Here is a 288,358-nt window from a genome sequence, read left to right as displayed (position 1 = left end):
CAGCAATTAGCATTAAGGCAGATGCGTAGTAACAATGAATCATCTAAGGCATATATAGTGGTAACGTGCTGATAGGAAGTCCTCCGGCATCCACCAATTAGCAGTAAGGCTGATGCGTAGTAACAAGGAATCATCTAAGGCATATATAGTGGTAAATTGCTGATAGGAAGTCCTCCGGCATTCAGCAAATAGCATTAAGGCGAAGTAACAAGGAATCATCTAAGCCATAAATAGTGGTAACTTGCTGATAGGAAGTCCTCCGGCATCCAGCAATTAGCAATATGGCTGATGCATAGTAACAAGGAATCATCTAAGGCATATATAGTGGTAACTTGCTGATAGGAAGTCCTCCGGCATCCAGCAATTAGCAATAAGGCTGATGCGTAGTAACAATGAAGCATCTAAGGCATATATAGTGGTAACTTGCTGATAGGAAGTCCTCCGGCATCCAGCAATTAGCAATAAGGCTGATGCGCAGTAACAAGGAATCATCTAAGGCATATATAGTGGTAACTTGCTGAAAGGAAGTCCTCCGGCATCCAGCAATTAGCAATAAGGCTGATGTGTAGTAACAAGGAATCATCTAAGGCATATATAGTGGTAACTTGCTGATAGGAAGTCCTCCGGCATCCAGCAATTAGCAATAAGGCTGATGCGTAGTAACAAGGAATCACCTAAGGCATATATAGTGGAAACTTGCTGATAGGAAGTCCTCCGGCATCCAGCAATTAACAATAAGGCTGATGCGTAGTAACAAGGAATCATCTAAGGCATATATAGTGGTAACTTGCTGATAGGAAGTCCTCCGGCATCCAGCAATTAGCAATAAGGCTGATGCGTAGTAACAAGGAATCATCTAAGGCATATATAGTGGTAACTTGCTGATAGGAAGTCCTCCGGCATCCAGCAATTAGAAATAAGGCTGATGCGTAGTAACAAGGAATCATCTAAGGCATATATAGTGGTAACTTGCTGATAGGAAGTCCTCCGGCATCCAGCAAATAGCAATAAGGCTGATGCGTAGTTAGAAGGAATCATCTAAGCCATATATAGTGGTAACTTGCTGATAGGAAGTCCTCCGGCATCCAGCAATTAGCAATAAGGCTGATGCGTAGTAAGAAGGAATCGTCTAAGGCATATATAGTGGTAACTTGCTGATAGGAAGTCCTCCAGCATCCGGCAATTAGCAATAAGGTGTAGTAACAAGGAATCATCTAAGGCATATATAGTGGTAACTTGCTGATAGGAAGTCCTCCGGCATCCAGCAATTAGCAATAAGGCGTAGTAAGAAGGAATCATCTAAGGCATATATAGTGGTAACTTGCTCATAGGACGTCCTCCGGCATTCAGCAATTAGCAATAAGGCTGATGCATAGTAACAAGGATTCATCTAAGCCATATATAGTGGTAACTTGCTGATAGGAAGTCCTCCGGCATCCAGCAATTAGCATTAAGGCTGATGCGTAGTAACAATGAATCATCTAAGGCATATATAGTGGTAACTTGCTGATAGGAAGTCCTCCGGCATCCAGCAATTAGCATTAAGGCAGATGCGTAGTAACAATGAATCATCTAAGGCATATATAGTGGTAACGTGCTGATAGGAAGTCCTCCGGCATCCACCAATTAGCAGTAAGGCTGATGCGTAGTAACAAGGAATCATCTAAGGCATATATAGTGGTAAATTGCTGATAGGAAGTCCTCCGGCATTCAGCAAATAGCATTAAGGCGTAGTAACAAGGAATCATCTAAGCCATAAATAGTGGTAACTTGCTGATAGGAAGTCCTCCGGCATCCAGCAATTAGCAATATGGCTGATGCATAGTAACAAGGAATCATCTAAGGCATATATAGTGGTAACTTGCTGATAGGAAGTCCTCCGGCATCCAGCAATTAGCAATAAGGCTGATGCGTAGTAACAATGAATCATCTAAGGCATATATAGTGGTAACTTGCTGATAGGAAGTCCTCCGGCATCCAGCAATTAGCATTAAGGCTGATGCATAGTAACAATGAATCATCTAAGGCATATATAGTGGTAACTTGCAGATAGGAAGTCCTCCAGCATCCAGCAATTAGCAATAAGGCATAGTAACAAGGAATCATCTAAGGCATATATAGTGGTAACTTGCTGATAGGAAGTCCCCCGGAATCCAGCAATTAGCAATAAGGCTGATGCGTAGTAACAAGGAATCATCTAAGGCATATATAGTGGTAACTTGCTGATAGGAAGTCCTCCGGCATCCAGCAATTAGCAATAAGGCTGATGCGTAGTAAGAAGGAATCATCTAAGGCATATATAGTGGGAACTTGCTGATAGGAAGTCCTCCAGCATCCAGCAATTAGCAATAAGGCGTAGTAACAAGGAATCATCTAAGGCATATATAGTGGTAACTTGCTGATAGGAAGTCCTCCGGCATCCAGCAATTAGCAATAAGGCTGATGCGTAGTATCAAGGAATCATCTAAGGCATATATAGTGGTAACTTGCGGATAAGAAGTCCTCCGGCATCCAGCAATTAGCAATAAGGCTGATGCGTAGTAAGAAGGAATCATCTAAGGCATATATAGTGGTAACTTGCTGATAGGAAGTCCTCCGGCATCCAGCAATTAGAAATAAGACTGATGCATAGTAACAAGGAATCATCTAAGGCATATATAGTGGTAACTTGATGATAGGAAGTCCTCCGGCATCCAGAAATTAGCAATAAGGCTGATGCGTAGTAACAAGGAATCATCTAAGGCATATATAGTGGTAACTTGCTGATAGGAAGTCCTCCAGCATTCAGCAATTAGCAATAAGGCTGATGCGTAGTAACAAGGAATCATCTAAGGCATATATAGTGGTAACTTGCTGATAGGAAGTCCTCCGGCATCCAGCAATTAGCAACAAGGCTGATGCATAGTAACAAGGAATCATCTAAGGCATATATAGTGGTAACTTGCTGATAGGAAGTCCTCCGGCATCCTGCAATTAGAAATAAGACTGATGCATAGTAACAAGGAATCATCTAAGGCATATATAGTGGTAACTTGCTGATAGGAAGTCCTCCGGCATCCAGCAATTAGCAATAAGGCTGATGCGTAGTAACAAGGAATCACCTAAGGCATATATAGTGGAAACTTGCTGATAGGAAGTCCTCCGGCATCCAGCAATTAGCAATAAGGCTGATGCGTAGTAACAAGGAATCATCTAAGGCATATATAGTGGTAACTTGCTGATAGGAAGTCCTCCGGCATCCAGCAATTAGCAATAAGGCTGATGCGTAGTAACAAGGAATCATCTAAGGCATATATAGTGGTAACTTGCTGATAGGAAGTCCTCCGGCATCCAGCAATTAGAAATAAGGCTGATGCGTAGTAACAAGGAATCATCTAAGGCATATATAGTGGTAACTTGCTGATAGGAAGTCCTCCGGCATCCAGCAATTAGCAATAAGGCTGATGCGTAGTTAGAAGGAATCATCTAAGCCATATATAGTGGTAACTTGCTGATAGGAAGTCCTCCGGCATCCAGCAATTAGCAATAAGGCTGATGCGTAGTAAGAAGGAATCATCTAAGGCATATATAGTGGTAACTTGCTGATAGGAAGTCCTCCAGCATCCGGCAATTAGCAATAAGGTGTAGTAACAAGGAATCATCTAAGGCATATATAGTGGTAACTTGCTGATAGGAAGTCCTCCGGCATCCAGCAATTAGCAATAAGGCGTAGTAAGAAGGAATCATCAAGGCATATATAGTGGTAACTTGCTGATAGGACGTCCTCCGGCATTCAGCAATTAGCAATAAGGCTGATGCATAGTAACAAGGATTCATCTAAGCCATATATAGTGGTAACTTGCTGATAGGAAGTCCTCCGGCATCCAGCAATTAGCATTAAGGCTGATGCGTAGTAACAATGAATCATCTAAGGCATATATAGTGGTAACTTGCTGATAGGAAGTCCTCCGGCATCCAGCAATTAGCATTAAGGCAGATGCGTAGTAACAATGAATCATCTAAGGCATATATAGTGGTAACGTGCTGATAGGAAGTCCTCCGGCATCCACCAATTAGCAGTAAGGCTGATGCGTAGTAACAAGGAATCATCTAAGGCATATATAGTGGTAAATTGCTGATAGGAAGTCCTCCGGCATTCAGCAAATAGCATTAAGGCGAAGTAACAAGGAATCATCTAAGCCATAAATAGTGGTAACTTGCTGATAGGAAGTCCTCCGGCATCCAGCAATTAGCAATATGGCTGATGCATAGTAACAAGGAATCATCTAAGGCATATATAGTGGTAACTTGCTGATAGGAAGTCCTCCGGCATCCAGCAATTAGCAATAAGGCTGATGCGTAGTAACAATGAAGCATCTAAGGCATATATAGTGGTAACTTGCTGATAGGAAGTCCTCCGGCATCCAGCAATTAGCAATAAGGCTGATGCGCAGTAACAAGGAATCATCTAAGGCATATATAGTGGTAACTTGCTGAAAGGAAGTCCTCCGGCATCCAGCAATTAGCAATAAGGCTGATGTGTAGTAACAAGGAATCATCTAAGGCATATATAGTGGTAACTTGCTGATAGGAAGTCCTCCGGCATCCAGCAATTAGCAATAAGGCTGATGCGTAGTAACAAGGAATCACCTAAGGCATATATAGTGGAAACTTGCTGATAGGAAGTCCTCCGGCATCCAGCAATTAACAATAAGGCTGATGCGTAGTAACAAGGAATCATCTAAGGCATATATAGTGGTAACTTGCTGATAGGAAGTCCTCCGGCATCCAGCAATTAGCAATAAGGCTGATGCGTAGTAACAAGGAATCATCTAAGGCATATATAGTGGTAACTTGCTGATAGGAAGTCCTCCGGCATCCAGCAATTAGAAATAAGGCTGATGCGTAGTAACAAGGATTCATCTAAGGCATATATAGTGGTAACTTGCTGATAGGAAGTCCTCCGGCATCCAGCAAATAGCAATAAGGCTGATGCGTAGTTAGAAGGAATCATCTAAGCCATATATAGTGGTAACTTGCTGATAGGAAGTCCTCCGGCATCCAGCAATTAGCAATAAGGCTGATGCGTAGTAAGAAGGAATCGTCTAAGGCATATATAGTGGTAACTTGCTGATAGGAAGTCCTCCAGCATCCGGCAATTAGCAATAAGGTGTAGTAACAAGGAATCATCTAAGGCATATATAGTGGTAACTTGCTGATAGGAAGTCCTCCGGCATCCAGCAATTAGCAATAAGGCGTAGTAAGAAGGAATCATCTAAGGCATATATAGTGGTAACTTGCTGATAGGACGTCCTCCGGCATTCAGCAATTAGCAATAAGGCTGATGCATAGTAACAAGGATTCATCTAAGCCATATATAGTGGTAACTTGCTGATAGGAAGTCCTCCGGCATCCAGCAATTAGCATTAAGGCTGATGCGTAGTAACAATGAATCATCTATGGCATATATAGTGGTAACTTGCTGATAGGAAGTCCTCCGGCATCCAGCAATTAGCATTAAGGCAGATGCGTAGTAACAATGAATCATCTAAGGCATATATAGTGGTAACGTGCTGATAGGAAGTCCTCCGGCATCCACCAATTAGCAGTAAGGCTGATGCGTAGTAACAAGGAATCATCTAAGGCATATATAGTGGTAAATTGCTGATAGGAAGTCCTCCGGCATTCAGCAAATAGCATTAAGGCGTAGTAACAAGGAATCATCTAAGCCATAAATAGTGGTAACTTGCTGATAGGAAGTCCTCCGGCATCCAGCAATTAGCAATATGGCTGATGCATAGTAACAAGGAATCATCTAAGGCATATATAGTGGTAACTTGCTGATAGGAAGTCCTCCGGCATCCAGCAATTAGCAATAAGGCTGATGCGTAGTAACAATGAATCATCTAAGGCATATATAGTGGTAACTTGCTGATAGGAAGTCCTCCGGCATCCAGCAATTAGCATTAAGGCTGATGCATAGTAACAATGAATCATCTAAGGCATATATAGTGGTAACTTGCAGATAGGAAGTCCTCCAGCATCCAGCAATTAGCAATAAGGCATAGTAACAAGGAATCATCTAAGGCATATATAGTGGTAACTTGCTGATAGGAAGTCCCCCGGAATCCAGCAATTAGCAATAAGGCTGATGCGTAGTAACAAGGAATCATCTAAGGCATATATAGTGGTAACTTGCTGATAGGAAGTCCTCCGGCATCCAGCAATTAGCAATAAGGCTGATGCGTAGTAAGAAGGAATCATCTAAGGCATATATAGTGGGAACTTGCTGATAGGAAGTCCTCCAGCATCCAGCAATTAGCAATAAGGCGTAGTAACAAGGAATCATCTAAGGCATATATAGTGGTAACTTGCTGATAGGAAGTCCTCCGGCATCCAGCAATTAGCAATAAGGCTGATGCGTAGTATCAAGGAATCATCTAAGGCATATATAGTGGTAACTTGCGGATAAGAAGTCCTCCGGCATCCAGCAATTAGCAATAAGGCTGATGCGTAGTAAGAAGGAATCATCTAAGGCATATATAGTGGTAACTTGCTGATAGGAAGTCCTCCGGCATCCAGCAATTAGAAATAAGACTGATGCATAGTAACAAGGAATCATCTAAGGCATATATAGTGGTAACTTGATGATAGGAAGTCCTCCGGCATCCAGAAATTAGCAATAAGGCTGATGCGTAGTAACAAGGAATCATCTAAGGCATATATAGTGGTAACTTGCTGATAGGAAGTCCTCCAGCATTCAGCAATTAGCAATAAGGCTGATGCGTAGTAACAAGGAATCATCTAAGGCATATATAGTGGTAACTTGCTGATAGGAAGTCCTCCGGCATCCAGCAATTAGCAACAAGGCTGATGCATAGTAACAAGGAATCATCTAAGGCATATATAGTGGTAACTTGCTGATAGGAAGTCCTCCGGCATCCTGCAATTAGAAATAAGACTGATGCATAGTAACAAGGAATCATCTAAGGCATATATAGTGGTAACTTGCTGATAGGAAGTCCTCCGGCATCCAGCAATTAGCAATAAGGCTGATGCGTAGTAACAAGGAATCATCTAAGGCATATATAGTGGTAACTTGCTGATAGGAAGTCCTCCGGCATCCAGCAATTAGCAGTAAGGCTGATGCGTAGTAACAAGGAATCATCTAAGGCATATATAGTAATAACGTGCTGATAGGAAGTCCTCCAGCATCCAGCAATTAGCAATAAGGATGATGCGTAGTAACAAGGAATCATCTAAGGCATATATAGTGGTAACTTGCTGATAGGAAGTCCTCCGGCATCCAGCAATTAGCAGGAAGGCTGATGCATAGTAACAAGGAATCATCTAAGGCATATATAGTGGTAACTTGCTGATAGGAAGTCCTCCGGCATCCAGCAATTAGCAATAAGGCTGATGCGTAGTAACAAGGAATCATCTAAGGCATATATAGTGGTAACTTGCTGATAGGAAGTCCTCCGGCAACCAGCAATTAGCAGGAAGGCTGATGCATAGTAACAAGGAATCATCTAAGGCATATATAGTGGTAACTTGCTGATAGGAAGTCCTCCGGCATCCAGCAATTAGCAATAAGGCTGATGTGTAGTAACAAGGAATCATCTAAGGCATATATAGTGGTAACTTGCTGATAGGAAGTCCTCCAGCATCCAGCAATTAGCATTAAGGCTGATGCTTAGTAACAAGGAATCATCTAAGGCATATATAGTGGTAACTTGCTGATAGGAAGTCCTCCAGCATCCAGCAATTAGCAATAAGGCTGATGCGTAGTAACAAGGAATCATCTAAGGTATATATAGTGGTCACTTGCTGATAGGAAGTCCTCCGGCATCCAGCAATTAGCAATAAGGCTGATGCGTAGTAACAAGGAATCATCTAAGGCAAATATAGTGGTAACTTGCTGATAGGAAGTCCTCCGGCATCCAGCAATTAGCAATAAGGCTGATGCGTAGTAACAAGGAATCATCTAAGGCATATATAGTGGTAACTTGCTGATAGGAAGACCTCCGGCATCCAGCAATTAGCAATAAGCCTGATGTCTAGTAACAAGGAATCATCTAAGCCATATATAGTGGTAACTTGCTGATAGGAAGTCTTCCAGCATCCAGCAATTAGCAATAAGGCTGATGCATAGTAACAAGGAATCATCTAAGGCATATATAGTGGTAACTTGCTGATAGGAAGTCCTCCGGCACCCAGCAATTAGCAATAAGGCTGATGCGTAGTAACAAGGAATCATCTAAGGCATATATAGTGGTAACTTTCTGATAGGAAGTCCTCCAGCATCCAGCAATTAGCAATAAGGCTGATGCGTAGTAACAAGGAATCATCTATGGCATATATAGTGGTAACTTGCTGATAGGAAGTCCTCCAGCAATTAGCAATAACGCTGATGTGTAGTAACAAGGAATCATCTAAGGCATATATAGTGGTAACTTGCTGATAGGAAGTCCTCAGGCATCCAGCTATTAGCAATAAGGCTGATGCGTAGTAACAAGGAATCATCTAAGCCATATATAGTGGTAACTTGCTGATAGGAAGTCCTCTGGGATCCAGCAATTAGCAATAAGGCTGATGCGTAGTAACAATGAATCATCTAAGGCATATATAGTGGTAACTTGCTGATAGGAAGTCCTCCGGCATCCAGCAATTAGCAATAAGTCTGATTTGTAGTAACAAGGAATCATCTAAGCCATATATAGTGGTAACTTGCTGATAGGAAGTCCTCCGGCATCCAGCAATTAGCAATAAGGCTGATGCGTAGTAACAAGGAATCATCTAAGGCATATATAGTGGTAACTTGCTGATAGGAAGTCCTCCGGCATCCAGCAATTAGCAATAAGGCTGATGCGTAGTAACAAGGAATCATCTAAGGCATATATAGTGGTAACTTGCTGATAGGAAGCCCTCCGGCATCCAGCAATTAGCAATAAGGCTGATGCGTAGTAACAAGGAATCATCTAAGGCATATATAGTGGTAACTTGCTGATAGGAAGTCCTCCGGCATCCAGCAATTAGCAATAAGGCTGATGCGTAGTAACAAGGAATCACCTAAGGCATATATAGTGGAAACTTGCTGATAGGAAGTCCTCCGGCATCCAGCAATTAGCAATAAGGCTGATGCGTAGTAACAAGGAATCATCTAAGGCATATATAGTGGTAACTTGCTGATAGGAAGTCCTCCGGCATCCAGCAATTAGCAATAAGGCTGATGCGTAGTAACAAGGAATCATCTAAGGCATATATAGTGGTAACTTGCTGATAGGAAGTCCTCCGGCATCCAGCAATTAGAAATAAGGCTGATGCGTAGTAACAAGGAATCATCTAAGGCATATATAGTGGTAACTTGCTGATAGGAAGTCCTCCGGCATCCAGCAATTAGCAATAAGGCTGATGCGTAGTTAGAAGGAATCATCTAAGCCATATATAGTGGTAACTTGCTGATAGGAAGTCCTCCGGCATCCAGCAATTAGCAATAAGGCTGATGCGTAGTAAGAAGGAATCATCTAAGGCATATATAGTGGTAACTTGCTGATAGGAAGTCCTCCAGCATCCGGCAATTAGCAATAAGGTGTAGTAACAAGGAATCATCTAAGGCATATATAGTGGTAACTTGCTGATAGGAAGTCCTCCGGCATCCAGCAATTAGCAATAAGGCGTAGTAAGAAGGAATCATCTAAGGCATATATAGTGGTAACTTGCTGATAGGACGTCCTCCGGCATTCAGCAATTAGCAATAAGGCTGATGCATAGTAACAAGGATTCATCTAAGCCATATATAGTGGTAACTTGCTGATAGGAAGTCCTCCGGCATCCAGCAATTAGCATTAAGGCTGATGCGTAGTAACAATGAATCATCTAAGGCATATATAGTGGTAACTTGCTGATAGGAAGTCCTCCGGCATCCAGCAATTAGCATTAAGGCAGATGCGTAGTAACAATGAATCATCTAAGGCATATATAGTGGTAACGTGCTGATAGGAAGTCCTCCGGCATCCACCAATTAGCAGTAAGGCTGATGCGTAGTAACAAGGAATCATCTAAGGCATATATAGTGGTAAATTGCTGATAGGAAGTCCTCCGGCATTCAGCAAATAGCATTAAGGCGTAGTAACAAGGAATCATCTAAGCCATAAATAGTGGTCACTTGCTGATAGGAAGTCCTCCGGCATCCAGCAATTAGCAATATGGCTGATGCATAGTAACAAGGAATCATCTAAGGCATATATAGTGGTAACTTGCTGATAGGAAGTCCTCCGGCATCCAGCAATTAGCAATAAGGCTGATGCGTAGTAACAATGAATCATCTAAGGCATATATAGTGGTAACTTGCTGATAGGAAGTCCTCCGGCATCCAGCAATTAGCAATAAGGCTGATGCGCAGTAACAAGGAATCATCTAAGGCATATATAGTGGTAACTTGCTGAAAGGAAGTCCTCCGGCATCCAGCAATTAGCAATAAGGCTGATGCGTAGTAACAATGAATCATCTAAGGCATATATAGTGGTAACTTGCTGATAGGAAGTCCTCCGGCATCCAGCAATTAGCATTAAGGCTGATGCATAGTAACAATGAATCATCTAAGGCATATATAGTGGTAACTTGCAGATAGGAAGTCCTCCAGCATCCAGCAATTAGCAATAAGGCATAGTAACAAGGAATCATCTAAGGCATATATAGTGGTAACTTGCTGATAGGAAGTCCCCCGGAATCCAGCAATTAGCAATAAGGCTGATGCGTAGTAACAAGGAATCATCTAAGGCATATATAGTGGTAACTTGCTGATAGGAAGTCCTCCGGCATCCAGCAATTAGCAATAAGGCTGATGCGTAGTTAGAAGGAATCATCTAAGGCATATATAGTGGGAACTTGCTGATAGGAAGTCCTCCAGCATCCAGCAATTAGCAATAAGGCGTAGTAACAAGGAATCATCTAAGGCATATATAGTGGTAACTTGCTGATAGGAAGTCCTCCGGCATCCAGCAATTAGCAATAAGGCTGATGCGTAGTATCAAGGAATCATCTAAGGCATATATAGTGGTAACTTGCGGATAAGAAGTCCTCCGGCATCCAGCAATTAGCAATAAGGCTGATGCGTAGTAAGAAGGAATCATCTAAGGCATATATAGTGGTAACTTGCTGATAGGAAGTCCTCCGGCATCCAGCAATTAGAAATAAGACTGATGCATAGTAACAAGGAATCATCTAAGGCATATATAGTGGTAACTTGATGATAGGAAGTCCTCCGGCATCCAGAAATTAGCAATAAGGCTGATGCGTAGTAACAAGGAATCATCTAAGGCATATATAGTGGTAACTTGCTGATAGGAAGTCCTCCAGCATTCAGCAATTAGCAATAAGGCTGATGCGTAGTAACAAGGAATCATCTAAGGCATATATAGTGGTAACTTGCTGATTGGAAGTCCTCCGGCTTCCAGCAATTAGCAATAAGGCTGATGCGTAGTAACAAGGAATCATCTAAGGCATATATAGTGGTAACTTGCTGATAGGAAGTCCTCCGGCATCCAGCAATTAGCAACAAGGCTGATGCATAGTAACAAGGAATCATCTAAGGCATATATAGTGGTAACTTGCTGATAGGAAGTCCTCCGGCATCCTGCAATTAGAAATAAGACTGATGCATAGTAACAAGGAATCATCTAAGGCATATATAGTGGTAACATGCTGATAGGAAGTCCTCCGGCATCCAGCAATTAGCAATAAGGCTGATGCGTAGTAACAAGGAATCATCTAAGGCATATATAGTGGTAACTTGCTGATAGGAAGTCCTCCGGCATCCAGCAATTAGCAGTAAGGCTGATGCGTAGTAACAAGGAATCATCTAAGGCATATATAGTAATAACGTGCTGATAGGAAGTCCTCCAGCATCCAGCAATTAGCAATAAGGATGATGCGTAGTAACAAGGAATCATCTAAGGCATATATAGTGGTAACTTGCTGATAGGAAGTCCTCCGGCATCCAGCAATTAGCAGGAAGGCTGATGCATAGTAACAAGGAATCATCTAAGGCATATATAGTGGTAACTTGCTGATAGGAAGTCCTCCGGCATCCAGCAATTAGCAATAAGGCTGATGCGTAGTAACAAGGAATCATCTAAGGCATATATAGTGGTAACTTGCTGATAGGAAGTCCTCCGGCAACCAGCAATTAGCAGGAAGGCTGATGCATAGTAACAAGGAATCATCTAAGGCATATATAGTGGTAACTTGCTGATAGGAAGTCCTCCGGCATCCAGCAATTAGCAATAAGGCTGATGTGTAGTAACAAGGAATCATCTAAGGCATATATAGTGGTAACTTGCTGATAGGAAGTCCTCCAGCATCCAGCAATTAGCATTAAGGCTGATGCTTAGTAACAAGGAATCATCTAAGGCATATATAGTGGTAACTTGCTGATAGGAAGTCCTCCAGCATCCAGCAATTAGCAATAAGGCTGATGCGTAGTAACAAGGAATCATCTAAGGTATATATAGTGGTCACTTGCTGATAGGAAGTCCTCCGGCATCCAGCAATTAGCAATAAGGCTGATGCGTAGTAACAAGGAATCATCTAAGGCAAATATAGTGGTAACTTGCTGATAGGAAGTCCTCCGGCATCCAGCAATTAGCAATAAGGCTGATGCGTAGTAACAAGGAATCATCTAAGGCATATATAGTGGTAACTTGCTGATAGGAAGACCTCCGGCATCCAGCAATTAGCAATAAGCCTGATGTCTAGTAACAAGGAATCATCTAAGCCATATATAGTGGTAACTTGCTGATAGGAAGTCTTCCAGCATCCAGCAATTAGCAATAAGGCTGATGCATAGTAACAAGGAATCATCTAAGGCATATATAGTGGTAACTTGCTGATAGGAAGTCCTCCGGCACCCAGCAATTAGCAATAAGGCTGATGCGTAGTAACAAGGAATCATCTAAGGCATATATAGTGGTAACTTTCTGATAGGAAGTCCTCCAGCATCCAGCAATTAGCAATAAGGCTGATGCGTAGTAACAAGGAATCATCTATGGCATATATAGTGGTAACTTGCTGATAGGAAGTCCTCCAGCAATTAGCAATAACGCTGATGTGTAGTAACAAGGAATCATCTAAGGCATATATAGTGGTAACTTGCTGATAGGAAGTCCTCAGGCATCCAGCTATTAGCAATAAGGCTGATGCGTAGTAACAAGGAATCATCTAAGCCATATATAGTGGTAACTTGCTGATAGGAAGTCCTCTGGGATCCAGCAATTAGCAATAAGGCTGATGCGTAGTAACAATGAATCATCTAAGGCATATATAGTGGTAACTTGCTGATAGGAAGTCCTCCGGCATCCAGCAATTAGCAATAAGTCTGATTTGTAGTAACAAGGAATCATCTAAGCCATATATAGTGGTAACTTGCTGATAGGAAGTCCTCCGGCATCCAGCAATTAGCAATAAGGCTGATGCGTAGTAACAAGGAATCATCTAAGGCATATATAGTGGTAACTTGCTGATAGGAAGTCCTCCGGCATCCAGCAATTAGCAATAAGGCTGATGCGTAGTAACAAGGAATCATCTAAGGCATATATAGTGGTAACTTGCTGATAGGAAGCCCTCCGGCATCCAGCAATTAGCAATAAGGCTGATGCGTAGTAACAAGGAATCATCTAAGGCATATATAGTGGTAACTTGCTGATAGGAAGTCCTCCGGCATCCAGCAATTAGCAATAAGGCTGATGCGTAGTAACAAGGAATCACCTAAGGCATATATAGTGGAAACTTGCTGATAGGAAGTCCTCCGGCATCCAGCAATTAGCAATAAGGCTGATGCGTAGTAACAAGGAATCATCTAAGGCATATATAGTGGTAACTTGCTGATAGGAAGTCCTCCGGCATCCAGCAATTAGCAATAAGGCTGATGCGTAGTAACAAGGAATCATCTAAGGCATATATAGTGGTAACTTGCTGATAGGAAGTCCTCCGGCATCCAGCAATTAGAAATAAGGCTGATGCGTAGTAACAAGGAATCATCTAAGGCATATATAGTGGTAACTTGCTGATAGGAAGTCCTCCGGCATCCAGCAATTAGCAATAAGGCTGATGCGTAGTTAGAAGGAATCATCTAAGCCATATATAGTGGTAACTTGCTGATAGGAAGTCCTCCGGCATCCAGCAATTAGCAATAAGGCTGATGCGTAGTAAGAAGGAATCATCTAAGGCATATATAGTGGTAACTTGCTGATAGGAAGTCCTCCAGCATCCGGCAATTAGCAATAAGGTGTAGTAACAAGGAATCATCTAAGGCATATATAGTGGTAACTTGCTGATAGGAAGTCCTCCGGCATCCAGCAATTAGCAATAAGGCGTAGTAAGAAGGAATCATCTAAGGCATATATAGTGGTAACTTGCTGATAGGACGTCCTCCGGCATTCAGCAATTAGCAATAAGGCTGATGCATAGTAACAAGGATTCATCTAAGCCATATATAGTGGTAACTTGCTGATAGGAAGTCCTCCGGCATCCAGCAATTAGCATTAAGGCTGATGCGTAGTAACAATGAATCATCTAAGGCATATATAGTGGTAACTTGCTGATAGGAAGTCCTCCGGCATCCAGCAATTAGCATTAAGGCAGATGCGTAGTAACAATGAATCATCTAAGGCATATATAGTGGTAACGTGCTGATAGGAAGTCCTCCGGCATCCACCAATTAGCAGTAAGGCTGATGCGTAGTAACAAGGAATCATCTAAGGCATATATAGTGGTAAATTGCTGATAGGAAGTCCTCCGGCATTCAGCAAATAGCATTAAGGCGTAGTAACAAGGAATCATCTAAGCCATAAATAGTGGTAACTTGCTGATAGGAAGTCCTCCGGCATCCAGCAATTAGCAATATGGCTGATGCATAGTAACAAGGAATCATCTAAGGCATATATAGTGGTAACTTGCTGATAGGAAGTCCTCCGGCATCCAGCAATTAGCAATAAGGCTGATGCGTAGTAACAATGAATCATCTAAGGCATATATAGTGGTAACTTGCTGATAGGAAGTCCTCCGGCATCCAGCAATTAGCAATAAGGCTGATGCGCAGTAACAAGGAATCATCTAAGGCATATATAGTGGTAACTTGCTGAAAGGAAGTCCTCCGGCATCCAGCAATTAGCAATAAGGCTGATGCGTAGTAACAATGAATCATCTAAGGCATATATAGTGGTAACTTGCTGATAGGAAGTCCTCCGGCATCCAGCAATTAGCATTAAGGCTGATGCATAGTAACAATGAATCATCTAAGGCATATATAGTGGTAACTTGCAGATAGGAAGTCCTCCAGCATCCAGCAATTAGCAATAAGGCATAGTAACAAGGAATCATCTAAGGCATATATAGTGGTAACTTGCTGATAGGAAGTCCCCCGGAATCCAGCAATTAGCAATAAGGCTGATGCGTAGTAACAAGGAATCATCTAAGGCATATATAGTGGTAACTTGCTGATAGGAAGTCCTCCGGCATCCAGCAATTAGCAATAAGGCTGATGCGTAGTTAGAAGGAATCATCTAAGGCATATATAGTGGGAACTTGCTGATAGGAAGTCCTCCAGCATCCAGCAATTAGCAATAAGGCGTAGTAACAAGGAATCATCTAAGGCATATATAGTGGTAACTTGCTGATAGGAAGTCCTCCGGCATCCAGCAATTAGCAATAAGGCTGATGCGTAGTATCAAGGAATCATCTAAGGCATATATAGTGGTAACTTGCGGATAAGAAGTCCTCCGGCATCCAGCAATTAGCAATAAGGCTGATGCGTAGTAAGAAGGAATCATCTAAGGCATATATAGTGGTAACTTGCTGATAGGAAGTCCTCCGGCATCCAGCAATTAGAAATAAGACTGATGCATAGTAACAAGGAATCATCTAAGGCATATATAGTGGTAACTTGATGATAGGAAGTCCTCCGGCATCCAGAAATTAGCAATAAGGCTGATGCGTAGTAACAAGGAATCATCTAAGGCATATATAGTGGTAACTTGCTGATAGGAAGTCCTCCAGCATTCAGCAATTAGCAATAAGGCTGATGCGTAGTAACAAGGAATCATCTAAGGCATATATAGTGGTAACTTGCTGATAGGAAGTCCTCCGGCTTCCAGCAATTAGCAATAAGGCTGATGCGTAGTAACAAGGAATCATCTAAGGCATATATAGTGGTAACTTGCTGATAGGAAGTCCTCCGGCATCCAGCAATTAGCAACAAGGCTGATGCATAGTAACAAGGAATCATCTAAGGCATATATAGTGGTAACTTGCTGATAGGAAGTCCTCCGGCATCCAGCAATTAGCAATAAGGCTGATGCGTAGTAACAAGGAATCATCTAAGGCATATATAGTGGTAACTTGCTGATAGGAAGTCCTCCGGCATCCAGCAATTAGCAGTAAGGCTGATGCGTAGTAACAAGGAATCATCTAAGGCATATATAGTAATAACGTGCTGATAGGAAGTCCTCCAGCATCCAGCAATTAGCAATAAGGATGATGCGTAGTAACAAGGAATCATCTAAGGCATATATAGTGGTAACTTGCTGATAGGAAGTCCTCCGGCATCCAGCAATTAGCAGGAAGGCTGATGCATAGTAACAAGGAATCATCTAAGGCATATATAGTGGTAACTTGCTGATAGGAAGTCCTCCGGCATCCAGCAATTAGCAATAAGGCTGATGCGTAGTAACAAGGAATCATCTAAGGCATATATAGTGGTAACTTGCTGATAGGAAGTCCTCCGGCAACCAGCAATTAGCAGGAAGGCTGATGCATAGTAACAAGGAATCATCTAAGGCATATATAGTGGTAACTTGCTGATAGGAAGTCCTCCGGCATCCAGCAATTAGCAATAAGGCTGATGTGTAGTAACAAGGAATCATCTAAGGCATATATAGTGGTAACTTGCTGATAGGAAGTCCTCCAGCATCCAGCAATTAGCATTAAGGCTGATGCTTAGTAACAAGGAATCATCTAAGGCATATATAGTGGTAACTTGCTGATAGGAAGTCCTCCAGCATCCAGCAATTAGCAATAAGGCGGATGCGTAGTAACAAGGAATCATCTAAGGTATATATAGTGGTCACTTGCTGATAGGAAGTCCTCCGGCATCCAGCAATTAGCAATAAGGCTGATGCGTAGTAACAAGGAATCATCTAAGGCAAATATAGTGGTAACTTGCTGATAGGAAGTCCTCCGGCATCCAGCAATTAGCAATAAGGCTGATGCGTAGTAACAAGGAATCATCTAAGGCATATATAGTGGTAACTTGCTGATAGGAAGACCTCCGGCATCCAGCAATTAGCAATAAGCCTGATGTCTAGTAACAAGGAATCATCTAAGCCATATATAGTGGTAACTTGCTGATAGGAAGTCTTCCAGCATCCAGCAATTAGCAATATGGCTGATGCATAGTAACAAGGAATCATCTAAGGCATATATAGTGGTAACTTGCTGATAGGAAGTCCTCCGGCACCCAGCAATTAGCAATAAGGCTGATGCGTAGTAACAAGGAATCATCTAAGGCATATATAGTGGTAACTTTCTGATAGGAAGTCCTCCAGCATCCAGCAATTAGCAATAAGGCTGATGCGTAGTAACAAGGAATCATCTAAGGCATATATAGTGGTAACTTGCTGATAGGAAGTCCTCCAGCAATTAGCAATAACGCTGATGTGTAGTAACAAGGAATCATCTAAGGCATATATAGTGGTAACTTGCTGATAGGAAGTCCTCAGGCATCCAGCTATTAGCAATAAGGCTGATGTGTAGTAACAAGGAATCATCTAAGCCATATATAGTGGTAACTTGCTGATAGGAAGTCCTCTGGGATCCAGCAATTAGCAATAAGGCTGATGCGTAGTAACAATGAATCATCTAAGGCATATATAGTGGTAACTTTCTGATAGGAAGTCCTCCAGCATCCAGCAATTAGCAATAAGGCTGATGCGTAGTAACAAGGAATCATCTAAGGCATATATAGTGGTAACTTGCTGATAGGAAGTCCTCCAGCAATTAGCAATAACGCTGATGTGTAGTAACAAGGAATCATCTAAGGCATATATAGTGGTAACTTGCTGATAGGAAGTCCTCAGGCATCCAGCTATTAGCAATAAGGCTGATGCGTAGTAACAAGGAATCATCTAAGCCATATATAGTGGTAACTTGCTGATAGGAAGTCCTCTGGGATCCAGCAATTAGCAATAAGGCTGATGCGTAGTAACAAGGAATCATCTAAGGCATATATAGTGGTAACTTGCTGATAGGAAGTCCTCCGGCATCCAGCAATTAGCAATAAGGCTGATGCGTAGTAACAAGGAATCATCTAAGGCATATATAGTGGTAACTTGCTGATAGGAAGCCCTCCGGCATCCAGCAATTAGCAATAAGGCTGATGCGTAGTAACAAGGAATCATCTAAGGCATATATAGTGGTAACTTGCTGATAGGAAGTCCTCCGGCATCCAGCAATTAGCAATAAGGCTGATATGTAGTAACAAGGAATCATCTAAGGCATATATAGTGGTAACTTGCTGATAGGAAGCCCTCCGGCATCCAGCAATTAGCAATAAGGCGTAGTAACAAGGAATCATCTAAGGCATATATAGTGATAACTTGCTGATAGGAAGTCCTCTGGCATCCAGCAATTAGCAATAAGGCTGATGCGTAGTAACAAGGAATCATCTAAGGCATATATAGTGGTAACTTGCTGATAGGAAGTCCTCCGGCATCCAGCAATTAGCAATAAGGCTGATGCGTAGTAACAAGGAATCATCTAAGGCATATATAGTGGTAACTTGCTGATAGGAAGTCCTCCGGCATCCAGCAATTAGCAATAAGGCTGATGCGTAGTAACAAGGAATCACCTAAGGCATATATAGTGGAAACTTGCTGATAGGAAGTCCTCCGGCATCCAGCAATTAGTAATAAGGCTGATGCGTAGTAACAAGGAATCATCTAAGGCATATATAGTGGTAACTTGCTGATAGGAAGTCCTCCGGCATCCAGCAATTAGCAATAAGGCTGATGCGTAGTAACAAGGAATCATCTAAGGCATATATAGTGGTAACTTGCTGATAGGAAGTCCTCCGGCATCCAGCAATTAGAAATAAGGCTGATGCGTAGTAACAAGGAATCATCTAAGGCATATATAGTGGTAACTTGCTGATAGGAAGTCCTCCGGCATCCAGCAATTAGCAATAAGGCTGATGCGTAGTAAGAAGGAATCATCTAAGCCATATATAGTGGTAACTTGTTGATAGGAAATCCTCCGGCATCCAGCAATTAGCAATAAGGCTGATGCGTAGTAAGAAGGAATCATCTAAGGCATATATAGTGGTAACTTGCTGATAGGAAGTCCTCCAGCATCCGGCAATTAGCAATAAGGTGCAGTAACAAGGAATCATCTAAGGCATATATAGTGGTAACTTGCTGATAGGAAGTCCTCCAGCATCCAGCAATTAGCAATAAGGCGTAGTAAGAAGGAATCATCTAAGGCATATATAGTGGTAACTTGCTGATAGGAAGTCCTCCGGCATCCAGCAATTAGCAATAAGGCTGATGCGTAGTAACAAGGAATCATCTAAGGCATATATAGTGGTAACTTGCTGATAGGAAGCCCTCCGGCATCCAGCAATTAGCAATAAGGCTGATGCGTAGTAACAAGGAATCATCTAAGGCACATATAGTGGTAACTTGCTGATAGGAAGTCCTCCGGCATCCAGCAATTAGCAATAAGGCTGATATGTAGTAACAAGGAATCATCTAAGGCATATATAGTGGTAACTTGCTGATAGGAAGCCCTCCGGCATCCAGCAATTAGCAATAAGGCGTAGTAACAAGGAATCATCTAAGGCATATATAGTGGTAAATTGCTGATAGCAAGTCCTCTGGCATCCAGCAATTAGCAATAAGGCTGATGCGTAGTAACAAGGAATCATCTAAGGCATATATAGTGGTAACTTGCTGATAGGAAGTCCTCCGGCATCCAGCAATTAGCAATAAGGCTGATGTGTAGTAACAAGGAATCATCTAAGGCATATATAGTGGTAACTTGCTGATAGGAAGTCCTCCGGCATCCAGCAATTAGCAATAAGGCTGATGCGTAGTAACAAGGAATCACCTAAGGCATATATAGTGGAAACTTGCTGATAGGAAGTCCTCCGGCATCCAGCAATTAGCAATAAGGCTGATGCGTAGTAACAAGGAATCATCTAAGCCATATATAAAATGGTAACTTGCTGATAGGAAGTCCTCCGGCATCCAGCAATTAGCAATAAGGCTGACGCGTAGTAACAAGGAATCATCTAAGGCATATATAGTGGTAACTTGCTGATAGGAAGCCCTCCGGCATCCAGCAATTAGCAATAAGGCTGATGCGTAGTAACAAGGAATCATCTAAGGCATATATAGTGGTAACTTGCTGATAGGAAGTCCTCCGGCATCCAGCAATTAGCAATAAGGCTGATGCGTAGTAACAAGGAATCATCTAAGCCATATATAAAATGGTAACTTGCTGATAGGAAGTCCTCCGGCATCCAGCAATTAGCAATAAGGCTGATGCGTAGTAACAAGGAATCATCTAAGGCATATATAGTGGTAACTTGCTGATAGGAAGCCCTCCGGCATCCAGCAATTAGCAATAAGGCTGATGCGTAGTAACAAGGAATCATCTAAGGCATATATAGTGGTAACTTGCTGATAGGAAGTCCTCCGGCATCCAGCAATTAGCAATAAGGCTGATATGTAGTAACAAGGAATCATCTAAGGCATATATAGTGGTAACTTGCTGATAGGAAGCCCTCCGGCATCCAGCAATTAGCAATAAGGCGTAGTAACAAGGAATCATCTAAGGCATATATAGTGGTAACTTGCTGATAGGAAGCCCTCCGGCATCCAGCAATTAGCAATAAGGCTGATGCGTAGTAACAAGGAATCATCTAAGGCATATATAGTGGTAACTTGCTGATAGGAAGTCCTCCGGCATCCAGCAATTAGCAATAAGGCTGAAATGTAGTAACAAGGAATCATCTAAGGCATATATAGTGGTAACTTGCTGATAGGAAGCCCTCCGGCATCCAGCAATTAGCAATAAGGCGTAGTAACAAGGAATCATCTAAGGCATATATAGTGGTAACTTGCTGATAGGAAGTCCTCTGGCATCCAGCAATTAGCAATAAGGCTGATGTGTAGTAACAAGGAATCATCTAAGGCATATATAGTGGTAACTTGCTGATAGGAAGTCCTCCGGCATCCAGCAATTAGCAATAAGGCTGATGCGTAGTAACAAGGAATCACCTAAGGCATATATAGTGGAAACTTGCTGATAGGAAGTCCTCCGGCATCCAGCAATTAGCAATAAGGCTGATGCGTAGTAACAAGGAATCATCTAAGGCATATATAGTGGTAACTTGCTGATAGGAAGTCCTCCGGCATCCAGCAATTAGCAATAAGGCTGATGCGTAGTAACAAGGAATCATCTAAGGCATATATAGTGGTAACTTGCTGATAGGAAGTCCTCCGGCATCCAGCAATTAGAAATAAGGCTGATGCGTAGTAACAAGGAATCATCTAAGGCATATATAGTGGTAACTTGCTGATAGGAAGTCCTCCGGCATCCAGCAATTAGCAATAAGGCTGATGCGTAGTAAGAAGGAATCATCTAAGCCATATATAGTGGTAACTTGTTGATAGGAAGTCCTCCGGCATCCAGCAATTAGCAATAAGGCTGATGCGTAGTAAGAAGGAATCATCTAAGGCATATATAGTGGTAACTTGCTGATAGGAAGTCCTCCAGCATCCGGCAATTAGCAATAAGGTGCAGTAACAAGGAATCATCTAAGGCATATATAGTGGTAACTTGCTGATAGGAAGTCCTACAGCATCCAGCAATTAGCAATAAGGCGTAGTAAGAAGGAATCATCTAAGGCATATATAGTGGTAACTTGCTGATAGGAAGTCCTCCGGCATCCAGCAATTAGCAATAAGGCTGATGCGTAGTAACAAGGAATCATCTAAGGCATATATAGTGGTAACTTGCTGATAGGAAGCCCTCCGGCATCCAGCAATTAGCAATAAGGCTGATGCGTAGTAACAAGGAATCATCTAAGGCATATATAGTGGTAACTTGCTGATAGGAAGTCCTCCGGCATCCAGCAATTAGCAATAAGGCTGATATGTAGTAACAAGGAATCATCTAAGGCATATATAGTGGTAACTTGCTGATAGGAAGCCCTCCGGCATCCAGCAATTAGCAATAAGGCGTAGTAACAAGGAATCATCTAAGGCATATATAGTGGTAACTTGCTGATAGGAAGTCCTCTGGCATCCAGCAATTAGCAATAAGGCTGATGCGTAGTAACAAGGAATCATCTAAGGCATATATAGTGGTAACTTGCTGATAGGAAGTCCTCCGGCATCCAGCAATTAGCAATAAGGCTGATGTGTAGTAACAAGGAATCATCTAAGGCATATATAGTGGTAACTTGCTGATAGGAAGTCCTCCGGCATCCAGCAATTAGCAATAAGGCTGATGCGTAGTAACAAGGAATCACCTAAGGCATATATAGTGGAAACTTGCTGATAGGAAGTCCTCCGGCATCCAGCAATTAGCAATAAGGCTGATGCGTAGTAACAAGGAATCATCTAAGGCATATATAAAATGGTAACTTGCTGATAGGAAGTCCTCCGGCATCCAGCAATTAGCAATAAGGCTGATGCATAGTAACAAGGAATCATCTAAGGCATATATAGTGGTAACTTGCTGATAGGAAGTCCTCCGGCATCCAGCAATTAGAAATAAGGCTGATGCGTAGTAACAAGGAATCATCTAAGGCATATATAGTGGTAACTTGCTGATAGGAAGTCCTCCGGCATCCAGCAATTAGCAATAAGGCTGATGCGTAGTAAGAAGGAATCATCTAAGCCATATATAGTGGTAACTTGTTGATAGGATGTCCTCTGGCATCCAGCAATTAGCAATAAGGCTGATGCGTAGTAAGAAGGAATCATCTAAGGCATATATAGTGGTAACTTGCTGATAGGAAGTCCTCCAGCATCCGGCAATTAGCAATAAGGTGCAGTAACAAGGAATCATCTAAGGCATATATAGTGGTAACTTGCTGATAGGAAGTCCTCCAGCATCCAGCAATTAGCAATAAGGCGTAGTAAGAAGGAATCATCTAAGGCATATATAGTGGTAACTTGCTGATAGGAAGTCCTCCGGCATCCAGCAATTAGCAATAAGGCTGATGCGTAGTAACAAGGAATCATCTAAGGCATATATAGTGGTAACTTGCTGATAGGAAGCCCTCCGGCATCCAGCAATTAGCAATAAGGCTGATGCGTAGTAACAAGGAATCATCTAAGGCATATATAGTGGTAACTTGCTGATAGGAAGTCCTCCGGCATCCAGCAATTAGCAATAAGGCTGATATGTAGTAACAAGGAATCATCTAAGGCATATATAGTGGTAACTTGCTGATAGGAAGCCCTCCGGCATCCAGCAATTAGCAATAAGGCGTAGTAACAAGGAATCATCTAAGGCATATATAGTGGTAACTTGCTGATAGGAAGTCCTCTGGCATCCAGCAATTAGCAATAAGGCTGATGCGTAGTAACAAGGAATCATCTAAGGCATATATAGTGGTAACTTGCTGATAGGAAGTCCTCCGGCATCCAGCAATTAGCAATAAGGCTGATGCGTAGTAACAAGGAATCACCTAAGGCATATATAGTGGAAACTTGCTGATAGGAAGTCCTCCGGCATCCAGCAATTAGCAATAAGGCTGATGCGTAGTAACAAGGAATCATCTAAGCCATATATAAAATGGTAACTTGCTGATAGGAAGTCCTCCGGCATCCAGCAATTAGCAATAAGGCTGATGCGTAGTAACAAGGAATCATCTAAGGCATATATAGTGGTAACTTGCTGATAGGAAGTCCTCCGGCATCCAGCAATTAGCAATAAGGCTGATGCATAGTAACAAGGAATCATCTAAGGCATATATAGTGGTAACTTGCTGATAGGAAGCCCTCCGGCATCCAGCAATTAGCAATAAGGCTGATGCGTAGTAACAAGGAATCATCTAAGGCATATATAGTGGTAACTTGCTGATAGGAAGTCCTCCGGCATCCAGCAATTAGCAATAAGGCTGATATGTAGTAACAAGGAATCATCTAAGGCATATATAGTGGTAACTTGCTGATAGGAAGCCCTCCGGCATCCAGCAATTAGCAATAAGGCGTAGTAACAAGGAATCATCTAAGGCATATATAGTGGTAACTTGCTGATAGGAAGCCCTCCGGCATCCAGCAATTAGCAATAAGGCTGATGCGTAGTAACAAGGAATCATCTAAGGCATATATAGTGGTAACTTGCTGATAGGAAGTCCTCCGGCATCCAGCAATTAGCAATAAGGCTGATATGTAGTAACAAGGAATCATCTAAGGCATATATAGTGGTAACTTGCTGATAGGAAGCCCTCCGGCATCCAGCAATTAGCAATAAGGCGTAGTAACAAGGAATCATCTAAGGCATATATAGTGGTAACTTGCTGATAGGAAGTCCTCTGGCATCCAGCAATTAGCAATAAGGCTGATGTGTAGTAACAAGGAATCATCTAAGGCATATATAGTGGTAACTTGCTGATAGGAAGTCCTCCGGCATCCAGCAATTAGCAATAAGGCTGATGCGTAGTAACAAGGAATCACCTAAGGCATATATAGTGGAAACTTGCTGATAGGAAGTCCTCCGGCATCCAGCAATTAGCAATAAGGCTGATGCGTAGTAACAAGGAATCATCTAAGGCATATATAGTGGTAACTTGCTGATAGGAAGTCCTCCGGCATCCAGCAATTAGCAATAAGGCTGATGCGTAGTAACAAGGAATCATCTAAGGCATATATAGTGGTAACTTGCTGATAGGAAGTCCTCCGGCATCCAGCAATTAGAAATAAGGCTGATGCGTAGTAACAAGGAATCATCTAAGGCATATATAGTGGTAACTTGCTGATAGGAAGTCCTCCGGCATCCAGCAATTAGCAATAAGGCTGATGCGTAGTAAGAAGGAATCATCTAAGCCATATATAGTGGTAACTTGTTGATAGGAAGTCCTCCGGCATCCAGCAATTAGCAATAAGGCTGATGCGTAGTAAGAAGGAATCATCTAAGGCATATATAGTGGTAACTTGCTGATAGGAAGTCCTCCAGCATCCGGCAATTAGCAATAAGGTGCAGTAACAAGGAATCATCTAAGGCATATATAGTGGTAACTTGCTGATAGGAAGTCCTCCAGCATCCAGCAATTAGCAATAAGGCGTAGTAAGAAGGAATCATCTAAGGCATATATAGTGGTAACTTGCTGATAGGAAGTCCTCCGGCATCCAGCAATTAGCAATAAGGCTGATGCGTAGTAACAAGGAATCATCTAAGGCATATATAGTGGTAACTTGCTGATAGGAAGCCCTCCGGCATCCAGCAATTAGCAATAAGGCTGATGCGTAGTAACAAGGAATCATCTAAGGCATATATAGTGGTAACTTGCTGATAGGAAGTCCTCCGGCATCCAGCAATTAGCAATAAGGCTGATATGTAGTAACAAGGAATCATCTAAGGCATATATAGTGGTAACTTGCTGATAGGAAGCTCTCCGGCATCCAGCAATTAGCAATAAGGCGTAGTAACAAGGAATCATCTAAGGCATATATAGTGGTAACTTGCTGATAGGAAGTCCTCTGGCATCCAGCAATTAGCAATAAGGCTGATGCGTAGTAACAAGGAATCATCTAAGGCATATATAGTGGTAACTTGCTGATAGGAAGTCCTCCGGCATCCAGCAATTAGCAATAAGGCTGATGTGTAGTAACAAGGAATCATCTAAGGCATATATAGTGGTAACTTGCTGATAGGAAGTCCTCCGGCATCCAGCAATTAGCAATAAGGCTGATGCGTAGTAACAAGGAATCACCTAAGGCATATATAGTGGAAACTTGCTGATAGGAAGTCCTCCGGCATCCAGCAATTAGCAATAAGGCTGATGCGTAGTAACAAGGAATCATCTAAGGCATATATAAAATGGTAACTTGCTGATAGGAAGTCCTCCGGCATCCAGCAATTAGCAATAAGGCTGATGCATAGTAACAAGGAATCATCTAAGGCATATATAGTGGTAACTTGCTGATAGGAAGTCCTCCGGCATCCAGCAATTAGAAATAAGGCTGATGCGTAGTAACAAGGAATCATCTAAGGCATATATAGTGGTAACTTGCTGATAGGAAGTCCTCCGGCATCCAGCAATTAGCAATAAGGCTGATGCGTAGTAAGAAGGAATCATCTAAGCCATATATAGTGGTAACTTGTTGATAGGAAGTCCTCCGGCATCCAGCAATTAGCAATAAGGCTGATGCGTAGTAAGAAGGAATCATCTAAGGGAAATATAGTGGTAACTTGCTGATAGGAAGTCCTCCAGCATCCGGCAATTAGCAATAAGGTGCAGTAACAAGGAATCATCTAAGGCATATATAGTGGTAACTTGCTGATAGGAAGTCCTCCAGCATCCAGTAATTAGCAATAAGGCGTAGTAAGAAGGAATCATCTAAGGCATATATAGTGGTAACTTGCTGATAGGACGTCCTCCGGCATTCAGCAATTAGCAATAAGGCTGATGCATAGTAACAAGGAATCATCTAAGCCATATATAGTGGTAACTTGCTGATAGGAAGTCCTCCGGCATCCAGCAATTAGCATTAAGGCTGATGCGTAGTAACAATGAATCATCTAAGACATATATAGTGGTAACTTGCTGATAGGAAGTCCTCCAGCATCCAGCAATTAGCAATAAGGCTGATGCGTAGTAATCATCTAAGGCATATATAGTGGTAACTTGCTGATAGGAAGTCCTCCGGCATCCAGCAATTAGCAATAAGGCTGATGCGTAGTAACAAGGAATCATCTAAGGCATATATAGTGGTAACTTGCTGATAGGAAGTCTCCGGCATCCAGCAATTAGCAATAAGGCTGATGCGTAGTAACAAGGAATCATCTAAGGCATATAGTGGTAACTTGCTGATAGGAAGTCCTCCGGCATCCAGCAATTAGCAATAAGGCTGATGCGTAGTAAGAAGGAATCATCTAAGGCATATATAGTGGTAACTTGCTGATAGGAAGTCCTCCAGCATCCGGCAATTAGCAATAAGGTGTAGTAACAAGGAATCATCTAAGGCATATATAGTGGTAACTTGCTGATAGGAAGTCCTCAGGCATCCAGCAATTAGCAATAAGGCGTAGTAAGAAGGAATCATCTAAGGCATATATAGTGGTAACTTGCTGATAGGACGTCCTCCGGCTTTCAGCAATTAGCAATAAGGCTGATGCATAGTAACAAGGAATCATCTAAGCCATATATAGTGGTAACTTGCTGATAGGAAGTCCTCCGGCATCCAGCAATTAGCAATAAGGCTGATGCGTAGTAAGAAGGAATCATCTAAGGCATATATAGTGGTAACTTGCTGATAGGAAGTCCTCCAGCATCCAGCAATTAGCAATAAGGCTGATGCGTAGTAACAAGGAATCATCTAAGGCATATATAGTGGTAACTTCCTGATAGGAAGTCCTCCGGCATCTAGCAATTAGCAATAAGGCTGATGCGTAGTAACAAGGAATCATCTAAGGCATATATAGTGGTAACTTGCTGATAGGAAGTCCTCCGGCATCCAGCAATTAGCAATAAGGCGTAGTAACAAGGAATCATCTAAGGCATATATAGTGGTAACTTGCTGATAGGAAGTCCTCCGGCATCCAGCAATTAGCAATAAGGCTGATGCGTAGTAACAAGGAATCATCTAAGGCATATATAGTGGTAACTTGCTGATAGGAAGTCCTCCGGCATCCAGCAATTAGCAATAAGGCTGATGCGTAGTAACAAGGAATCATCTAAGGCATATATAGTGGTAACTTGCTGATAGGAAGTCCTCCGGCATCCAGCAATTAGCAATAAGGCTGATGTGTAGTAACAAGGAATCATCTAAGGCATATATAGTGGTAACTTGCTGATAGGAAGTCCTCCGGCATCCAGCAATTAGCAATAAGGCTGATGCGTAGTAACAAGGAATCACCTAAGGCATATATAGTGGAAACTTGCTGATAGGAAGTCCTCCGGCATCCAACAATTAGCAATAAGGCTGATGCGTAGTAACAAGGAATCATCTAAGGCATATATAGTGGTAACTTGCTGATAGGAAGTCCTCCGGCATCCAGCAATTAGCAATAAGGCTGATGCGTAGTAACAAGGAATCATCTAAGGCATATATAGTGGTAACTTGCTGATAGGAAGTCCTCCGGCAACCAGCAATTAGAAATAAGGCTGATGCGTAGTAACAAGGAATCATCTAAGGCATATATAGTGGTAACTTGCTGATAGGAAGTCCTCCGGCATCCAGCAATTAGCAATAAGGCTGATGCGTAGTATGAAGGAATCATCTAAGCCATATATAGTGGTAACTTGCTGATAGGAAGTCCTCCGGCATCCAGCAATTAGCAATAAGGCTGATGCGTAGTAAGAAGGAATCATCTAAGGCATATATAGTGGTAACTTGCTGATAGGAAGTCCTCCAGCATCCGGCAATTAGCAATAAGGTGTAGTAACAAGGAATCATCTAAGGCATATATAGTGGTAACTTGCTGATAGGAAGTCCTCCGGCATCCAGCAATTAGCAATAAGGCATAGTAAGAAGGAATCATCTAAGGCATATATAGTGGTAACTTGCTGATAGGACGTCCACCGGCATTCAGCAATTAGCAATAAGGCTGATGCATAGTAACAAGGAATCATCTAAGCCATATATAGTGGTAACTTGCTGATAGGAAGTCCTCCGGCATCCAGCAATTAGCATTAAGGCTGATGCGTAGTAACAATGAATCATCTAAGGCATATATAGTGGTAACTTGCTGATAGGAAGTCCTCCGGCATCCAGCAATTAGCATTAAGGCTGATGCGTAGTAACAATGAATCATCTAAGGCATATATAGTGGTAACGTGCTGATAGGAAGTCCTCCGGCATCCACCAATTAGCAGTAAGGCTGATGCGTAGTAACAAGGAATCATCTAAGGCATATATAGTGGTAACTTGCTGATAGGAAGTCCTCCGGCATTCAGCAAATAGCATTAAGGCGTAGCAACAAGGAATCATCTAAGCCATAAATAGTGGTAACTTGCTGATAGGAAGTCCTCCGGCATCCAGCAATTAGCAATATGGCTGATGCATAGTAACAGGGAATCATCTAAGGCATATATAGTGGTAACTTGCTGATAGGAAGTCCTCCGGCATCCAGCAATTAGCAATAAGGGTGATGCGTAGTAACAATGAATCATCTAAGGCATATATAGTGGTAACTTGCTGATAGGAAGTCCTCCGGCATCCAGCAATTAGCAATAAGGCTGATGCGCAGTAACAAGGAATCATCTAAGGCATATATAGTGGTAACTTGCTGAAAGGAAGTCCTCCGGCATCCAGCAATTAGCAATAAGGCTGATGCGTAGTAACAAGGAATCATCTAAGGAATATATAGTGGTAACTTGCTGATAGGAAGTCCTCCGGCATCCAGCAATTAGCATTAAGGCTGATGCATAGTAACAATGAATCATCTAAGGCATATATAGTGGTAACTTGCAGATAGGAAGTCCTCCAGCATCCAGCAATTAGCAATAAGGCGTAGTAACAAGGAATCATCTAAGGCATATATAGTGGTAACTTGCTGATAGGAAGTCCTCTGGCATCCAGCAATTAGCAATAAGGCTGATGCGTAGTATCAAGGAATCATCTAAGGCATATATAGTGGTAACTTGTGGATAGGAAGTCCTCCGGCATCCAGCAATTAGCAATAAGGCTGATGCGTAGTAAGAAGGAATCATCTAAGGCATATATAGTGGTAACTTGCTGATAGGAAGTCCTCCGGCATCCAGCAATTAGAAATAAGACTGATGCATAGTAACAAGGAATCATCTAAGGCATATATAGTGGTAACTTGATGATAGGAAGTCCTCCGGCATCCAGAAATTAGCAATAAGGCTGATGCGTAGTAACAAGGAATCATCTAAGGCATATATAGTGGTAACTTGCTGATAGGAAGTCCACCAGCATTCAGCAATTAGCAATAAGGCTGATGCGTAGTAACAAGGAATCATCTAAGGCATATATAGTGGTAACTTGCTGATAGGAAGTCCTCCGGCTTCCAGCAATTAGCAATAAGGCTGATGCGTAGTAACAAGGAATCATCTAAGGCATATATAGTGGTAACTTGCTGATAGGAAGTCCTCCGGCATCCAGCAATTAGCAATAAGGCTGATGCATAGTAACAAGGAATCATCTAAGGCATATATAGTGGTAACTTGCTGATAGGAAGTCCTCCGGCATCCAGCAATTAGAAATAAGACTGATGCATAGTAACAAGGAATCATCTAAGGCATATATAGTGGTAACTTGCTGATAGGAAGTCCTCCGGCATCCAGCAATTAGCAATAAGGCTGATGCGTAGTAACAAGGAATCATCTAAGGCATATATAGTGGTAACTTGCTGATAGGAAGTCCTCCGGCATCCAGCAATTAGCAGTAAGGCTGATGCGTAGTAACAAGGAATCATCTAAGGCATATATAGTAATAACGTGCTGATAGGAAGTCCTCCAGCATCCAGCAATTAGCAATAAGGATGATGTGTAGTAACAGGGAATCATCTAAGGCATATATAGTGGTAACTTGCTGATAGGAAGTCCTCCAGCATACAGCAATTAGCATTAAGGCTCATGCTTAGTAACAAGGAATCATCTAAGGCATATATAGTGGTAACTTGCTGATAGGAAGTCCTCCAGCATCCAGCAATTAGCAATAAGGCTGATGCGTAGTAACAAGGAATCATCTAAGGCATATATAGTGGTCACTTGCTGATAGGAAGTCCTCCGGCATCCAGCAATTAGCAATAAGGCTGATGCGTAGTAACAAGGAATCATCTAAGGCATATATAGTGGTAACTTGCTGATAGGAAGGCCTCCGGCATCCAGCAATTAGCAATAAGGCTGATGCGTAGTAACAAGGAATCATCTAAGGCATATATAGTGGTAACTTGCTGATAGGAAGACCTCCGGCATCCAGCAATTAGCAATAAGCCTGATGTCTAGTAACAAGGAATCATCTAAGCCATATATAGTGGTAACTTGCTGATAGGAAGTCTTCCAGCATCCAGCAATTAGCAATAAGGCTGATGCATAGTAACAAGGAATCATCTAAGGCATATATAGTGGTAACTTGCTGATAGGAAGTCCTCCGGCACCCAGCAATTAGCAATAAGGCTGATGCGTAGTAACAAGGAATCATCTAAGGCATATATAGTGGTAACTTTCTGATAGGAAGTCCTCCAGCATCCAGCAATTAGCAATAAAGCTGATGCGTAGTAACAAGGAATCATCTAAGGCATATATAGTGGTAACTTGCTGATAGGAAGTCCTCCAGCAATTAGCAATAACGCTGATGTGTAGTAACAAGGAATCATCTAAGGCATATATAGTGGTAACTTGCTGATAGGAAGTCCTCAGGCATCCAGCTATTAGCAATAAGGCTGATGCGTAGTAACAAGGAATCATCTAAGCCATATATAGTGGTAACTTGCTGATAGGAAGTCCTCTGGGATCCAGCAATTAGCAATAAGGCTGATGCGTAGTAACAATGAATCATCTAAGGCATATATAGTGGTAACTTGCTGATAGGAAGTCCTCCGGCATCCAGCAATTAGCAATAAGGCTGATGCGTAGTAACAAGGAATCATCTAAGCCATATATAGTGGTAACTTGCTGATAGGAAGTCCTCCGGCATCCAGCAATTAGCAATAAGGCTGATGCGTAGTAACAAGGAATCATCTAAGGCATATATAGTGGTAACTTGCTGATAGGAAGTCCTCCGGCATCCAGCAATTAGCAATAAGGCTGATGCGTAGTAACAAGGAATCATCTAAGGCATATATAGTGGTAACTTGCTGATAGGAAGCCCTCCGGCATCCAGCAATTAGCAATAAGGCTGATGCGTAGTAACAAGGAATCATCTAAGGCATATATAGTGGTAACTTGCTGATAGGAAGTCCTCCGGCATCCAGCAATTAGCAATAAGGCTGATATGTAGTAACAAGGAATCATCTAAGGCATATATAGTGGTAACTTGCTGATAGGAAGCCCTCCGGCATCCAGCAATTAGCAATAAGGCGTAGTAACAAGGAATCATCTAAGGCATATATAGTGGTAACTTGCTGATAGGAAGTCCTCTGGCATCCAGCAATAAGCAATAAGGCTGATGCGTAGTAACAAGGAATCATCTAAGGCATATATAGTGGTAACTTGCTGATAGGAAGTCCTCCGGCATCCAGCAATTAGCAATAAGGCTGATGTGTAGTAACAAGGAATCATCTAAGGCATATATAGTGGTAACTTGCTGATAGGAAGTCCTCCGGCATCCAGCAATTAGCTATAAGCCTGATGTCTAGTAACAAGGAATCATCTAAGCCATATATAGTGGTAACTTGCTGATAGGAAGTCTTCCAGCATCCAGCAATTAGCAATAAGGCTGATGCATAGTAACAAGGAATCATCTAAGGCATATATAGTGGTAACTTGCTGATAGGAAGTCCTCCGGCACCCAGCAATTAGCAATAAGGCTGATGCGTAGTAACAAGGAATCATCTAAGGCATATATAGTGGTAACTTTCTGATAGGAAGTCCTCCAGCATCCAGCAATTAGCAATAAGGCTGATGCGTAGTAACAAGGAATCATCTAAGGCATATATAGTGGTAACTTGCTGATAGGAAGTCCTCCAGCAATTAGCAATAACGCTGATGTGTAGTAACAAGGAATCATCTAAGGCATATATAGTGGTAACTTGCTGATAGGAAGTCCTCAGGCATCCAGCTATTAGCAATAAGGCTGATGCGTAGTAACAAGGAATCATCTAAGCCATATATAGTGGTAACTTGCTGATAGGAAGTCCTCTGGGATCCAGCAATTAGCAATAAGGCTGATGCGTAGTAACAATGAATCATCTAAGGCATATATAGTGGTAACTTGCTGATAGGAAGTCCTCCGGCATCCAGCAATTAGCAATAAGGCTGATGCGTAGTAACAAGGAATCATCTAAGCCATATATAGTGGTAACTTGCTGATAGGAAGTCCTCCGGCATCCAGCAATTAGCAATAAGGCTGATGCGTAGTAACAAGGAATCATCTAAGGCATATATAGTGGTAACTTGCTGATAGGAAGTCCTCCGGCATCCAGCAATTAGCAATAAGGCTGATGCGTAGTAACAAGGAATCATCTAAGGCATATATAGTGGTAACTTGCTGATAGGAAGCCCTCCGGCATCCAGCAATTAGCAATAAGGCTGATGCGTAGTAACAAGGAATCATCTAAGGCATATATAGTGGTAACTTGCTGATAGGAAGTCCTCCGGCATCCAGCAATTAGCAATAAGGCTGATATGTAGTAACAAGGAATCATCTAAGGCATATATAGTGGTAACTTGCTGATAGGAAGCCCTCCGGCATCCAGCAATTAGCAATAAGGCGTAGTAACAAGGAATCATCTAAGGCATATATAGTGGTAACTTGCTGATAGGAAGTCCTCTGGCATCCAGCAATTAGTAATAAGGCTGATGCGTAGTAACAAGGAATCATCTAAGGCATATATAGTGGTAACTTGCTGATAGGAAGTCCTCCGGTATCCAGCAATTAGCAATAAGGCATAGTAACAAGGAATCATCTAAGGCATATATAGTGGTAACTTGCTGATAGGAAGTCCTCCGGCATCCAGCAATTAGCAATAAGGCTGATGCGTAGCAAGAAGGAATCATATAAGGCATATATAGTGGTAACTTGCTGATAGGAAGTCCTCCAGCATCCGGCAATTAGCAATAAGGTGCAGTAACAAGGAATCATCTAAGGCATATATAGTGGTAACTTGCTGATAGGAAGTCCTCCAGCATCCAGCAATTAGCAATAAGGCGTAGTAAGAAGGAATCATCTAAGGCATATATAGTGGTAACTTGCTGATAGGACGTCCTCCGGCATCCAGCAATTAGCAATAAGGCATAGTAACAAGGAATCATCTAAGGCATATATAGTGGTAACTTGCTGATAGGAAGTCCTCCGGCATCCAGCAATTTGCAATAAGGCTGATGCGTAGTAACAAGGAATCATCTAAGGCATATATAGTGGTAACTTGCTGATAGGACGTCCTCCGGCATCCAGCAATTAGCAATAAGGCATAGTAACAAGGAATCATCTAAGGCATATATAGTGGTAACTTGCTGATAGGAAGTCCTCCGGCATCCAGCAATTAGCAATAAGGCTGATGCGTAGTAACAAGGAATCATCTAAGGCATATATAGTGGTAACTTGCTGATAGGAAGTCCTCCGGCATCCAGCAATTAGCAGTAAGGCTGATGCGTAGTAACAAGGAATCATCTAAGGCATATATAGTAATAACGTGGTGACAGGAAGTCCTCCAGCATCCAGCAATTAGCAATAAGGATGATGCGTAGTAACAAGGAATCATCTAAGGCATATATAGTGGTAACTTGCTGATAGGAAGTCCTCCGGCATCCAGCAATTAGCAGGAAGGCTGATGCATAGTAACAAGGAATCATCTAAGGCATATATAGTGGTAACTTGCTGATAGGAAGTCCTCCGGCATCCAGCAATTAGCAATAAGGCTGATGCGTAGTAACAAGGAATCATCTAAGGCATATATAGTGGTAACTTGCTGATAGGAAGTCCTCCGGCAACCAGCAATTAGCAGGAAGGCTGATGCATAGTAACAAGGAATCATCTAAGGCATATATAGTGGTAACTTGCTGATAGGAAGTCCTCCGGCATCCAGCAATTAGCAATAAGGCTGATGTGTAGTAACAAGGAATCATCTAAGGCATATATAGTGGTAACTTGCGGATAGGAAGTCCTCCAGCATCCAGCAATTAGCATTAAGGCTGATGCTTAGTAACAAGGAATCATCTAAGATATATATACTGGTAACTTGCTGATAGGAAGTCCTCCAGCATCCAGCAATTAGCAATAAGGCTGATGCGTAGTAACAAGGAATCATCTAAGGCATATATAGTGGTCACTTGCTGATAGGAAGTCCTCCGGCATCCAGCAATTAGCAATAAGGCTGATGCGTAGTAACAAGGAATCATCTAAGGCATATATAGTGGTAACTTGCTGATAGGAAGTCCTCCGACATCCAGCAATTAGCAATAAGGCTGATGCGTAGTAACAAGGAATCATCTAAGGCATATATAGTGGTAACTTGCTGATAGGAAGACCTCCGGCATCCAGCAATTAGCAATAAGCCTGATGTCTAGTAACAAGGAATCATCTAAGCCATATATAGTGGTAACTTGCTGATAGGAAGTCTTCCAGCATCCAGCAATTAGCAATAAGGCTGATGCATAGTAACAAGGAATCATCTAAGGCATATATAGTGGTAACTTGCTGATAGGAAGTCCTCCGGCACCCAGCAATTAGCAATAAGGCTGATGCGTAGTAACAAGGAATCATCTAAGGCATATATAGTGGTAACTTTCTGATAGGAAGTCCTCCAGCATCCAGCAATTAGCAATAAGGCTGATGCGTAGTAACAAGGAATCATCTAAGGCATATATAGTGGTAACTTGCTGATAGGAAGTTCTCCAGCAATTAGCAATAACGCTGATGTGTAGTAACAAGGAATCATCTAAGGCATATATAGTGGTAACTTGCTGATAGGAAGTCCTCAGGCATCCAGCTATTAGCAATAAGGCTGATGCGTAGTAACAAGGAATCATCTAAGCCATATATAGTGGTAACTTGCTGATAGGAAGTCCTCTGGGATCCAGCAATTAGCAATAAGGCTGATGCGTAGTAACAATGAATCATCTAAGACATATATAGTGGTAACTTGCTGATAGGAAGTCCTCCGGCATCCAGCAATTAGCAATAAGGCTGATGCGTAGTAACAAGGAATCATCTAAGCCATATATAGTGGTAACTTGCTGATAGGAAGTCCTCCGGCATCCAGCAATTAGCAATAAGGCTGATGCGTAGTAACAAGGAATCATCTAAGGCATATATAGTGGTAACTTGCTGATAGGAAGTCCTCCGGCATCCAGCAATTAGCAATAAGGCTCATGCGTAGTAACAAGGAATCATCTAAGGCATATATAGTGGTAACTTGCTGATAGGAAGCCCTCCGGCATCCAGCAATTAGCAATAAGGCTGATGCGTAGTAACAAGGAATCATCTAAGGCATATATAGTGGTAACTTGCTGATAGGAAGTCCTCCGGCATCCAGCAATTAGCAATAAGGCTGATATGTAGTAACAAGGAATCATCTAAGGCATATATAGTGGTAACTTGCTGATAGGAAGCCCTCCGGCATCCAGCAATTAGCAATAAGGCATAGTAACAAGGAATCATCTAAGGCATATATAGTGGTAACTTGCTGATAGGAAGTCCTCTGGCATCCAGCAATTAGCAATAAGGCTGATGTGTAGTAACAAGGAATCATCTAAGGCATATATAGTGGTAACTTGCTGATAGGAAGTCCTCCGGCATCCAGCAATTAGCAATAAGGCTGATGCGTAGGAAGATGGAATCATCCATGGCATGTATAGTGGTAACTTGCTGATAGGAAGTCCTCCAGCATCCAGCAATTAGCAATAAGGCTGATGCGTAGTAACAAGGAATCATCTAAGGCATATATAGTGGTAACTTGCAGATAGGAAGTCCTCCGGCATCCAGCAATTAGCAATAAGGCTGATGCGTAGTAACAAGGAATCATCTAAGGCATATATAGTGGTCACTTGCTGATAGGAAGTCCTCCGGCATCCAGCAATTAGCAATAAGGCTGATGCGTAGTAACAAGGAATCATCTAAGGCATATATAGTGGTAACTTGCTGATAGGAAGGCCTCCGGCATCCAGCAATTAGCAATAAGGCTGATGCGTAGTAACAAGGAATCATCTAAGGCATATATAGTGGTAACTTGCTGATAGGAAGACCTCCGGCATCCAGCAATTAGCAATAAGCCTGATGTCTAGTAACAAGGAATCATCTAAGCAATATATAGTGGTAACTTGCTGATAGGAAGTCTTCCAGCATCCAGCAATTAGCAATAAGGCTGATGCATAGTAACAAGGAATCATCTAAGGCATATATAGTGGTAACTTGCTGATAGGAAGTCCTCCGGCACCCAGCAATTAGCAATAAGGCTGATGCGTAGTAACAAGGAATCATCTAAGGCATATATAGTGGTAACTTTCTGATAGGAAGTCCTCCAGCATCCAGCAATTAGCAATAAGGCTGATGCGTAGTAACAAGGAATCATCTAAGGCATATATAGTGGTAACTTGCTGATAGGAAGTCCTCCAGCAATTAGCAATAACGCTGATGTGTAGTAACAAGGAATCATCTAAGGCATATATAGTGGTAACTTGCTGATAGGAAGTCCTCAGGCATCCAGCTATTAGCAATAAGGCTGATGCGTAGTAACAAGGAATCATCTAAGCCATATATAGTGGTAACTTGCTGATAGGAAGTCCTCTGGGATCCAGCAATTAGCAATAAGGCTGATGCGTAGTAACAATGAATCATCTAAGGCATATATAGTGGTAACTTGCTGATAGGAAGTCCTCCGGCATCCAGCAATTAGCAATAAGGCTGATGCGTAGTAACAAGGAATCATCTAAGCCATATATAGTGGTAACTTGCTGATAGGAAGTCCTCCGGCATCCAGCAATTAGCAATAAGGCTGATGCGTAGTAACAAGGAATCATCTAAGGCATATATAGTGGTAACTTGCTGATAGGAAGTCCTCCGGCATCCAGCAATTAGCAATAAGGCTGATGCGTAGTAACAAGGAATCATCTAAGGCATATATAGTGGTAACTTGCTGATAGGAAGCCCTCCGGCATCCAGCAATTAGCAATAAGGCTGATGCGTAGTAACAAGGAATCATCTAAGGCATATATAGTGGTAACTTGCTGATAGGAAGCCCTCCGGCATCCAGCAATTAGCAATAAGGCGTAGTAACAAGGAATCATCTAAGGCATATATAGTGGTAACTTGCTGATAGGAAGTCCTCCGGCATCCAGCAATTAGCAATAAGGCTGATGTGTAGTAACAAGGAATCATCTAAGGCATATATAGTGGTAACTTGCTGATAGGAAGTCCTCCGGCATCCAGCAATTAGCAATAAGCCTGATGTCTAGTAACAAGGAATCATCTAAGCCATATATAGTGGTAACTTGCTGATAGGAAGTCTTCCAGCATCCAGCAATTAGCAATAAGGCTGATGCATAGTAACAAGGAATCATCTAAGGCATATATAGTGGTAACTTGCTGATAGGAAGTCCTCCGGCACCCAGCAATTAGCAATAAGGCTGATGCGTAGTAACAAGGAATCATCTAAGGCATATATAGTGGTAACTTTCTGATAGGAAGTCCTCCAGCATCCAGCAATTAGCAATAAGGCTGATGCGTAGTAACAAGGAATCATCTAAGGCATATATAGTGGTAACTTGCTGATAGGAAGTCCTCCAGCAATTAGCAATAACGCTGATGTGTAGTAACAAGGAATCATCTAAGGCATATATAGTGGTAACTTGCTGATAGGAAGTCCTCAGGCATCCAGCTATTAGCAATAAGGCTGATGCGTAGTAACAAGGAATCATCTAAGCCATATATAGTGGTAACTTGCTGATAGGAAGTCCTCTGGGATCCAGCAATTAGCAATAAGGCTGATGCGTAGTAACAATGAATCATCTAAGGCATATATAGTGGTAACTTGCTGATAGGAAGTCCTCCGGCATCCAGCAATTAGCAATAAGGCTGATGCGTAGTAACAAGGAATCATCTAAGCCATATATAGTGGTAACTTGCTGATTGGAAGTCCTCCGGCATCCAGCAATTAGCAATAAGGCTGATGCGTAGTAACAAGGAATCATCTAAGGCATATATAGTGGTAACTTGCTGATAGGAAGTCCTCCGGCATCCAGCAATTAGCAATAAGGCTGATGCGTAGTAACAAGGAATCATCTAAGGCATATATAGTGGTAACTTGCTGATAGGAAGCCCTCCGGCATCCAGCAATTAGCAATAAGGCTGATGCGTAGTAACAAGGAATCATCTAAGGCATATATAGTGGTAACTTGCTGATAGGAAGTCCTCCGGCATCCAGCAATTAGCAATAAGGCTGATATGTAGTAACAAGGAATCATCTAAGGCATATATAGTGGTAACTTGCTGATAGGAAGCCCTCCGGCATCCAGCAATTAGCAATAAGGCGTAGTAACAAGGAATCATCTAAGGCATATATAGTGGTAACTTGCTGATAGGAAGTCCTCTGGCATCCAGCAATTAGCAATAAGGCTGATGCGTAGTAACAAGGAATCATCTAAGGCATATATAGTGGTAACTTGCTGATAGGAAGTCCTCCGGCATCCAGCAATTAGCAATAAGGCTGATGTGTAGTAACAAGGAATCATCTAAGGCATATATAGTGGTAACTTGCTGATAGGAAGTCCTCCGGCATCCAGCAATTAGCAATAAGGCTGATGCGTAGTAACAAGGAATCACCTAAGGCATATATAGTGGAAACTTGCTGATAGGAAGTCCTCCGGCATCCAGCAATTAGCAATAAGGCTGATGCGTAGTAACAAGGAATCATCTAAGGCATATATAGTGGTAACTTGCTGATAGGAAGTCCTCCGGCATCCAGCAATTAGCAATAAGGCTGATGCGTAGTAACAAGGAATCATCTAAGGCATATATAGTGGTAACTTGCTGATAGGAAGTCCTCCGGCATCCAGCAATTAGAAATAAGGCTGATGCGTAGTAACAAGGAATCATCTAAGGCATATATAGTGGTAACTTGCTGATAGGAAGTCCTCCGGCATCCAGCAATTAGCAATAAGGCTGATGCTTAGTAAGAAGGATTCATCTAAGCCATATATAGTGGTAACTTGCTGATAGGAAGTCCTCCGGCATCCAGCAATTAGCAATAAGGCTGATGCGTAGCAAGAAGGAATTATCTAAGGCATATATAGTGGTAACTTGCTGATAGGAAGTCCTCCAGCATCCGGCAATTAGCAATAAGGTGCAGTAACAAGGAATCATCTAAGGCATATATAGTGGTAACTTGCTGATAGGAAGTCCTCCAGCATCCAGCAATTAGCAATAAGGCGTAGTAAGAAGGAATCATCTAAGGCATATATAGTGGTAACTTGCTGATAGGACGTCCTCCGGCATTCAGCAATTAGCAATAAGGCTGATGCATAGTAACAAGGAATCATCTAAGCCATATATAGTGGTAACTTGCTGATAGGAAGTCCTCCGGCATCCAGCAATTAGCATTAAGGCTGATGCGTAGTAACAATGAATCATCTAAGGCATATATAGTGGTAACTTGCTGATAGGAAGTCCTCCGGCATCTAGCAATTAGCAATAAGGCTGATGCGTAGTAACAAGGAATCATCTAAGGCATATATAGTGGTAACGTGCTGATAGGAAGTCCTCCGGCATCCACCAATTAGCAGTAAGGCTGATGCGTAGTAACAAGGAATCATCTAAGGCATATATAGTGGTAACTTGCTGATAGGAAGTCCTCCGGCATTCAGCAAATAGCATTAAGGCGTAGTAACAAGGAATCATCTAAGCCATAAATAGTGGTAACTTGCTGATAGGAAGTCCTCCGGCATCCAGCAATTAGCAATATGGCTGATGCATAGTAACAAGGAATCATCTAAGGCATATATAGTGGTAACTTGCTGATAGGAAGTCCTCCGGCATCCAGCAATTAGCAATAAGGCTGATGCGTAGTAACAATGAATCATCTAAGGCATATATAGTGGTAACTTGCTGATAGGAAGTCCTCCGGCATCCAGCAAATAGCAATAAGGCTGATGCGCAGTAACAAGGAATCATCTAAGGCATATATAGTGGTAACTTGCTGAAAGGAAGTCCTCCGGCATCCAGCAATTAGCAATAAGGCTGATGCGTAGTAACAATGAATCATCTAAGGCATATATAGTGGTAACTTGCTGATAGGAAGTGCTCCGGCATCCAGCAATTAGCATTAAGGCTGATGCATAGTAACAATGAATCATCTAAGGCATATATAGTGGTAACTTGCAGATAGGAAGTCCTCCAGCATCCAGCAATTAGCAATAAGGCATAGTAACAAGGAATCATCTAAGGCATATATAGTGGTAACTTGCTGATAGGAAGTCCCCCGGAATCCAGCAATTAGCAATAAGGCTGATGCGTAGTAACAAGGAATCATCTAAGGCATATATAGTGGTAACTTGCTGATAGGAAGTCCTCCGGCATCCAGCAATTAGCAATAAGGCTGATGCGTAGTAACAAGGAATCATCTAAGGCATATATAGTGGGAACTTGCTGATAGGAAGTCCTCCAGCATCCAGCAATTAGGAATAAGGCGTAGTAACAAGGAATCATCTAAGGCATATATAGTGGTAACTTGCTGATAGGAAGTCCTCCGGCATCCAGCAATTAGCAATAAGGCTGATGCGTAGTATCAAGGAATCATCTAAGGCATATATAGTGGTAACTTGCGGATAGGAAGTCCTCCGGCATCCAGCAATTAGCAATAAGGCTGATGCGTAGTAAGAAGGAATCATCTAAGGCATATATAGTGGTAACTTGCTGATAGGAAGTCCTCCGGCATCCAGCAATTAGAAATAAGACTGATGCATAGTAACAAGGAATCATCTAAGGCATATATAGTGGTAACTTGCTGATAGGAAGTCCTCCGGCTTCCAGCAATTAGCAATAAGGCTGATGCGTAGTAACAAGGAATCATCTAAGGCATATATAGTGGTAACTTGCTGATAGGAAGTCCTCCGGCATCCAGCAATTAGCAATAAGGCTGATGCATAGTAACAAGGAATCATCTAAGGCATATATAGTGGTAACTTGCTGATAGGAAGTCCTCCGGCATCCAGCAATTAGAAATAAGACTGATGCATAGTAACAAGGAATCATCTAAGGCATATATAGTGGTAACTTGCTGATAGGAAGTCCTCCAGCATCCAGCAATTAGCAATAAGGCTGATGCGTAGTAACAAGGAATCATCTAAGGCATATATAGTGGTAACTTGCTGATAGGAAGTCCTCCGGCATCCAGCAATTAGCAGTAAGGCTGATGCGTAGTAACAAGGAATCATCTAAGGCATATATAGTAATAACGTGGTGATAGGAAGTCCTCCAGCATCCAGCAATTAGCAATAAGGATGATGCATAGTAACAAGGAATCATCTAAGGCATATATAGTGGTAACTTGCTGATAGGAAGTCCTCCGGCATCCAGCAATTAGCAGGAAGGCTGATGCATAGTAACAAGGAATCATCTAAGGCATATATAGTGGTAACTTGCTGATAGGAAGTCCTCCGGCATCCAGCAATTAGCAATAAGGCTGATGCGTAGTAACAAGGAATCATCTAAGGCATATATAGTGGTAACTTGCTGATAGGAAGTCCTCCGGCAACCAGCAATTAGCAGGAAGGCTGATGCATAGTAACAAGGAATCATCTAAGGCATATATAGTGGTAACTTGCTGATAGGAAGTCCTCCGGCATCCAGCAATTAGCAATAAGGCTGATGTGTAGTAACAAGGAATCATCTAAGGCATATATAGTGGTAACTTGCTGATAGGAAGTCCTCCAGCATCCAGCAATTAGCATTAAGGCTGATGCTTAGTAACAAGGAATCATCTAAGGCATATATAGTGGTAACTTGCTGATAGGAAGTCCTCCAGCATCCAGCAATTAGCAATAAGGCTGATGCGTAGTAACAAGGAATCATCTAAGGCATATATAGTGGTCACTTGCTGATAGGAAGTCCTCCGGCATCCAGCAATTAGCAATAAGGCTGATGCGTAGTAACAAGGAATCATCTAAGGCATATATAGTGGTAACTTGCTGATAGGAAGTCCTCCGGCATCCAGCAATTAGCAATAAGGCTGATGCATAGTAACAAGGAATCATCTAAGGCATATATAGTGGTAACTTGCTGATAGGAAGACCTCCGGCATCCAGCAATTAGCAATAAGCCTGATGTCTAGTAACAAGGAATCATCTAAGCCATATATAGTGGTAACTTGCTGATAGGAAGTCTTCCAGCATCCAGCAATTAGCAATAAGGCTGATGCATAGTAACAAGGAATCATCTAAGGCATATATAGTGGAAACTTGCTGATAGGAAGTCCTCTGGCACCCAGCAATTAGCAATAAGGCTGATGCGTAGTAACAAGGAGTCATCTAAGGCATATATAGTGGTAACTTTCTGATAGGAAGTCCTCCAGCATCCAGCAATAAGGCTGATGCGTAGTAACAAGGAATCATCTAAGGCATATATAGTGGTAACTTGCTGATAGGAAGTCCTCCAGCAATTAGCAATAACGCTGATGTGTAGTAACAAGGAATCATCTAAGGCATATATAGTGGTAACTTGCTGATAGGAAGTCCTCAGGCATCCAGCTATTAGCAATAAGGCTGATGCGTAGTAACAAGGAATCATCTAAGCCATATATAGTGGTAACTTGCTGATAGGAAGTCCTCTGGGATCCAGCAATTAGCAATAAGGCTGATGCGTAGTAACAATGAATCATCTAAGGCATATATAGTGGTAACTTGCTGATAGGAAGTCCTCCGGCATCCAGCAATTAGCAATAAGGCTGATGCGTAGTAACAAGGAATCATCTAAGCCATATATAGTGGTAACTTGCTGATAGGAAGTCCTCCGGCATCCAGCAATTAGCAATAAGGCTGATGCGTAGTAACAAGGAATCATCTAAGGCATATATAGTGGTAACTTGCTGATAGGAAGTCCTCCGGCATCCAGCAATTAGCAATAAGGCTCATGCGTAGTAACAAGGAATCATCTAAGGCATATATAGTGGTAACTTGCTGATAGGAAGCCCTCCGGCATCCAGCAATTAGCAATAAGGCTGATGCGTAGTAACAAGGAATCATCTAAGGCATATATAGTGGTAACTTGCTGATAGGAAGTCCTCCGGCATTCAGCAATTAGCAATAAGGCTGATATGTAGTAACAAGGAATCATCTAAGGCATATATAGTGGTAACTTGCTGATAGGAAGCCCTCCCGCATCCAGCAATTAGCAATAAGGCGTAGTAACAAGGAATCATCTAAGGCATATATAGTGGTAACTTGCTGATAGGAAGTCCTCTGGCATCCAGCAATTAGCAATAAGGCTGATGTGTAGTAACAAGGAATCATCTAAGGCATATATAGTGGTAACTTGCTGATAGGAAGTCCTCCGGCATCCAGCAATTACCAATAAGGCTGATGCGTAGGAAGATGGAATCATCCATGGCATGTATAGTGGTAACTTGCTGATAGGAAGTCCTCCAGCATCCAGCAATTAGCAATAAGGCTGATGCGTAGTAACAAGGAATCATCTAAGGCATATATAGTGTTAACTTGCAGATAGGAAGTCCTCCGGCATCCAGCAATTAGCAGTAAGGCTGATGCGTAGTAAGAAGAAATCATCTAAGGCATATATAGTGGTAACTTGCTGATAGGAAGTCCTCCGGCATCAAGCAATTAGCAATAAGGCTGATGCGTAGTAACAATGAATCATCTAAGGCATATATAGTGGTAACTTGCTGATAGGAAGTCCTCCGGCATCCAGCAATTAGCAATAAGGCTGATGCGTAGTAACAAGGAATCATCTAAGGCATATATAGTGATAACTTGCTGATAGGAAGTCCTCCGGCTTCCTGCAATTAGCAATAAGGCTGATGCGTAGTAACAAGGAATCATCTAAGGAATATATAGTGGTAACTTGCTGATAGGAAGTCCTCCGGTATCCAGCAATTAGCAGTAAGGCTGATGCGTAGTAACAAGGAATCATCTAAGGCATATATAGTGGTAACTTGCTGATAGGAAGTCCTCCGGCATCCAGCAATTAGAAATAAGACTGATGCATAGTAACAAGGAATCATCTAAGGCAAATATAGTGGTAACTTGCTGATAGGAAGTCCTCCGGCATCCAGCAATTAGCAATAAGGCTGATGCGTAGTAACAAGGAATCATCTAAGGCATATATAGTGGTAACTTGCTGATAGGAAGTCCTCCGGCATCCAGCAATTAGCAGTCAGGCTGATGCGTAGTAACAAGGAATCATCTAAGGCATATATAGTGGTAACTTGCTGATAGGAAGTCCTCCGGTGTCCAGCAATTAGCAGTAAGGCTGATGCGTAGTAACAAGGAATCATCTAAGGCATATATCGTGGTAACTTGCTGATAGGAAGTCCTCCGGCATCCAGCTATTAGGAATAAGGCTGATGTGTAGTAACAAGGAATCATCTAAGGCATATATAGTGGTAATTTGCTGATAGGAAGTCCTCCGGCATCCAGCAATTAGCAATAAGGCTGATGCGTAGTAACAAGGAATCATCTAAGGCATATATAGTGGTAACTTGCTGATAGGAAGTCCTCCGGCATCCAGCAATTAGAAATAAGACTGATGCATAGTAACAAGGAATCATCTAAGGCAAATATAGTGGTAACTTGCTGATAGGAAGTCCTCCGGCATCCAGCAATTAGCAATAAGGCTGATGCGTAGTAACAAGGAATCATCTAAGGCATACATAGTGGTAACTTGCTGATAGGAAGTCCTCCGGCATCCAGCAATTAGCAATAAGGCTGATATGTAGTAACAAGGAATCATCTAAGGCATATATAGTGGTAACTTGCTGATAGGAAGCCCTCTGGCATCCAGCAATTAGCAATAAGGCTGATGCGTAGTAACAAGGAATCATCTAAGGCATATATAGTGGTAACTTGCTGATAGGAAGTCCTCCGGCATCCAGCAATTAGCAATAAGGCTGATGCGTAGTAATCATCTAAGGCATATATAGTGATAACTTGCAGATAGGAAGCCCTCCGGCATCCAGCAATTAGCAATAAGGCTGAAGCGTAGTAACAAGGAATCATCTAAGGCATATATAGTGGTAACTTGCTGATAGGAAGTCCTCCGGCATCCAGCAAATAGCAATAAGGCTGATGCGTAGTAATCATCTGAGGCATATATAGTGGTAACTTGCTGATTGGAAGTCCTCCAGCATCCAGCAATTAGCAATAAGGCTGATGCATAGTAACAATGAATCATCTAAGGCATATATAGTGATAACTTTCTAATAGGAAGTCCTCCGGCATCCAGCAATTAGCAGTAAGGCTGATGCGTAGTAACAAGGAATCATCTAAGGCATATATAGTGGTATCTTGCTAATAGGAAGTCCTCCGGCATCCAGCAATTAGCATTAAGGCTGATGCGTAGTAACAATGAATCATCTAAGGCATATATAGTGGTAACTTGCTGATAGGAAGTCCTCCAGCATCTAGCAATTAGCAATAAGGCTGATGCGTAGTAACAAGGAATCATCTAAGGCATATATAGTGGTAACTTGCTGATAGGAAGTCCTCCGGCATCCAGCAATTAGCAGTAAGGCTGATGCGTAGTAACAAGGAATCATCTAAGGCATATATAGTGGTAACTTGCTGATAGGAAGTCCTCCGGCATCCAGCAAATAGCATTAAGGCGTAGTTACAAGGAATGATCTAAGCCATAAATAGTGGAAACTTGCTGATAGGAAGTCCTCCGGCATCCAGCAATTAGCAATATGGCTGATGCGTAGTAACAAGGAATCATCTAAGGCATATATAGTGGTAACTTGCTGATAGGAAGTCCTCCAGCATCCAGCAATTTGCATTAAGGCTGATGCTTAGTAACAAGGAATCATCTAAGGCATATATTGTGGTAACTTGCTGATAGGAAGTCCTCCAGCATCCAGCAATTAGCAATAAGGCTGATGCGTAGTAACAAGGAATCATCTAAGGCATATATAGTGGTCACTTGCTGATAGGAAGTCCTCCGGCATCCAGCAATTAGCAATAAGGCTGATGCGTAGTAACAAGGAATCATCTAAGGCATATATAGTGGTAACTTGCTGATAGGAAGTCCTCCGGCATCCAGCAATTAGCAATAAGGCTGATGCGTAGTAACAAGGAATCATCTAAGGCATATATAGTGGTAACTTGCTGATAGGAAGACCTCCGGCATCCAGCAATTAGCAATAAGCCTGATGTCTAGTAACAAGGAATCATCTAAGCCATATATAGTGGTAACGTGCTGATAGGAAGTCTTCCAGCATCCAGCAATTAGCAATAAGGCTGATGCATAGTAACAAGGAATCATCTAAGGCATATATAGTGGTAACTTGCTGATAGGAAGTCCTCCGGCACCCAGCAATTAGCAATAAGGCTGATGCGTAGTAACAAGGAATCATCTAAGGCATATATAGTGGTAACTTTCTGATAGGAAGTCCTCCAGCATCCAGCAATTAGCAATAAGGCTGATGCGTAGTAACAAGGAATCATCTAAGGCATATATAGTGGTAACTTGCTGATAGGAAGTCCTCCAGCAATTAGCAATAACGCTGATGTGTAGTAACAAGGAATCATCTAAGGCATATATAGTGGTAACTTGCTGATAGGAAGTCCTCAGGCATCCAGCTATTAGCAATAAGGCTGATGCGTAGTAACAAGGAATCATCTAAGCCATATATAGTGGTAACTTGCTGATAGGAAGTCCTCTGGGATCCAGCAATTAGCAATAAGGCTGATGCGTAGTAACAATGAATCATCTAAGGCATATATAGTGGTAACTTGCTGATAGGAAGTCCTCCGGCATCCAGCAATTAGCAATAAGGCTGATGCATAGTAACAAGGAATCATCTAAGCCATATATAGTGGTAACTTGCTGATAGGAAGTCCTCCGGCATCCAGCAATTAGCAATAAGGCTGATGCGTAGTAACAAGTAATCATCTAAGGCATATATAGTGGTAACTTGCTGATAGGAAGTCCTCCGGCATCCAGCAATTAGCAATAAGGCTGATGCGTAGTAACAAGGAATCATCTAAGGCATATATAGTGGTAACTTGCTGATAGGAAGCCTACCGGCATCCAGCAATTAGCAATAAGGCTGATGCGTAGTAACAAGGAATCATCTAAGGCATATATAGTGGTAACTTGCTGATAGGAAGTCCTCCGGCATCCAGCAATTAGCAATAAGGCTGATATGTAGTAACAAGGAATCATCTAAGGCATATATAGTGGTAACTTTCTGATAGGAAGTCCTCCAGCATCCAGCAATTAGCAATAAGGCTGATGCGTAGTAACAAGGAATCATCTAAGGCATATATAGTGGTAACTTGCTGATAGGAAGTCCTCCAGCAATTAGCAATAACGCTGATGTGTAGTAACAAGGAATCATCTAAGGCATATATAGTGGTAACTTGCTGATAGGAAGTCCTCAGGCATCCAGCTATTAGCAATAAGGCTGATGCGTAGTAACAAGGAATCATCTAAGCCATATATAGTGGTAACTTGCTGATAGGAAGTCCTCTGGGATCCAGCAATTAGCAATAAGGCTGATGCGTAGTAACAATGAATCATCTAAGGCATATATAGTGGTAACTTGCTGATAGGAAGTCCTCCGGCATCCAGCAATTAGCAATAAGGCTGATGCATAGTAACAAGGAATCATCTAAGCCATATATAGTGGTAACTTGCTGATAGGAAGTCCTCCGGCATCCAGCAATTAGCAATAAGGCTGATGCGTAGTAACAAGTAATCATCTAAGGCATATATAGTGGTAACTTGCTGATAGGAAGTCCTCCGGCATCCAGCAATTAGCAATAAGGCTGATGCGTAGTAACAAGGAATCATCTAAGGCATATATAGTGGTAACTTGCTGATAGGAAGCCTACCGGCATCCAGCAATTAGCAATAAGGCTGATGCGTAGTAACAAGGAATCATCTAAGGCATATATAGTGGTAACTTGCTGATAGGAAGTCCTCCGGCATCCAGCAATTAGCAATAAGGCTGATATGTAGTAACAAGGAATCATCTAAGGCATATATAGTGGTAACTTGCTGATAGGAAGCCCTCCGGCATCCAGCAATTAGCAATAAGGCGTAGTAACAAGGAATCATCTAAGGCATATATAGTGGTAACTTGCTGATAGGAAGTCCTCTGGCATCCAGCAATTAGCAATAAGGCTGATGTGTAGTAACAAGGAATCATCTAAGGCATATATAGTGGTAACTTGCTGATAGGAAGTCCTCCGGCATCCAGCAATTAGCAATAAGGCTGATGCGTAGGAAGATGGAATCATCCATGGCATGTATAGTGGTAACTTGCTGATAGGAAGTCCTCCAGCATCCAGCAATTAGCAATAAGGCTGATGCGTAGTAACAAGGAATCATCTAAGGCATATATAGTGGTAACTTGCAGATAGGAAGTCCTCCGGCATCCAGCAATTAGCAGTAAGGCTGATGCGTAGTAAGAAGGAATCATCTAAGGCATATATAGTGGTAACTTGCTGATAGGAAGTCCTCCGGCATCCAGCAATTAGCAATAAGGCTGATGCGTAGTAACAATGAATCATCTAAGGCATATATAGTGGTAACTTGCTGATAGGAAGTCCTCCGGCATCCAGCAATTAGCAATAAGGCTGATGCGTAGTAACAAGGAATCATCTAAGGCATATATAGTGATAACTTGCTGATAGGAAGTCCTCCGGCTTCCAGCAATTAGCAATAAGGCTGATGCGTAGTAACAAGGAATCATCTAAGGAATATATAGTGGTAACTTGCTGATAGGAAGTCCTCCGGTATCCAGCAATTAGCAGTAAGGCTGATGCGTAGTAACAAGGAGCCATCTAAGGCATATATAGTGGTAACTTGCTGATAGGAAGTCCTCCGGCATCCAGCAATTAGAAATAAGACTGATGCATAGTAACAAGGAATCATCTAAGGCAAATATAGTGGTAACTTGCTGATAGGAAGTCCTCCGGCATCCAGCAATTAGCAATAAGGCTGATGCGTAGTAACAAGGAATCATCTAAGGCATATATAGTGGTAACTTGCTGATAGGAAGTCCTCCGGCATCCAGCAATTAGCAATAAGGCTGATGCTTAGTAACAAGGAATCATCTAAGGCATATATAGAGGTAACTTGCTGATAGGAAGTCCTCCGGCATCCAGCAATTAGCAGTAAGGCTGATGCGTAGTAACAAGGAATCATCTAAGGCATATATAGTGGTAACTTGCTGATAGGAAGTCCTCCGGTATCCAGCAATTAGCAGTAAGGCTGATGCGTAGTAACAAGGAATCATCTAAGGCATATATCGTGGTAACTTGCTGATAGGAAGTCCTCCGGCATCCAGCTATTAGGAATAAGGCTGATGTGTAGTAACAAGGAATCATCTAAGGCATATATAGTGGTAATTTGCTGATAGGAAGTCCTCCAGCATCCAGCAATTAGCAATACGGCTGATGCGTAGTAACAAGGAATCATCTAAGGCATATATAGTGGTAACTTGCTGATAGGAAGTCCTCCGGCATCCAGCAATTAGAAATAAGACTGATGCATAGTAACAAGGAATCATCTAAGGCAAATATAGTGGTAACTTGCTGATAGGAAGTCCTCCGTCATCCAGCAATTAGCAATAAGGCTGATGCGTAGTAACAAGGAATCATCTAAGGCATACATAGTGGTAACTTGCTGATAGGAAGTCCTCCGGCATCCAGCAATTAGCAATAAGGCTGATGCGTAGTAACAAGGAATCATCTAAGGCATATATAGTGGTAACTTGCTGATAGGAAGCCCTCTGGCATCCAGCAATTAGCAATAAGGCTGATGCGTAGTAACAAGGAATCATCTAAGGCATATATAGTGGTAACTTGCTGATAGGAAGTCCTCCGGCATCCAGCAATTAGCAATAAGGCTGATGCGTAGTAATCATCTAAGGCATATATAGTGATAACTTGCAGATAGGAAGCCCTCCGGCATCCAGCAATTAGCAATAAGGCTGATGCGTAGTAACAAGGAATCATCTAAGGCATATATAGTGGTAACTTGCTGATAGGAAGTCCTCCGGCATCCAGCAAATAGCAATAAGGCTGATGCGTAGTAATCATCTGAGGCATATATAGTGGCAACTTGCTGATTGGAAGTCCTCCAGCATCCAGCAATTAGCAATAAGGCTGATGCGTAGTAACAATGAATCATCTAAGGCATATATAGTGATAACTTTCTAATAGGAAGTCCTCCGGCATCCAGCAATTAGCAGTAAGGCTGATGCGTAGTAACAAGGAATCATCTAAGGCATATATAGTGGTATCTTGCTAATAGGAAGTCCTCCGGCATCCAGCAATTAGCATTAAGGCTGATGCGTAGTAACAATGAATCATCTAAGGCATATATAGTGGTAACTTGCTGATAGGAAGTCCTCCAGCATCTAGCAATTAGCAATAAGGCTGATGCGTAGTAACAAGGAATCATCTAAGGCATATATAGTGGTAACTTGCTGATAGGAAGTCCTCCGGCATCCAGCAATTAGCAGTAAGGCTGATGCGTAGTAACAAGGAATCATCTAAGGCATATATAGTGGTAACTTGCTGATAGGAAGTCCTCCGGCATCCAGCAAATAGCATTAAGGCGTAGTAACAAGGAATCATCTAAGCCATAAATAGTGGTAACTTGCTGATAGGAAGTCCTCCGGCATCCAGCAATTAGCAATATGGCTGATGCGTAGTAACAAGGAATCATCTAAGGCATATATAGTGGTAACTTGCTGATAGGAAGTCCTCCGGCATCCAGCAATTAGCAATAAGGCTGATGCGTAGTAACAATGAATCATCTAAGGCATATATAGTGGTAACTTGCTGATAGGAAGTACTCCGGCTTCCAGCAATTAGCAATAAGGCTGATGCATTGTAACAATGAATCATCTAAAGCATATATAGTGGTAACTTGCAGATAGGAAGTCCTCCAGCATCCAGCAATTAGCAATAAGGCGTAGTAACAAGGAATCATCTAAGGCATATATAGTGGTAACTTGCTGATAGGAAGTCCCCCGGAATCCAGCAATTAGCAATAAGGCTGATGCGTAGTAACAAGGAATCATCTAAGGCATATATAGTGGTAACTTGCTGATAGGAAGTCCTCCGGCATCCAGCAATTAGCAATAAGGCTGATGCGTAGTAACAAGGAATCATCTAAGGCATATATAGTGGTAACTTGCTGATAGGAAGTCCTCCGGCATCCAGCAATTAGCAAGAAGGCGTAGTAACAAGGAATCATCTAAGGCATATATAGTGGTAATTTGCTGATAGGAAGTCCTCCGGCATCCAGCAATTAGCAATAAGGCAGATGTGTAGTAACAAGGAATCATCTAAGGCATATATAGTGGTAACTTGCTGATAGGAAGTCCTCCAGCATCCAGCAATTAGCATTAAGGCTGATGCTTAGTAACAAGGAATCATCTAAGGCATATATAGTGGTAACTTGCTGATAGGAAGTCCTCCAGCATCCAGCAATTAGCAATAAGGCTGATGCGTAGTAACAAGGAATCATCTAAGGCATATATAGTGGTAACTTGTTGATAGGAAGTCCTCCGGCATCCAGCAATTAGCAATAAGGCTGATGCGTAGTAACAAGGAATCATCTAAGGCATATATAGTGTTAACTTGCTGATAGGAAGTCCTCCGGCATCCAGCAATTAGCAATAAGGCTGATGCGTAGTAACAAGGAATCATCTAAGGCATATATAGTGGCAACTTGCTGATAGGAAGACCTCCGGCATCCAGCAATTAGCAATAAGCCTGATGTCTAGTAACAAGGAATCATCTAAGCCATATATAGTGGTAACTTGCTGATAGGAAGTCTTCCAGCATCCAGCAATTAGCAATAAGGCTGATGCATAGTAACAAGGAATCATCTAAGGCATATATAGTGGTAACTTGCTGATAGGAAGCCCGCCGGCATCCAGCAATTAGCAATAAGGCGTAGTAACAAGGAATCATCTAAGGCATATATAGTGGTAACTTGCTGATAGGAAGTCCTCTGGCATCCAGCAATTAGCAATAAGGCTGATGTGTAGTAACAAGGAATCATCTAAGGCATATATAGTGGTAACTTGCTGATAGGAAATCCTCCGGCATCCAGCAATTAGCAATAAGGCTGATGCGTAGGAAGATGGAATCATCCATGGCATGTATAGTGGTAACTTGCTGATAGGATGTCCTCCAGCATCCAGCAATTAGCAATAAGGCTGATGCGTAGTAACAAGGAATCATCTAAGGCATATATAGTGGTAACTTGCAGATAGGAAGTCCTCCGGCATCCAGCAATTAGCAGTAAGGCTGATGCGTAGTAAGAAGGAATCATCTAAGGCATATATAGTGGTAACTTGCTGATAGGAAGTCCTCCGGCATCCAGCAATTAGCAATAAGGCTGATGCGTAGTAACAATGAATCATCTAAGGCATATATAGTGGTAACTTGCTGATAGGAAGTCCTCCGGCATCCAGCAATTAGCAATAAGGCTGATGCGTAGTAACAAGGAATCATCTAAGGCATATATAGTGATAACTTGCTGATAGGAAGTCCTCCGGCTTCCAGCAATTAGCAATAAGGCTGATGCGTAGTAACAAGGAATCATCTAAGGAATATATAGTGGTAACTTGCTGATAGGAAGTCCTCCGGTATCCAGCAATTAGCAGTAAGGCTGATGCGTAGTAACAAGGAGTCATCTAAGGCATATATAGTGGTAACTTGCTGATAGGAAGTCCTCCGGCATCCAGCAATTAGAAATAAGACTGATGCATAGTAACAAGGAATCATCTAAGGCAAATATAGTGGTAACTTGCTGATAGGAAGTCCTCCGGCATCCAGCAATTAGCAATAAGGCTGATGCGTAGTAACAAGGAATCATCTAAGGCATATATAGTGGTAACTTGCTGATACGAAGTCCTCCGGCATCCAGCAATTAGCAATAAGGCTGATGCTTAGTAACAAGGAATCATCTAAGGCATATATAGTGGTAACTTGCTGATAGGAAGTCCTCCGGCATCCAGCAATTAGCAGTAAGGCTGATGCGTAGTAACAAGGAATCATCTAAGGCATATATAGTGGTAACTTGCTGATAGGAAGTCCTCCGGTATCCAGCAATTAGCAGTAAGGCTGATGCGTAGTAACAAGGAATCATCTAAGGCATATATCGTGGTAACTTGCTGATAGGAAGTCCTCCGGCATCCAGCTATTAGGAATAAGGCTGATGTGTAGTAACAAGGAATCATCTAAGGCATATATAGTGGTAATTTGCTGATAGGAAGTCCTCCGGCATCCAGCAATTAGCAATACGGCTGATGCGTAGTAACAAGGAATCATCTAAGGCATATATAGTGGTAACTTGCTGATAGGAAGTCCTCCGGCATCCAGCAATTAGAAATAAGACTGATGCATAGTAACAAGGAATCATCTAAGGCAAATATAGTGGTAACTTGCTGATAGGAAGTCCTCCGGCATCCAGCAATTAGCAATAAGGCTGACGCGTAGTAACAAGGAATCATCTAAGGCATACATAGTGGTAACTTGCTGATAGGAAGTCCTCCGGCATCCAGCAATTAGCAATAAGGCTGATGCGTAGTAACAAGGAATCATCTAAGGCATATATAGTGGTAACTTGCTGATAGGAAGCCCTCTGGCATCCAGCAATTAGCAATAAGGCTGATGCGTAGTAACAAGGAATCATCTAAGGCATATATAGTGGTAACTTGCTGATAGGAAGTCCTCCGGCATCCAGCAATTAGCAATAAGGCTGATGCGTAGTAATCATCTAAGGCATATATAGTGATAACTTGCAGATAGGAAGCCCTCCGGCATCCAGCAATTAGCAATAAGGCTGATGCGTAGTAACAAGGAATCATCTAAGGCATATATAGTGGTAACTTGCTGATAGGAAGTCCTCCGGCATCCAGCAAATAGCAATAAGGCTGATGCGTAGTAATCATCTGAGGCATATATAGTGGTAACTTGCTGATTGGAAGTCCTGCAGCATCCAGCAATTAGCAATAAGGCTGATGCGTAGTAACAATGAATCATCTAAGGCATATATAGTGATAACTTTCTAATAGGAAGTCCTCCGGCATCCAGCAATTAGCAGTAAGGCTGATGCGTAGTAACAAGGAATCATCTAAGGCATATATAGTGGTATCTTGCTAATAGGAAGTCCTCCGGCATCCAGCAATTAGCATTAAGGCTGATGCGTAGTAACAATGAATCATCTAAGGCATATATAGTGGTAACTTGCTGACAGGAAGTCCTCCAGCATCTAGCAATTAGCAATAAGGCTGATGCGTAGTAACAAGGAATCATCTAAGGCATATATAGTGGTAATTTGCTGATAGGAAGTCCTCCGGCATCCAGCAATTAGCAGTAAGGCTGATGCGTAGTAACAAGGAATCATCTAAGGCATATATAGTGGTAACTTGCTGATAGGAAGTCCTCCGGCATCCAGCAAATAGCATTAAGGCGTAGTAACAAGGAATCATCTAAGCCATAAATAGTGGTAACTTGCTGATAGGAAGTCCTCCGGCATCCAGCAATTAGCAATATGGCTGATGCGTAGTAACAAGGAATCATCTAAGGCATATATAGTGGTAACTTGCTGATAGGAAGTCCTCCGGCATCCAGCAATTAGCAATAAGGCTGATGCGTAGTAACAATGAATCATCTAAGGCATATATAGTGGTAACTTGCTGATAGGAAGTCCTCCGGCATCCAGCAATAAGCAATAAGGCTGATGCGCAGTAACAAGGAATCATCTAAGGCATATATAGTGGTAACTTGCTGATAGGAAGTCCTCCGGCATCCAGCAATTAGCAATAAGGCTGATGCGTAGTAACAATGAATCATCTAAGGCATATATAGTGGTAACTTGCTGACAGGAAGTACTCCGGCTTCCAGCAATTAGCAATAAGGCTGATGCATTGTAACAATGAATCATCTAAAGCATATATAGTGGTAACTTGCAGATAGGAAGTCCTCCAGCATCCAGCAATTAGCAATAAGGCGTAGTAACAAGGAATCATCTAAGGCATATATAGTGGTAACTTGCTGATAGGAAGTCCTCCGGCATCCAGCAATTAGCAATAAGGCTGATGCGTAGTAACAAGGAATCATCTAAGGCATATATAGTGGTAACTTGCTGATAGGAAGTCCTCCGGCATCCAGCAATTAGCAAGAAGGCGTAGTAACAAGGAATCATCTAAGGCATATATAGTGGTAACTTGCTGATAGGAAGTCCTCCGGCATCCAGCAATTAGCAATAAGGCTGATGTGTAGTAACAAGGAATCATCTAAGCCATATATAGTGGTAACTTGCTGATAGGAAGTCCTCTGGGATCCAGCAATTAGCAATAAGGCTGATGCGTAGTAACAAAGAATCATCTAAGGCATATATAGTGGTAACTTGCTGATAGGAAGTCCTCCGGCATCCAGCAATTAGCAATAAGGCTGATGCGTAGTAACAAGGAATCATCTAAGGCATATATAGTGGTAACTTGCTGATAGGAAGTCCTCCGGCATCCAGCAATTAGCAATAAGGCTGATGCGTAGTAACAAGGAATCATCTAAGGCATATATAGTGGTAACTTGCTGATAGGAAGTCCTCCGGCATCCAGCAATTAGCAATAAGGCTGATGCGTAGTAACAAGGAATCATCTAAGGCATATATAGTGGTAACTTGCTGATAGGAAGCCCTCCGGCATCCAGCAATTAGCAATAAGGCTGATGCGTAGTAACAAGGAATCATCTAAGGCATATATAGTGGTAACTTGCTGATAGGAAGTCCTCCGGCATCCAGCAATTAGCAATAAGGCTGATATGTAGTAACAAGGAATCATCTAAGGCATATATAGTGGTAACTTGCTGATAGGAAGTCCTCTGGCATCCAGCAATTAGCAATAAGGCTGATGCGCAGTAACAAGGAATCATCTAAGGCATATATAGTGGTAACTTGCTGATAGGAAGTCCTCCGGCATCCAGCAATTAGCAATAAGGCTGATGCGTAGTAACAATGAATCATCTAAGGCATATATAGTGGTAACTTGCTGATAGGAAGTCCTGCGGCATCCAGCAATTAGCAATAAGGCTGATGCATTGTAACAATGAATCATCTAAGGCATATATAGTGGTAACTTGCAGATAGGAAGTCCTGCAGCATCCAGCAATTAGCAATAAGGCGTAGTAACAAGGAATCATCTAAGGCATATATAGTGGTAACGTGCTGATAGGAAGTCCCCCGGAATCCAGCAATTAGCAATAAGGCTGATGCGTAGTAACACGGAATCATCTAAGGCATATATAGTGGTAACTTGCTGATAGGAAGTCCTCCGGCATCCAGCAATTAGCAATAAGGCTGATGCGTAGTAACAAGGAATCATCTAAGGCATATATAGTGGTAACTTGCTGATAGGAAGTCCTCCGGCATCCAGCAATTAGCAAGAAGGCGTAGTAACAAGGAATCATCTAAGGCATATATAGTGGTAACTTGCTGATAGGAAGTCCTCCGGCATCCAGCAATTAGCAATAAGGCTGATGTGTAGTAATAAGGAATCATCTAAGGCATATATAGTGGTAACTTGCTGATAGGAAGTCCTCCAGCATCCAGCAATTAGCATTAAGGCTGATGCTTAGTAACAAGGAATCATCTAAGGCATATATAGTGGTAACTTGCTGATAGGAAGTCCTCCAGCATCCAGCAATTAGCAATAAGGCTGATGCGTAGTAACAAGGAATCATCTAAGGCATATATAGTGGTAACTTGCTGATAGGAAGTCCTCCGGCATCCAGCAATTAGCAATAAGGCTGATGCGTAGTAACAAGGAATCATCTAAGGCATATATAGTGGTAACTTGCTGATAGGAAGTCCTCCGGCATCCAGCAATTAGCAATAAGGCTGATGCGTAGTAACAAGGAATCATCTAAGGCATATATAGTGGTAACTTGCTGATAGGAAGACCTCCGGCATCCAGCAATTAGCAATAAGCCTGATGTCTAGTAACAAGGAATCATCTAAGCCATATATAGTGGTAACTTGCTGATAGGAAGTCTTCCAGCATCCAGCAATTAGCAATAAGGCTGATGCATAGTAACAAGGAATCATCTAAGGCATATATAGTGGTAACTTGCTGATAGGAAGTCCTCCGGCACCCAGCAATTAGCAATAAGGCTGATGCATAGTAACAAGGAATCATCTAAGGCATATATAGTGGTAACTTTCTGATAGGAAGTCCTCCAGCATCCAGCAATTAGCAATAAGGCTGATGCGTAGTAACAAGGAATCATCTAAGGCATATATAGTGGTAACTTGCTGATAGGAAGTCCTCCAGCAATTAGCAATAACGCTGATGTGTAGTAACAAGGAATCATCTAAGGCATATATAGTGGTAACTTGCTGATAGGAAGTCCTCAGGCATCCAGCTATTAGCAATAAGGCTGATGCGTAGTAACAAGGAATCATCTAAGCCATATATAGTGGTAACTTGCTGATAGGAAGTCCTCTGGGATCCAGCAATTAGCAATAAGGCTGATGCGTAGTAACAATGAATCATCTAAGGCATATATAGTGGTAACTTGCTGATAGAAAGTCCTCCGGCATCCAGCAATTAGCAATAAGGCTGATGCGTAGTAACAAGGAATCATCTAAGCCATATATAGTGGTAACTTGCTGATAGGAAGTCCTCCTGCATCCAGCAATTAGCAATAAGGCTGATGCGTAGTAACAAGGAATCATCTAAGGCATATATAGTGGTAACTTGCTGATAGGAAGTCCTCCGGCATCCAGCAATTAGCAATAAGGCTGATGCGTAGTAAAAAGGAATCATCTAAGGCATATATAGTGGTAACTTGCTGATAGGAAGCCCTCCGGCATCCAGCAATTAGCAATAAGGCTGATGCGTAGTAACAAGGAATCATCTAAGGCATATATAGTGGTAACTTGCAGATAGGAAGTCCTCCGGCATCCAGCAATTAGCAATAAGGCTGATATGTAGTAACAAGGAATCATCTAAGGCATATATAGTGGTAACTTGCTGATAGGATGCCCTCCGGCATCCAGCAATTAGCAATAAGGCGTAGTAACAAGGAATCATCTAAGGCATATATAGTGGTAACTTGCTGATAGGAAGTCCTCTGGCATCCAGCAATTAGCAATAAGGCTGATGTGTAGTAACAAGGAATCATCTAAGGCATATATAGTGGTAACTTGCTGATAGGAAGTCCTCCGGCATCCAGCAATTAGCAATAAGGCTGATGCGTAGGAAGATGGAATCATCCATGGCATGTATAGTGGTAACTTGCTGATAGGAAGTCCTCCAGCATCTAGCAATTAGCAATAAGGCTGATGCGTAGTAACAAGGAATCATCTAAGGCATATATAGTGGTAACTTGCAGATAGGAAGTCCTCCGGCATCCAGCAATTAGCAGTAAGGCTGATGCGTAGTAAGATGGAATCATCTAAGGCATATATAGTGGTAACTTGCTGATAGGAAGTCCTCCGGCATCCAGCAATTAGCAATAAGGCTGATGCGTAGTAACAATGAATCATCTAAGGCATATATAGTGGTAACTTGCTGATAGGAAGTCCTCCGGCATCCAGCAATTAGCAATAAGGCTGATGCGTAGTAACAAGGAATCATCTAAGGCATATATAGTGATAACTTGCTGATAGGAAGTCCTCCGGCTTCCAGCAATTAGCAATAAGGCTGATGCGTAGTAACAAGGAATCATCTAAGGAATATATAGTGGTAACTTGCTGATAGGAAGTCCTCCGGTATCCAGCAATTAGCAGTAAGGCTGATGCGTAGTAACAAGGAATCATCTAAGGCATATATAGTGGTAACTTGCTGATAGGAAGTCCTCCGGCATCCAGCAATTAGAAATAAGACTGATGCATAGTAACAAGGAATCATCTAAGGCAAATATAGTGGTAACTTGCTGATAGGAAGTCCTCCGGCATCCAGCAATTAGCAATAAGGCTGATGCGTAGTAACAAGGAATCATCTAAGGCATATATAGTGGTAACTTGCTGATAGGAAGTCCTCCGGCATCCAGCAATTAGCAATAAGGCTGATGCGTAGTAACAAGGAATCATCTAAGGCATATATAGTGGTAACTTGCTGATAGGAAGTCCTCTGGCATCCAGCAATTAGCAATAAGGCTGATGTGTAGTAACAAGGAATCATCTAAGGCATATATAGTGGTAACTTGCTGATAGGAAGTCCTCCGGCATCCAGCAATTAGCAATAAGGCTGATGCGTAGGAAGATGGAATCATCCATGGCATGTATAGTGGTAACTTGCTGATAGGAAGTCCTCCAGCATCCAGCAATTAGCAATAAGGCTGATGCGTAGTAACAAGGAATCATCTAAGGCATATATAGTGGTAACTTGCAGATAGGAAGTCCTCCGGCATCCAGCAATTAGCAGTAAGGCTGATGCGTAGTAAGATGGAATCATCTAAGGCATATATAGTGGTAACTTGCTGATAGGAAGTCCTCCGGCATCCAGCAATTAGCAATAAGGCTGATGCGTAGTAACAATGAATCATCTAAGGCATATATAGTGGTAACTTGCTGATAGGAAGTCCTCCGGCATCCAGCAATTAGCAATAAGGCTGATGCGTAGTAACAAGGAATCATCTAAGGCATATATAGTGATAACTTGCTGATAGGAAGTCCTCCGGCTTCCAGCAATTAGCAATAAGGCTGATGCGTAGTAACAAGGAATCATCTAAGGAATATATAGTGGTAACTTGCTGATAGGAAGTCCTCCGGTATCCAGCAATTAGCAGTAAGGCTGATGCGTAGTAACAAGGAATCATCTAAGGCATATATAGTGGTAACTTGCTGATAGGAAGTCCTCCGGCATCCAGCAATTAGAAATAAGACTGATGCATAGTAACAAGGAATCATCTAAGGCAAATATAGTGGTAACTTGCTGATAGGAAGTCCTCCGGCATCCAGCAATTAGCAATAAGGCTGATGCGTAGTAACAAGGAATCATCTAAGGCATATATAGTGGTAACTTGCTGATAGGAAGTCCTCCGGCATCCAGCAATTAGCAATAAGGCTGATGCGTAGTAACAAGGAATCATCTAAGGCATATATAGTGGTAACTTGCTGATAGGAAGTCCTCCGGCATCCAGCAATTAGCAGTAAGGCTGATGCGTAGTAACAAGGAATCATCTAAGTCATATATAGTGGTAACTTGCTGATAGGAAGTCCTCCGGTATCCAGCAATTAGCAGTAAGGCTGATGCGTAGTAACAAGGAATCATCTAAGGCATATATCGTGGTAACTTGCTGATAGGAAGTCCTCCGGCATCCAGCTATTAGGAATAAGGCTGATGTGTAGTAACAAGGAATCATCTAAGGCATATATAGTGGTAATTTGCTGATAGGAAGTCCTCCGGCATCCAGCAATTAGCAATAAGGCTGATGCGTAGTAACAAGGAATCATCTAAGGCATATATAGTGGTAACTTGCTGATAGGAAGTCCTCCGGCATCCAGCAATTAGAAATAAGACTGATGCATAGTAACAAGGAATCATCTAAGGCAAATATAGTGGTAACTTGCTGATAGGAAGTCCTCCGGCATCCAGCAATTAGCAATAAGGCTGATGCGTAGTAACAAGGAATCATCTAAGGCATATATAGTGGTAACTTGCTGATAGGAAGTCCTCCGGCATCCAGCAATTAGCAATAAGGCTGATGCGTAGTAACAAGGAATCATCTAAGGCATATATAGTGGTAACTTGCTGATAGGAAGTCCTCCGGCATCCAGCAATTAGCAATAAGGCTGATGCGTAGTAACAAGGAATCATCTAAGGCATATATAGTGGTAACTTGCTGATAGGAAGTCCTCCAGCATCCAGCAATTAGCAATAAGGCTGATGCGTAGTAACAAGGAATCATCTAAGGCATATATAGTGGTAACTTGCTGATAGGAAGACCTCCGGCATCCAGCAATTAGCAATAAGCCTGATGTCTAGTAACAAGGAATCATCTAAGCCATATATAGTGGTAACTTGCTGATAGGAAGTCTTCCAGCATCCAGCAATTAGCAATAAGGCTGATGCATAGTAACAAGGAATCATCTAAGGCATATATAGTGGTAACTTGCTGATAGGAAGTCCTCCGGCACCCAGCAATTAGCAATAAGGCTGATGCGTAGTAACAAGGAATCATCTAAGGCATATATAGTGGTAACTTTCTGATAGGAAGTCCTCCAGCATCCAGCAATTAGCAATAAGGCTGATGCGTAGTAACAAGGAATCATCTAAGGCATATATAGTGGTAACTTGCTGATAGGAAGTCCTCCAGCAATTAGCAATAACGCTGATGTGTAGTAACAAGGAATCATCTAAGGCATATATAGTGGTAACTTGCTGATAGGAAGTCCTCAGGCATCCAGCTATTAGCAATAAGGCTGATGCGTAGTAACAAGGAATCATCTAAGCCATATATAGTGGTAACTTGCTGATAGGAAGTCCTCTGGGATCCAGCAATTAGCAATAAGGCTGATGCGTAGTAACAATGAATCATCTAAGGCATATATAGTGGTAACTTGCTGATAGGAAGTCCTCCGGCATCCAGCAATTAGCAATAAGGCTGATGCGTAGTAACAAAGAATCATCTAAGCCATATATAGTGGTAACTTGCGGATAGGAAGTCCTCCGGCATCCAGCAATTAGCAATAAGGCTGATGCGTAGTAACAAGGAATCATCTAAGGCATATATAGTGGTAACTTGCTGATAGGAAGTCCTCCGGCATCCAGCAATTAGCAATAAGGCTGATGCGTAGTAACAAGGAATCATCTAAGGCATATATAGTGGTAACTTGCTGATAGGAAGCCCTCCGGCATCCAGCAATTAGCAATAAGGCTGATGCGTAGTAACAAGGAATCATCTAAGGCATATATAGTGGTAACTTGCTGATAGGAAGTCCTCCGGCATCCAGCAATTAGCAATAAGGCTGATATGTAGTAACAAGGAATCATCTAAGGCATATATAGTGGTAACTTGCTGATAGGAAGCCCTCCGGCATCCAGCAATTAGCAATAAGGAGTAGTAACAAGGAATCATCTAAGGCATATATAGTGGTAACTTGCTGATGGGAAGTCCTCTGGCATCCAGCAATTAGCAATAAGGCTGATGCGCAGTAACAAGGAATCATCTAAGGCATATATAGTGGTAACTTGCTGATAGGAAGTCCTCCGGCACCCAGCAATTAGCAATAAGGCTGATGCGTAGTAACAAGGAATCATCTAAGGCATATATAGTGGTAACTTTCTGATAGGAAGTCCTCCAGCATCCAGCAATTAGCAATAAGGCTGATGCGTAGTAACAAGGAATCATCTAAGGCATATATAGTGGTAACTTGCTGATAGGAAGTCCTCCAGCAATTAGCAATAACGCTGATGTGTAGTAACAAGGAATCATCTAAGGCATATATAGTGGTAACTTGCTGATAGGAAGTCCTCAGGCATCCAGCTATTAGCAATAAGGCTGATGCATAGTAACAAGGAATCATCTAAGCCATATATAGTGGTAACTTGCTGATAGGAAGTCCTCTGGGATCCAGCAATTAGCAATAAGGCTGATGCGTAGTAACAATGAATCATCTAAGGCATATATAGTGGTAACTTGCTGATAGGAAGTCCTCCGGCATCCAGCAATTAGCAATAAGGCTGATGCGTAGTAACAAGGAATCATCTAAGGCATATATAGTGGTAACTTGCTGATAGGAAGTCCTCCGGCATCCAGCAATTAGCAATAAGGCTGATGCGTAGTAACAAGGAATCATCTAAGGCATATATAGTGGTAACTTGCTGATAGGAAGTCCTCCGGCATCCAGCAATTAGCAATAAGGCTGATGCGTAGTAACAAGGAATCATCTAAGGCATATATAGTGGTAACTTGCTGATAGGAAGCCCTCCGGCATCCAGCAATTAGCAATAAGGCTGATGCGTAGTAACAAGGAATCATCTAAGGCATATATAGTGGTAACTTGCTGATAGGAAGTCCTCCGGCATCCAGCAATTAGCAATAAGGCTGATATGTAGTAACAAGGAATCATCTAAGGCATATATAGTGGTAACTTGCTGATAGGAAGTCCTCTGGAATCCAGCAATTAGCAATAAGGCTGATGCGCAGTAACAAGGAATCATCTAAGGCATATATAGTGGTAACTTGCTGATAGGAAGTCCTCCGGCATCCAGCAATTAGCAATAAGGCTGATGCGTAGTAACAATGAATCATCTAAGGCATATATAGTGGTAACTTGCTGATAGGAAGTCCTGCGGCATCCAGCAATTAGCAATAAGGCTGATGCATTGTAACAATGAATCATCTAAGGCATATATAGTGGTAACTTGCAGATAGGAAGTCCTGCAGCATCCAGCAATTAGCAATAAGGCGTAGTAATAAGGAATCATCTAAGGCATATATAGTGGTAACGTGCTGATAGGAAGTCCCCCGGAATCCAGCAATTAGCAATAAGGCTGATGCGTAGTAACACGGAATCATCTAAGGCATATATAGTGGTAACTTGCTGATAGGAAGTCCTCCGGCATCCAGCAATTAGCAATAAGGCTGATGCGTAGTAACAAGGAATCATCTAAGGCATATATAGTGGTAACTTGCTGATAGGAAGTCCTCCGGCATCCAGCAATTAGCAAGAAGGCGTAGTAACAAGGAATCATCTAAGGCATATATAGTGGTAACTTGCTGATAGGAAGTCCTCCGGCATCCAGCAATTAGCAATAAGGCTGATGTGTAGTAATAAGGAATCATCTAAGGCATATATAGTGGTAACTTGCTGATAGGAAGTCCTCCAGCATCCAGCAATTAGCATTAAGGCTGATGCTTAGTAACAAGGAATCATCTAAGGCATATATAGTGGTAACTTGCTGATAGGAAGTCCTCCAGCATCCAGCAATTAGCAATAAGGCTGATGCGTAGTAACAAGGAATCATCTAAGGCATATATAGTGGTAACTTGCTGATAGGAAGTCCTCCGGCATCCAGCAATTAGCAATAAGGCTGATGCGTAGTAACAAGGAATCATCTAAGGCATATATAGTGGTAACTTGCTGATAGGAAGTCCTCCGGCATCCAGCAATTAGCAATAAGGCTGATGCGTAGTAACAAGGAATCATCTAAGGCATATATAGTGGTAACTTGCTGATAGGAAGACCTCCGGCATCCAGCAATTAGCAATAAGCCTGATGTCTAGTAACAAGGAATCATCTAAGCCATATATAGTGGTAACTTGCTGATAGGAAGTCTTCCAGCATCCAGCAATTAGCAATAAGGCTGATGCATAGTAACAAGGAATCATCTAAGGCATATATAGTGGTAACTTGCTGATAGGAAGTCCTCCGGCACCCAGCAATTAGCAATAAGGCTGATGCATAGTAACAAGGAATCATCTAAGGCATATATAGTGGTAACTTTCTGATAGGAAGTCCTCCAGCATCCAGCAATTAGCAATAAGGCTGATGCGTAGTAACAAGGAATCATCTAAGGCATATATAGTGGTAACTTGCTGATAGGAAGTCCTCCAGCACTTAGCAATAACGCTGATGTGTAGTAACAAGGAATCATCTAAGGCATATATAGTGGTAACTTGCTGATAGGAAGTCCTCAGGCATCCAGCTATTAGCAATAAGGCTGATGCGTAGTAACAAGGAATCATCTAAGCCATATATAGTGGTAACTTGCTGATAGGAAGTCCTCTGGGATCCAGCAATTAGCAATAAGGCTGATGCGTAGTAACAATGAATCATCTAAGGCATATATAGTGGTAACTTGCTGATAGGAAGTCCTCCGGCATCCAGCAATTAGCAATAAGGCTGATGCGTAGTAACAAGGAATCATCTAAGCCATATATAGTGGTAACTTGCTGATAGGAAGTCCTCCTGCATCCAGCAATTAGCAATAAGGCTGATGCGTAGTAACAAGGAATCATCTAAGGCATATATAGTGGTAACTTGCTGATAGGAAGTCCTCCGGCATCCAGCAATTAGCAATAAGGCTGATGCGTAGTAAAAAGGAATCATCTAAGGCATATATAGTGGTAACTTGCTGATAGGAAGCCCTCCGGCATCCAGCAATTAGCAATAAGGCTGATGCGTAGTAACAAGGAATCATCTAAGGCATATATAGTGGTAACTTGCAGATAGGAAGTCCTCCGGCATCCAGCAATTAGCAATAAGGCTGATATGTAGTAACAAGGAATCATCTAAGGCATATATAGTGGTAACTTGCTGATAGGATGCCCTCCGGCATCCAGCAATTAGCAATAAGGCGTAGTAACAAGGAATCATCTAAGGCATATATAGTGGTAACTTGCTGATAGGAAGTCCTCTGGCATCCAGCAATTAGCAATAAGGCTGATGTGTAGTAACAAGGAATCATCTAAGGCATATATAGTGGTAACTTGCTGATAGGAAGTCCTCCGGCATCCAGCAATTAGCAATAAGGCTGATGCGTAGGAAGATGGAATCATCCATGGCATGTATAGTGGTAACTTGCTGATAGGAAGTCCTCCAGCATCCAGCAATTAGCAATAAGGCTGATGCGTAGTAACAAGGAATCATCTAAGGCATATATAGTGGTAACTTGCAGATAGGAAGTCCTCCGGCATCCAGCAATTAGCAGTAAGGCTGATGCGTAGTAAGAAGGAATCATCTAAGGCATATATAGTGGTAACTTGCTGATAGGAAGTCCTCCGGCATCCAGCAATTAGCAATAAGGCTGATGCGTAGTAACAATGAATCATCTAAGGCATATATAGTGGTAACTTGCTGATAGGAAGTCCTCCGGCATCCAGCAATTAGCAATAAGGCTGATGCGTAGTAACAAGGAATCATCTAAGGCATATATAGTGATAACTTGCTGATAGGAAGTCCTCCGGCTTCCAGCAATTAGCAATAAGGCTGATGCGTAGTAACAAGGAATCATCTAAGGAATATATAGTGGTAACTTGCTGATAGGAAGTCCTCCGGTATCCAGCAATTAGCAGTAAGGCTGATGCGTAGTAACAAGGAATCATCTAAGGCATATATAGTGGTAACTTGCTGATAGGAAGTCCTCCGGCATCCAGCAATTAGAAATAAGACTGATGCATAGTAACAAGGAATCATCTAAGGCAAATATAGTGGTAACTTGCTGATAGGAAGTCCTCCGGCATCCAGCAATTAGCAATAAGGCTGATGCGTAGTAACAAGGAATCATCTAAGGCATATATAGTGGTAACTTGCTGATAGGAAGTCCTCCGGCATCCAGCAATTAGCAATAAGGCTGATGCGTAGTAACAAGGAATCATCTAAGGCATATATAGTGGTAACTTGCTGATAGGAAGTCCTCCGGCATCCAGCAATTAGCAGTAAGGCTGATGCGTAGTAACAAGGAATCATCTAAGTCATATATAGTGGTAACTTGCTGATAGGAAGTCCTCCGGTATCCAGCAATTAGCAGTAAGGCTGATGCGTAGTAACAAGGAATCATCTAAGGCATATATCGTGGTAACTTGCTGATAGGAAGTCCTCCGGCATCCAGCTATTAGGAATAAGGCTGATGTGTAGTAACAAGGAATCATCTAAGGCATATATAGTGGTAATTTGCTGATAGGAAGTCCTCCGGCATCCAGCAATTAGCAATAAGGCTGATGCGTAGTAACAAGGAATCATCTAAGGCATATATAGTGGTAACTTGCTGATAGGAAGTCCTCCGGCATCCAGCAATTAGAAATAAGACTGATGCATAGTAACAAGGAATCATCTAAGGCAAATATAGTGGTAACTTGCTGATAGGAAGTCCTCCGGCATCCAGCAATTAGCAATAAGGCTGATGCGTAGTAACAAGGAATCATCTAAGGCATATATAGTGGTAACTTGCTGATAGGAAGTCCTCCGGCATCCAGCAATTAGCAATAAGGCTGATGCGTAGTAACAAGGAATCATCTAAGGCATATATAGTGGTAACTTGCTGATAGGAAGTCCTCCGGCATCCAGCAATTAGCAATAAGGCTGATGCGTAGTAACAAGGAATCATCTAAGGCATATATAGTGGTAACTTGCTGATAGGAAGTCCTCCAGCATCCAGCAATTAGCAATAAGGCTGATGCGTAGTAACAAGGAATCATCTAAGGCATATATAGTGGTAACTTGCTGATAGGAAGACCTCCGGCATCCAGCAATTAGCAATAAGCCTGATGTCTAGTAACAAGGAATCATCTAAGCCATATATAGTGGTAACTTGCTGATAGGAAGTCTTCCAGCATCCAGCAATTAGCAATAAGGCTGATGCATAGTAACAAGGAATCATCTAAGGCATATATAGTGGTAACTTGCTGATAGGAAGTCCTCCGGCACCCAGCAATTAGCAATAAGGCTGATGCGTAGTAACAAGGAATCATCTAAGGCATATATAGTGGTAACTTTCTGATAGGAAGTCCTCCAGCATCCAGCAATTAGCAATAAGGCTGATGCGTAGTAACAAGGAATCATCTAAGGCATATATAGTGGTAACTTGCTGATAGGAAGTCCTCCAGCAATTAGCAATAACGCTGATGTGTAGTAACAAGGAATCATCTAAGGCATATATAGTGGTAACTTGCTGATAGGAAGTCCTCAGGCATCCAGCTATTAGCAATAAGGCTGATGCGTAGTAACAAGGAATCATCTAAGCCATATATAGTGGTAACTTGCTGATAGGAAGTCCTCTGGGATCCAGCAATTAGCAATAAGGCTGATGCGTAGTAACAATGAATCATCTAAGGCATATATAGTGGTAACTTGCTGATAGGAAGTCCTCCGGCATCCAGCAATTAGCAATAAGGCTGATGCGTAGTAACAAAGAATCATCTAAGCCATATATAGTGGTAACTTGCGGATAGGAAGTCCTCCGGCATCCAGCAATTAGCAATAAGGCTGATGCGTAGTAACAAGGAATCATCTAAGGCATATATAGTGGTAACTTGCTGATAGGAAGTCCTCCGGCATCCAGCAATTAGCAATAAGGCTGATGCGTAGTAACAAGGAATCATCTAAGGCATATATAGTGGTAACTTGCTGATAGGAAGCCCTCCGGCATCCAGCAATTAGCAATAAGGCTGATGCGTAGTAACAAGGAATCATCTAAGGCATATATAGTGGTAACTTGCTGATAGGAAGTCCTCCGGCATCCAGCAATTAGCAATAAGGCTGATATGTAGTAACAAGGAATCATCTAAGGCATATATAGTGGTAACTTGCTGATAGGAAGCCCTCCGGCATCCAGCAATTAGCAATAAGGAGTAGTAACAAGGAATCATCTAAGGCATATATAGTGGTAACTTGCTGATGGGAAGTCCTCTGGCATCCAGCAATTAGCAATAAGGCTGATGCGCAGTAACAAGGAATCATCTAAGGCATATATAGTGGTAACTTGCTGATAGGAAGTCCTTCGGCATCCAGCAATTAGCAATAAGGCTGATGCGTAGTAACAATGAATCATCTAAGGCATATATAGTGGTAACTTGCTGATAGGAAGTCCTCCGGCATCCAGCAATTAGCAATAAGGCTGATGCATTGTAACAATGAATCATCTAAGGCATATATAGTGGTAACTTGCAGATAGGAAGTCCTCCAGCATCCAGCAATTAGCAATAAGGCGTAGTAACAAGGAATCATCTAAGGCATATATAGTGGTAACTTGCTGATAGGAAGTCCCCCGGAATCCAGCAATTAGCAATAAGGCTGATGCGTAGTAACAAGGAATCATCTAAGGCATATATAGTGGTAACTTGCTGATAGGAAGTCCTCCGGCATCCAGCAATTAGCAATAAGGCTGATGCGTAGTAACAAGGAATCATCTAAGGCATATATAGTGGTAACTTGCTGATAGGAAGTCCTCCGGCATCCAGCAATTAGCAAGAAGGCGTAGTAACAAGGAATCATCTAAGGCATATATAGTGGTAACTTGCTGATAGGAAGTCCTCCGGCATCCAGCAATTAGCAATAAGGCTGATGTGTAGTAACAAGGAATCATCTAAGGCATATATAGTGGTAACTTGCTGATAGGAAGTCCTCCAGCATCCAGCAATTAGCATTAAGGCTGATGCTTAGTAACAAGGAATCATCTAAGGCATATATAGTGGTAACTTGCTGATAGGAAGTCCTCCAGCATCCAGCAATTAGCAATAAGGCTGATGCGTAGTAACAAGGAATCATCTAAGGCATATATAGTGGTAACTTGCTGATAGGAAGTCCTCCGGCATCCAGCAATTAGCAATAAGCCTGATGTCTAGTAACAAGGAATCATCTAAGCCATATATAGTGGTAACTTGCTGATAGGAAGTCTTCCAGCATCCAGCAATTAGCAATAAGGCTGATGCATAGTAACAAGGAATCATCTAAGGCATATATAGTGGTAACTTGCTGATAGGAAGTCCTCCAGCAATTAGCAATAACGCTGATGTGTAGTAACAAGGAATCATCTAAGGCATATATAGTGGTAACTTGCTGATAGGAAGTCCTCAGGCATCCAGCTATTAGCAATAAGGCTGATGCGTAGTAACAAGGAATCATCTAAGCCATATATAGTGGTAACTTGCTGATAGGAAGTCCTCTGGGATCCAGCAATTAGCAATAAGGCTGATGCGTAGTAACAATGAATCATCTAAGGCATATATAGTGGTAACTTGCTGAGAGGAAGTCCTCCGGCATCCAGCAATTAGCAATAAGGCTGATGCGTAGTAACAAGGAATCATCTAAGCCATATATAGTGGTAACTTGCTGAAAGGAAGTCCTCCGGCATCCAGCAATTAGCAATAAGGCTGATGCGTAGTAACAAGGAATCATCTAAGGCATATATAGTGGTAACTTGCTGATAGGAAGTCCTCCGGCATCCAGCAATTAGCAATAAGGCTGATGCGTAGTAACAAGGAATCATCTAAGGCATATATAGTGGTAACTTGCTGATAGGAAGCCCTCCGGCATCCAGCAATTAGCAATAAGGCTGATGCGTAGTAACAAGGAATCATCTAAGGCATATATAGTGGTAACTTGCTGATAGGAAGTCCTCCGGCATCCAGCAATTAGCAATAAGGCTGATATGTAGTAACAAGGAATCATCTAAGGCATATATAGTGGTAACTTGCTGATAGGAAGCCCTCCGGCATCCAGCAATTAGCAATAAGGCGTAGTAACAAGGAATCATCTAAGGCATATATAGTGGTAACTTGCTGATAGGAAGTCCTCTGGCATCCAGCAATTAGCAATAAGGCTGATGTGTAGTAACAAGGAATCATCTAAGGCATATATAGTGGTAACTTGCTGATAGGAAGTCCTCCGGCATCCAGCAATTAGCAATAAGGCTGATGCGTAGGAAGATGGAATCATCCATGGCATGTATAGTGGTAACTTGCTGATAGGAAGTCCTCCAGCATCCAGCAATTAGCAATAAGGCTGATGCGTAGTAACAAGGAATCATCTAAGGCATATATAGTGGTAACTTGCAGATAGGAAGTCCTCCGGCATCCAGCAATTAGCAGTAAGGCTGATGCGTAGTAAGAAGGAATCATCTAAGGCATATATAGTGGTAACTTGCTGATAGGAAGTCCTCCGGCATCCAGCAATTAGCAATAAGGCTGATGCGTAGTAACAATGAATCATCTAAGGCATATATAGTGGTAACTTGCTGATAGGAAGTCCTCCGGCATCCAGCAATTAGCAATAAGGCTGATGCATAGTAACAAGGAATCATCTAAGGCATATATAGTGATAACTTGCTGATAGGAAGTCCTCCGGCTTCCAGCAATTAGCAATAAGGCTGATGCGTAGTAACAAGGAATCATCTAAGGAATATATAGTGGTAACTTGCTGATAGGAAGTCCTCCGGTATCCAGCAATTAGCAGTAAGGCTGATGCGTAGTAACAAGGAATCATCTAAGGCATATATAGTGGTAACTTGCTGATAGGAAGTCCTCTGGCATCCAGCAATTAGAAATAAGACTGATGCATAGTAACAAGGAATCATCTAAGGCAAATATAGTGGTAACTTGCTGATAGGAAGTCCTCCGGCATCCAGCAATTAGCAATAAGGCTGATGCGTAGTAACAAGGAATCATCTAAGGCATATATAGTGGTAACTTGCTGATAGGAAGTCCTCCGGCATCCAGCAATTAGCAATAAGGCTGATGCGTAGTAACAAGGAATCATCTAAGGCATATATAGTGGTAACTTGCTGATAGGAAGTCCTCCGGCATCCAGCAATTAGCAGTAAGGCTGATGCGTAGTAACAAGGAATCATCTAAGTCATATATAGTGGTAACTTGCTGATAGGAAGTCCTTCGGTATCCAGCAATTAGCAGTAAGGTTGATGCGTAGTAACAAGGAATCATCTAAGGCATATATCGTGGTAACTTGCTGATAGGAAGTCCTCCGGCATCCAGCTATTAGGAATAAGGCTGATGTGTAGTAACAAGGAATCATCTAAGGCATATATAGTGGTAATTTGCTGATAGGAAGTCCTCCGGCATCCAGCAATTAGCAATACGGCTGATGCGTAGTAACAAGGAATCATCTAAGGCATATATAGTGGTAACTTGCTGATAGGAAGTCCTCCGGCATCCAGCAATTAGAAATAAGACTGATGCATAGTAACAAGGAATCATCTAAGGCAAATATAGTGGTAACTTGCTGATAGGAAGTCCTCCGGCATCCAGCAATTAGCAATAAGGCTGATGCGTAGTAACAATGAATCATCTAAGGCATACATAGTGGTAACTTGCTGATAGGAAGTCCTCCGGCATCCAGCAATTAGCAATAAGGCTGATGCGTAGTAACAAGGAATCATCTAAGGCATATATAGTGGTAACTTGCTGATAGGAAGCCCTCTGTCATCCAGCAATTAGCAATAAGGCTGATGCGTAGTAACAAGGAATCATCTAAGGCATATATAGTGGTAACTTGCAGATAGGAAGTCCTCCGGCATCCAGCAATTAGCAATAAGGCTGATGCGTAGTAATCATCTAAGGCATATATAGTGATAACTTGCAGATAGGAAGCCCTCCGGCATCCAGCAATTAGCAATAAGGCTGATGCGTAGTAACAAGGAATCATCTAAGGCATATATAGTGGTAACTTGCTGATAGGAAGTCCTCCGGCATCCAGCAAATAGCAATAAGGCTGATGCGTAGTAATCATCTAAGGCATATATAGTGGTAACTTGCTGATTGGAAGTCCTCCAGCATCCAGCAATTAGCAATAAGGCTGATGCGTAGAAACAATAAATCATCTAAGGCATATATAGTGATAACTTTCTAATAGGAAGTCCTCCGGCATCCAGCAATTAGCAGTAAGGCTGATGCGTAGTAACAAGGAATCATCTAAGGCATATATAGTGGTATCTTGCTAATAGGAAGTCCTCCGGCATCCAGCAATTAGCATTAAGGCTGATGCGTAGTAACAATGAATCATCTAAGGCATATATAGTGGTAACTTGCTGATAGGAAGTCCTCCAGCATCTAGCAATTAGCAATAAGGCTGATGCGTAGTAACAAGGAATCATCTAAGGCATATATAGTGGTAACTTGCTGATAGGAAGTCCTCCGGCATCCAGCAATTAGCAGTAAGGCTGATGCGTAGTAACAAGGAATCATCTAAGGCATATATAGTGGTAACTTGCTGATAGGAAGTCCTCCGGCATCCAGCAAATAGCATTAAGGCGTAGTAACAAGGAATCATCTAAGCCATAAATAGTGTTAACTTGCTGATAGGAAGTCCTCCGGCATCCAGCAATTAGCAATATGGCTGATGCGTAGTAACAAGGAATCATCTAAGGCATATATAGTGGTAACTTGCTGATAGGAAGTCCTCTGGCATCCAGCAATTAGCAATAAGGCTGATGCTTAGTAACAAGGAATCATCTAAGGCATATATAGTGGTAACTTGCTGATAGGAAGTCCTCCAGCATCCAGCAATTAGCAATAAGGCTGATGCGTAGTAACAAGGAATCATCTAAGGCATATATAGTGGTAACTTGCTGATAGGAAGTCCTCCGGCATCCAGCAATTAGCAATAAGGCTGATGCGTAGTAACAAGGAATCATCTAAGGCATATATAGTGGTAACTTGCTGATAGGATGTCCTCCGGCATCCAGCAATTAGCAATAAGGCTGATGCGTAGTAACAAGGAATCATCTAAGGCATATATAGTGGTAACTTGCTGATAGGAAGACCTCCGGCATCCAGCAATTAGCAATAAGCCTGATGTCTAGTAACAAGGAATCATCTAAGCCATATATAGTGGTAACTTGCTGATAGGAAGTCTTCCAGCATCCAGCAATTAGCAATAAGGCTGATGCATAGTAACAAGGAATCATCTAAGGCATATATAGTGGTAACTTGCTGATAGGAAGTCCTCCAGCAATTAGCAATAACGCTGATGTGTAGTAACAAGGAATCATCTAAGGCATATATAGTGGTAACTTGCTGATAGGAAGTCCTCAGGCATCCAGCTATTAGCAATAAGGCTGATGCGTAGTAACAAGGAATCATCTAAGCCATATATAGTGGTAACTTGCTGATAGGAAGTCCTCTGGGATCCAGCAATTAGCAATAAGGCTGATGCGTAGTAACAATGAATCATCTAAGGCATATATAGTGGTAACTTGCTGAGAGGAAGTCCTCCGGCATCCAGCAATTAGCAATAAGGCTGATGCGTAGTAACAAGGAATCATCTAAGCCATATATAGTGGTAACTTGCTGAAAGGAAGTCCTCCGGCATCCAGCAATTAGCAATAAGGCTGATGCGTAGTAACAAGGAATCATCTAAGGCATATATAGTGGTAACTTGCTGATAGGAAGTCCTCCGGCATCCAGCAATAAGCAATAAGGCTGATGCGTAGTAACAAGGAATCATCTAAGGCATATATAGTGGTAACTTGCTGATAGGAAGCCCTCCGGCATCCAGCAATTAGCAATAAGGCTGATGCGTAGTAACAAGGAATCATCTAAGGCATATATAGTGGTAACTTGCTGATAGGAAGTCCTCCGGCATCCAGCAATTAGCAATAAGGCTGATATGTAGTAACAAGGAATCATCTAAGGCATATATAGTGGTAACTTGCTGATAGGAAGCCCTCCGGCATCCAGCAATTAGCAATAAGGCGTAGTAACAAGGAATCATCTAAGGCATATATAGTGGTAACTTGCTGATAGGAAGTCCTCTGGCATCCAGCAATTAGCAATAAGGCTGATGTGTAGTAACAAGGAATCATCTAAGGCATATATAGTGGTAACTTGCTGATAGGAAGTCCTCCAGCATCCAGCAATTAGCAATAAGGCTGATGCGTAGGAAGATGGAATCATCCATGGCATGTATAGTGGTAACTTGCTGATAGGAAGTCCTCCAGCATCCAGCAATTAGCAATAAGGCTGATGCGTAGTAACAAGGAATCATCTAAGGCATATATAGTGGTAACTTGCAGATAGGAAGTCCTCCGGCATCCAGCAATTAGCAGTAAGGCTGATGCGTAGTAAGAAGGAATCATCTAAGGCATATATAGTGGTAACTTGCTGATAGGAAGTCCTCCGGCATCCAGCAATTAGCAATAAGGCTGATGCGTAGTAACAATGAATCATCTAAGGCATATATAGTGGTAACTTGCTGATAGGAAGTCCTCCGGCATCCAGCAATTAGCAATAAGGCTGATGCATAGTAACAAGGAATCATCTAAGGCATATATAGTGATAACTTGCTGATAGGAAGTCCTCCGGCTTCCAGCAATTAGCAATAAGGCTGATGCGTAGTAACAAGGAATCATCTAAGGAATATATAGTGGTAACTTGCTGATAGGAAGTCCTCCGGTATCCAGCAATTAGCAGTAAGGCTGATGCGTAGTAACAAGGAATCATCTAAGGCATATATAGTGGTAACTTGCTGATAGGAAGTCCTCTGGCATCCAGCAATTAGAAATAAGACTGATGCATAGTAACAAGGAATCATCTAAGGCAAATATAGTGGTAACTTGCTGATAGGAAGTCCTCCGGCATCCAGCAATTAGCAATAAGGCTGATGCGTAGTAACAAGGAATCATCTAAGGCATATATAGTGGTAACTTGCTGATAGGAAGTCCTCCGGCATCCAGCAATTAGCAATAAGGCTGATGCGTAGTAACAAGGAATCATCTAAGGCATATATAGTGGTAACTTGCTGATAGGAAGTCCTCCGGCATCCAGCAATTAGCAGTAAGGCTGATGCGTAGTAACAAGGAATCATCTTAGTCATATATAGTGGTAACTTGCTGATAGGAAGTCCTTCGGTATCCAGCAATTAGCAGTAAGGCTGATGCGTAGTAACAAGGAATCATCTAAGGCATATATCGTGGTAACTTGCTGATAGGAAGTCCTCCGGCATCCAGCTATTAGGAATAAGGCTGATGTGTAGTAACAAGGAATCATCTAAGGCATATATAGTGGTAATTTGCTGATAGGAAGTCCTCCGGCATCCAGCAATTAGCAATACGGCTGATGCGTAGTAACAAGGAATCATCTAAGGCATATATAGTGGTAACTTGCTGATAGGAAGTCCTCCGGCATCCAGCAATTAGAAATAAGACTGATGCATAGTAACAAGGAATCATCTAAGGCAAATATAGTGGTAACTTGCTGATAGGAAGTCCTCCGGCATCCAGCAATTAGCAATAAGGCTGATGCGTAGTAACAATGAATCATCTAAGGCATACATAGTGGTAACTTGCTGATAGGAAGTCCTCCGGCATCCAGCAATTAGCAATAAGGCTGATGCGTAGTAACAAGGAATCATCTAAGGCATATATAGTGGTAACTTGCTGATAGGAAGCCCTCTGTCATCCAGCAATTAGCAATAAGGCTGATGCGTAGTAACAAGGAATCATCTAAGGCATATATAGTGGTAACTTGCAGATAGGAAGTCCTCCGGCATCCAGCAATTAGCAATAAGGCTGATGCGTAGTAATCATCTAAGGCATATATAGTGATAACTTGCAGATAGGAAGCCCTCCGGCATCCAGCAATTAGCAATAAGGCTGATGCGTAGTAACAAGGAATCATCTAAGGCATATATAGTGGTAACTTGCTGATAGGAAGTCCTCCGGCATCCAGCAAATAGCAATAAGGCTGATGCGTAGTAATCATCTAAGGCATATATAGTGGTAACTTGCTGATTGGAAGTCCTCCAGCATCCAGCAATTAGCAATAAGGCTGATGCGTAGAAACAATAAATCATCTAAGGCATATATAGTGATAACTTTCTAATAGGAAGTCCTCCGGCATCCAGCAATTAGCAGTAAGGCTGATTCGTAGTAACAAGGAATCATCTAAGGCATATATAGTGGTATCTTGCTAATAGGAAGTCCTCCGGCATCCAGCAATTAGCATTAAGGCTGATGCGTAGTAACAATGAATCATCTAAGGCATATATAGTGGTAACTTGCTGATAGGAAGTCCTCCAGCATCTAGCAATTAGCAATAAGGCTGATGCGTAGTAACAAGGAATCATCTAAGGCATATATAGTGGTAAATTGCTGATAGGAAGTCCTCCGGCATCCAGCAATTAGCAGTAAGGCTGATGCGTAGTAACAAGGAATCATCTAAGGCATATATAGTGGTAACTTGCTGATAGGAAGTCCTCCGGCATCCAGCAAATAGCATTAAGGCGTAGTAACAAGGAATCATCTAAGCCATAAATAGTGTTAACTTGCTGATAGGAAGTCCTCCGGCATCCAGCAATTAGCAATATGGCTGATGCGTAGTAACAAGGAATCATCTAAGGCATATATAGTGGTAACTTGCTGATAGGAAGTCCTCCGGCATCCAGCAATTAGCAATAAGGCTGATGCATAGTAACAATGAATCATCTAAGGCATATATAGTGGTAACTTGCTGATAGGAAGTCCTCCGGCATCCAGCAATAAGCAATAAGGCTGATGCGCAGTAACAAGGAATCATCTAAGGCATATATAGTGGTAACTTGCTGATAGGAAGTCCTCCGGCATCCAGCAATTAGCAATAAGGCTGATGCGTAGTAACAATGAATCATCTAAGGCATATATAGTGGTAACTTGCTGATAGGAAGTCCTCCGGCATCCACCAATTAGCAATAAGGCTGATGCATTGTAACAATGAATCATCTAAGGCATATATAGTGGTAACTTGCAGATAGGAAGTCCTCCAGCATCCAGCAATTAGCAATAAGGCGTAGTAACAAGGAATCATCTAAGGCATATATAGTGGTAACTTGCTGATAGGAAGTCCCCCGGAATCCAGCAATTAGCAATAAGGCTGATGCGTAGTAACAAGGAATCATCTAAGGCATATATAGTGGTAACTTGCTGATAGGAAGTCCTCCGGCATCCAGCAATTAGCAATAAGGCTGATGCGTAGTAACAAGGAATCATCTAAGGCATATATAGTGGTAACTTGCTGATAGGAAGTCCTCCGGCATCCAGCAATTAGCAAGAAGGCGTAGTAACAAGGAATCATCTAAGGCATATATAGTGGTAACTTGCTGATAGGAAGTCCTCCGGCATCCAGCAATTAGCAATAAGGCTGATGCGTAGTATCAAGGAATCATCTAAGGCATATATAGTGGTAACTTGCTGATAGGAAGTCCTCCAGCATCCAGCAATTAGCAATAAGGCTGATGCGTAGTAAGAAGGAATCATCTAAGGCATATATAGTGGTAACTTGCTGATAGGAAGTCCTCCGGCATCCAGCAATTAGAAATAAGACTGATGCATAGTAACAAGGAATCATCTAAGGCATATATAGTGGTAACTTGCTGATAGGAAGTCCTCCGGCATCCAGAAATTAGCAATAAGGCTGATGCGTAGTAACAAGGAATCATCTAAGGCATATATAGTGGTAACTTGCTGATAGGAAGTCCTCCAGCATTCAGCAATTAGCAATAAGGCTGATGCGTAGTAACAAGGAATCATCTAAGGCATATATAGTGGTAACTTGCTGATAGGAAGTCCTCCGGCTTCCAGCAATTAGCAATAAGGCTGATGCATAGTAACAAGGAATCATCTAAGGCATATATAGTGGTAACTTGCTGATAGGAAGTCCTCCGGCATCCAGCAATTAGCAATAAGGCTGATGCGTAGTAACAAGGAATCATCTAAGGCACATATAGTGGTAACTTGCTGATAGGAAGTTCTCTGGCATCCAGCAATTAGCAATAAGGCTGATGCGTAGTAACAAGGAATCATCTAAGGCATATATAGTGGTAACTTGCTGATAGGAAGTCCTCCGGCATCCAGCAATTAGCAATAAGGCTGATGCGTAGTAACAAGGAATCATCTAAGGCATATATAGTGGTAACTTGCTGATAGGAAGTCCTCTGGCATCCAGCAATTAGCAATAAGGCTGATGTGTAGTAACAAGGAATCATCTAAGGCATATATAGTGGTAACTTGCTGATAGGAAGTCCTCCGGCATCCAGCAATTAGCAATAAGGCTGATGCGTAGGAAGATGGAATCATCCATGGCATGTATAGTGGTAACTTGCTGATAGGAAGTCCTCCAGCATCCAGCAATTAGCAATAAGGCTGATGCGTAGTAACAAGGAATCATCTAAGGAATATATAGTGGTAACTTGCAGATAGGAAGTCCTCCGGCATCCAGCAATTAGCAGTAAGGCTGATGCGTAGTAAGAAGGAATCATCTAAGGCATATATAGTGGTAACTTGCTGATAGGAAGTCCTCCGGCATCCAGCAATTAGCAATAAGGCTGATGCGTAGTAACAATGAATCATCTAAGGCATATATAGTGGTAACTTGCTGATAGGAAGTCCTCCGGCATCCAGCAATTAGCAATAAGGCTGATGCGTAGTAACAAGGAATCATCTAAGGCATATATAGTGATAACTTGCTGATAGGAAGTCCTCCGGCTTCCAGCAATTAGCAATAAGGCTGATGCGTAGTAACAAGGAATCATCTAAGGAATATATAGTGGTAACTTGCTGATAGGAAGTCCTCCGGTATCCAGCAATTAGCAGTAAGGCTGATGCGTAGTAACAAGGAATCATCTAAGGCATATATAGTGGTAACTTGCTGATAGGAAGTCCACCGGCATCCAGCAATTAGAAATAAGACTGATGCATAGTAACAAGGAATCATCTAAGGCAAATATAGTGGTAACTTGCTGATAGGAAGTCCTCCGGCATCCAGCAATTAGCAATAAGGCTGATGCGTAGTAACAAGGAATCATCTAAGGCATATATAGTGGTAACTTGCTTATAGGAAGTCCTCCGGCATCCAGCAATTAGCAATAAGGCTGATGCTTAGTAACAAGGAATCATCTAAGGCATATATAGTGGTAACTTGCTGATAGGAAGTCCTCCGGCATCCAGCAATTAGCAGTAAGGCTGATGCGTAGTAACAAGGAATCATCTAAGGCATATATAGTGGTAACTTGCTGATAGGAAGTCCTCCGGTATCCAGCAATTAGCAGTAAGGCTGATGCGTAGTAACAAGGAATCATCTAAGGCATATATCGTGGTAACTTGCTGATAGGAAGTCCTCCGGCATCCAGCTATTAGGAATATGGCTGATGTGTAGTAACAAGGAATCATCTAAGGCATATATAGTGGTAATTTGCTGATAGGAAGTCCTCCGGCATCCAGCAATTAGCAATAAGGCTGATGCGTAGTAACAAGGAATCATCTAAGGCATATATAGTGGTAACTTGCTGATAGGAAGTCCTCCGGCATCCAGCAATTAGAAATAAGACTGATGCATAGTAACAAGGAATCATCTAAGGCAAATATAGTGGTAACTTGCTGATAGGAAGTCCTCCGGCATCCAGCAATTAGCAATAAGGCTGATGCGTAGTAACAAGGAATCATCTAAGGCATACATAGTGGTAACTTGCTGATAGGAAGTCCTCCGGCATCCAGCAATTAGCAATAAGGCTGATGCGTAGTAACAAGGAATCATCTAAGGCATATATAGTGGTAACTTGCTGATAGGAAGCCCTCTGGCATCCAGCAATTAGCAATAAGGCTGATGCGTAGTAACAAGGAATCATCTAAGGCATATATAGTGGTAACTTGCTGATAGGAAGTCCTCCGGCATCCAGCAATTAGCAATAAGGCTGATGCGTAGTAATCATCTAAGGCATATATAGTGCTAACTTGCAGATAGGAAGCCCTCCGGCATCCAGCAATTAGCAATAAGGCTGATGCGTAGTAACAAGGAATCATCTAAGGCACATATAGTGGTAACTTGCTGATAGGAAGTTCTCTGGCATCCAGCAATTAGCAATAAGGCTAATGCGTAGTAACAAGGAATCATCTAAGGCATATATAGTGGTAACTTGCTGATAGGAAGTCCTCCGGCATCCAGCAATTACCAATAAGGCTGATGCGTAGTAACAAGGAATCATCTAAGGCATATATAGTGATAACTTTCTAATAGGAAGTCCTCCGGCATCCAGCAATTAGCAGTAAGGCTGATGCGTAGTAACAAGGAATCATCTAAGGCATATATAGTGGTATCTTGCTAATAGGAAGTCCTCCGGCATCCAGCAATTAGCATTAAGGCTGATGCGTAGTAACAATGAATCATCTAAGGCATATATAGTGGTAACTTGCTGATAGGAAGTCCTCCAGCATCTAGCAATTAGCAATAAGGCTGATGCGTAGTAACAAGGAATCATCTAAGGCATTTATAGTGGTAACTTGCTGATAGGAAGTCCTCCGGCATCCAGCAATTAGCAGTAAGGCTGATGCGTAGTAACAAGGAATCATCTAAGGCATATATAGTGGTAACTTGCTGATAGGAAGTCCTCCGGCATCCAGCAAATAGCATTAAGGCGTAGTAACAAGGAATCATCTAAGCCATAAATAGTGGTAACTTGCTGATAGGAAGTCCTCCGGCATCCAGCAATTAGCAATATGGCTGATGCGTAGTAACAAGGAATCATCTAAGGCATATATAGTGGTAACTTGCTGATAGGAAGTCCTCCGGCATCCAGCAATTAGCAATAAGGCTGATGCGTAGTAACAATGAATCATCTAAGGCATATATAGTGGTAACTTGCTGATAGGAAGTCCTCCGGCATCCAGCAATAAGCAATAAGGCTGATGCGCAGTAACAAGGAATCATCTAAGGCATATATAGTGGTAACTTGCTGATAGGAAGTCCTCCGGCATCCAGCAATTAGCAATAAGGCTGATGCGTAGTAACAATGAATCATCTAAGGCATAAATAGTGGTAACTTGCTGATAGGAAGTCCTCCGGCATCCAGCAATTAGCAATAAGGCTGATGCATTGTAACAATGAATCATCTAAGGCATATATAGTGGTAACTTGCAGATAGGAAGTCCTCCAGCATCCAGCAATTAGCAATAAGGCGTAGTAACAAGGAATCATCTAAGGCATATATAGTGGTAACTTGCTGATAGGAAGTCCCCCGGAATCCAGCAATTAGCAATAAGGCTGATGCGTAGTAACAAGGAATCATCTAAGGCATATATAGTGGTAACTTGCTGATAGGAAGTCCTCCGGCATCCAGCAATTAGCAATAAGGCTGATGCGTAGTAACAAGGAATCATCTAAGGCATATATAGTGGTAACTTGCTGATAGGAAGTCCTCCGGCATCCAGCATTTAGCAAGAAGGCGTAGTAACAAGGAATCATCTAAGGCATATATAGTGGTAACTTGCTGATAGGAAGTCCTCCGGCATCCAGCAATTAGCAATAAGGCTGATGCGTAGTAACAAGGAATCATCTAAGGCATATATAGTGGTAACTTGCTGATAGGAAGTCCTCCGGCATCCAGCAATTAGCAATAAGGCTGATGCGTAGTAACAAGGAATCATCTAAGGCATATATAGTGGTAACTTGCCGATAGGAAGTCCTCCGGCATCCAGCAATTAGCAATAAGGCTGATGCGTAGTAACAAGGAATCATCTAAGGCATATATAGTGGTAACTTGCTGATAGGAAGTCCTCCGGCATCCAGCAATTAGCAATAAGGCTGATGCGTAGTAACAAGGAATCATCTAAGGCATATATAGTGGTAACTTGCTGATAGGAAGACCTCCGGCATCCAGCAATTAGCAATAAGCCTGATGTCTAGTAACAAGGAGTCATCTAAGCCATATATAGTGGTAACTTGCTGATAGGAAGTCTTCCAGCATCCAGCAATTAGCAATAAGGCTGATGCATAGTAACAAGGAATCATCTAAGGCATATATAGTGGTAACTTGCTGATAGGAAGTCCTCCGGCACCCAGCAATTAGCAATAAGGCTGATGCGTAGTAACAAGGAATCATCTAAGGCATATATAGTGGTAACTTTCTGATAGGAAGTCCTCCAGCATCCAGCAATTAGCAATAAGGCTGATGCGTAGTAACAAGGAATCATCTAAGGCATATATAGTGGTAACTTGCTGATAGGAAGTCCTCCAGCAATTAGCAATAACGCTGATGTGTAGTAACAAGGAATCATCTAAGGCATATATAGTGGTAACTTGCTGATAGGAAGTCCTCAGGCATCCAGCTATTAGCAATAAGGCTGATGCGTAGTAACAAGGAATCATCTAAGCCATATATAGTGGTAACTTGCTGATAGGAAGTCCTCTGGGATCCAGCAATTAGCAATAAGGCTGATGCGTAGTAACAATGAATCATCTAAGGCATATATAGTGGTAACTTGCTGATAGGAAGTCCTCCGGCATCCAGCAATTTGCAATAAGGCTGATGCGTAGTAACAAGGAATCATCTAAGCCATATATAGTGGTAACTTGCTGATAGGAAGTCCTCCGGCATCCAGCAATTAGCAATAAGGCTGATGCGTAGTAACAAGGAATCATCTAAGGCATATATAGTGGTAACTTGCTGATAGGAAGTCCTCCGGCATCCAGCAATTAGAAATAAGACTGATGCATAGTAACAAGGAATCATCTAAGGCAAATATAGTGGTAACTTGCTGATAGGAAGTCCTCCGGCATCCAGCAATTAGCAATAAGGCTGATGCGTAGTAACAAGGAATCATCTAAGGCATACATAGTGGTAACTTGCTGATAGGAAGTCCTCCGGCATCCAGCAATTAGCAATAAGGCTGATGCATAGTAACAAGGAATCATCTAAGGCATATATAGTGGTAACTTGCTGATAGGAAGCCCTCTGGCATCCAGCAATTAGCAATAAGGCTGATGCGTAGTAACAAGGAATCATCTAAGGCATATATAGTGGTAACTTGCTGATAGGAAGTCCTCCGGCATCCAGCAAATAGCATTAAGGCGTAGTAACAAGGAATCATCTAAGCCATAAATAGTGGTAACTTGCTGATAGGAAGTCCTCCGGCATCCAGCAATTAGCAATATGGCTGATGCGTAGTAACAAGGAATCATCTAAGGCATATATAGTGGTAACTTGCTGATAGGAAGTCCTCCGGCATCCAGCAATTAGCAATAAGGCTGATGCGTAGTAACAATGAATCATCTAAGGCATATATAGTGGTAACTTGCTGATAGGAAGACCTCCGGCATCCAGCAATAAGCAATAAGGCTGATGCGCAGTAACAAGGAATCATCTAAGGCATATATAGTGGTAACTTGCTGATAGGAAGTCCTCCGGCATCCAGCAATTAGCAATAAGGCTGATGCGTAGTAACAATGAATCATCTAAGGCATAAATAGTGGTAACTTGCTGATAGGAAGTCCTCCGGCATCCAGCAATTAGCAATAAGGCTGATGCATTGTAACAATGAATCATCTAAGGCATATATAGTGGTAACTTGCAGATAGGAAGTCCTCCAGCATCCAGCAATTAGCAATAAGGCGTAGTAACAAGGAATCATCTAAGGCATATATAGTGGTAACTTGCTGATAGGAAGTCCCCCGGAATCCAGCAATTAGCAATAAGGCTGATGCGTAGTAACAAGGAATCATCTAAGGCATATATAGTGGTAACTTGCTGATAGGAAGTCCTCCGGCATCCAGCAATTAGGAATAAGGCTGATGCGTAGTAACAAGGAATCATCTAAGGCATATATAGTGGTAACTTGCTGATAGGAAGTCCTCCGGCATCCAGCAATTAGCAAGAAGGCGTAGTAACAAGGAATCATCTAAGGCATATATAGTGGTAACTTGCTGATAGGAAGTCCTCCGGCATCCAGCAATTAGCAATAAGGCTGATGCGTAGTAACAAGGAATCATCTAAGGCATATATAGTGGTAACTTGCTGATAGGAAGTCCTCCGGCATCCAGCAATTAGCAATAAGGCTGATGCGTAGTAACAAGGAATCATCTAAGGCATATATAGTGGTAACTTGCCGATAGGAAGTCCTCCGGCATCCAGCAATTAGCAATAAGGCTGATGCGTAGTAACAAGGAATCATCTAAGGCATATATAGTGGTAACTTGCTGATAGGAAGTCCTCCGGCATCCAGCAATTAGCAATAAGGCTGATGCGTAGTAACAAGGAATCATCTAAGGCATATATAGTGGTAACTTGCTGATAGGAAGACCTCCGGCATCCAGCAATTAGCAATAAGCCTGATGTCTAGTAACAAGGAGTCATCTAAGCCATATATAGTGGTAACTTGCTGATAGGAAGTCTTCCAGGATCCAGCAATTAGCAATAAGGCTGATGCATAGTAACAAGGAATCATCTAAGGCATATATAGTGGTAACTTGCTGATAGGAAGTCCTCCGGCACCCAGCAATTAGCAATAAGGCTGATGCGTAGTAACAAGGAATCATCTAAGGCATATATAGTGGTAACTTTCTGATAGGAAGTCCTCCAGCATCCAGCAATTAGCAATAAGGCTGATGCGTAGTAACAAGGAATCATCTAAGGCATATATAGTGGTAACTTGCTGATAGGAAGTCCTCCAGCAATTAGCAATAACGCTGATGTGTAGTAACAAGGAATCATCTAAGGCATATATAGTGGTAACTTGCTGATAGGAAGTCCTCAGGCATCCAGCTATTAGCAATAAGGCTGATGCGTAGTAACAAGGAATCATCTAAGCCCTATATAGTGGTAACTTGCTGATAGGAAGTCCTCTGGGATCCAGCAATTAGCAATAAGGCTGATGCGTAGTAACAATGAATCATCTAAGGCATATATAGTGGTAACTTGCTGATAGGAAGTCCTCCGGCATCCAGCAATTAGCAATAAGGCTGATGCGTAGTAACAAGGAATCATCTAAGCCATATATAGTGGTAACTTGCTGATAGGAAGTCCTCCGGCATCCAGCAATTAGCAATAAGGCTGATGCGTAGTAACAAGGAATCATCTAAGGCATATATAGTGGTAACTTGCTGATAGGAAGTCCTCCGGCATCCAGCAATTAGCAATAAGGCTGATGCGTAGTAACAAGGAATCATCTAAGGCATATATAGTGGTAACTTGCTGATAGGAAGCCCTCCGGCATCCAGCAATTAGCAATAAGGCTGATGCGTAGTAACAAGTAATCATCTAAGGCATATATAGTGGTAACTTGCTGATAGGAAGTCCTTCGGCATCCAGCAATTAGCAATAAGGCTGATATGTAGTAACAAGGAATCATCTAAGGCATATATAGTGGTAACTTGCTGATAGGAAGTCCTCCGGCATCCAGCAATTAGCAATAAGGCTGATGCGTAGGAAGATGGAATCATCCATGGCATGTATAGTGGTAACTTGCTGATAGGAAGTCCTCCAGCATCCAGCAATTAGCAATAAGGCTGATGCGTAGTAACAAGGAATCATCTAAGGCATATATAGTGGTAACTTGCAGATAGGAAGTCCTCCGGCATCCAGCAATTAGCAGTAAGGCTGATGCGTAGTAAGAAGGAATCATCTAAGGCATATATAGTGGTAACTTGCTGATAGGAAGTCCTCCGGCATCCAGCAATTAGCAATAAGGCTGATGCGTAGTAACAATGAATCATCTAAGGCATATATAGTGGTAACTTGCTGATAGGAAGTCCTCCGGCATCCAGCAATTAGCAATAAGGCTGATGCATAGTAACAAGGAATCATCTAAGGCATATATAGTGATAACTTGCTGATAGGAAGTCCTCCGGCTTCCAGCAATTAGCAATAAGGCTGATGCGTAGTAACAAGGTATCATCTAAGGAATATATAGTGGTAACTTGCTGATAGGAAGTCCTCCGGTATCCAGCAATTAGCAGTAAGGCTGATGCGTAGTAACAAGGAATCATCTAAGGCATATATAGTGGTAACTTGCTGATAAGAAGTCCTCTGGCATCCAGCAATTAGAAATAAGACTGATGCATAGTAACAAGGAATCATCTAAGGCAAATATAGTGGTAACTTGCTGATAGGAAGTCCTCCGGCATCCAGCAATTGGCAATAAGGCTGATGCGTAGTAACAAGGAATCATCTAAGGCATATATAGTGGTAACTTGCTGATAGGAAGTCCTCCGGCATCCAGCAATTAGCAATAAGGCTGATGCGTAGTAACAAGGAATCATCTAAGGCATATATAGTGGTAACTTGCTGATAGGAAGTCCTCCGGCATCCAGCAATTAGCAGTAAGGCTGATGCGTAGTAACAAGGAATCATCTAAGTCATATATAGTGGTAACTTGCTGATAGGAAGTCCTTCGGTATCCAGCAATTAGCAGTAAGGCTGATGCGTAGTAACAAGGAATCATCTAAGGCATATATCGTGGTAACTTGCTGATAGGAAGTCCTACGGCATCCAGCTATTAGGAATAAGGCTGATGTGTAGTAACAAGGAATCATCTAAGGCATATATAGTGGTAATTTGCTGATAGGAAGTCCTCCGGCATCCAGCAATTAGCAATAAGGCTGATGCGTAGGAACAAGGAATCATCTAAGGCATATATAGTGGTAACTTGCTGATAGGAAGTCCTCCGGCATCCAGCAATTAGAAATAAGACTGATGCATAGTAACAAGGAATCATCTAAGGCAAATATAGTGGTAACTTGCTGATAGGAAGTCCTCCGGCATCCAGCAATTAGCAATAAGGCTGATGCGTAGTAACAATGAATCATCTAAGGCATACATAGTGGTAACTTGCTGATAGGAAGTCCTCCGGCATCCAGCAATTAGCAATAAGGCTGATGCGTAGTAACAAGGAATCATCTAATGCATATATAGTGGTAACTTGCTGATAGGAAGCCCTCTGGCATCCAGCAATTAGCAATAAGGCTGATGCGTAGTAACAAGGAATCATCTAAGGCATATATAGTGGTAACTTGCTGATAGGAAGTCCTCCGGCATCCAGCAATTAGCAATAAGGCTGATGCGTAGTAATCATCTAAGGCATATATAGTGATAACTTGCAGATAGGAAGCCCTCCGGCATCCAGCAATTAGCAATAAGGCTGATGCGTAGTAACAAGGAATCATCTAAGGCATATATAGTGGTAACTTGCTGATAGGAAGTCCTCCGGCATCCAGCAAATAGCAATAAGGCTGATGCGTAGTAATCATCTAAGGCATATATAGTGGTAACTTGCTGATTGGAAGTCCTCCAGCATCCAGCAATTAGCAATAAGGCTGATGCGTAGAAACAATGAATCATCTAAGGCATATATAGTGATAACTTTCTAATAGGAAGTCCTCCGGCATCCAGCAATTAGCAATAAGGCTGATGCGTAGTAACAAGGAATCATCTAAGGCATATATAGTGGTATCTTGCTAATAGGAAGTCCTCCGGCATCCAGCAATTAGCATTAAGGCTGATGCGTAGTAACAATGAATCATCTAAGGCATATATAGTGGTAACTTGCTGTTAGGAAGTCCTCCAGCATCTAGCAATTAGCAATAAGGCTGATGCGTAGTAACAAGGAATCATCTAAGGCATATATAGTGGTAACTTGCTGATAGGAAGTCCTCCGGCATCCAGCAATTAGCAGTAAGGCTGATGCGTAGTAACAAGGAATCATCTAAGGCATATATAGTGGTAACTTGCTGATAGGAAGTCCTCCGGCATCCAGCAAATAGCATTAAGGCGTAGTAACAAGGAATCAAATAAGCCATAAATAGTGTTAACTTGCTGATAGGAAGTCCTCCGGCATCCAGCAATTAGCAATATGGCTGATGCGTAGTAACAAGGAATCATCTAAGGCATATATAGTGGTAACTTGCTGATAGGAAGTCCTCCGGCATCCAGCAATTAGCAATAAGGCTGATGCGTAGTAACAATGAATCATCTAAGGCATATATAGTGGTAACTTGCTGATAGGAAGTCCTCCGGCATCCAGCAATAAGCAATAAGGCTGATGCGCAGTAACAAGGAATCATCTAAGGCATATATAGTGGTAACTTGCTGATAGGAAGTCCTCCGGCATCCAGCAATTAGCAATAAGGCTGATGCGTAGTAACAATGAATCATCTAAGGCATATATAGTGGTAACTTGCTGATAGGAAGTCCTCCGGCATCCACCAATTAGCAATAAGGCTGATGCATTGTAACAATGAATCATCTAAGGCATATATAGTGGTAACTTGCAGATAGGAAGTCCTCCAGCATCCAGCAATTAGCAATAAGGCGTAGTAACAAGGAATCATCTAAGGCATATATAGTGGTAACTTGCTGATAGGAAGTCCCCCGGAATCCAGCAATTAGCAATAAGGCTGATGCGTAGTAACAAGGAATCATCTAAGGCATATATAGTGGTAACTTGCTGATAGGAAGTCCTCCGGCATCCAGCAATTAGCAATAAGGCTGATGCGTAGTAACAAGGAATCATCTAAGGCATATATAGTGGTAACTTGCTGATAGGAAGTCCTCCGGCATCCAGCAATTAGCAAGAAGGCGTAGTAACAAGGAATCATCTAAGGCATATATAGTGGTAACTTGCTGATAGGAAGTCCTCCGGCATCCAGCAATTAGCAATAAGGCTGATGCGTAGTATCAAGGAATCATCTAAGGCATATATAGTGGTAACTTGCTGATAGGAAGTCCTCCAGCATCCAGCAATTAGCAATAAGGCTGATGCGTAGTAAGAAGGAATCATCTAAGGCATATATAGTGGTAACTTGCTGATAGGAAGTCCTCCGGCATCCAGCAATTAGAAATAAGACTGATGCATAGTAACAAGGAATCATCTAAGGCATATATAGTGGTAACTTGCTGATAGGAAGTCCTCCGGCATCCAGAAATTAGCAATAAGGCTGATGCGTAGTAACAAGGAATCATCTAAGGCATATATAGTGGTAACTTGCTGATAGGAAGTCCTCCAGCATTCAGCAATTAGCAATAAGGCTGATGCGTAGTAACAAGGAATCATCTAAGGCATATATAGTGGTAACTTGCTGATAGGAAGTCCTCCGGCTTCCAGCAATTAGCAATAAGGCTGATGCATAGTAACAAGGAATCATCTAAGGCATATATAGTGGTAACTTGCTGATAGGAAGTCCTCCGGCATCCAGCAATTAGCAATAAGGCTGATGCGTAGTAACAAGGAATCATCTAAGGCACATATAGTGGTAACTTGCTGATAGGAAGTTCTCTGGCATCCAGCAATTAGCAATAAGGCTGATGCGTAGTAACAAGGAATCATCTAAGGCATATATAGTGGTAACTTGCTGATAGGAAGTCCTCCGGCATCCAGCAATTAGCAATAAGGCTGATATGTAGTAACAAGGAATCATCTAAGGCATATATAGTGGTAACTTGCTGATAGGAAGCCCTCCGGCATCCAGCAATTAGCAATAAGGCATAGTAACATGGAATCATCTAAGGCATATATAGTGGTAACTTGCTGATAGGAAGTCCTCTGGCATCCAGCAATTAGCAATAAGGCTGATGTGTAGTAACAAGGAATCATCTAAGGCATATATAGTGGTAACTTGCTGATAGGAAGTCCTCCGGCATCCAGCAATTAGCAATAAGGTTGATGCGTAGGAAGATGGAATCATCCATGGCATGTATAGTGGTAACTTGCTGATAGGAAGTCCTCCAGCATCCAGCAATTAGTAATAAGGCTGATGCGTAGTAACAAGGAATCATCTAAGGCATATATAGTGGTAACTTGCAGATAGGAAGTCCTCCGGCATCCAGCAATTAGCAGTAAGGCTGATGCGTAGTAAGAAGGAATCATCTAAGGCATATATAGTGGTAACTTGCTGATAGGAAGTCCTCCGGCATCCAGCAATTAGCAATAAGGCTGATGCGTAGTAACAATGAATCATCTAAGGCATATATAGTGGTAACTTGCTGATAGGAAGTCCTCCGGCATCCAGCAATTAGCAATAAGGCTGATGCGTAGTAACAAGGAATCATCTAAGGCATATATAGTGATAACTTGCTGATAGGAAGTCCTCCGGCTTCCAGCAATTAGCAATAAGGCTGATGCGTAGTAACAAGGAATCATCTAAGGAATATATAGTGGTAACTTGCTGATAGGAAGTCCTCCGGTATCCAGCAATTAGCAGTAAGGCTGATGCGTAGTAACAAGGAATCATCTAAGGCATATATAGTGGTAACTTGCTGATAGGAAGTCCACCGGCATCCAGCAATTAGAAATAAGACTGATGCATAGTAACAAGGAATCATCTAAGGCAAATATAGTGGTAACTTGCTGATAGGAAGTCCTCCGGCATCCAGCAATTAGCAATAAGGCTGATGCGTAGTAACAAGGAATCATCTAAGGCATATATAGTGGTAACTTGCTGATAGGAAGTCCTCCGGCATCCAGCAATTAGCAATAAGGCTGATGCTTAGTAACAAGGAATCATCTAAGGCATATATAGTGGTAACTTGCTGATAGGAAGTCCTCCGGCATCCAGCAATTAGCAGTAAGGCTGATGCGTAGTAACAAGGAATCATCTAAGGCATATATAGTGGTAACTTGCTGATAGGAAATCCTCCGGTATCCAGCAATTAGCAGTAAGGCTGATGCGTAGTAACAAGGAATCATCTAAGGCATATATCGTGGTAACTTGCTGATAGGAAGTCCTCCGGCATCCAGCTATTAGGAATAAGGCTGATGTGTAGTAACAAGGAATCATCTAAGGCATATATAGTGGTAATTTGCTGATAGGAAGTCCTCCGGCATCCAGCAATTAGCAATAAGGCTGATGCGTAGTAACAAGGAATCATCTAAGGCATATATAGTATTAACTTGCTGATAGGAAGTCCTCCGGCATCCAGCAATTAGAAATAAGACTGATGCATAGTAACAAGGAATCATCTAAGGCAAATATAGTGGTAACTTGCTGATAGGAAGTCCTCCGGCATCCAGCAATTAGCAATAAGGCTGATGCGTAGTAACAAGGAATCATCTAAGGCATACATAGTGGTAACTTGCTGATAGGAAGTCCTCCGGCATCCAGCAATTAGCAATAAGGCTGATGCGTAGTAACAAGGAATCATCTAAGGCATATATAGTGGTATCTTGCTAATAGGAAGTCCTCCGGCATCCAGCAATTAGCATTAAGGCTGATGCGTAGTAACAATGAATCATCTAAGGCATATATAGTGGTAACTTGCTGATAGGAAGTCCTCCAGCATCTAGCAATTACCAATAAGGCTGATGCGTAGTAACAAGGAATCATCTAAGGCATTTATAGTGGTAACTTGCTGATAGGAAGTCCTCCGGCATCCAGCAATTAGCAGTAAGGCTGATGCGTAGTAACAAGGAATCATCTAAGGCATATATAGTGGTAACTTGCTGATAGGAAGTCCTCCGGCATCCAGCAAATAGCATTAAGGCGTAGTAACAAGGAATCATCTAAGCCATAAATAGTGGTAACTTGCTGATAGGAAGTCCTCCGGCATCCAGCAATTAGCAATATGGCTGATGCGTAGTAACAAGGAATCATCTAAGGCATATATAGTGGTAACTTGCTGATAGGAAGTCCTCCGGCATCCAGCAATTAGCAATAAGGCTGATGCGTAGTAACAATGAATCATCTAAGGCATATATAGTGGTAACTTGCTGATAGGAAGTCCTCCGGCATCCAGCAATAAGCAATAAGGCTGATGCGCAGTAACAAGGAATCATCTAAGGCATATATAGTGGTAACTTGCTGATAGGAAGTCCTCCGGCATCCAGCAATTAGCAATAAGGCTGATGCATTGTAACAATGAATCATCTAAGGCATATATAGTGGTAACTTGCAGATAGGAAGTCCTCCAGCATCCAGCAATTAGCAATAAGGCGTAGTAACAAGGAATCATCTAAGGCATATATAGTGGTAACTTGCTGATAGGAAGTCCCCCGGAATCCAGCAATTAGCAATAAGGCTGATGTGTAGTAACAAGGAATCATCTAAGGCATATATAGTGGTAACTTGCTGATAGGAAGTCCTCCGGCATCCAGCAATTAGCAATAAGGCTGATGCGTAGTAACAAGGAATCATCTAAGGCATATATAGTGGTAACTTGCTGATAGGAAGTCCTCCGGCATCCAGCAATTAGCAAGAAGGCGTAGTAACAAGGAATCATCTAAGGCATATATAGTGGTAACTTGCTGATAGGAAGTCCTCCGGCATCCAGCAATTAGCAATAAGGCTGATGCGTAGTAACAAGGAATCATCTAAGGCATATATAGTGGTAACTTGCTGATAGGAAGTCCTCCGGCATCCAGCAATTAGCAATAAGGCTGATGCGTAGTAACAAGGAATCATCTAAGGCATATATAGTGGTAACTTGCCGATAAGAAGTCCTCCGGCATCCAGCAATTAGCAATAAGGCTGATGCGTAGTAACAAGGAATCATCTAAGGCATATATAGTGGTAACTTGCTGATAGGAAGTCCTCCGGCATCCAGCAATTAGCAATAAGGCTGATGCGTAGTAACAAGGAATCATCTAAGGCATATATAGTGGTAACTTGCTGATAGGAAGTCCCCCGGAATCCAGCAATTAGCAATAAGGCTGATGTGTAGTAACAAGGAATCATCTAAGGCATATATAGTGGTAACTTGCTGATAGGAAGTCTTCCAGCATCCAGCAATTAGCAATAAGGCTGATGCATAGTAACAAGGAATCATCTAAGGCATATATAGTGGTAACTTGCTGATCGGAAGTCCTCCGGCACCAAGCAATTAGCAATAAGGCTGATGCGTAGTAACAAGGAATCATCTAAGGCATATATAGTGGTAACTTTCTGATAGGAAGTCCTCCAGCATCCAGCAATTAGCAATAAGGCTGATGCGTAGTAACAAGGAATCATCTAAGGCATATATAGTGGTAACTTGCTGATAGGAAGTCCTCCAGCAATTAGCAATAACGCTGATGTGTAGTAACAAGGAATCATCTAAGGCATATATAGTGGTAACTTGCTGATAGGAAGTCCTCAGGCATCCAGCTATTAGCAATAAGGCTGATGCGTAGTAACAAGGAATCATCTAAGCCATATATAGTGGTAACTTGCTGATAGGAAGTCCTCTGGGATCCAGCAATTAGCAATAAGGCTGATGCGTAGTAACAATGAATCATCTAAGGCATATATAGTGGTAACTTGCTGATAGGAAGTCCTCCGGCATCCAGCAATTAGCAATAAGGCTGATGCGTAGTAACAAGGAATCATCTAAGCCATATATAGTGGTAACTTGCTGATAGGAAGTCCTCCGGCATCCAGCAATTAGCAATAAGGCTGATGCGTAGTAACAAGGAATCATCTAAGGCATATATAGTGGTAACTTGCTGATAGGAAGTCCTCCGGCATCCAGCAATTAGAAATAAGACTGATGCATAGTAACAAGGAATCATCTAAGGCAAATATAGTGGTAACTTGCTGATAGGAAGTCCTCCGGCATCCAGCAATTAGCAATAAGGCTGATGCGTAGTAACAAGGAATCATCTAAGGCATACATAGTGGTAACTTGCTGATAGGAAGTCCTCCGGCATCCAGCAATTAGCAATAAGGCTGATGCATAGTAACAAGGAATCATCTAAGGCATATATAGTGGTAACTTGCTGATAGGAAGCCCTCTGGCATCCAGCAATTAGCAATAAGGCTGATGCGTAGTAACAAGGAATCATCTAAGGCATATATAGTGGTAACTTGCTGATAGGAAGTCCTCCGGCATCCAGCAAATAGCATTAAGGCGTAGTAACAAGGAATCATCTAAGCCATAAATAGTGGTAACTTGCTGATAGGAAGTCCTCCGGCATCCAGCAATTAGCAATATGGCTGATGCGTAGTAACAAGGAATCATCTAAGGCATATATAGTGGTAACTTGCTGATAGGAAGTCCTCCGGCATCCAGCAATTAGCAATAAGGCTGATGCGTAGTAACAATGAATCATCTAAGGCATATATAGTGGTAACTTGCTGATAGGAAGTCCTCCGGCATCCAGCAATAAGCAATAAGGCTGATGCGCAGTAACAAGGAATCATCTAAGGCATATATAGTGGTAACTTGCTGATAGGAAGTCCTCCGGCATCCAGCAATTAGCAATAAGGCTGATGCGTAGTAACAATGAATCATCTAAGGCATAAATAGTGGTAACTTGCTGATAGGAAGTCCTCCGGCATCCAGCAATTAGCAATAAGGCTGATACATTGTAACAATGAATCATCTAAGGCATATATAGTGGTAACTTGCAGATAGGAAGTCCTCCAGCATCCAGCAATTAGAAATAAGGCGTAGTAACAAGGAATCATCTAAGGCATATATAGTGGTAACTTGCTGATAGGAAGTCCCCCGGAATCCAGCAATTAGCAATAAGGCTGATGCGTAGTAACAAGGAATCATCTAAGGCATATATAGTGGTAACTTGCTGATAGGAAGTCCTCCGGCATCCAGCAATTAGGAATAAGGCTGATGCGTAGTAACAAGGAATCATCTAAGGCATATATAGTGGTAACTTGCTGATAGGAAGTCCTCCGGCATCCAGCAATTAGCAAGAAGGCGTAGTAACAAGGAATCATCTAAGGCATATATAGTGGTAACTTGCTGATAGGAAGTCCTCCGGCATCCAGCAATTAGCAATAAGGCTGATGCGTAGTAACAAGGAATCATCTAAGGCATATATAGTGGTAACTTGCTGATAGGAAGTCCTCCGGCATCCAGCAATTAGCAATAAGGCTGATGCGTAGTAACAAGGAATCATCTAAGGCATATATAGTGGTAACTTGCCGATAGGAAGTCCTCCGGCATCCAGCAATTAGCAATAAGGCTGATGCGTAGTAACAAGGAATCATCTAAGGCATATATAGTGGTAACTTGCTGATAGGAAGTCCTCCGGCATCCAGCAATTAGCAATAAGGCTGATGCGTAGTAACAAGGAATCATCTAAGGCATATATAGTGGTAACTTGCTGATAGGAAGACCTCCGGCATCCAGCAATTAGCAATAAGCCTGATGTCTAGTAACAAGGAGTCATCTAAGCCATATATAGTGGTAACTTGCTGATAGGAAGTCTTCCAGCATCCAGCAATTAGCAATAAGGCTGATGCATAGTAACAAGGAATCATCTAAGGCATATATAGTGGTAACTTGCTGATAGGAAGTCCTCCGGCACCCAGCAATTAGCAATAAGGCTGATGCGTAGTAACAAGGAATCATCTAAGGCATATATAGTGGTAACTTTCTGATAGGAAGTCCTCCAGCATCCAGCAATTAGCAATAAGGCTGATGCGTAGTAACAAGGAATCATCTAAGGCATATATAGTGGTAACTTGCTGATAGGAAGTCCTCCAGCAATTAGCAATAACGCTGATGTGTAGTAACAAGGAATCATCTAAGGCATATATAGTGGTAACTTGCTGATAGGAAGTCCTCTGGCATCCAGCTATTAGCAATAAGGCTGATGTGTAGTAACAAGGAATCATCTAAGCCATATATAGTGGTAACTTGCTGATAGGAAGTCCTCTGGGATCCAGCAATTAGCAATAAGGCTGATGCGTAGTAACAATGAATCATCTAAGGCATATATAGTGGTAACTTGCTGATAGGAAGTCCTCCGGCATCCAGCAATTAGCAATAAGGCTGATGCGTAGTAACAAGGAATCATCTAAGCCATATATAGTGGTAACTTGCTGATAGGAAGTCCTCCGGCATCCAGCAATTAGCAATAAGGCTGATGCGTAGTAACAAGGAATCATCTAAGGCATATATAGTGGTAACTTGCTGATAGGAAGTCCTCCGGCATCCAGCAATTAGCAATAAGGCTGATGCGTAGTAACAAGGAATCATCTAAGGCATATATAGTGGTAACTTGCTGATAGGAAGCCCTCCGGCATCCAGCAATTAGCAATAAGGCTGATGCGTTGTAACAAGTAATCATCTAAGGCATATATAGTGGTAACTTGCTGATAGGAAGTCCTCCGGCATCCAGCAATTAGCAATAAGGCTGATATGTAGTAACAAGGAATCATCTAAGGCATATATAGTGGTAACTTGCTGATAGGAAGTCCTCCGGCATCCAGCAATTAGCAATAAGGCTGATGCGTAGGAAGATGGAATCATCCATGGCATGTATAGTGGTAACTTGCTGATAGGAAGTCCTCCAGCATCCAGCAATTAGCAATAAGGCTGATGCGTAGTAACAAGGAATCATCTAAGGCATATATAGTGGTAACTTGCAGATAGGAAGTCCTCCGGCATCCAGCAATTAGCAGTAAGGCTGATCCGTAGTAAGAAGGAATCATCTAAGGCATATATAGTGGTAACTTGCTGATAGGAAGTCCTCCGGCATCCAGCAATTAGCAATAAGGCTGATGCGTAGTAACAATGAATCATCTAAGGCATATATAGTGGTAACTTGCTGATAGGAAGTCCTCCGACATCCAGCAATTAGCAATAAGGCTGATGCATAGTAACAAGGAATCATCTAAGGCATATATAGTGATAACTTGCTGATAGGAAGTCCTTCGGCTTCCAGCAATTAGCAATAAGGCTGATGCGTAGTAACAAGGAATCATCTAAGGAATATATAGTGGTAACTTGCTGATAGGAAGTCCTCCGGTATCCAGCAATTAGCAGTAAGGCTGATGCGTAGTAACAAGGAATCATCTAAGGCATATATAGTGGTAACTTGCTGATAGGAAGTCCTCTGGCATCCAGCAATTAGAAATAAGACTGATGCATAGTAACAAGGAATCATCTAAGGCAAATATAGTGGTAACTTGCTGATAGGAAGTCCTCCGGCATCCAGCAATTAGCAATAAGGCTGATGCGTAGTAACAAGGAATCATCTAAGGCATATATAGTGGTAACTTGCTGATAGGAAGTCCTCCGGCATCCAGCAATTAGCAATAAGGCTGATGCGTAGTAACAAGGAATCATCTAAGGCATATATAGTGGTAACTTGCTGATAGGAAGTCCTCCGGCATCCAGCAATTAGCAGTAAGGCTGATGCGTAGTAACAAGGAATCATCTAAGTCATATATAGTGGTAACTTGCTGATAGGAAGTCCTTCGGTATCCAGCAATTAGCAGTAAGGCTGATGCGTAGTAACAAGGAATCATCTAAGGCATATATCGTGGTAACTTGCTGATAGGAAGTCCTCCGGCATCCAGCTATTAGGAATAAGGCTGATGTGTAGTAACAAGGAATCATCTAAGGCATATATAGTGGTAATTTGCTGATAGGAAGTCCTCCGGCATCCAGCAATTAGCAATAAGGCTGATGCGTAGGAACAAGGAATCATCTAAGGCATATATAGTGGTAACTTGCTGATAGGAAGTCCTCCGGCATCCAGCAATTAGAAATAAGACTGATGCATAGTAACAAGGAATCATCTAAGGCAAATATAGTGGTAACTTGCTGATAGGAAGTCCTCCGGCATCCAGCAATTAGCAATAAGGCTGATGCGTAGTAACAATGAATCATCTAAGGCATACATAGTGGTAACTTGCTGATAGGAAGTCCTCCGGCATCCAGCAATTAGCAATAAGGCTGATGCGTAGTAACAAGGAATCATCTAAGGCATATATAGTGGTAACTTGCTGATAGGAAGCCCTCTGGCATCCAGCAATTAGCAATAAGGCTGATGCGTAGTAACAAGGAATCATCTAAGGCATATATAGTGGTAACTTGCTGATAGGAAGTCCTCCGGCATCCAGCAATTAGCAATAAGGCTGATGCGTAGTAATCATCTAAGGCATATATAGTGATAACTTGCAGATAGGAAGCCCTCCGGCATCCAGCAATTAGCAATAAGGCTGATGCGTAGTAACAAGGAATCATCTAAGGCATATATAGTGGTAACTTGCTGATAGGAAGTCCTCCGGCATCCAGCAAATAGCAATAAGGCTGATGCGTAGTAATCATCTAAGGCATATATAGTGGTAACTTGCTGATTGGAAGTCCTCCAGCATCCAGCAATTAGCAATAAGGCTGATGCGTAGAAACAATGAATCATCTAAGGCATATATAGTGATAACTTTCTAATAGGAAGTCCTCCGGCATCCAGCAATTAGCAGTAAGGCTGATGCGTAGTAACAAGGAATCATCTAAGGCATATATAGTGGTATCTTGCTAATAGGAAGTCCTCCGGCATCCAGCAATTAGCATTAAGGCTGATGCGTAGTAACAATGAATCATCTAAGGCATATATAGTGGTAACTTGCTGATAGGAAGTCCTCCAGCATCTAGCAATTAGCAATAAGGCTGATGCGTAGTAACAAGGAATCATCTAAGGCATATATAGTGGTAACTTGCTGATAGGAAGTCCTCCGGCATCCAGCAATTAGCAGTAAGGCTGATGCGTAGTAACAAGGAATCATCTAAGGCATATATAGTGGTAACTTGCTGATAGGAAGTCCTCCGGCATCCAGCAAATAGCATTAAGGCGTAGTAACAAGGAATCATCTAAGCCATATATAGTGTTAACTTGCTGATAGGAAGTCCTCCGGCATCCAGCAATTAGCAATATGGCTGATGCGTAGTAACAAGGAATCATCTAAGGCATATATAGTGGTAACTTGCTGATAGGAAGTCCTCCGGCATCCAGCAATTAGCAATAAGGCTGATGCGTAGTAACAATGAATCATCTAAGGCATATATAGTGGTAACTTGCTGATAGGAAGTCCTCCGGCATCCAGCAATAAGCAATAAGGCTGATGCGCAGTAACAAGGAATCATCTAAGGCATATATAGTGGTAACTTGCTGATAGGAAGTCCTCCGGCATCCAGCAATTAGCAATAAGGCTGATGCGTAGTAACAATGAATCATCTAAGGCATATATAGTGGTAACTTGCTGATAGGAAGTCCTCCGGCATCCACCAATTAGCAATAAGGCTGATGCATTGTAACAATGAATCATCTAAGGCATATATAGTGGTAACTTGCAGATAGGAAGTCCTCCAGCATCCAGCAATTAGCAATAAGGCGTAGTAACAAGGAATCATCTAAGGCATATATAGTGGTAACTTGCTGATAGGAAGTCCCCCGGAATCCAGCAATTAGCAATAAGGCTGATGCGTCGTAACAAGGAATCATCTAAGGCATATATAGTGGTAACTTGCTGATAGGAAGTCCTCCGGCATCCAGCAATTAGCAATAAGGCTGATGCGTAGTAACAAGGAATCATCTAAGGCATATATAGTGGTAACTTGCTGATAGGAAGTCCTCCGGCATCCAGCAATTAGCAAGAAGGCGTAGTAACAAGGAATCATCTAAGGCATATATAGTGGTAACTTGCTGATAGGAAGTCCTCCGGCATCCAGCAATTAGCAACAAGGCTGATGCGTAGTATCAAGGAATCATCTAAGGCATATATAGTGGTAACTTGCTGATAGGAAGTCCTCCAGCATCCAGCAATTAGCAATAAGGCTGATGCGTAGTAAGAAGGAATCATCTAAGGCATATATAGTGGTAACTTGCTGATAGGAAGTCCTCCGGCATCCAGCAATTAGAAATAAGACTGATGCATAGTAACAAGGAATCATCTAAGGCATATATAGTGGTAACTTGCTGATAGGAAGTCCTCCGGCATCCAGAAATTAGCAATAAGGCTGATGCGTAGTAACAAGGAATCATCTAAGGCATATATAGTGGTAACTTGCTGATAGGAAGTCCTCCAGCATTCAGCAATTAGCAATAAGGCTGATGCGTAGTAACAAGGAATCATCTAAGGCATATATAGTGGTAACTTGCTGATAGGAAGTCCTCCGGCTTCCAGCAATTAGCAATAAGGCTGATGCATAGTAACAAGGAATCATCTAAGGCATATATAGTGGTAACTTGCTGATAGGAAGTCCTCCGGCATCCAGCAATTAGCAATAAGGCTGATGCGTAGTAACAAGGAATCATCTAAGGCACATATAGTGGTAACTTGCTGATAGGAAGTTCTCTGGCATCCAGCAATTAGCAATAAGGCTGATGCGTAGTAACAAGGAATCATCTAAGGCATATATAGTGGTAACTTGCTGATAGGAAGTCCTCCGGCATCCAGCAATTAGCAATAAGGCTGATATGTAGTAACAAGGAATCATCTAAGGCATATATAGTGGTAACTTGCTGATAGGAAGCCCTCCGGCATCCAGCAATTAGCAATAAGGCGTAGTAACATGGAATCATCTAAGGCATATATAGTGGTAACTTGCTGATAGGAAGTCCTCTGGCATCCAGCAATTAGCAATAAGGCTGATGTGTAGTAACAAGGAATCATCTAAGGCATATATAGTGGTAACTTGCTGATAGGAAGTCCTCCGGCATCCAGCAATTAGCAATAAGGCTGATGCGTAGGAAGATGGAATCATCCATGGCATGTATAGTGGTAACTTGCTGATAGGAAGTCCTCCAGCATCCAGCAATTAGTAATAAGGCTGATGCGTAGTAACAAGGAATCATCTAAGGCATATATAGTGGTAACTTGCAGATAGGAAGTCCTCCGGCATCCAGCAATTAGCAGTAAGGCTGATGCGTAGTAAGAAGGAATCATCTAAGGCATATATAGTGGTAACTTGCTGATAGGAAGTCCTCCGGCATCCAGCAATTAGCAATAAGGCTGATGCGTAGTAACAATGAATCATCTAAGGCATATATAGTGGTAACTTGCTGATAGGAAGTCCTCCGGCATCCAGCAATTAGCAATAAGGCTGATGCGTAGTAACAAGGAATCATCTAAGGCATATATAGTGATAACTTGCTGATAGGAAGTCCTCCGGCTTCCAGCAATTAGCAATAAGGCTGATGCGTAGTAACAAGGAATCATCTAAGGAATATATAGTGGTAACTTGCTGATAGGAAGTCCTCCGGTATCCAGCAATTAGCAGTAAGGCTGATGCGTAGTAACAAGGAATCATCTAAGGCATATATAGTGGTAACTTGCTGATAGGAAGTCCACCGGCATCCAGCAATTAGAAATAAGACTGATGCATAGTAACAAGGAATCATCTAAGGCAAATATAGTGGTAACTTGCTGATAGGAAGTCCTCCGGCATCCAGCAATTAGCAATAAGGCTGATGCGTAGTAACAAGGAATCATCTAAGGCATATATAGTGGTAACTTGCTGATAGGAAGTCCTCCGGCATCCAGCAATTAGCAATAAGGCTGATGCGTAGTAACAAGGAATCATCTAAGGCATATATAGTGGTAACTTGCTGATAGGAAGTCCTCCGGCATCCAGCAATTAGCAATAAGGCTGATGCGTAGTAACAAGGAATCATCTAAGGCATATATAGTGGTAACTTGCCGATAGGAAGTCCTCCGGCATCCAGCAATTAGCAATAAGGCTGATGCGTATTAACAAGGAATCATCTAAGGCATATATAGTGGTAACTTGCTGATAGGAAGTCCTCCGGCATCCAGCAATTAGCAATAAGGCTGATGCGTAGTAACAAGGAATCATCTAAGGCATATATAGTGGTAACTTGCTGATAGGAAGACCTCCGGCATCCAGCAATTAGCAATAATCCTGATGTCTAGTAACAAGGAGTCATCTAAGCCATATATAGTGGTAACTTGCTGATAGGAAGTCTTCCAGCATCCAGCAATTAGCAATAAGGCTGATGCATAGTAACAAGGAATCATCTAAGGCATATATAGTGGTAACTTGCTGATAGGAAGTCCTCCGGCACCCAGCAATTAGCAATAAGGCTGATGCGTAGTAACAAGGAATCATCTAAGGCATATATAGTGGTAACTTTCTGATAGGAAGTCCTCCAGCATCAAGCAATTAGCAATAAGGCTGATGCGTAGTAACAAGGAATCATCTAAGGCATATATAGTGGTAACTTGCTGATAGGAAGTCCTCCAGCAATTAGCAATAACGCTGATGTGTAGTAACAAGGAATCATCTAAGGCATATATAGTGGTAACTTGCTGATAGGAAGTCCTCAGGCATCCAGCTATTAGCAATAAGGCTGATGCGTAGTAACAAGGAATCATCTAAGCCATATATAGTGGTAACTTGCTGATAGGAAGTCCTCTGGGATCCAGCAATTAGCAATAAGGCTGATGCGTAGTAACAATGAATCATCTAAGGCATATATAGTGGTAACTTGCTGATAGGAAGTCCTCCGGCATCCAGCAATTAGCAATAAGGCTGATGCGTAGTAACAAGGAATCATCTAAGCCATATATAGTGGTAACTTGCTGATAGGAAGTCCTCCGGCATCCAGCAATTAGCAATAAGGCTGATGCGTAGTAACAAGGAATCATCTAAGGCATATATAGTGGTAACTTGCTGATAGGAAGTCCTCCGGCATCCAGCAATTAGAAATAAGACTGATGCATAGTAACAAGGAATCATCTAAGGCAAATATAGTGGTAACTTGCTGATAGGAAGTCCTCCGGCATCCAGCAATTAGCAATAAGGCTGATGCGTAGTAACAAGGAATCATCTAAGGCATACATAGTGGTAACTTGCTGATAGGAAGTCCTCCGGCATCCAGCAATTAGCAATAAGGCTGATGCGTAGTAACAAGGAATCATCTAAGGCATATATAGTGGTAACTTGCTGATAGGAAGCCCTCTGGCATCCAGCAATTAGCAATAAGGCTGATGCGTAGTAACAAGGAATCATCTAAGGCATATATAGTGGTAACTTGCTGATAGGAAGTCCTCCGGCATCCAGCAAATAGCATTAAGGCGTAGTAACAAGGAATCATCTAAGCCATAAATAGTGGTAACTTGCTGATAGGAAGTCCTCCGGCATCCAGCAATTAGCAATATGGCTGATGCGTAGTAACAAGGAATCATCTAAGGCATATATAGTGGTAACTTGCTGATAGGAAGTCCTCCGGCATCCAGCAATTAGCAATAAGGCTGATGCGTAGTAACAATGAATCATCTAAGGCATATATAGTGGTAACTTGCTGATAGGAAGTCCTCCGGCATCCAGCAATAAGCAATAAGGCTGATGCGCAGTAACAAGGAATCATCTAAGGCATATATAGTGGTAACTTGCTGATAGGAAGTCCTCCTGCATCCAGCAATTACCAATAAGGCTGATGCGTAGTAACAATGAATCATCTAAGGCATAAATAGTGGTAACTTGCTGATAGGAAGTCCTCCGGCATCCAGCAATTAGCAATAAGGCTGATGCATTGTAACAATGAATCATCTAAGGCATATATAGTGGTAACTTGCAGATAGGAAGTCCTCCAGCATCCAGCAATTAGCAATAAGGCGTAGTAACAAGGAATCATCTAAGGCATATATAGTGGTAACTTGCTGATAGGAAGTCCCCCGGAATCCAGCAATTAGCAATAAGGCTGATGCGTAGTAACAAGGAATCATCTAAGGCATATATAGTGGTAACTTGCTGATAGGAAGTCCTCCGGCATCCAGCAATTAGCAATAAGGCTGATGCGTAGTAACAAGGAATCATCTAAGGCATATATAGTGGTAACTTGCTGATAGGAAGTCCTCCGGCATCCAGCAATTAGCAAGAAGGCGTAGTAACAAGGAATCATCTAAGGCATATATAGTGGTAACTTGCTGATAGGAAGTCCTCCGGCATCCAGCAATTAGCAATAAGGCTGATGCGTAGTAACAAGGAATCATCTAAGGCATATATAGTGGTAACTTGCTGATAGGAAGTCCTCCGGCATCCAGCAATTAGCAATAAGGCTGATGCGTAGTAACAAGGAATCATCTAAGGCATATATAGTGGTAACTTGCCGATAGGAAGTCCTCCGGCATCCAGCAATTAGCAATAAGGCTGATGCGTAGTAACAAGGAATCATCTAAGGCATATATAGTGGTAACTTGCTGATAGGAAGTCCTCCGGCATCCAGCAATTAGCAATAAGGCTGATGCGTAGTAACAAGGAATCATCTAAGGCATATATAGTGGTAACTTGCTGATAGGAAGACCTCCGGCATCCAGCAATTAGCAATAAGCCTGATGTCTAGTAACAAGGAGTCATCTAAGCCATATATAGTGGTAACTTGCTGATAGGAAGTCTTCCAGCATCCAGCAATTAGCAATAAGGCTGATGCATAGTAACAAGGAATCATCTAAGGCATATATAGTGGTAACTTGCTGATAGGAAGTCCTCCGGCACTCAGCAATTAGCAATAAGGCTGATGCGTAGTAACAAGGAATCATCTAAGGCATATATAGTGGTAACTTTCTGATAGGAAGTCCTCCAGCATCCAGCAATTAGCAATAAGGCTGATGCGTAGTAACAAGGAATCATCTAAGGCATATATAGTGGTAACTTGCTGATAGGAAGTCCTCCAGCAATTAGCAATAACGCTGATGTGTAGTAACAAGGAATCATCTAAGGCATATATAGTGGTAACTTGCTGATAGGAAGTCCTCAGGCATCCAGCTATTAGCAATAAGGCTGATGCGTAGTAACAAGGAATCATCTAAGCCATATATAGTGGTAACTTGCTGATAGGAAGTCCTCTGGGATCCAGCAATTAGCAATAAGGCTGATGCGTAGTAACAATGAATCATCTAAGGCATATATAGTGGTAACTTGCTGATAGGAAGTCCTCCGGCAACCAGCAATTAGCAATAAGGCTGATGCGTAGTAACAAGGAATCATCTAAGCCATATATAGTGGTAACTTGCTGATAGGAAGTCCTCCGGCATCCAGCAATTAGCAATAAGGCTGATGCGTAGTAACAAGGAATCATCTAAGGCATATATAGTGGTAACTTGCTGATAGGAAGTCCTCCGGCATCCAGCAATTAGCAATAAGGCTGATGCGTAGTAACAAGGAATCATCTAAGGCATATATAGTGGTAACTTGCTGATAGGAAGCCCTCCGGCATCCAGCAATTAGCAATAAGGCTGATGCGTAGTAACAAGTAATCATCTAAGGCATATATAGTGGTAACTTGCTGATAGGAAGTCCTCCGGCATCCAGCAATTAGCAATAAGGCTGATATGTAGTAACAAGGAATCATCTAAGGCATATATAGTGGTAACTTGCTGATAGGAAGCCCTCCGGCATCCAGCAATTAGCAATAAGGCGTAGTAACAAGGAATCATCTAAGGCATATATAGTGCTAACTTGCTGATAGGAAGTCCTCTGGCATCCAGCAATTAGCAATAAGGCTGATGTGTAGTAAGAAGGAATCATCTAAGGCATATATAGTGGTAACTTGCTGATAGGAAGTCCTCCGGCATCCAGCAATTAGCAATAAGGCTGATGCGTAGGAAGATGGAATCATCCATGGCATGTATAGTGGTAACTTGCTGATAGGAAGTCCTCCAGCATCCAGCAATTAGCAATAAGGCTGATGCGTAGTAACAAGGAATCATCTAAGGCATATATAGTGGTAACTTGCAGATAGGAAGTCCTCCGGCATCCAGCAATTAGCAGTAAGGCTGATGCGTAGTAAGAAGGAATCATCTAAGGCATATATAGTGGTAACTTGCTGATAGGAAGTCCTCCGGCATCCAGCAATTAGCAATAAGGCTGATGCGTAGTAACAATGAATCATCTAAGGCATATATAGTGGTAACTTGCTGATAGGAAGTCCTCCGGCATCCAGCAATTAGCAATAAGGCTGGTGCGTAGTAACAAGGAATCATCTAAGACATATATAGTGATAACTTGCTGATAGGAAGTCCTCCGGCTTCCAGCAATTAGCAATAAGGCTGATGCGTAGTAACAAGGAATCATCTAAGGCATATATAGTGGTAACTTGCTGATAGGAAGTCCTCCGGCATCCAGCAATTAGAAATAAGACTGATGCATAGTAACAAGGAATCATCTAAGGCAAATATAGTGGTAAATTGCTGATAGGAAGTCCTCCGGCATCCAGCAATTAGCAATAAGGCTGATGCGTAGTAACAAGGAATCATCTAAGGCATATATAGTGGTAACTTGCTGATAGGAAGTCCTCCGGCATCCAGCAATTAGCAATAAGGCTGATGCGTAGTAACAAGGAATCATCTAAGGCATATATAGTGGTAACTTGCTGATAGGAAGTCCTCCGGCATCCAGCAATTAGCAGTAAGGCTGATTCGTAGTAACAAGGAATCATCTAAGTCATATATAGTGGTAACTTGCTGATAGGAAGTCCTCCGGTATCCAGCAATTAGCAGTAAGGCTGATGCGTAGTAACAAGGAATCATCTAAGGCATATATCGTGGTAACTTGCTGATAGGAAGTCCTCCGGCATCCAGCTATTAGGAATAAGGCTGATGTGTAGTAACAAGGAATCATCTAAGGCATATATAGTGGTAATTTGCTGATAGGAAGTCCTCCGGCATCCAGCAATTAGCAATAAGGCTGATGCGTAGTAACAAGGAATCATCTAAGGCATATATAGTGGTAACTTGCTGATAGGAAGTCCTCCGGCATCCAGCAATTAGAAATAAGACTGATGCATAGTAACAAGGAATCATCTAAGGCAAATATAGTGGTAACTTGCTGATAGGAAGTCCTCCGGCATCCAGCAATTAGCAATAAGGCTGATGCGTAGTAACAAGGAATCATCTAAGGCATACATAGTGGTAACTTGCTGATAGGAAGTCCTCCGGCATCCAGCAATTAGCAATAAGGCTGATGCGTAGTAACAAGGAATCATCTAAGGCATATATAGTGGTAACTTGCTGATAGGAAGCCCTCTGGCATCCAGCAATTAGCAATAAGGCTGATGCGTAGTAACAAGGAATCATCTAAGGCATATATAGTGGTAACTTGCTGATAGGAAGTCCTCCGGCATCCAGCAATTAGCAATAAGGCTGATGCGTAGTAATCATCTAAGGCATATATAGTGATAACTTGCAGATAGGAAGCCCTCCGGCATCCAGCAATTAGCAATAAGGCTGATGCGTAGTAACAAGGAATCATCTAAGGCATATATAGTGGTAACTTGCTGATAGGAAGTCCTCCGGCATCCAGCAAATAGCAATAAGGCTGATGCGTAGTAATCATCTAAGGCATATATAGTGGTAACTTGCTGATTGGAAGTCCTCCAGCATCCAGCAATTAGCAATAAGGCTGATGCGTAGAAACAATGAATCATCTAAGGCATATATAGTGATAACTTTCTAATAGGAAGTCCTCCGGCATCCAGCAATTAGCAGTAAGGCTGATGCGTAGTAACAAGGAATCATCTAAGGCATATATAGTGGTATCTTGCTAATAGGAAGTCCTCCGGCATCCAGCAATTAGCATTAAGGCTGATGCGTAGTAACAATGAATCATCTAAGGCATATATAGTGGTAACTTGCTGATAGGAAGTCCTCCAGCATCTAGCAATTAGCAATAAGGCTGATGCGTAGTAACAAGGAATCATCTAAGGCATATATAGTGGTAACTTGCTGATAGGAAGTCCTCCGGCATCCAGCAATTAGCAGTAAGGCTGATGCGTAGTAACAAGGAATCATCTAAGGAATATATAGTGGTAACTTGCTGATAGGAAGTCCTCCGGCATCCAGCAAATAGCATTAAGGCGTAGTAACAAGGAAGCATCTAAGCCATAAATAGTGGTAACTTGCTGATAGGAAGTCCTCCGGCATCCAGCAATTAGCAATATGGCTGATGCGTAGTAACAATGAATCATATAAGGCATATATAGTGGTAACTTGCTGATAGGAAGTCCTCCGGCATCCAGCAATAAGCAATAAGGCTGATGCGCAGTAACAAGGAATCATCTAAGGCATATATAGTGGTAACTTGCTGATAGGAAGTCCTCCGGCATCCAGCAATTAGCAATAAGGCTGATGCGTAGTAACAATGAATCATCTAAGGCATATATAGTGGTAACTTGCTGATAGGAAGTCCTCCGGCATCCAGCAATTAGCAATAAGGCTGATGCATTGTAATAATGAATCATCTAAGGCATATATAGTGGTAACTTGCTGATAGGAAGTCCTCCAGCATCCAGCAATTAGCAATAAGGCGTAGTAACAAGGAATCATCTAAGGCATATATAGTGGTAACTTGCTGATAGGAAGTCCCCCGGAATCCAGCAATTAGCAATAATGCTGATGCGTAGTAACAAGGAATCATCTAAGGCATATATAGTGGTAACTTGCTGATAGGAAGTCCTCCGGCATCCAGCAATTAGCAATAAGGCTGATGCGTAGTAACAAGGAATCATCTAAGGCATATATAGTGGTAACTTGCTGATAGGAAGTCCTCCGGCATCCAGCAATTAGCAAGAAGGCGTAGTAACAAGGAATCATCTAAGGCATATATAGTGGTAACTTGCTGATAGGAAGTCCTCCGGCATCCAGCAATTAGAAATAAGACTGATGCATAGTAACAAGGAATCATCTAAGGCATATATAGTGGTAACTTGCTGATAGGAAGTCCTCCGGCATCCAGAAATTAGCAATAAGGCTGATGCGTAGTAACAAGGAATCATCTAAGGCATATATAGTGGTAACTTGCTGATAGGAAGTCCTCCAGCATTCAGCAATTAGCAATAAGGCTGATGCGTAGTAACAAGGAATCATCTAAGGCATATATAGTGGTAACTTGCTGATAGGAAGTCCTCCGGCTTCCAGCAATTAGCAATAAGGCTGATGCGTAGTAACAAGGAATCATCTAAGGCATATATAGTGGTAACTTGCTGATAGGAAGTCCTCCGGCATCCAGCAATTAGCAATAAGGCTGATGCGTAGTAACAAGGAATCATCTAAGGCACATATAGTGGTAACTTGCTGATAGGAAGTTCTCTGGGATCCAGCAATTAGCAATAAGGCTAATGCGTAGTAACAAGGAATCATCTAAGGCATATATAGTGGTAACTTGCTGATAGGAAGTCCTCCAGCATCCAGCAATTACCAATAAGGCTGATGCGTAGTAACAAGGAATCATCTAAGGCATATATAGTGGTAACTTGCTGATAGGAAGTCCTCCAGCATCCAGCAATTAGAAATAAGACTGATGCATAGTAACAAGGAATCATCTAAGGCATATATAGTGGTAACTTGCTGATAGGAAGTCCTCCGGCATCCAGCAATTAGCAAAAAGGCTGATGCGTAGTAACAAGGAATCATCTAAGGCATATATAGTGGTAACTTGCTGATAGGAAGCCCTCCGGCATCCAGCAATTAGCAATAAGGCTTATGCGTAGTAACAAGGAATCATCTAAGGCATATATAGTGGTAACTTGCTGATAGGAAGTCCTCCGGCATCCAGCAATTAGCAATAAGGCTGATGCGTAGTAATCATCTAAGGCATATATAGTGATAACTTGCTGATGGGAAGCCCTCCGGCATCCAGCAATTAGCAATAAGGCTGATGCGTAGTAACAAGTAATCATCTAAGGCATATATAGTGATAACTTGCAGATAGGAAGCCCTCCGGCATCCAGCAATTAGCAATAAGGCTGATGCGTAGTAACAAGGAATCATCTAAGGCATATATAGTGGTAACTTGCTGATAGGAAGTCCTCCGGCATCCAGCAAATAGCAATAAGGCTGATGCGTAGTAATCATCTAAGGCATATATAGTGGTAACTTGCTGATTGGAAGTCCTCCAGCATCCAGCAATTAGCAATAAGGCTGATGCGTAGAAACAATGAATCATCTAAGGCATATATAGTGATAACTTTCTAATAGGAAGTCCTCCGGCATCCAGCAATTAGCAGTAAGGCTGATGCGTAGTAACAAGGAATCATCTAAGGCATATATAGTGGTATCTTGCTAATAGGAAGTCCTCCGGCATCCAGCAATTAGCATTAAGGCTGATGCGTAGTAACAATGAATCATCTAAGGCATATATAGTGGTAACTTGCTGATTGGAAGTCCTCCAGCATCTAGCAATTAGCAATAAGGCTGATGCGTAGTAACAAGGAATCATCTAAGGCATATATAGTGGTAACTTGCTGATAGGAAGTCCTCCGGCATCCAGCAATTAGCAGTAAGGCTGATGCGTAGTAACAAGGAATCATCTAAGGAATATATAGTGGTAACTTGCTGATAGGAAGTCCTCCGGCATCCAGCAAATAGCATTAAGGCGTAGTAACAAGGAAGCATCTAAGCCATAAATAGTGGTAACTTGCTGATAGGAAGTCCTCCGGCATCCAGCAATTAGCAATATGGCTGATGCGTAGTAACAATGAATCATATAAGGCATATATAGTGGTAACTTGCTGATAGGAAGTCCTCCGGCATCCAGCAATAAGCAATAAGGCTGATGCGCAGTAACAAGGAATCATCTAAGGCATATATAGTGGTAACTTGCTGATAGGAAGTCCTCCGGCATCCAGCAATTAGCAATAAGGCTGATGCGTAGTAACAATGAATCATCTAAGGCATATATAGTGGTAACTTGCTGATAGGAAGTCCTCCGGCATCCAGCAATTAGCAATAAGGCTGATGCATTGTAATAATGAATCATCTAAGGCATATATAGTGGTAACTTGCTGATAGGAAGTCCTCCAGCATCCAGCAATTAGCAATAAGGCGTAGTAACAAGGAATCATCTAAGGCATATATAGTGGTAACTTGCTGATAGGAAGTCCCCCGGAATCCAGCAATTAGCAATAATGCTGATGCGTAGTAACAAGGAATCATCTAAGGCATATATAGTGGTAACTTGCTGATAGGAAGTCCTCCGGCATCCAGCAATTAGCAATAAGGCTGATGCGTAGTAACAAGGAATCATCTAAGGCATATATAGTGGTAACTTGCTGATAGGAAGTCCTCCGGCATCCAGCAATTAGCAAGAAGGCGTAGTAACAAGGAATCATCTAAGGCATATATAGTGGTAACTTGCTGATAGGAAGTCCTCCGGCATCCAGCAATTAGAAATAAGACTGATGCATAGTAACAAGGAATCATCTAAGGCATATATAGTGGTAACTTGCTGATAGGAAGTCCTCCGGCATCCAGAAATTAGCAATAAGGCTGATGCGTAGTAACAAGGAATCATCTAAGGCATATATAGTGGTAACTTGCTGATAGGAAGTCCTCCAGCATTCAGCAATTAGCAATAAGGCTGATGCGTAGTAACAAGGAATCATCTAAGGCATATATAGTGGTAACTTGCTGATAGGAAGTCCTCCGGCTTCCAGCAATTAGCAATAAGGCTGATGCGTAGTAACAAGGAATCATCTAAGGCATATATAGTGGTAACTTGCTGATAGGAAGTCCTCCGGCATCCAGCAATTAGCAATAAGGCTGATGCGTAGTAACAAGGAATCATCTAAGGCACATATAGTGGTAACTTGCTGATAGGAAGTTCTCTGGGATCCAGCAATTAGCAATAAGGCTAATGCGTAGTAACAAGGAATCATCTAAGGCATATATAGTGGTAACTTGCTGATAGGAAGTCCTCCAGCATCCAGCAATTACCAATAAGGCTGATGCGTAGTAACAAGGAATCATCTAAGGCATATATAGTGGTAACTTGCTGATAGGAAGTCCTCCAGCATCCAGCAATTAGAAATAAGACTGATGCATAGTAACAAGGAATCATCTAAGGCATATATAGTGGTAACTTGCTGATAGGAAGTCCTCCGGCATCCAGCAATTAGCAAAAAGGCTGATGCGTAGTAACAAGGAATCATCTAAGGCATATATAGTGGTAACTTGCTGATAGGAAGCCCTCCGGCATCCAGCAATTAGCAATAAGGCTTATGCGTAGTAACAAGGAATCATCTAAGGCATATATAGTGGTAACTTGCTGATAGGAAGTCCTCCGGCATCCAGCAATTAGCAATAAGGCTGATGCGTAGTAATCATCTAAGGCATATATAGTGATAACTTGCTGATGGGAAGCCCTCCGGCATCCAGCAATTAGCAATAAGGCTGATGCGTAGTAACAAGTAATCATCTAAGGCATATATAGTGGTAACTTGCTGATAGGAAGTCCTCCGGCATCCAGCAATTAGCAATAAGGCTGATGCGTAGTAATCATCTAAGGCATATATAGTGGTAACTTGCTGATTGGAAGTCCTCCAGCATCCAGCAATTAGCAATAAGGCTGATGCGTAGTAACAATGAATCATCTAAGGCATATATAGTGATACATTTCTGATAGGAAGTCCTCCGGCATCCAGCAATTAGCAGTAAGGCTGATGCGCAGTAACAAGGAATCATCTAAGGCATATATAGTGGTAACTTGCTGATAGGAAGTCCTCCGGCATCCAGCAATTAGCATTAAGGCTGATGCGCAGTAACAATGAATCATCTAAGGCATATATAGTGGTAACTTGCTGATAGGAAGTCCTCCGGCATCTAGCAATTAGCAATAAGGCTGATGCGTAGTAACAAGGAATCATCTAAGGCATATATAGTGGTAACTTGCTGATAGGAAGTCCTCCGGCATCCAGCAATTAGCAGTAAGGCTGATGCGTAGTAACAAGGAATCATCTAAGGCATATATAGTGGTAACTTGCTGATAGGAAGTCCTCCGGCATCCAGCAATTAGCATTAAGGCGTAGTAACAAGGAATCATCTAAGCCATATATAGTGGTAACTTGCTGATAGGAAGTCCTCCGGCATCCAGCAATTAGCAATAAGGCTGATGCGTAGTAACAAGGAATCATCTAAGGCATATATAGTGGTAACTTGCTGATAGGAAGTCCTCCGGCATCCAGCAATTAGCAGTAAGGCTGATGCGTAGTAACAAGGAATCATCTAAGGCATATATAGTGGTAGCTTGCTGATAGGAAGTCCTCCGGCATCCAGCAATTAGCAGTAAGGCTGATGCGTAGTAACAAGGAATCATCTAAGGCATTTATAGTGGTAACTTGCTGATAGGAAGTCCTCCGGCATCCAGCAATTAGGAATAAGGCTGATGCGTAGTAACAAGGAATCATCTAAGGCATATATAGTGGTAACTTGCTGATAGGAAGTCCTCCGGCATCCAGCAATTAGCAATAAGGCTGATGCGTAGTAACAAGGAATCATCTAAGGCATATATAGTGGTAACTTGCTGATAGGAAGTCCTCCGGCATCCAGCAATTAGCAATAAGGCTGATGCGTAGTAACAAGGAATCATCTAAGGCATATATAGTGATAACTTGCTGATAGGAAGTCCTCCGGCATCCAGCAATTAGCAATAAGGCTGATGCGTAGTAACAAGGAATCATCTAAGGCATATATAGTGGTAACGTGCTGATAGGAAGTCCTCCGGCATCCAGCAATTAGCAATAAGGATGATGCGTAGTAACAAGGAATCATCTAAGGCATATATAGTGGTAACTTGCTGATAGGAAGTCCTCCGGCATCCAGCAATTAGCAGGAAGGCTGATGCATAGTAACAAGGAATCATCTAAGGCATATATAGTGGTAACTTGCTGATAGGAAGTCCTCCGGCATCCAGCAATTAGCAATAAGGCTGATGCATAGTAACAAGGAATCATCTAAGGCATATATAGTGGTAACTTGCTGATAGGAAGTCTTCCGGCAACCAGCAATTAGCAGGAAGGCTGATGCATAGTAACAAGGAATCATCTAACGCATATATAGTGCTAACTTGCTGATAGGAAGTCCTCCGGCATCCAGCAATTAGCAATAAGGCTGATGTGTAGTAACAAGGAATCATCTAAGGCATATATAGTGGTAACTTGCTGATAGGAAGTCCTCCAGCATCCAGCAATTAGCAATAAGGCTGATGCGTAGTAACAAGGAATCATCTAAGGCATATATAGTGGTAACTTGCTGATAGGAAGTCCTCCAGCATCCAGCAATTAGCAATAAGGCTGATGCGTAGTAACAAGGAATCATCTAAGGCATATATAGTGGTAACTTGCTGATAGGAAGTCCTCCGGCATCCAGCAAGTAGCAATAAGGCTGATGCGTAGTAACAAGGATTCATCTAAGGCATATATAGTGGTAACTTGCTGATAGGAAGTCCTCCGGCATCCAGCAATTAGCAATAAGGCTGATGCGTTGTAACAAGGAATCATCTAAGGCATATATAGTGGTAACTTGCTGATAGGAAGACCTTCGGCATCCAGCAATTAGCAATAAGCCTGATGTGTAGTAACAAGGAATCATCTAAGCCATATATAGTGGAAACTTGCTGATAGGTAGTCTTCCAGCATCCAGCAATTAGCAGTAAGGCTGATGCGTAGTAACAAGGAATCATCTAAGGCATATATAGTGGTAACTTGCTGATAGGAAGTCCTCCGGCACCCAGCAATTAGCAATAAGGCTGATGCGTAGTAACAAGGAATCATCTAAGGCATATATAGTGGTAACTTGCTGATAGGAAGTCCTCCGGCATCCAGCAATTAGCAATAAGGCTGATGCGTAGTAACAAGGAATCATCTAAGGCATATATAGTGGTAACTTGCTGATAGGAAGTCCTCCAGCAATTAGCAATAAGGCTGATGCGTAGTAACAAGGAATCATCTAAGGCATATATAGTGGTAACTTGCTGATAGGAAGTCCTCCGGCATCCAGCAATTAGCAATAAGGCTGATGCGTAGTAACAATGAATCATCTAAGGCATATATAGTGGTAACTTGCTGATAGGAAGTCCTCCGGCATCCAGCAATTAGCAATAAGGCTGATGCATAGTAACAAGGAATCATCTAAGCCATATATAGTGGTAACTTGCTGATAGGAAGTCCTCCGGCATCCAGCAATTAGCAATAAGGCTGATGCGTAGTAATCATCTAAGGCATATATAGTGGTAACTTGCTGATTGGAAGTCCTCCAGCAACCAGCAATTAGCAATAAGGCTGATGCGTAGAAACAATGAATCATCTAAGGCATATATAGTGATAACTTTCTAATAGGAAGTCCTCCGGCATCCAGCAATTAGCAGTAAGGCTGATGCGTAGTAACAAGGAATCATCTAAGGCATATATAGTGGTATCTTGCTAATAGGAAGTCCTCCGGCATCCAGCAATTAGCATTAAGGCTGATGCGTAGTAACAATGAATCATCTAAGGCATATATAGTGGTAACTTGCTGATAGGAAGTCCTCCAGCATCTAGCAATTAGCAGTAAGGGTGATGCGTAGTAACAAGGAATCATCTAAGGCATATATAGTGGTAACTTGCTGATAGGAAGTCCTCCGGCATCCAGCAATTAGCAGTAAGGCTGATGCGTAGTAACAAGGAATCATCTAAGGAATATATAGTGGTAACTTGCTGATAGGAAGTCCTCCGGCATCCAGCAATAAGCAATAAGGCTGATGCGCAGTAACAAGGAATCATCTAAGGCATATATAGTGGTAACTTGCTGATAGGAAGTCCTCCGGCATCCAGCAATTGGCAATAAGGCTGATGCGTAGTAACAATGAATCATCTAAGGCATATATAGTGGTAACTTGCTGATAGGAAGTCCTCCAGCATCCAGCAATTAGCAATAAGGCTGATGCATTGTAACAATGAATCATCTAAGGCATATATAGTGGTAACTTGCTGATAGGAAGTCCTCCAGCATCCAGCAATTAGCAATAAGGCGTAGTAACAAGGAATCATCTAAGGCATATATAGTGGTAACTTGCTGATAGGAAGTCCCCCGGAATCCAGCAATTAGCAATAATGCTGATGCGTAGTAACAAGGAATCATCTAAGGCATATATAGTGGTAACTTGCTGATAGGAAGTCCTCCGGCATCCAGCAATTAGCAATAAGGCTGATGCGTAGTAACAAGGAATCATCTAAGGCATATATAGTGGTAACTTGCTGATAGGAAGTCCTCCGGCATCCAGCAATTAGCAAGAAGGCGTAGTAACAAGGAATCATCTAAGGCATATATAGTGGTAACTTGCTGATAGGAAGTCCTCCGGCATCCAGCAATTAGCAATAAGGCTGATGCGTAGTATCAAGGAATCATCTAAGGCATATATAGTGGTAACTTGCTGATAGGAAGTCCTCCAGCATCCAGCAATTAGCAATAAGGCTGATGCGTAGTAAGAAGGAATCATCTAAGGCATATATAGTGGTAACTTGCTGATAGGAAGTCCTCCGGCATCCAGCAATTAGAAATAAGACTGATGCATAGTAACAAGGAATCATCTAAGGCATATATAGTGGTAACTTGCTGATAGGAAGTCCTCCGGCATCCAGAAATTAGCAATAAGGCTGATGCGTAATAACAAGGAATCATCTAAGGCATATATAGTGGTAAGTTGCTGATAGGAAGTCCTCCAGCATTCAGCAATTAGCAATAAGGCTGATGCGTAGTAACAAGGAATCATCTAAGGCATATATAGTGGTAACTTGCTGATAGGAAGTCCTCCGGCTTCCAGCAATTAGCAATAAGGCTGATGCGTAGTAAGAAGGAATCATCTAAGGCATATATAGTGGTAACTTGCTGATAGGAAGTCCTCCAGCATCCAGCAATTAGCAATAAGGCTGATGCGTAGTAACAAGGAGTCATCTAAGGCACATATAGTGGTAACTTGCTGATAGGAAGTTCTCCGGCATCCAGCAATTAGCAATAAGGCTAATGCGTAGTAACAAGGAATCATCTAAGGCATATATAGTGGTAACTTGCTGATAGGAAGTCCTCCGGCATCCAGCAATTACCAATAAGGCTGATGCATAGTAACAAGGAATCATCTAAGGCATATATAGTGGTAACTTGCTGATAGGAAGTCCTCCGGCATCCAGCAATTAGAAATAAGACTGATGCATAGTAACAAGGAATCATCTAAGGCATATATAGTGGTAACTTGCTGATTGGAAGTCCTCCGGCATCCAGCAATTAGCAAAAAGGCTGATGCGTAGTAACAAGGAATCATCTAAGGCATATATAGTGGTAACTTGCTGATAGGAAGCCCTCCGGCATCCAGCAATTAGCAATAAGGCTTATGCGTAGTAACAAGGAATCATCTAAGGCATATATAGTGGTAACTTGCTGATAGGAAGTCCTCCGGCATCCAGCAATTAGCAATAAGGCTGAGGCGTAGTAATCATCTAAGGCATATATAGTGATAACTTGCTGATGGGAAGCCCTCCGGCATCCAGCAATTAGCAATAAGGCTGATGCGTAGTAACAAGTAATCATCTAAGGCATATATAGTGGTAACTTGCTGATAGGAAGTCCTCCGGCATCCAGCAATTAGCAATAAGGCTGATGTGTAGTAATCATCTAAGGCATATATAGTGGTAACTTGCTGATTGGAAGTCCTCCAGCATCCAGCAATTAGCAATAAGGCTGATGCGTAGTAACAATGAATCATCTAAGGCATATATAGTGATAAATTTCTGATAGGAAGTCCTCCGGCATCCAGCAATTAGCAGTAAGGCTGATGCGCAGTAACAAGGAATCATCTAAGGCATATATAGTGGTAACTTGCTGATAGGAAGTCCTCCGGCATCCAGCAATTAGCATTAAGGCTGATGCGCAGTAACAATGAATCATCTAAGGCATATATAGTGGTAACTTGCTGATAGGAAGTCCTCCGGCATCTAGCAATTAGCAATAAGGCTGATGCGTAGTAACAAGGAATCATCTAAGGCATATATAGTGGTAACTTGCTGATAGGAAGTCCTCCGGCATCCAGCAATTAACAGTAAGGCTGATGCGTAGTAACAAGGAATCATCTAAGGCATATATAGTGGTAACTTGCTGATAGGAAGTCCTCCGGCATCCAGCAATTAGCATTAAGGCGTAGTAACAAGGAATCATCTAAGCCATATATAGTGGTAACTTGCTGATAGGAAGTCCTCCGGCATCCAGCAATTAGCAATAAGGCTGATGCGTAGTAACAAGGAATCATCTAAGGCATATATAGTGGTAACTTGCTGATAGGAAGTCCTCCGGCATCCAGCAATTAGCAGTAAGGCTGATGCGTAGTAACAAGGAATAATCTAAGGCATATATAGTGGTAACTTGCTGATAGGAAGTCCTCCGGCATCCAGCAATTAGCAGTAAGGCTGATGCGTAGTAACAAGGAATCATGTAAGGCATTTATAGTGGTAACTTGCTGATAGGAAGTCCTCCGGCATCCAGCAATTAGGAATAAGGCTGATGCATAGTAACAAGGAATCATCTAAGGCATATATAGTGGTAACTTGCTGATAGGAAGTCCTCCGGCATCCAGCAATTAGCAATAAGGCTGATGCGTAGTAACAAGGAATCATCTAAGGCATATATAGTGGTAACTTGCTGATAGGAAGTCCTCCGGCATCCAGCAATTAGCAATAAGGCTGATGCGTAGTAACAAGGAATCATCTAAGGCATATATAGTGATAACTTGCTGATAGGAAGTCCTCCGGCATCCAGCAATTAGCAATAAGGCTGATGCGTAGTAACAAGGAATCATCTAAGGCATATATAGTGGTAACGTGCTGATAGGAAGTCCTCCGGCATCCAGCAATTAGCAATAAGGATGATGCGTAGTAACAAGGAATCATCTAAGGCATATATAGTGGTAACTTGCTGATAGGAAGTCCTCCGGCATCCAGCAATTAGCAGGAAGGCTGATGCATAGTAACAAGGAATCATCTAAGGCATATATAGTGGTAACTTGCTGATAGGAAGTCCTCCGGCATCCAGCAATTAGCAATAAGGCTGATGCATAGTAACAAGGAATCATCTAAGGCATATATAGTGGTAACTTGCTGATAGGAAGTCTTCCGGCAACCAGCAATTAGCAGGAAGGCTGATGCATAGTAACAAGGAATCATCTAACGCATATATAGTTGTAACTTGCTGATAGGAAGTCCTCCGGCATCCAGCAATTAGCAATAAGGCTGATGTGTAGTAACAAGGAATCATCTAAGGCATATATAGTGGTAACTTGCTGATAGGAAGTCCTCCAGCATCCAGCAATTAGCAATAAGGCTGATGCGTAGTAACAAGGAATCATCTAAGGCATATATAGTGGTAACTTGCTGATAGGAAGTCCTCCAGCATCCAGCAATTAGCAATAAGGCTGATGCGTAGTAACAAGGAATCATCTAAGGCATATATAGTGGTAACTTGCTGATAGGAAGTCCTCCGGCATCCAGCAATTAGCAATAAGGCTGATGCGTAGTAACAAGGATTCATCTAAGGCATATATAGTGGTAACTTGCTGATAGGAAGTCCTCCGGCATCCAGCAATTAGCAATAAGGCTGATGCGTTGTAACAAGGAATCATCTAAGGCATATATAGTGGTAACTTGCTGATAGGAAGACCTTCGGCATCCATCAATTAGCAATAAGCCTGATGTGTAGTAACAAGGAATCATCTAAGCCATATATAGTGGAAACTTGCTGATAGGTAGTCTTCCAGCATCCAGCAATTAGCAATAAGGCTGATGCGTAGTAACAAGGAATCATCTAAGGCATATATAGTGGTAACTTGCTGATAGGAAGTCCTCCGGCACCCAGCAATTAGCAATAAGGCTGATGCGTAGTAACAAGGAATCATCTAAGGCATATATAGTGGTAACTTGCTGATAGGAAGTCCTCCGGCATCCAGCAATTAGCAATAAGGCTGATGCGTAGTAACAAGGAATCATCTAAGGCATATATAGTGGTAACTTGCTGATAGGAAGTCCTCCAGCAATTAGGAATAAGGCTGATGCGTAGTAACAAGGAATCATCTAAGGCATATATAGTGGTAACTTGCTGATAGGAAGTCCTCCGGCATCCAGCAATTAGCAATAAGGCTGATGCGTAGTAACAATGAATCATCTAAGGCATATATAGTGGTAACTTGCTGATAGGAAGTCCTCCGGCATCCAGCAATTAGCAATAAGGCTTATGCGTAGTAACAAGGAATCATCTAAGGCATATATAGTGGTAACTTGCTGATAGGAAGTCCTCCGGCATCCAGCAATTAGCAATAAGGCTGAGGCGTAGTAATCATCTAAGGCATATATAGTGATAACTTGCTGATGGGAAGCCCTCCGGCATCCAGCAATTAGCAATAAGGCTGATGCGTAGTAACAAGTAATCATCTAAGGCATATATAGTGGTAACTTGCTGATAGGAAGTCCTCCGGCATCCAGCAATTAGCAATAAGGCTGATGCGTAGTAATCATCTAAGGCATATATAGTGGTAACTTGCTGATTGGAAGTCCTCCAGCATCCAGCAATTAGCAATAAGGCTGATGCGTAGTAACAATGAATCATCTAAGGCATATATAGTGATAAATTTCTGATAGGAAGTCCTCCGGCATCCAGCAATTAGCAGTAAGGCTGATGCGCAGTAACAAGGAATCATCTAAGGCATAAATAGTGGTAACTTGCTGATAGGAAGTCCTCCGGCATCCAGCAATTAGCATTAAGGCTGATGCGCAGTAACAATGAATCATCTAAGGCATATATAGTGGTAACTTGCTGATAGGAAGTCCTCCGGCATCTAGCAATTAGCAATAAGGCTGATGCGTAGTAACAAGGAATCATCTAAGGCATATATAGTGGTAACTTGCTGATAGGAAGTCCTCCGGCATCCAGCAATTAGCAGTAAGGCTGATGCGTAGTAACAAGGAATCATCTAAGGCATATATAGTGGTAACTTGCTGATAGGAAGTCCTCCGGCATCCAGCAATTAGCATTAAGGCGTAGTAACAAGGAATCATCTAAGCCATATATAGTGGTAACTTGCTGATAGGAAGTCCTCCGGCATCCAGCAATTAGCAATAAGGCTGATGCGTAGTAACAAGGAATCATCTAAGGCATATATAGTGGTAACTTGCTGATAGGAAGTCCTCCGGCATCCAGCAATTAGCAGTAAGGCTGATGCGTAGTAACAAGGAATCATCTAAGGCATATATAGTGGTAACTTGCTGATAGGAAGTCCTCCGGCATCCAGCAATTAGCAGTAAGGCTGATGCGTAGTAACAAGGAATCATCTAAGGCATTTATAGTGGTAACTTGCTGATAGGAAGTCCTCCGGCATCCAGCAATTAGGAATAAGGCTGATGCATAGTAACAAGGAATCATCTAAGGCATATATAGTGGTAACTTGCTGATAGGAAGTCCTCCGGCATCCAGCAATTAGCAATAAGGCTGATGCGTAGTAACAAGGAATCATCTAAGGCATATATAGTGGTAACTTGCTGATAGGAAGTCCTCCGGCATCCAGCAATTAGCAATAAGGCTGATGCGTAGTAACAAGGAATCATCTAAGGCATATATAGTGATAACTTGCTGATAGGAAGTCCTCCGGCATCCAGCAATTAGCAATAAGGCTGATGCGTAGTAACAAGGAATCATCTAAGGCATATATAGTGGTAACGTGCTGTTAGGAAGTCCTCCGGCATCCAGCAATTAGCAATAAGGATGATGCGTAGTAACAAGGAATCATCTAAGGCATATATAGTGGTAACTTGCTGAAGGGAAGTCCTCCGGCATCCAGCAATTAGCAGGAAGGCTGATGCATAGTAACAAGGAATCATCTAAGGCATATATAGTGGTAACTTGCTGATAGGAAGTCCTCCGGCATCCAGCAATTAGCAATATGGCTGATGCATAGTAACAAGGAATCATCTAAGGCATATATAGTGGTAACTTGCTGATAGGAAGTCTTCCGGCAACCAGCAATTAGCAGGAAGGCTGATGCATAGTAACAAGGAATCATCTAACGCATATATAGTGGTAACTTGCTGATAGGAAGTCCTCCGGCATCCAGCAATTAGCAATAAGGCTGATGTGTAGTAACAAGGAATCATCTAAGGCATATATAGTGGTAAATTGCTGATAGGAAGTCCTCCAGCATCCAGCAATTAGCAATAAGGCTGATGCGTAGTAACAAGGAATCATCTAAGGCATATATAGTGGTAACTTGCTGATAGGAAGTCCTCCAGCATCCAGCAATTAGCAATAAGGCTGATGCGTAGTAACAAGGAATCATCTAAGGCATATATAGTGGTAACTTGCTGATAGGAAGTCCTCCGGCATCCAGCAATTAGCAATAAGGCTGATGCGTAGTAACAAGGATTCATCTAAGGCATATATAGTGGTAACTTGCTGATAGGAAGTCCTCCGGCATCCAGCAATTAGCAATAAGGCTGATGCGTTGTAACAAGGAATCATCTAAGGCATATATAGTGGTAACTTGCTGATAGGAAGACCTTCGGCATCCATCAATTAGCAATAAGCCTGATGTGTAGTAACAAGGAATCATCTAAGCCATATATAGTGGAAACTTGCTGATAGGTAGTCTTCCAGCATCCAGCAATTAGCAATAAGGCTGATGCGTAGTAACAAGGAATCATCTAAGGCATATATAGTGGTAACTTGCTGATAGGAAGTCCTCCGGCACCCAGCAATTAGCAATAAGGCTGATGCGTAGTAACAAGGAATCATCTAAGGCATATATAGTGGTAACTTGCTGATAGGAAGTCCTCCGGCATCCAGCAATTAGCAATAAGGCTGATGCGTAGTAACAAGGAATCATCTAAGGCATATATAGTGGTAACTTGCTGATAGGAAGTCCTCCAGCAATTAGGAATAAGGCTGATGCGTAGTAACAAGGAATCATCTAAGGCATATATAGTGGTAACTTGCTGATAGGAAGTCCTCCGGCATCCAGCAATTAGCAATAAGGCTGATGCGTAGTAACAATGAATCATCTAAGGCATATATAGTGGTAACTTGCTGATAGGAAGTCCTCCGGCATCCAGCAATTAGCAATAAGGCTGATGCATAGTAACAAGGAATCATCTAAGCCATATATAGTGGTAACTTGCTGATAGGAAGTCCTCCGGCATTAAGCAATTAGCAATAAGGCTGATGCGTAGTAATCATCTAAGGCATATATAGTGGTAACTTGCTGATTGGAAGTCCTCCAGCAACCAGCAATTAGCAATAAGGCTGATGCGTAGAAACAATGAATCATCTAAGGCATATATAGTGATAACTTTCTAATAGGAAGTCCTCCGGCATCCAGCAATTAGCAGTAAGGCTGATGCGTAGTAACAAGGAATCATCTAAGGCATATATAGTGGTATCTTGCTAATAGGAAGTCCTCCGGCATCCAGCAATTAGCATTAAGGCTGATGCGTAGTAACAATGAATCATCTAAGGCATATATAGTGGTAACTTGCTGATAGGAAGTCCTCCAGCATCTAGCAATTAGCAATAAGGCTGATGCGTAGTAACAAGGAATCATCTAAGGCATATATAGTGGTAACTTGCTGATAGGAAGTCCTCCGGCATCCAGCAATTAGCAGTAAGGCTGATGCGTAGTAACAAGGAATCATCTAAGGAATATATAGTGGTAACTTGCTGATAGGAAGTCCTCCGGCATCCAGCAAATAGCATTAAGGCGTAGTAACAAGGAATCATCTAAGCCATAAATAGTGGTAACTTGCTGATAGGAAGTCCTCCGGCATCCAGCAATTAGCAATATGGCTGATGCGTAGTAACAAGGAATCATCTAAGGCATATATAGTGGTAACTTGCTGATAGGAAGTCCTCCGGCATCCAGCAATTAGCAATAAGGCTGATGCATAGTAACAATGAATCATCTAAGGCATATATAGTGGTAACTTGCTGATAGGAAGTCCTCCGGCATCCAGCAATAAGCAATAAGGCTGATGCGCAGTAACAAGGAATCATCTAAGGCATATATAGTGGTAACTTGCTGATAGGAAGTCCTCCGGCATCCAGCAATTAGCAATAAGGCTGATGCGTAGTAACAATGAATCATCTAAGGCATATATAGTGGTAACTTGCTGATAGGAAGTCCTCCGGCATCCAGCAATTAGCAATAAGGCTGATGCATTGTAACAATGAATCATCTAAGGCATATATAGTGGTAACTTGCTGATAGGAAGTCCTCCAGCATCCAGCAATTAGCAATAAGGCGTAGTAACAAGGAATCATCTAAGGCATATATAGTGGTAACTTGCTGATAGGAAGTCCCCCGGAATCCAGCAATTAGCAATAATGCTGATGCGTAGTAACAAGGAATCATCTAAGGCATATATAGTGGTAACTTGCTGATAGGAAGTCCTCCGGCATCCAGCAATTAGCAATAAGGCTGATGCGTAGTAACAAGGAATCATCTAAGGCATATATAGTGGTAACTTGCTGATAGGAAGTCCTCCGGCATCCAGCAATTAGCAAGAAGGCGTAGTAACAAGGAATTATCTAAGGCATATATAGTGGTAACTTGCTGATAGGAAGTCCTCCGGCATCCAGCAATTAGCAATAAGGCTGATGCGTAGTATCAAGGAATCATCTAAGGCATATATAGTGGTAACTTGCTGATAGGAAGTCCTCCAGCATCCAGCAATTAGCAATAAGGCTGATGCATAGTAAGAAGGAATCATCTAAGGCATATATAGTGGTAACTTGCTGATAGGAAGTCCTCCGGCATCCAGCAATTAGAAATAAGACTGATGCATAGTAACAAGGAATCATCTAAGGCATATATAGTGGTAACTTGCTGATAGGAAGTCCTCCGGCATCCAGAAATTAGCAATAAGGCTGATGCGTAGTAACAATGAATCATCTATGGCATATATAGTGGTAACTTGCTGATAGGAAGTCCTCCAGCATTCAGCAATTAGCAATAAGGCTGATGCGTAGTAACAAGGAATCATCAAAGGCATATATAGTGGTAACTTGCTGATAGGAAGTCCTCCGGCTTCCAGCAATTAGCAATAAGGCTGATGCGTAGTAACAAGGAATCATCTAAGGCATATATAGTGGTAACTTGCTGATAGGAAGTCCTGCGGCATCCAGCAATTAGCAATAAGGCTGATGCGTAGTAATAAGGAATCATCTAAGGCACATATAGTGGTAACTTGCTGATAGGAAGTTCTCTGGCATCCAGCAATTAGCAATAAGGCTAATGCGTAGTAACAAGGAATCATCTAAGGCATATATAGTGGTAACTTGCTGATAGGAAGTCCTCCGGCATCCAGCAATTACCAATAAGGCTGATGCGTAGTAACAAGGAATCATCTAAGGCATATATAGTGGTAACTTGCTGATAGGAAGTCCTCCGGCATCCAGCAATTAGAAATAAGACTGATGCATAGTAACAAGGAATCATCTAAGGCATATATAGTGGTAACTTGCTGATAGGAAGTCCTCCGGCATCCAGCAATTAGCAAAAAGGCTGATGCGTAGTAACAAGGAATCATCTAAGGCATATATAGTGGTAACTTGCTGATAGGAAGCCCTCCGGCATCCAGCAATTAGCAATAAGGCTTATGCGTAGTAACAAGGAATCATCTAAGGCATATATAGTGGTAACTTGCTGATAGGAAGTCCTCCGGCATCCAGCAATTAGCAATAAGGCTGATGCGTAGTAATCATCTAAGGCATATATAGTGACAACTTGCTGATGGGAAGCCCTCCGGCATCCAGCAATTAGCAATAAGGCTGATGCGTAGTAACAAGTAATCATCTAAGGCATATATAGTGGTAACTTGCTGATAGGAAGTCCTCCAGCATCCAGCAATTAGCAATAAGGCTGATGCGTAGTAATCATCTAAGGCATATATAGTGGTAACTTGCTGATTGGAAGTCCTCCAGCATCCAGCAATTAGCAATAAGGCTGATGCGTAGTAACAATGAATCATCTAAGGCATATATAGTGATAAATTTCTGATAGGAAGTCCTCCGGCATCCAGCAATTAGCAGTAAGGCTGATGCGCAGTAACAAGGAATCATCTAAGGCATATATAGTGGTAACTTGCTGATAGGAAGTCCTCCGGCATCCAGCAATTAGCATTAAGGCTGATGCGCAGTAACAATGAATCATCTAAGGCATATATAGTGGTAACTTGCTGATAGGAAGTCCTCCGGCATCTAGCAATTAGCAATAAGTCTGATGCGTAGTAACAAGGAATCATCTAAGGCATATATAGTGGTAACTTGCTGATAGGAAGTCCTCCGGCATCCAGCAATTAGCAGTAAGGCTGATGCGTAGTAATAAGGAATCATCTAAGGCATATATAGTGGTAACTTGCTGATAGGAAGTCCTCCGGCATCCAGCAATTAGCATTAAGGCGTAGTAACAAGGAATCATCTAAGCCATATATAGTGGTAACTTGCTGATAGGAAGTACTCCGGCATCCAGCAATTAGCAATAAGGCTGATGCGTAGTAAAAAGGAATCATCTAAGGCATATATAGTGGTAACTTGCTGATAGGAAGTCCTCCGGCATCCAGCAATTAGCAGTAAGGCTGATGCGTAGTAACAAGGAATCATCTAAGGCATATATAGTGGTAACTTGCTGATAGGAAGTCCTCCGGCATCCAGCAATTAGCAGTAAGGCTGATGCGTAGTAACAAGGAATCATCTAAGGCATTTATAGTGGTAACTTGCTGATAGGAAGTCCTCCGGCATCCAGCAATTAGGAATAAGGCTGATGCGTAGTAACAAGGAATCATCTAAGGCATATATAGTGGTAACTTGCTGATAGGAAGTCCTCCAGCATCCAGCAATTAGCAATAAGGCTGATGCGTTGTAACAAGGAATCATCTAAGGCATATATAGTGGTAACTTGCTGATAGGAAGACCTTCGGCATCCAGCAATTAGCAATAAGCCTGATGTGTAGTAACAAGGAATCATCTAAGCCATATATAGTGGAAACTTGCTGATAGGTAGTCTTCCAGCATCCAGCAATTAGCAATAAGGCTGATGCGTAGTAACAAGGAATCATCTAAGGCATATATAGTGGTAACTTGCTGATAGGAAGTCCTCCGGCACCCAGCAATTAGCAATAAGGCTGATGCGTAGTAACAAGGAATCATCTAAGGCATATATAGTGGTAACTTGCTAATAGGAAGTCCTCCGGCATCCACCAATTAGCAATAAGGCTGATGCGTAGTAACAAGGAATCATCTAAGGCATATATAGTGGTAACTTGCTGATAGGAAGTCCTCCAGCAATTAGGAATAAGGCTGATGCGTAGTAACAAGGAATCATCTAAGGCATATATAGTGGTAACTTGCTGATAGGAAGTCCTCCGGAATCCAGCAATTAGCAATAAGGCTGATGCGTAGTAACAATGAATCATCTAAGGCATATATAGTGGTAACTTGCTGATAGGAAGTCCTCCGGCATCCAGCAATTAGCAATAAGGCTGATGCATAGTAACAAGGAATCATCTAAGCCATATATAGTGGTAACTTGCTGATAGGAAGTCCTCCGGCATCCAGCAATTAGCAATAAGGCTGATGCGTAGTAATCATTTAAGGCATATATAGTGGTAACTTGCTGATAGGAAGTCCTACGGCATCCAGCAATTAGCAATAAGGCTGATGCGTAGTAACAAGGAATCATCTAAGGCATATATAGTGATAACTTGCTGATAGGAAGTCCTCCAGCATCCAGCAATTAGCAATAAGGCTGATGCGTAGTAACAAGGAATCATCTAAGGCATATATAGTGGTAACTTGCTGATAGGAAGTCCTCCGGCATCCAGCAATTAGCAATAAGGCTGATGCGTAGTAACAAGGAATCAACTAAGGCATATATAGTGGTAACTTGCCGATAGGAAGTCCTCCGGCATCCAGCAATTAGCAATAAGGCTGATGCGTAGTAACAAGGAATCATCTAAGGCATATATAGTGGTAACTTGCTGATAGGAAGTCCTCCGGCATCCAGCAATTAGCAATAAGGCTGATGCGTAGTAAGAAGGAATCATCTAAGGCATATATAGTGGTATCTTGCTGATAGGAAGTCCTCTGGCTTCCAGCAATTAGCTATAAGGCTGATGCGAAGTAACAAGGAATCATCTAAGGCATATATAGTGGTAACTTGCTGATAGGAAGTCCTCCGGCATCCAGCAATTAGCAGTAAGGCTGATGCGTAGTAAGAAGGAATCATCTAAGGCATATATAGTGGTAACTTGCTGATAGGAAGTCCTCCGGCATCCAGCAATTAGCAATAAGGCTGATGCGTAGTAACAATGAATCATCTAAGGCATATATAGTGGTAACTTGCTGATAGGAAGTCCTCCGGCATCCAGCAATTAGCAATAAGGCTGATGCGTAGTAACAAGGAATCATCTAAGGCATATATAGTGATAACTTGCTGATAGGAAGTCCTCCGGCATCCAGCAATTAGCAATAAGGCTGAAGCGTAGTAACAAGGAATCATCTAAGGCATATATAGTGATAACTTGCTGATAGGAAGTCCTCCGGCATCCAGCAATTAGCAATAAGGATGATGCGTAGTAACAAGGAATCATCTAAGGCATATATAGTGGTAACTTGCTGATAGGAAGTCCTCCGGCATCCAGCAATTAGCAGGAAGGCTGATGCATAGTAACAAGGAATCATCTAAGGCATATATAGTGGTAACTTGCTGATAGGAAGTCCTCCGGCATCCAGCAATTAGCAATAAGGCTGATGCATAGTAACAAGGAATCATCTAAGGCATATATAGTGGTAACTTGCTGATAGGAAGTCTTCCGGCAACCAGCAATTAGCAGGAAGGCTGATGCATAGTAACAAGGAATCATCTAACGCATATATAGTGGTAACTTGCTGATAGGAAGTCCTCCGGTATCCAGCAATTAGCAATAAGGCTGATGTGTAGTAACAAGGAATCATCTAAGGCATATATAGTGGTAACTTGCTGATAGGAAGTCCTCCAGCATCCAGCAATTAGCAATAAGGCTGATGCGTAGTAACAAGGAATCATCTAAGGCATATATAGTGGTAACTTGCTGATAGGAAGTCCTCCAGCATCCAGCAATTAGCAATAAGGCTGATGCGTAGTAACAAGGAATCATCTAAGGCATATATAGTGGTAACTTGCTGATAGGAAGTCCTCCGGCATCCAGCAATTAGCAATAAGGCTGATGCGTAGTAACAAGGATTCATCTAAGGCATATATAGTGGTAACTTGCTGATAGGAAGTCCTCCGGCATCCAGCAATTAGCAATAAGGCTGATGCGTTGTAACAAGGAATCATCTAAGGCATATATAGTGGTAACTTGCTGATAGGAAGACCTTCGGCATCCAGCAATTAGCAATAAGCCTGATGTGTAGTAACAAGGAATCATCTAAGCCATATATAGTGGAAACTTGCTGATAGGTAGTCTTCCAGCATCCAGCAATTAGCAATAAGGCTGATGCGTAGTAACAAGGAATCATCTAAGGCATATATAGTGGTAACTTGCTGATAGGAAGTCCTCCGCCACCCAGCAATTAGCAATAAGGCTGATGCGTAGTAACAAGGAATCATCTAAGGCATATATAGTGGTAACTTGCTGATAGGAAGTCCTCCGGCATCCACCAATTAGCAATAAGGCTGATGCGTAGTAACAAGGAATCATCTAAGGCATATATAGTGGTAACTTGCTGATAGGAAGTCCTCCAGCAATTAGGAATAAGGCTGATGCGTAGTAACAAGGAATCATCTAAGGCATATATAGTGGTAACTTGCTGATAGGAAGTCCTCCGGCATCCAGCAATTAGCAATAAGGCTGATGCGTAGTAACAACGAATCATCTAAGGCATATATAGTGGTAACTTGCTGATAGGAAGTCCTCCGGCATCCAGCAATTAGCAATAAGGCTGATGCATAGTAACAAGGAATCATCTAAGCCATATATAGTGGTAACTTGCTGATAGGAAGTCCTCCGGCATCCAGCAATTAGCAATAAGGCTGATGCGTAGTAATCATTTAAGGCATATATAGTGGTAACTTGCTGATAGGAAGTACTACGGCATCCAGCAATTAGCAATAAGGCTGATGCGTAGTAACAAGGAATCATCTAAGGCATATATAGTGATAACTTGCTGATAGGAAGTCCTCCAGCATCCAGCAATTAGCAATAAGGCTGATGCGTAGTAACAAGGAATCATCTAAGGCATATATAGTGGTAACTTGCTGATAGGAAGTCCTCCGGCATCCAGCAATTAGCAATAAGGCTGATGCGTAGTAACAAGGAATCAACTAAGGCATATATAGTGGTAACTTGCTGATAGGAAGTCCTCCGGCATCCAGCAATTAGCAATAAGGCTGATGCGTAGTAACAAGGAATCATCTAAGGCATATATAGTGGTAACTTGCTGATAGGAAGTCCTCCGGCATCCAGCAATTAGCAATAAGGCTGATGCGTAGTAAGAAGGAATCATCTAAGGCATATATAGTGGTATCTTGCTGATAGGAAGTCCTCTGGCTTCCAGCAATTAGCTATAAGGCTGATGCGAAGTAACAAGGAATCATCTAAGGCATATATAGTGGTAACTTGCTGATAGGAAGTCCTCCGGCATCCAGCAATTAGCAGTAAGGCTGATGCGTAGTAAGAAGGAATCATCTAAGGCATATATAGTGGTAACTTGCTGATAGGAAGTCCTCCGGCATCCAGCAATTAGCAATAAGGCTGATGCGTAGTAACAATGAATCATCTAAGGCATATATAGTGGTAACTTGCTGATAGGAAGTCCTCCGGCATCCAGCAATTAGCAATAAGGCTGATGCGTAGTAACAAGGAATCATCTAAGGCATATATAGTGATAACTTGCTGATAGGAAGTCCTCCGGCATCCAGCAATTAGCAATAAGGCTGAAGCGTAGTAACAAGGAATCATCTAAGGCATATATAGTGATAACTTGCTGATAGGAAGTCCTCCGTCATCCGGCAATTAGCAAAAAGGCTGATGCGTAGAAAGAAGGAATCATCTAAGGCATATATAGTGGTAACTTGCTGATAGGAAGTCCTCCGGCATCCAGCAATTAGCAATAAGGCTGATGCGTAGTAACAAGGAATCATCTAAGGCATATATAGTGGTAACTTGCTGATAGGAAGTCCTCTGGCATCCGGCAATTAGCAATAAGGTGTAGTAACAAGGAATCATCTAAGGCATATATAGTGGTAACTTGCTGATAGGAAGTCCTCCGGCATCCAGCAATTAGCAATAAGGCGTAGTAAGAAGGAATCATCTAAGGCATATATAGTGGTAACTTGCTGATAGGACGTCCTCCGGCTTTCAGCAATTAGCAATAAGGCTGATGCATAGTAACAAGGAATCATCTAAGCCATATATAGTGGTAACTAGCTGATAGGAAGTCCTCCGGCATCCAGCAATTAGCAATAAGGCTGATGCGTAGTAAGAAGGAATCATCTAAGGCATATATAGTGGTAACTTGCTGATAGGAAGTCCTCCGGCATCCAGCAATTAGCAATAAGGCTGATGCGTAGTAACAAGGAATCATCTAAGGCATATATAGTGGTAACTTGCTGATAGGAAGTCCTCCGGCATCTAGCAATTAGCAATAAGGCTGATGCGTAGTAACAAGGAATCATCTAAGGCATATATAGTGGTAACTTGCTGATAGGAAGTCCTCCGGCATCCAGCAATTAGCAATAAGGCCTAGTAACAAGGAATCATCTAAGGCATATATAGTGGTAACTTGCTGATAGGAAGTCCTCCGGCATCCAGCAATTAGCAATAAGGCTGATGCGTAGTAACAAGGAATCATCTAAGGCATATATAGTGGTAACTTGCTGATAGGAAGTCCTCCGGCATCCAGCAATTAGCAATAAGGCTGATGCGTAGTAACAAGGAATCATCTAAGGCATATATAGTGGTAACTTGCTGATAGGAAGTCCTCCGGCATCCAGCAATTAGCAATAAGGCTGATGCGTAGTAACAAGGAATCATCTAAGGCATATATAGTGGTAACTTGCTGATAGGAAGTCCTCCGGCATCCAGCAATTAGCAATAAGGCAGATGCGTAGTAAGAAGGAATCATCTAAGCCATATATAGTGGTAACTTGCTGATAGGAAGTCCTCCGGCATCCAGCAATTAGCAATAAGGCTGATGCGTAGTAAGAAGGAATCATCTAAGGCATATATAGTGGTAACATGCTGATAGGAAGTCCTCCAGCATCCGGCAATTAGCAATAAGGTGTAGTAACAAGGAATCATCTAAGGCATATATAGTGGTAACTTGCTGATAGGAAGTCCTCCGGCATCCAGCAATTAGCAATAAGGCGTAGTAAGAAGGAATCATCTAAGGCATATATAGTGGTAACTTGCTGATAGGACGTCCACCGGCATTCAGCAATTAGCAATAAGGCTGATGCATAGTAACAAGGAATCATCTAAGCCATATATAGTGGTAACTTGCTGATAGGAAGTCCTCCGGCATCCAGCAATTAGCAAAAAGGCTGCTGCGTAGTAAGAAGGAATCATCTAAGGCATATATAGTGGTAACTTGCTGATAGGAAGTCCTCCGGCATCCAGCAATTAGCAATAAGGCTGATGCGTAGTAACAAGGAATCATCTAAGGCATATATAGTGGTAACTTGCTGATAGGAAGTCCTCCAGCATCTAGCAATTAGCAATAAGGCTGATGCGTAGTAACAAGGAATCATCTAAGGCATATATAGTGGTAACTTGCTGATAGGAAGTCCTCCGGCATCCAGCAATTAGCAATAACGCGTAGTAACAAGGAATCATCTAAGGCATATATAGTGGTAACTTGCTGATAGGAAGTCCTCCGGCATCCAGCAATTAGCAATAAGGCTGGTGCGTAGGAAGAAGGAATCATCTAAGGCATATATAGTGGTAACTTGCTGATAGGAAGTCCTCTGGCATCCAGCAATTAGCAATAAGGCTGATGCGTAGTAACAAGGAATCATCTAAGGCATATATAGTGGTAACTTGCTGATAGGAAGCCCTCCAGCAATTAGCAATAAGGCTGATGCGTAGTAACAAGGAATCATCTAAGGCATATATAGTGGTAACTTGCTGATAGGAAGTCCTCCGGCATCCAGCAATTAGCAATAAGGCTGATGCGTAGTAACAAGGAATCATCTAAGGCATATATAGTGGCAACTTGCTGATAGGAAGTCCTCCGGCATACAGCAATTAGCAATAAGGCTGATGCGTAGTAACAAGGAATCATCTAAGGCATATATAGTGGTAACTTGCTGATAGGAAGTCCTCCGGCATCCAGCAATTAGCAGTAAGGCTGAAGCGTAGTAAGAAGGAATCATCTAAGGCATATATAGTGGTAACTTGCTGATAGGACGTCCTCCGGCATCCAGCAATTAGCAATAAGGCTGATGCGTAGTAACAAGGAATCATCTAAGGCATATATAGTGGTAACTTGCTGATAGGAAGTCCTCCGGCATCCAGCAATTAGCAATAAGGCTGATGCGTAGTAAGAAGGAATCATCTAAGGCATATATAGTGGTAACTTGCTGATAGGAAGTCCTCCGGCATCCAGCAATTAGCAATAAGGCGTAGTAACAAGGAATCATCTAAGGCATATATAGTGGTAACTTGCTGATAGGAAGTCCTCCAGCATCCAGCAATTAGCAATAAGGCTGATGCTTAGTAACAAGGAATCATCTAAGGCATATATAGTGGTAACTTGCTGATAGGAAGTCCTCCGGCATCCAGCAATTAGCAATAAGGCTGATGCGTAGTAAGAAGGAATCATCTAAGGCATATATAGTGATATCTTGCTGATAGGAAGTCCTCCGGCATCCAGCAATTAGCAATAAGGCTGATGCGTAGTAACAAGGAATCATCTAAGGCATATATAGTGGTAACTTGCTGATAGGAAGCCCTCCGGCATCCAGCAATTAGCAATAAGGCTGATGCGTAGTAATCATCTAAGGCATATATAGTGGTAACTTGCTGATAGGAAGCCCTCCGGCATCCAGCAATTAGCAATAAGGCTGATGCGTAGTAACAATGAATCATCTAAGGCATATATAGTGGTAACTTGCTGATAGGAAGTCCTCCGGCATCCAGCAATTAGCAATAAGGCTGATGCGTAGTAACAAGGAATCATCTAAGGCATATATAGTGGTAACTTGCTGATAGGAAGTCCTCCGGCATCCAGCAATTAGCAATAAGGCTGATGCGTAGTAACAAGGAATCATCCAAGGCATATATAGTGGTAACTTGCTGATAGGAAGTCCTCCGGCATCCAGCAAATAGCAATAAGGCTGATGCGTAGTAACAAGGAATCATCTAAGGCATATATAGTGGTAACTTGCTGATAGGAAGTCCTCCGGCATCCAGCAATTAGCAATAAGGCTGATGCGTAGTAACAAGGAATCATCCAAGGCATATATAGTGGTAACTTGCTGATAGGAAGTCCTCCGGCATCCAGCAATTAGCAATAAGGCTGATGCATAGTAACAAGGAATCATCCAAGGCATATATTGTGGTAACTTGCTGATAGGAAGTCCTCCGGCATCCAGCAATTAGCAATAAGGCTGATGCGTAGTAACAAGGAATCATCTAAGGCATATATAGTGGTAACTTGCTGATAGGAAGTCCTCCGGCATCCAGCAATTAGCAATAAGGCTGATGCGTAGTAACAAGGAATCATCTAAGGCATATATAGTGGTAACTTGCTGATAGGAAGTCCTCCGGCATCCAGCAATTAGCAATAAGGCTGATGCGTAGTAACAAGGAATCATCTAAGGCATATATAGTGGTAACTTGCTGATAGGAAGTCCTCCGGCATCCAGCAATTAGCAATAAGGCTGATGCGTAGTAACAAGGAATCATCTAAGCCATATATAGTGGTAACTTGCTGATAGGAAGTCCTCCGGCATCCAGCAATTAGCAATAAGGCTGATGTGTAGTAACAAGGAATCATCTAAGGCATATATAGCGGTAACTTGCTGATAGGAAGTCCTCCGGCATCCAGCAATTAGCAATAAGGCTGATGTGTAGTAACAAGGAATCATCTAAGGCATATATAGTGGTAACTTGCTGATAGGAAGTCCTCCGGCATCCAGCAATTAGCAATAAGGCTGATGCGTAGTAACAAGGAATCACCTAAGGCATATATAGTGGTAACTTGCTGATAGGAAGTCCTCCGGCATCCAGCAATTAGCAATAAGGCTGATGCGTAGTAACAAGGAATCATCTAAGGCATATATAGTGGTAACTTGCTGATAGGAAGTCCTCCGGCATCCAGCAATTAGCAATAAGGCTGATGCGTAGTAACAAGGAATCATCTAAGGCATATATAGTGGTAACTTGCTGATAGGAAGTCCTCCGGCATCCAGCAATTAGCAATGAGGCTGATGCGTAGTAACAAGGAATCATCTAAGGCATATATAGTGGTAACTTGCTGATAGGAAGTCCTCCGGCATCCAGCAATTAGCAATAAGGCAGATGCGTAGTAAGAAGGAATCATCTAAGCCATATATAGTGGTAACTTGCTGATAGGAAGTCCTCCGGCATCCAGCAATTAGCAATAAGGCTGATGCGTAGTAAGAAGGAATCATCTAAGGCATATATAGTGGTAACATGCTGATAGGAAGTCCTCCAGCATCCGGCAATTAGCAATAAGGTGTAGTAACAAGGAATCATCTAAGGCATATATAGTGGTAACTTGCTGATAGGAAGTCCTCCGGCATCCAGCAATTAGCAATAAGGCGTAGTAAGAAGGAATCATCTAAGGCATATATAGTGGTAACTTGCTGATAGGACGTCCACCGGCATTCAGCAATTAGCAATAAGGCTGATGCATAGTAACAAGGAATCATCTAAGCCATATATAGTGGTAACTTGCTGATAGGAAGTCCTCCGGCATCCAGCAATTAGCAAAAAGGCTGATGCGTAGTAACAAGGAATCATCTAAGGCATATATAGTGGTAACTTGCTGATAGGAAGTCCTCCGGCATCCAGCAATTAGCAATAAGGTTGATGCGTAGTAACAAGGAATCATCTAAGGCATATATAGTGGTAACTTGCTGATAGGAAGTCCTCCGGCATCCGGCAATTAGCAAAAAGGCTGATGCGTAGAAAGAAGGAATCATCTAAGGAATATATAGTGGTAAATTGCTGATAGGAAGTCCTCCGGCATCCAGCAATTAGCAATAAGGCTGATGCGTAGTAACAAGGAATCATCTAAGGCATATATAGTGGTAACTTGCTGATAGGAAGTCCTCCGGCATCCGGCAATTAGCAATAAGGTGTAGTAACAAGGAATCATCTAAGGCATATATAGTGGTAACTTGCTGATAGGAAGTCCTCCGGCATCCAGCAATTAGCAATAAGGCGTAGTAAGAAGGAATCATCTAAGGCATATATAGTGGTAACTTGCTGATAGGACGTCCTCCGGCTTTCAGCAATTAGCAATAAGGCTGATGCATAGTAACAAGGAATCATCTAAGCCATATATAGTGGTAACTTGCTGATAGGAAGTCCTTCGGCATCCAGCAATTAGCAATAAGGCTGATGCGTAGTAAGAAGGAATCATCTAAGGCATATATAGTGGTAACTTGCTGATAGGAAGTCCTCCAGCATCCAGCAATTAGCAATAAGGCTGATGCGTAGTAACAAGGAATCATCTAAGGCATATATAGTGGTAACTTGCTGATAGGAAGTCCTCCGGCATCTAGCAATTAGCAATAAGGCTGATGCGTAGTAACAAGGAATCATCTAAGGCATATATAGTGGTAACTTGCTGATAGGAAGTCCTCCGGCATCCAGCAATTAGCAATAAGGCCTAGTAACAAGGAATCATCTAAGGCATATATAGTGGTAACTTGCTGATAGGAAGTCCTCCGGCATCCAGCAATTAGCAATAAGGCCTAGTAACAAGGAATCATCTAAGGCATATATAGTGGTAACTTGCTGATAGGAAGTCCTCCGGCATCCAGCAATTAGCAATAAGGCTGATGCGTAGTAACAAGGAATCAACTAAGGCATATATAGTGGTAACTTGCTGATAGGAAGTCCTCCGGCATCCAGCAATTAGCAATAAGGCTGATGCGTAGTAACAAGGAATCATCTAAGGCATATATAGTGGTAACTTGCTGATAGGAAGTCCTCCGGCATCCAGCAATTAGCAATAAGGCTGATGCGTAGTAAGAAGGAATCATCTAAGGCATATATAGTGGTAACTTGCTGATAGGAAGTCCTCTGGCTTCCAGCAATTAGCTATAAGGCTGATGCGAAGTAACAAGGAATCATCTAAGGCATAAATAGTGGTAACTTGCTGATAGGAAGTCCTCCGGCATCCAGCAATTAGCAGTAAGGCTGATGCGTAGTAAGAAGGAATCATCTAAGGCATATATAGTGGTAACTTGCTGATAGGAAGTCCTCCGGCATCCAGCAATTAGCAATAAGGCTGATGCGTAGTAACAATGAATCATCTAAGGCATATATAGTGGTAACTTGCTGATAGGAAGTCCTCCGGCATCCAGCAATTAGCAATAAGGCTGATGCGTAGTAACAAGGAATCATCTAAGGCATATATAGTGATAACTTGCTGATAGGAAGTCCTCCGGCATCCAGCAATTAGCAATAAGGCTGAAGCGTAGTAACAAGGAATCATCTAAGGCATATATAGTGATAACTTGCTGATAGGAAGTCCTCCGGCATCCGGCAATTAGCAAAAAGGCTGATGCGTAGAAAGAAGGAATCATCTAAGGAATATATAGTGGTAACTTGCTGATAGGAAGTCCTCCGGCATCCAGCAATTAGCAATAAGGCTGATGCGTAGTAACAAGGAATCATCTAAGGCATATATAGTGGTAACTTGCTGATAGGAAGTCCTCCGGCATCCGGCAATTAGCAATAAGGTGTAGTAACAAGGAATCATCTAAGGCATATATAGTGGTAACTTGCTGATAGGAAGTCCTCCGGCATCCAGCAATTTGCAATAAGGCGTAGTAAGAAGGAATCATCTAAGGCATATATAGTGGTAACTTGCTGATAGGACGTCCTCCGGCTTTCAGCAATTAGCAATAAGGCTGATGCATAGTAACAAGGAATCATCTAAGCCATATATAGTGGTAACTTGCTGATAGGAAGTCCTCCGGCATCCAGCAATTAGCAATAAGGCTGATGCGTAGTAAGAAGAAATCATCTAAGGCATATATAGTGGTAACTTGCTGATAGGAAGTCCTCCGGCATCCAGCAATTAGCAATAAGGCTGATGCGTAGTAACAAGGAATCATCTAAGGCATATATAGTGGTAACTTGCTGATAGGAAGTCCTCCGGCATCTAGCAATTAGTAATAAGGCTGATGCGTAGTAACAAGGAATCATCTAAGGCATATATAGTGGTAACTTGCTGATAGGAAGTCCTCCGGCATCCAGCAATTAGCAATAAGGCCTAGTAACAAGGAATCATCTAAGGCATATATAGTGGTAACTTGCTGATAGGAAGTCCTCCGGCATCCAGCAATTAGCAATAAGGCTGATGCGTAGTAACAAGGAATCATCTAAGGCATATATAGTGGTAACTTGCTGATAGGAAGTCCTCCGGCATCCAGCAATTAGCAATAAGGCTGATGCGTAGTAACAAGGAATCATCTAAGGCATATATAGTGGTAACTTGCTGATAGGAAGTCCTCCGGCATCCAGCAATTAGCAATAAGGCTGATGTGTAGTAACAAGGAATCATCTAAGGCATATATAGTGGTAACTTGCTGATAGGAAGTCCTCCGGCATCCAGCAATTAGCAATAAGGCTGATGCGTAGTAACAAGGAATCACCTAAGGCATATATAGTGGTAACTTGCTGATAGGAAGTCCTCCGGCATCCAGCAATTAGCAATAAGGCTGATGCGTAGTAACAAGGAATCATCTAAGGCATATATAGTGGTAACTTGCTGTTAGGAAGTCCTCCGGCATCCAGCAATTAGCAATAAGGCTGATGCGTAGTAACAAGGAATCATCTAAGGCATATATAGTGGTAACTTGCTGATAGGAAGTCCTCCGGCATCCAGCAATTAGCAATAAGGCTGATGCGTAGTAACAAGGAATCATCTAAGGCATATATAGTGGTAACTTGCTGATAGGAAGTCCTCCGGCATCCAGCAATTAGCAATAAGGCAGATGCGTAGTAAGAAGGAATCATCTAAGCCATATATAGTGGTAACTTGCTGATAGGAAGTCCTCCGGCATCCAGCAATTAGCAATAAGGCTGATGCGTAGTAAGAAGGAATCATCTAAGGCATATATAGTGGTAACATGCTGATAGGAAGTCCTCCAGCATCCGGCAATTAGCAATAAGGTGTAGTAACAAGGAATCATCTAAGGCATATATAGTGGTAACTTGCTGATAGGAAGTCCTCCGGCATCCAGCAATTAGCAATAAGGCGTAGTAAGAAGGAATCATCTAAGGCATATATAGTGGTAACTTGCTGATAGGACGTCCACCGGCATTCAGCAATTAGCAATAAGGCTGATGCATAGTAACAAGGAATCATCTAAGCCATATATAGTGGTAACTTGCTGATAGGAAGTCCTCCGGCATCCAGCAATTAGCAAAAAGGCTGATGCGTAGTAAGAAGGAATCATCTAAGGCATATATAGTGGTAACTTGCTGATAGGAAGTCCTCCGGCATCCAGCAATTAGCAATAAGGCTGATGCGTAGTAACAAGGAATCATCTAAGGCATATATAGTGGTAACTTGCTGATAGGAAGTCCTCCAGCATCTAGCAATTAGCAATAAGGCTGATGCGTAGTAACAAGGAATCATCTAAGGCATATATAGTGGTAACTTGCTGATAGGAAGTCCTCCGGCATCCAGCAATTAGCAATAACGCGTAGTAACAAGGAATCATCTAAGGCATATATAGTGGTAACTTGCTGATAGGAAGTCCTCCGGCATCCAGCAATTAGCAATAAGGCTGGTGCGTAGGAAGAAGGAATCATCTAAGGCATATATAGTGGTAACTTGCTGATAGGAAGTCCTCTGGCATCCAGCAAATAGCAATAAGGCTGATGCGTAGTAACAAGGAATCATCTAAGGCATATATAGTGGTAACTTGCTGATAGGAAGCCCTCCAGCAATTAGCAATAAGGCTGATGCGTAGTAACAAGGAATCATCTAAGGCATATATAGTGGTAATTTGCTGATAGGAAGTCCTCCGGCATCCAGCAATTAGCAATAAGGCTGATGCGTAGTAACAAGGAATCATCTAAGGCATATATAGTGGCAACTTGCTGATAGGAAGTCCTCCGGCATCCAGCAATTAGCAATAAGGCTGATGCGTAGTAACAAGGAATCATCTAAGGCATATATAGTGGTAACTTGCTGATAGGAAGTCCTCCGGCATCCAGCAATTAGCAGTAAGGCTGATGCGTAGTAACAAGGAATCATCTAAGGCATATATAGTGGTAACTTGCTGATAGGACGTCCTCCGGCATCCAGCAATTAGCAATAAGGCTGATGCGTAGTAACAAGGAATCATCTAAGGCATATATAGTGGTAACTTGCTGATAGGAAGTCCTCCGGCATCCAGCAATTAGCAATAAGGCTGATGCGTAGTAAGAAGGAATCATCTAAGGCATATATAGTGGTAACTTGCTGATAGGAAGTCCTCCGGCATCCAGCAATTAGCAATAAGGCGTAGTAACAAGGAATCATCTAAGGCATATATAGTGGTAACTTGCTGATAGGAAGTCCTCCAGCATCCAGCAATCAGCAATAAGGCTGATGCGTAGTAACAAGGAATCATCTAAGGCATATATAGTGGTAACTTGCTGATAGGAAGTCCTCCGGCATCCAGCAATTAGCAATAAGGCTGATGCGTAGTAAGAAGGAATCATCTAAGGCATATATAGTGATATCTTGCTGATAGGAAGTCCTCCGGCATCCAGCAATTAGCAATAAGGCTGATGCGTAGTAACAAGGAATCATCTAAGGCATATATAGTGGTAACTTGCTGATAGGAAGCCCTCCGGCATCCAGCAATTAGCAATAAGGCTGATGCGTAGTAATCATCTAAGGCATATATAGTGGTAACTTGCTGATAGGAAGCCCTCCGGCATCCAGCAATTAGCAATAAGGCTGATGCGTAGTAACAATGAATCATCTAAGGCATATATAGTGGTAACTTGCTGATAGGAAGTCCTCCGGCATCCAGCAATTAGCAATAAGGCTGATGCGTAGTAACAAGGAATCATCTAAGGCATATATAGTGGTAACTTCCTGATAGGAAGTCCTCCGGCATCCAGCAATTAGCAATAAGGCTGATGCGTAGTAACAAGGAATCATCCAAGGCATATATAGTGGTAACTTACTGATAGGAAATCCTCCGGCATCCAGCAAATAGCAATAAGGCTGATGCGTAGTAACAAGGAATCATCTAAGGCATATATAGTGGTAACTTGCTGATAGGAAGTCCTCCGGCATCCAGCAATTAGCAATAAGGCTGATGCGTAGTAACAAGGAATCATCCAAGGCATATATAGTGGTAACTTGCTGATAGGAAGTCCTCCGGCATCCAGCAATTAGCAATAAGGCTGATGCGTAGTAACAAGGAATCATCCAAGGCATATATTGTGGTAACTTGCTGATTGGAAGTCCTCCGGCATCCAGCAATTAGCAATAAGGCTGATGCGTAGTAACAAGGAATCATCTAAGGCATATATAGTGGTAACTTGCTGATAGGAAGTCCTCCGGCATCCAGCAATTAGCAATAAGGCGTAGTAACAAGGAATCATCTAAGGCATATATAGTGGTAACTTGCTGATAGGAAGTCCTCCGGCATCCAGCAATTAGCAATAAGGCTGATGCGTAGTAACAAGGAATCATCTAAGGCATATATAGTGGTAACTTGCTGATAGGAAGTCCTCCGGCATCCAGCAAGTAGCAATAAGGCTGATGCGTAGTAACAAGGAATCATCTAAGCCATATATAGTGGTAACTTGCTGATAGGAAGTCCTCCGGCATCCAGCAATTAGCAATAAGGCTGATGTGTAGTAACAAGGAATCATCTAAGGCATATATAGCGGTAACTTGCTGATAGGAAGTCCTCCGGCATCCAGCAATTAGCAATAAGGCTGATGTGTAGTAACAAGGAATCATCTAAGGCATATATAGTGGTAACTTGCTGATAGGAAGTCCTCCGGCATCCAGCAATTAGCAATAAGGCTGATGCGTAGTAATCATCTAAGGCATATATAGTGGTAACTTGCTGATAGGAAGTCCTCCGGCATCCAGCAATTAGCAATAAGGCTGATGCGTAGTAATCATCTAAGGCGTATATAGTGGTAACTTGCTGATAGGAAGCCCTCCGGCATCCAGCAATTAGCAATAAGGCTGATGCGTAGTAACAAGGAATCATCTAAGGCATATATAGTGGTAACTTGCTGATAGGAAGTCCTCCGGCATCCAGCAATTAGCAATAAGGCTGATGCGTAGTAACAATGAATCATCTAAGGCATATATAGTGGAAACTTGCTGATAGGAAGTCCTCCGGCATCCAGCAATTAGCAATAAGGATGATGTGTAGTAACAAGGAATCATCTAAGGCATATATAGTGGTAACTTGCTGATAGGAAGTCCTCCGGCATCCAGCAATTAGCAATTAGGCTGATGCATAGTAACAAGGAATCATCTAAGGCATATATAGTGGTAACTTGCTGATAGGAAGTCCTCCGGCATCCAGCAATTAGCAATAAGGCTGATGCGTAGTAACAAGGAATCATCTGAGGCATATATAGTGGTAACTTGCTGATAGGAAGTCCTCCGGCATCCAGCAATTAGCAGTAAGGCTGATGCGTAGTAACAAGGAATCATCTAAGGCATATATAGTGGTAACTTGCTGATAGGAAGTCCTCCGGCATCCATCAATTAGCAATTAGGCTGATGCGTAGTAACAAGGAATCATCTAAGGCATACATAGTGGTAACTTGCTGATAGGAAGTCCTCCGGCATCCAGCAATTAGCAATTAGGCTGATGCGTAGTAACAAGGAATCATCTAAGGCATATATAGTGGTAACTTGCTGATAGGAAGTCCTCCGGCATCCAGCAATTAGCAATAAGGCTGATGCGTAGTAACAAGGAATCATCTAAGGCATATATAGTGGTAACTTGCTGATAGGAAGTCCTCCGGCATCCAGCAATTAGCAGTAAGGCTGATGCGTAGTAACAAGGAATCATCTAAGGCATATATAGTGGTAACTTGCTGATAGGAAGTCCTCCGGCATCCAGCAATTAGCAATAAGGCTGATGCGTAGTAACAAGGAATCATCTAAGGCATATATAGTGGTAACTTGCTGATAGGAAGTCCTCCGGCATCCAGCAATTAGCAATAAGGCTGATGCGTAGTAAGAAGGAATCATCTAAGGCATATATAGTGGTAACTTGCTGATAGGAAGTCCTCTGGCTTCCAGCAATTAGCTATAAGGCTGATGCGAAGTAACAAGGAATCATCTAAGGCATATATAGTGGTAACTTGCTGATAGGAAGTCCTCCGGCATCCAGCAATTAGCAGTAAGGCTGATGCGTAGTAAGCAGGAATCATCTAAGGCATATATAGTGGTAACTTGCTGATAGGAAGTCCTCCGGCATCCAGCAATTAGCAATAAGGCTGATGCGTAGTAACAATGAATCATCTAAGGCATATATAGTGGTAACTTGCTGATAGGAAGTCCTCCGGCATCCAGCAATTAGCAATAAGGCTGATGCGTAGTAACAAGGAATCATCTAAGGCATATATAGTGATAACTTGCTGATAGGAAGTCCTCCGGCATCCAGCAATTAGCAATAAGGCTGAAGCGTAGTAACAAGTAATCATCTAAGGCATATATAGTGATAACTTGCTGATAGGAAGTCCTCCGGCATCCGGCAATTAGCAAAAAGGCTGATGCGTAGAAAGAAGGAATCATCTAAGGCATATATAGTGGTAACTTGCTGATAGGAAGTCCTCCGGCATCCAGCAATTAGCAATAAGGCTGATGCGTAGTAACAAGGAATCATCTAAGGCATATATAGTGGTAACTTGCTGATAGGAAGTCCTCCGGCATCCGGCAATTAGCAATAAGTTGTAGTAACAAGGAATCATCTAAGGCACATATAGTGGTAACTTGCTGATAGGAAGTCCTCCGGCATCCAGCAATTAGCAATAAGGCGTAGTAAGAAGGAATCATCTAAGGCATATATAGTGGTAACTTGCTGATAGGACGTCCTCCGGCTTTCAGCAATTAGCATTAAGGCTGATGCATAGTAACAAGGAATCATCTAAGCCATATATAGTGGTAACTTGCTGATAGGAAGTCCTCCGGCATCCAGCAATTAGCAATAAGGCTGATGCGTAGTAAGAAGGAATCATCTAAGGCATATATAGTGGTAACTTGCTGATAGGAAGTCCTCCGGCATCCAGCAATTAGCAATAAGGCTAATGCGTAGTAACAAGGAATCATCTAAGGCATATATAGTGGTAACTTGCTGATAGGAAGTCCTCCGGCATCTAGCAATTAGCAATAAGGCTGATGCGTAGTAACAAGGAATCATCTAAGGCATATATAGTGGTAACTTGCTGATAGGAAGTCCTCCGGCATCCAGCAATTAGCAATAAGGCCTAGTAACAAGGAATCATCTAAGGCATATATAGTGGTAACTTGCTGATAGGAAGTCCTCCGGCATCCAGCAATTAGCAATAAGGCTGATGCGTAGTAACAAGGAATCATCTAAGGCATATATAGTGGTAACTTGCTGATAGGAAGTCCTCCGGCATCCAGCAATTAGCAATAAGGCTGATGCGTAGTAACAAGGAATCATCTAAGGCATATATAGTGGTAACTTGCTGATAGGAAGTCCTCCGGCATCCAGCAATTAGCAATAAGGCTGATGTGTAGTAACAAGGAATCATCTAAGGCATATATAGTGGTAACTTGCTGATAGGAAGTCCTCCGGCATCCAGCAATTAGCAATAAGGCTGATGCGTAGTAACAATGAATCATCTAAGGCATATATAGTGGAAACTTGCTGATAGGAAGTCCTCCGGCATCCAGCAATTAGCAATAAGGATGATGTGTAGTAACAAGGAATCATCTAAGGCATATATAGTGGTAACTTGCTGATAGGAAGTCCTCCGGCATCCAGCAATTAGCAATTAGGCTGATGCGTAGTAACAAGGAATCATCTAAGGCATATATAGTGGTAACTTGCTGATAGGAAGTCCTCCGGCATCCAGCAATTAGCAATAAGGCTGATGCGTAGTAACAAGGAATCATCTAAGGCATATATAGTGGTAACTTGCTGATAGGAAGTCCTCCGGCATCCAGCAATTAGCAGTAAGGCTGATGCGTAGTAACAAGGAATCATCTAAGGCATATATAGTGGTAACTTGCTGATAGGAAGTCCTCCGGCATCCATCAATTAGCAATTAGGCTGATGCGTAGTAACAAGGAATCATCTAAGGCATACATAGTGGTAACTTGCTGATAGGAAGTCCTCCGGCATCCAGCAATTAGCAATTAGGCTGATGCGTAGTAACAAGGAATCATCTAAGGCATATATAGTGGTAACTTGCTGATAGGAAGTCCTCCGGCATCCAGCAATTAGCAATAAGGCTGATGCGTAGTAACAAGGAATCATCTAAGGCATATATAGTGGTAACTTGCTGATAGGAAGTCCTCCGGAATCCAGCAATTAGCAGTAAGGCTGATGCGTAGTAACAAGGAATCATCTAAGGCATATATAGTGGTAACTTGCTGATAGGAAGTCCTCCGGCATCCAGCAATTAGCAATAAGGCTGATGCGTAGTAACAAGGAATCATCTAAGGCATATATAGTGGTAACTTGCTGATAGGAAGTCCTCCGGCATCCAGCAATTAGCAATAAGGCTGATGCGTAGTAACAAGGAATCATCTAAGGCATATATAGTGGTAACTTGCTGATAGGAAGTCCTCTGGCTTCCAGCAATTAGCTATAAGGCTGATGCGAAGTAACAAGGAATCATCTAAGGCATATATAGTGGTAACTTGCTGATAGGAAGTCCTCCGGCATCCAGCAATTAGCAGTAAGGCTGATGCGTAGTAAGCAGGAATCATCTAAGGCATATATAGTGGTAACTTGCTGATAGGAAGTCCTCCGGCATCCAGCAATTAGCAATAAGGCTGATGCGTAGTAACAATGAATCATCTAAGGCATATATAGTGGTAACTTGCTGATAGGAAGTCCTCCGGCATCCAGCAATTAGCAATAAGGCTGATGCGTAGTAACAAGGAATCATCTAAGGCATATATAGTGATAACTTGCTGATAGGAAGTCCTCCGGCATCCAGCAATTAGCAATAAGGCTGAAGCGTAGTAACAAGGAATCATCTAAGGCATATATAGTGATAACTTGCTGATAGGAAGTCCTCCGGCATCTGGCAATTAGCAAAAAGGCTGATGCGTAGAAAGAAGGAATCATCTAAGGCATATATAGTGGTAACTTGCTGATAGGAAGTCCTCCGGCATCCAGCAATTAGCAATAAGGCTGATGCGTAGTAACAAGGAATCATCTAAGGCATATATAGTGGTAACTTGCTGATAGGAAGTCCTCCGGCATCCGGCAATTAGCAATAAGGTGTAGTAACAAGGAATCATCTAAGGCATATATAGTGGTAACTTGCTGATAGGAAGTCCTCCGGCATCCAGCAATTAGCAATAAGGCGTAGTAAGAAGGAATCATCTAAGGCATATATAGTGGTAACTTGCTGATAGGACGTCTTCCGGCTTTCAGCAATTAGCATTAAGGCTGATGCATAGTAACAAGGAATCATCTAAGCCATATATAGTGGTAACTTGCTGATAGGAAGTCCTCCGGCATCCAGCAATTAGCAATAAGGCTGATGCGTAGTAAGAAGGAATCATCTAAGGCATATATAGTGGTAACTTGCTGATAGGAAGTCCTCCGGCATCCAGCAATTAGCAATAAGGCTGATGCGTAGTAACAAGGAATCATCTAAGGCATATATAGTGGTAACTTGCTGATAGGAAGTCCTCCGGCATCTAGCAATTAGCAATAAGGCTGATGCGTAGTAACAAGGAATCATCTAAGGCATATATAGTGGTAACTTGCTGATAGGAAGTCCTCCGGCATCCAGAAATTAGCAATAAGGCCTAGTAACAAGGAATCATCTAAGGCATATATAGTGGTAACTTGCTGATAGGAAGTCCTCCGGCATCCAGCAATTAGCAATAAGGCTGATGCGTAGTAACAAGGAATCATCTAAGGCATATATAGTGGTAACTTGCTGATAGGAAGTCCTCCGGCATCCAGCAATTAGCAATAAGGCTGATGCGTAGTAACAAGGAATCATCTAAGGCATATATAGTGGTAACTTGCTGATAGGAAGTCCTCCGGCATCCAGCAATTAGCAATAAGGCTGATGTGTAGTAACAAGGAATCATCTAAGGCATATATAGTGGTAACTTGCTGATAGGAAGTCCTCCGGCATCCAGCAATTAGCAATAAGGCTGATGCGTAGTAACAAGGAATCACCTAAGGCATATATAGTGGTAACTTGCTGATAGGAAGTCCTCCGGCATCCAGCAATTAGCAATAAGGCTGATGCGTAGTAACAAGGAATCATCTAAGGCATATATAGTGGTAACTTGCTGATAGGAAGTCCTCCGGCATCCAGCAATTAGCAATAAGGCTGATGCGTAGTAACAAGGAATCATCTAAGGCATATATAGTGGTAACTTGCTGATAGGAAGTCCTCCGGCATCCAGCAATTAGCAATAAGGCTGATGCGTAGTAACAAGGAATCATCTAAGGCATATATAGTGGTAACTTGCTGATAGGAAGTCCTCCGGCATCCAGCAATTAGCAATAAGGCAGATGCGTAGTAACAAGGAATCATCCAAGGCATATATAGTGGTAACTTGCTGATAGGAAGTCCTCCGGCATGCGGCAATTAGCAATAAGGTGTAGTAACAAGGAATCATCTAAGGCATATATAGTGGTAACTTGCTGATAGGAAGTCCTCCGGCATCCAGCAATTAGCAATAAGGCGTAGTAAGAAGGAATCATCTAAGGCATATATAGTGGTAACTTGCTGATAGGACGTCCTCCGGCTTTCAGCAATTAGCATTAAGGCTGATGCATAGTAACAAGGAATCATCTAAGCCATATATAGTGGTAACTTGCTGATAGGAAGTCCTCCGGCATCCAGCAATTAGCAATAAGGCTGATGCGTAGTAAGAAGGAATCATCTAAGGCATATATAGTGGTAACTTGCTGATAGGAAGTCCTCCGGCATCCAGCAATTAGCAATAAGGCTGATGCGTAGTAACAAGGAATCATCTAAGGCATATATAGTGGTAACTTGCTGATAGGAAGTCCTCCGGCATCTAGCAATTAGCAATAAGGCTGATGCGTAGTAACAAGGAATCATCTAAGGCATATATAGTGGTAACTTGCTGATAGGAAGTCCTCCGGCATCCAGCAATTAGCAATAAGGCCTAGTAACAAGGAATCATCTAAGGCATATATAGTGGTAACTTGCTGATAGGAAGTCCTCCGGCATCCAGCAATTAGCAATAAGGCTGATGCGTAGTAACAAGGAATCATCTAAGGCATATATAGTGGTAACTTGCTGATAGGAAGTCCTCCGGCATCCAGCAATTAGCAATAAGGCTGATGCGTAGTAACAAGGAATCATCTAAGGCATATATAGTGGTAACTTGCTGATAGGAAGTCCTCCGGCATCCAGCAATTAGCAATAAGGCTGATGTGTAGTAACAAGGAATCATCTAAGGCATATATAGTGGTAACTTGCTGATAGGAAGTCCTCCGGCATCCAGCAATTAGCAATAAGGCTGATGCGTAGTAACAAGGAATCACCTAAGGCATATATAGTGGTAACTTGCTGATAGGAAGTCCTCCGGCATCCAGCAATTAGCAATAAGGCTGATGCGTAGTAACAAGGAATCATCTAAGGCATATATAGTGGTAACTTGCTGATAGGAAGTCCTCCGGCATCCAGCAATTAGCAATAAGGCTGATGCGTAGTAACAAGGAATCATCTAAGGCATATATAGTGGTAACTTGCTGATAGGAAGTCCTCCGGCATCCAGCAATTAGCAAAAAGGCTGATGCGTAGTAACAAGGAATCATCTAAGGCATATATAGTGGTAACTTGCTGATAGGAAGTCCTCCGGCATCCAGCAATTAGCAATAAGGCAGATGCGTAGTAAGAAGGAATCATCTAAGCCATATATAGTGGTAACTTGCTGATAGGAAGTCCTCCGGCATCCAGCAATTAGCAATAAGGCTGATGCGTAGTAAGAAGGAATCATCTAAGGCATATATAGTGGTAACATGCTGATAGGAAGTCCTCCAGCATCCGGCAATTAGCAATAAGGTGTAGTAACAAGGAATCATCTAAGGCATATATAGTGGTAACTTGCTGATAGGAAGTCCTCCGGCATCCAGCAATTAGCAATAAGGCGTAGTAAGAAGGAATCATCTAAGGCATATATAGTGGTAACTTGCTGATAGGACGTCCACCGGCATTCAGCAATTAGCAATAAGGCTGATGCATAGTAACAAGGAATCATCTAAGCCATATATAGTGGTAACTTGCTGATAGGAAGTCCTCCGGCATCCAGCAATTAGCAAAAAGGCTGATGCGTAGTAAGAAGGAATCATCTAAGGCATATATAGTGGTAACTTGCTGATAGGAAGTCCTCCGGCATCCAGCAATTAGCAATAAGGCTGATGCGTAGTAACAAGGAATCATCTAAGGCATATATAGTGGTAACTTGCTGATAGGAAGTCCTCCAGCATCTAGCAATTAGCAATAAGGCTGATGCGTAGTAACAAGGAATCATCTAAGGCATATATAGTGGTAACTTGCTGATAGGAAGTCCTCCGGCATCCAGCAATTAGCAATAACGCGTAGTAACAAGGAATCATCTAAGGCATATATAGTGGTAACTTGCTGATAGGAAGTCCTCCGGCATCCAGCAATTAGCAATAAGGCTGATGTGTAGTAACAAGGAATCATCTAAGGCATATATAGTGGTAACTTGCTGATAGGAAGTCCTCCGGCATCCAGCAATTAGCAATAAGGCTGATGCGTAGTAACAATGAATCATCTAAGGCATATATAGTGGAAACTTGCTGATAGGAAGTCCTCCGGCATCCAGCAATTAGCAATAAGGATGATGTGTAGTAACAAGGAATCATCTAAGGCATATATAGTGGTAACTTGCTGATAGGAAGTCCTCCGGCATCCAGCAATTAGCAATTAGGCTGATGTGTAGTAACAAGGAATCATCTAAGGCATATATAGTGGTAACTTGCTGATAGGAAGTCCTCCGGCATCCAGCAATTAGCAATAAGGCTGATGCGTAGTAACAAGGAATCATCTAAGGCATATATAGTGGTAACTTGCTGATAGGAAGTCCTCCGGCATCCAGCAATTAGCAGTAAGGCTGATGCGTAGTAACAAGGAATCATCTAAGGCATATATAGTGGTAACTTGCTGATAGGAAGTCCTCCGGCATCCATCAATTAGCAATTAGGCTGATGCGTAGTAACAAGGAATCATCTAAGGCATACATAGTGGTAACTTAGTGATAGGAAGTCCTCCGGCATCCAGCAATTAGCAATTAGGCTGATGCGTAGTAACAAGGAATCATCTAAGGCATATATAGTGGTAACTTGCTGATAGGAAGTCCTCCGGCATCCAGCAATTAGCAATAAGGCTGATGCGTAGTAACAAGGAATCATCTAAGGCATATATAGTGGTAACTTGCTGATAGGAAGTCCTCCGGCATCCAGCAATTAGCAGTAAGGCTGATGCGTAGTAACAAGGAATCATCTAAGGCATATATAGTGGTAACTTGCTGATAGGAAGTCCTCCGGCATCCAGCAATTAGCAATAAGGCTGATGCGTAGTAACAAGGAATCATCTAAGGCATATATAGTGGTAACTTGCTGATAGGAAGTCCTCCGGCATCCAGCAATTAGCAATAAGGCTGATGCGTAGTAAGAAGGAATCATCTAAGGCATATATAGTGGTAACTTGCTGATAGGAAGTCCTCTGGCTTCCAGCAATTAGCTATAAGGCTGATGCGAAGTAACAAGGAATCATCTAAGGCATATATAGTGGTAACTTGCTGATAGGAAGTCCTCCGGCATCCAGCAATTAGCAGTAAGGCTGATGCGTAGTAAGCAGGAATCATCTAAGGCATATATAGTGGTAACTTGCTGATAGGAAGTCCTCCGGCATCCAGCAATTAGCAATAAGGCTGATGCGTAGTAACAATGAATCATCTAAGGCATATATAGTGGTAACTTGCTGATAGGAAGTCCTCCGGCATCCAGCAATTAGCAATAAGGCTGATGCGTAGTAACAAGGAATCATCTAAGGCATATATAGTGATAACTTGCTGATAGGAAGTCCTCCGGCATCCAGCAATTAGCAATAAGGCTGAAGCGTAGTAACAAGGAATCATCTAAGGCATATATAGTGATAACTTGCTGATAGGAAGTCCTCCGGCATCTGGCAATTAGCAAAAAGGCTGATGCGTAGAAAGAAGGAATCATCTAAGGCATATATAGTGGTAACTTGCTGATAGGAAGTCCTCCGGCATCCAGCAATTAGCAATAAGGCTGATGCGTAGTAACAAGGAATCATCTAAGGCATATATAGTGGTAACTTGCTGATAGGAAGTCCTCCGGCATCCGGCAATTAGCAATAAGGTGTAGTAACAAGGAATCATCTAAGGCATATATAGTGGTAACTTGCTGATAGGAAGTCCTCCGGCATCCAGCAATTAGCAATAAGGCGTAGTAAGAAGGAATCATCTAAGGCATATATAGTGGTAACTTGCTGATAGGACGTCCTCCGGCTTTCAGCAATTAGCATTAAGGCTGATGCATAGTAACAAGGAATCATCTAAGCCATATATAGTGGTAACTTGCTGATAGGAAGTCCTCCGGCATCCAGCAATTAGCAATAAGGCTGATGCGTAGTAAGAAGGAATCATCTAAGGCATATATAGTGGTAACTTGCTGATAGGAAGTCCTCCGGCATCCAGCAATTAGCAATAAGGCTGATGCGTAGTAACAAGGAATCATCTAAGGCATATATAGTGGTAACTTGCTGATAGGAAGTCCTCCGGCATCTAGCAATTAGCAATAAGGCTGATGCGTAGTAACAAGGAATCATCTAAGGCATATATAGTGGTAACTTGCTGATAGGAAGTCCTCCGGCATCCAGCAATTAGCATTAAGGCCTAGTAACAAGGAATCATCTAAGGCATATATAGTGGTAACTTGCTGATAGGAAGTCCTCCGGCATCCAGCAATTAGCAATAAGGCTGATGCGTAGTAACAAGGAATCATCTAAGGCATATATAGTGGTAACTTGCTGATAGGAAGTCCTCCGGCATCCAGCAATTAGCAATAAGGCTGATGCGTAGTAACAAGGAATCATCTAAGGCATATATAGTGGTAACTTGCTGATAGGAAGTCCTCCGGCATCCAGCAATTAGCAATAAGGCTGATGTGTAGTAACAAGGAATCATCTAAGGCATATATAGTGGTAACTTGCTGATAGGAAGTCCTCCGGCATCCAGCAATTAGCAATAAGGCTGATGCGTAGTAACAAGGAATCACCTAAGGCATATATAGTGGTAACTTGCTGATAGGAAGTCCTCCGGCATCCAGCAATTAGCAATAAGGCTGATGCGTAGTAACAAGGAATCATCTAAGGCATATATAGTGGTAACTTGCTGATAGGAAGTCCTCCGGCATCCAGCAATTAGCAATAAGGCTGATGCGTAGTAACAAGGAATCATCTAAGGCATATATAGTGGTAACTTGCTGATAGGAAGTCCTCCGGCATCCAGCAATTAGCAATAAGGCTGATGCGTAGTAACAAGGAATCATCTAAGGCATATATAGTGGTAACTTGCTGATAGGAAGTCCTCCGGCATCCAGCAATTAGCAATAAGGCAGATGCGTAGTAACAAGGAATCATCTAAGGCATATATAGTGGTAACTTGCTGATAGGAAGTACTCCGGCATGCGGCAATTAGCAATAAGGTGTAGTAACAAGGAATCATCTAAGGCATATATAGTGGTAACTTGCTGATAGGAAGTCCTCCGGCATCCAGCAATTAGCAATAAGGCGTAGTAAGAAGGAATCATCTAAGGCATATATAGTGGTAACTTGCTGATAGGACGTCCTCCGGCTTTCAGCAATTAGCATTAAGGCTGATGCGTAGTAAGAAGGAATCATCTAAGCCATATATAGTGGTAACTTGCTGATAGGAAGTCCTCCGGCATCCAGCAATTAGCAATAAGGCTGATGCGTAGTAACAAGGAATCATCTAAGGCATATATAGTGGTAACTTGCTGATAGGAAGTCCTCCGGCATCTAGCAATTAGCAATAAGGCTGATGCGTAGTAACAAGGAATCATCTAAGGCATATATAGTGGTAACTTGCTGATAGGAAGTCCTCCGGCATCCAGCAATTAGCAATAAGGCCTAGTAACAAGGAATCATCTAAGGCATATATAGTGGTAACTTGCTGATAGGAAGTCCTCCGGCATCCAGCAATTAGCAATAAGGCTGATGCGTAGTAACAAGGAATCATCTAAGGCATATATAGTGGTAACTTGCTGATAGGAAGTCCTCCGGCATCCAGCAATTAGCAATAAGGCTGATGCGTAGTAACAAGGAATCATCTAAGGCATATATAGTGGTAACTTGCTGATAGGAAGTCCTCCGGCATCCAGCAATTAGCAATAAGGCTGATGTGTAGTAACAAGGAATCATCTAAGGCATATATAGTGGTAACTTGCTGATAGGAAGTCCTCCGGCATCCAGCAATTAGCAATAAGGCTGATGCGTAGTAACAAGGAATCACCTAAGGCATATATAGTGGTAACTTGCTGATAGGAAGTCCTCCGGCATCCAGCAATTAGCAATAAGGCTGATGCGTAGTAACAAGGAATCATCTAAGGCATATATAGTGGTAACTTGCTGATAGGAAGTCCTCCGGCATCCAGCAATTAGCAATAAGGCTGATGCGTAGTAACAAGGAATCATCTAAGGCATATATAGTGGTAACTTGCTGATAGGAAGTCCTCCGGCATCCAGCAATTAGCAATAAGGCTGATGCGTAGTAACAAGGAATCATTTAAGGCATATATAGTGGTAACTTGCTGATAGGAAGTCCTCCGGCATCCAGCAATTAGCAATAAGGCAGATGCGTAGTAAGAAGGAATCATCTAAGCCATATATAGTGGTAACTTGCTGATAGGAAGTCCTCCGGCATCCAGCAATTAGCAATAAGGCTGATGCGTAGTAAGAAGGAATCATCTAAGGCATATATAGTGGTAACATGCTGATAGGAAGTCCTCCAGCATCCGGCAATTAGCAATAAGGTGTAGTAACAAGGAATCATCTAAGGCATATATAGTGGTAACTTGCTGATAGGAAGTCCTCCGGCATCCAGCAATTAGCAATAAGGCGTAGTAAGAAGGAATCATCTAAGGCATATATAGTGGTAACTTGCTGATAGGACGTCCACCGGCATTCAGCAATTAGCAATAAGGCTGATGCATAGTAACAAGGAATCATCTAAGCCATATATAGTGGTAACTTGCTGATAGGAAGTTCTTCGGCATCCAGCAATTAGCAAAAAGGCTGATGCGTAGTAAGAAGGAATCATCTAAGGCATATATAGTGGTAACTTGCTGATAGGAAGTCCTCCGGCATCCAGCAATTAGCAATAAGGCTGATGCGTAGTAACAAGGAATCATCTAAGGCATATATAGTGGTAACTTGCTGATAGGAAGTCCTCCAGCATCTAGCAATTAGCAATAAGGCTGATGCGTAGTAACAAGGAATCATCTAAGGCATATATAGTGGTAACTTGCTGATAGGAAGTCCTCCGGCATCCAGCAATTAGCAATAACGCGTAGTAACAAGGAATCATCTAAGGCATATATAGTGGTAACTTGCTGATAGGAAGTCCTCCGGCATCCAGCAATTAGCAATAAGGCTGGTGCGTAGGAAGAAGGAATCATCTAAGGCATATATAGTGGTAACTTGCTGATAGGAAGTCCTCTGGCATCCAGCAATTAGCAATAAGGCTGATGCGTAGTAACAAGGAATCATCTAAGGCATATATAGTGGTAACTTGCTGATAGGAAGCCCTCCAGCAATTAGCAATAAGGCTGATGCGTAGTAACAAGGAATCATCTAAGGCATATATAGTGGTAACTTGCTGATAGGAAGTCCTCCGGCATCCAGCAATTAGCAATAAGGCTGATGCGTAGTAACAAGGAATCATCTAAGGCATATATAGTAGCAACTTGCTGATAGGAAGTCCTCCGGCATCCAGCAATTAGCAATAAGGCTGATGCGTAGTAACAAGGAATCATCTAAGGCATATATAGTGGTAACTTGCTGATAGGAAGTCCTCCGGCATCCAGCAATTAGCAGTAAGGCTGATGCGTAGTAAGAAGGAATCATCTAAGGCATATATAGTGGTAACTTGCTGATAGGACGTCCTCCAGCATCCAGCAATTAGCAATAAGGCTGATGCGTAGTAACAAGGAATCATCTAAGGCATATATAGTGGTAACTTGCTGATAGGAAGTCCTCCGGCATCCAGCAATTCGCAATAAGGCTGATGCGTAGTAAGAAGGAATCATCTAAGGCATATATAGTGGTAACTTGCTGATAGGAAGTCCTCCGGCATCCAGCAAATAGCAATAAGGCGTAGTAACAAGGAATCATCTAAGGCATATATAGTGGTAACTTGCTGATAGGAAGTCCTCCAGCATCCAGCAATTAGCAATAAGGCTGATGCTTAGTAACAAGGAATCATCTAAGGCATATATAGTGGTAACTTGCTGATAGGAAGTCCTCCGGCATCCAGCAATTAGCAATAAGGCTGATGCGTAGTAAGAAGGAATCATCTAAGGCATATATAGTGATATCTTGCTGATAGGAAGTCCTCCGGCATCCAGCAATTAGCAATAAGGCTGATGCGTAGTAACAAGGAATCATCTAAGGCATATATAGTGGTAACTTGCTGATAGGAAGCCCTCCGGCATCCAGCAATTAGCAATAAGGCTGATGCGTAGTAATCATCTAAGGCATATATAGTGGTAACTTGCTGATAGGAAGCCCTCCGGCATCCAGCAATTAGCAATAAGGCTGATGCGTAGTAACAATGAATCATCTAAGGCATATATAGTGGTAACTTGCTGATAGGAAGTCCTCCGGCATCCAGCAATTAGCAATAAGGCTGATGCGTAGTAACAAGGAATCATCTAAGGCATATATAGTGGTAACTTGCTGATAGGAAGTCCTCCGGCATCCAGCAATTAGCAATAAGGCTGATGCGTAGTAACAAGGAATCATCCAAGGCATATATAGTGGAAACTTGCTGATAGGAAGTCCTCCGGCATCCAGCAAATAGCAATAAGGCTGATGCGTAGTAACAAGGAATCATCTAAGGCATATATAGTGGTAACTTGCTGATAGGAAGTCCTCCGGCATCCAGCAATTAGCAATAAGGCTGATGCGTAGTAACAAGGAATCATCCAAGGCATATATAGTGGTAACTTGCTGATAGGAAGTCCTCCGGCATCCAGCAATTAGCAATAAGGCTGATGCGTAGTAACAAGGAATCATCCAAGGCATATATTGTGGTAACTTGCTGATAGGAAGTCCTCCGGCATCCAGCAATTAGCAATAAGGCTGATGCGTAGTAACAAGGAATCATCTAAGGCATATATAGTGGTAACTTGCTGATAGGAAGTCCTCCGGCATCCAGCAATTAGCAATAAGGCGTAGTAACAAGGAATCATCTAAGGCATATATAGTGGTAACTTGCTGATAGGAAGTCCTCCGGCATCCAGCAATTAGCAATAAGGCTGATGCGTAGTAACAAGGAATCATCTAAGGCATATAAAGTGGTAACTTGCTGATAGGAAGTCCTCCGGCATCCAGCAATTAGCAATAAGGCTGATGCGTAGTAACAAGGAATCATCTAAGCCATATATAGTGGTAACTTGCTGATAGGAAGTCCTCCGGCATCCAGCAATTAGCAATAAGGCTGATGTGTAGTAACAAGGAATCATCTAAGGCATATATAGCGGTAACTTGCTGATAGGAAGTCCTCCGGCATCCAGCAATTAGCAATAAGGCTGATGTGTAGTAACAAGGAATCATCTAAGGCATATATAGTGGTAACTTGCTGATAGGAAGTCCTCCGGCATCCAGCAATTAGCAATGAGGCTGATGCGTAGTAATCATCTAAGGCATATATAGTGGTAACTTGCTGATAGGAAGTCCTCCGGCATCCAGCAATTAGCAATAAGGCTGATGCGTAGTAATCATCTAAGGCGTATATAGTGGTAATTTGCTGATAGGAAGCCCTCCGGCATCCAGCAATTAGCAATAAGGCTGATGCGTAGTAACAAGGAATCATCTAAGGCATATATAGTGGTAACTTGCTGATAGGAAGTCCTCCGGCATCCAGCAATTAGCAATAAGGCTGATGCGTAGTAACAATGAATCATCTAAGGCATATATAGTGGAAACTTGCTGATAGGAAGTCCTCCGGCATCCAGCAATTAGCAATAAGGATGATGTGTAGTAACAAGGAATCATCTAAGGCATATATAGTGGTAACTTGCTGATAGGAAGTGCTCCGGCATCCATCAATTAGCAATTAGGCTGATGCGTAGTAACAAGGAATCATCTAAGGCATACATAGTGGTAACTTGCTGATAGGAAGTCCTCCGGCATCCAGCAATTAGCAATTAGGCTGATGCGTAGTAACAAGGAATCATCTAAGGCATATATAGTGGTAACTTGCTGATAGGAAGTCCTCCGGCATCCAGCAATTAGCAATAAGGCTGATGCGTAGTAACAAGGAATCATCTAAGGCATATATAGTGGTAACTTGCTGATAGGAAGTCCTCCGGCATCCAGCAATTAGCAGTAAGGCTGATGCGTAGTAACAAGGAATCATCTAAGGCATATATAGTGGTAACTTGCTGATAGGAAGTCCTCCGGCATCCAGCAATTAGCAATAAGGCTGATGCGTAGTAACAAGGAATCATCTAAGGCATATATAGTGGTAACTTGCTGATAGGAAGTCCTCCAGCATCCAGCAATTAGCAATAAGGCTGATGCGTAGTAATCATCTAAGGCATATATAGTGGTAACTTGCTGATAGGAAGTCCTCCGGCATCCAGCAATTAGCAATAAGGCTGATGCGTAGTAACAAGGAATCATCTAAGGCATATATAGTGGTAACTTGCTGATAGGAAGTCCTCCGGCATCCAGCAATTAGCAATAAGGCTGATGCGTAGTAACAAGGAATCATCTAAGGCATATATAGTGGTAACTTGCTGATAGGAAGTCCTCCGGCATCCAGCAATTAGCAATAAGGCTGATGCGTAGTAAGAAGGAATCATCTAAGGCATATATAGTGGTAACTTGCTGATAGGAAGTCCTCCAGCATCCGGCAATTAGCAATAAGGTGTAGTAACAAGGAATCATCTAAGGCATATATAGTGGTAACTTGCTGATAGGAAGTCCTCCGGCATCCAGCAATTAGCAATAAGGCGTAGTAAGAAGGAATCATCTAAGGCATATATAGTGGTAACTTGCTGATAGGACATCCTCCGGCTTTCAGCAATTAGCAATAAGGCTGATGCATAGTAACAAGGAATCATCTAAGCCATATATAGTGGTAACTTGCTGATAGGAAGTCCTCCAGCATCCAGCAATTAGCAATAAGGCTGATGCGTAGTAACAAGGAATCATCGAAGGCATATATAGTGGTAACTTGCTGATAGGAAGTCCTCCGGCATCCAGCAATTAGCATTAAGGCTGATGCGTAGTAACAATGAATCATCTAAGGCATATATAGTGGTAACTTGCTGATAGGAAGTCCTCCGGCATCTAGCAATTAGCAATAAGGCTGATGCGTAGTAACAAGGAATCATCTAAGGCATATATAGTGGTAACTTGCTGATAGGAAGTCCTCCGGCATCCAGCAATTAGCAGTAAGGCTGATGCGTAGTAACAAGGAATCATCTAAGGCATATATAGTGGTAACTTGCTGATAGGAAGTCCTCCGGCATCCAGCAATTAGCATTAAGGCGTAGTAACAAGGAATCATCTAAGCCATATATAGTGGTAACTTGCTGATAGGAAGTCCTCCGGCATCCAGCAATTAGCAATAAGGCTGATGCGTAGTAACAAGGAATCATCTAAGGCATATATAGTGGTAACTTGCTGATAGGAAGTCCTCCGGCATCCAGCAATTAGCATTAAGGCGTAGTAACAAGGAATCATCTAAGCCATATATAGTGGTAACTTGCTGATAGGAAGTCCTCCGGCATCCAGCAATTAGGAATAAGGCTGATGCGTAGTAACAAGGAATCATCTAAGGCATATATAGTGGTAACTTGCTGATAGGAAGTCCTCCGGCATCCAGCAATTAGCAATAAGGCTGATGCGTAGTAACAAGGAATCATCTAAGGCATATATAGTGGTAACTTGCTGATATAAAGTCCTCCGGCATCCAGCAATTAGCAATAAGGCTGATGCGTAGTAACAAGGAATCATCTAAGGCATATATAGTGATAACTTGCTGATAGGAAGTCCTCCGGCATCCAGCAATTAGCAATAAGGCTGATGCGTAGAAACAAGGAATCATCTAAGGCATATATAGTGGTAACGTGCTGATAGGAAGTCCTCCAGCATCCAGCAATTAGCAATAAGGATGATGCGTAGTAACAAGGAATCATCTAAGGCATATATAGTGGTAACTTGCTGATAGGAAGTCCTCCGGCATCCAGAAATTAGCAATAAGGCGGATGCGTAGTAACAAGGAATCATCTAAGGCATATATAGTGGTAACTTGCTGATAGGAAGTCCTCCGGCATCCAGCAATTAGCAATAAGGCTGATGCGTAGTAACAAGGAATCATCTAAGGCATATATAGTGGTAACTTGCTGATAGGAAGTCCTCCGGCATCCAGCAATTAGCAATAAGGCTGATGCGTAGTAACAAGGAATCATCTAAGGCATATATAGTGGTAACTTGCTGATAGGAAGTCCTCCGGCATCCAGCAATTAGCAATAAGGCTGATGCGTAGTAACAAGGAATCATCTAAGGCATATAAAGTGGTAACTTGCTGATAGGAAGTCCTCCGGCATCCAGCAATTAGCAATAAGGCTGATGCGTAGTAACAAGGAATCATCTAAGGCATATATAGTGGTAACTTGCTGATAGGAAGTCCTCCGGCATCCAGCAATTAGCAATAAGGCTGATGCATAGTAACAAGGAATCATCTAAGGCATATATAGTGGTAACTTGCTGATAGGAAGTCCTCCGGCATCCAGCAATTAGCAATAAGGCTGATGCGTAGTAAGAAGGAATCATCTAAGGCATATATAGTGGTAACTTGCTGATAGGAAGTCCTCTGGCTTCCAGCAATTAGCTATAAGGCTGATGCGTAGTAACAAGGAATCATCTAAGGCATATATAGTGGTAACTTGCTGATAGGAAGTCCTCCGGCATCCAGCAATTAGCAGTAAGGCTGATGCGTAGTAAGAAGGAATCATCTAAGGCATATATAGTGGTAACTTGCTGATAGGAAGTCCTCCGGCATCCAGCAATTAGCAATAAGGCTGATGCGTAGTAACAATGAATCATCTAAGGCATATATAGTGGTAACTTGCTGATAGGAAGTCCTCCGGCATCCAGCAATTAGCAATAAGGCTGATGCTTAGTAACAAGGAATCATCTAAGGCATATATAGTGATAACTTGCTGATAGGAAGTCCTCCGGCATCAAGCAATTAGCAATAAGGCTGATGCGTAGTAACAAGGAATCATCTAAGGCATATATAGTGATAACTTGCTGATAGGAAGTCCTCCGGCATCCAGCAATTAGCAATAAGGCTGATGCGTAGTAACAAGGAATCATCTAAGGCATATATAGTGATTACTTGCTGATAGGAAGTCCTCCGGCATCCGGCAATTAGCAATAAGGCTGATGCGTAGAAAGAAGGAATCATCTAAGGCATATATAGTGGTAACTTGCTGATAGGAAGTCCTCCGGCATCCAGCAATTAGCAATAAGGCTGATGCGTAGTAACAAGGAATCATCTAAGGCATATATAGTGGTAACTTGCTGATAGGAAGTCCTCCGGCATCCAGCAATTAGCAATAAGGCTGATGCGTAGTAACAAGGAATCATCTAAGGCATATATAGTGGTAACGTGCTGATAGGAAGTCCTCCGGCATCCAGCAATTAGCAATAAGGCGTAGTAAGAAGGAATCATCTAAGGCATGTATAGTGGTAACTTGCTGATAGGAAGTCCTCCGGCATCCAGCAATTAGCAATAAGGCTGATGCGTAGTAACAAGGAATCATCTAAGGCATATATAGTGGTAACTTGCTGATAGGAAGTCCTCCGGCATCCAGCAATTAGCAATAAGGCTGATGCGTAGTAAGAAGGAATCATCTAAGGCATATATAGTGGTAACTTGCTGATAGGAAGTCCTCCAGCATCCGGCAATTAGCAATAAGGTGTAGTAACAAGGAATCATCTAAGGCATATATAGTGGTAACGTGCTGATAGGAAGTCCTCCGGCATCCAGCAATTAGCAATAAGGCGTAGTAAGAAGGAATCATCTAAGGCATACATAGTGGTAACTTGCTGATAGGACGTCCTCCGGCTTTCAGCAATTAGCAATAAGGCTGATGCATAGTAACAAGGAATCATCTAAGCCATATATAGTGGTAACTTGCTGATAGGAAGTCCTCCGGCATCCAGCAATTAGCAATAAGGCTGATGCGTAGTAAGAAGGAATCATCTAAGGCATATATAGTGGTAACTTGCTGATAGGAAGTCCTCCGGCATCCAGCAATTAGCAATAAGGCTGATGCGTAGTAACAAGGAATCATCTAAGGCATATATAGTGGTAACTTGCTGATAGGAAGTCCTCCGGCATCTAGCAATTAGCAATAAGGCTGATGCGTAGTAACAAGGAATCATCTAAGGCATATATAGTGGTAACTTGCTGATAGGAAGTCCTCCGGCATCCAGCAATTAGCAATAAGGCGTAGTAACAAGGAATCATCTAAGGCATATATAGTGGTAACTTGCTGATAGGAAGTCCTCCGGCATCCAGCAATTAGCAATAAGGCTGATGCGTAGTAACAAGGAATCATCTAAGGCATATATAGTGGTAACTTGCTGATAGGAAGTCCTCCGGCATCCAGCAATTAGCAATAAGGCTGATGTGTAGTAACAAGGAATCATCTAAGCCATATATAGTGGTAACTTGCTGATAGGAAGTCCTCCGGCATCCAGCAATTAGCAATAAGGCTGATGCGTAGTAACAAGGAATCATCTAAGGCATATATAGTGGTAACTTGCTGATAGGAAGTCCTCCGGCATCCAGCAATTAGCAATAAGGCTGATGCGTAGTAACAAGGAATCATCTAAGGCATATATAGTGGTAACTTGCTGATAGGAAGTCCTCCGGCATCCAGCAATTAGCAATAAGGCTGATGCGTAGTAACAAGGAATCATCTAAGGCATATATAGTGGTAACTTGCTGATAGGAAGTCCTCCGGCATCCAGCAATTAGCAATAAGGCTGATGCGTAGTAAGAAGGAATCATCTAAGGCATATATAGTGGTAACTTGCTGATAGGAAGTCCTCCAGCATCCGGCAATTAGCAATAAGGAGTAGTAACAAGGAATCATCTAAGGCATATATAGTGGTAACGTGCTGAAAGGAAGTCCTCCGGCATCCAGCAATTAGCAATAAGGCGTAGTAAGAAGTAATCATCTAAGGCATATATAGTGGTAACTTGCTGATAGGAAGTCCTCCGGCATCCGGCAATTAGCAATAAGGCTGATGCGTAGTAACAAGGAATCATCTAAGGCATATATAGTGGTAACTTGCTGATAGGAAGTCCTCCGGCTTCCATCAATTAGCAATAAGGCTGATGCGTTGTAAGAAGGAATCATCTAAGGCATATATAGTGGTAACTTGCTGATAGGAAGTCCTCCAGCATCCGGCAATTAGCAATAAGGTGTAGTAACAAGGAATCATCTAAGGCATATATAGTGGTAACGTGCTGATAGGAAGTCCTCCGGCATCCAGCAATTAGCAATAAGGCGTAGTAAGAAGGAATCATCTAAGGCATACATAGTGGTAACTTGCTGATAGGACGTCCTCCGGCTTTCAGCAATTAGCAATAAGGCTGATGCATAGTAACAAGGAATCATCTAAGCCATATATAGTGGTAACTTGCTGATAGGAAGTCCTCCGGCATCTAGCAATTAGCAATAAGGCTGATGCGTAGTAACAAGGAATCATCTAAGGCATATATAGTGGTAACTTGCTGATAGGAAGTCCTCCGGCATCCAGCAATTAGCAATAAGGCGTAGTAACAAGGAATCATCTAAGGCATATATAGTGGTAACTTGCTGATAGGAAGTCCTCCGGCATCCAGCAATTAGCAATAAGGCTGATGCGTAGTAACAAGGAATCATCTAAGGCATATATAGTGGTAACTTGCTGATAGGAAGTCATCCGGCATCCAGCAATTAGCAATAAGGCTGATGCGTAGTAACAAGGAATCATCTAAGGCATATATAGTGGTAACTTGCTGATAGGAAGTCCTCCGGCATCCAGCAATTAGCAATAAGGCTGATGTGTAGTAACAAGGAATCATCTAAGGCATATATAGTGGTAACTTGCTGATAGGAAGTCCTCCGGCATCCAGCAATTAGCAATAAGGCTGATGCGTAGTAACAAGGAATCACCTAAGGCATATATAGTGGTAACTTGCTGATAGGAAGTCCTCCGGCATCCAGCAATTAGCAATAAGGCTGATGCGTAGTAACAAGGAATCATCTAAGGCATATATAGTGGTAACTTGCTGATAGGAAGTCCTCCGGCATCCAGCATTTAGAAATAAGGCTGATGCGTAGTAACAAGGAATCATCTAAGGCATATATAGTGGTAACTTGCTGATAGGAAGTCCTCCGGCATCCAGCAATTAGCAATAAGGCTGATGCGTAGTAACAAGGAATCATCTAAGGCATATATAGTGGTAACTTGCTGATTGGAAGTCCTCCGGCATCCAGCAATTAGCAATAAGGCTGATGTGTAGTAAGAAGGAATCATCTAAGGCATATATAGTGGTAAATTGCTGATAGGAAGTCCTCCAGCATCCGGCAATTAGCAATAAGGAGTAGTAACAAGGAATCATCTAAGGCATATATAGTGGTAACTTGCAGATAGGAAGTCCTCCGGCATCCAGCAATTAGCAATAAGGCGTAGTAATAAGGAATCATCTAAGGCATATATAGTGGTAACTTGCTGATAGGACGTCCTCCGGCATTCATCAATTAGCAATAAGGCTGATGCATAGTAACAAGGAATCATCTAAGCCATATATAGTGGTAACTTGCTGATAGGAAGTCCTCTGGCATCCAGCAATTAGCAATAAGGCTGATGCATAGTAAGAAGGAATCATCTAAGGCATATATAGTGGTAACTTGCTGATAGGAAGTCCTCCGGCATCCAGCAATTAGCAATAAGGCTGATGCGTAGTACCAAGGAATCATCTAAGGCATATATAGTGGTAACTTGCTGATAGGAAGTCCTCCAGCATCTAGCAATTAGCAATAAGGCTGATGCGTAGTAACAAGGAATCATCTAAGGCATATATAGTGGTAACTTGCTGATAGGAAGTCCTCCGGCATCCAGCAATTAGCAATAAGGCGTAGTAACAAGGAATCATCTAAGGCATATATAGTGGTAACTTGCTGATAGGAAGTCCTCCGGCATCCAGCAATTAGCAATAAGGCTGATGCGTAGGAAGAAGGAATCATCTAAGGCATATATAGTGGTAACTTGCTGATAGGAAGTCCTCTGGCATCCAGCAATTAGCAATAAGGCTGATGCGTAGTAACAAGGAATCATCTAAGGCATATATAGTGGTAACTTGCTGATAGGAAGCCCTCCAGCAATTAGCAATAAGGCTGATGCGTAGTAACTAGGAATCATCTAAGGCATATATAGTGGTAACTTGCTGATAGGAAGTCCTCCGGCATCCAGCAATTAGCAATAAGGCTGATGCGTAGTAACAAGGAATCATCTAAGGCATATATAGTGGTAACTTGCTGATAGGAAGTCCTCCGGCATCCAGCAATTAGCAATAAGGCTGATGCGTAGTAACAAGGAATCATCTAAGGCATATATAGTGGTAACTTGCTGATAGGAAGTCCTCCGGCATCCAGCAATTAGCAGTAAGGCTGATGCGTAGTAAGAAGGAATCATCTAAGGCATATATAGTGGTAACTTGCTGATAGGACGTCCTCCGGCATCCAGCAATTAGCAATAAGGCTGATGCGTAGTAACAAGGAATCATCTAAGGCATATATAGTGGTAACTTGCTGATAGGAAGTCCTCCGGCATCCAGCAATTAGCAATAAGGCTGATGCGTAGTAAGAAGGAATTATCTAAGGCATATATAGTGGTAACTTGCTGATAGGAAGTCCTCCGGCATCCAGCAATTAGCAATAAGGCGTAGTAACAAGGAATCATCGAAGGCATATATAGTGGTAACTTGCTGATAGGAAGTCCTCCAATCCAGCAATTAGCAATAAGGCTGATGCTTAGTAACAAGGAATCATCTAAGGCATATATAGTGGTAACTTGCTGATAGGAAGTCATCCGGCATCCAGTAATTAGCAATAAGGCTGATGCGTAGTAAGAAGGAATCATCTATGCATATATAGTGATATTTTGCTGATAGGAAGTCCTCCGGCATCCAGCAATTAGCAATAAGGCTGATGCGTAGTAACAAGGAATCATCTAAGGCATATATAGTGGTAACTTGCTGATAGGAAGCCCTCCGGCATCCAGCAATTAGCAATAAGGCTGATGCGTAGTAATCATCTAAGGCATATATAGTGGTAACTTGCTGATAGGAAGCCCTCCGGCATCCAGCAATTAGCAATAAGGCTGATGCGTAGTAACAATGAATCATCTAAGGCATATATAGTGGTAACTTGCTGATAGGAAGTCCTCCGGCATCCAGCAATTAGCAATAAGGCTGATGCGTAGTAACAAGGAATCATCTAAGGCATATATAGTGGTAACTTGCTGATAGGAAGTCCTCCGGCATCCAGCAATTAGCAATAAGGCTGATGCGTAGTAACAAGGAATCATCCAAGGCATATATAGTGGTAACTTGCTGATAGGAAGTCCTCCGGCATCCAGCAAATAGCAATAAGGCTGATGCGTAGTAACAAGGAATCATCTAAGGCATATATAGTGGTAACTTGCTGATAGGAAGTCCTCCGGCATCCAGCAATTAGCAATAAGGCTGATGCGTAGTAACAAGGAATCATCCAAGGCATATATAGTGGTAACTTGCTGATAGGAAGTCCTCCGGCATCCAGCAATTAGCAATAAGGCTGATGCGTAGTAACAAGGAATCATCCAAGGCATATATTGTGGTAACTTGCTGATAGGAAGTCCTCCGGCATCCAGCAAATAGCAATAAGGCTGATGCGTAGTAACAAGGAATCATCTAAGGCATATATAGTGGTAACTTGCTGATAGGAAGTCCTCCGGCATCCAGCAATTAGCAATAAGGCTGATGCGTAGTAATCATCTAAGGCATATATAGTGGTAACTTGCTGATAGGAAGTCCTCCGGCATCCAGCAAGTAGCAATAAGGCTGATGCGTAGTAATCATCTAAGGCATACATAGTGGTAACTTGCTGATAGGAAGTCCTCCGGCATCCAGCAATTAGCAATAAGGCTGATGCGTAGTAACAAGGAATCATCTAAGGCATATATAGTGGTAACTTGCTGATAGGAAGTCCTCCGGCATCCAGCAATTAGCAATAAGGCTGATGCATAGTAACAAGGAATCATCTAAGGCATATATAGTGGTAACTTGCTGATAGGAAGTGCTCCGGCATCCAGCAATTAGGCTGATGCGTAGTAACAAGGAATCATCTAAGGCATATATAGTGGTAACTTGCTGATAGGAAGTCCTCCGGCATCCAGCAATTAGCAATTAGGCTGATGCGTAGTAACAAGGAATCATCTAAGGCATATATAGTGGTAACTTGCTGATAGGAAGTCCTCCGGCATCCAGCAATTAGCAGTAAGGCTGACGCGTAGTAACAAGGAATCATCTAAGGCATATATAGTGGTAACTTGCTGATAGGAAGTCCTCCGGCATCCAGCAATAAGCAATAAGGCGTAGTAACAAGGAATCATCTAAGGCATATATAGTGGTAACTTGCTGATAGGAAGTCCTCCGGCATCCAGCAATTAGCAATAAGGCGTAGTAACAAGGAATCATCTAAGGCATATATAGTGGTAACTTGCTGATAGGAAGTCCTCTGGCATCCAGCAATTAGCAGTAAGGCTGATGCGTAGTAACAAGGAATCATCTAAGGCATATATAGTGGTAACTTGCTGATAGGAAGTCCCCCAGCATCCAGCAATAAGCAATAAGGCGTAGTAACAAGGAATCATCTAAGGCATATATAGTGGTAACTTGCTGATAGGAAGTCCTCCGGCATCCAGCAATTAGCAATAAGGCTGATGCGTAGTAACAAGGAATCATCTAAGGCATATATAGTGGTAACTTGCTGATAGGAAGTCCCTCCGGCATCCAGCAATTAGCAATAAGGCTGATGCGTAGTAACAAGGAATCATCTAAGGCATATATAGTGGTAACTTGCTGATAGGAAGTCCTCCGGCATCCAGCAATTAGCAATAAGGCTGATGCGTAGTAACAAGGAATCATCTAAGGCATATATAGTGGTAACTTGCTGATAGGAAGTCCCCCGGCATCCAGCAATTAGCAATAAGGCTGATGCGTAGTAACAAGGAATCATCTAAGCCATATATAGTGGTAACTTGCTGATAGGAAGTCCTCCGGCATCCAGCAATTAGCAATAAGGCTGATGCGTAGTAACAAGGAATCATCTAAGGCATATATAGTGGTAACTTGCTGATAGGAAGTCCTCCGGCTTCCAGCAATTAGCAGTAAGGCTGATGCGTAGTAACAAGGAATCATCTAAGGCATATATAGTGGTAACTTGCTGATAGGAAGTCCTCTGGCATCCAGCAATTAGCAATAAGGCTGATGCGTAGTAACAAGGAATCATCTAAGGCATATATAGTGGTAACTTGCTGATAGGAAGTGCTCCGGCATCCAGCAATTAGGCTGATGCGTAGTAACAAGGAATCATCTAAGGCATATATAGTGGTAACTTGCTGATAGGAAGTCCTCCGGCATCCAGCAATTAGCAATTAGGCTGATGCGTAGTAACAAGGAATCATCTAAGGCATATATAGTGGTAACTTGCTGATAGGAAGTCCTCCGGCATCCAGCAATTAGCAATAAGGCTGATGCGTAGTAACAAGGAATTATCTAAGGCATATATAGTGGTAACTTGCTGATAGGAAGTCCTCCGGCATCCAGCAATTAGCAGTAAGGCTGACGCGTAGTAACAAGGAATCATCTAAGGCATATATAGTGGTAACTTGCTGATAGGAAGTCCTCCGGCATCCAGCAATAAGCAATAAGGCGTAGTAACAAGGAATCATCTAAGGCATATATAGTGGTAACTTGCTGATAGGAAGTTCTCCGGCATCCAGCAATTAGCAATAAGGCGTAGTAACAAGGAATCATCTAAGGCATATATAGTGGTAACTTGCTGATAGGAAGTCCTCTGGCATCCAGCAATTAGCAGTAAGGCTGATGCGTAGTAACAAGGAATCATCTAAGGCATATATAGTGGTAACTTGCTGATAGGAAGTCCTCCAGCATCCAGCAATAAGCAATAAGGCGTAGTAACAAGGAATCATCTAAGGCATATATAGTGGTAACTTGCTGATAGGAAGTCCTCCGGCATCCAGCAATTAGCAATAAGGCTGATGCGTAGTAACAAGGAATCATCTAAGGCATATATAGTGGTAACTTGCTGATAGGAAGTCCCTCCGGCATCCAGCAACTAGCAATAAGGCTGATGCGTAGTAACAAGGAATCATCTAAGGCATATATAGTGGTAACTTGCTGATAGGAAGTCCTCCGGCATCCAACAATTAGCAATAAGGCTGATGCGTAGTAACAAGGAATCATCTAAGGCATATATAGTGGTAACTTGCTGATAGGAAGTCCCCCGGCATCCAGCAATTAGCAATAAGGCTGATGCGTAGTAACAAGGAATCATCTAAGCCATATATAGTGGTAACTTGCTGATAGGAAGTCCTCCGGCATCCAGCAATTAGCAATAAGGCTGATGCGTAGTAACAAGGAATCATCTAAGGCATATATAGTGGTAACTTGCTGATAGGAAGTCCCCCGGCATCCAGCAATTAGCAATAAGGCTGATGCGTAGTAACAAGGAATCATCTAAGCCATATATAGTGGTAACTTGCTGATAGGAAGTCCTCCGGCATCCAGCAATTAGCAATAAGGCTGATGCGTAGTAACAAGGAATCATCTAAGGCATATATAGTGGTAACTTGCTGATAGGAAGTCCTCCGGCTTCCAGCAATTAGCAGTAAGGCTGATGCGTAGTAACAAGGAATCATCTAAGGCATATATAGTGGTAACTTGCTGATAGGAAGTCCTCTGGCATCCAGCAATTAGCAATAAGGCTGATGCGTAGTAACAAGGAATCATCTAAAGCATATATAGTGGTAACTTGCTGATAGGAAGTGCTCCGGCATCCAGCAATTAGGCTGATGCGTAGTAACAAGGAATCATCTAAGGCATATATAGTGGTAACTTGCTGATAGGAAGTCCTCCGGCATCCAGCAATTAGCAATTAGGCTGATGCGTAGTAACAAGGAATCATCTAAGGCATATATAGTGGTAACTTGCTGATAGGAAGTCCTCCGGCATCCAGCAATTAGCAATAAGGTTGATGCGTAGTAACAAGGAATTATCTAAGGCATATATAGTGGTAACTTGCTGATAGGAAGTCCTCCGGCATCCAGCTATTAGCAGTAAGGCTGACGCGTAGTAACAAGGAATCATCTAAGGCATATATAGTGGTAACTTGCTGATAGGAAGTCCTCCGGCATCCAGCAATAAGCAATAAGGCGTAGTAACAAGGAATCATCTAAGGCATATATAGTGGTAACTTGCTGATAGGAAGTCCTCCGGCATCCAGCAATTAGCAATAAGGCGTAGTAACAAGGAATCATCGAAGGCATATATAGTGGTAACTTGCTGATAGGAAGTCCTCCAATCCAGCAATTAGCAATAAGGCTGATGCTTAGTAACAAGGAATCATCTAAGGCATATATAGTGGTAACTTGCTGATAGGAAGTCATCCGGCATCCAGTAATTAGCAATAAGGCTGATGCGTAGTAAGAAGGAATCATCTATGCATATATAGTGATATTTTGCTGATAGGAAGTCCTCCGGCATCCAGCAATTAGCAATAAGGCTGATGCGTAGTAACAAGGAATCATCTAAGGCATATATAGTGGTAACTTGCTGATAGGAAGCCCTCCGGCATCCAGCAATTAGCAATAAGGCTGATGCGTAGTAATCATCTAAGGCATATATAGTGGTAACTTGCTGATAGGAAGCCCTCCGGCATCCAGCAATTAGCAATAAGGCTGATGCGTAGTAACAATGAATCATCTAAGGCATATATAGTGGTAACTTGCTGATAGGAAGTCCTCCGGCATCCAGCAATTAGCAATAAGGCTGATGCGTAGTAACAAGGAATCATCTAAGGCATATATAGTGGTAACTTGCTGATAGGAAGTCCTCCGGCATCCAGCAATTAGCAATAAGGCTGATGCGTAGTAACAAGGAATCATCCAAGGCATATATAGTGGTAACTTGCTGATAGGAAGTCCTCCGGCATCCAGCAAATAGCAATAAGGCTGATGCGTAGTAACAAGGAATCATCTAAGGCATATATAGTGGTAACTTGCTGATAGGAAGTCCTCCGGCATCCAGCAATTAGCAATAAGGCTGATGCGTAGTAACAAGGAATCATCCAAGGCATATATAGTGGTAACTTGCTGATAGGAAGTCCTCCGGCATCCAGCAATTAGCAATAAGGCTGATGCGTAGTAACAAGGAATCATCCAAGGCATATATTGTGGTAACTTGCTGATAGGAAGTCCTCCGGCATCCAGCAAATAGCAATAAGGCTGATGCGTAGTAACAAGGAATCATCTAAGGCATATATAGTGGTAACTTGCTGATAGGAAGTCCTCCGGCATCCAGCAATTAGCAATAAGGCTGATGCGTAGTAATCATCTAAGGCATATATAGTGGTAACTTGCTGATAGGAAGTCCTCCGGCATCCAGCAAGTAGCAATAAGGCTGATGCGTAGTAATCATCTAAGGCATACATAGTGGTAACTTGCTGATAGGAAGTCCTCCGGCATCCAGCAATTAGCAATAAGGCTGATGCGTAGTAACAAGGAATCATCTAAGGCATATATAGTGGTAACTTGCTGATAGGAAGTCCTCCGGCATCCAGCAATTAGCAATAAGGCTGATGCATAGTAACAAGGAATCATCTAAGGCATATATAGTGGTAACTTGCTGATAGGAAGTGCTCCGGCATCCAGCAATTAGGCTGATGCGTAGTAACAAGGAATCATCTAAGGCATATATAGTGGTAACTTGCTGATAGGAAGTCCTCCGGCATCCAGCAATTAGCAATTAGGCTGATGCGTAGTAACAAGGAATCATCTAAGGCATATATAGTGGTAACTTGCTGATAGGAAGTCCTCCGGCATCCAGCAATTAGCAGTAAGGCTGACGCGTAGTAACAAGGAATCATCTAAGGCATATATAGTGGTAACTTGCTGATAGGAAGTCCTCCGGCATCCAGCAATAAGCAATAAGGCGTAGTAACAAGGAATCATCTAAGGCATATATAGTGGTAACTTGCTGATAGGAAGTCCTCCGGCATCCAGCAATTAGCAATAAGGCGTAGTAACAAGGAATCATCTAAGGCATATATAGTGGTAACTTGCTGATAGGAAGTCCTCTGGCATCCAGCAATTAGCAGTAAGGCTGATGCGTAGTAACAAGGAATCATCTAAGGCATATATAGTGGTAACTTGCTGATAGGAAGTCCCCCAGCATCCAGCAATAAGCAATAAGGCGTAGTAACAAGGAATCATCTAAGGCATATATAGTGGTAACTTGCTGATAGGAAGTCCTCCGGCATCCAGCAATTAGCAATAAGGCTGATGCGTAGTAACAAGGAATCATCTAAGGCATATATAGTGGTAACTTGCTGATAGGAAGTCCCTCCGGCATCCAGCAATTAGCAATAAGGCTGATGCGTAGTAACAAGGAATCATCTAAGGCATATATAGTGGTAACTTGCTGATAGGAAGTCCTCCGGCATCCAGCAATTAGCAATAAGGCTGATGCGTAGTAACAAGGAATCATCTAAGGCATATATAGTGGTAACTTGCTGATAGGAAGTCCCCCGGCATCCAGCAATTAGCAATAAGGCTGATGCGTAGTAACAAGGAATCATCTAAGCCATATATAGTGGTAACTTGCTGATAGGAAGTCCTCCGGCATCCAGCAATTAGCAATAAGGCTGATGCGTAGTAACAAGGAATCATCTAAGGCATATATAGTGGTAACTTGCTGATAGGAAGTCCTCCGGCTTCCAGCAATTAGCAGTAAGGCTGATGCGTAGTAACAAGGAATCATCTAAGGCATATATAGTGGTAACTTGCTGATAGGAAGTCCTCTGGCATCCAGCAATTAGCAATAAGGCTGATGCGTAGTAACAAGGAATCATCTAAGGCATATATAGTGGTAACTTGCTGATAGGAAGTGCTCCGGCATCCAGCAATTAGGCTGATGCGTAGTAACAAGGAATCATCTAAGGCATATATAGTGGTAACTTGCTGATAGGAAGTCCTCCGGCATCCAGCAATTAGCAATTAGGCTGATGCGTAGTAACAAGGAATCATCTAAGGCATATATAGTGGTAACTTGCTGATAGGAAGTCCTCCGGCATCCAGCAATTAGCAATAAGGCTGATGCGTAGTAACAAGGAATTATCTAAGGCATATATAGTGGTAACTTGCTGATAGGAAGTCCTCCGGCATCCAGCAATTAGCAGTAAGGCTGACGCGTAGTAACAAGGAATCATCTAAGGCATATATAGTGGTAACTTGCTGATAGGAAGTCCTCCGGCATCCAGCAATAAGCAATAAGGCGTAGTAACAAGGAATCATCTAAGGCATATATAGTGGTAACTTGCTGATAGGAAGTTCTCCGGCATCCAGCAATTAGCAATAAGGCGTAGTAACAAGGAATCATCTAAGGCATATATAGTGGTAACTTGCTGATAGGAAGTCCTCTGGCATCCAGCAATTAGCAGTAAGGCTGATGCGTAGTAACAAGGAATCATCTAAGGCATATATAGTGGTAACTTGCTGATAGGAAGTCCTCCAGCATCCAGCAATAAGCAATAAGGCGTAGTAACAAGGAATCATCTAAGGCATATATAGTGGTAACTTGCTGATAGGAAGTCCTCCGGCATCCAGCAATTAGCAATAAGGCTGATGCGTAGTAACAAGGAATCATCTAAGGCATATATAGTGGTAACTTGCTGATAGGAAGTCCCCCGGCATCCAGCAATTAGCAATAAGGCTGATGCGTAGTAACAAGGAATCATCTTAGCCATATATAGTGGTAACTTGCTGATAGGAAGTCCTCCGGCATCCAGCAATTAGCAATAAGGCTGATGCGTAGTAACAAGGAATCATCTAAGGCATATATAGTGGTAACTTGCTGATAGGAAGTCCCCCGGCATCCAGCAATTAGCAATAAGGCTGATGCGTAGTAACAAGGAATCATCTAAGCCATATATAGTGGTAACTTGCTGATAGGAAGTCCTCCGGCATCCAGCAATTAGCAATAAGGCTGATGCGTAGTAACAAGGAATCATCTAAGGCATATATAGTGGTAACTTGCTGATAGGAAGTCCTCCGGCTTCCAGCAATTAGCAGTAAGGCTGATGCGTAGTAACAAGGAATCATCTAAGGCATATATAGTGGTAACTTGCTGATAGGAAGTCCTCTGGCATCCAGCAATTAGCAATAAGGCTGATGCGTAGTAACAAGGAATCATCTAAAGCATATATAGTGGTAACTTGCTGATAGGAAGTGCTCCGGCATCCAGCAATTAGGCTGATGCGTAGTAACAAGGAATCATCTAAGGCATATATAGTGGTAACTTGCTGATAGGAAGTCCTCCGGCATCCAGCAATTAGCAATTAGGCTGATGCGTAGTAACAAGGAATCATCTAAGGCATATATAGTGGTAACTTGCTGATAGGAAGTCCTCCGGCATCCAGCAATTAGCAATAAGGTTGATGCGTAGTAACAAGGAATTATCTAAGGCATATATAGTGGTAACTTGCTGATAGGAAGTCCTCCGGCATCCAGCTATTAGCAGTAAGGCTGACGCGTAGTAACAAGGAATCATCTAAGGCATATATAGTGGTAACTTGCTGATAGGAAGTCCTCCGGCATCCAGCAATAAGCAATAAGGCGTAGTAACAAGGAATCATCTAAGGCATATATAGTGGTAACTTGCTGATAGGAAGTCCTCCGGCATCCAGCAATTAGCAATAAGGCGTAGTAACAAGGAATCATCTAAGGCATATATAGTGGTAACTTGCTGATAGGAAGTCCTCTGGCATCCAGCAATTAGCAGTAAGGCTGATGCGTAGTAACAAGGAATCATCTAAGGCATATATAGTGGTAACTTGCTGATAGGAAGTCCTCCAGCATCCAGCAATAAGCAATAAGGCGTAGTAACAAGGAATCATCTAAGGCATATATAGTGGTAACTTGCTGATAGGAAGTCCTCCGGCATCCAGCAATTAGCAATAAGGCTGATGCGTAGTAACAAGGAATCATCTAAGGCATATATAGTGGTAACTTGCTGATAGGAAGTCCCTCCGGCATCCAGCAATTAGCAATAAGGCTGATGCGTAGTAACAAGGAATCATCTAAGGCATATATAGTGGTAACTTGCTGATAGGAAGTCCTCCGGCATCCAGCAATTAGCAATAAGGCTGATGCGTAGTAACAAGGAATCATCTAAGGCATATATAGTGGTAACTTGCTGATAGGAAGTCCCCCGGCATCCAGCAATTAGCAATAAGGCTGATGCGTAGTAACAAGGAATCATCTAAGCCATATATAGTGGTAACTTGCTGATAGGAAGTCCTCCGGCATCCAGCAATTAGCAATAAGGCTGATGCGTAGTAACAAGGAATCATCTAAGGCATATATAGTGGTAACTTGCTGATAGGAAGTCCTCCGGCATCCAGCAATTAGCAATAAGGCTGATGCGTAGTAACAAGGAATCATCTAAGGCATATATAGTGGTAACTTGCTGATAGGAAGTCCTCCGGCTTCCAGCAATTAGCAATAAGGCTGATGCGTAGTAACAAGGAATCATCTAAGGCATATATAGTGGTAACTTGCTGATAGGAAGTCCTCTGGCATCCAGCAATTAGCAATAAGGCTGATGCGTAGTAACAAGGAATCATCTAAGGCATATATAGTGGTAACTTGCTGATAGGAAGTCCTCCGGCATCCAGCAGACACAATGAGTAGGCTGAAGCACAAACCTTAAGGAATCCTCTCAGGTTGCAGAGATATTTTTCAAGGGGAGAGTCCAGATTGTCCAAATGGTTTATCCAGCAGTTGGTAAAACCAAAAAGGTGGTAAATAAGAGTCTCAACGCGTTTCTCTGAGTAGTGACTGCTCACCTCCCTCAGGAGTGTGTACTGTGGGGCAGAAATGTCTCCCTTATATACCCACCAGATGATTGGAGATCTCAATCACTTGTGGTGATTAACATATAAACAAAAACCTATCCATCATTTCAAAATCTTAAATACACAGATAATGTTGCTTAATCCCATGCTTATGGGTATTCAGGTAGGGTGAAATAAAAATGTATATAAACAATATAATACAAGTATTACCTCTAACAGTGGTATAGGGGAATATGGGAGCGAAAACATCATTTTTGCGTTAATATCGCACCTATGACGTCATTATCGCAGGTTTTACTTTTACACCGTATTCAATTTCAAAGACTTTTCGCAGTTTTAAAAAACGGGGATAACTTTTCACTATTGAATAGGTGTCGAAAAAAAAGTGCAGAATTGGGGTTTAGGGGTGCAGGCTTAAAAAAAATAGCCTGCACCCCTGAGAATGACATATAAAAAAGAACTGTGTCAAAAAAAAAATAGGGACACCCCAAAAAATTAATTTAAAAATTGGGGTGAAAAAAAAACAAATTGGAAAAAATTGATTAACAATAGGGAAATAGGTTCAGGGCTATTCTCCAAGTATGCGACAGGTGTATTCTAGAATAGATTATTAGCGGCAGGTGTATTCTGGAATAGATTATTAGCGACAGGTGTATTCTAGAATAGATTATTAGCGACAGGTGTATTCTAGAATAGATTATTAGCGGCAGGTGTATTCTAGAATAGATTATTAGCGGCAGGTGTATTCTAGAATAGATTATTAGCGGCAGGTGTATTCTAGAATAGGCTATTAGCGGCAGTTGTATTCTAGAATAGATTATTAGCGGCAGGTGTATTCTAGAATAGATTATTAGCGGCAGGTGTTTTCTAGAATAGATTATTAGCGGCAGGTGTATTCTAGAATAGATTATTAGCGGCAGGTGTATTCTAGAATAGGCTATTAGCGGCAGGTGTTTTCTAGAATAGGTTATTAGCGGCAGGTGTATTCTAGAATAGATTATAAGTAGCAGGTGTATTCTAGAATAGATTATTAGCGGCAGGTGTATTCTAGAATAGGCTATTAGCGGCAGGTGTATTGTAGAATAGATTAAAAGCAGCAGGTGTATTCTAGAATAGATTAATAGCGGCAGGTGTATTCTAGAATAGGCTATTAGCGGCAGGTGTATTCTGGAATAGATTATTAGCGGCAGGTGTATTGTAGAATAGATTATAAGCAGCAGGTGTATTCTGGAAGAGATTATTAGCAGCAGGTGTATTCTAGAATAGATTATTAGCGGCAGGTGTATTCTAGAATAGATTATTAGCGGCAGGTGTATTCTGGAATAGATTATTAGCGGCAGGTGTATTCTGGAATAGATTATTAGCAGCAGGTGTATTCTGGAATAGATTATTAGCAGCAGGTGTATTCTAGAATAGATTATTAGCGGCAGGTGCATTCTAGAATAGATTATTAGCGGCAGGTGCATTCTAGAATAGATTATTAGCCGCAGGTGTATTCTAGAATAGATTACTAGAGGCAGGTGTATTCTAGAATAGATTATTAGCGGCAGGTGCTTTCTAGAATAGATTATTAGCGGCAGGTGTATTCTAGAATAGGCTATTTGCGGCTGATGTATTCTAGAATAGATTATTAGCGGCAGGTGTATTCTAGAATAGGCTATTAGCGGCAGGTGCATTCTAGAATAGATTATTAGCGGCAGATGTATTCTAGAATAGATTATTAGCGGCAGGTGTATTCTAGAATAGATTACTAGCGGCAGGTGTATTCTAGAATAGATTATTAGCGGCAGGTGTATTCTAGAATAGATTATTAGCGGCAGGTGTTTTCTAGAATAGATTATAAGATGCAGGTGTTTTCTAGAATAGGCTATTAGCGGCAGGTGTATTCTAGAATAGATTATTAGCAGCAGGTGTATTCTAGAATAGATTATAAGCAGCAGGTGTTTTCTAGAAAAGGCTATTAGTGGCAGGTGTATTCTAGAATAGATTATTAGTGGCAGGTGTATTCTAGAATTGGCTATTAGCAGCAGGTGTATTCTAGAATAGATTATTAGCGGCAGGTGTATTCTAGAATAGATTATTAGTGGCAGGTGTATTGTAGAATAGATTATAAGCAGCAGGTGTTTTCTAGAATAGATTATTAGCGACAGGTGTTTTCTAGAATAGGCTATTAGTGGCAGGTGCATTCTAGAATAGGCTATTAGCGGCAGGTGTATTCTAGAATAGATTATTAGCGGCAGGTGTATTCTAGAATAGATTATTAGCGGCAGGTGTTTTCTAGAATAGATTATTAGCGGCAGGTGTTTTCTAGAATAGGATATTAGCGGCAGGTGTATTCTAGAATAGATTATTAGCGGCAGGTGTATTCTAGAATAGGCTATTAGCGGCAGGTGTTTACTAGAATAGGCTGTTAGCGGCAGATGTATTCTAGAATAGATTATTAGCGGCAGGTGTATTCTAGAATAGATTATTAGCGGCAGGTGTTTTCTAGAATAGATTATTAGCGGCAGGTGTTTTCTAGAATAGTCTATTAGCGGCAGGTGTATTCTAGAATAGATTATTAGCGGCAGGTGTATTCTAGAATAGGCTATTAGCGGCAGGTGTTTACTAGAATAGGCTGTTAGCGGCAGGTGTATTCTAGAATAGATTATTAGCGGCAGGTGTATTCTAGAATAGATTATTAGCGGCAGGTGTTTTCTAGAATAGATTATTAGCGGCAGGTGTTTTCTAGAATAGTCTATTAGCGGCAGGTGTATTCTAGAATAGATTATTAGTAGCAGGTGTTTTCTAGAATAGGCTATTAGCAGCAGGTGTATTCTAGAATAGGTTATTAGTAGCAGGTGTTTTCTAGAATAGATTATTAGCGGCAGGTGTATTCTAGAATAGGTTATTAGCGGCAGGTGTATTCTAGAATAGATTATTAGCGGCAGGTGTATTCTAGAATAGATTATTAGCGACAGGTGTATTCTGGAATAGATTATTAGCGGCAGGTGTATTCTAGAATAGATTATTAGCGGCAGGGGTTTTCTAGAATAGATTATTAGCGGCAGGTGTATTCTAGAATGGATTATTAGTGGCAGGTGTATTCTAGAATAGGCTATTAGATTATTAGCGGCAGGTGCACAAATGCAGAATTTTTAAAAAATTACTCTAGGGACATAAAAACATGCTCTTCTGCATCACTTCTTCAATGTCGGGAAAAAACACCTGCTGCGGCTATTTAAATCACCGACTTTAATTTAAAGGCTAAAACGGGGGTACCCATAGTGTTCGCCCATGTTTTTACAACTTTAGGAGGGTCCTACAATTTTTTTAAGGAAAAATTCGTAACTTTACACAAATCCAACTTCGGAGGCTCCCGTTTTCGTTCATTTCATATTGAATACGGGGATAAGCGGGCACGCGCCCGATACTTTAACACAGGTAAAAACTCTGATATGAAACGTAAACTTCGACAGCGAAGTTTACGTTTCATATTGAATACCCCTCAAAGTCTCAATGAAGCTGGTCGCAAATCAGCTGTATTCACAAATTCCCGATCACGTAACACACACTGGTCATGTGATTCGGGTCTCTGTTTCTATCCTCGTGCAGTAAACAATCCCACGTCAGTACTGCATGTTGCCCCTGATGTGTTCCGCTCATGTGATCAATGTTTATTCACGTGACCGGGAGCTCTATAGTTTCCCTATGATCAATGTTTATTCACGTGACCGGGAGCTCTATAGCTTCCCTATGATCAATTTTTATTCACGTGACCGGGAGCTCTATAGTTTCCCTATGATCAATGTTTATTCACGTGACCGGGAGCTCTATAGCTTCCATATGATCAATGTTTATTCACTTGACCGGGAGCTCTATAGTTTCCCTATGATCAATGTTTATTCACGTGACCGGGAGCTCTATAGCTTCCTATGATCAATGTTTATTCACGTGACCGGAAGCTCTATAGTTTCCCTATGATCAATGTTTATTCACGTGACCGGGAGCTCTATAGTTTCCCTATGATCAATGTTTATTCACGTGACTGGGAGCTCTATAGTTTCCCTATGATCAATGTTTATTCACGTGACCGGGAGCTCTATAGCTTCCCTATGATCAATGTTTATTCACGTGACCGGGAGCTCTATAGCTTCCCTATGATCAATGTTTATTCACGTGACCGGGAGCTCTATAGCTTCCCTATGATCGATGTTTTATTCACGTGACCGGGAGCTCTATAGCTTCCCTATGATCAATGTTTATTCACGTGACCGGGAGCTCTATAGCTTCCCTATGGTCAATGTTTTATTCATGTAACCGGGAGCTCTATAGCTTCCCTATGGTCAATGTTTATTCACGTGACCGGGAGCTCTATAGCTTCCCTATGATCAATGTTTATTCACGTGACCGGGAGCTCTATAGCTTCCCTATGGTCAATGTTTTATTCACGTGACCGGGAGCTCTATAGCTTCCCTATGATCAATGTTTTATTCATGTGACCGGGAGCTCTATAGCTTCCCTATGGTCAATGTTTTATTCACGTGACCGGGAGCTCTATAGCTTCCCTATGGTCAATGTTTTATTCATGTGACCGGGAGCTCTATAGCTTCCCTATGATCAATGTTTTATTCATGTGACCGGGAGCTCTATAGCTTCCCTATGGTCAATGTTTTATTCACGTGACCGGGAGCTCTATAGCTTCCCTATGATCAATGTTTTATTCATGTGACCGGGAGCTCTATAGCTTCCCTATGATCAATGTTTATTCACGTGACTGGGAGCTCTATAGCTTCCCTATGGTCAATGTTTATTCATGTGACCGGGAGCTCTATAGCTTCCCTATGATCAATGTTTTATTCACGTGACCGGGAGCTCTATAGCTTCCCTATGATCAATGTTTATTCACGTGACCGGGAGCTGTATAGTTTCCCTATGGTCAATGTTTTATTCACGTGACCGGGAGCTCCATAGCTTCCCTATGATCAATGTTTTATTCACGTGACCGGGAGCTCCATAGCTTCCCTATGATCAATGTTTTATTCACGTGACCGGGAGCACTATAGCGTCCCTATGGTCAATGTTTATTCACGTGACCGGGAGCTCTATAGCTTCCCTATGATCAATGTTTATTCACGTGACCGGGAGCTCTATAGCTTCCCTATGGTCAATGTTTTCTTCACGTGACCGGGAGCTCTATAGCTTCCCTATGGTCAATGTTTTATTCACGTGACTGGGAGCTCTATAGCTTCCCTATGATCAATGATTTATTCACGTGACCGGGAGCTCTATAGCTTCCCTATGATCAAAGTTTTATTCATGTGACCGGGAGCTCTATAGCTTCCCTATGGTCAATGTTTCATTCACGTGACCGGGAGCTCTATAGCTTCCCTATGATCAATGTTTATTCACGTGACCGGGAGCTCTATAGATTCCCTATGATCAATGTTTTATTCACGTGACCGGGAGCTCTATAGCTTTCCCTATGATCAATGTTTATTCACGTGATCGGGAGCTCTATAGCTTCCCTATGATCAATGTTTATTCACGTGACCGGGAGCTCTATAGCTTCCCTATGATCAATGTTTTATTCACGTGACCAGGAGCTCTATAGCTTCCCTATGATCAATGTTTATTCACGTGACCGGGAGCTCTATAGCTTCCCTATGATCAATGTTTATTCACGTGACTGGGAGCTCTATAGCTTCCCTATGATCAATGTTTTATTCACGTGACCGGGAGCTCTATAGCTTCCCTATGATCAATGTTTATTCACGTGACCGGGAGCTCTATAGCTTCAGTATGGTCAATATTTTATTCACGTGACCGGGAGCTCTATAGCTTCCCTATGATCAATGTTTTATTCACGTGACCGGGAGCTCTATAGCTTCCCTATGGTCAATGTTTTGTTCACGTGACCGGGAGCTCTTTAGCTTCCCTATGGTCAATGTTTTGTTCATGTGACCGGGAGCTCTATAGCTTCCCTATGATCAATGTTTTATTCACGTGACCGGGAGCTCTATAGCTTCCCTATGATCAATGTTTATTCACGTGACCGGGAGCTTTTTAGCTTCCCTATGGTCAGTGTTTTATTCACGTGACCGGAAGCTCTATAGTTTCCCTATGATCAATGTTTTATTCACGTGACCGGGAGCTCTATAGCTTCCTTATGATCAATGTTTATTCACGTGACCGGGAGCTCTATAGCTTCCCTATGGTCAATGTTTTATTCACGTGACCGGGAGATCTATAGCTTCCCTATGATCAATGTTTTATTCACGTGACCGGGAGCTCTCTAGCTTCCCTATGATCAATGTTTTATTCAAGTGACCGGGAGCTCTATAGCTTCCCTATGGTCAATGTTTTATTCACGTGACCGGGAGCTCTATAGCTTCCCTATGATCAATGTTTATTCACGTGACCGGGAGCTCTATAGCTTCCCTATGATCAATGTTTTATTCACGTGACCGGGAGCTCTATAGCTTCCCTATGGTCAATGTTTTATTCACGTGACTGCGAGCTCTATAGCTTCCCTATGATCAATGTTTTATACACGTGACCGGGAGCTCTATAGCTTCCCTATGATCAATGTTTATTCCCGTGACCGGGAGCTCTATAGCTTCCCTATGATCAATGTTTATTCAGGTGACCGGGAGCTCTATAGCTTCCCTATGATCAATGTTTATTCACGTGACCGGGAGCTTTATAGCTTCCCTATGGTCAATGTTTATTCACGTGACCGGGAGCTCTATATCTTCCCTATGATCAATGTTTATTCACGTGACCGGGAGCTCTATAGCTTCCCTATGATCAATGTTTTATTCACGTGACCGGGAGCTCTATAGCTTCCCTATGATCAATGTTTTATTCACGTGACCGGGAGCTCTATAGCTTCCCTATGATCAATGTTTTATTCACGTGACTGGGAGCTCTATAGCTTTCCCTATGATCAATGTTTTATTCACGTGACCGGGAGCTCTATAGCTTCCCTATGATCAATGTTTATTCACGTGACCGGGAGCTCTATAGCTTCCCTATGGTCATTGTTTTATTCACATGACCGGGAGCTCTATAGCTTCCCTATGATCAATGTTTATTCACGTGACTGGGAGCTCTATAGCTTCCCTATGATCAATGTTTTATTCACGTGACCGGGAGCTCTATAGCTTCCCTGTGATCAATGTTTTATTCACGTGACCGGGAGCTCTATAGCTTCCCTATGATCAATGTTTATTCACGTGACTGGGAGCTCTATAGCTTCCCTATGATCAATGTTCTATTCGCGTGACCGGGAGCTCTATAGCTTCCCTATGATCAATGTTTTATTCACGTGACCGGGAGCTCTATAGCTTCCCTATGATCAATGTTTTATTCACGTGATCGTGAGCTCTATAGCTTTCCCTATGTTCAATGTTTTATTCATGTGATCGGGAGCTCTATAGCTTCCCTATGATCAATGTTTTATTCACGTGATCGGGAGCTCTATACCTTCCATATGATCAATGTTTATTCACTTGACTGGGAGCTCTATAGCTTCCTATGATCAATGTTTATTCACGTGACCGGAAGCTCTATAGTTTCCCTATGATCAATGTTTATTCACGTGACCGGGAGCTCTATAGTTTCCCTATGATCAATGTTTATTCACGTGACTGGGAGCTCTATAGTTTCCCTATGATCAATGTTTATTCACGTGACCGGGAGCTCTATAGCTTCCCTATGATCAATGTTTATTCACGTGACTGGGAGCTCTATAGCTTCCCTATGATCAATGTTTATTCACGTGACCGGGAGCTCTATAGCTTCCCTATGATCGATGTTTTATTCACGTGACCGGGAGCTCTATAGCTTCCCTATGATCAATGTTTATTCACGTGACCGGGAGCTCTATAGCTTCCCTATGGTAATGTTTTATTCATGTAACCGGGAGCTCTATAGCTTCCCTATGGTCAATGTTTATTCACGTGACCGGGAGCTCTATAGCTTCCCTATGATCAATGTTTATTCACGTGACCGGGAGCTCTATAGCTTCCCTATGGTCAATGTTTTATTCACGTGACCGGGAGCTCTATAGCTTCCCTATGATCAATGTTTTATTCATGTGACCGGGAGCTCTATAGCTTCCCTATGGTCAATGTTTTATTCACGTGACCGGGAGCTCTATAGCTTCCCTATGGTCAATGTTTTATTCATGTGACCGGGAGCTCTATAGCTTCCCTATGATCAATGTTTTATTCATGTGACCGGGAGCTCTATAGCTTCCCTATGGTCAATGTTTTATTCACGTGACCGGGAGCTCTATAGCTTCCCTATGATCAATGTTTTATTCATGTGACCGGGAGCTCTATAGCTTCCCTATGATCAATGTTTATTCACGTGACTGGGAGCTCTATAGCTTCCCTATGGTCAATGTTTATTCACGTGACCGGGAGCTCTATAGCTTCCCTATGATCAATGTTTTATTCACGTGACCGGGAGCTCTATAGCTTCCCTATGATCAATGTTTATTCACGTGACCGGGAGCTGTATAGTTTCCCTATGGTCAATGTTTTATTCACGTGACCGGGAGCTCCATAGCTTCCCTATGATCAATGTTTTATTCACGTGACCGGGAGCTCCATAGCTTCCCTATGATCAATGTTTTATTCACGTGACCGGGAGCACTATAGCGTCCCTATGGTCAATGTTTATTCACGTGACCGGGAGCTCTATAGCTTCCCTATGATCAATGTTTATTCACGTGACCGGGAGCTCTATAGCTTCCCTATGGTCAATGTTTTCTTCACGTGACCGGGAGCTCTATAGCTTCCCTATGGTCAATGTTTTATTCACGTGACTGGGAGCTCTATAGCTTCCCTATGATCAATGATTTATTCACGTGACCGGGAGCTCTATAGCTTCCCTATGATCAATGTTTCATTCACGTGACCGGGAGCTCTATAGCTTCCCTATGATCAATGTTTATTCACGTGACCGGGAGCTCTATAGATTCCCTATGATCAATGTTTTATTCACGTGACCGGGAGCTCTATAGCTTTCCCTATGATCAATGTTTATTCACGTGATCGGGAGCTCTATAGCTTCCCTATGATCAATGTTTATTCACGTGACCGGGAGCTCTATAGCTTCCCTATGATCAATGTTTTATTCACGTGACCAGGAGCTCTATAGCTTCCCTATGATCAATGTTTATTCACGTGACCGGGAGCTCTATAGCTTCCCTATGATCAATGTTTATTCACGTGACTGGGAGCTCTATAGCTTCCCTATGATCAATGTTTTATTCACGTGACCGGGAGCTCTATAGCTTCCCTATGATCAATGTTTATTCACGTGACCGGGAGCTCTATAGCTTCAGTATGGTCAATATTTTATTCACGTGACCGGGAGCTCTATAGCTTCCCTATGATCAATGTTTTATTCACGTGACCGGGAGCTCTATAGCTTCCCTATGGTCAATGTTTTGTTCACGTGACCGGGAGCTCTTTAGCTTCCCTATGGTCAATGTTTTGTTCATGTGACCGGGAGCTCTATAGCTTCCCTATGATCAATGTTTTATTCACGTGACCGGGAGCTCTATAGCTTCCCTATGATCAATGTTTATTCACGTGACCGGGAGCTTTTTAGCTTCCCTATGGTCAGTGTTTTATTCACGTGTCCGGGAGCTCTATAGCTTCCCTATGATCAATGTTTATTCACGTGACCGGGAGCTCTATAACTTCCCTATGATCAATGTTTATTCACATAACCGGGAGCTCTATAGCTTCCCTATGATCAATGTTTTATTCACGTGACCGGGAGCTGTATAGCTTCCCTATGATCAAAGTTTTATTCACGTGACAGGGAGCTCTATAGCTTCCCTATGATCAATGTTTTATTCACGTGACCGGGAGCTCTATAGCTTCCTTATGATCAATGTTTATTCACGTGACCGGGAGCTCTATAGCTTCCCTATCGTCAATGTTTTATTCACGTGACCGGGAGATCTATAGCTTCCCTATGATCAATGTTTTATTCACGTGACCGGGAGCTCTCTAGCTTCCCTATGATCAATGTTTTATTCAAGTGACCGGGAGCTCTATAGCTTCCCTATGGTCAATGTTTTATTCACGTGACCGGGAGCTCTATAGCTTCCCTATGATCAATGTTTATTCACGTGACCGGGAGCTCTATATCTTCCCTATGATCAATGTTTTATTCACGTGACCAGGAGCTGTATAGCTTCCCTATGATCAATGTTTTATTCACGTGACCGGGAGCTCTATAGCTTCCCTATGGTCAATGTTTTATTCACGTGACTGCGAGCTCTATAGCTTTCCTATGATCAATGTTTTATACACGTGACCGGGAGCTCTATAGCTTCCCTATGATCAATGTTTATTCCCGTGACCGGGAGCTCTATAGCTTCCCTATGATCAATGTTTATTCAGGTGACCGGGAGCTCTATAGCTTCCCTATGATCAATGTTTATTCACGTGACCGGGAGCTTTATAGCTTCCCTATGGTCAATGTTTATTCACGTGACCGGGAGCTCTATATCTTCCCTATGATCAATGTTTATTCACGTGACCGGGAGCTCTATAGCTTCCCTATGATCAATGTTTTATTCACGTGACCGGGAGCTCTATAGCTTCCCTATGATCAATGTTTTATTCACGTGACCGGGAGCTCTATAGCTTCCCTATGATCAATGTTTTATTCACGTGACTGGGAGCTCTATAGCTTTCCCTATGATCAATGTTTTATTCACGTGACCGGGAGCTCTATAGCTTCCCTATGATCAATGTTTATTCACGTGACCGGGAGCTCTATAGCTTCCCTATGGTCATTGTTTTATTCACATGACCGGGAGCTCTATAGCTTCCCTATGATCAATGTTTATTCACGTGACTGGGAGCTCTATAGCTTCCCTATGATCAATGTTTTATTCACGTGACCGGGAGCTCTATAGCTTCCCTGTGATCAATGTTTTATTCACGTGACCGGGAGCTCTATAGCTTCCCTATGATCAATGTTTATTCACGTGACTGGGAGCTCTATAGCTTCCCTATGATCAATGTTCTATTCGCGTGACCGGGAGCTCTATAGCTTCCCTATGATCAATGTTTTATTCACGTGACCGGGAGCTCTATAGCTTCCCTATGATCAATGTTTTATTCACGTGATTGTGAGCTCTATAGCTTTCCCTATGTTCAATGTTTTATTCATGTGATCGGGAGCTCTATAGCTTCCCTATGATCAATGTTTTATTCACGTGATCGGGAGCTCTATACCTTCCATATGATCAATGTTTATTCACTTGACTGGGAGCTCTATAGCTTCCCTATGATCAATGTTCTATTCACGTGACCGGGAGCTCTATAGCTTCCCTATGATCATTGTTTTATTCACGTGATCGTGAGCTCCATAGCTTTCCCTATGATCAATGTTTTATTCATGTGATCGGGAGCTCTATAGCTTCCCTATGATCAATGTTTTATTCACGTGATCGGGAGCTCTATACCTTCCATATGATCAATGTTTATTCACGTGACCGGGAGCTCTATAGCTTCAGTATGGTCAATATTTTATTCACGTGACCGGGAGCTCTATAGCTTCCCTATGATCAATGTTTTATTCACGTGACCGGGAGCTCTATAGCTTCCCTATGGTCAATGTTTTGTTCACGTGACCGGGAGCTCTTTAGCTTCCCTATGGTCAATGTTTTGTTCATGTGACCGGGAGCTCTATAGCTTCCCTATTATCAATGTTTTATTCACGTGACCGGGAGCTCTATAGCTTCCCTATGATCAATGTTTATTCACGTGACCGGGAGCTTTTTAGCTTCCCTATGGTCAGTGTTTTATTCACGTGTCCGGGAGTTCTATAGCTTCCCTATGATCAATGTTTATTCACGTGACCGGGAGCTCTATAACTTCCCTATGATCAATGTTTATTCACGTAACCGGGAGCTCTATAGCTTCCCTATGATCAATGTTTTATTCACGTGACCGAGAGCTCTATAGCTTCCCTATGATCAATGTTTTATTCACGTGACAGGGAGCTCTATAGCTTCCCTATGATCAATGTTTTATTCACGTGACCGGGAGCTCTATAGCTTCCTTATGATCAATGTTTATTCACGTGACCGGGAGCTCTATAGCTTCCCTATGGTCAATGTTTTATTCACGTGACCGGGAGCTCTATAGCTTCCCTATGATCAATGTTTTATTCACGTGACCGGGAGCTCTATAGCTTCCCTATGATCAATGTTTTATTCAAGTGACCGGGAGCTCTATAGCTTCCCTATGGTCAATGTTTTATTCACGTGACCGGGAGCTCTATAGCTTCCCTATGATCAATGTTTATTCACGTGACCGGGAGCTCTATATCTTCCCTATGATCAATGTTTTATTCACGTGACCGGGAGCTGTATAGCTTCCCTATGATCAATGTTTTATTCACGTGACCGGGAGCTCTATAGCTTCCCTATGGTCAATGTTTTATTCACGTGACTGCGAGCTCTATAGCTTCCCTATGATCAATGTTTTATTCACGTGACCGGGAGCTCTATAGCTTCCCTATGATCAATGTTTATTCCCGTGACCGGGAGCTCTATAGCTTCCCTATGATCAATGTTTATTCAGGAGACCGGGAGCTCTATAGCTTCCCTATGATCAATGTTTATTCACGTGACCGGGAGCTTTATAGCTTCCCTATGGTCAATGTTTATTCACGTGACCGGGAGCTCTATATCTTCCCTATGATCAATGTTTATTCACGTGACCGGGAGCTCTATAGCTTCCCTATGATCAATGGCCCTCATTCAGAGCCGCACGTTAACAACAGTACGCTCGTTGCGTTCCGATGTTGACTAACCGCGCATGCGTCGGTGTTACACTGCGCATGTGCGTACGGCAGATTGCGTGCTTTTTTTCTCTCGTTCCTAAAATAGCGTACAGGAAGTGACATGTCAAATGTGATTGACAGAACAGGGCGTTTTTGGGTGTTGACGGGGGTGGAGATGAAAAAACGCAGGCGTGGCGAGGCGTTTTTGGGGCGTACATACATTAGCAGATGCGAACGTCAAATGTGTTCGGACCGTCTCATACGTCACTGAAACATCCGCTTTCCCTTCAAAATGCTCGCACAGCTTAGGGTCAGGATTACTCGACCACATTGGCGATGGCCTTCTCCTCCGTCCCGGGACTCCACGATGGTGCTGCGATTAATCGCGGCTGGTCAGTAAAGTAATTAGTGTTGGATTGAAATCCGGCTTGGTATGTGTTTGGAAAGCAGTTTATTGGGATAGCACAAAAGCGTACGCAGGTGGAAATCAGAGCTGCTAATGTCATGATTACACAATCAATTAGCGTACATTTTTGGGGTTTTATTTTGGCCACAATTTGTTGGTTATGGCCTATTGTAACAATAATGTCATCATCTTTTAATTAGCTCCCCTTTTTTTTGGTTTACTGTGGAATTTGCATCGCTATGTGATTTTTGAAACGTTCCTTAAAGAGGCCTTTTTTTGGTTTTAAGAGGGTCAGTTTTTGCCTTTAGGGCCAGGATTAAATGTAACCCATTTGTACAATAATGTCACAATACAATCTCATTTTTTTGTTTTTAATTTATTGTTTAAACACAAACAAATTGGCCTAATATTTTGTTGCCTTTTTTTGTGGCCAAGATATTTGTTCAAAAAAAAAAAAAACCATAACTGCTAACATAATCGTAAATACAAAATTTAAAAACATTTCACAAGAAAGGAGAGGGAAGTTTTGACCAGAAAGGAATATGAGCCAAGCACAGAAGGAGTGTTGGAAAAGTCGCCATTGCTGTCACCGTTTTCTCGCCCGTTTGGCTGGGTGAGGGTGGGCGCCAGACCGGGTCCGGGATGCCATCGGGCTGGCCTGTCCAGAGGCAGATGTTGTGGCCTCTGGACTAGGCACAGGGCTAGGCACATTTGGAGGATTGGCTGATGTTGTGCCAGAGGTGGAGGATCCGGATGTTCCGGCAGGAAGGGAGGTCGGCTCCACCATGTGCTGGCGAACGAGCTGCTCCAGGGCATCGGCGATGCGGATGTTGGCCCTGGTATTTTCCGCCAGGGCCTGAGCAGTGGTCACGTTGGCCGCAGCATTTTGCTCCAGGGCCTCAGCCACCCGTATCAGACTGGCGTCCATCCTCTGCAGAATCTCCGTATGGCAATCCGATTTAAAATTGAGTTCTGTGAGGAGGCCCACTGCCTGTGAGGGGGCACGCCCTGGACTGGCTTCTGCAGGGTCCTCAGCCGGATGTACTGGTTCCTCCCCTGCAGAGCCAGCAGAAATTCTGCGGCCAAGGCTCCCCTCTGGAGCAGACTCATCCGCCTCTGTCTCTGTTAGGAAATTTGCGAAAAGACTCACATTAGAATCTACATATTGGCACAATAGCATTTCAGAGTTGGTGACATCACAAGACTTACCTTGGCCAACATGAGGAGCCGCAAAGTCTGGCATGTCCGTATCCATGTTGGACACGCCAAACACCTCCACAGCCTGCACACACCCCTGTGCCATCTCTTCTAAGTCTGTCAACTCCAATGACACAGGGGTGGGACCCCCACCTGTCCCCCTTGCATGCCTAGCCCTGTCGGCAAGTTTTTGTTTGAGACGATATTTGAAGTCTGCCCATCTGTGGAATGAATTTGGAACCATTATCCTTTTTTTTACAATGGGGTTTGTTTATAGGATGGGAAAGTGTTTACTTACCGCCGTTTGACATCCCGGGCTAGACGGACATAATCACCCACCCTATTGACAGCAACGGCGACCTCCTCCCACATTCTCCACTTCTGGCTTTGGCTCATATTCCTGGCTGCCTGGGGCAGGATGTCAACGCACTTCTGGATCAAAACCTCCATCTCCTTGCTTGTGAAATGTGGCTGCCTTTTTTTTTTGGCAGCTTTGGCGGGTTGACTGGGGCCAGCAGTCTCTTCCATGTCATCCTCCTCACCTATTTGGGTAAATATTCCGATTTAGCCACTTCACAACTTGACCAATATATTTGTTTTAAAATAATCATGGAGACAAAATGCATGAAGGCCTTACCGCCGGATTTTTGGCCATTGTTTCCCTGGTCTGAAGCCATGTTTCTGCTTCCAGAATGAAATCAACCAGAAATTCAATGTGATTTCGTGACGTATTTATACATGCGTCCTTTGTTTGCGGCCTCATCATTGATTGTGCGTCCCTATGATTCATCCTTAATTTGTGCGGGAAAATAAACACTATTTATGGCTTGGTGTGTGTGGAGTCGAGGTGGGGTTGTTGGATTGTTGGCGGTTAAGTTGTTTGGATTTGGTTGTTTGCGGTTGGTGGATTTGGCAGAGTTGGTTTTTTGTTTGTTTTTGCTACAGTTCTTTTGTTTTTCCGTTCGCATTTTTTTCCTTTTTTCCACATCCTTTCCTGATTTGGTAAGTTTTGTGCAGTCAAATTTGTGGCCAATTGGTGTATTCTTCTGTTTGTTGGTTAGTTAATTTTTTTAACACTAATTTCATCTTTTTTAGTTTGTTTTGGCTTTCGGACCCAAAGACCTTTTTTTTGGAAATCTTATATATTCGAGTTGGGTAAGTCCATTTTTTGTCTTGCATTTGCGAACTAATTACCGCATTTTTGACTGTTGGTGTAGTGACTTGCATTTGCGAACTAATTACCGCATTTTTGACTGTTGGTGTAGTGACTTGCATTTGCGAACTAATTACCGCATTTTTGACTGTTAGTGTAGTGACTTGCATTTGCGAACTAATTACCGCATTTTTGACTGTTAGTGTAGTGACTTGCATTTGCGAACTAATTACCGCATTTTTGACTGTTGGTGTAGTGACTTGCATTTGCGAACTAATTACCGCATTTTTGACTGTTAGTGTAGTGACTTGCATTTGCGAATTAATTACCGCATTTTTGACTGTTGGTGTAGTGACTTGCATTTGCGAATTAATTACCGCATTTTTGACTGTTGGTGTAGTGACTTGCATTTGCGAACTAATTAACGCATTTTTGACTGTTGGTGTAGTGACTTGCATTTGCGAATTAATTACCGCATTTTTGACTGTTGGTGTAGTGACTTGCATTTGCGAACTAATTAACGCATTTTTGACTGTTGGTGTAGTGACATGCATTTGCAAATTAATTACCGCATTTTTGACTGTTGGTGTAGTGACTTGCATTTGCGAACTAATTACCGCATTTTTGACTGTTGGTGTAGTGACTTGCATTTGCGAATTAATTACCGCATTTTTGACTGTTGGTGTAGTGACTTGCATTTGCGAACTAATTAACGCATTTTTGACTGTTGGTGTAGTGACTTGCATTTGCGAATTAATTACCGCATTTTTGGCGGCTTATTCATCATGTAAACCAGTTTTGCTTTTCCCTTTTCCATTTTTGGGGTCCATTTGAACCCTATTTGACGTACGGTGTGCAATGTCGTTTTCATCGATGGGCAAATGTGTGTTTCGGCTATTTTCTGTGTTGGCTTGCAACAATTTAAAAAAAAAAAAACACCCTCTAAATTTTTGAAGTCTCATTGTTGCCTTTTTTACAGTTTATACGTATCATGACAATACCCCGGCATGTAAGCAGCTATGGATGGTATCAGAAAGCGAAGTTGTTTTTTCTTACTTTTGGGGTGGCTCAAAAGCCTTACATTGTAAACTTTGAATTTCAGGTAGATCTGGGGCGAATTGTTCTGGCCCTGCTCCCGGAAGACGACCAACCTCAAACTCGTCCCAGGCGTAGGTATCGTAGGCATGCAAGGCCCCAGATATTTCGAACACGTGTCACCCTTTTTGGAATGCCCGATGATGAGGTTTTAAGACGCTACCGTCTACCTCCCAAAATCATCATAGACACTCTCTCATTAATAGAAAGTGATCTTGAGCGGCAAATTGACAGTCCAACAGCAATACCACCACTGACGCAATTTATGGCGGTGTTACATTTCTGTGCCTCAAGATCGTTTCAAACAACGGTGGGAATAGTGGCGGGCATCTCCCAATCCTCCTTTTCCAGGAACCTGAGGGCAGTGATGGAGGCACTTTTCAAGCACCTCCATCATTTTATTAAAATGCCTTTGGATATGGGTGCCCTTAGTGTGGCCAAGGCCAATTTTTACCAAATAGCTGGCTTCCCACACATCATAGGGGTTGTGGATGGTACTCACATACCACTTCAGCCTCCAGCACGGCTGGAGGCAATATTTAGAAACAGGAAACACTATTACTCCCTGAATGTAATGGTGGTATGTGATGCCTCCCTCCAGATCCTGTCCCTGAATGCTAAATTACCCGGAAGTGCTCATGACTCCTTCGTCATGCGGCAATCAGGGATATGGCAGAAATTAACCAACCTACAAGCTGGTGATGCGTGGCTTCTGGGTAAGTGGAGACCTTTAGTACATAACAATGTTAAGCTTGATACACAGTGTTCCTGATGTGGTCTATTTTTGTTCACAGGAGACAGTGGATACCCTTGCATGTCCTGGCTGCTCACTCCTTATTTGGCTCCCACACTAGGGCCACAAAGTGCGTATAATTCCGCACTTACAGCCACCAGGCAAGTGGTGGAGCGCTGTATCAGCCTTTTAAAAGGCCGATTCAGATGCCTCCACCGCTCTGGTGGCGAACTCATGTATGTGCCGGATATGGTGTCTAAAATTGTGGTCCTGTGTGGGATATTTCACAACATTGCCATAAGGAGTGGTGTCCCAATGCAGCCAGAGGATGCCTTACCTGAGGATGGCCCCCCCGAGGTTGGTCGAAGGTCAGTATGTGGGGGGGCCATACGCGATGATGTGGTGGCCAGATTTTTTAGGTAAGTTTGAACAAAACTCCAGTGTTTATACCTAATGTGTTTGTGTTTGTTTGCGAACATCTAATTTATTTTTATTTTTCTCACCATCTTCTGTTTGTTCACATAATCTTTGGCACTCCAACGCTCACTACTTCCTGCTACCCTTACCAAACCTGGATCTGGTCCTTTTGGGCATATATTCTGGAACCCATATCGCAACGCCATGTTTGTGGAATCATGTTGGCATGGTCCTTCGTCAACCAGTTCTTGATTTTGTGTTTTTATTTAATTATTTCTTGGTATGTGTTGTATTTGAATTTATCACTGTGTTCTTTTTTTGGGAGTGACCACTTTGTTTTCTCTGTTATGTTGTGAATAAATGTTTGGAGAGTGAAATGGTCTTCCTTTTTTGGGACGTTAACAGCAAGTGTAACCAGGTTAACACAAGTTACATTTGACTAAGGGGTAAACCAGTACTGACGCCAGTTGAGCTAAACAGAAATATGTTTTCAGCTTCCCAATCCACACCAAAAGGAAGCCTGGCCCAACCTTGGGATTTGTAAGATTGGCCTAAGCAGCTTGCGCACCAACTAGGAACCTGGAAAATGTAGAAATATGTAATTGACACTACACCCAAAAAGGGAAATGACATTGTTACTGTTATGTGTTTCTTGTGTCTGTTTGACATACAAAGACAAAACACAATCTAACTTTTAAAAAAGGGAAATCCTTGCAGGAACTTATGTCAGGCTAAACTATCTTGGTTTGGGTTTTTAAAAATGAGCCACAACGTATATTTGTCTTAATAAATTTAATTGGAAAATATAACAAAAATAAAAAAACTACTGCCGAAGGAGGCCAGACAGCCGGTCGAGGGCCACCAGAATGCCGATGACATGTTGGCGCATCTGCCCCACAACATCCGCCACCTCTTGCCGACGCCTCTGTTCCTCTGTGGGTGAGAAAAGTGTGTGGGTTAATACAACAATAGGGAATCCACATAAAAAAAAAAAAACACAACCAAAACACTCCTAAACCCAAAACAAACAAAAAAAAGTGGGTGATGGCAAAAATACAAGGCCTAGGTACAAATTCCCACAGGTGTGATATGTGTATGTTTAAATCAACAGGAAGAGGTAAAGGCAAACCTTCACAATCATCAAAAGTCAAGCCACAAAAACACGAAGAAAGGCACGACACATGATTACATACAAACAGTTTGTGCTTTAAAAAAAAAAAAAACATACCGGGAAACAAAACGGGAGCTCCGGAAATGCCTCCATGATCCTCCTCGGAGGATCCGTCATTCCCCAAAGAATGGGGAGGAGTTATGATGGACTCCGGGGAGGGGGTAATTGGAAGAGGGGTGGGTGGAGGAGAGGGGGAAGTGGGACGGAGGGGAAGGAGGCCCGACATTTCCGGGAGAGGGTCTGGGAAGGATGGGGAGGAGTGGGGAATAGGGGAAAGATTTGGGGTGGAGTGTTGGCTGGGGGTTGGGGATAGTGGCCGGGAACGCCGTCTGGACGGACGGTGACGGCGGAGTCTTGGCTGTCCCCCTAAAATATGTCAAAGAAATTGCGTTTAGTTTATGGACAAATCCGGGCAACCAAACTAAAAAAAAACAAAAAAAAAACAAATAGCAGTAGAATTAATAAATCAGAAATAGAGGGGAAACATGCACACGCAGATATGAGTACAAATAATAAATAGAACAGACAGGAAAACATGCACACGCAGATATGAGTACAAATAATAAATAGAACAGACAGGAAAACATGCACACGCAGATATGAGTACAAATAATAAATAGAACAGACAGGAAAACATGCACACGCAGATATGAGGACAAATAATAAATAGAACAGACAGGAAAACATGCACACGCAGATATGAGGACAAATAATAAATAGAACAGACAGGAAAACATGCACACGCAGATGAGTACAAATAATAAATAGAACAGACAGGAAAACATGCACACGCAGATATGAGGACAAATAATAAATAGAACAGACAGGAAAACATGCACACGCAGATATGAGTACAAATAATAAATAGAACAGACAGGAAAACATGCACACGCAGATATGAGTACAAATAATAAATAGAACAGACAGGAAAACATGCACACGCAGATATGAGTACAAATAATAAATAGAACAGACAGGAAAACATGCACACGCAGATATGAGTACAAATAATAAATAGGACAGACAGGAAAACATGCACACGCAGATATGAGTACAAATAATAAATAGGACAGACAGGAAAACATGCACACGCAGTTTGCCCCACAAACACAAACATTAAAACCACAATACATAACACTTACTTGCCAGGATCTGCATGCGAAAGCATGCCAGCAAGCGGGGCGTTCGCCGTTGCAGGTCGGACCACCTGCGCTCCAGCTGCCCGATGTTGCGGCGTGAGCCGAAGGACCGCAGGCGGGACCGTGCCTCCGCATACGCGGAGCGCTTCTGCCGGTTGGTCATGGGTTGAGGCTGGCTGGTGATCCGGCGATCCATGACCTCCGTAAGCACCAGCAGCTCACGCCTGGTGAATGCGGAGGCTCTCATGATGGCAATGGTGTTTTTCATACAAAACATTTTTGATAAAGTGTGGCCCAAATTTCTGATTGGCTAATGTATTTTGGAAATTAACAGGAGCAATTTTATTGGTTAGTGTATGAGTCATGTGTTCGACAGGGCCAGAAATCTCTGGAGAGTTATGATAGGCTTGATGCAGTGACATGCGTAAGCAAATTTAAATAAAGAAATGAACCCAGGGAAATATGCGGGGATCCACAGCAATAGTACAATTGTTTAATTGTGGTTCACATGTTTTTTGAACAATAAAAGCGAATGTTTCATCCGTACGTATTCTGCGGGTAAACACAAACACGGACAAGAGTAAAGTTTCTTGCATTGTGTTGAAAAAAACAAACAATTAAGCTAATTGATACATTGATTGGCATGATACGATTGATGGAGGTAGGCAGAATAAAGGAGCAGGTAATCGACATCTGACAAGGCCACTTCCTGTTTATACGTGTGCGTGCGTTCCTTTCAAGCCATTTCGGGGATGTACGCTCGCTATTTCGTACGCTCGTTAGTTAGAGGAGGGGTCGTCAGAGTTTTGGTAGGAATTTTAGATGCGAACGAAAATACGAGCGAGCCATTGAATTTAAATATTTTTGTACGTACGCCTAACGTACGTGCGCCCGCTTGCGAGTGGGTCTGAATGAGGGCCAATGTTTTATTCACGTGACCGGGAGCTCTATAGCTTCCCTATGATCAATGTTTTATTCAAGTGACCGGGAGCTCTATAGCTTCCCTATGATCAATGTTTTATTCACGTGACCGGGAGCTCTATAGCTTTCCCTATGATCAATGTTTTATTCACGTGACCGGGAGCTCTATAGCTTCCCTATGATCAATGTTTATTCACGTGACCGGGAGCTCTATAGCTTCCCTATGGTCAATGTTTATTCATGTGACCGGGAGCTCTATAGCTTCCCTATGATCAATGTTTTATTCACGTGACCGGGAGCTCTATAGCTTCCCTATGGTCAATGTTTATTCATGTGACCGGGAGCTCTATAGCTTCCCTATGATCAATGTTTTATTCACGTGACCGGGAGCTCTATAGCTTCCCTATGGTCAATGTTTATTCATGTGATCGGGAGTTCTATAGCTTCCCTATGATCAATGTTTATTCACGTGACCGGGAGCTCTATAGCTTCCCTATGGTCAATGTTTTATTCACGTGACCGGGAGCTCTATAGCTTCCCTATGATCAATGTTTTATTCACGTGACCGGGAGCTCTATAGCTTCCCTATGATCAATGTTTTATTCACGTGACCGGGAGCTGTATAGTTTCCCTATGATCAATGTTTTATTCACGTGACCGGGAGCTCTATAGCTTCCCTATGGTCAATGTTTTATTCACGTGACCGGGAGCTCTATAGCTTCCCTATGATCAATGTTTTATTCACGTGATCGGGAGCTCTATAGCTTTCCCTATAATCATTGTTTTATTCACGTGATCGGGAGCTCTATAGCTTCCATATGATCAAAGTTTTATTCACGTGACCGGGAGCTCTATAGCTTCCCTATGATCAATGTTTATTCACGTGACTGGGAGCTCTATAGCTTCCCTATGATCAATGTTCTATTCACGTGACCGGGAGCTCTATAGCTTCCCTATGATCAATGTTTTATTCACGTGACCGGGAGCTCTATAGCTTCCCTATGATCAATGTTTTATTCACGTGATCGGGAGCTCTAAAGCTTTCCCTATGATCAATGTTTTATTCATGTGATCGGGAGCTCTATAGCTTCCCTATGATCAATGTTTTATTCACGTGATCGGGAGCTCTATAGCTTCCATATGATCAATGTTTTATTCACGTGACTGGGAGCTCTATAGCTTCCCTATGATCTATGTTCTATTCACGTGACCGGGAGCTTTTTAGCTTCCCTATGGTCATTGTTTTATTCATGTGACCGGGAGCTCTATAGCTTCCCTATGATCAATGTTTTATTCACGTGACCGGGAGTTCTATAGCTTCCCTATGATCAATGTTTATTCACGTGACCGGGAGCTCTATAGCTTCCCTATGATCAATGTTTTATTCACGTGACCGGGAGGTCTATAGCTTCCCTATGATCAATGTTTATTCACGTGATAGGGAGCTCTATAGCTTCCCTATGGTCATTGTTTTATTCACGTGACCGGGAGCTCTATAGCTTCCCTATGATCAATGTTTTATTCACGTGACCGGGAGCTCTATAGCTTCCCTATGATCAATGTTTTATTCACGTGACCGGGAGCTCTATAGCTTCCCTGTGATCAATGTTTTATTCACGTGACCGGGAGCTCTATAGCTTCCCTATGGTCATTGTTTATTCACGTGACTGGGAGCTCTATAGCTTCCCTATGATCAATGTTCTATTCACGTGACCGGGAGCTCTATAGCTTCCCTATGGTCAATGTTTTATTCACGTGACCGGGAGCTCTATAGCTTCCCTATGATCAATGTTTTATTCACGTGATCGGGAGCTCTATAGCTTTCCCTATAATCATTGTTTTATTCACGTGATCGGGAGCTCTATAGCTTCCATATGATCAATGTTTTATTCACGTGACCGGGAGCTCTATAGCTTCCCTATGATCAATGTTTATTCACGTGACTGGGAGCTCTATAGCTTCCCTATGATCAATGTTCTATTCACGTGACCGGGAGCTCTATAGCTTCCCTATGATCAATGTTTTATTCACGTGACCGGGAGCTCTATAGCTTCCCTATGATCAATGTTTTATTCACGTGATCGGGAGCTCTAAAGCTTTCCCTATGATCAATGTTTTATTCATGTGATCGGGAGCTCTATAGCTTCCCTATGATCAATGTTTTATTCACGTGATCGGGAGCTCTATAGCTTCCATATGATCAATGTTTTATTCACGTGACTGGGAGCTCTATAGCTTCCCTATGATCTATGTTCTATTCACGTGACCGGGAGCTTTTTAGCTTCCCTATGGTCATTGTTTTATTCATGTGACCGGGAGCTCTATAGCTTCCCTATGATCAATGTTTTATTCACGTGACCGGGAGTTCTATAGCTTCCCTATGATCAATGTTTATTCACGTGACCGGGAGCTCTATAGCTTCCCTATGATCAATGTTTTATTCACGTGACCGGGAGCTCTATAGCTTTCCCTATGATCAATGTTTTATTCACGTGACCGGGAGCTCTATAGCTTCCCTATGATCAATGTTTATTCACGTGACCGGGAGCTCTATAGCTTCCCTATGGTCATTGTTTTATTCATGTGACCGGGAGCTCTATAGCTTCCCTATGATCAATGTTTTATTCACGTGACCGGGAGCTCTATAGCTTTCCCTATGATCAATGTTTTATTCACGTGATCGGGAGCTCTATAGCTTTCCCTATGATCAATGTTTATTCACGTGACCGGGAGCTCTATAGCTTCCCTATGATCAATGTTCTATTCACGTGACCGGGAGCTCTATAGCTTCCCTATGATCAATGTTTTATTCACGTGAACGGGAGCTCTATAGCTTCCCTATGATCAATGTTTTATTCACGTGATCGGGAGCTCTAAAGTTTTCCCTATGATCAATGTTTTATTCATGTGATCGGGAGCTCTATAGCTTCCCTATGATCAATGTTTATTCATGTGACCAGGAGCTCTATAGCTTCCCTATGGTCAATGTTTTATTCATGTGACCGGGAGCTCTATAGCTTCCCTATGATCAATGTTTTATTCATGTGATCGGGAGCTCTATAGCTTCCCTATGATCAATGTTTTATTCACGTGACCAGGAGCTCTATAGCTTCCCTATGGTCAATGTTTTATTCACGTGACCAGGAGCTCTATAGCTTCCCTATGATCAATGTTTATTCATGTGACCGGGAGGTCTATAGCTTCCCTATGGTCAATGTTTTATTCAAGTGACCGGGAGCTCTATAGCTTCCCTATGGTCAGTGTTTATTCACGTGACCGGGAGCTCTATAGCTTCCCTATGATCAATGTTTTATTCACGTGACTGGGAGCTCTATAGCTTCCCTATGATCAATGTTTATTCACGTGACCGGGAGCTCTATAGCTTCCTTATGATCAATGTTTTATTCACGTGACCGGGAGCTCTATAGCTTCCCTATGGTCAGAGTTTTATTCACGTGACCGGGAGATCTATAGCTTCCCTATGATCAATGTTTTATTCACGTGACCGGGAGCTCTATAGCTTCCCTATGATCAATGTTTTATTCACGTGACCGGGAGCTCTATAGCTTCCCTATGATCAATGTTTTATTCACGTGACCGGGAGCTCTATAGCTTTCCTATGGTCAATGTTTTATTCACGTGACCAGGAGCTCTATAGCTTCCCTATGATCAATTTTTATTCATGTGACCGGGAGGTCTATAGCTTCCCTATGGTCAATGTTTTATTCACGTGACCGGGAGCTCTATAGCTTCCCTATGGTCAGTGTTTATTCACGTGACCGGGAGCTCTATAGCTTCCCTATGATCAATGTTTTATTCACGTGACTGGGAGCTCTATAGCTTCCCTATGATCAATGTTTATTCACGTGACCGGGAGCTCTATAGCTTCCTTATGATCAATGTTTTATTCACGTGACCGGGAGCTCTATAGCTTCCCTATGGTCAGAGGTTTATTCACGTGACCGGGAGATCTATAGCTTCCCTATGATCAATGTTTTATTCATGTGACCGGGAGCTCTATAGCTTCCCTATGATCAATGTTTTATTCATGTGACCGGGAGCTCTATAGCTTCCCTATGGTCAGAGTTGTATTGACGTGACCGGGAGATCTATAGCTTCCCTATGATCAATGTTTTATTCACGTGACCGGGAGCTCTATAGCTTCCCTATGATCAATGTTTTATTCACGTGACAGGGAGCTCTATAGCTTCCCTATGGTCAGTGTTTATTCACATGACCTGGAGCTCTATAGCTTCCCTATGGTCAATGTTTATTCATGTGACCGGGAGCTCTATAGCTTCCCTATGGTCAATGTTTATTCATGTGACCGGGAGCTCTATAGCTTCCCTATGATCTATGTTTTATTCACGTGACCGGGAGCTCTATAGCTTCCCTATGATCAATGTTTTATTCATGTGACCGGGAGGTCTATAGCTTCCCTATGATCAATGTTTATTCACGTGATCGGGAGCTCTATAGCTTCCCTATGATCAATGTTTATTCACGTGACCGGGAGCTCTATATCTTCCCTATGATCAATGTTTTATTCACGTGACCGGGAGCTCTATATCTTCCCTATGATCAATGTTTTATTCACGTGACCGGGAGCTCTATAGCTTCCCTATGATCAATGTTTTATTCATGTGACCGGGAGCTCTATAGCTTCCCTATGATCAATGTTTATTCACGTGATCGGGAGCTCTATAGCTTTCCCTATGATCAATGTTTATTCATGTGACCGGGAGCTCTATAGCTTCCCTATGATCAATGTTTTATTCATGTGACCGGGAGCTCTATAGCTTCCCTATGATCAATGTTTTATTCACGTGAACGGGAGCTCTATAGCTTCCCTATGATCAATGTTTTATTCACGTGATCGGGAGCTCTAAAGCTTTCACTATGATCAATGTTTTATTCATGTGATCGGGAGCTCTATAGCTTCCCTATGATCAATGTTTATTCATGTGACCAGGAGCTCTATAGCTTCCCTATGGTCAATGTTTTATTCATGTGACCGGGAGCTCTATAGCTTCCCTATGATCAATGTTTTATTCATGTGATCGGGAGCTCTATAGCTTCCCTATGATCAATGTTTTATTCACGTGACCAGGAGCTCTATAGCTTCCCTATGGTCAATGTTTTATTCACGTGACCAGGAGCTCTATAGCTTCCCTATGATCAATGTTTATTCATGTGACCGGGAGGTCTATAGCTTCCCTATGGTCAATGTTTTATTCACGTGACCGGGAGCTCTATAGCTTCCCTATGGTCAGTGTTTATTCACGTGACCGGGAGCTCTATAGCTTCCCTATGATCAATGTTTTATTCACGTGACTGGGAGCTCTATAGCTTCCCTATGATCAATGTTTATTCACGTGACCGGGAGCTCTATAGCTTCCTTATGATCAATGTTTTATTCACGTGACCGGGAGTTTTATAGCTTCCCTATGGTCAGAGTTTTATTCACGTGACCGGGAGATCTATAGCTTCCCTATGATCAATGTTTTATTCATGTGACCGGGAGCTCTATAGCTTCCCTATGATCAATGTTTATTCACGTGACCGGGCGCTCTATAGCTTCCCTATGATCAATGTTTTATTTATGTGACCGGGAGCTCTATAGCTTCCCTATGGTCAGAGTTGTATTGACGTGACCGGGAGATCTATAGCTTCCCTATGATCAATGTTTTATTCACGTGACCGGGAGCTCTATAGCTTCCCTATGATCAATGTTTTATTCACGTGACAGGGAGCTCTATAGCTTCCCTATGGTCAGTGTTTATTCACGTGACCTGGAGCTCTATAGCTTCCCTATCGTCAATGTTTATTCATGTGACCGGGAGCTCTATAGCTTCCCTATGGTCAATGTTTATTCATGTGACCGGGAGCTCTATAGCTTCCCTATGGTCAATGTTTATTCACGTGACCGGGAGCTCTATAGCTTCCCTATGATCAATGTTTTATTCACGTGACCGGGAGCTCTATAGCTTCCCTATGATCAATGTTTTATTCATGTGACCGGGAGGTCTATAGCTTCCCTATGATCAATGTTTATTCACGTGATCGGGAGCTCTATAGCTTCCCTATGATCAATGTTTATTCACGTGACCGGGAGCTCTATATCTTCCCTATGATCAATGTTTTATTCACGTGACCGGGAGCTCTATAGCTTCCCTATGATCAATGTTTTATTCACGTGACCGGGAGCTCTATAGCTTCCCTATGATCAATGTTTTATTCATGTGACCGGGAGCTCTATAGCTTCCCTATGATCAATGTTTATTCACGTGATCGGGAGCTCTATAGCTTCCCTATGATCAATGTTTATTCACGTGATCGGGAGCTCTATAGCTTTCCCTATGATCAATGTTTATTCACGTGATCGGGAGCTCTATAGCTTCCCTATGATCAATGTTTATTCACGTGATCGGGAGCTCTATAGCTTCCCTATGATCAATGTTTTTTCACGTGACCGGGAGCTCTATAGCTTCCCTATGATCAATGTTTTATTCACGTGACCGGGAGCTCTATAGCTTCCCTATGGTCAATGTTTATTCATGTGACCGGGAGCTCTATAGCTTCCCTATGATCAATGTTTTATTCATGTGACCGGGAGCTCTATAGCTTCCCTATGATCAATGTTTATTCACGTGATCGGGAGCTCTATAGCTTTCCCTATGATCAATGTTTATTCACGTGATCGGGAGCTCTATAGCTTCCCTATGATCAATGTTTATTCACGTGATCGGGAGCTCTATAGCTTCCCTATGATCAATGTTTTTTCACGTGACCGGGAGCTCTATAGCTTCCCTATGATCAATGTTTTATTCACGTGACCGGGAGCTCTATAGCTTCCCTATGATCAATGTTTTATTCACGTGACCGGGAGCTCTATAGCTTCCCTATGATCAATGTTTATTCACGTGACCGGGAGCTCTATGGCTTCCCTATGATCAATGTTTTATTCATGTGACCGGGAGCTCTATAGCTTCCCTATGGTCAGAGTTGTATTCACGTGACCGGGAGATCTATAGCTTCCCTATGATCAATATTTTATTCACGTGACCGGGAGCTCTATAGCTTCCCTATGATCAATGTTTTATTCACGTGACCGGGAGCTCTATAGCTTCCCTATGGTCAATGTTTATTCACGTGACCGGGAGCTCTATAGCTTCCCTATGGTCAATTTTATTCACGTGACCGGGAGCTCTATAGCTTCCCTATGATCAATGTTTTATTCACATGACCGGGAGCTCTATAGCTTCCCTATGATCAATGTTTTATTCACGTGACCGGGAGCTCTATAGCTTCCCTATGATCAATGTTTTATTCACGTGACCGGGAGCTCTATAGCTTCCCTATGATCAATGTTTTATTCATGTGACCAGGAGCTCTATAGCTTCCCTATGGTCAATGTTTATTCACGTGACCGGGAGCTCTATAGCTTCCCTATGATCAATGTTTATTCACGTGACCGGGAGCTCTATAGCTTCCCTATGATCAATGTTTTATTCATGTGACCGGGAGCTCTATAGCTTCCCTATGGTCAGAGTTGTATTCACGTGACCGGGAGATCTATAGCTTCCCTATGATCAATGTTTTATTCACGTGACCGGGAGCTCTATAGCTTCCCTATGATCAATGTTTATTCACGTGATCGGGAGCTCTATAGCTTTCCCTATGATCAATGTTTATTCACGTGATCGGGAGCTCTATAGCTTCCCTATGATCAATGTTTATTCACGTGATCGGGAGCTCTATAGCTTCCCTATGATCAATGTTTTTTCACGTGACCGGGAGCTCTATAGCTTCCCTATGATCAATGTTTTATTCACATGACCGGGAGCTTTATTGCTTCCCTATGATCAATGTTTTATTCACGTGACCGGGAGCTCTATAGCTTCCCTATGATCAATGTTTATTCACGTGACCGGGAGCTCTATAGCTTCCCTATGATCAATGTTTTATTCATGTGACCGGGAGCTCTATAGCTTCCCTATGGTCAGAGTTGTATTCACGTGACCGGGAGATCTATAGCTTCCCTATGATCAATGTTTTATTCACGTGACCGGGAGCTCTATAGCTTCCCTATGATCAATGTTTTATTCACGTGACCGGGAGCTCTATAGCTTCCCTATGGTCAATGTTTATTCACGTGACCGGGAGCTCTATAGCTTCCCTATGGTCAATTTTATTCACGTGACCGGGAGCTCTATAGCTTCCCTATGATCAATGTTTTATTCACATGACCGGGAGCTCTATAGCTTCCCTATGATCAATGTTTTATTCATGTGACCGGGAGGTCTATAGCTTCCCTATGTTCAATGTTTATTCACGTGATCGGGAGCTCTATAGCTTCCCTATGATCAATGTTTATTCACGTGACCGGGAGCTCTATAGCTTCCCTATGATCAATGTTTTATTCACGTGACCGGGAGCTCTATAGCTTCCCTATGATCAATGTTTTATTCACGTGACCGGGAGCTCTATAGCTTCCCTATGATCAATGTTTTATTCACGTGACCGGGAGCTGTATAGTTTCCCTATGATCAATGTTTTATTCATGTGACTGGGAGCTCTATAGCTTCCCTATGATCAATGTTTTATTCACGTGACCGGGAGCTCTATAGCTTCCCTATGATCATTGTTTTATTCATGTGACCGGGAGCTCTATAGCTTCCCTATGATCAATGTTTATTCACGTGATCGGGAGCTCTATAGCTTTCCCTATGATCAATGTTTTATTCACGTGACCGGGAGCTCTATAGCTTCCCTATGATCAATGTTTTATTCACGTGACCGGGAGCTCTATAGCTTCCCTATGATCAATGTTTTATTCATGTGACCGGGAGCTCTATAGCTTCCCTATGATCAATGTTTTATTCACGTGACCGGGAGCTCTATAGCTTCCCTATGATCAAAGTTTATTCACGTGACCGGGAGCTCTATAGCTTCCCTATGATCAATGTTTTATTCATGTGACCGGGAGCTCTATAGCTTCCCTATGGTCAGAGTTGTATTCACGTGACCGGGAGATCTATAGCTTCCCTATGATCAATGTTTTATTCACGTGACCGGGAGCTCTATAGCTTCCCTATGATCAATGTTTTATTCACGTGACCGGGAGCTCTATAGCTTCCCTATGGTCAATGTTTATTCACGTGACCGGGAGCTCTATAGCTTCCCTATGGTCAATGTTTATTCACGTGACCGGGAGCTCTATAGCTTCCCTATGATCAATGTTTTATTCACATGACCGGGAGCTCTATAGCTTCCCTATGATCAATGTTTTATTCATGTGACCGGGAGGTCTATAGCTTCCCTATGATCAATGTTTATTCACGTGATAGGGAGCTCTATAGCTTCCCTATGATCAATGTTTATTCACATGACCGGGAGCTCTATAGCTTCCCTATGATCAATGTTTTATTCACGTGACCGGGAGCTCTATAGCTTCCCTATGATCAATGTTTTATTCACGTGACCAGGAGCTCTATAGCTTCCCTATGATCAATGTTTTATTCACGTGACCGGGAGCTGTATAGTTTCCCTATGATCAATGTTTTATTCATGTGACTGGGAGCTCTATAGCTTCCCTATGATCAATGTTTTATTCACGTGACCGGGAGCTCTATAGCTTCCCTATGATCATTGTTTTATTCATGTGACCGGGAGCTCTATAGTTTCCCTATGATCAATGTTTATTCACGTGATCGGGAGCTCTATAGCTTTCCCTATGATCAATGTTTTATTCACGTGACCGGGAGCTCTATAGCTTCCCTATGATCAATGTTTTATTCACGTGACCGGGAGCTCTATAGCTTCTCTATGATCAATGTTTATTCACGTGATCGGGAGCTCTATAGCTTTCCTATGATCAATGTTTATTCACGTGATCGGGAGCTCTATAGCTTCCCTATGATCAATGTTTATTCACGTGATCGGGAGCTCTATAGCTTCCCTATGATCAATGTTTTTTCACGTGACCGGGAGCTCTATAGCTTCCCTATGATCAATGTTTTATTCACGTGACCGGGAGCTCTATAGCTTCCCTATGATCAATGTTTTATTCACGTGACCGGGAGCTCTATAGCTTCCCTATGATCAATGTTTTATTCATGTGACCGGGAGCTCTATAGCTTCCCTATGGTCAATGTTTATTCACGTGACCGGGAGCTCTATAGCTTCCCTATGATCAATGTTTATTCACGTGACCGGGAGCTCTATAGCTTCCCTATGATCAATGTTTTATTCATGTGACCGGGAGCTCTATAGCTTCCCTATGGTCAGAGTTGTATTCACGTGACCGGGAGATCTATAGCTTTCCCTATGATCAATGTTTTATTCACGTGACCGGGAGCTCTATAGCTTCCCTATGATCAATGTTTTATTCACGTGACCGGGAGCTCTATAGCTTCCCTATGATCAATGTTTATTCACGTGATCGGGAGCTCTATAGCTTTCCCTATGATCAATGTTTATTCACATGATCGGGAGCTCTATAGCTTCCCTATGATCAATGTTTATTCACGTGATCGGGAGCTCTATAGCTTCCCTATGATCAATGTTTTTTCACGTGACCGGGAGCTCTATAGCTTCCCTATGATCAATGTTTTATTCACGTGACCGGGAGCTCTATAGCTTCCCTATGATCAATGTTTTATTCACGTGACCAGGAGCTCTATAGCTTCCCTATGATCAATGTTTTATTCACGTGACCGGGAGCTGTATAGTTTCCCTATGATCAATGTTTTATTCATGTGACTGGGAGCTCTATAGCTTCCCTATGATCAATGTTTTATTCACGTGACCGGGAGCTCTATAGCTTCCCTATGATCATTGTTTTATTCATGTGACCGGGAGCTCTATAGTTTCCCTATGATCAATGTTTATTCACGTGATCGGGAGCTCTATAGCTTTCCCTATGATCAATGTTTTATTCACGTGACCGGGAGCTCTATAGCTTCCCTATGATCAATGTTTTATTCACGTGACCGGGAGCTCTATAGCTTCCCTATGATCAATGTTTATTCACGTGATCGGGAGCTCTATAGCTTTCCTATGATCAATGTTTATTCACGTGATCGGGAGCTCTATAGCTTCCCTATGATCAATGTTTTATTCACGTGACCGGGAGCTCTATAGCTTCCCTATGATCAATGTTTTATTCACGTGACCAGGAGCTCTATAGCTTCCCTATGATCAATGTTTTATTCACGTGACCGGGAGCTGTATAGTTTCCCTATGATCAATGTTTTATTCATGTGACTGGGAGCTCTATAGCTTCCCTATGATCAATGTTTTATTCACGTGACCGGGAGCTCTATAGCTTCCCTATGATCATTGTTTTATTCATGTGACCGGGAGCTCTATAGTTTCCCTATGATCAATGTTTATTCACGTGATCGGGAGCTCTATAGCTTTCCCTATGATCAATGTTTTATTCACGTGACCGGGAGCTCTATAGCTTCCCTATGATCAATGTTTTATTCACGTGACCGGGAGCTCTATAGCTTCCCTATGATCAATGTTTATTCACGTGATCGGGAGCTCTATAGCTTTCCTATGATCAATGTTTATTCACGTGATCGGGAGCTCTATAGCTTCCCTATGATCAATGTTTATTCACGTGATCGGGAGCTCTATAGCTTCCCTATGATCAATGTTTTTTCACGTGACCGGGAGCTCTATAGCTTCCCTATGATCAATGTTTTATTCACGTGACCGGGAGCTCTATAGCTTCCCTATGATCAATGTTTTATTCACGTGACCGGGAGCTCTATAGCTTCCCTATGATCAATGTTTTATTCATGTGACCGGGAGCTCTATAGCTTCCCTATGGTCAATGTTTATTCACGTGACCGGGAGCTCTATAGCTTCCCTATGATCAATGTTTATTCACGTGACCGGGAGCTCTATAGCTTCCCTATGATCAATGTTTTATTCATGTGACCGGGAGCTCTATAGCTTCCCTATGGTCAGAGTTGTATTCACGTGACCGGGAGATCTATAGCTTCCCTATGATCAATGTTTTATTCACGTGACCGGGAGCTCTATAGCTTCCCTATGATCAATGTTTTATTCACGTGACCGGGAGCTCTATAGCTTCCCTATGATCAATGTTTATTCACGTGATCGGGAGCTCTATAGCTTTCCCTATGATCAATGTTTATTCACATGATCGGGAGCTCTATAGCTTCCCTATGATCAATGTTTATTCACGTGATCGGGAGCTCTATAGCTTCCCTATGATCAATGTTTTTTCACGTGACCGGGAGCTCTATAGCTTCCCTATGATCAATGTTTTATTCACGTGACCGGGAGCTCTATAGCTTCCCTATGATCAATGTTTTATTCACGTGACCAGGAGCTCTATAGCTTCCCTATGATCAATGTTTTATTCACGTGACCGGGAGCTCTATAGCTTCCCTATGGTCAATGTTTATTCACGTGACCGGGAGCTCTATAGCTTCCCTATGATCAATGTTTATTCACGTGACCGGGAGCTCTATAGCTTCCCTATGATCAATGTTTTATTCACGTGACCGGGAGCTCTATAGCTTCCCTATGGTCAGAGTTGTATTCACGTGACCGGGAGATCTATAGCTTCCCTATGATCAATGTTTTATTCACGTGACCGGGAGCTCTATAGCTTCCCTATGATCAATGTTTTATTCACGTGACCGGGAGCTCTATAGCTTCCCTATGGTCAATGTTTATTCACGTGACCGGGAGCTCTATAGCTTCCCTATGGTCAATGTTTATTCACGTGACCGGGAGCTCTATAGCTTCCCTATGATCAATGTTTTATTCACATGACCGGGAGCTCTATAGCTTCCCTATGATCAATGTTTTATTCATGTGACCGGGAGGTCTATAGCTTCCCTATGATCAATGTTTATTCACGTGATCGGGAGCTCTATAGCTTCCCTATGATCAATGTTTATTCACGTGACCGGGAGCTCTATAGCTTCCCTATGACCAATGTTTTATTCACGTGACCGGGAGCTCTATAGCTTCCCTATGATCAATGTTTTATTCACGTGACCGGGAGCTCTATAGCTTCCCTATGATCAATGTTTTATTCACGTGACCGGGAGCTGTATAGTTTCCCTATGATCAATGTTTTATTCATGTGACCGGGAGCTCTATAGCTTCCCTATGATCAATGTTTTATTCACGTGACCGGGAACTCTATAGCTTCCCTATGATTATTGTTTTATTCATGTGACCGGGAGCTCTATAGCTTCCCTATGATCAATGTTTATTCACGTGATTGGGAGCTCTATAGCTTTCCCTATGATCAATGTTTATTCACGTGATCGGGAGCTCTATAGCTTCCCTATGATCAATGTTTATTCATGTGACCGGGAGCTCTATAGCTTCCCTATGATCAATGTTTTATTCACGTGACCGGGAGCTCTATAGCTTCCCTATGATCAATGTTTTATTCACGTGACCGGGAGCTCTATAGCTTTCCCTATGATCAATGTTTTATTCACGTGACCGGGAGCTCTATAGCTTCCCTATGATCAATGTTTTATTCACGTGACCGGGAGTTCTATAGCTTCCCTATGATCAATGTTTTATTCATGTGACCGGGAGCTCTATAGCTTCCCTATGATCAATGTTTTATTCACGTGACCGGGAGCTCTATAGCTTCCCTATGATCAATGTTTTATTCATGTGACCGGGAGGTCTATATACGTCAGAGGGGGGGGCGACAATAAGTCATAAACACAGGGATATCTAATAACACAAAAAATAACACATAAAAAACAATCCAGAGGGTGAGATAAGTATGTAGGATGAGATTATCGATAAGAAGATTACTTTCAGATTTATTCCATATATAAGAGGGACATTTTTATCTAAAAACATTATTTCCATTCTCTCTCATATTGTCAGATGATAATGGTTAATTAGAACAATTAGTCTTCAAATTAATATACATATGTAAAGACAAATGGTTAAAAATAAAAAGAAATATGATTTAAAAAGAAAAATCTAAGGGCCATATTCAATTAGCCGTGGGAGTTCACCCGTGACTAATTGTTTCGCTGATCCAATTCAATTAAGAGGGATTCCTCGTGCGGGAGGTGCGAGGTAAAATCGGCCTCGTGCTCGAGGGAAAAACACACTGATTTTGCCATTTTTGCGGGATCAGTGTGTTTTCGCGCACGAGTCCCGATCTTACGACGCGGGGAAAAAGCTATTTAATTGAATATGGCCCTAAATATTTATGGCAAACATATAACCATATACATATATATATATATATGTATAAATGCCACATCAACTATCACGTATATAAACGTATAAACACAAATTGATCCTAAACCAGGAGTGTTTCAAGTAATGACCGAATTAAGGCCCTCATTCAGAGCCGTACGCTCTGAGCAGAGCGCACGCTCTGAATGAGGGCCGCCCTCCATAAAAATGGAGCGTCCTCCTGGACGCTCGTATAGCTGTGGGTCACCACCCACAGCCTATACGAGCGTGCAGTTTGATGGCCGCGATGGTCGTGAATATCGCGACCATCGAAACTGCGAGCCGGAGCCTGCGGTTGAGGTTTTCAACCGCAAGCTCTGGAGTGATTTTGGCTCTATCAGAGCCAAAATCACTCCCACTGACATCACTAGTGATGTCAGTGGGCCGGCTTCTGATGGGAGGCGTTCCCGTGGGAACGCCCCCGTCAGGGAGGCACGCCCCCGGCACGCCCACCAAAGGGGGCGTGTTGTCAATCAACATCGACAGCACACCCCCTTTGATCAGACACAACGAGCGAAGGACTTTCCTTCGCTCGTCGCGTCTGGCGCATGCGCACGACGGAGCTCCCTCCATCGTGCGCATGCTCAGTGCAGAACATCGACCCACTTGCGAGCGGACAGCCGTTTGCGAGTGGGTCTGAATCAGGCCCTAAATCTGTTTCTGCCCGTAGAGGTTAATGCAATGGTTTCTAAACCTACAATCCTAAGGCATGAGGGATCACTATTATGTTGGATATTAAAATGTCTTGGAACACTGTGTAAGCTACTACGGTTAAGAATATTCTGTCGGTGTTCCATAAACTGGGTCCTCAAGGATCTGATAGTATGGCCAACATAAAATAAACCACAATCGCAAGAGAGTAAATAATGTAATTGGGGTCACAGTTCAGAAAAGAATTCAATGTATATTTTCCCCCTGTGAAAGGTATATTGGTTTCTGTGGTGCACCTAGCCATATGAGAAGACGTGCCACATCTGTAAAATCCCAGAGGTCTAGAAATCAACCAGTTAGCACCCCTCTAAGTTTGATCGATATTCTTAATCTTCTCTATAGGCTCCAAGTGACTGGGTACCAGAATAGATTTAAGTGATCTATTTTTATGAAAAGTTACATGAGGGTGAGATGGCAATAGATCACAAAGATTATTATCCTATTTCAGGACTCTATAGTTGCGAGAGATGACTCTCATCTCCTGAAAATCATTATTATACTTGCAAAGAAAGGCCAAACGTCTATCAACCTTCATTTTGGAATCCTGATTTAAGTTGTTTTCCAGTGTTCTCTTAGGGCATAGAAGCTCATCTCTTTGCATATGTAGAACTTCAGTATATGCCTTCTCTAACAATGTTTCAGGGTATCCTCTTAATATAAATGTTTTAAGCAAATCTCTGGCTTGAGTTGAAAAAGTATCGACTGTAGAGCAATTGCGTCTAAGGCGCATAAATTGCCCCTTGGGTATGAGATGTTTCCACGGGGCAAAATGAGCACTATCATAATGTTGGATGTTATGATTTTACCATCCTGATTCTCAAGCGTCAGGTCTAAAAAATGAACACGATTACTGTCAAAAGTGTAAGTGAAATGGAGATTGTGTGAATTAGTGTTGAGAAAAGTGACAAAAGAAACAGCAGAAGATCCCCATCCAAAATGAAAAACAAATCATCAATATAACAGTCATAGAAAACCAGGTTCGCCGCCCAGCTGCTCCCCCACACTTGGGTTTCTTTAAAGTCCCCATGTAGAGGTTGGCATAGCTGGGCACGAACCTGGTTTCCGTGGCCGTTCCCATTACCTGTAAATAGTGTGTACCCAAAAATAAAAAATGATTATGAGTGAGAATAAAAGAGACACATCTTGTAGCAAGGGCTTCTAAGCCCTTGGAATGTCAGTATAAAGTGCACTAACATCTAGGGTTAAAAAAGCATGATTATTTCCAACTAATATTTCTTAAGAAAATGAGTAGTATCCCGAAGATGTGACCTGAGGGAACTGACACAAGGTTGTAAAAATGAATCCAAATAAAATGAAAGATTAGAAGTGAAATAATTAACACCGGAAATGTAGCTGGGGGTAGGCACTAATAGGAGTGGTTAGGGGTAGGCACTTATAGGGGAGGTTAGAGATAGGCACTTATAGGGGGGTTAGGCACTTATAGGGGTGGTTAGGGGTAGGCACTTATAGGGGTGGTTAGGCACTTATAGGGGTGGTTAGGCACTTATAGGGGTGGTTAGGGATTAGGCACTTATAGAGGTGGTTAGGGGTAGACACTTATAAGGGTGGTTAGGGTTAGGCACTTATAGGGGTGGTTAGGGGTTAAGCACTAAAAGAGGTGGTTAGGCACTTATAGGGGTGATTATGGTTAGACACTAGGACAGATGGTTAGGGTTAGGTACTTATAGGGGTAATTAGCACTTATAGGGGTGATTATGGTTAGACACTTGGACAGATGGTTAGGGTAAGGTACTTATAGGGGGGGTTAGGGGTAGGCACTTATAAAGGTGGATAGGGTTAGGCACTTTTAGGGGTGGTTTAGGGTTAGGCACTTATAGGGATGGTTAGGGTTAGGCATTTACCCCAATGGTTAGGGTTAGGCATTTACCCCAATGGTTAGGGTAAAGCACTAGGAGGGATGGATAAGGTTAAGCACTTACTGGAGGGTTGAGCTAGGAGCACTATAAGATTATCTGTCCAATCAGGCTGTTTGGAACAAAAATCTGTTAATGTTTGGGAGTAACAATCGACCATTTGTTCCCAAACACTGTAAAAATGGTAATTCGGACAAATTGGTTAAATCTGTTTGATCAAACCAATTTGTTTTAACAACTGGTTTTGTCCATTTTCCGGCATTTGGGAGCAAATGGTTGATTGTAATTTGCTTCCATACATTACCAGATTTTCATTACAACCAGCCAAATTGGACAAATAATCTTATAGTGTGTACCTAGCTATAGGCACTTACCCATGGTGTTAGGGTTAGGCACTAGGAGGGATGGTTAGGGTTAGGCACTAGGTGGGATGGTTAGGGTTAGGCACTAGGAGGGATGGTTAGGGTTAGGCACTAGGTGGGATGGTTAGGTTAGGCACTTACCCATGGTGTTAGGGTTATGTACTAGGTGGGATGGTTAGGGTTAGGCACTTGCTGGAGGATAAGGCACCAAGAGGGAGAGTTAGGCTTAACCACTTACCAATGGTGGTTAGGGTTAGACATTTACTGGAGGGTTATGCACTTACCCATGATGGTTAGGGTTAGGCCCTATGAGGGATGGTTAGGGTTAAGCACCTACTGGTGGGTTAGGCACTAGGAGGGGTGGTTAGGGTTAAGCACTAGGAGAGAGTTGGGGTTAGGCACTAGGAGGGATGGTTAGGGTTAAGCACTTATAGGAAGGTTAGGCACTAGGAGGGATGGTTAGGGTTAAGCACTTATAGGAAGGTTAGGCACTAGGAGGGGTGGTTAGGGTTGGGCACTTATAGGAAAGTTAGGCACTAGGAGGGGTGGTTAGGGTTAGGCACTAGGAGAGAGTTGGGATTAGGCACTTGGAGGGATGGTTAGGGTTAGGCACTTACACGAAGGTTAGGCACTAGGAGGCATAGCTAGGGTTAGGTACTTACCCATATTTAGGGTTAGGCACTAGGAGGGATGGTTAGGGTTAAGCACTTACTGGTGGGTTAGGCACTAGGAGGGATGGTTAGGCCCTAGGAGGGAGTAGGGGTTAGGCACTTACTGGATGGTTAGGCTCTTACTGGATGGTTAGGCACTAGGAGGGATGGATAGGGTTAGGCACTTACCCATGATGGTTATGGTTAGGCACTAGGAGGGATGGTTAGGGATAAGCACTTACTGGTGGGTTATGCACTAACTAATGGTGGTTAGGGTTAGGCACTAGGAGGGATGGTTAGGCACTTACTTATGGTGGTTAGGGATAGGCACTAGGAGGGATGGTTAGGCACTTATGGTGGTTAGGGTTAGGCACTAGGAGGGATGGTTAGGCACTTACTTATGGTGGTTAGGGATAGGCACTAGGAGGGATGGTTAGGGGTTAGGCACCAAGGGAAGGTTATTGTTAGGGCAAAGATTATAGTTCAAAAACAAAATAAAAATGTGCTGACCATTCCCATGTCGACCTTTTGACCATGTCAACGTTACTTGCCGACTTACATCTATATCGACCTTTTGTCCTTGTCAACCTATTGACAGTCAACTTTTTTATGGCGACCATATATGCTGTCAACCTTTTTATTGTCGATCTAATAATCCACACTCACTCAGACAGGCACCATCTAATACCTGTAATAAGGAAATGATTTGGTTCTGAAAGTTCTATGTCCACAACGTCGCTTGAGATGCACCAGGATCAGATTTCAGGTCATCCATGTGTCTGTCAGTATGATGGCAATCTCTCATTACAGACGTGTGACAGCCTCTCATGTATCTGCCCCTGGCCACTACAGAAGCTTTTATCTAGATCATATAAACAATATAAAGGGAGAAAGTGTATTATATTGTGGTCACCACTTGGATGGAGCAACTCTCTAATCTATGTTATGTATTTATTTTATAATAACCTCACGATTTCTACTGCAGGGTGAAAATTATACAAGCAGCACACCAATAATAATAATGACATGTTCTCTATCTACACTCACTTATCCTGCTGACCCCAGAACAACCCACCAAGAACCTCTGCAATCTGGCTGGACCGATATACAATATGTCTATCCTTGTGTATCGCTCTCCTATTTCCCTATAGAGTGTGAGCAGGACCCTCTTACCCCTAAGTCTGTCTATTATTACCCAGTCTTTGGTCTTATTACTGTTTTCTCCCCAATTGTGCCCCACAACAGAATATACTGGAGCTCTATAGATAACTAATAATAATTATCAGGTTTTGTCTTTTCCTTGCTCTTAAGATTGACCTTTAATGTTTTGCCAAATGTCTCACTGCTGAAGCTTTGCATGGACATTAAGCCCTCTATCCCCTGAGGAGTTAGATCCTCACACAGATGTTTATTACCTTAATTAACTTTAATGAAGACATCGACAACTGAAGTGGAATCAAAAATTGAACAAAGATTTTATTACAGAAAAAACAATCTTTAGGTGGCGAAGAGAAAAGCATGGCTTCCCAAGCTCCAGCCCACGATAAAATATCAAATGAGGCTACCTGAAGGCCTCAGACGTAACCTGAGTTATGATAGGCTACACCCCCCTTTATTTGGCTTTGTACTACTGAGCCCCTCCTCTAGGAAGAAGTCCAGGTCCCCCCTTAAGGGCAGAGACAACTTGCCCTGGGAAAGGAAGGCGCCCCGAGACTACCACTTGCACCCTGTTGGGCTGCTGAGAAGCAATGCTTTCCCGCCAATGCTAGGTTCATAATGAACTGCAGCCCACCACCCGGAACTACAACTCCACCCCAAATGCCGAAAATAGGCTACTCAAAAACAGTGACATGCCCGCGACATTAAGATAAACCCCGTCAGGGCAGAATAAACTGGGGTCATCATACTCGACATAAGGGTGTTTAACCACAGAACCCCCTGTCGCTATAACAAATCTGCCCACAGAGGCATTAACTTTCCTTCTCACCCGGTCTAAAACCACTGCGCTATACGAGCATCACCACTCACGGTGCTGAGTGATGTCAGACCATACTAATCTAATGGGGCCCCACCGATCCTGCAACTCCAAATCGGCTTTAATTCAGAGGATAAGGCTGATGCCTGTTCCTCTACCTCAATCATTGCTGCCGGTGTGGAAAACCAAGCACCCAGGCACACTCCATTTTGCAATGGACTCAGTAAGAAGTGGAAGGACTCCCTCCCACTTAAGTCCCCTAACTCCTAACCACCGAACCTCCTGACCACCAACTAATCTGCTGCCCTGGTGGATAAATTGGATTGCCCCGCCCGGTAAATGAAGGAATGCCCAATGAACCAAATAGGGGAGCCATCTTGCGATGCATCTGTAACCAGATTAATCCCAAAACAGTCAATGTCAGTACCATAAACAGAAAAATAGAGGCATAATTTAACATTCCTCCAAAACAAGACATGGCCGATACCAAACAAATGGGGCAGCAGGGAGAAGGGAGGGATGGGCGGCACAATAGGCTGAAACGGGTGACCCAGGCAAAGGTAAAACCATCTAAAAAACCCTCAGGGATCTCATTGCTTTTTATCATTTCTTTATTTCATCTTTCTTTTATTTAATATGTTTTTTTTTTCATTTCTTTTCTTTTTTTATTTATTTTTTTATTTCCGTCGAGGTAAAAAATTTGTTTGGCCAAATCCCTTCACACCCCCACAATGGTGACAAGTAAAAGTCTGGATCAACCCCGCAGGGAGTGTACGCCTATCTGCTAATATTAGGACAAATGTAACGCTTGTAAGCGGAAGATTTCCAATGGCCACGCGACTGTATGCTGCTGACTGACATGCGTTCTTCTGCAGCGCAAGTGGCAGCTCCTATCCTAAAGGAATGGCTCCCATAAGAGGACGCATCCAACTTTAAAGTCAGCAAACAATGTTTAAAGACAGATGAAAATGTAAATTTCGTAAGAGGGGAGGAACTTGCATGCGCCAGCCAATGGCAACAGCTCAACGGGCGTAAACTGGCAAACCTACCTGCTAACAATATCGGGCACACTCCGGACTGCGGCTGCGCTCTGAGGGTAATCCACCGCCCCCTACTGAGCTGGTCGGTCTTTGAGCAGTGGATCTTGCATAAAAGAGAGTCCATATAAGGACCATATTCTCAGCAAGCATGCCTGAATCCAATGACCCCTTAGATGATGCAACCAACTCGCGAATTCTAAAAGCCCCGTAAAAAGCCATTACAAATGCCGCCTGAAACAGTGCTGCCTCGTATGGGTCCATAGCTACTCCCGACACTACTTCAACCAGTGAACGCAACAATGTAACATCAATGGGCCACCTCCTATCTTCCTTAGGCTTATCACAATGGACCCAGTCCTTCATGGCTTTGGAAACTAAAAAGGATTTAGTTGGGCCTTTCCTTGCCATTTAATCTTGAAAAATAAGCAAATCGCAGCTAGGGCTGTAGTTATAGATGCTCTAGACGTGCCTCCTTCATAACAGCCCCACATAAATGCACTAAGGCATTGCTCCTCTGTCTTACCCGAGGCAACATCTGACCGGAGGAAGTGTTCCCAATCCCTCCAAGCCTCTAGGTATGCACGCTTAGTTGATGGCGCCAAAGCCATGTCTGCCAATCCTTCTATACCGGCTCTACAATCTGCCATACAGAAGGGGGACAAATAAGGCCTTGAGAACTAGCATGTGGTGCTAAACTCCTAAATCTTAACAACTGAAAATGTGATGAAGCATCTGCTATGCAGTTGTCCGTTCCCGAAACGTGGCATTCCCTAAAGTCAAAATTTGCTTCCAAGCAACGCAGGACTAGATGCCTAAACAAGTGCTACGCAGGCAATGAAGCAGATTTCTGATTATTAATGGCGTGAACAAACCCTAAATTGTCGCACTAGAACACAATGTTCTGATTATTCAATTTTTGGGTCCAAAGCTCTACGGCGACTACTATCGGAAAGAGCTCCAATAGTAGCATGTCTACCGTCAAGCCTGAGGAGTGTTCATGCCTCTAGCCAAGGCCCAGCACACCATTCGCCATCAAAATATGCGCCAAAACCAATTGCCCCAGACGCATCCGTAAACAGCTGCAAAACATTGCTAGTCACCGATGGAGAAGGCCAAATCCTGATGCCATTAAAATTGTCCAAGAACGACAACCACAAAGTCAGATTGTCCTAGATCTCCCTAGGCAGGCACAATTTGTGATGCCCCAAAGATATGCCTGACGTGGCTCTCTCCAGCTTCCTACAAAAAACCCTCCCTAAGGGTATCACGCGGCATGAGAAATGTAACAACCCTAACAAGGACTGAACCTCCCGCAAATAAACCTTACTCGCTTCTAAGCAAAGACCAATCTGCTCCCTCAACCGCTGGACTTTGTTGTCCGGCAAGCGACAACAACCGGCTAAGGTGTCTATCTCGATGCCAAGGCAGCATAGGCATGTCACTGTTCCTTCCGTTTTTACACGTGCGACAGGCACCCTCAGTGTGCGGAACAATGCGTTCACTGAAAAAAGCACATCACCACACTTTACCTCATCCGCTCTTCCCACGATTCAAAAATCATCCAGGTAATGGGCCACCCCAGTATGACTGGTATGCGCCTGGATGCACCATTGAAGAAAAGTACTAAACTTTTTGAAGAATGCACATGAGACTACACATCCCATGGGCAAACAATGGTCCAAATAATAAGAACCGTCAAACTTAAAGCCCATCAAGCATAAATATTCAGGGTGTAAGGGCAACAAATGGAAGGCTGACTCAAAATCAACCTTCGCCATTAATGCCCCGAGCCCAAAACTCCTAACCATACTTAGCGCATCGTCAAACGATTGATAACTCATGCTGCAAATGTTAGGTTCAATGGCATCGTTAACTGACCTACCGGCAGGGTACAACAAGTGGTGAATGGGCCTGAACTTACCCGGGACCTTCTTGGGAACTACACCCAGTGGTGATATGCACAAATTGGGCATGGGAGGTTCGGGGAAACGGACCGACCATGCGACCCAAACCCAGTTCCGTAGCCAATTTAGCTCTAACCACTTCGGGAAACATTCTGGCAGAACATAAATTGTGGGAAGCTACCGCTGCAACTGGCCCTACAACTGGGATGCGAAATCCGCATGAAAAACCTTGATATAAAACTTCAGCGGAGGTCCTATCCGGGTTAAACCCAACCATCTGAACAAAGCTGGCAAACAAATTGGGGAAGGGGCTATACCAATATTACTTTGTGGTGTCGCTAAGAGGGGTGCCTGAAGGTTTGACTTGGTGCTATCCTTGGCAGAGTGGCTTCCATTGCAGCTAGCACAGGAGTGGTCTGAGTTTTGCCAGAGGCAGGAACCTTATGCATTGGCGCACTGTCACTTGGGACTTTGCGCTGCTGTGTAACGTCGAGCCATACCTCAACATCCTTAAAACCTAATGCCATGGTCTGGGTACCATCCTGGTTCCTGCAAAAATCATCAGGATCAACATTGACAGCCACCCCTTTTGTAGAGAGCTCTGGATGGAGAGATTTTCTATCTCGCTCCGGGGCTTGCACACGCGCAGTGCAGCCGCTGCACGTGTGCAGGGCCTCAACATCGACCCGGTTGCGAGCGCTCAGCGCTTGCGACTGGGTCTGAATGAGACCCATTGTGTGTCGGAGGGGGACATTGTGTGTCCGAGGAGGGCGTCATTGTCTGTCAGAGAAGGGTGACATTGTCTATCAGAAAAGGGTGACATTGTCTGTCCAATGAGGGTGACATCGTCTGTCCGAGGAAGGTGACATTGTTTGTCCGAGGAGGGTAACATTGTCGGTCAGAGTAGGGTAACATTGTGTGTCAGAGGGAGGGTGACGTATGTCGGAGGGAGGGTGACGTGTGTCGGAGGAGGGAGACATTGTTTGTCAGAGGGAGGGTGACATTCTTTGTCGGAGGGTGATATTGTGTGTTGGAGGAGCATGACATTGAGGGTGACATTGTTTGTTGGAGGGTGACATTGTTTGTCAGAGGAGAATGACATTGTAAGGAGGGTGACATTGTGTGTCGTCGGAGGGTGACATTGAGGGGGTGACATTGTTTGTCGGAGGAGGGTGACATTATGTGTCGGAGGAGGGTGACATTATGTGTCGGAGGAGGGTGACATTGTCTGTCAGAGGAGGGCGACATTGTCTGTCCGAGGAGAGTGACATCATCTGTCCGAGGGTGATATTGTCAGAGGAGGGAGACATTGTATGTCAGAGGGTGACATTGTATTTTGGAGGAGGGTAACACTGTGTGTCGGAGGAGGGTGACATTGTTTGTCAGAGGGAGGGTGACATTCTTTGTCGCAGGAGGGTGACATTGTGTGTCGGAGGAGGGTGACATTGTCTGTCGGAGGAGGGTGACATTGTCTGTCAGAGGAGGGTGACATTGTCTGTCCGAGGAGGGTGACATTGTCATTGATATTGTCAGAGGAGGGTGATATTGTCAGAGGAGGGTGACATTGTCCGAGGGTGACATTGTGTGCTGGAGGAGGGTGACATTGCGTGTCGGAGGAGCGTGACATTGTGTCAGAGGAGGGTGACATTGTTTGTCTGAATTGTGCGTCCAAGGAGGGTGACATTGTGTCTGAGGAGGGTGACATTGTCCGAGGGTGACATTGTGTGCTGGAGGAGGGCGACATTGCGTGTCGGAGGAGCGTGACATTGAGGAGGGTGACATTTTGGACCTCATTCACAGTCTGTCATTGCGGCCGCTCGGTCGTACGCAGCCGATGCTTGCTAAACTGCGACATTGTTTGTCGGAGGAGGGTGACATTGTAAGTAGGGTGACATTGTGTGTCATCAAAGGAGGGTGACATTGTGTGGGTCATTGGGGGTGACATTGTGTGTCGGAGGAGGGAGACATTGTGTGTCGGAGGAGGGAGACATTGTTTCTCAGAGGGAGGGTTATATTGTGTGTTGGAGGAGGGTGACATTGTGTGTCAGACGGTGGGTGACATGGTGTGTCAGAGGGAGGGTGACATTGTGTGTCAGAGGGAGGGTGACATTGTATCTTGGAGGAGGGTGACATTGTTTCCCAGAGGGAGGGTGATATTGTGTGTTGGAGGAGCATGACATTGAGGGTGAAATTGTTTGTCGGAGGGTGACATTGTCTGTCCGAGGAGGGTGACATTGTGTGTCAGAGGGAGGGTGACATTGTGTGTCAGAGGGAGGGTGACATTGTGTGTCAGAGGGAGGGTGACATTGTGTGTCAGAGGGAGGGTGACATTGTGTGTCAGAAGGAGGGTGACATTGTGTGTCAGAAGGAGGGTGACATTGTGTGTCAGAGGGAGGGTGACATTGAGGGTGAAATTGTTTGTCGGAGAGTGACATTGTTTGTCGGAGGAGGGTGACATTGTAAGTAGGGTGACATTGTGTGTCGTCAAAGGAGGGTGACATTGTGTGTCGGAGGAGGGAGACATTGTGTGTCGGAGGAGGGTGACATTGTGTGTCGGAGGAGGGTGACATTGTGTGTCGGAGGAGGGAGACAATGTTTCTCAGAGGGAGGGTGATGTGTGTTGGAGGAGCGTGACATTGTGTGTCAGAGGGAGGGTGACATTGTGTGTCAGACGGTGGGTGACATTGTGTGTCAGAGGGAGGGTGACATTGTGTGTCCAAGGAAGTTGATATTCTCCGAGAGTGACATTGTGTGTTGGAGGAGGGTGACATTGTGTGTCCAAGGAGGGTGATATTGTCCAAGGGTGACATTGTCTGTCGGAGGAGGGCGACATTGTGTGTTGGAGGAGGGTGATATTGTGTGTTGGAGGAGGGTGACATTGTGTGTCAGAGGGAGGGTGACATTGTGTGTCAGAGGGAGGGTGACATTGTGTGTCAGAGGGAGGGTGACATTGTGTGTCAGAAGGAGGGTGACATTGTGTGTCAGAAGGAGGGTGACATTGTGTGTCAGAGGGAGGGTGACATTGAGGGTGAAAATGTTTGTCGGAGAGTGACATTGTTTGTCGGAGGAGGGTGACATTGTAAGTAGGGTGACATTGTGTGTCGTCAAAGGAGGGTGACATTGTGTGGGTCATCGGGGGTGACATTGTGTGTCGGAGGAGGGAGACATTGTGTGTCGGAGGAGGGTGACATTGTGTGTCGGAGGAGGGAGACAATGTTTCTCAGAGGGAGGGTGATATTGTGTGTTGGAGGAGGGTGACATTGTGTGTCAGAGGGAGGGTGACATTGTGTGTCAGACGGTGGGTGACATTGTGTGTCAGAGGGAGGGTGACATTGTGTGTCCAAGGAAGTTGATATTCTCCGAGAGTGACATTGTGTGTTGGAGGAGGGTGACATTGTGTGTCCAAGGAGGGTGATATTGTCCAAGGGTGACATTGTCTGTCGGAGGAGGGTGACTGTGTGTCGGAGGAGGGTGACATTGTGTCGGAGGAGGGTGACATTGAGGAGGGTGACATTGAGGAGGGTGACATTTTGTCAGAGGAGGGTGACATTGAGAAGGGTGACATTGAGGAGGGTGACATTTTGTGCCAGAGGGTGAAATTGTGACCGAGGGTGACATTGTGTCGGAGGAGGGTGACATTGAGGAGGGTGACATTGAGGAGGGTGACATTTTGTCAGAGGAGGGTGACATTGAGAAGGGTGACATTGAGGAGGGTGACATTGTGTCGGAGGAGGGTGACATGATGTGCCAGAGGGTGAAATTGTGTCCGAGGAGGGTGACATTGCTTGTCGGAAGAGCGTGACATTTTGTGTTTGAGGAGGGTGACATTGTGTCAGAGGAGGGTGACATTGTGTCAGAGGAGGGTGACATTGTGTGTCGGAGGAGGGTGACATTGCCTGTCAGAAGAGCGTGACAATTTGTGTTTGAGGAGGGTGACATTGTGTAGTGGAGGGTGACATTTTACGTTGGAGGAGGGTGACATTGTGTCGGAGAAGGGTGACATTGTGTCGGAGGAGGGTGACATTGCCTGTCGGAAGAGCGTGACAATTTGTGTTTGAGGAGGGTGACATTGTGTAGTGGAGGGTGACATTTTACGTTGGAGGAGGGTGACATTGTGTCGGAGAAGGGTGACATTGTGTCGGAGGAGGGTGACATTGTGTGTCGGAGGAGGAGGGTGACATTGTGTGTCGGAGGAGGGTGACATTGTGTGTCGGAGGAGGAGGGTGACATTGTGTGTCGGAGGAGGAGGGTGACATTGTGTGTCGGAGGAGGAGGGTGACATTGTGTGTCGGAGGAGGGTGACATTGTGTGTCGGAGGAGGGTGACATTGTGTGTCGGAGGAGGGTGACTGTGTTGGAGGAGGGTGACATTGTGTGTCGGAGGAGGGTGACATTGTCTGTCTGAGGAGGGTGACATTGTCCAAGGAGGGTGACATTGTGTGTCGGAGGAGGGAGACAATGTTTCTCAGAGGGAGGGTGATATTGTGTGTTGGAGGAGGGTGACATTGTGTGTCAGAGGGAGGGTGACATTGTGTGTCAGACGGTGGGTGACATTGTGTGTCAGAGGGAGGGTGACATTGTGTGTCCAAGGAAGTTGATATTCTCCGAGAGTGACATTGTGTGTTGGAGGAGGGTGACATTGTGTGTCTAAGGAGGGTGATATTGTCCAAGGGTGACATTGTCTGTCGGAGGAGGGTGACATTGTGTGTTGGAGGAGGGTGACATTGTGTGTCGGAGGAGGGTGACATTGTGTGTCGGAGGAGGGTGACATTGTGTCGGAGGAGGGTGACATTGAGGGTGACATTGAGGAGGGTGACATTTTGTCAGAGGAGGGTGACATTGAGAAGGGTGACATTGAGGAGGGTGACATTGTGTCGGAGGAGGGTGACATTTTGTGCCAGAGGGTGAAATTGTGTCCGAGGAGGGTGACATTGTGTCGGAGGAGGGTGACATTGAGGAGGGTGACATTTTGTCAGAGGAGGGTGACATTGAGAAGGGTGACATTGAGGAGGGTGACATTGTGTCGGAGGAGGGTGACATTTTGTGCCAGAGGGTGAAATTGTGTCCGAGGAGGGTGACATTGCTTGTCGGAAGAGCGTGACATTTTGTGTTTGAGGAGGGTGACATTGTGTCAGAGGAGGGTGACATTGCCTGTCGGAAGAGCGTGACAATTTGTGTTTGAGGAGGGTGACATTGTGTAGTGGAGGGTGACATTTTACGTTGGAGGAGGGTGACATTGTGTCGGAGAAGGGTGACATTGTGTCGGAGGAGGGTGACATTGTGTGTCGGAGGAGGGTGACATTGCCTGTCGGAAGAGCGTGACAATTTGTGTTTGAGGAGGGTGACATTGTGTAGTGGAGGGTGACATTTTACGTTGGAGGAGGGTGACATTGTGTCGGAGAAGGGTGACATTGTGTCGGAGGAGGGTGACATTGTGTGTCGGAGGAGGAGGGTGACATTGTGTGTCGGAGGAGGGTGACATTGTGTGTCGGAGGAGGGTGACATTGTGTGTCGGAGGAGGGTGATTGTGTCGGAGGAGGGTGACATTGTGTGTCGGAGGAGGATGACATTGTCTGTCTGAGGAGGGTGACATTGTCCAAGGAGGGTGACATTGTTTGTCAGAAAAGGGTGACATTCTTTGTCCAATGAGGGTGACATTGTCTGTACGAGGAGGGTGACATTGTGTGTCCAAGGAGGGTGACATTGTGTGTCCAAGGAGGGTGACATTGTGTGTCCAAGGAGGGTGACATTGTGTGTCCAAGGAGGGTGACATTGCGTGTCAGAGGAGGGCGACATTGTCTATCCGAGGAGGGTGACATTGTGTGTCCAAGGAGGGTGACATTGTGTGTGGGAGGAGGTTGACATTGTTTGTCGGAAGAGGGTGACATTGTGTGTCCGAGGAGGGTGACATTGTGTGTCCGAGGAGGGTGACTTTGTGTGTCGGAGTGTGACATTGTGTTGGAGGAGTGTGACTTTGTGTTGGAGGAGCGTGACATTGAGGAGGGTGACATTGCGTGTCCGAGTGGGGTGACATTGTCCGAGGGTGACATTGTGTGTTGGAGGAGGGTGACATTGTTTGTTGGAGGAGGGTGACTGTGTTGGAGGAGGGTGACTGTGTTGGAGGAGGGTGACATTGTGTGTCGGAGGAGGGTGACATTGTCTGTCGGAGGAGGGTGACATTGTCCAAGGAGGGTGACATTGTGTGTCAGAGGAGGGCGACATTGTCTATCCGAGGAGGGTGACATTGTCTGTACGAGGAGGGTGACATTGTGTGTCCAAGGAGGGTGACATTGTGTGTCCAAGGAGGGTGACATTCTGTGTCGGAGGGTGACATTGCGTGTCAGAGGAGGGCGACATTGTCTATCCGAGGAGGGTGACATTGTGTGTCCAAGGAGGGTGACATTGTGTGTGGGAGGAGGTTGACATTGTTTGTCGGAAGAGGGTGACATTGTGTGTCCGAGGAGGGTGACTTTGTGTGTCGGAGTGTGACATTGTGTTGGAGGAGTGTGACATTGTGTTGGAGGAGTGTGACATTGCATGTTGGAGGAGCGTGACATTGAGGAGGGTGAATTGCGTGTCCGAGGAGGGTGACATTGTCTGAGGGTGACATTGTGTGTTGGAGGAGGGTGACATTGTTTGTTGGAGGAGGGTGAAATTGTGTGTCCAAGGAGGGTGATATTGTCCGAGGGTGACATTGTCTGTTGGAGGAGCCTGACCTTGTATGTCGGAGGAGGGTGACATTGTGTGTTGGAGAAGGGTGAAACTGGGTGTCGGAGGAGGGTCACATTGTGTGTCCGAGGAGGGTGACATTGTGTGTCCGAGGAGGGTGACATTGTGTGTCCGAGGAGGGTGACATTGCGTGTCGGAGGAGGGTGACATTGCGTGTCCGAGGAGGGTGACATTGCGTGTCCGAGGAGGGTGATATTGTCCGAGGGTGACATTGTTTGTTGGAGGAGGGTGACATTGTGTTTTGGAGGAGGGTGACATTGTGTCGGAGGAGGGTGACATTGTGTGTTCAAGGAGGGTGATATTGTCCGAGGGTGACATTGTGTGTCGGAGGAGGGTGACATTGTGTGTCGGAGGAGGGTGACATTGTGTGTCAGAGGGTGAAATTGTGCATCGGAGGAGGGTGACATTGTGCATCGGAGGAGGGTGACATTGTGTCGGAGGAGGGTAACATTGTGTGTCAGAGGAGTGTCAAATTGTGTGTTGGAGGAGGGTGGCATTGCATGTCGGAGGAGCGTGACATTGAGGAGGGTGACACTGCATGTCCGAGGAGGGTGACATCGTGTTGGAGGAGGGTGACATTCTGTGTCCAATGAGGGTGATATTGTCCAAGGGTGACATTGTGTGTCCGAGGAGGGTGACATTGTGTGTCGGAGGGTGACATTGTGTGTCGGAGGAGGGTGACATTGTCTGTCCGAGGAGGGTGACATTGTGTGTCGGAGGAGGGTGACATTGTTTCTCGGAGGAGCGTGACATTGAGGAGGGTGACATTGTGTGTCGGAGGGTGACATTGTCTATCTGAGGAGGGTGACATTGTTTTTCAGAAAAGGGTGACATTCTTTGTCCGATGAGGGTGAGATCGTCTGTCCGTGGAGGGTGAGATCGTCTGTCCGAGGAGGGTGATATTGTCCGAGGGTGACATTGTTTGTTGGAGGAGGGTGACATTGTGTTTTGGAGGAGGGTGACATTGTGTCGGAGGAGGGTGACATTGTGTGTTCAAGGAGGGTGATATTGTCCGAGGGTGACATTGTGTGTCGGAGGAGGGTGACATTGTGTGTCGGAGGAGGGTGACATTGTGCATCGGAGGAGGGTGACATTGTGTCGGAGGAGGGTGACATTGTGTGTCGGAGGAGGGTGACATTGTCTGTCCGAGGAGGGTGACATTGTCTGTCCGAGGAGGGTGACATTGTGTGTCCGAGGAGGGTGACATTGTGTTTCCGAAGTTGACTGTTTGTCGGAGGAGCGTGACATTGAGGAAGGTGACATTGTGTGTCAGAGGAGTGTGACATTGTGTGTCGAAGGAGGGTGAAATTGTGTCGGAGGAGGGAGACATTCTGTGTCGAAGGAGGGTGAAATTGTGTCGGAGGAGGGAGACATTGTGTGTTGGAGGTGGGTGACATTGTGTGTTCGTAGGGTGACATTGTGTGTCAGAGGAGCGTGACACTGAGGAGGGTGACATTGTGTCGGAGGAGGGCGACATTGCCTGTCGGAGGAGCATGACATTGTTTGTCGGAGGAGGGTGACATTTTGTGTCGGAGGGTGACATTGGGCCTGATTCAGAGCTGAACGCTCTGATCAGAGCGCTCGCTCTGATTCTGGGCCCTCCTACCTGTTTTAGGAGCGTCCTCCTGGACGCACGTATAGCTGTGGGTGACCTCGTCTCGTCGTAGACGGGGCGAGCTGTCGATGTTGAGTGACAGCTCACCCCATTTTCTGGGTGGGCCAGGGGCGTGCCAGGCCAAACGGAGGCGTTCCAGTAGGAACGCTTGCCGTTTGGGGGTGGCCCCACTGACATCATCAGTGCAGGTAGCTCCCTGGGGCTTAAGGTTGACGAGACCCTACCATAGGGTGTCGTCGTAAGCCCCGATGGTCACGATGGTCTTGACCATCGCGACCATCACCCTTGTAGGTCATTAGAGCTGTGGGTGTTAACACACAGCCTAACGACCGTCATAGAGGCGGCTGTTCAGGATGCAAACGGCCGCCCTATTTCAGAACGACCGCTTGCATCCTACGACCGCCTCTGAATGAGGCTCTGTGTGTCGGAGGTTGAAATTGTGTGTCGGAGGAGGGTGACATTGTGTGTCGTCGGAGGGTGACATTGTGTGTCGGAGGAGGGTGACATTGTGTGTCGGAGGAGGGTGACATTGAGGAGGGTGCACTTGTGTGTCGGAGGAGGGTGACATTGTGTGTCGGAGGAGGGTGACATTGAGGAGGGTGAAATTGTGTATTGGAGGAGGGTGACATTGAGGAGGGTGACATTGTGCATCGGAGGAGGGTGACATTGTGTGTGGGAGGAGGGTGACGTTGTGTCGGAGCGTGACATTCTGTCGGAGGAGGATGACATTGCCTGTCGCAGGAGCGTGACATTGATTGTTGGAGGAGGGTGACATTGAGGAGGGTGACATTGTGTCAGAGGAGAGTGACATTTTGTGTCGGAGGAGGGTGACACTGTGTGTCAGAGGAGGGTGACACTGTGTTTCGGAAGTTGACATTATCAGAGGAGCATCACATTGTGTCGAAGGAGGGTGAAATTGTGTGTCGGAAGAGGGTCACATTGTGTCGGGGGAGGGTGACTTTGTGTCTTCGGAGGGTGACATTGTATGTCGGAGGAAGGTGACATTGTGTCGGAGGAGGAGGGTGACACTGTGTCTTCGGAGGGTGACATTGTGTGTCAGAGGAAGGTGAAATTGTGTGTGGGAGGAGGGTGACGATGTGTTGGAGGAGGGTGAAATTGTGTGTCGGAGAGTGACATTGAGGGTGACATTGTGTGTCGGAAGAGGGTGACATTGTGTTTCGGAAGTTGACATTGTCTGTTGGAGGAGGGTGATATTGTCTGAGGGTGACATTGTGTATGTCGGAGGATGGTGAAATTGTGTCGGAGGAGGGTGACATTGTGTCGAAGGAGGGTGATATTGTGTCGGAGGAGGGTGATATTGTGTCGGAGGAGGGTGACATTGTGTCGGAGTAGAGTGACATTGTGTGTCGTCGGAGGGTGACATTGTGTTGGAGGAGGGTGACATTGTGTTGGAGCATGACCTTTTGTGTTGGAGGAGGGTGACATTGTCCGAGGGTGACATTGTGTGTCGCAGGAGGATGACATTGTGTTGGAGGAGGGTGACATTGTGTGTCCAAGGAGGGTGATATTGTCTGAGGGTAACATTGTGTGTGTCGGAGGATGGTGAAATTGTGTCGGAGGAGGGTGACATTGTGTCGGAGGAGGGTGACATTGAGGAGGGTGAAATTGGGTTGGAGGAGGATGACATTGTGTGTCGGAGGAGGGTGACATTGAGGATGAAATTGTGTCAGAGGAGGGTGACATTGTGTCGGAGGAGGGTGACATTGAGGAGGGTGAAATTGGGTTGGAGGAGGATGACATTGTGTGTCGGAGGAGGGTGACATTGTGTGTCGGAGGAGGGAGACATTGTGTCGGAGGAGGGTGACATTGTGTCGGAGGGTGACATTGTCTGTCGGAGGAGGGTGACATTGTGTCATCGGAGGGTGACATTGTGTCATCGGAGGGTGAAATTGTGTGTCGGAGGAGGGTGACATTGTGTGTCCGAGGAGGGTGACATTGTGTGTCCGAGGAGGGTGACATTGTGTGTCGGAGGAGGGTGACATTGTGTGTCCGAGGAGGGTGACATTGTGTGTCCGAGGAGGGTGACATTGTGTGTCCGAGGAGGGTGACATTGTGTGTCCGAGGAGGGTGACATTGTGTGTCGTCAGAGGGTGACATTATGTGTCGTCAGAGGGTGACATTGTGTCGGAGGAGGGTGACATTGAGGAGAGTGACATTGTCTGTTCGAGGAGGGTGACATTGTCTGTGTCGGAGGAGGGTGACATTGTGTGTCGGAGGAGGGTGACATTGTGTGTCGGAGGAGGGTGACATTGTGTGTCGGAGGAGGGTGACATTGTGTGTCGGAGGAGGGTGACATTGAGGAGGGTGCACTTGTGTGTCGGAGGAGGGTGACATTGTGTGTCGGAGGAGGGTGACATTGAGGAGGGTGAAATTGTGTATTGGAGGAGGGTGACATTGAGGAGGGTGACATTGTGCATCGGAGGAGGGTGACATTGTGTGTGGGAGGAGGGTGACGTGTCGGAGGAGCGTGACATTCTGTCGGAGGAGGATGACATTGCCTGTCGCAGGAGCGTGACATTGTTTGTTGGAGGAGGGTGACATTGTGTCAGAGGAGAGTGACATTTTGTGTCGGAGGAGGGTGACATTGTGTGTCCGAGGAGGGTGAGATTGTGTGTCCGAGGAGGGTGACATTGTGTGTTGTCAGAGGGTGACATTTTGTCAGAAGAGAGTGACATTTTGTGTCGGAGGAGGGTGACATTGTGTGTCCGAGGAGGGTGAGATTGTGTGTTGGAGGAGGGTGACATTGTGTGTTGTCAGAGGGTGACATTGTGTCAGAGGAGGCTGACATTGAGGAGAGTGACATTGTCTGTTCGAGGAGGGTGACATTGTGTGTCGGAGGAGGGTGACATTGAGGAGGGTGAAATTGTGTATTGGAGGAGGGTGACATTGAGGAGGGTGACATTGTGCATCGGAGGAGGGTGACATTGTGTGTGGGAGGAGGGTGACGTTGTGTCGCAGGAGCGTGACATTGTTTGTTGGAGGAGGGTGACATTGAGGAGGGTGACATTGTGTCGGAGGAGAGTGACATTTTGTGTCGGAGGAGGGTGACATTGTGTGTCCGAGGAGGGTGAGATTGTGTGTTGTCAGAGGGTGACATTGTGTCGGAGGGTGACATTGAGGAGAGTGACATTGTCTGTTCGAGGAGGGTGACATTGTGTGTGTCGGAGGAGGGTGACATTGTGTGTCGGAGTAGGGTGACATTGTGTGTTGGAGGAGGGTGACATTGTGTGTGGCCGGAGGGTGACAGTGTGTCGGAGGAGGGTGTCATTGTGTGTCGTCAGAGGGTGACATTGTGTTTCGGGAGTTGCCATTGTTTGTCGGAGCTCCTCCGACATTGTGTGTCGGAGGAGGGTGACATTGAGGAGGGTGAAATTGGGTTGGAGGAGGGTGACATTGTGTTCGGAGGAGGGTGACATTGTGTGTCGGAGGAGGGAGACATTGTGTGTCGGAGGAGCGTGACATTGAGAAGGGTGAGATTATGTGTCAGAGGAGGGTGACATTGTGTCATCGGAGGGTGAAATTGTGTCGGAGGAGGGTGACATTGTGTAGGAGGAGGGTGACATTGTGTGTCCGAGGAGGGTGACATTGTGTGTCCGAGGAGGGTGACATTGTGTGTCCGAGGAGGGTGACATTGTGTGTCGGAGGAGGGTGACATTGTGTGTTGGAGGAGGGTGACATTGTGTGTCGTCAGAGGGTGACATTGCCTGTCGCAGGAGCGTGACATTGTTTGTTGGAGGAGGGTGACATTGAGAAGGGTGACATTGTGTCGGAGAGTGACATTTTGTGTCGGAGGAGGGTGACATTGTGTGTCTGAGGAGGGTGACATTGTGTCGGAGGAGGGTGACATTGAGGAGAGTGACATTGTCTGTTCGAGGAGGGTGACATTGTGTGTGTCGGAGGAGGGTGACATTGAGGAGGGTGAAATTGTGTATTGGAGGAGGGTGACATTGAGGAGGGTGACATTGTGCATCGGAGGAGGGTGACATTGTGTGTGGGAGGAGGATGACATTGCCTGTCGCAGGAGCGTGACATTGTTTGTTGGAGGAGGGTGACATTGTGTCGGAGGAGAGTGACATTTTGTGTCGGAGGAGGGTGACATTGTGTCGGAGGAGAGTGACATTTTGTGTCCGAGGAGGGTGAGATTGTGTGTTGGAGGAGCGTGACATTGTGTGTTGTCAGAGGGTGACATTGTGTCGGAGGAGGGTGACATTGAGGAGAGTGACATTGTCTGTTCGAGGAGGGTGACATTGTGTGTGTCGGAGGAGGGTGACATTGTGTGTCGGAGGAGGGTGACATTCTGTGGTGGAGGAGGGTGACATTGAGGAGGGTGAAATTGTGTATTGGAGGAGGGTGACATTGTGTGTGGGAGAAGGGTGACGTTGTGTCGGAGGAGCGTGACATTCTGTCGGAGGAGGAGGGTGACGTTGTGTCGCAGGAGCGTGACATTGTTTGTTGGAGGAGGGTGACATTGAGGAGGGTGAAATTGGGTTGGAGGAGGGTGACATTGTGTGTCGGAGGAGGGTGACATTGTGTGTGTTTCGGAGGAGAGTGACATTGTGTGTCAGAGGAGGGTGACATTATGTTTCGGAAGTTGACATTATCAGAGGAGCGTCACATTGTGTCGAAGGAGGGTGAAATTGTGTGTCGGAAGAGGGTGACATTGTGTCGGGGGAGGGTGACATTGTGTCGGAGGAGGAGGGCGACATTGTGTCTTCGGAGGGTGACATTGTATGTCGGAGGAAGGTGACATTGTGTCGGAGGAAGGTGACATTGTGTGTCGAAGGAGGGTGAAATTGTGTGTCGGAAGAGGGTGACATTGTCAGGGGAGGGTGACATTGTGTCAGAGGAGGAGGGTGACACTGTGTCTTCGGAGGGTGACATTGTTTGTCGGAGGAGGGTGACATTGGGTCGGAGGGTGACATTGTGTGTCAGAGGAAGGTGAAATTGTGTGTGGGAGGGTGACGATGTGTTGGAGGAGGGTGACATTGTGTGTCGGAAGAGGGTGACATTGTGTTTCGTAAGTTGACATTGTGTGTCGGAGGATGGTGAAATTGTGTCGGAGGAGGGTGACATTGTGTCGGAGGAGGGTGACATTGTGTCGGAGGAGGGTGACATTGTGTCGGAGGAGGGTGACATTGTGTGTCGGAGGAGGGTGACATTGTGTCGGAGGAGGGTGACATTGTGTCAGAGTAGAGTGACATTGTGTGTCGGAGGAGCGTGACATTGAGGAGGGCGACATTGTGTTGGAGGAGGGTGACATTGTGTTGGAGGGTGACCTTTTGTGTTGGAGGAGGTTGACATTGTCCGAGGGTGACATTGTGTGTCGCAGGAGGATGACATTGTGTTGGAGGGTGACATTGAGGAGGGTGACATTTGTGTTGGAGGAGGGTGACATTTTGTGTCCAAGGAGGGTGATATTGTCTGAGGGTGACATTGTGTGTGTCGGAGGATGGTGAAATTGTGTCGGAGGAGGGTGACATTGTGTCGGAGGAGGGTGACATTGTGTGTCGGAGGATGGTGAAATTGTGTCGGAGGAGGGTGACATTGTGTCAAGGAGGGTGACATTGTTTGTCAGAGGTAGCGTGACATTGAGGGTGAGATTGTGTGTCAGAGGAGGGCGACCTTGTGTTGGAGGAGGGTGACATTGTGTGTGGTCGGAGGGTGACATTGTGTTGGAGGAGGGTGACATTGTGTGTCGTCGGAGGGTGACATTGTGTTGGAGGAGGGTGACCTTTTGTGTTGGAGGAGGGTGACATTGTCCGAGGGTGACATTGTGTGTCGCAGGAGGTTGACATTGTGTTGGAGGAGGGTGACATTGAGGAGGGTGACATTGTGTGTCAGAGGAGGGGATATTGTCTGAGGGTCACATTGTGTGTCAGAGGAGGGTGAAATTGAGTCGGAGGAGGGTGACATTGAGTCGGAGGAGGGTGACATTGTGTCGGAGGAGGGTGACATTGTATGTCGGAGGAGGGTGACATTGTAAGTCGGAGGAGGGTGACATTGTATGTCGGAGGAGGGTGACATTGTGTTGGAGGAGGGTGACATTGTGTGTCGTTGGAGGAGGGTGACATTGTGTCGTCGGAGGGTGACATTGTGTTGGAGGAGGGTGACATTGTCCGAGGGTGACATTGTGTGTCGCAGGAGGTTGACATTGTGTTGGAGGAGGGTGACATTTTGTGTTGGAGGAGGGTGACATTGTGTGTCCAAGGAGGGTGATATTGTCTGAGGGTGACATTGTGTGTGGGAGGAGGGTGAAATTGGGTCGGAGGAGGGTGGCATTGTGTCGGAGGGTGACATTGTCTGTCGAAGGAGGGTGTCATTGTGTTGGAGGAGGGTGACATTGTTTGTCGGAGGAGGGTGACATTGTATCGGAGGAGGGTGACATTGTTTGTCGTAGGAGGGTGACATTGATGAGGGTGAGAATGTGTGTCAGAGGAGGGCAACATTGTGTGTGTCGGAGTAGGGTGACTGTGTGTTGGAGGAGGGTGACATTGTGTGTGGTCGGAGGGTGACATTGTGTTGGAGGAGGGTGACAGTGTGTCGGAGGAGGGTGTAATTGTGTGTCGGAGGAGGGTGACATTGTGTTTCGGAAGTTGCCATTGTTTGTCGGAGCTCCTCCGACATTGTGTGTCGGAGGAGGGTGACATTGAGGAGGGAGAAATTGGGTTGGAGGAGGGTGACATTGTGTGTCGGACGAGGGCGACATTGTGTGTCGGAGACGGGAGACATTGTGTCGGAGGAGGGTGACATTGAGGAGGGTGAAATTGGGTCGGAGGAGGGTGACATTGTGTCGGAGGGTGACATTGTCTGTCGAAGGAGGGTGTCATTGTGTTGGAGGAGGGTGACATTGTGTCGGAGGAGGGTGACATTGCTTGTCGGAGGAGGGTGACATTGTGTCGGAGGATGGAGACATTGTGTGTCGGAGGAGCGTGACATTGAGAATGATGCGATTGTGTGTCAGAGGAGGGTGAAATTGTGTCGGAGGAGGGTGACATTGTGTAGGAGGAGGGTGACATTGTGTGTCCGAGGAGGGTGACATTGTGTGTCCGAGGAGGGTGACATTGTGTGTTGCAGGAGGGTGACATTGTGTGTCGTCAGAGGGTGACATTGTGTGTCGTCAGAGGGTGACATTGTGTGTTGTCAGAGGGTGACATTGTGTCGGAGGAGGGTGACATTGAGGAGAGTGACATTGTCTGTTCGAGGAGGGTGACATTGTGTGTGGGAGGAGGGTGACATTGTGTGTCGGAGGAGGGTGACATTGAGGAGGGTGACATTGTGTTTCGGAAGTTGACATTGTTTGTCGGAGGAGGGTGAAATTATTTGTCGGAGGAGGGTGACATTGTTTTTCGGAGGAAGGTGAAATTGTGTCGGAGGAGGGTGACATTGAGGAGGGTGAAATTGTGTATTGGAGGAGGGTGACATTGTGTGTGGGAGGAGGGTGACGTTGTGTCGCAGGAGCGTGACATTGTTTGTTGGAGGAGGGTGACATTGAGGAGGGTGACATTGTGTCGGAGGAGAGTGACATTTTGTGTCGGAGGAGGGTGACATTGTGTGTCCGAGGAGGGTGAGATTGTGTGTTGTCAGAGGGTGACATTGTGTCGGAGGGTGACATTGAGGAGAGTGACATTGTCTGTTCGAGGAGGGTGACATTGTGTGTGTCGGAGGAGGGTGACATTGTGTGTCGGAGTAGGGTGACATTGTGTGTTGGAGGAGGGTGACATTGTGTGTGGCCGGAGGGTGACATTGTGTGTGGCCGGAGGGTGACAGTGTGTCGGAGGAGGGTGTCATTGTGTGTCGTCAGAGGGTGACATTGTGTTTCGGGAGTTGCCATTGTTTGTCGGAGCTCCTCCGACATTGTGTGTCGGAGGAGGGTGACATTGAGGAGGGTGAAATTGGGTTGGAGGAGGGTGACATTGTGTTCGGAGGAGGGTGACATTGTGTGTCGGAGGAGGGAGACATTGTGTGTCGGAGGAGCGTGACATTGAGAAGGGTGAGATTATGTGTCAGAGGAGGGTGACATTGTGTCATCGGAGGGTGAAATTGTGTCGGAGGAGGGTGACATTGTGTAGGAGGAGGGTGACATTGTGTGTCCGAGGAGGGTGACATTGTGTGTCCGAGGAGGGTGACATTGTGTGTCCGAGGAGGGTGACATTGTGTGTCCGAGGAGGGTGACATTGTGTGTTGGAGGAGGGTGACATTGTGTGTTGGAGGAGGGTGACATTGTGTGTCGTCAGAGGGTGACATTGCCTGTCGCAGGAGCGTGACATTGTTTGTTGGAGGAGGGTGACATTGAGAAGGGTGACATTGTGTCGGAGGAGGGTGACATTGTGTGTCTGAGGAGGGTGACATTGTGTCGGAGGAGGGTGACATTGAGGAGAGTGACATTGTCTGTTCGAGGAGGGTGACATTGTGTGTGTCGGAGGAGGGTGACATTGTGTGTCGGAGGAGGGTGACATTGAGGAGGGTGAAATTGTGTATTGGAGGAGGGTGACATTGAGGAGGGTGACATTGTGCATCGGAGGAGGGTGACATTGTGTGTGGGAGGAGGGTGACATTGTGTCGGAGGAGCGTGACATTCTGTCGGAGGAGGATGACATTGCCTGTCGCAGGAGCGTGACATTGTTTGTTGGAGGAGGGTGACATTGTGTCGGAGAAGAGTGACATTTTGTGTCGGAGGAGGGTGACATTGTGTCGGAGGAGAGTGACATTTTGTGTCCGAGGAGGGTGAGATTGTGTGTTGGAGGAGCGTGACATTGTGTGTCGTCAGAGGGTGACATTGTGTGTTGTCAGAGGGTGACATTGTGTCGGAGGAGGGTGACATTGAGAGTGACATTGTCTGTTCGAGGAGGGTGACATTGTGTGTGTCGGAGGAGGGTGACATTGTGTGTCGGAGGAGGGTGACATTCTGTGGTGGAGGAGGGTGACATTGAGGAGGGTGAAATTGTGTATTGGAGGAGGGTGACATTGTGTGTGGGAGAAGGGTGACGTTGTGTCGGAGGAGCGTGACATTCTGTCGGAGGAGGAGGGTGACGTTGTGTCGCAGGAGCGTGACATTGTTTGTTGGAGGAGGGTGACATTGAGGAGGGTGAAATTGGGTTGGAGGAGGGTGACATTGTGTGTCGGAGGAGGGTGACATTGTGTGTGTCGGAGGAGAGTGACATTGTGTGTCAGAGGAGGGTGACATTATGTTTCGGAAGTTGACATTATCAGAGGAGCGTCACATTGTGTCGAAGGAGGGTGAAATTGTGTGTCGGAAGAGGGTGACATTGTGTCGGGGGAGGGTGACATTGTGTCGGAGGAGGAGGGCGACATTGTGTCTTCGGAGGGTGACATTGTATGTCGGAGGAAGGTGACATTGTGTCGGAGGAAGGTGACATTGTGTGTCGAAGGAGGGTGAAATTGTGTGTCGGAAGAGGGTGACATTGTCAGGGGAGGGTGACATTGTGTCAGAGGAGGAGGGTCACACTGTGTCTTCGGAGGGTGACATTGTTTGTCGGAGGAGGGTGACATTGGGTCGGAGGGTGACATTGTGTGTCAGAGGAAGGTGAAATTGTGTGTGGGAGGAGGGTGACGATGTGTTGGAGGAGGGTGACATTGTGTGTCGGAAGAGGGTGACATTGTGTTTCGGAAGTTGACATTGTGTGTCGGAGGATGGTGAAATTGTGTCGGAGGAGGGTGACATTGTGTCGGAGGAGGGTGACATTGTGTCGGAGGAGGGTGACATTGTGTCGGAGGAGGGTGACATTGTGTGTCGGAGGAGGGTGATATTGTGTGTCGGAGGAGGGTGATATTGTGTGTCGGAGGAGGGTGACATTGTGTCGGAGTAGAGTGACATTGTGTGTAGGAGGAGCGTGACATTGTGTGTAGGAGGAGCGTGACATTGAGGAGGGCAACATTGTGTTGGAGGAGGGTGACATTGTGTTGGAGGGTGACCTTTTGTGTTGGAGGAGGTTGACATTGTCCGAGGGTGACATTGTGTGTCGCAGGAGGATGACATTGTGTTGGAGGGTGACATTGAGGAGGGTGACATTTTGTGTCCAAGGAGGGTGATATTGTCTGAGGGTGACATTGTGTGTGTCGGAGGATGGTGAAATTGTGTCGGAGGAGGGTGACATTGTGTCGGAGGAGGGTGACATTGTGTGTCGGAGGATGGTGAAATTGTGTCGGAGGAGGGTGACATTGTGTCGGAGGAGGGTGACATTGAGGAGAGTGACATTGTCTGTTCGAGGAGGGTGACATTGTGTGTGTCGGAGGAGGGTGACATTGTGTGTCGGAGGAGGGTGACATTGAGGAGGGTGAAATTGTGTATTGGAGGAGGGTGACATTGAGGAGGGTGACATTGTGCATCGGAGGAGGGTGACATTGTGTGTGGGAGGAGGGTGACATTGTGTCGGAGGAGCGTGACATTCTGTCGGAGGAGGATGACATTGCCTGTCGCAGGAGCGTGACATTGTTTGTTGGAGGAGGGTGACATTGTGTCGGAGAAGAGTGACATTTTGTGTCGGAGGAGGGTGACATTGTGTCGGAGGAGAGTGACATTTTGTGTCCGAGGAGGGTGAGATTGTGTGTTGGAGGAGCGTGACATTGTGTGTCGTCAGAGGGTGACATTGTGTGTTGTCAGAGGGTGACATTGTGTCGGAGGAGGGTGACATTGAGGAGAGTGACATTGTCTGTTCGAGGAGGGTGACATTGTGTGTGTCGGAGGAGGGTGACATTGTGTGTCGGAGGAGGGTGACATTCTGTGGTGGAGGAGGGTGACATTGAGGAGGGTGAAATTGTGTATTGGAGGAGGGTGACATTGTGTGTGGGAGAAGGGTGACGTTGTGTCGGAGGAGCGTGACATTCTGTCGGAGGAGGAGGGTGACGTTGTGTCGCAGGAGCGTGACATTGTTTGTTGGAGGAGGGTGACATTGAGGAGGGTGAAATTGGGTTGGAGGAGGGTGACATTGTGTGTCGGAGGAGGGTGACATTGTGTGTGTCGGAGGAGAGTGACATTGTGTGTCAGAGGAGGGTGACATTATGTTTCGGAAGTTGACATTATCAGAGGAGCGTCACATTGTGTCGAAGGAGGGTGAAATTGTGTGTCGGAAGAGGGTGACATTGTGTCGGGGGAGGGTGACATTGTGTCGGAGGAGGAGGGCGACATTGTGTCTTCGGAGGGTGACATTGTATGTCGGAGGAAGGTGACATTGTGTCGGAGGAAGGTGACATTGTGTGTCGAAGGAGGGTGAAATTGTGTGTCGGAAGAGGGTGACATTGTCAGGGGAGGGTGACATTGTGTCAGAGGAGGAGGGTCACACTGTGTCTTCGGAGGGTGACATTGTTTGTCGGAGGAGGGTGACATTGGGTCGGAGGGTGACATTGTGTGTCAGAGGAAGGTGAAATTGTGTGTGGGAGGAGGGTGACGATGTGTTGGAGGAGGGTGACATTGTGTGTCGGAAGAGGGTGACATTGTGTTTCGGAAGTTGACATTGTGTGTCGGAGGATGGTGAAATTGTGTCGGAGGAGGGTGACATTGTGTCGGAGGAGGGTGACATTGTGTCGGAGGAGGGTGACATTGTGTCGGAGGAGGGTGACATTGTGTGTCGGAGGAGGGTGATATTGTGTGTCGGAGGAGGGTGATATTGTGTGTCGGAGGAGGGTGACATTGTGTCGGAGTAGAGTGACATTGTGTGTAGGAGGAGCGTGACATTGTGTGTAGGAGGAGCGTGACATTGAGGAGGGCGACATTGTGTTGGAGGAGGGTGACATTGTGTTGGAGGGTGACCTTTTGTGTTGGAGGAGGTTGACATTGTCCGAGGGTGACATTGTGTGTCGCAGGAGGATGACATTGTGTTGGAGGGTGACATTGAGGAGGGTGACATTTTGTGTCCAAGGAGGGTGATATTGTCTGAGGGTGACATTGTGTGTGTCGGAGGATGGTGAAATTGTGTCGGAGGAGGGTGACATTGTGTCGGAGGAGGGTGACATTGTGTGTCGGAGGATGGTGAAATTGTGTCGGAGGAGGGTGACATTGTGTCAAGGAGGGTGAGATTGTGTGTCAGAGGAGGGCGACCTTGTGTTGGAGGAGGGTGACATTGTGTGTGGTCGGAGGGTGACATTGTGTTGGAGGAGGGTGACATTGTGTGTCGTCGGAGGGTGACATTGTGTGTCGTCGGAGGGTGACATTGTGTTGGAGGAGGGTGACCTTTTGTGTTGGAGGAGGGTGACATTGTCCGAGGGTGACATTGTGTGTCGCAGGAGGTTGACATTGTGTTGGAGGAGGGTGACATTGAGGAGGGTGACATTTTGTGTCCAAGGAGGGTGATATTGTCTGAGGGTGACATTGTGTGTGTCGGAGGATGGTGAAATTGTGTCGGAGGAGGGTGACATTGTGTCGGAGGAGGGTGACATTGTGTGTCGGAGGATGGTGAAATTGTGTCGGAGGAGGGTGACATTGTGTCGGAGGAGGGTGACATTGAGGAGAGTGACATTGTCTGTTCGAGGAGGGTGACATTGTGTGTGTCGGAGGAGGGTGACATTGTGTGTCGGAGGAGGGTGACATTGAGGAGGGTGAAATTGTGTATTGGAGGAGGGTGACATTGAGGAGGGTGACATTGTGCATCGGAGGAGGGTGACATTGTGTGTGGGAGGAGGGTGACATTGTGTCGGAGGAGCGTGACATTCTGTCGGAGGAGGATGACATTGCCTGTCGCAGGAGCGTGACATTGTTTGTTGGAGGAGGGTGACATTGTGTCGGAGAAGAGTGACATTTTGTGTCGGAGGAGGGTGACATTGTGTCGGAGGAGAGTGACATTTTGTGTCCGAGGAGGGTGAGATTGTGTGTTGGAGGAGCGTGACATTGTGTGTCGTCAGAGGGTGACATTGTGTGTTGTCAGAGGGTGACATTGTGTCGGAGGAGGGTGACATTGAGGAGAGTGACATTGTCTGTTCGAGGAGGGTGACATTGTGTGTGTCGGAGGAGGGTGACATTGTGTGTCGGAGGAGGGTGACATTCTGTGGTGGAGGAGGGTGACATTGAGGAGGGTGAAATTGTGTATTGGAGGAGGGTGACATTGTGTGTGGGAGAAGGGTGACGTTGTGTCGGAGGAGCGTGACATTCTGTCGGAGGAGGAGGGTGACGTTGTGTCGCAGGAGCGTGACATTGTTTGTTGGAGGAGGGTGACATTGAGGAGGGTGAAATTGGGTTGGAGGAGGGTGACATTGTGTGTCGGAGGAGGGTGACATTGTGTGTGTCGGAGGAGAGTGACATTGTGTGTCAGAGGAGGGTGACATTATGTTTCGGAAGTTGACATTATCAGAGGAGCGTCACATTGTGTCGAAGGAGGGTGAAATTGTGTGTCGGAAGAGGGTGACATTGTGTCGGGGGAGGGTGACATTGTGTCGGAGGAGGAGGGCGACATTGTGTCTTCGGAGGGTGACATTGTATGTCGGAGGAAGGTGACATTGTGTCGGAGGAAGGTGACATTGTGTGTCGAAGGAGGGTGAAATTGTGTGTCGGAAGAGGGTGACATTGTCAGGGGAGGGTGACATTGTGTCAGAGGAGGAGGGTCACACTGTGTCTTCGGAGGGTGACATTGTTTGTCGGAGGAGGGTGACATTGGGTCGGAGGGTGACATTGTGTGTCAGAGGAAGGTGAAATTGTGTGTGGGAGGAGGGTGACGATGTGTTGGAGGAGGGTGACATTGTGTGTCGGAAGAGGGTGACATTGTGTTTCGGAAGTTGACATTGTGTGTCGGAGGATGGTGAAATTGTGTCGGAGGAGGGTGACATTGTGTCGGAGGAGGGTGACATTGTGTCGGAGGAGGGTGACATTGTGTCGGAGGAGGGTGACATTGTGTGTCGGAGGAGGGTGATATTGTGTGTCGGAGGAGGGTGATATTGTGTGTCGGAGGAGGGTGACATTGTGTCGGAGTAGAGTGACATTGTGTGTAGGAGGAGCGTGACATTGTGTGTAGGAGGAGCGTGACATTGAGGAGGGCGACATTGTGTTGGAGGAGGGTGACATTGTGTTGGAGGGTGACCTTTTGTGTTGGAGGAGGTTGACATTGTCCGAGGGTGACATTGTGTGTCGCAGGAGGATGACATTGTGTTGGAGGGTGACATTGAGGAGGGTGACATTTTGTGTCCAAGGAGGGTGATATTGTCTGAGGGTGACATTGTGTGTGTCGGAGGATGGTGAAATTGTGTCGGAGGAGGGTGACATTGTGTCGGAGGAGGGTGACATTGTGTGTCGGAGGATGGTGAAATTGTGTCGGAGGAGGGTGACATTGTGTCAAGGAGGGTGAGATTGTGTGTCAGAGGAGGGCGACCTTGTGTTGGAGGAGGGTGACATTGTGTGTGGTCGGAGGGTGACATTGTGTTGGAGGAGGGTGACATTGTGTGTCGTCGGAGGGTGACATTGTGTGTCGTCGGAGGGTGACATTGTGTTGGAGGAGGGTGACCTTTTGTGTTGGAGGAGGGTGACATTGTCCGAGGGTGACATTGTGTGTCGCAGGAGGTTGACATTGTGTTGGAGGAGGGTGACATTGAGGGGGGTGACATTGTGTGTCAGAGGAGGGGATATTGTCTGAGGGTCACATTGTGTGTCAGAGGAGGGTGAAATTGAGTCAGAGGAGGGTGAAATTGAGTCGGAGGAGGGTGACATTGTGTCGGAGGAGGGTGACATTGTATGTCGGAGGAGGGTGACATTGTAAGTCGGAGGAGGGTGACATTGTATGTCGGAGGAGGGTGACATTGTGTTGGAGGAGGGTGACATTGTGTGTCGTTGGAGGAGGGTGACATTGTGTCGTCGGAGGGTGACATTGTGTTGGAGGAGGGTGACATTGTGTTGGAGGAGGGTGACATTGTCCGAGGGTGACATTGTGTGTCGCAGGAGGTTGACATTGTGTTGGAGGAGGGTGACATTTTGTGTTGGAGGAGGGTGACATTGTGTGTCCAAGGAGGGTGATATTGTCTGAGGGTGACATTGTGTGTGGGAGGAGGGTGAAATTGGGTCGGAGGAGGGTGGCATTGTGTCGGAGGGTGACATTGTCTGTCGAAGGAGGGTGTCATTGTGTTGGAGGAGGGTGACATTGTTTGTCGGAGGAGGGTGACATTGTATCGGAGGAGGGTGACATTGTGTCGGAGGAGGGTGACATTGTTTGTCGTAGGAGGGTGACATTGATGAGGGTGAGAATGTGTGTCAGAGGAGGGCAACATTGTGTGTGTCGGAGTAGGGTGACTGTGTGTTGGAGGAGGGTGACATTGTGTGTGGTCGGAGGGTGACTGTGTGTTGGAGGAGGGTGACAGTGTGTCGGAGGAGGGTGTAATTGTGTGTCGGAGGAGGGTGACATTGTGTTTCGGAAGTTGCCAGTGTTTGTCGGAGCTCCTCCGACATTGTGTGTCGGAGGAGGGTGACATTGAGGAGGGAGAAATTGGGTTGGAGGAGGGTGACATTGTGTGTCGGAGGAGGGCGACATTGTGTGTCGGAGACGGGAGACATTGTGTCGGAGGAGGGTGACATTGAGGAGGGTGAAATTGGGTCGGAGGAGGGTGACATTGTGTCGGAGGGTGACATTGTCTGTCGAAGGAGGGTGTCATTGTGTTGGAGGAGGGTGACATTGTGTCGGAGGAGGGTGACATTGCTTGTCGGAGGAGGGTGACATTGTGTCGGAGGATGGAGACATTGTGTGTCGGAGGAGCGTGACATTGAGAATGCGATTGTGTGTCAGAGGAGGGTGAAATTGTGTCGGAGGAGGGTGACATTGTGTAGGAGGAGGGTGACATTGTGTGTCCGAGGAGGGTGACATTGTGTGTCCGAGGAGGGTGAGATTGTGTGTTGCAGGAGGGTGACATTGTGTTTCGTCAGAGGGTGACATTGTGTGTTGTCAGAGGGTGACATTGTGTGGGAGGAGGGTGACATTGAGGAGAGTGACATTGTCTGTTCGAGGAGGGTGACATTGTGTGTGGGAGGAGGGTGACATTGTGTGTCGGAGGAGGGTGACATTGAGGAGGGTGACATTGTGTTTCGGAAGTTGACATTGTTTGTCGGAGGAGGGTGAAATTATTTGTCGGAGGAGGGTGACATTGTTTTTCGGAGGAAGGTGAAATTGTGTCGGAGGAGGGTGACATTGTGTGTCGTTGGAGGGTGAAATTTTTTGTCGGAGGAGGGTGACATTGTGCGACCGAGGCGGGTGACATTGTGTGTCTGAGGAAGGTGACTGTGTGTGTCGGAGGAGGGTGATATTGTGTGTGTCCGAGGAGGGTGACATTGTGTGTGTCGGAGGAGGGTGACATTGTGTGTCGGAGGAGGGTGACATTGTGTGTGTCCGAGGAGGGTGACATTGTGTGTCGGAGGAGGGTGACATTGTATGTCGGAGGAGGGTGACAATGTGTATCGGAGGAGGCTGACATTGTCGGAGGAGGGTGACATTGTTTGTCGGAGGAGGGTGACATTGAGGAGGGTGACATTGTGTGTGGGAGGAGGGTGACATTGTGTGTGGGAGGAGGGTGACATTGTGTGTGGGAGGAGGGTGACATTGTGTGTCGTCAGAGGGTGAGATTGTGTCTTGGAGGAGGGTGACATTGTGTGTCGTCAGAGGGTGACATTGTGAGTTGTCAGAGGGTGACATTGAGGAGGGTGACATTGAGGAGGGTGACATTGTCTGTTCGAGGAGGGTGACATTGTGTGTGTCCGAGGAGGGTGACATTGTGCGTCGGAGGGTAACATTGTGTGTCGGAGGAGGGAGACATTGTGTGTTGTCAGAGGGTGACATATTGTCAGAGGAGGGTGACATTGAGGAGGGTGACATTGTTCTTCGGAAGTTGACATTGTTTGTCAGAGGAGGGTGAAATTATTTCTCGGAGGAGGGTGACATTGTGTTGGAGGAGGGTGACATTGTGTGTCGGAGGAGGGTGACATTGTGTCGGAGGAGGGTGACATTATGTGTCGGAGGAGGGTGATATTGTGTCGGAGGAGGGTGAAATTTTTTGTCGGAGGAGGGTGACACTGTGTGTTGGAGGGTGAAATTTTTTGTCGGAGGAGGGTGACATTGAGCTACCGAGGAGGGTGACTGTGCGACCGAGGAGGGTGACATTGTGCATCCGAGGGTGACTGTGTGTCCGAGGAGGGTGACATTGTGTGTCCCCGAGGAGGGTGACATTGTGTGTCCCCGAGGAGGGTGACATTGTGTGTCCCCGAGGAGGGTGACATTGTGTGTCCCCGAGGAGGGTGACATTGTGTGTACCCGAGGAGGGTGACATTGTGTGTCCCCGAGGAGGGTGACATTGTGTGTCCCCGAGGAGGGTGACATTGTGTGTCCCCGAGGAGGGTGACATTGTGTGTCCCCGAGGAGGGTGACATTGTGTGTCCCCGAGGAGGGTGACATTGTCTGTCAGAGGAGGGTGACATTGTCTGTCAGAGGAGGGTGACATTGTGTGTCCGAGGAGGGTGACATTGTGTGTTGGAGGGTGAAAATGTGTGTCGGAGGAGGGTGCCAGTGTGTGTCCGAGGAGGGTGACATTGTGTCGGAGGAGGTTGACATTGTGTGTCGGAGGAGGGTGACATTGTGTGTCGGAGGAGGGAGACATTGTGTGTCGGAGGAGGGAGACATTGTGTGTCGGAGGAGGGAGACATTGTGTGTCGGAGAGTGACATTGTGTGTCGGAGGAGAGTGACATTGTGTGTCGGAGGAGGGTGTCATTTTGTCAGAGGAGGGTGTCATTGTGTCAGAGGAGGGTGTCATTGTGTCAGAGGAGGGTGTCATTGTGTGTCAGAGGAGGGTGACATTGTGTGTCAGAGGAGGGTGTCATTGTGTGTCAGAGGAGGGTGTCATTGTGTGTCAGAGGAGGGTGACATTGAGGAGGGTGACATTGTGTGTCGGAGGAGAGGAGGGTGTCATTGTGTCAGAGGAGGGTGTCATTGTGTGTCGGAGGAGGGTGACATTAAGGAGGGTGACATTGTGTGTCAGAGGAGGGTGACCTTGTGTCAGAGGAGGGTGACCTTGTGTCAGAGGAGGGTGACCTTGTGTCAGAGGATGGTGACATTGTGTCAGAGGAGGGTGTCATTGTGTCAGAGGAGGGTGTCATTGAGTCAGAGGAGGGTGTTATTGTGTCAGAGGAGGGTGTCATTGTGTCGGAGGAGGGTGTCATTGTGTCGGAGGAGCGTGTCATTGTGTGTCGGAGGAGGGTGTCATTGTGTGTTGGAGGATGGTGACATTGTGTCAGAGGAGGGTGTCATTGAGTCGGAGGAGGGTGTCATTGTGTCGGAGGAGGGTGTTATTGTGTGTTGGAGGAGGGTGTCATTGTGTCAGAGGATGGTGACATTGTGTCAGAGGAGGGTGTCATTGAGTCAGAGGAGGGTGTTATTGTGTCGGAGGAGGGTGTCATTGTGTCAGAGGAGGGTGTCATTGTGTCAGAGGAGGGTGTCATTGTGTCAGAGGGTGACAATGTGTGTTGGAGGAGGGTGTCATTGTGTCAGAGGAGGGTGACCTTGTGTCAGAGGAGGGTGACCTTGTGTCAGAGGAGGGTGACATTGTGTCAGAGGAGGGTGACATTGTGTCAGAGGAGGGTGTCATTGTGTCGGAGGAGGGTGTCATTGTGTCGGAGGAGCGTGTCATTGTGTGTCGGAGGAGGGTGTCATTGTGTGTTGGAGGATGGTGACATTGTTTCAGAGGAGGGTGTCATTGAGTCGGAGGAGGGTGTCATTGTGTCGGAGGAGGGTGTTATTGTGTGTTGGAGGAGGGTGTCATTGTGTCAGAGGATGGTGACATTGTGTCAGAGGAGGGTGTCATTGAGTCAGAGGAGGGTGTTATTGTGTCGGAGGAGGGTGTCATTGTGTCAGAGGAGGGTGTCATTGTGTCAGAGGAGGGTGTCATTGTGTCAGAGGGTGACAATGTGTGTGGGAGGAGGGTGTCATTGTGTTAGAGGAGGGTGTCATTGTGTGTCAGAGGAGGGTGTCATAGTGTCGGAGGAGGGTGTCATTGTTTCGGAGGAGGGTGACATTGTGTGTCGGAGGAGGGTGACATTGTGTGTCGGAGGAGGGTGAGCTTGTGTCAGAGGAGGGTGAGCTTGTGTCAGAGGAGGGTGACATTGTGTCAGAGGAGGGTGTCATTGTGTCGGAGGAGGGTGTCATTGTGTCGGAGGAGGGTGTCATTGTGTCGGAGGAGCGTGTCATTGTGTCGGAGGAGCGTGTCATTGTGTCGGAGGAGCGTGTCATTGTGTCGGAGGAGCGTGTCATTGTGTGTCGGAGGAGGGTGTCATTGTGTGTCGGAGGAGGGTGTCATTGTGTCTCGGAGGAGGGTGTCATTGTGTCAGAGGAGGGTGTCATTGTGTGTCAGAGGAGGGTGTCTTTGTGTGTCAGAGGAGGGTGTCTTTGTGTGTCAGAGGAGGGTGTCTTTGTGTGTCAGAGGAGGGTGTCTTTGTGTGTCAGAGGAGGGTGTCATTGTGTCAGAGGAGGGTTACATTGTGTCAGAGGAGGGTGACATTGTGTGTGGGAGGAGGGTGTCATTGTGTCGGAGGAGGGTGTCATTGTGTGTTGGAGGAGGGTGACAGTGTGTCAGAGGAGGGTGTCATTGTGTCAGAGGAGGGTGACATTGTGTCAGAGGAGGGTGACATTGTGTGTTGGAGGAGGGTGTCATTGTGTCGGAGGAGGGTGTCATTGTGTCGGAGGAGGGTGTCATTGTGTGTTAGAGGAGGGTGTCATTGTGTCGGAGGAGGGTGTCATTGTGTGTCGGAGGAGGGTGTCATTGTGTGTCGGAGGAGGGTGTCATTGTGTGTCGGAGGAGGGTGACATTGTGTGTCGGAGGAGGGTGACATTGTGTGTCGGAGGAGGGTGACATTGTGTGTCAGAGGAGAGGAGTGTGTCATTGTGTCAGAGGAGGGTGTCATTGTGTGTCGGAGGAGGGTGTCATTGTGTGTTGGAGGAGGGTGTCATTGTGTGTCGGAGGAGGGTGCCATTGTGTGTCGGAGGAGGGTGACATTGTGTGTCGGAGGAGGGTGACATTGTGTGTCAGAGGAGAGGAGTGTGTCATTGTGTCAGAGGAGGGTGTCATTGTGTGTCGGAGGAGGGTGACATTGTGTGTCGGAGGAGAGTGACATTGTGTGTCGGAGGAGGGTGTCATTGTGTCAGAGGAGGGTGTCATTGTGTCAAAGGAGGGTGTCATTGTGTGTCAGAGGAGGGTGACATTGAGGAGGGTGACATTGTGTGTCGGAGGAGAGGAGGGTGTCATTGTGTCAGAGGAGGGTGTCATTGTGTGTCGGAGGAGGGTGACATTGAGGAGGGTGACATTGTATGTCGGAGGAGGGTGACATTGTGTCAGAGGAGGGTGTCATTGTGTCAGAGGAGGGTGACATTGTGTCAGAGGAGGGTGACATTGTGTTGGAGGAGGGTGACAGTTTGTGTGTCGGAGGGTGACAATGTGTCATAGGAGGGTGAAATTGTGTCGGAGGAGGGTGAAATTGTGTCGGAGGAGGGTGACATTGTGTGTCGGAGGAGGGTGACATTGTGTGTGGGAGGAGGGTGACATTGTGTGTGGGAGGAGGGTGTCATTGTGTCGGAGGAGGGTGTCATTGTGTGTTGGAGGAGGGTGTAATTGTGTCAGAGGAGGGTGTAATTGTGTCAGAGGAGGGTGTCATTGTGTGTCAGAGGAGGGTGTCATTGTGTGTCAGAGGAGGGTGACATTGTGTCAGAGGAGGGTGACATTGTGTGTGGGAGGAGGGTGTCATTGTGTCGGAGGGTGTCATTGTGTGTTGGAGGAGGGTGACAGTGTGTCAGAGGGTGTCATTGTGTCAGAGGAGGGTGACATTGTGTGTGGGAGGAGGGTGTCATTGTGTCGGAGGAGGGTGTCATTGTGTGTTGGAGGAGGGTGTCATTGTGTCGGAGGAGGGTGTCATTGTGTGTTGGAGGAGGGTGTCATTGTGTCGGAGGAGGGTGTCATTGTGTCGGAGGAGGGTGTCATTGTGTGTCGGAGGAGGGTGACATTGTGTGTCGGAGGAGGGTGACATTGTGTCAGAGGAGGGTGACATTGTGTCAGAGGAGGGTGACATTGTGTCAGAGGAGGGTGTCATTGTGTCGGAGGAGGGTGTCATTGTGTCGGAGGAGCGTGTCATTGTGTCGGAGGAGCGTGTCATTGTGTGTCGGAGGAGGGTGTCATTGTGTGTTGGAGGAGGGTGACATTGTGTCAGAGGATGGTGACATTGTGTCAGAGGAGGGTGTCATTGAGTCAGAGGAGGGTGTCATTGAGTCGGAGGAGGGTGTCATTGTGTCGGAGGAGGGTGTTATTGTGTTTCGGAGGAGGGTGTCATTGTGTCAGAGGATGGTGACATTGTGTTGGAGGAGGGTGTCATTGTGTCAGAGGAGGGTGTCATTGTGTCAGAGGAGGGTGTCATTGTGTCAGAGGGTGACAATGTGTGTGGGAGGAGGGTGTCATTGTGTTAGAGGAGGGTGTCATTGTGTGTCAGAGGAGGGTGTCATTGTGTCGGAGGAGGGTGTCATTGTGTGTTGGAGGAGGGTGTCATTGTGTGTTGGAGGAGGGTGTCATTGTGTCGGAGGAGGGTGACATTGTGTGTCGGAGGAGGGTGACATTGTGTGTCGGAGGAGGGTGACCTTGTGTCAGAGGAGGGTGACCTTGTGTCAGAGGAGGGTGACCTTGTGTCAGAGGAGGGTGACATTGTGTCAGAGGAGGGTGACATTGTGTCAGAGGAGGGTGACATTGTGTCAGAGGAGGGTGTCATTGTGTCGGAGGAGAGTGTCGTTGTGTCGGAGGAGCGTGTCATTGTGTGTCGGAGGAGGGTGTCATTGTGTGTTGGAGGAGGGTGTCATTGTGTCAGAGGATGGTGACATTGTGTCAGAGGAGGGTGTCATTGAGTCAGAGGAGGGTGTCATTGAGTCAGAGGAGGGTGTTATTGTGTGTTGGAGGAGGGTGTCATTGTGTCAGAGGATGGTGACATTGTGTCAGAGGAGGGTGTCATTGTGTCAGAGGATGGTGACATTGTGTCAGAGGAGGGTGTCATTGAGTCAGAGGAGGGTGTCATTGTGTGTCGGAGGAGGGTGTCATTGTGTGTCGGAGGAGGGTGTCATTGTGTGTTGGAGGAGGGTGTCATTGTGTCAGAGGAGGGTGTCATTGTGTGTCAGAGGAGGGTGACATTGTGTGTCGGAGGAGGGTGACAGTGTGTGTCGGAGGAGGGTGACAGTGTGTGTCGGAGGAGGGTGATATTGTTTGTCGGAGGAGGGTGACATTGAGGAGGGTGACATTGTGTGTCGGAGGAGGGTGACAGTGTGTTGGAGGAGGGTGTCATTGTGTGTCGGAGGAGGGTGTCATTGTGTCGGAGGAGGGTGTCATTGTGCATCTATTGGGCTTAGCATGGAGAATGTGTCATTTGGGTCACAGCTCTGTGAGTGCCATTGAGCCCAGCTGAGTAAATCTTTTTACCCCTTCTTATCCTCCTCCTTGGGTAAACCAGGAAGATGCCCCAGTTGGTGACTGTGAGAACCCTGGGGACCATTCATCCATTAGATAACCTGTATAGAGGGCTTCCCTAGGCGCTAAGAGAGAAATTGATGAGATGTTAGCACTGGGGGTGATGATAAACCTCATGGTGTGTGGTCCTCGTCTGTAGTCCTCATCCCCAAGGACCACACTACCCGCTTCTGCGTGGACTACAGGTAATGTCCCAGTACCGCCGGCACATTTAAGCTGTTGGTGGATCCGAAGTACTTTATTGAAAAGTGCTCCTTACTTCATATCAGCACTTTATAGTCTGTATGAAGACTTTATTTTAATTCCCTAAAGTGCTGCTACTGTGTCTCATTGTCTGTGTTAGACCCTGTGGGCCTGATTCAGGAAGGATCGCTATTCTGCTAAAACACACGCAGCGCAGTCGCTAATATCAGCGGTGATATGCAAATGTTTGCAATCACATTGCTATCACAGCCTGACATAAGGACGCCAACTGCCCCTCACTCACATGCCTATACTTGGCCAACATAAAATAATCGGTAACATCGGACCCATACACACAGGTAAGGCAGGTCAGACCTCACTCAGGAATTGCTAACTTCAGCGCACGCTATGAGGTCCCAGGCTACGTATGTGCACGAAGTGGATTATTTATGCACGCCCATACAATACACTGGCACGCCCAACCATCTTCTTGTTACCACCTACAAACGGCACTTCCTGTCAATCACTCTGCCCTGGGTCTACGTGGCCTCTGCAAATGCAGTTCCCTTCGCAATTGCTAGTTTGCACACCAGCACTGTATAGGCATGCACAATGGCTGCATAAAGTTCTTCATCTAAGACGGTGGTTTCCAAACTTTTTCGAACCACGGTGCACTAGAGTATCGGCCATTTTTTCTGTGGCACCCAGGGGCCAAAAGTTTCTTATTGAGAAATTCAGTAAAAGTGAAATGAAGTAAATCAGGGGTGGCCAACCCGCGACTATACAGCCGCATGCGGCTCTTTTGGTTTTAAGATGCGGCACTCCGCACTGGACCTGGGAACACTGGTCACTGAAGCGATCAGAGAGTAAAGAAGCCTCTGATCACTTCACAGGCCAGTGTTCCCAGTGATACACTGCGCGGGTGACGTCATGACGTCACCCGCGATGTGAGGAGCCTGCCCCGCGCGCCTGCTGGATCTAGTTAAATCCAGTCAGAGACAGCGGGAGCCAGAACCAGCGTGGTCAGGTAAGTACTGGGCTGGGGGAACTGCTTAAGGGCCAATACTGTAGGGGGCACTGTATAAGGGCTCAAACTACAGGGGGCACTACAGGGGGCACTGCATAAGGGCCAAAACTACAGGGGGCACTGCATAAGGGCCAAAACTACAGGGGGCACTGGATAAGGGCCAAAACTACAGGGGGCACTGCATAAGGGCCAAAACTACAGGGGGCACTGCATAAGGGCCAAAACTACAGGGGGCACTGCATAAGGGCCAAAACTACAGGGGGCACTGCATAAGGGCCAAAACTACAGGGGGCACTGCATAAGGGCCAAAACTACAGGGGGCACTGCATAAGGGCCAAAACTACAGGGGGCACTGCATAAGGGCCAACACTACAGGGGGCACTGCATAAGGGCCAAAACTACAGGGGGCACTGCATAAGGGCCAACACTACAGGGGGCACTGCATAAGGGCCAACACTACAGGGGGCACTGCATAAGGGCCAAAACTACAGGGGGCACTGCATAAGGAACAAAACTACAGGGGGCACTGCATAAGGGCCAAAACTACAGGGGGCACTGCATAAGGGCCAAAACTACAGGGGGCACTGCATAAGGGCCAAAACTACAGGGGGCACTGCATAAGGGCCAAAACTACAGGGGGCACTGCATAAGGGCCAAAACTACAGGGGGCACTGCATAAGGGCCAAAACTACAGGGGGCACTGCATAAGGGCCAAAACTACAGGGGGCACTGCATAAGGGCTAAAACTACAGGGGGGGGGGCACTGCATAAGGGCCACAACTACAGGGGGCACTGCATAAGGGCCACAACTACAGGGGGCACTGCATAAGGGCCACAACTACAGGGGGCACTGCATAAGGGCCACAACTACAGGGGGCACTGCATAAGGGCCACAACTACAGGGGGCACTGCATAAGGGCCACAACTACAGGGGGCACTGCATAAGGGCCACAACTACAGGGGGCACTGCATAAGGGCCACAACTACAGGGGGCACTGCATAAGGGCCACAACTACAGGGGGCACTGCATAAGGGCCAAAACTACAGGGGGCACTGCATAAGGGCCAAAACTACAGGGGGCACTGCATAAGGGCCAAAACTACAGGGGGCACTGCATAAGGGCCAAAACTACAGGGGGCACTGCATAAGGGCCAAAACCACAGGGGGCACTGCATAAGGGCCAAAACCACAGGGGGCACTGCATAAGGGCCAAAACCACAGGGGGCACTGCATTAGGGCCAAAACCACAGGGGGCACTGCATAAGGGCCAAAACCACAGGGGGCACTGCATAAGGGCCAAAACCACAGGAGGCACTGCATAAGGGCCAAAACCACAGGGGGCACTGGATAAGGGCCAAAACCACAGGGGGCAGTGCATAAGGGCCAAAACCACAGGGGGCAGTGCATAAGGGCCAAAACCACAGGGGGCAGTGCATAAGGGCCAAAACTACAGGGGGCAGTGCATAAGGGCCAAAACTACAGGGGGCAGTGCATAAGGGCCAAAACTACAGGGGGCACTGCATAAGGGCCAAAACTACAGGGGGCACTGCATAAGGGCCAAAACTACAGGGGGCACTGCATAAGGGCCAAAACTACAGGGGGCACTGCATAAGGGCCAAAACTACAGGGGGCACTGCATAAGGGCCAAAACTACAGGGGGGGGCACTGCATAAGGGCCAAAACTACAGGGGGGGGGCACTGCATAAGGGCCAAAACTACAGGGGGGGGCACTGCATAAGGGCCAAAACTACAGGGGGGGCACTGCATAAGGGCCAAAACTACAGGGGGGGGCACTGCATAAGGGCCAAAACTACAGGGGGGGCACTGCATAAGGGCCAAAACTACAGGGGGGGCACTGCATAAGGGCCAAAACTACAGGGGGGGGCACTGCATAAGGGCCAAAACTACAGGGGGGGCACTGCATAAGGGCCAAAACTACAGGGGGCACTGCATAAGGGCCAAAACTACAGGGGGCACTGCATAAGGGCCAAAACTACAGGGGGCACTGCATAAGGGCCAAAACTACAGGGGACACTGCATAAGGGCCAAAACTACAGGGGACACAATATAAGGGCCACAACTACAGGGGGCACTGCATAAGGTCCAAAACTACAGGGGACACTGCATAAGGGCCACAACTACAGGGGGCACTGTATAAGGGCTAAAACTACAGGGGGCAATGCATGAGGGCGGAAACTAAAGGGGACACTGCATAAGGGCCACAACTACAGGGGGCACTGCATAAGGGCCACAACTACAGGGGGCACTGCATAAGGTCCACAACTACAGGGGGCACTGCATAAGGGCCACAACTACAGGGGGCACTGCATAAGGGCCAAAACTACAGGGGACACTGCATAAGGGCCAAAACTACAGGGGACACAATATAAGGGCCACAACTACAGGGGGCACTGCATAAGGTCCAAAACTACAGGGGACACTGCATAAGGGCCACAACTACAGGGGGCACTGTATAAGGGCTAAAACTACAGGGGGCAATGCATAAGGGCGGAAACTAAAGGGGACACTGCATAAGGGCCACAACTACAGGGGGCACTGCATAAGGTCCACAACTACAGGGGGCACTGCATAAGGTCCACAACTACAGGGGGCACTGCATAAGGGCCACAACTACAGGGGGCACTGCATAAGGGCCACAACTACAGGGGGCACTGCATAAGGGCCACAACTACAGGGGGCACTGCATAAGGGCCACAACTACAGGGGGCACTGCATAAGGGCCACAACTACAGGGGGCACTGCATAAGGTCCACAACTACAGGGGAAACTGCATAAGGTCCAAAACTACAGGGGACACTGCATAAGGGCCACAACTACAGGGGGCACTGCATAAGGGCCACAACTACAGGGGGCACTGCATAAGGGCCACAACTACAGGGGGCACTGCATAAGGGCCACAACTACAGGGGGCACTGCATAAGGACCACAACTACAGGGGGCACTGCATAAGGGCCACAACTACAGGGGGCACTGCATAAGGGCCAAAACTACAGGGGGCACTGCATAAGGGCCACAACTACAGGGGGCACTGCATAAGGTCCAAAACTACAGGGGGCACTGCATAAGGTCCAAAACTACAGGGGGCACTGCATAAGGGCCACAACTACAGGGGGCACTGCATAAGGGCCAAAACTACAGGGGGCACTGCATACGGGCCACAACTACAGGGGGCACTGCATAAGGGGCACAACTACAGGGGGCAGTGCATAAGGGCCACAACTACAGGGGCACTGCATAAGGGCCACAACTACAGGGGGCACTGCATAAGGGCCACAACTACAGGGGGCATTGCATAAGGATCACAAATACAGGGGGCACTGTATAATGGCCACTACTTTAGGGGGCACTGCATAAGGGCCAAAACTACAGGGGGCACTGCATAAGGGCCACAACTACAGGGGGCACTGTATAAGGAGCACAAATACAGGGGGCACTGCATAAGGGCCAAAACTACAGGGGGTACTGCATAAGGGCCAAAACTACAGGGGGCACTGCATAAGGGCTAAAACTACAGGGGGCACTGCATAAGGGCTAAAACTACAGGGGGCACTGCATAAGGGCCACAACTACAGGGGGCACTGCATAAGGGCCACAACTACAGGGGGCACTGCATAAGGGCCACAACTACAGGGGGCACTGCATAAGGGCCACAACTACAGGGGGCACTGCATAAGGGCCACAACTACAGGGGGCACTGCAAAAGGTGCAAAACTACAGGGGGCACTGCATAAGGGCCACAACTACAGGGGGCACTGCATAAGGGCCACAACTACAGGGGGCACTGCATAAGGGCCACAACTACAGGGGGCACTGCATAAGGGCCACAACTACAGGGGGCACTGCATAAGGGCCACAACTACAGGGGGCACTGCATAAGGGCCACAACTACAGGGGGCACTGCATAAGGGCCACAACTACAGGGGACACTGCATAAGGGCCACAACTACAGGGGACACTGCATAAGGGCCACAACTACAGGGGGCACTGCATAAGGGCCACAACTACAGGGGGCACTGCATAAGGGGCACAAATACAGGGGGCACTGCATAAGGGCCACAACTACAGGGGCACTGCATAAGGGCCACAACTACAGGGGCACTGCATAAGGGCCACAACTACAGGGGGCACTGCATAAGGGCCACAACTACAGGGGGCACTGCATAAGGGCCACAACTACAGGGGGCACTGCATAAGGGCCACAACTACAGGGGGCACTGCATAAGGGCCACAACTACAGGGGGCATTGCATAAGGGCCACAAATACAGGGGGCACTGCATAAGGGCCACAAATACAGGGGGCACTGTATAAGGAGCACAAATACAGGAGGCACTGCATAAGGGCCAAAACTACAGGGGGCACTGCATAAGGGGGACTGCATAAGAGCCACTACTTTAGGGGGCACTGTATAAGGATCACAAATACAGGGGGCACTGTATAATGGCCACTACTTCAGGGGGCACTGCATAAGGGCCAAAACTACAGGGGGTACTGCATAAGGGCCACAACTACAGGGGGCACTGCATAAGGAGCACAAATACAGGGGGCACTGCATAAGGGCCACAACTACAGGGGGTACTGCATAAGGGCCAAAACTACAGGGGGCACTGCATAAGGGCCAAAACTACAGGGGGCACTGCATAAGGGCTACAACTACAGGGGGCACTGCATAAGGGCCACAACTACAGGGGGCACTGCATAAGGGCCACAACTACAGGGGGCACTGCATAAGGGCCACAACTACAGGGGGCACTGCATAAGGGCCACAACTACAGGGGGCACTGCATAAGGGCCACAACTACAGGGGGCACTGCATAAGGGCCACAACTACAGGGGGCACTGCATAAGGGCCACAACTACAGGGGGCACTGCATAAGGGCCACAGCTACAGGGGGCACTGCATAAGGGCCACAGCTACAGGGGGCACTGCATAAGGGCCACAGCTACAGGGGGCACTGCAAAAGGGCTAAAACTACAGGGGCACTGCATAACGGCTAAAACTACAGGGGGCACTGCATAAGGGCCACAACTACAGGGGGCAATGCATAAGGGCCACAACTACAGGGGGCACTGCATAAGGGCCACAACAGGGGGCACTGCTTAAGGGCCACAACTACAGGGGGCACTGCATAAGGGCCACAACTACAGGGGGCACTGCATAAGGGCCACAACTACAGGGGGCAATGCATAAGGGCCACTACTTTAGGGGGCACTGTATAAGGATCACAAATACAGGGGGCACTGCATAATGGCCACTACTTTAGGGGGCACTGCATAAGGGCCAAAACTACAGGGGGCACTGCATAAGGGCCACAACTACAGGGGCCACTGAATAAGGAGCACAAATACAGGGGGCACTGCATAAGGGCCAAAACTACAGGGGGTACTGCATAAGGGCCAAAACTACAGGGGGCACTGCATAAGGGCCACAACTACAGGGGGCACTGCAGAAGGGCCACAACTACAGGGGGCACTGCATAAGGGCCACAACTACAGGGGGCACTGCATAAGGGCCACAACTACAGGGGGCACTGCATAAGGGCCACAACTACAGGGGGCACTGCATAAGGGCCACAACTACAGGGGGCACTGCATAAGGGCCAAAACTACAGGGGGCACTGCATATGGGCCACAACTACAGGGGGCACTGCATAAGGAGCACAAATACAGGGGGCACTGCATAAGGGCCAAAACTACAGGGGGCACTGCATAAGGGGGACTGCATAAGAGCCACTACTTTAGGGGGCACTGTATAAGGATCACAAATACAGGGGGCACTGCATAATGGCCACTACTTTAGGGGGCACTGCATAAGGGCCAAAACTACAGGGGGCACTGCATAAGGGCCACAACTACAGGGGACACTGAATAAGGAGCACAAATACAGGGCGCACTGCATAAGGGCCAAAACTACAGGGGGTACTGCATAAGGGCCAAAACTACAGGGGGCACTGCATAAGGGCTAAAACTACAGAGGGCACTGCATAAGGGCTAAAACTACAGGGGGCACTGCATAAGGGCTAAAACTACAGGGGGCACTGCATAAGGGCCACAACTACAGGGGGCACTGCATAAGGGCCAAAACTACAGGGAGCACTGCATAAGGGCCACAACTACAGGGAGCACTGCATAAGGGCCACAACTACAGGGGGCACTGCATAAGGGCCACAACTACAGGGGGCACTGCATAAGGGCCACAACTACAGGGGGCACTGCATAAGGGCCACAACTACAGGGGGCAATGCTTAAGGGCCAAAACTACAGGGGGCACTGCATAAGGGCCACAACTACAGGGGGCACTGCATAAGGGCCACAACTACAGGGGGCACTGCATAAGGGCCACAACTACAGGGGGCACTGCATAAGGGCCAAAACTACAGGGGGCACTGCATAAGGGCCAAAACTACAGGGGGCAGTGCATAAGGGCCAAAACTACAGGGGGCAGTGCATAAGGGCCAAAACTACAGGGGGCAGTGCATAAGGGCCAAAACTACAGGGGGGGGCACTGCATAAGGGCCAAAACTACAGGGGGCACTGCATAAGGGCCAAAACTACAGGGGGCAGTGCATAAGGGCCAAAACTACAGGGGGCAATGCATAAGGGCCAAAACTACAGGGGGCAGTGCATAAGGGCCAAAACTACAGGGAGCACTGCATAAGGGCCACAACTACAGGGGGCACTGCATAAGGGCCACAACTACAGGGGGCACTGCATAAGGGCCACAACTACAGGGGGCACTGCATAAGGGCCACAACTACAGGGGGCAATGCTTAAGGGCCAAAACTACAGGGGGCACTGCATAAGGGCCACAACTACAGGGGGCACTGCATAAGGGCCACAACTACAGGGGGCACTGCATAAGGGCCACAACTACAGGGGGCACTGCATAAGGGCCACAACTACAGGGGGCACTGCATAAGGGCCACAACTACAGGGGGCACTGCATAAGGGTCACAACTACAGGGGGCACTGCATAAGGGCCAAAACTACAGGGGGCAGTGCATAAGGGCCAAAACTACAGGGGGCAGTGCATAAGGGCCAAAACTACAGGGGGCACTGCATAAGGGCCAAAACTACAGGGGGCACTGCATAAGGGCCACAACTACAGGGGGCACTGCATAAGGGCCACAACAGGGGGCACTGCTTAAGGGCCACAACTACAGGGGGCACTGCATAAGGGCCACAACTACAGGGGGCACTGCATAAGGGCCACTACTTTAGGGGGCACTGTATAAGGATCACAAATACAGGGGGCACTGCATAATGGCCACTACTTTAGGGGGCACTGCATAAGGGCCAAAACAACAGGGGGCACGGCATAAGGGCCACAACTACAGGGGCCACTGAATAAGGAGCACAAATACAGGGGGCACTGCATAAGGGCCAAAACTACAGGGGGTACTGCATAAGGGCCAAAACTACAGGGGGCACTGCATAAGGGCCACAACTACAGGGGGCACTGCATAAGGGCCACAACTACAGGGGGCACTGCATAAGGGCCACAACTACAGGGGGCACTGCATAAGGGCCACAACTACAGGGGGCACTGCATAAGGGCCACAACTACAGGGGGCACTGCATAAGGGCCACAACTACAGGGGGCACTGCATAAGGGCCAAAACTACAGGGGGCACTGCATATGGGCCACAACTACAGGGGGCACTGCATAAGGAGCACAAATACAGGGGGCACTGCATAAGGGCCAAAACTACAGGGGGCACTGCATAAGGGGGACTGCATAAGAGCCACTACTTTAGGGGGCACTGTATAAGGATCACAAATACAGGGGGCACTGCATAATGGCCACTACTTTAGGGGGCACTGCATAAGGGCCAAAACTACAGGGGGCACTGCATAAGGGCCACAACTACAGGGGACACTGAATAAGGAGCACAAATACAGGGGGCACTGCATAAGGGCCAAAACTACAGGGGGTACTGCATAAGGGCCAAAACTACAGGGGGCACTGCATAAGGGCTAAAACTACAGGGGGCACTGCATAAGGGCTAAAACTACAGGGGGCACTGCATAAGGGCCACAACTACAGGGGGCACTGCATAAGGGCCACAACTACAGGGAGCACTGCATAAGGGCCAAAACTACAGGGAGCACTGCATAAGGGCCACAACTACAGGGGGCACTGCATAAGGGCCACAACTACAGGGGGCACTGCATAAGGGCCACAACTACAGGGGGCACTGCATAAGGGCCACAACTACAGGGGGCAATGCTTAAGGGCCACAACTACAGGGGGCAATGCTTAAGGGCCAAAACTACAGGGGGCACTGCATAAGGGCCACAACTACAGGGGGCACTGCATAAGGGCCACAACTACAGGGGGCACTGCATAAGGGCCACAACTACAGGGGGCACTGCATAAGGGCCAAAACTACAGGGGGCACTGCATAAGGGCCAAAACTACAGGGGGCACTGCATAAGGGCCAAAACTACAGGGGGCAGTGCATAAGGGCCAAAACTACAGGGGGCACTGCATAAGGGCCAAAACTACAGGGGGCACTGCATAAGGGCCAAAACTACAGGGGGCACTGCATAAGGGCCAAAACTACAGGGGGCACTGCATAAGGGCCAAAACTACAGGGGGCACTGCATAAGGGCCAAAACTACAGGGGGCACTGCATAAGGGCCAAAACTACAGGGGGCACTGCATAAGGGCCAAAACTACAGGGGGCACTGCATAAGGGCCAAAACTACAGGGGGGGGCACTGCATAAGGGCCAAAACTACAGGGGGGGGCACTGCATAAGGGCCAAAACTACAGGGGGGGGCACTGCATAAGGGCCAAAACTACAGGGGGCACTGCATAAGGGCCAAAACTACAGGGGGCACTGCATAAGGGCCAAAACTACAGGGGGCACTGCATAAGGGCCAAAACTACAGGGGACACTGCATAAGGGCCAAAACTACAGGGGACACAATATAAGGGCCACAACTACAGGGGGCACTGCATAAGGTCCAAAACTACAGGGGACACTGCATAAGGGCCACAACTACAGGGGGCACTGTATAAGGGCTAAAACTACAGGGGGCAATGCATGAGGGCGGAAACTAAAGGGGACACTGCATAAGGGCCACAACTACAGGGGGCACTGCATAAGGGCCACAACTACAGGGGGCACTGCATAAGGTCCACAACTACAGGGGGCACTGCATAAGGGCCACAACTACAGGGGGCACTGCATAAGGGCCAAAACTACAGGGGACACTGCATAAGGGCCAAAACTACAGGGGACACTGCATAAGGGCCACAACTACAGGGGGCACTGCATAAGGTCCAAAACTACAGGGGACACTGCATAAGGGCCACAACTACAGGGGGCACTGTATAAGGGCTAAAACTACAGGGGGCAATGCATAAGGGCGGAAACTAAAGGGGACACTGCATAAGGGCCACAACTACAGGGGGCACTGCATAAGGTCCACAACTACAGGGGGCACTGCATAAGGTCCACAACTACAGGGGACACTGCATAAGGGCCACAACTACAGGGGGCACTGCATAAGGGCCACAACTACAGGGGGCACTGCATAAGGGCCAAAACTACAGGGGGCACTGCATAAGGGCCAAAACTACAGGGGGCACTGCATAAGGGCCAAAACTACAGGGGGCACTGCATAAGGGCCACAAATACAGGGGGCACTGTATAAGGAGCACAAATACAGGAGGCACTGCATAAGGGCCAAAACTACAGGGGGCACTGCATAAGGGGGACTGCATAAGAGCCACTACTTTAGGGGGCACTGTATAAGGATCACAAATACAGGGGGCACTGTATAATGGCCACTACTTTAGGGGGCACTGCATAAGGGCCAAAACTACAGGGGGTACTGCATAAGGGCCACAACTACAGGGGGCACTGCATAAGGAGCACAAATACAGGGGGCACTGCATAAGGGCCACAACTACAGGGGGTACTGCATAAGGGCCAAAACTACAGGGGGCACTGCATAAGGGCCAAAACTACAGGGGGCACTGCATAAGGGCTACAACTACAGGGGGCACTGCATAAGGGCCACAACTACAGGGGGCACTGCATAAGGGCCACAACTACAGGGGGCACTGCATAAGGGCCACAACTACAGGGGGCACTGCATAAGGGCCACAACTACAGGGGGCACTGCATAAGGGCCACAACTACATGGGGCACTGCATAAGGGCCACAACTACAGGGGGCACTGCATAAGGGCCACAACTACAGGGGGCACTGCATAAGGGCCACAGCTACAGGGGGCACTGCATAAGGGCCACAGCTACAGGGGGCACTGCATAAGGGCCACAGCTACAGGGGGCACTGCATAACGGCTAAAACTACAGGGGGCACTGCATAAGGGCCACAACTACAGGGGGCAATGCATAAGGGCCACAACTACAGGGGGCACTGCATAAGGGCCACAACTACAGGGGGCAATGCATAAGGGCCACAACTACAGGGGGCACTGCATAAGGGCCACAACTACAGGGGGCACTGCATAAGGGCCACAACTACAGGGGGCACTGCATAAGGGCCACAACTACAGGGGGCACTGCATAAGGGCCACAACTACAGGGGGCACTGCATAAGGGCCACTACTTTAGGGGGCACTGTATAAGGATCACAAATACAGGGGGCACTGCATAATGGCCACTACTTTAGGGGGCACTGCATAAGGGCCAAAACTACAGGGGACACTGCATAAGGGCCACAACTACAGGGGCCACTGAATAAGGAGCACAAATACAGGGGGCACTGCATAAGGGCCAAAACTACAGGGGGTACTGCATAAGGGCCAAAACTACAGGGGGCACTGCATAAGGGCCACAACTACAGGGGGCACTGCAGAAGGGCCACAACTACAGGGGGCACTGCATAAGGGCCACAACTACAGGGGGCACTGCATAAGGGCCACAACTACAGGGGGCACTGCATAAGGGCCACAACTACAGGGGGCACTGCATAAGGGCCACAACTACAGGGGGCACTGCATAAGGGCCAAAACTACAGGGGGCACTGCATATGGGCCACAACTACAGGGGGCACTGCATAAGGAGCACAAATACAGGGGGCACTGCATAAGGGCCAAAACTACAGGGGGCACTGCATAAGGGGGACTGCATAAGAGCCACTACTTTAGGGGGCACTGTATAAGGATCACAAATACAGGGGGCACTGCATAATGGCCACTACTTTAGGGGGCACTGCATAAGGGCCAAAACTACAGGGGGCACTGCATAAGGGCCACAACTACAGGGGACACTGAATAAGGAGCACAAATACAGGGCGCACTGCATAAGGGCCAAAACTACAGGGGGTACTGCATAAGGGCCAAAACTACAGGGGGCACTGCATAAGGGCTAAAACTACAGGGGGCACTGCATAAGGGCTAAAACTACAGGGGGCACTGCATAAGGGCTAAAACTACAGGGGGCACTGCATAAGGGCCACAACTACAGGGGGCACTGCATAAGGGCCACAACTACAGGGAGCACTGCATAAGGGCCACAACTACAGGGAGCACTGCATAAGGGCCACAACTACAGGGGGCACTGCATAAGGGCCACAACTACAGGGGGCACTGCATAAGGGCCACAACTACAGGGGGCACTGCATAAGGGCCACAACTACAGGGGGCAATGCTTAAGGGCCAAAACTACAGGGGGCACTGCATAAGGGCCACAACTACAGGGGGCACTGCATAAGGGCCACAACTACAGGGGGCACTGCATAAGGGCCACAACTACAGGGGGCACTGCATAAGGGCCAAAACTACAGGGGGCACTGCATAAGGGCCAAAACTACAGGGGGCAGTGCATAAGGGCCAAAACTACAGGGGGCAGTGCATAAGGGCCAAAACTACAGGGGGCACTGCATAAGGGCCAAAACTACAGGGGGGGGCACTGCATAAGGGCCAAAACTACAGGGGACACTGCATAAGGGCCAAAACTACAGGGGGCAGTGCATAAGGGCCAAAACTACAGGGGGCAATGCATAAGGGCCAAAACTACAGGGGGCAGTGCATAAGGGCCAAAACTACAGGGAGCACTGCATAAGGGCCACAACTACAGGGGGCACTGCATAAGGGCCACAACTACAGGGGGCACTGCATAAGGGCCACAACTACAGGGGGCACTGCATAAGGGCCACAACTACAGGGGGCACTGCTTAAGGGCCAAAACTACAGGGGGCACTGCATAAGGGCCACAACTACAGGGGGCACTGCATAAGGGCCACAACTACAGGGGGCACTGCATAAGGGCCACAACTACAGGGGGCACTGCATAAGGGCCACAACTACAGGGGGCACTGCATAAGGGCCACAACTACAGGGGGCACTGCATAAGGGCCAAAACTACAGGGGGCAGTGCATAAGGGCCAAAACTACAGGGGGCAGTGCATAAGGGCCAAAACTACAGGGGGCACTGCATAAGGGCCAAAACTACAGGGGGCACTGCATAAGGGCCACAACTACAGGGGGCACTGCATAAGGGCCACAACAGGGGGCACTGCTTAAGGGCCACAACTACAGGGGGCACTGCATAAGGGCCACAACTACAGGGGGCACTGCATAAGGGCCACTACTTTAGGGGGCACTGTATAAGGATCACAAATACAGGGGGCACTGCATAATGGCCACTACTTTAGGGGGCACTGCATAAGGGCCAAAACTACAGGGGGCACTGCATAAGGGCCACAACTACAGGGGCCACTGAATAAGGAGCACAAATACAGGGGGCACTGCATAAGGGCCAAAACTACAGGGGGTACTGCATAAGGGCCAAAACTACAGGGGGCACTGCATAAGGGCCACAACTACAGGGGGCACTGCATAAGGGCCACAACTACAGGGGGCACTGCATAAGGGCCACAACTACAGGGGGCACTGCATAAGGGCCACAACTACAGGGGGCACTGCATAAGGGCCACAACTACAGGGGGCACTGCATAAGGGCCACAACTACAGGGGGCACTGCATAAGGGCCAAAACTACAGGGGGCACTGCATATGGGCCACAACTACAGGGGGCACTGCATAAGGAGCACAAATACAGGGGGCACTGCATAAGGGCCAAAACTACAGGGGGCACTGCATAAGGGGGACTGCATAAGAGCCACTACTTTAGGGGGCACTGTATAAGGATCACAAATACAGGGGGCACTGCATAATGGCCACTACTTTAGGGGGCACTGCATAAGGGCCAAAACTACAGGGGGCACTGCATAAGGGCCACAACTACAGGGGACACTGAATAAGGAGCACAAATACAGGGGGCACTGCATAAGGGCCAAAACTACAGGGGGTACTGCATAAGGGCCAAAACTACAGGGGGCACTGCATAAGGGCTAAAACTACAGGGGGCACTGCATAAGGGCTAAAACTACAGGGGGCACTGCATAAGGGCCACAACTACAGGGGGCACTGCATAAGGGCCACAACTACAGGGAGCACTGCATAAGGGCCAAAACTACAGGGAGCACTGCATAAGGGCCACAACTACAGGGGGCACTGCATAAGGGCCACAACTACAGGGGGCACTGCATAAGGGCCACAACTACAGGGGGCACTGCATAAGGGCCACAACTACAGGGGGCAATGCTTAAGGGCCACAACTACAGGGGGCACTGCATAAGGGCCACAACTACAGGGGGCACTGCATAAGGGCCACAACTACAGGGGGCACTGCATAAGGGCCACAACTACAGGGGGCACTGCATAAGGGCCAAAACTACAGGGGGCACTGCATAAGGGCCAAAACTACAGGGGGCAGTGCATAAGGGCCAAAACTACAGGGGGCAGTGCATAAGGGCCAAAACTACAGGGGGCAGTGCATAAGGGCCAAAACTACAGGGGGCACTGCATAAGGGCCAAAACTACAGGGGGCACTGCATAAGGGCCAAAACTACAGGGGGCACTGCATAAGGGCCAAAACTACAGGGGGCACTGCATAAGGGCCAAAACTACAGGGGGCACTGCATAAGGGCCAAAACTACAGGGGGCACTGCATAAGGGCCAAAACTACAGGGGGCACTGCATAAGGGCCAAAACTACAGGTGGCACTGCATAAGGGACAAAACTACAGGGGGGGGCACTGCATAAGGGCCAAAACTACAGGGGGGGCACTGCATAAGGGCCAAAACTACAGGGGGGGGCACTGCATAAGGGCCAAAACTACAGGGGGCACTGCATAAGGGCCAAAACTACAGGGGGCACTGCATAAGGGCCAAAACTACAGGGGGCACTGCATAAGGGCCAAAACTACAGGGGACACTGCATAAGGGCCAAAACTACAGGGGACACAATATAAGGGCCACAACTACAGGGGGCACTGCATAAGGTCCAAAACTACAGGGGACACTGCATAAGGGCCACAACTACAGGGGGCACTGTATAAGGGCTAAAACTACAGGGGGCAATGCATGAGGGCGGAAACTAAAGGGGACACTGCATAAGGGCCACAACTACAGGGGGCACTGCATAAGGGCCACAACTACAGGGGGCACTGCATAAGGGCCACAACTACAGGGGGCACTGCATAAGGGCCACAACTACAGGGGGCACTGCATAAGGGCCAAAACTACAGGGGACACTGCATAAGGGCCAAAACTACAGGGGACACTGCATAAGGGCCACAACTACAGGGGGCACTGCATAAGGTCCAAAACTACAGGGGACACTGCATAAGGGCCACAACTACAGGGGGCACTGTATAAGGGCTAAAACTACAGGGGGCAATGCATAAGGGCGGAAACTAAAGGGGACACTGCATAAGGGCCACAACTACAGGGGGCACTGCATAAGGTCCACAACTACAGGGGGCACTGCATAAGGTCCACAACTACAGGGGGCACTGCATAAGGGCCACAACTACAGGGGGCACTGCATAAGGGCCACAACTACAGGGGGCACTGCATAAGGGCCACAACTACAGGGGGCACTGCATAAGGGCCACAACTACAGGGGGCACTGCATAAGGGCCACAACTACAGGGGGCACTGCATAAGGGCCACAACTACAGGGGAAACTGCATAAGGTCCAAAACTACAGGGGACACTGCATAAGGGCCACAACTACAGGGGGCACTGCATAAGGGCCACAACTACAGGGGGCACTGCATAAGGGCCACAACTACAGGGGGCACTGCATAAGGGCCACAACTACAGGGGGCACTGCATAAGGACCACAACTACAGGGGGCACTGCATAAGGGCCACAACTACAGGGGGCACTGCATAAGGGCCAAAACTACAGGGGGCACTGCATAAGGGCCAAAACTACAGGGGGCACTGCATAAGGTCCAAAACTACAGGGGGCACTGCATAAGGGCCACAACTACAGGGGGCACTGCATAAGGGCCAGAACTACAGGGGGCACTGCATAAGGGCCAAAACTACAGGGGGCACTGCATAAGGGCCACAACTACAGGGGGCACTGCATAAGGGCCACAACTACAGGGGGCACTGCATAAGGGCCACAACTACAGGGGCACTGCATAAGGGCCACAACTACAGGGGGCACTGCATAAGGGCCACAACTACAGGGGGCACTGCATAAGGGCCACAACTACAGGGGGCACTGCATAAGGGCCAAAACTACAGGGGGCACTGCATAAGGGCCACAACTACAGGGGGCACTGCATAAGGGCCACAACTACAGGGGTCACTGCATAAGGGCCACAACTACAGGGGGCACTGCATAAGGGCCACAACTACAGGGGGCACTGCATAAGGGCCACAACTACAGGGGGCACTGCATAAGGGCCACAACTACAGGGGGCACTGCATAAGGGCCAAAACTACAGGGGGCACTGCATAAGGGCCACAACTACAGGGGGCACTGCATAAGGGCCACAACTACAGGGGGCACTGCATAAGGGCCACAACTACAGGGGGCACTGCAAAAGGTGCAAAACTACAGGGGGCACTGCATAAGGGCCACAACTACAGGGGGCACTGCATAAGGGCCACAACTACAGGGGGCACTGCATAAGGGCCACAACTACAGGGGGCACTGCATAAGGGCCACAACTACAGGGGGCACTGCATAAGGGCCACAACTACAGGGGGCACTGCATAAGGGCCACAACTACAGGGGGCACTGCATAAGGGCCACAACTACAGGGGGCACTGCATAAGGGCCACAACTACAGGGGGCACTGCATAAGGGCCACAACTACAGGGGCCACTGCATAAGGGGCACAAATACAGGGGCACTGCATAAGGGCCACAACTACAGGGGGCACTGCATAAGGGCCAAAACTACAGGGGGCACTGCATAAGGGGCACTGCATAAGGGGCACTACTACAGGGGCCATTGGATAAGGGGCCTTCAAAAATGATTGAAAACAAGGATTGTGAAAATTCCCCCATATTAATAATTATAGCAAAATAAAAAGGTAAAAAACATTATATTGGGAAGTTTATGTAAATTGTGTAATTACAATGTGCTGGGCTCGCCGCCAGCGTGACCAAAAACGGGGGTGTACCACAAGGTCATGCAAATGTCATACCAAAGCTGTGCACACAAAAATGGGGCGTGGCCAGGTGACACCTAGGTCACGCCCCATTTTTGCACACATGCATCCTGTGGGCTCTTTAGCTTGGCTATGTGTATGTTTTGTCTCTTTCCCTCTGTCTGGTTGGCGACCCCTGAATTGAGCTTATACGTCACCCTTAGGTTGTTATGTGGTGGGTGACAGGACTGCGCTTCTGTCTTCACATATTTCTGATTGGCAGCGACTAACAATCATTTTATTTGGTACTTTACCACCAACCCAAGTCACCCCTGTAAGTGCCCCGAGTCACCCCTGTAAGTGCCCCGAGACACCCCTGTAAGTGCCTCGAGACACCCCTGTAAGTGCCCCGAGACACCCCTGTAAGTGCCCCGAGACAGACACCCCTGTAAGTGCCCCGAGACAGACACCCCTGTAAGTGCCCCGAGACAGACACCCCTGTAAGTGCCCCGAGACAGACACCCCTGTAAGTGCCTCGAGACACCCCGGTAAGTGCCTCGTGACACCCCGGTAAGTGCCTCGAGACACCCCGGTAAGTGCCTCAAGACACCCCTGTAAGTGCCCTGAGACAGACACCCCTGTAAGTGCCCCGAGACACCCCTGTAAGTGCCCCAAGACAGACACCCCTGTAAGTGCCCCGAGACAGATACCCCTGTAAGTGCCCCGAGACACCCCAGGGAGCCACGGCACCTAGTTTTGGAACCACTGTTCTAAGAGATTTTGTTTTAAAGTGTAATTAGATATTTATAGCATAAATCAGCGTTATACCGGGTTACACAGGAGGAGACAGGTCATCCTGATGTCACTGTAACTGTGTAAGTAGATATTTACAGCATAAATCAGCGTTATACCGGGTTACACAGGAGGAGACCGGTCATCCTGATGTCACTGTAACTGTGTAATTAGATATTTATAGCAGAAATCAGCGTTATACTGGGTTACAAAGGAGGAGACCGGTCATCCTGATGTCACTGTAACTGTGTAATTAGATATTTATAGCATAAATCATCGTTATACCGGGTTACACATGAGGAGATCGGTCATCCTGATGTCACTGTAACTGTGTAATTAGATATTTATAGCATAAATCAGCATTATACCAGGTTACACATGAGGAGACCGGTCATCCTGATGTCACTGTAACTGTGTAATTAGATATTTACAGCATAAATCAGCATTATACCGGGTTACACAGGAGGAGACCGGTCATCCTGATGTCACTGTAACTGTGTAATTAGATATTTATAGCAGAAATCAGCGTTATACCGGGTTACACAGGAGGAGACCGGTCATCCTGATGTCACTGTAACTGTGTAATTAGATATTTATAGCATAAATCAGCGTTATACCGAGTTACACAGGAGGAGACCGGTCATCCTGATGTCACTGTAACTATGTAATTAGATATTTATAGCATAAATCAGCGTTATACCGGGTTACACAGGAGGAGACCGGTCATCCTGATGTCACTGTAACTGTGTAATTAGATATTTATAGCATAAATCAGCGTTATACCGGGTTACACATGAGGAGACCGGTCATCCTGATGTCACTGTAACTGCGTAATTAGATATTTATAGCATAAATCAGCGTTATACCGGGTTACACAGGAGGAGACCAGTCATCCTGATGTCACTGTAACTGCGTAATTAGATATTTATAGCATAAATCAGCGTTATACCGGGTTACACATGAGGAGACCGATCATCCTGATGTCACTGTAACTGCGTAATTAGATATTTATAGCATAAATCAGCGTTATACCGAGTTACACAGGAGGAGACCGGTCATCCTGATGTCACTGTAACTGTGTAATTAGATATTTATAGCATAAATCAGCGTTATACCGGGTTACACAGGAGGAGACCGGTCATCCTGATGTCACTGTAACTGTGTAATTAGATATTTATAGCATAAATCAGCATTATACCGGGTTACACAGGAGGAGACCGGTCATCCTGATGTCACTGTAACTGTGTAAATAGATATTTATAGCATAAATCAGCGTTATACCGGGTTACACATGAGGAGACCGGTCATCCTGATGTCACTGTAACTGTGTAATTAGATATTTATAGCATAAATCATCGTTATACCGGGTTACACATGAGGAGACCGGTCATCCTGATGTCACTGTGTAACTGTGTAATTAGATATTTATAGCATAAATCAGCGTTATACCGGGTTACACAGGAGGAGACCGGTCATCCTGATGTCACTGTAACTATGTAATTAGATATTTATAGCATAAATCAGCGTTATACCGAGTTACACAGGAGGAGACCGGTCTTCCAGATGTCACTGTAACTGTGTAATTAGATATTTATAGCATAAATCAGCATTATACCAGGTTACACAGGAGGAGACCGGACATCCTGATGTCACTGTAACTGTGTAATTAGATATTTATAGCATGAATCAGCGTTATACCGGGTTACACATGAGGAGACAGGTCATCCTGATGTCACTGTGTAACTGTGTAATTAGATATTTATAGCATAAATCAGCGTTATACCGGGATACACATGAGGAGACCGGTCATCCTTATGTCACTGTAACTGCGTAATTAGATATTTATAGCATAAATCAGCGTTATACCGGGTTACACAGGAGGAGACCGGTCATCCTGATGTCACTGTAACTGTGTAATTAGATATTTATAGCATAAATCAGCGTTATACCGGGTTACACAGGAGGAGACCGGTCATCCTGATGTCACTGTAACTGTGTAATTAGATATTTATAGCAGAAATCAGCGTTATACCGGGTTACACAGGAGGAGACCGGTCATCCTGATGTCACTGTAACTGTGTAATTAGATATTTATAGCATAAATCAGCGTTATACCGGGTTACACATGAGGAGACCGGTCATCCTGATGTCACTGTGTAACTGTGTAATTAGATATTTATAGCATAAATCAGCGTTATACCGGGTTACACATGAGGAGACCGGTCATCCTGATGTCACTGTAACTGTGTAATTAGATATTTATAGCATAAATCAGCGTTATACCGGGTTACACAGGAGACCGGTCATCCTGATGTCACTGTAACTGCGTAATTAGATATTTATAGCATAAATCAGCGTTATACCGGGTTACACAGGAGGAGACCGGTCATCCTGATGTCACTGTAACTGTGTAATTAGATATTTATAGCATAAATCAGCGTTATACCGGGTTACACAGGAGGAGACCGGTCTTCCTGATGTCACTGTAACTGTGTAATTAGATATTTATAGCATAAATCAGCGTTATACCGGGTTACACATGAGGAGACCGGTCATCCTGATGTCACTGTGTAACTGTTTAATTAGATATTTATAGCATAAATCAGCGTTATACCGGGTTACACAGGAGGAGACCGGTCTTCCTGATGTCACTGTAACTGTGTAATTAGATATTTATAGCATAAATCAGCGTTATACCGGGTTACACATTAGGAGACCGGTCATCCTGATGTCACTGTAACTGTGTAATTAGATATTTATAGCATAAATCAGCATTATACCGGGTTACACAGGAGGAGACCGGTCATCCTTATGTCACTGTAACTGTGTAATTAGATATTTATAGCATAAATCAGCGTTATACCGGGTTACACAGGAGGAGACCGGTCATCCTGATGTCACTGTAACTGTGTAATTAGATATTTATAGCATAAATCAGCGTTATACCGGGTTACACAGGAGGAGACCGGTCATCCTGATGTCACTGTAACTGTGTAATTAGATATTTATAGCATAAATCAGCGTTATACCGGGTTACACATGAGGAGACCGGTCATCCTGATGTCACTGTAACTGTGTAATTAGATATTTATAGCATAAATCAGCGTTATACCGGGTTACACAGGAGGAGACCGGTCATCCTGATGTCACTGTAACTGTTTAATTAGATATTTATAGCATAAATCAGCGTTATACCGGGTTACACAGGAGGAGACCGGTCAACCTGATGTCACTGTAACTGTGTAATTAGATATTTATAGCATAAATCAGCGTTATACCGGGTTACACAGGAGGAGACCGGTCATCCTGATGTCACTGTAACTGTGTAATTAGATATTTATAGCATAAATCAGCGTTATACCGGGTTACACAGGAGGAGACCGGTCATCCTGATGTCACTGTAACTGTGTAATTAGATATTTATAGCATAAATCAGCGTTATACCGGGTTACACATTAGGAGACCGGTCATCCTGAAGTCACTGTAACTGTGTAATTAGATATTTATAGCATAAATCAGCATTATACCGGGTTACACAGGAGGAGACCGGTCATCCTGATGTCACTGTAACTGTGTAATTAGATATTTATAGCATAAATCAGCGTAATACCGGGTTACACAGGAGGAGACCGGTCATGCTGATGTCACTGTAACTGTGTAATTAGATATTTATAGCATAAATCAGCATTATACCGGGTTACACAGGAGGAGACCGGTCATCCTGATGTCACTGTAACTGTGTAATTAGATATTTATAGCATAAATCAGCGTTATACCGGGTTACACATGAGGAGACCGGTCATCCTGATGTCACTGTAACTGTGTAATTAGATATTTATAGCATAAATCAGCGTTATACCGGGTTACACAGGAGGAGACCGGTCATCCTGATGTCACTGTAACTGTTTAATTAGATATTTATAGCATAAATCAGCGTTATACCGGGTTACACAGGAGGAGACCGGTCAACCTGATGTCACTGTAACTGTGTAATTAGATATTTATAGCATAAATCAGCGTTATACCGGGTTACACATGAGGAGACCGGTCATCCTGATGTCACTGTAACTGTGTAATTAGATATTTATAGCATAAATCAGCGTTATACCGGGTTACACAGGAGGAGACCGGTCATCCTGATGTCACTGTAACTGTGTAATTAGATATTTATAGCATAAATCAGCGTAATACCGGGTTACACAGGAGGAGACCGGTCATGCTGATGTCACTGTAACTGTGTAATTAGATATTTATAGCATAAATCAGCGTTATACCGGGTTACACAGGAGGAGACCGGTCATCCTGATGTCACTGTAACTGTGTAATTAGATATTTATAGCATAAATCAGCGTTATACCGGGTTACACATGAGGAGACCGGTCATCCTGATGTCACTGTAACTGTGTAATTAGATATTTATAGCATAAATCAGCGTTATACCGGGTTACACAGGAGGAGACCGGTCATCCTGATGTCACTGTAACTGTTTAATTAGATATTTATAGCATAAATCAGCGTTATACCGGGTTACACAGGAGGAGACCGGTCAACCTGATGTCACTGTAACTGTGTAATTAGATATTTATAGCATAAATCAGCGTTATACCGGGTTACACATGAGGAGACCGGTCATCCTGATGTCACTGTAACTGTGTAATTAGATATTTATAGCATAAATCAGCATTATACCGGGTTACACAGGAGGAGACCGGTCATCCTGATGTCACTGTAACTGTGTAATTAGATATTTATAGCATAAATCAGCATTATACCGGGTTACACAGGAGGAGACCTGTCATCCTGATGTCACTGTAACTGTGTAATTAGATATTTATAGCATAAATCAGCGTTATACCGGGTTACACATGAGGAGACCGGTCATCCTGATGTCACTGTAACTGTGTAATTAGATATTTATAGCATAAATCAGCGTTATACCGGGTTACACAGGAGGAGACCGGTCAACCTTTTGTCACTGTAACTGTGTAATTAGATATTTATAGCATAAATCAGCGTTATACCGGGTTACACATGAGGAGACCGGTCATCCTGATGTCACTGTGTAACTGTGTAATTAGATATTTATAGCATAAATCAGCGTTATACCGGGTTACACATGAGGAGACCGGTCATCCTGATGTCACTGTAACTGTGTAATTAGATATTTATAGCATAAATCAGCGTTATACCGGGTTACACAGGAGACCGGTCATCCTGATGTCACTGTAACTGCGTAATTAGATATTTATAGCATAAATCAGCGTTATACCGGGTTACACAGGAGGAGACCGGTCATCCTGATGTCACTGTAACTGTGTAATTAGATATTTATAGCATAAATCAGCGTTATACCGGGTTACACAGGAGGAGACCGGTCTTCCTGATGTCACTGTAACTGTGTAATTAGATATTTATAGCATAAATCAGCGTTATACCGGGTTACACATGAGGAGACCGGTCATCCTGATGTCACTGTGTAACTGTGTAATTAGATATTCATAGCATAAATCAGCGTTATACCGGGTTACACAGGAGACCGGTCTTCCTGATGTCACTGTAACTGTGTAATTAGATATTTATAGCATAAATCAGCGTTATACCGGGTTACACATTAGGAGACCGGTCATCCTGATGTCACTGTAACTGTGTAATTAGATATTTATAGCATAAATCAGCATTATACCGGGTTACACAGGAGGAGACCGGTCATCCTGATGTCACTGTAACTGTGTAATTAGATATTTATAGCATAAATCAGCGTTATACCGGGTTACACAGGAGGAGACCGGTCATCCTGATGTCACTGTAACTGTGTAATTAGATATTTATAGCATAAATCAGCGTTATACCGGGTTACACAGGAGGAGACCGGTCATCCTGATGTCACTGTAACTGTGTAATTAGATATTTATAGCATAAATCAGCGTTATACCGGGTTACACATGAGGAGACCGGTCATCCTGATGTCACTGTAACTGTGTAATTAGATATTTATAGCATAAATCAGCGTTATACCGGGTTACACAGGAGGAGACCGGTCATCCTGATGTCACTGTAACTGTTTAATTAGATATTTATAGCATAAATCAGCGTTATACCGGGTTACACAGGAGGAGACCGGTCAACCTGATGTCACTGTAACTGTGTAATTAGATATTTATAGCATAAATCAGCGTTATACCGGGTTACACAGGAGGAGACCGGTCATCCTGATGTCACTGTAACTGTGTAATTAGATATTTATAGCATAAATCAGCGTTATACCGGGTTACACAGGAGGAGATCGGTCATCCTGATGTCACTGTAACTGTGTAATTAGATATTTATAGCATAAATCAGCGTTATACCGGGTTACACATTAGGAGACCGGTCATCCTGAAGTCACTGTAACTGTGTAATTAGATATTTATAGCATAAATCAGCGTTATACCGGGTTACACAGGAGGAGACCGGTCATCCTGATGTCACTGTAACTGTGTAATTAGATATTTATAGCATAAATCAGCATTATACCGGGTTACACAGGAGGAGACCGGTCATCCTGATGTCACTGTAACTGTGTAATTAGATATTTATAGCATAAATCAGCGTAATACCGGGTTACACAGGAGGAGACCGGTCATGCTGATGTCACTGTAACTGTGTAATTAGATATTTATAGCATAAATCAGCATTATACCGAGTTACACAGGAGGAGACCGGTCATCCTGATGTCACTGTAACTGTGTAATTAGATATTTATAGCATAAATCAGCGTTATACCGGGTTACACATGAGGAGACCGGTCATCCTGATGTCACTGTAACTGTGTAATTAGATATTTATAGCATAAATCAGCGTTATACCGGGTTACACAGGAGGAGACCGGTCATCCTGATGTCACTGTAACTGTTTAATTAGATATTTATAGCATAAATCAGCGTTATACCGGGTTACACAGGAGGAGACCGGTCAACCTGATGTCACTGTAACTGTGTAATTAGATATTTATAGCATAAATCAGCGTTATACCGGGTTACACATGAGGAGACCGGTCATCCTGATGTCACTGTAACTGTGTAATTAGATATTTATAGCATAAATCAGCGTTATACCGGGTTACACAGGAGGAGACCGGTCATCCTGATGTCACTGTAACTGTGTAATTAGATATTTATAGCATAAATCAGCGTAATACCGGGTTACACAGGAGGAGACCGGTCATGCTGATGTCACTGTAACTGTGTAATTAGATATTTATAGCATAAATCAGCGTTATACCGGGTTACACAGGAGGAGACCGGTCATCCTGATGTCACTGTAACTGTTTAATTAGATATTTATAGCATAACTCAGCGTTATACCGGGTTACACAGGAGGAGACCGGTCAACCTGATGTCACTGTAACTGTGTAATTAGATATTTATAGCATAAATCAGCGTTATACCGGGTTACACATGAGGAGACCGGTCATCCTGATGTCACTGTAACTGTGTAATTAGATATTTATAGCATAAATCAGCATTATACCGGGTTACACAGGAGGAGACCGGTCATCCTGATGTCACTGTAACTGTGTAATTAGATATTTATAGCATAAATCAGCGTTATACCGGGTTACACAGGAGGAGACCTGTCATCCTGATGTCACTGTAACTGTGTAATTAGATATTTATAGCATAAATCAGCGTTATACCGGGTTACACATGAGGAGACCGGTCATCCTGATGTCACTGTAACTGTGTAATTAGATATTTATAGCATAAATCAGTGTTATACCGGGTTACATAGGAGGAGACCGGTCAACCTGATGTCACTGTAACTGTGTAATTAGATATTTATAGCATAAATCAGCGTTATACCGGGTTACACAGGAGGAGACCGGTCATCCTGATGTCACTGTAACTGTGTAATTAGATATTTATAGCATAAATCAGCGTTATACCGGGTTACACATGAGGAGACCGGTCATCCTGATGTCACTGTGTAACTGTGTAATTAGATATTTATAGCATAAATCAGCGTTATACCGGGTTACACATGAGGAGACCGGTCATCCTGATGTCACTGTAACTGTGTAATTAGATATTTATAGCATAAATCAGCGTTATACCGGGTTACACAGGAGACCGGTCATCCTGATGTCACTGTAACTGTGTAATTAGATATTTATAGCATAAATCAGCGTTATACCGGGTTACACAGGAGACCGGTCATCCTGATGTCACTGTAACTGTGTAATTAGATATTTATAGCATAAATCAGCGTTATACCGGGTTACACAGGAGGAGACCGGTCTTCCTGATGTCACTGTAACTGTGTAATTAGATATTTATAGCATAAATCAGCGTTATACCGGGTTACACAGGAGGAGACCGGTCTTCCTGATGTCACTGTAACTGTGTAATTAGATATTTATAGCATAAATCAGCGTTATACCGGGTTACACATGAGGAGACCGGTCATCCTGATGTCACTGTGTAACTGTGTAATTAGATATTCATAGCATAAATCAGCGTTATACCGGGTTACACAGGAGGAGACCGGTCTTCCTGATGTCACTGTAACTGTGTAATTAGATATTTATAGCATAAATCAGCGTTATACCGGGTTACACATTAGGAGACCGGTCATCCTGATGTCACTGTAACTGTGTAATTAGATATTTATAACATAAATCAGCATTATACCGGGTTACACAGGAGGAGACCGGTCATCCTGATGTCACTGTAACTGTGTAATTAGATATTTATAGCATAAATCAGCGTTATACCGGGTTACACAGGAGGAGACCGGTCATCCTGATGTCACTGTAACTGTGTAATTAGATATTTATAGCATAAATCAGCGTTATACCGGGTTACACAGGAGGAGACCGGTCATCCTGATGTCACTGTAACTGTGTAATTAGATATTTATAGCATAAATCAGCGTTATACCGGGTTACACATGAGGAGACCGGTCATCCTGATGTCACTGTAACTGTGTAATTAGATATTTATAGCATAAATCAGCGTTATACCGGGTTACACAGGAGGAGACCGGTCATCCTGATGTCACTGTAACTGTTTAATTAGATATTTATAGCATAAATCAGCGTTATACCGGGTTACACAGGAGGAGACCGGTCAACCTGATGTCACTGTAACTGTGTAATTAGATATTTATAGCATAAATCAGCGTTATACCGGGTTACACAGGAGGAGACCGGTCATCCTGATGTCACTGTAACTGTGTAATTAGATATTTATAGCATAAATCAGCGTTATACCGGGTTACACAGGAGGAGATCGGTCATCCTGATGTCACTGTAACTGTGTAATTAGATATTTATAGCATAAATCAGCGTTATACCGGGTTACACATTAGGAGACCGGTCATCCTGAAGTCACTGTAACTGTGTAATTAGATATTTATAGCATAAATCAGCGTTATACCGGGTTACACAGGAGACCGGTCATCCTGATGTCACTGTAACTGTGTAATTAGATATTTATAGCATAAATCAGCATTATACCGGGTTACACAGGAGGAGACCGGTCATCCTGATGTCACTGTAACTGTGTAATTAGATATTTATAGCATAAATCAGCGTAATACCGGGTTACACAGGAGGAGACCGGTCATGCTGATGTCACTGTAACTGTGTAATTAGATATTTATAGCATAAATCAGCATTATACCGAGTTACACAGGAGGAGACCGGTCATCCTGATGTCACTGTAACTGTGTAATTAGATATTTATAGCATAAATCAGCGTTATACCGGGTTACACATGAGGAGACCGGTCATCCTGATGTCACTGTAACTGTGTAATTAGATATTTATAGCATAAATCAGCGTTATACCGGGTTACACAGGAGGAGACCGGTCATCCTGATGTCACTGTAACTGTTTAATTAGATATTTATAGCATAAATCAGCGTTATACCGGGATACACAGGAGACCGGTCAACCTGATGTCACTGTAACTGTGTAATTAGATATTTATAGCATAAATCAGCGTTATACCGGGTTACACATGAGGAGACCGGTCATCCTGATGTCACTGTAACTGTGTAATTAGATATTTATAGCATAAATCAGCGTTATACCAGGTTACACAGGAGGAGACCGGTCATCCTGATGTCACTGTAACTGTGTAATTAGATATTTATAGCATAAATCAGCGTAATACCGGGTTACACAGGAGGAGACCGGTCATGCTGATGTCACTGTAACTGTGTAATTAGATATTTATAGCATAAATCAGCGTTATACCGGGTTACACAGGAGGAGACCGGTCATCCTGATGTCACTGTAACTGTTTAATTAGATATTTATAGCATAAATCAGCGTTATACCGGGTTACACAGGAGGAGACCGGTCAACCTGATGTCACTGTAACTGTGTAATTAGATATTTATAGCATAAATCAGCGTTATACCGGGTTACACATGAGGAGACCGGTCATCCTGATGTCACTGTAACTGTGTAATTAGATATTTATAGCATAAATCAGCATTATACCGGGTTACACAGGAGGAGACCGGTCATCCTGATGTCACTGTAACTGTGTAATTAGATATTTATAGCATAAATCAGCGTTATACCGGGTTACACAGGAGGAGACCTGTCATCCTGATGTCACTGTAACTGTGTAATTAGATATTTATAGCATAAATCAGCGTTATACCGGGTTACACATGAGGAGACCGGTCATCCTGATGTCACTGTAACTGTGTAATTAGATATTTATAGCATAAATCAGTGTTATACCGGGTTACACAGGAGGAGACCGGTCAACCTGATGTCACTGTAACTGTGTAATTAGATATTTATAGCATAAATCAGCGTTATACCGGGTTACACAGGAGGAGACCGTCATCCTGATGTCACTGTAACTGTGTAATTAGATATTTATAGCATAAATCAGCGTTATACCGGGTTACACATGAGGAGACCGGTCATCCTGATGTCACTGTAACTGTGTAATTAGATATTTATAGCATAAATCAGCGTTATACCGGGTTACACAGGAGGAGACCGGTCATCCTGATGTCACTGTAACTGTGTAATTAGATATTTATAGCATAAATCAGCATTATACCGGGTTACAAATGAGGAGACCGGTCATCCTGATGTCAATAACTGTGTAATTAGATATTTATAGCATAAATCAGCGTTATACCGGGTTACACAGGAGGAGACCGGCCATCCTGATGTCACTGTAACTGTGTAATTAGATATTTATAGCATAAATCAGCGTTATACCGGGTTACACATGAGGAGACCGGTCATCCTGATGTCACTGTAACTGTGTAATTAGATATTTATAGCATAAATCAACGTTATACCGGGTTACACATGAGGAGACCGGTCATCCTGATGTCACTGTAACTGTGTAATTAGATATTTATAGCAGAAATCAGCGTTATACCGGGTTACACAGGAGGAGACCTGTCATCCTGATGTCACTGTAACTGTGTAATTAGATATTTATAGCATAAATCAGCGTTATACCGGGTTACACATGAGGAGACCGGTCATCCTGATGTCACTGTAACTGTGTAATTAGATATTTATAGCATAAATCAGTGTTATACCGGGTTACACAGGAGGAGACCGGTCAACCTGATGTCACTGTAACTGTGTAATTAGATATTTATAGCATAAATCAGCGTTATACCGGGTTACACAGGAGGAGACCGGTCATCCTGATGTCACTGTAACTGTGTAATTAGATATTTATAGCATAAATCAGCGTTATACCGGGTTACACATGAGGAGACCGGTCATCCTGATGTCACTGTAACTGTGTAATTAGATATTTATAGCATAAATCAGCGTTATACCGGGTTACACAGGAGGAGACCGGTCATCCTGATGTCACTGTAACTGTGTAATTAGATATTTATAGCATAAATCAGCATTATACCGGGTTACAAATGAGGAGACCGGTCATCCTGATGTCAATAACTGTGTAATTAGATATTTATAGCATAAATCAGCGTTATACCGGGTTACACAGGAGGAGACCGGCCATCCTGATGTCACTGTAACTGTGTAATTAGATATTTATAGCATAAATCAGCGTTATACCGGGTTACACATGAGGAGACCGGTCATCCTGATGTCACTGTAACTGTGTAATTAGATATTTATAGCATAAATCAACGTTATACCGGGTTACACATGAGGAGACCGGTCATCCTGATGTCACTGTAACTGTGTAATTAGATATTTATAGCAGAAATCAGCGTTATACCGGGTTACACAGGAGGAGACCGGTCATCCTGATGTCACTGTAACTGCGTAATTAGATATTTATAGCATAAATCAGCGTTATACCGGGTTACACAGGAGGAGACCGGTCATCCTGATGTCACTGTAACTGCGTAATTAGATATTTATAACAGAAATCAGCGTTATACCGGGTTACACAGGAGACCGGTCATCCTGATGTCACTGTAACTGTATAATTAGATATTTATAGCATAAATCAGCGTTATACCGGGTTACACAGGAGGAGACCGGTCATCCTGATGTCACTAACTGTGTAAAAAGATATTTATAGCATAAATCAGCGTTATACCGGGTTACACAGGAGGAGACCGGTCATCCTGATGTCACTGTAACTGTGTAATTAGATATTTATAGCATAAATCAACGTTATACCGGGTTACACAGGAGGAGACCGGTCATCCTGATGTCACTGTAACTGTGTAATTAGATATTTATAGCATAAATCAGCGTTATACCGGGTTACACAGGAGGAGACCGGTCATCCTGATGTCACTGTAACTGTGTAATTAGATATTTATAGCATAAATCAGTGTTATACCGAGTTACACAGGAGGAGACCGGTCATTCTGATGTCACTGTAACTGTGTAATTAGATATTTATAGCATAAATCAGCGTTATATTGGGTTACACAGGAGGAGACCGGTCATCCTGATGTCACTGTAACTGTGTAATTAGATATTTATAGCATAAATCAGCGTTATACCGGGTTACACAGGAGGAGACCGGTCATCCTGATGTCACTGTAACTGTGTAATTAGATATTTATAGCATAAATCAGCGTTATACCGGGTTACAAATGAGGAGACCGGTCATCCTGATGTCACTAACTGTGTAATTAGATATTTATAGCATAAATCAGCATTATACCGGGTTACACATGAGGAGACTGGTCATCCTGATTTCACTGTGTAACTGTGTAATTAGATATTTATAGCATAAATCAACGTTATACCGGGTTACACATGAGGAGACCGGTCATCCTGATGTCACTGTAACTGTGTAATTAGATATTTATAGCATAAATCAGCGTTATACCGGGTTACACAGGTGGAGACCGGTCATCCTGATGTCACTGTAACTGTGTAATTAGTTATTTATAGCATAAATCAGCGTTATACGGGGTTACACAGGAGGAGACCGGTCATCCTGATGTCACTGTAACTGCGTAATTAGATATTTATAACAGAAATCAGCGTTATACCGGGTTACACAGGAGACCGGTCATCCTGATGTCACTGTAACTGCGTAATTAGATATTTATAACAGAAATCAGCGTTATACCGGGTTACACAGGAGACCGGTCATCCTGATGTCACTGTAACTGTGTAATTAGATATTTATAGCAGAAATCAGCGTTATACCGGGTTACACAGGAGGAGACCGGTCATCCTGATGTCACTGTAACTGTGTAATTAGATATTTATAGCATAAATCAGCGTTATACCGGGTTACACAGGAGGAGACCGGTCATCCTGATGTCACTGTAACTGTGTAATTAGATATTTATAGCATAAATCAGCATTATACCAGGTTACACAGGAGGAGACCGGTCATCCTGATGTCACTGTAACTGTGTAATTAGATATCTATAGCATAAATCAGCGTTATACCGGGTTACACATGAGACCGATCATCCTGATGTCACTGTAACTGTGTAATTAGATATTTATAGCATAAATCAGCGTTATACCGGGTTACACATGAGGAGACCGGTCATCCTGATGTCACTGTAACTGTGTAATTAGATAGTTATAGCATAAATCAGCGTTATACCGGGTTACACAGGAGGAGACCGGTCATCCTGATGTCACTGTAACTGTGTAATTAGATATTTATAGCATAAATCAGCTTTATACCGGGTTACACATGAGGAGACCGGACATCCTGATGTCACTGTAACTGTGTAATTAGATATTTATAGCATAAATCAGCGTTATACGGGGTTACACAGGTGGAGACCGGTCATCCTGATGTCACTGTAACTGTGTAATTAGTTATTTATAGCATAAATCAGCGTTATACCGGGTTACACAGGAGGAGATCGGTCATCCTGATGTCACTGTAACTGTGTAATTAGATATTTATAGCATAAATCAGCGTTATACTGGGTTACACATGAGGAGACCGGTCATCCTGATGTCACTGTAACTGTGGGACTACGTATAACTCTCCTTACTGTTCTCCCTGCATGGACAGTATCATTCCTGTGCTAATGATATTTATCATTGCTTCACTGCAATATCATTTTATCATTATATATTATATTCCTGCACTGAAACCAGCTCCAGCCTATTCATCTCCATAATATATATAACTGTTATATAATTACCATCGCTGCTCTTATTACCTGCATCTATGTGCTCGGATTCTGGCCCTGATTCAGAGCCGCTCTCAAAAACAAGAAGCCCGGTCCTGATTCAGAGCGAGTGCTCTGTCAGAGAGTCCGGCTCTGAATCAGGGCCTCAGTGAGCTACTTTTAAAACTAAAATCCTTTTGTGATCTACTGAGCTCCAAAAAGGGGGCGTGGCAGGAAGGGGCGTGGGGGTCTGACCTGCCGAAATCACACATAGTATCCCCAATTCAAATTACTGCACACAGCAGCACAATCTTATTCACACTACACCCCATAGTAGTGCCCCTTATACACATTATACCACAGTAGTGCCCCTTATTCACATTACGACACACAGTAGTGCCCCTTATTCACAATGCCGACAGCAGTAGTGCCCCTTATATAATGACCACTGTATTAGAGCCCCTTATGCAATGCCCCCAGTATTAGTGCCCCTTATGCAATGCCCCCAGTAGTAGTGCCCCTTATGCAATGCCCCCTATTAGTGCCCCTTATGCAATGCCCCCAGTAGAAGTGCCCCTTATGCAATGCCCCCAGTAGAAGTGCCCCTTATGCAATGCCCCCAGTAGTAGTGCCCCTTATGCAATGCCCCCAGTAGTAGTGCCCATTCAGTTCCCCCTGCAGCTGTACTTATTATGCAATGCCCGCAGTATTAGTGCCCCTTATGCAATGCCCCCAGTAGTAGTGCCCATTATGCAATGCCCCCAGTAGTGCCCATTATGCAATGCCCCATTTTAGAGCTCCTTATGCAATGCCCCCCAGTTGTAGTGCCCCTTATGCAATGCCCCCCAGTAGTGCCTTTTATACAGTGCCCCTGTAGTTGTGCCCATTATGCAATGCCCCCAGTAGTGCCCATTATACAATGCCCCATTTGCTGTTCCCCCTTCCCATTGCAGTACTTACCTGTCTTCATGCTGGTCAGCGCTCCAGCTTCACTCCGGCGTGGACGCTGCCTGTGCCTGCCGCTGACAATCTAACTAGATCCAGCCGGCGCGCAGCCTCCTCACATCGGGTGACTTCGTGACATCACCCGCGCACTGCATCGCTTGGAACGCTGGCCTCTGCGGCGATCACAGTCTTCTTTAGTTTCTGATCGCTTCATGGACCAATGTTCCCAGTTACTGCAGCAAGTTGGTCACGATCTACCAGCGGTAGGTCCGCAAGCTACCGGTAGATCTCGCTTGACCTTTGGCCGTTCCTGCTCTATGAAAACTCCCTCCCCTCACTATTGCTGGGCATACACTGCCCAATGCGGCCGACATTTATCTTACAGAACATTGCATTCCTCGGGTACGCTGGATGGTCTGGCATGCCCTACTGATCCATATTTTAGCATCGGTTGGCAGCACACACAGTACAATTATCATGGCGATCCGCTGATATCGGACGGATCAACCCAAAAATTGTATAGAGTACAGTATGCCCAGTTGCTAAGTAATAGTCTCTTCTACCCCCTATCCCCCCCTAATGTCCTTTTCTGTCTCCCTTCCAACCCTCTGGTCCTCTCCTCTGATGCTCTCGTTCCTCCATTTTTAATTCTCTTTCACCATAGTCCGGTTGACCCATCAATAAACCCTGCACTAACCCGGTCTAATGGTTTTTTCAGTGCTGATCTGTGAGGCCCCCTCTGTGCCGCCGTGTGATCCCCCCCCCTGTGCCGCCGTGTGACCCTCCCTCTGTGCCGCCGTGTGACCCCCCCCTCTGTGCTTCTGCGTTACCCCCCCCCTCTGTGCCGCCGTGTGACCTCCCCTCTGTGCCGCCATGTGACACCCCCTCTTTGCCACCGTGTGACCCCCCTGTGCAGCGGTGTGACCCCCCCTCTGTGCAGCCGCGTGCCCCCCCCTCTGTGCCGCCGTGTGACCCCCCCTCTGTGCCGCCGTGTGACCTCCCCTCTGTACCGCCGTGTGACCCCCCCTCTGTGCCGCCGTGTGACCCCCCCCTCTGTGCCGCCGTGTGACCCCCCCTCTGTGCCGCCGTGTGACCCCCCCTCTGTGCCGCCGTGTGACCCCCCCCTCTGTGCTGCCATGTGACCCCCCCTCTGTGCCGCCGTGTGACCCCCCCCTCTGTGCCGCCGTGTGACCCCCCCTCTGTGCTGCCGTGTGACCCCCCCTCTGTGCCGCCGTGTGACCCCCCCCTCTGTGCCGCCGTGTGACCCCCCTCTGTGCCGCCGTGTGACCTCCCCTCTGTGCTGCTGTGACCTCCCCTCTGTGCTGCTGTGACCCCCCCCTCTGTGCCGCCGTGTGACCCCCCCTCTGTGCAGCCGTGTGACCTCCCCTCTGTGCTGCTGTTACCTCCCCTCTGTGCTGCTGTGACCTCCCCTCTGTGCTGCCGTGTGACCCCCCCTCTGTGCTGCCGTGTGACCTCCCCTCTGTGCTGCTGTGACCTCCCCTCTGTGCTGCCGTGTGACCTCCCCTCTGTGCTGCCGTGTGACCCCCCCTCTGTGCAGCCGTGTGACACCCCCCTCTGTGCTGCTGTGACCTCCCCTCTGTGCTGCTGTGACCTCCCCTCTGTGCTGAAGGGAGAACATTATATATACACAGCGGTATATACGGGGGCGGCGGCCATTTTCCTGTAGTACAAACACTGTCACACATCTCTTCTTATAAAGCCGAAAGCTACTTAGTTTCTATAGTAACAGACACAGACAATCCGTGTCATGTGACCAGAAGTCAGCATCTGATTGGTTACAAATTCATCACTAGAGGATCAAACTTTTTTCTGTGTTGAACGGCGGCGGCCATTATTATGTAGTCTGCAGTATTACATGTTACACCTTATACGCCAGCTGCAGGCACGTGATGTGACAAGGGGCGGAGCACAGACACTTCCTGACGCCATTTTTTTTTCTGGATGTCACAGGTCTATAGATACTATACAGCGAGACTGAGGTAATATATATCTATTATATCATATATTATTATATAGGGGAGAGGTGACTGTACAGTGATATATGAGGGGAATAACACAGCTCCCAGCACACACTGATATGTGGTATTATTATATAGGGGGAGAGGGGACTGTACAGTGATATATGAGGGGGAATAACACAGCTCCCAGCACACACTGATATGTGATATTATTATATAGGGCAGAGGGGACAGTACAGTGATATATGAGGGGGAATAACACAGCTCCCAGCACATACTGATATGTGGTATTATTATTATATAGGGGAGAGGGGACTGTACAGTGATATATGAGGGGGAATAACACAGTTCCCAGCACACACTGATATGTGTTATTATTATTATATAGGGGAGAGGGGACCGTACAGTGATATATGAGGGAATAACACAGCTCCCAGCACACACTGATATGTGGTATTATTATTATATAGGGGAGAGGGGACTGTACAGTGATATATGAGGGAATAACACAGCTCCCAGCACACACTGATATGTGGTATTATTATTATATAGGGGAGAGGGGACTATACAGTGATATATGAAGGGGAATAACACAGCTCCCAGCACACACTGATATGTGGTATTATTATATAGGGGAGAGGGGACTGTACAGTGATATATGAGGGGGAATAACACAGTTCCCAGTACACACTGATATGTGCTATTATTATTATATAGGGGGAGAGGGGACCGTACAGTGATATATGAGGGGGAATAACACAGCTCCCTAGCACACACTGATATGTGGTATTATTATTATATAGGGGAGAGGTGACTGTACAGTGATATATGAGGGGAATAACACAGCTCCCAGCACACACTGATATGTGCTATTATTATTATATAGGGGAGAGGGGACTGTACAGTGACATATGAGAGGGAATAACACAGCTCCCAGCACACACTGATATGTGGTATTTTTATATAGGGGAGAGGGGCCTGTACAGTGATATATGAGGGAGAATAACACAGCTCCCAGCACACACTGATATGTGGTATTATTATTATATAGGGGATTGGGGACCGTACAGT

Source organism: Taudactylus pleione, unplaced genomic scaffold, assembly GCF_031769625.1.
Source record: "Taudactylus pleione unplaced genomic scaffold, aTauple2 ptg002228l, whole genome shotgun sequence".
NCBI classification, from domain to species: Eukaryota; Metazoa; Chordata; class Amphibia; order Anura; family Myobatrachidae; genus Taudactylus; species Taudactylus pleione.
The sequence above is the reverse complement of the archived record's forward strand: the minus strand, read 5'-3'. Positions refer to the sequence as shown.